Below are 288,358 nucleotides of genomic sequence, written 5' to 3'. Positions count from 1 at the left end.
CTTCTTGTGTCTATACAAAAAGGACATGGCTCTGAATAAACTATGCAAAGGACTCAAGGAGAACACTAAGAAAGAAGCTACAAATAAACACAGAGGAATGGGAGCACTGTAACGGAAGTAACCCAATAAACCTAAACTACCAGAGGCTATGTTATCCTACAGATAGTAACCTCAAATAGGGTCGACACTGACCCGCTGACCGGGGTCCCTATCACAGTGTTTGACTCACCAGCTCACCCTCTGTTCTTTGTGCAGCAGACAAAGCATCAACCCTGCCAATGGCAGGGAATTCTCTGGCGCTTGTTTGGCACATCACAGGCAAGTAAGGGGCATGTCTGACTGCCCACATTCAGCCAAACGGAAGGACAAAAGCAGAGAGATGCTCTCTAGACCTTGGGGGAAAACAAAGCTCTCTCCGGAAGAAGACACTAGCATGCCCGTGCAATTAGGAGCAGCCAAGAAGCTCAGACGCGTGCCCCTTCTGTGTTGGCGACCGAGATGACAGAACTCCATGAGGTGCAAAATCCAGGCACTGTGTGTGTGTGTGTGTGTGTGTGTGTACGTGTGCACGTGCTCGCATATGTATGTGTGCGTGTATATGTACACACGCATGTCCATCCGCACAGCATGTGGCTGCTCAAGTTTCAGAGCGATTTCCAGCTTTGAAGTTGGAGAGACAGGAGATGATGTCTTTAAAAAAAACGTAACCGGCAACGAACTTTGGCGTAATTTTAGCAGCAATGCGAGTTTGCCAAGGTGCTGCGTGTTATTGTTGAGCGAATGTTTTGACATAATAGTATATATGTGTGATTGTGTCTGTGAGCATGAAGGAGACAAGCAAACACATAGAAATATACACACACATATAGTTAAGGATGTGAATGTAATAAACAAGGGAGAAAAAAAATGAGAATAAAAAATATGGAGATATACTGTTGTCACACGTCTTCATAGGACCTGTTCATTTTTTAAAGACACACTCCCATTTTTGGGTTGATTCTTCAACCTTTCTTCCAGAAAATCATTTGAATTTCTGCTTTGCATTCAGCACTGGGCTGAGTGGACCATGCAGAGGGATAGAGGACTTGCCTGGCGCTTCAGGACCCCACAGTCCTCAGGGGACAGCCAGGAAGATCAACGGGGAACATCTCTGTGCAATTCCTGAAGTCACCAGAGTGTCCGATAGTGTTATTATTCTAATTCATGCAAAGCTCTCAGAGCAGGGCCTGGCATGTAGCAACATGCTCAATAAATTAATAGGCATAGGGCAAGGTGTTTTGCACCGGCATTTCTCATTCTCATAACACCCTCAGATTAGATCGTATTATAGAAGAGGCGAGGCTTAGTGAGAGGCAATATTGCAGAATGATTAAAAGATCAAGGCTGGGCTGAGCCACTTCCTACCTTGGTCATTTTACTTAATCTTTTTGTTCTCCAATGTGCTTGTCTATGATTTAGAAACTATAATAATGCTATTGTATTAGTTTGAGGGGGCAGAATCAAATACCACAGAATTCAAGAGTAAACCACATTCATTTGTTACTGCCAAGGTCCCCGTGGTTTGACCTGGGTGTGATGGATCTGGACTGGACCCAGTGTAATGGGTCCAGTTTCAGTGACAGCTGCTGTGACTCGTGGAGATTGTGGGTCTGTGGTTCCTGGAGTGTTTCTTCTCTATGGGTTTCTTGTCTTCCACCACTTTAGGGTCTAAGGTTGCCTCATGATGGTTGCTGGCCTTTCAGTCTCAAGGTCAAGTAGAGTGAAGTAGGTCATTCAGGGCAGTCAGCTTTGCCCCCTGAACATGAAAGGGGCATATTTCTGAGCAACAATTCAATTTCCCAAGCTACTTTTCTTATAGATTGCTTTGATTATTATATATGAAAAGCTATGTGACATGCTTAATAAAAACTCTGGTATACACAATGAGTACACATGGGTATACACAGTATGACTCCCTCTGCCAGCTGGCAGTGCCGTGGGGCCAGGTGGGTCTTCATGCTCCAGACTGCTGTCCCATTTCCAGCTGAATGTGTCCATAAAGCAGTATAAAAAAAAAGTGATAGCACGGCTGTAGGGCGTTTGCTTGCACATGGCGGACCCAGGTTCGATTCCTCTGCCCCTCTTGGACAGCCTGGCAAGCTATTGAGAATATCTTGCCCACATGGCAGAGCCTGGCAAGCTACCCTTGGCGCATTCAATATGCCAAAAAAAGTAACAACAAGTCTCACGATGGAGATGTTACTGGTGCCCGCTCGAGCAAATCGATGAGCAACAGGATGACAGTGATGACAGTGATACAGTGATATACAATGAGAGATTGCTAAACCTACAGATGCTATTACTCTTATTATTAGTATCTTGGTTTGGGAGCCACACCCAATAGTTCTTGGGGGTTTCTCCAGGCTCTGTGCTCAGGGAATCACTTCCAGCAGTGCTCAGGATAACATGTAGTACCAGGAATCAAGTTTAGTCGTCCTATAGGCAGAGCATGCACTCAGCCCGTTGTGGTATTTCTCAAGCTATGGGGCAATTTATTATTCAGAAAAATTATCTTGAATAAATAATTTAATTGGGGCTCTGGGAGGTTAGGAAACTTGTCTAGAATCACAGAGTGGTGAGCAAAGAGATAACAAATGGAATTGATGGTGTCCAGATCCTTTTCTTTTTGTTAGAAATCCAGGGACTCATCTGACAGTAGGGGTTAGAGTTTAAGATCCCATGAAGGAAAGGCCTGCATTCTAACTACCCGAGTTGGCTCTATCTAAGGAGACATATTTCAGATTAAGAACTCTGGGTTCAGGGGCTGGAGTGATAGCACAGCGGGTAGGGCGTTTGCCTTGCACGCATCCGACCCGGGTTCAAATCCCAGCATCCCATAGGGTCCTCTGAGCACGGCCAGGGGTAATTCCTGAGTGCAGAGCCAGGAGTAACCCCTGTGCATCGCCAGGTGTGACCCAAAAAGCAAAAAAAAAAAACCCAAACAAACAAAAAACAAAACAAAACAAAAAAAAAGAACTCTGGATTCAGATTAATTCTCTGGATGAGCAAAGGCCAACGTCAGGGGCAAATGCACAGCATAAAGCACAACTCTGATGCCTGGAGCAACCTGCATGCCAGGTCAGCTCAGGCTAGTAGAGCACAGTGCCCGGAGGAGTTGCTGACTGCCCCTGCTCTGTCCCCTCGGAGGCTGGGCTAACAGCCCCTCTGAGCGTCGTGCTAACTGCTGGCGTTCTGTATGCAAGCCGGCAGCAGGAAAGGGGAGGTTTCCTCCAGATCTCTTCATTTGCCGAGATTTATTCTCCCACTCTGATCTTTCTTTCCCTCCCCTGAGGATCATGAACGTATAAGTATTGAATTCTTTAGAACTGTCCTGAATTACTACATTAAAAGAAAAGGGTGATGGGTTCCCCAGGCACTTTGTGGCAATCTCTATCACAGGCCTTATCTATTGGCTTAAAACAGTGTCTCCGAAAGTGGGTGATGCTGGGAAGATTCAGGTAGTGGCAGTACATGCAAGGAGGGGGGTGCTTTTTATACGTTCCCTTACAGAAGACAGATTTTTGGCAGCAATGAGTGATTTTACTTTCTGAAGAGGGTCAAATAAGTTTGGGAGACTCTGGCTTCAATAATTCGCTCCTGTGTTGAGTCCACCGTCTACTCTCTCTTCACTACATCCCCTCTCCCTGAATGGTGAGCTCCTGATAGGTTTGAACCAGTGCAGTTCCCCAACCACTGTCACTGTCATCCCATTGCTCATCAATTTGCTCAAGCGGGCACCAGTAACATCTCCATTGTGAGACTTGTTGTCACTGTTTTTGGCATACCAAGTACGCCACGGATAGCTTGCCAGGCTCTGCTGTGAGGGCGAGATACTCTCGGTAGCTGGTAGCTTGCCGGGTTCTCCAAGAGGGACGGAGGAATCGAAACTGGGTCGGCCATGTGCAAGGCAAATGCCCTGCCCACCGTGCTATCACTCCTTACATATATATGTATGTATATATATATATATACATTATATATATATATATATATATATATATATAATGATAATGGCTTTGTGGGCACATTCAGCTGGAAACGGGGCAGCAGTCTGGAGCACGAAGACCCACCTGGCCCCATAGCACTGCCAGCTGGCGGAGGGAGTTAGAGGCCCAGCCAAGCTGCCGGCAGGGGCGTCTCTCCCCGATTCGACATGGCACCAGCATGTGCTTCAGAGTCTTTACCAGGACCCTCTTCCCCCCGAGCTTCCAGACCCCCTCCACCGTGCAGGCCAACTCCTTTTAGGTTCCGTGTCTATTCTTGGGGCACCGTGGGAGGAAGGAATTCAACAGTCAGGGTGACCTAGAGCGTCTTCCAAGTGCCCAGCTTGTTGGTGGCAGTTTGGTGGCTAAACGGGGACCCGCATCAAAAGACGGGTGATGAGACTGCTGTGACAGGGCACGCTGGCTGCGGCCTGGGGGACCTGAGCAAAGAGGCCCCCCCACTGCCCGTCAGAGGCCCAGCGAGGAGCAGAGGGTGGCACAGCCATGTGCCCAGGAGGTGGACTGGCTACCAGGAGGCCCAAGACTCTGGAGACCATCGTGGACAGAGGTGCAGGGGCCTGAGCAGCAGGATTCTGCGGGGAGTGGGCCGAGGACGCCCGACTCCCCGAAACAGACCAACAGTTTGCAGGCGGTGAGCCTTCGCTCCTCAGAGGCGCTCTCTTTAGCTTCCTTTTGCTCCCTTCCAGTTCAGGAATGTCTCTGGGAAGGCAGCCACAGGCTGGCTATACTAACAGAGGACAGGCTGGTGTTCTCTAACCAACCAATTAAAAAATATTTCTTGAGGGACTCAGATATGGGTGAATACGGTAATGATGAATGTATGAATAAACGAAATATTTTAGTGATGGACTGTCAAGAAATGAAGAAATGGGTGGATAGTTGAATACATGCTAGATGGATGGTGAGAGTAGAGAAAAGTCACATTAGTTTTTTTTTGTCACGCTCCCCCATTATCGATCTTTGTCCACCACTACACCTTGGTTAGGCATATCTGGCTCATTGCATTTATTCCATTCAGTTGAGCCCAGAGACTTGGGAGCAAGGATCTCTCCATTTGTAGCAGAAGGGGTGTCTTAGCACATCTTTGAGGGAAATCACAATATTTAAGACGAAGGGCTTCTTATCTGTGATGAACTCCTGACTAATTTGTAAAATAACCATGAGAGAGAATATTGATGTGACCTTTGATCTTGTCCTTCTCTGGTACCTGTTAGGTAAGCAAGAAGATTTTATATTTTGACGTATTCTTATGCACTAGAAGGGCACAGCAGAGATAGCAGGCTGGGGTCATTTGGGATCTTTAGACATCCTGGGTCTATGACTCTGGTCAGTAGAATTCTTTCATGGAGGGGCAGGGCGCATCAGAGAGCTCAGAAAGATACACCCTAGAGGGGCACCCAAGATGGTCTTGTCCAGTTTCTGAGATGGAACAGCATCTATTTCTTTCAGTAGAACACCATTTATTCCCTCCATTTCTCTCAGTAGAACCCTGTTATGTATCTCTCGAGTCCATATGCAGGTGACTTTGGAGCCACATTGACCTTAGAGTTGACTTCAGTGAACAGAGGAGTAAGCTCTGATGCTGATCCAAGGCACCGTGATAGGTGATGACAGGCATCAGGAAGGACAAACGCTTCAAGAAACCACTTTCAACCGAACTAGTTCTGTGCAGTGCTCTGGGAGCACCATCATGAGAAAAGTGGAGGGGAGGTCAGAGAAATGAGCAACTAGGTGATCAAGTGTGAGGTGAGCAGGAGGCACACGGTGCAGGAGGTGGCGCCTCAGGTGGGCAGTGCTGTGAGGAGGACTTCGGAACACAGAAATGGAAGAAGGAGACATTTAAGACATGATAATCCATGTACACAGCAAACAACAAAATAGTCTCAGGGGAAGATTATGAGCAGGATTCCACACAGTCGGAAACGGGGAGGGACCAGTCCAGGAATCACTGAAGAGACCGTGAACATCAACTTGAACTTGGCTGCTGAATGGCCACCATTTGGGAACTCAGGGAATTGATGGTTTGGTAAATCCAGACAAGCACATCACACAGCAAAGGACTAGAGTCACACACATGTCATAAACGCACAGGAATCTTCTCCACAATCTTTCTCATAACCACTGAATCCCCCCAATTTGCTCTGTCTTTTTCTTTTCCCTGAGTATCCTATTCTGCCTGTACCTTCAGCATCCTCTGTCTCACCCTTATGAGTGAGTGGATGTTCCTCTTCCTGGGATGAAGTCTTCACACCATTTTGGGCCTTTCAGGCGTTCAGTTGGCTTAATCTACCTTTATGCAATCTCTGACCACCAGGAAAGCAGCTAGGAGTTTTAGACACACAGGATTCTGGGGAACACCTACAGCTGTATAATGTTTGTCTAGTAAGTAGAGATTAAAGAAACCCCAGATTCTCCACATGTGTACAAAGGATCGAAATGGGGAAGCCATAGGAGAGAGGACTGGGAAGGCAAAGGGAGGAACAGACCGCTGATGACTGACGTATAAGCATGGCTGCAAGCTGAACTCGAGACATTACACCTGAAGGTGGATTTCTGGACCCTTTTCACATGGCTTCACAGGGTAGTTTGATCAAGCAATGACTCTGGAGCTTTGTATTGTATTTCTACTTATGCACTGACTCTCACTGGGACCGCATGGGGAAATCACCCCATTTCTTCACCAAGCTGTACTTTACGGACTCGGAACCTTTGTGATGCCGTGTCCACTTCCTTGTGATGCCTTGTCACCTTCCCATCTAGTGAGATCCATCAGACCAGCTTCAAACAGCCGTTCGAATAAAATACTGACCGCCTCCTGCAAACTGCTCTCTCCTTGACAGTTTTTATAGTTTGGTCACGACAGTGGTCCTCAAATACTTTATTTCGCATGACTCCATGCTGCCTTGCTCACCACTTCATGAACAACTTAATTGCCTAGAACCTATCACCACATTTGCAACACTGTAGGTCCTCAGTAAGAATTTATGAGGAGCGGGGCTGGAGAGAGTATAGAGTGGAGGCGCTTACCTTGCATGTGGAGGGCCAGTTCAATCACCAGAACCACACGGTTCCTGAAGCAAGCTGGTCGTGGCCCCCAAGCACCACTGGGTGTGGCGCATCCCCTCAAAAGTAGAAAATTTAGCAGAGGGGTGACAGATGAATGTGCTCACACATTAATGAGTGAACGCCAATGAGTGAATGCACGAGGTGTGGAGATATAAGCTATGCCAGGGGGACTGGCTTTATTCTTTTCTTTCTTTTGCGTTTGGCTGATGACAATTCAGAGCTGCTGAAGAGTTTCAGTATGAGAAGTCACTGTATCAGGGTCTGAGTGACAGCACAATGGCTAAGGCATCTGACTAGCAAGTGACCAACCAAGGGTTTGACCCTATAGGGTCCTTTGAGCCCCAAAGGAGTGATACTTGAGGGCACATCCAGGAGTAAGTCCTGAGCACTGCCAACCGCAGCCTCAAAACAAAGAAAGTCATTTTTCCTAACTACAACAGGCATAAAAGGAAAAAAAAAAACATAAATAAGCATTAGGAACTTTCTGTGTGAAGCACACTTGCTCTTAGAGTCACCAACCCACACCTTTGGCATGGTCTCAAAAGACTGAGGTGAAGAGAGCTTCACTTCGTGGCTTGTAGTTAGTTGTTTGCTTTTGCCTGGGAGGAACTGATGTCTTTAATATCTCTGTTTCAATGTCTTCACTGTACTTTGAAGGGGCCTTAAAAGTGGCTGACTTTGGGTAGGGAGCTTGCCTTGTGGAGAGCTGACCTGGGTTCAATCCCCAACATCCCATATGGTCCCTCAAGCACCACCAGGATTAATTCCTAAATGCAGAGCCACAGCAAGCCGTAAGCATGGCTAGACATGGCCCCCAAACAGAAACAAACAAAATAACGAAAGTGGCTAACTTTCTAAATAGTTTGGGAGGATGACCCGGTGATGAAGTGGGAAGGGAGGCAGATGAGAAGGACGGGGATCAGATTGGGGCTCTGGCAGGAATAATAACTGGGAAGGATGAGAATCTGGGGTAGGCATTGCAGGGCATTAGATTGGTCATACTGGCAGTAGGGTGTGGTGACCACATAGGACTTAGTGACCAATTGATCTGGGATGCAGGGGAAGGAGCGGTTCCATTGGGGGTTGGCATTTCCATCTCTTAATGTTATTGCTCAGGTCTTGGGGGGACGGAAAACAAGGTCTAGATAAGAAATGGATAAGAAATGTCATGGATAAGAAATGTCAACTCAACGTCTCTAGACTTCTGAGGCTCTCCTGATTGGGTGGACTTACATTAGCTTGTGCTTTTCTAAGGCTGCTCGTGACAAATTCAAGTGCCCCTACATACTGGTATCTAGAGTCATCTGATAATTCACTTGGGGCTTTGTATTGTTTGGAGGCCACAGCTGGCAGTGCTCAGGGCTCAGTCCTCGCTCTGCACTCAGGGATCAATCCTGGGGAGCTTATGGGACCATACAGGATGCAGGGATTTAACCCAGGTCATTTGCCTGCAAAGCAAGTGCCCTCCTGCTGCACTATTGCTCAGGTTCCTTCTTTGAACTTCTTGACGCTGTGAAATTATCAATGGACGAATAAGAAATGGTTGTCAAACCAAGAAAGCTCAGGGAGGAGTCATTTGTTAGGAATGCGGACTTTGTATTTCAACTTGGTTGCTCGTAATCAGTGGAGAAACGCTTTCAATTAATTTCCCCCAATTGATTTGACTGTTCGCTCCTCATGCAATGTAAAAAATATTTATGGATTCCCAGATAATAAGTTATGACTTAGCAGTATTTGTCTAACAGTGTTATTAAGCTAGTTTATATTTATTGAAAACCCTAAGTGCTTTGGGATTCGAGACAGCTGGGTTTGGGTTTTAGCTTTGTTTCTTTTTTTGAAGGAGGGTGTATGCTGGGTAAGAGCAGGGTCACAGACCTACAAGGCAAGTGCTATACCCTGGAATCACATTATTGGAGCTTAGCTCTGCTTCTTTTTAAGAAGATGTTAAGGAGTGAGCCAAAGAAGGTCTCAGAACTTTAATTTCTTCATCTATTAAATGGGTATTGTTTCTGTCTCCTGTTAGTTATAGACATGGAGGGAAGAGATATAGATATTTTGTCCAGGTCTGAAAGAGGGGATGTGATGGATCCATGATTAGTTGTCAAAGTGATCAGAAAGTATATTCATGTGTAATTCATGTGAAAGTATATTCAAAGCTTCATATATTCATGTGTATATTCATGTGAAAGTATATTCAAAGCTATAAATGACAATAATATTTGTACAGAAAAATCTGCGGACCTTTCAGAAATGATTTTTTTCTCACTCCTTTAAATATTCAACCAGCCACCAAGCCCAGAATCCTGATTTTAATATGTCTTGCTGACATTAATTATAAGCTATCAATTTAAAACATCAAGACTGTTCTACCTACACACTGAAGATGAAGAACACGTAAGCTTTGGATAACCTGAACACCTCTGGGGTCAACACTGCTTGTAATGTAAAACTCAATTTTTATTAGGATTTTAAAATGTCTCCAATTACCCAGTCAATATTACATGCATATTCAAAGACTGTTTTCATCTCCTCTGGAGGTACACTTTCCAGGGCCACTCCTTATCTATAGCTGTGTACAAATACAAATGAAATTGGGCCCATAAATTCCCCGTATCAGAATGAAATCGCCCCCTGTGTGTTTCTATCACCCAAATAGCTTTGTTTGGACTTCAGAGATAGAGACGATCCAAATGTCTCTGTTCTGCAGTATTTCCACCTTGAAGTTGGTTATTACAACGACAACAGAGTTTAATTTAGAAATGGCCCAACTTGCACAACAGCCCAGAGAAGCACAACTTTAAAAGAGTAATCATAGATGTACAAGGGGCGAAAGCAGTTTCCTTCTGACACTCTTACTTTCCTTTAAAAGTATTATTATTATTAAACACGGTTTACAATCACTGCATCACTGTCAAACTGTTGCTCATTGATTTGCTCGAGCGGGCACCAGTAACGTCTCCATTGTGAGACTTGTTACTGTTTTTGGCACATCGAATAGTGATTATGTTTATGTTAGCCTATAATATTCCCGCATCACATTCCTCACTGAGGTGTCCACATATCCCTTCCTTCTCTACCTCATAAAGTCATAGTGTTTTCCCAACCGTCTATTCATAACTCTGCATCATGTCCATATTCCTTGAACCTTTCCTTGGTTCTGAATGCTTCTGAGATTAAGATAAGAGCTACTTACAGGACCTGCCTTCTGTGGCTGCTTATTCAAGCTCCGTGAGCACTTCTCTATCGCATTTGATTTTCAGTGATGTGGGGCAATTTCTACTTTCCACTACGGTGTCATGCCATCACTGCTGAACCTTTACATACACTGTTCCTTTAGGCAACACCCTTCCACTCTCAGGTCTCATGCCAACGTCCACTGATGTCACATCTTCTGGTGAATCCTTGCTTCTCCTGTTCAACTCAGGTGCAGCTGCCCTCAGAGACTGAATGGGACCTCCCCCGTGCCCCAGGGGACCTCTGTTCTTCATCAATAGCTGGAGTTGCTTTTGCTGCCACAAGGAACGTGGCTTCTTTGGGTCTAATGGAGCATCTGGAAGAAGTTGGTCAAACTCTCATGAAACTACCATTCTGAAACTTGGATATTACTCGACCTCCTAAACACGTAGCGCCCATCCTTTCAAACTGGTTTGTTAAGCAATCTTAAAGGCTATGACTAGGTTTGGGGCAGATTATGTAAAAGAATAATATTTGGTAAACCTTAGCATTCTTTTGACTCACATGGAACTGCCGGATATTAAGATAATGCTTAGAGAATCAATGAAGTGGTCAGCTAAAAGGAAGTTTGTGCATGCAGATGAAAGAAAAACTCCACAAATTGGATTAGAGTCCATGGAAAAAGTTATACTGCAGTAAAAGGCATGGAAATTGGAAATGCCAGTTCTACCATTTATCAAATTATATGGCATTTAGTGATTTACACTCTCGTCCATGTCTCAGTTTCTTCATTGGGAAGTGGATAAAATAATAGGTTAATGCTGTGATTAAATGGCTTAGCCCATTTTATCTCGTAACTAAGTGCTTGATCCTGGGGGTCAATGTTTCATAACTGGGAACAATTGTTGCTATCAGTTATGATGGATAGGAATTCAAGAAAGTTTTGGGGGATGCTGCGGGAATGTTGGTCACATCCAGAGCAGCTTGAGGGCTACTCCCGGCTCTAAGCTCAGGGATCTTTCCTAACAGTGCTTGGGGGCCACGTGATGCCCGAGATCAAACACCGGACAACCCCGTAATGAGAAAATAAGAGATTCTTTTTATTTCTCTTTGGCTTTTTGAGTCACATCCAGTGATATTTAGGGATTACTCCTGGCTCTGCACTCAGGGATTACTCCTGGCAGTGCTCCGGGGATTACATTGGATGCCTGGGATTAAATCCGTGTTAGCCATGTGCAAGGCAAATGCCCCACCTGCCGTCCACTGGCTGGTTTAGTACAGACATTCAAGTCGTGCAATCCAATCCACTGACCAATAGCAATCAAAGCATAACTTGCCCGTTTGAAATAATCACAGCCTAGCCAGCTGTAGAGATGTCACTGGCACATTTGAGCCAGAGTGAAAAGGTACTGCTCGAGCGAAAGCCTTTAGCCTGCTCTTAAACTCTACAAATACTCCTGTATAAACCTGAAGCTCCATTAGAAAGCACAACAAACAAAGCACCAGGGTGAAACTCTAGCAGTGCGTTAATAAACAGAAGCAAATAACAAAGACAGTTGAGATACCAGTGGAATTACTTTCCTCTTGTGGGTAAGCTTTCCTGGGTCATCCCGCTCCAAGGGATTCTTCTGTGGAAAAGTCATCTCGAGAGCTGACTGTCAGAAGTAATCTTCCCAGAGCTGAGGGTAGAGTGGGTGAAGAGGAGAGGGGAAGGGGGCCAGCCTGCTCCTTTTCTAGCTCTGCAGGGACTGGTTCCCGGATGCATTCACAGAGACCGCTGTGTTCTCATGAGAAAGATGAGCACCAGAGGACCATACTTTGATAGAAAAGCCAAACCATGCAAGCCATTTGTAACATACCATATATACCTCTCTGAAATAATCAGAACATGTTCATATGTTGCTAAGTAAAAATGGACATTAAAGTGGGAAGAAATGCTGAAGATGACCAATTTTAACTTAGGAAGAAACAAGTAGAAAAACAGGAAATAAATTAATTAGCAGTAAAAATCTTGATGGCTGTATTTCATAGCAGATGAACAATAACCAATTAAAAGAAGAGTGAGGGGGTCTGGTGCTGCCAGCAGGCCAACCTGTACCTGTGGGGCGAGTGCATCAGCGGCCTGATGGTGCCTTCAGACTTCCAGATACCCCCAAATTGCTGCTGTGCCTTTGGCCAGACCCCAACAACTTAGGGCCAAGTTTACCAAGAAATTAAATGGCCAAAAGTTAGGTATGTGGGAGCCACACCCACAAAACACCTCCAGCTCAGCTATATAAGCTCATTTATTGGCCTTATTTCCAGTTTTCCAGTAGCTTAGCAGTCACACCCACAAACTGCCCACCACCCTCCCCCACCCCCCCCCACCTCCGCCTCCATGTAATCTCATCAACAGCCAAGACCCAGAGACTATAAACTAAAGTTCCCGGAAGAGAATGACACAGAATTTCCTGGACATTATATTCTATCCATAACAAGCAATACAAAACATTGTCTAGCACTGCCTTTTCGGCAAGTTTGAGTGGTAGTGGGACTGGTGTCGGGACTGGTGTTGAAATATTGAATGTAACCAAAGTAGAGAGAGTATGGGCGAAATTGTCTGCCACACAGGCAGGGGAAGGGTTGGAATGGGGTGGGGGGTAGGGGGAATACTGGGGATTTTGGTGGTGGAAAATGTGCACTGGTGAAGGGATGGGTGTTTGATGATTGTATGACTAAAGTTTTAACATGAAAGTTTTGTAACTGTATCTCACAGTGAATCAATAAAAAGGGGGGAAAACATAAAAGATGAGTGACCTGGGAAATACATATGAAGAAAGGGGATGTATCTTAGAAAGACAAATAATATAGAGAAGTTCTGAAGGAATGGAGGATGAAGCATGAACATTCAGCACTTATTAATCAGAGTTCCAAAGGGGAAATACAAAAGGATGACCCAGAAATAGTATTGAAATTTAATATTTAAATTAATAGGTAAACAAATTCCATAATTGATTTTTTAAAAAAGTATCAATCTTGGAGGCCAGAGAGATAGTACAGAGGGCAAGGCACTAGCCTTGCATACAATCCATGACTGGTTCAAATTCCTGGCCCCGCATGTGGCCCCTTTATCACCACCAGGGGTCCTCCTGAGCACCTCTGGATGTGCCCCTTTGCCTCCACCCCCCACAAAAAGAGACCAGTCTTATCAGAAGCAAGCTGAACATATTCAAAAGCCTTGAATAAAATAAATATATGCATCTTTAACCATATTCTATCAAAACAAACCCCAAAGATAAAATAGGGAATCATACAAACAATTGAGGGGGAGAAACAGTTGTCCTCTGGTATTTAAGGGTAACTTGTCCTATTTAAGCAATAATGGAAATGAGAGACAGCATATTAGAGCTTCTTTGAACAGAAGAACAGTAGCTGCCAAAGAGGAATTATGCATATCAAGAATGAGAGTGACAAGTACCCAGTGATAGATGCATGGATCAAAAGATCTGGTCTATACAACTGTGGAATATCACTCAGTTACAAGAAAAAAATTGTTTTTGCACTTTGCTCCAACATGAGTGGAACTTGAGGGAGTCATGCTAAGAGAAGTGTCAGAGGAGAAACACTAGATGATTTCCCTCATGTGTGAAGTAAAAGCAAGGAAGAGATAGTGTCCTGTCCAGGGAAAACAAACCTTTAAGTTATGATGATAGGACCAAACTAACAGTTAGTGGTGTGGCTGGTGTATGCCTGCATGGGTGCATGTGTATGTGTGCATGTGTGTGTGTCCGTGTGTGTGTATTCCTGTGGACAGAGGTGGAAGAACATATACACTTTGGTGGAGGGTGTGATTTACTAGTGGTGCAGTATGAAAACATGTAAGTAGCTTCTGGAAGTCAGCATTACCTCAATAATAGAAAAACAAGAGGATGAAATTGAGGCCTTTTTAGTCAACATAAATGGAGACAGTTTAAGTACAGACCTTTACGAAAAGAAAATTCCAAAAGTTTTTAAGTCAAGGAAATCTAGATGGAGCTCCTGCAATTCAACATTGGAATAATGATCAAACAAAGGAGCAATCTGGGTGAAGAAACCTAATCAAGCATTTTTTTCCTGCTTCAAAAAAATACTACAAAAAATACTACAGATCTGTCAACTTTAAAAAAATAACAAGAGTCATCGACAATCTTGCATAAAAGTGAGGAGACAAGTATGAGTTTCTAAGGAGTCAGTATGATTTACGAGCAAGGCAAAAACATTATGTCCTGGATAAGCTAAGTATGGATCCTAACATTTCCTGGGGCTCTACATAAGAAAAGTGAATGCTATGAACAGCATCCAAACCAGGAGGAAGAAAACATCAAATCACAAGTCCTCAATCTGAGGAAACACCAGAGTTAGATCCACTGAAAAAAAAGACAACTAGAATGTATAAAATCAATCGACATAAATCAATCCAAATATAGAAATAATTGCCATAAATGCACATTATCAAGTGCTTTAGCTAAAAGATTCAGATTCTCAGAGTGGATTGGAAAAAAAAAAGCCCAGATTGACACTTCTTGAAAGCTAGTTCTGAACCATATTGAGAGACAGTGCCATGAACAAAGACTTCTCAGGCGTACAGATTGCTTGGCAGCAAAGCCCAAGGGAAGGTCATTGTGGTAGCAAAGAGGAAGAAGCAAGATATGGTGAAATAGACTAGGAGACCTTCGAGAGGAAAGCAAAGAAGATCAACTCCCAATATTAAAGACAGAAACACCAGTTTCCACAACCAATATGTCTGCTCGCTACATTGAAAGGAAGAGTGACAGCATCAAAGAAAGATGGGCCGACCCATCCTTATATAAGAGGGGCTGGCCACTACTCTCTTAGTAGCTGGTAAGTTACAGAAGATAAAATAATCATCAAACAAATGGAACTGTACTGAAATCAGTTTGGTACATACTATGGGCTTATTTTCAGCAGTGAACATTTTAACCTTGGGCCCTAGGACAGTTGTTCATTATTCTTGCATGTAAAACTTGAGTGACTAGTGAGCTACAATTGTAGATTTCATTTATACTTTAAAATTTCTTATTATGGGAGTCTATATAAATGTGTGAGCCTTAAGAAAATTTCATCATCTGTATTTAGTGTGTTACTTTGTGAATAACAATTTTCTATGTATTAGGTATTACTTTTTTTTCTTGTATAACTTGTCATCCTGTTAATCTTCAATTTGCTCGAGCAGGCACCAGTAACGTCTCCATTCATTCCTGTTCCCTACTAGTGTAGCCCAATGATATCTGTTTGCTCTAGGAACATGAAGAGCCGCAAACCATTTATTCAGGGTTTTGATGAAGAAGTCTGACCATCACGTAGGTGGGTGGCCACGGGGTCTTTGACTTTATTTTTAATTGGAAAAAAGATGTACAGGATAATACAGTCAATAGTTAAAGAATATGCATATGTTTTCAAATATACATAGAACATAAATATCCTTGGACCATGTGACAGTAGAGGCGTTGTCCTTGACAGTAGTGCCGGTGTCCTTGTCAACAAGAACTTGGCCATGAGCATTGATTCATTGCCGGCAGTTACTATCTTCGTCGTCTATGCACCAACATCAAACTATGAAGAAGAAGAAATTGAGAAATTCTACATAGAGCTAGAGAAGTTCTATAAAGAAGACCACACTTTTTACAAGGTCATTATTGGTGATTTTAATGCTAAGATTGGACCTAGAACCATCAAAACTCACAGTTCCAGAAGGCCGAATCTGAACGTTGGACATGGAAGTCTCCCAGTGGACAGTTTCACAGCGAAATTGACCACATCATATTCAATTGACAGTTTTGCTTGACCTATGTTGCTGTTATCCAAAAATTTCAAAGGGGATCAGACCACCGTCTCCTTCATGCAAAATTCTACTTCACAGAGTGAGGAGAAAGGACTGCAAAATTTAAGAAGAGATCTCCCATAACAACCACCACCTGGGAGCTCTTTAGCACTACTGCAGCAATATGGGAAGATGTTATTGCTGACAACATCGGCAAGGAATACGATCGGTTGATTCTACACCTCCATGATTGTTCGAGAAATGCAAAGAAAGAGAAAGCCACAAAAGGTCGACTGTCTTTGGAAATTCTCGAGCTCATCTACCAATGTGGTCTGGCGCGAGCCTCAGGCAATCACAAGCTAACATCCGAGATCGCAAAGCTGTGCAGAGAAGCAATAAGGGAGGACCTCAAGGAGAGAAGAGCAGCAGTGTTGACCAATGATGCAGAAGCTGGAAAAAGTATTCTCAACACCCGCTGCCTGTCCTTCACCAACTACAAGACCAAGATGACTGCCCTCCAACGTCCTGATGGATCTATCACATCTTCCAGAAGGGCAATGGAAAAGGTTATCCACAACTTCTACTCAAATCTCTTTGATAGCCATGTCAACCTGCCCATATACCAAATTCCACAGGATGGATATGTCATTCCCAGCATTCTCCCTTCTGAAATCCAACGCCATTTTCTTGATAAAGACATGTACAGCACCCGGCCCAGACAAGATCAGACCCGAATACCTGAAGAATCTGCCACCAGTACTCGTCAATACACTGGCTCGGCTCTTCACATGCTACCTGTCTGAATGCAAGGTTCTGTCCCAATGGAAAACCAGCAGGACTGTTCTGTTGTACAAGAAGGGAGACATCCATTACATTGGCAACTACACCCGATCTGTCTCTTGTCCGTCATCTACAAGTTATTCACTTGAGTCATCCTGAATAGAATTGACAGAACACTAGATGAAGGACAACCATGTGAGCAAGCTGGGTTCTGAAAAGGATTCAGCACAGTCGACCATATCCACACAGTGACCAAGCTCATTGAGGTTTCGCGAGAGTTCAAGATACCACTCTGTCTAACATTCATTGATTTGAAGAAAGCCTTTGATTCTATTGAGACTGAAGCAGTCATTGAAGCCCTAGCCAAATAGGGCATTCAAACTCAGTGCATCAAGATCCTCTGCGAACTGTATTATGGATTCACCACCAGGATCTCACCATTCTACAAAGAAGTGTTTATCAACATAAAGACAGGGCAACACCATTTCACCGAAACTCTTCAGTGCCTAGAACGGGAAGGAATGGGAGTGAAGATGGATGGTCGGCAACTACACCACCTCTGCTTCGCTGATGACATTGTTCTAATAACACCAAACATCAGCCAAACAGCACAAATGCTGGCGGACTTCGACTGCGAGTGTGGAAAAGTAGGACTGCAGCTGAATCTCAACAAAACAATGTTCATGAAAAACTAACTAGTCCCTGATGTTCCATTTACTCTCAACAGAATGAACATCTCCGAATGCAGCAACTATGTGTACCTGGGTCGAGAACTCAACATGAGGAACTACTTGGCGCCAGAACTGCGCAGGAGGAAGAGAACAGTGTGGAGCGCCTTCAAGAACATTGAAAAGGTTGTTAAGAGGACAAAGAACCTCTGGCTCTGGGCACATCTTTTCGACTCCACCGTTCTCTCTGCACTAAATAAGCCTCAGAGACCTGGGCCCTACGAAAACAAGATGAGAGCACTATTTGGATATCCCAAAGAGGAATTGAAAGAGCTATATGCTTAGAGTATCACGTTCCACTCAAGTAAGAGAAAGAATCTGGAGTTTCGACTTCCATTGACAATTGAAAATCAGGGATGCTGTCTCGTTTGCCAAGGCATCATAAATCAGATGGGCCAGACACATAATGAGACTCAGAGACGACCGCTGGACTAGAGCTATTACGGACTGTATTCCACGGGACGTCAAAAGACCACGTGACCGCCCACCTACAAGTTGGTCAGATTTTTTCACCGGGCCCTGAATGAACAGTTTGAGACTCTTCATGTTCCTGGAGTGAGAAGATGCCATTGGGCTACACTAGCACATGACAGGGACAAATGGAGACGTTACTGGCACCTGCTCGAGCAAATCGATGAATAACGGGATGGTAGTGATGACCGTGATACAGTGATACATAGAACATGCAAAGTTGACAAGTGAGTAGATGAGAAACATGCTTCTCTTGGTTTATATTCTCTGACCATCATCTAAGTATTGATATCATTCAGCGATCTGGAGCAAAAATATATCTGAAATATTACTATATGCCTGCGCATTTAAACATGTAGTTCTAAATAAGTCACGTGTTGAAGTAGAAATTATAGAAGAAATTAGAAACGTTCAGAGCTGAATATAAAGGACAGTGAGCATTCCACAATAAATGCAGAATGTGATGGGATAAATAAATGTGGTGCGGCAAGAACAGTATCTGTTCAGATTATTCCAGTACAGAATAATCTGAAAGATTATTCTGTACTGGAAAATAGACAAAAGACTAATGATCTTGTTCTCTCATTTAGATTAAACATATATAGCAGATAAAGTTCAACATTACAAAAAGGAATTTTAAAACAATATATTTATTTATTATTAATTTTTTTAAGCTGAAGGGGCCTAGAGGCCACCCCTAGCGATAGTCTGACCACACGACCTGATGGCTCATCGTGTAGGTGAGTGATGGGGTGTGACAGAACTCTGGTGGTTTTGGAGTCCCCACGTGGCAGTGCTCCATGCTGGAGCACTACAACTGGGCTCTAGGATAAGTTTTCCAGCCTTCTGAGCATCACCCCAGCTCCAAAAGAGTTTTCTACATTTTGGGGGATCATGAGTTGCTGGGGATGAAACTCGGGGCCTTGCACGGGCTAGGCATGTGTTCTGCCATTTGAGTCAGATCTGTGGCCCCTAAAAAAGGATGTTTAAGGGAAATAAAAATATTTCATGAAACAGAGAGAATTGTTGGGGTAAAAGTGATATTAGTTTTTTAAAAAGACAAACTGATCCAAAGAAAAGGGAGAATAAACTAGTAAAATTTAAAGTATTTTTTCTTTCCTGAATTATGTATTCAATTTTTTCTTTTCTTTTTTCTTATTTACTTGGTTTTACTTTATTTAAATTCCAGGGCTTATAACGTTGTTCATAATACCATTGCTTCGGGCATCCCGTGTTCTAGAACCAATCCTGCCACCGGAGTGACCGGCCCTTCCCCCATGTCTCCACGTTCCCAACCAGCCCCCATCCCTGCCCCCTTAGCAGGCACAGATTAATTTATTTGATATCGCTTGGTACAACTCAATGGCTAATGGAATTATCAAACATACTAGTTAAAGAAAACTTGTGGAAATTGTTAATCTCACTTTTAAGTCTTAGTTTGAGGGTTTACTAAGCTGTGTGTGGTTTACTCAGCAGTGTCCTGTGTTATTTAGTTATTTTAACTGGAGCTTAGTGAGCGTCTCTGCTACTTTCCCATCGAATTTGGTGTGCGGGACTGTCAGCGCTGTGCAATTTAGAGGTGTCGTGTGGCCTCAGACAAGGCTGTGTTCTCAGAAACTCTAGGATCTATAGAAACAGGCTGGTGAGTTTACGCGGTGGGAGCTGTGGGATGTGGGTATGCTGCTAGGCTTCGAGAATTATGAGGTGGATGGGAGAGGACCTCAGACTTCTCAGCCTGAAAACCGGTAGGCCTAGAATTGTCATTGGTTTGGCATCTCTGCAGGGAGAAGGCAAGAAGCAGGGGGCTTGGGACAGCTGTGGGATGTGGGTGGGACTGCCAGGCCCTCAGCAGGAGGGGGTCTTGGCCCACCCCTGCCCTGACGGCACCCCAGAGTTGAGTTTTCTGCTAGGAGACCAGGGTACCACTAGGTCTTAGGGACTTGACTTGCATCTCTTCTGAGACTTATTTGTGAATCTCCATAGCAAAACTTTTAGAGAAAAGGACAGTATTGGTAAGTTTAAAATGATAAAAGCAGTTCATTATAAACCATCTCAGATTAATAAGTTGGACATTTTTAAATATGAGAGAAACATTATTAGAAATATATGGTTTACTGAGACATACTCAACAAGAATTAAACAAAATATGATCATCCTTATGACAAGTAAGAAAGCTTGGTGAAGCTTAAAAGTTTCCCTCCAATTACCCAGGCCTAGATGGTTTCATCTGCCAGTTGTATCGGAGGGTCCAGGAACAATATAATTTTGCATAATTATTACTTATCAACGGGATTCCAAGAGAAGACTTCTAAACAAAATTGGAGACTTGCATAAACCTTGAGATCAAAATTCCACAAATGAGCTTAGAGATCCATCTCTCTGAACACAAACGAAGTAGTTTTAAAGAGGAGGTCCGACAGAATACAGAACAACAGCAATATCCTATCTCATTGGGTCACTTTCTGGAGTGAGAAATTTGATTTAAGAAGGGAGAGATGGTTAGTATCATATATCAGCTTGACATTATATAGGGAAAAATATAGGACAATATCAACCATTGCAGGGAAAAAATTAGTAAAGAGTCTATCTATTCGTGAGAAAAATCTAACAAAATAGAAACAGAAAGAAATTTTCTTTGTTTCCTTTCCAAAGTCTAGAGCACATCCCCTTTCTTACAGGGGTTAAGATACTGTATCTTGGCGCAGAAGAGAGAGGGCATAGCTAGGTAAGGCTCTTGCTTTGCATTCAGCAGACCCTGGTTCAATCCTTGACATCCTATTGGTCCCTGAGTCTGCCAGAAGAAATTCCTGAGTCCAGAGCCAGGAGTAACTCCCTTGAGTACTGCTGAATGTGGCCCCCCAAACCAAAGCAAACCAAAACAAAAACCCAAAGCCCCAAACACACACGTCTTATCAGTCTGTGTCTACTTCAAGTCTAAGGCAAGAGACCCATTGCCTCATCAACCTGCCCAAGATCTGGGGGAACCTAAGGTCCGAGTTCAGACAGTACAGCCAGGAAAGATGAAGAAGTCCAAGGTACAAAGTTTCAAAAGGAAGCTTCAAATGCCCTCGGACCTCGCATGTTAACCAAATGATTATTTATATTGAAAACTCCAAAGTATTTGTAGATGGATTGTCAGAGTTTAATAAGCTTTCCGACCCTCAAATCATTCTGCCACAATCGGTTATATTTTTATACATGACAGGTGATCGATAAATAGTGTAATAGATATCATACTAATCTCATTAAACATTGAAAGAATTTAGTCTTCTAACAAATGATGGCCAAGTTTTATAAGAAGAAAATGGTAAAAGAGTATTGTAAGACCTCAATGATCTAACCCAGAACCCTGGGTTAGATAAAGTAGCCTAATGACATGACAATTCCCCCAAATTGATCTATAGATTGTCTTTCATTTCATTGTCTTTCAAACACTATCCCAGTAGCTCGGGTAGCTACTTGGGTATGTGTGTGAGAATCAACAGACTGAATCTATAATCTATATGGAATTACAAATGTCAGGGAAAGGGGGCTTCTTCTGAATGAGAAGAACAAGATCGGTTGTCTGGTTTGTGCAGATGTCAATAATTACTCTAATAGTAGTAATTAAGACAATGTATATTGTTCCTGGGTTACACAAACAAATGAAGAGTCAGAAATTTTGTTTGTGTGTGTGTGCAGTTTTTAAATCAAGTTTGCTGTCAATCAATGGGAAAACAATAGATTCCCATATGTAGCACTGTCATCCCATTGTTTATCGATTTGCTCGAGCGGGCACCAGTAACGTCTCCATTGTGAGACTTGTTACTGTTTTTGGCATATCGAATATGCTACAGGGAGCTTGCCAGCTCTGCCGTGCGGGCGGAATACTCTCAGTAGCTTGCCGGGATCTCAGAGAGGAATGGAGGAATCGTGTGCAAGGCAAACGCCCTACCCGCTATGCTATTGCTCCAATCCTTCCCATATATATCAATGGGAAAAGAATGGATTTTAAAGTACCGATACAGAAGAATTCATTATTCACATTCAGTGCACTAGAATTCTCTATCACAATCCACACTCACTAACATTGCAGGTTAAAATACCTGCAATATAAAAGGGAAAACAGCAAAAGTCATCAAAGAAAATAGCCAGTAGCATTTGAATGAAGTTGTGTGAAGAAATATTTCCTAAGCAGGCACAAAAGGCAAAGTTAGAAAAGAAAAGATGACTCAATTTTAAAGAGCAAAATGAAAGAAAATATAAACTTAAAACATTTATTTGTAAAATAATTTAAAATGATGAGTATTCAAGACCCAAAAGGAACTCCTATAGCCAAGCAAGACAAGTGCAGATGAACCCTTAGACAAACGGCAGGAGCCTTGAACAGGCCTTCCACAGAACAGAGGTCAGGAAGCCAGACAGCGGGGGAGACGACCAAGCTCACGCGTCTCAGAGAACAAGTGGGGTCAAACAGAACTACCATGAGCTACTCTTCATAACCCAGCCAGACAAGTGATGACATCTGGTGCTAAGAAACTGGAGTAGTGACCAGGCACAAGGCAACTCATATTTTTTTCAGAGTATAAATGGGAAAATGGGTAAGATGCCCTTAGACAGCAATCTGCCTTGACCTGGTCTTTTGTTTTGCTTTTAGACCACACGCAGAAATGCTCAGGAGTTGCTCCTGGCTCTGCACTCAGGAACCACTTCTGGGGGATTTGTCCTGGGCCAGCCACGTTCAAGTCACACACCCAATCTGCTGTATTATCCCTCCACCCCCTGCCCTGCCCTGCCCTGGCTTGTTCTCCAGTGGGGAAATGCTTCAGCAGTAAGTTCCTATAAATCTGCCCCAGCAAACACTGCGAAGAACCCAACCCACCTGGGGTAGGCCACCTGAGCACTTCCTGGCCAAGACACACACACACACACACACACACACACACACACACACACACAGATTAGGGTTCTCCAAGGATAGTCTATGGAACACGGGGAAACCCTGTAAGGTGGATGGACCCCAGAAACAGAACAAGCTCCACAAAGGCGGAGAAGTCAAAGCAACTGCAAAGAGGTGTATTGCCCAGAGCACCCTCTCGGTCAACCCCACTTACACAGACTTCAAAGATTAGTCCAGCTACGCAAATGAGTCAAGCTCCGGAGAGAAGAGGAGCTGGCCACACAAAGAGAATGTTCCAGCTAGGACTGGGGCTGGGGAGGAGTCTTCAATCAGGTCTTTGCAGGGGGCTTTGTTTTTGTTTTCAACTTTTATGTGACAATTCTCTTTCAATATATGTTTGGGGGAGAGCTGGGAAATCATTCAATGCTTCAGCTGCAAAGTGGACGAGTGGACGGCTAATGAGGCCAGTATTGTGAGTGGACGGAATGGCTGGATCCTAGGATTCTCGAACACTTCTCTGGGAGCCCGGGGGTCTCCAGGAGCTCAGTTTTGTTGAGTCCAGGCGAGGAAGACTATCCTGATGTGGGCACAGAGGGGGAAGTGGTGGTACTATGTGGTGGGCACGTGTGTCCCTCCCAGCAGACATTGCAGAGGGACCCTGAGCAGTCTTGGAGACCCTTCGCTGAGGCTCAGGGTCCCACAGGTAGCAGGGTGAGGCTTGGGTGTTGGGGAACAGTTTCCCCTCAGCAGTGTCTGAGTACCTTGCACACCGGGTCCGGGCAGATGTGGGGCGCAGGATGACGGGAGCAGGGAGAGAGACCCTCCGGGAGCAGCTGATGGCTGTTCCCCTTATTGGCAAACACATACTTATTTTATAGCGGGCCTCAGCTTACAAGAACATCCAATCACAGGAAGTCCAGCGTTCTTGGCCTATCACCGCTCCATCTCTGCTTCGCCCTGGTTCTATCCCCGTCAAGGCTAGACGCTGCAGTTAGATGCTCAGCATACATGACGACTTCTGTGTCTTGGGCTCACGTGACTAGGAGGTCCAGTGAGGCTCACAGCCAAACACCTGGTGCTGGCTGGCCCGGTTCTTGCCAATTTTGCCCAGATACTCCCTCTTTCAAGGCTTTGCTTCTGGGCCGCTCTGCAGGGTCTTATCTGCTCCAGTGCCCGTCACCGTGCTCCACGCATGGGTATGGATGTTCTGGCTGCCCACAGTTTCCCATGCTCCTCTGAGAGAGGGATGCCACCAACCTGCCCCCATATGGGGGATTAGATGCAGTGGCCTCTGACGGTGAGGGTTTGAGGGTTGCAGAAGGAATGCAGTGAGCTGGCAGGGGTCTCGGGAGTGTCGAGCAGGAGCAGACAATCCTCTTTTCTTGCTGGGGTTGTGGTCGCTGCTGAGGTTGGCCCCCTTGCAGGGGGAGCCAAAGTGGGGAACACAGGTGCACCCTGGAGGGCCACCGTTTCAGGGATCTCAGGCCAGGGGTGCTGCAGGCCCACACCATGCTCCACGCAGAGCTCAGGCCGCAGCCGTGCCCACGACAGGGGCCTGCTGAGTCTGCCAGCTATGAGGTTTGAATGTCATGCCAAGTGTCGCAAGGCACACAAAAAGTTGGATTAGGACCCTCTCGTGGGTGCCGGAGGATCTTACATCTCCGGCCAGGTTATTGTTCGGGAGAACTGATGTTGGAGAGTCGGGGGTGACTTGTAGGGCCCCTCAGGGGACGGGCACGAGAGAGGCTCGCAGAAGGCCTTATGGGAGAAGGCTCCCCTCCATCCCCACCCCCGGGTGGGCTCCCCCAGGGAGGGGTGGCAGGAGCCCCGGAGCCGGTGCCTTTGACAAACTCTCCTTGTCCTCGTCTCAGAGCCGATTGTAAATGCAGAAAGGGAGAAGGGGGCAGCAGCCCGGCGAGCTGAGAGGGGTGGCGGGGAGGGGGCAGGGCTCAGATCTTATCTGGACTCGGGGCTGTCATCGGAGCTGTTCAGAGCAGGTGCTTCAAAGCCTTCGGCATCCCCCCCCAACGCGGCCTGCGCCGGGCACACACACAAAGCGGGCATGCATTATTCAGGGGGCATCGCGGCAAGCACGCTCGTCAACGCCTTTGCAGCGGGCCCCGGCCCTCCTTCCCCAAAAGCCCATTGTTAGGGGTGATAAATAAACAGGATGGAAGACTTTAGAGTCACTTCACTGCTGGCGAGATCCTCCGTCAAAAACAGGAAACCAGGCGCGCGCAAGAAGGCGCAGCAGCAAGAAGACGCAGTTCCGAGAGGCAGAGGGAATGTCATTGACCTAAATTCCAGGGCCCCAGCCAATACCCGCGCGCCTCGGCCGCCCGCCAGGCGGGCAGAGAGAGGCAGACGAGCAGCTTCTATCACCGCTTCTCTCTTGCTGCTACGGGGGTCTTCGTTATCGTGAGTATCTAGAGAGACCCCGAGACCTACTTCCCACGTGGCAATCAGAGCCCCTCCCTCCCGCCACACACACACACACACACACACACACACACACACACACACACACACACACACACACACACGTTGACTTAAAGGTGCAGGAAGGAAAGAAGGTGAGGTCAACTTCCTTTCAGCGGAAGCTGGTGTCACCCGCCCTGGAAGGAGCCAAGCACAGTGACAACGGGGGGGTCCAGACCTGCCTGCGGGGGCCCCAGCTGTTTGCAGGGGGTTCTGCAGGCTCCCCTGGGGACCCGGCTGGCTGACAAGCAATGCCCCGCCGCGGGGCCAGCTGCTACGGTGGAGGAGGCCTTTGTGGGGTGCCTGCCTCTGCGGGCTCTTGATGTTCTCAGCGGCTGTTATCTGCCATCTCACGGGCCTCGCGCTGCAAATCGTCGGTAGCACTTGCTGCATCCAGAGGCCCAGGATGTGGGCGTGTGAGAAGCCCCCACTCCTGTCCGCTGGCTGTGCTGCCCGTGTTCCCAGCACAGCTTCTCAGGCCGTTTCCCTCCCCCTCCCCGCCAAGAGTGGAGGTGGGGGATGCGGCAGGGTGGGTTTACGCCTCTGCCTCTGCACGCAGGCATCACTCCTTGCAGTGCTCAGGAACCTCTTGCAAGACAAGAACCGCACCCACTTTGCTGTATCTCCAGCCGCTTGGTACGGGAAACTTTGAATGCCTTGTTTCTAATTGCAGTTTGGGACCAAAGCACACAGAGCTCAGGGCTCACGCTCCGATCTGAGCTCAGGCGTCGTTCCTGGGGGTGCTGTGGGGAACCCTTGGACTCTTGAAAACGGAACCTGACTTAGCTGCTGGACTGAAGAGCAGCCTCTCAACTATCCTGCCTCTGCTAAGCCTCTATAATTTTACTTTGCCCCAGAAAAAAAAAATTTCTGCTTCACCTGCCAAGTTTCTGAGCACCCGGGTTCGATTCCTCCGTCCCTCTCAGAGAGCCCGGCAAGCTACCGAGAGTATCCTGCCCGCACGGCAGAGCCTCGAAAGCTCCCCGTGGCGTATTCGGTATGCCAAAAATAGTAACAACAAGTCTCACAATGGAGACGTTACTGGTGCCCGTTTGAGCAAATTGATGAACAATGGGACGACAGTGCTACAGACAGTGCTCCTTCCTCGCCAGCCGGGCACTGTTTGTGAGTTGAGCCCCTGCCTATGGTGTCCAGTCAGGGCCCGAATGCCTGAGACCCAGAGCTTAAGGATGCTGTAATTTCCATCTGTGACATGCACACTGTCCCGTGGAAAAGGAAGGAGCAGTCCCAGCCCCACACCACAAGCCTCAGTAGGTAGAGGGGCCTCCTGAGATGCTTCCCAGACATGCCGGGGAGGACACCTCCTCCCCCGCCCACTCTCTTTTTCTTTTTGGGTCACACTCAGTGATGCTCAAGGGTTACTCCTGGTTCTACACTCAGGAACTACTCCTGGTGGTGCTCAGAGGACCATATGGGATGCCGGGGACCGAATCTGGGTGGGCCGTGTGCAAGACAAATGCTCTACTCACTGTACTATCCCAGAGGACCCCTTGAGTTAAGGTATGCAAGGCAGGCTCCCTGGAAGAGGTGATGTGGGCACTCAGCTATAAAGACACTTTGCTGCGCTTCATGCTTTGAGAACAGAGGAAGGATGTTGTGGTCAGAAGGCCTTTGGATTTGAGAAGATTGCTCACGGGGCTGAGGGCGGGGAGGTGGCCTAGTGGGGGATGACGGGTAGCAGCTGCTGAAGACACTTGATCTGAGTGTTTGAACGGCGCTGCCGAGTGGCACTGGGAGAGCTTTGATGGTCTAGAAAGTAGAGGTGCAAGTTTTCGTGCAGGTGCGGCACAAAGACTACGTGAACTTCAGGACCCCTCAGCTCATCGAAGGCCACGTTGGATCCGACCCTGGGTCCTTGTCTCGGCTGGATGCCAGGCCCTCTCTGACATTCCCGCTGGCAGCTGGCTCCTCCCCTCTGTCTGCCACCCAGGGGCGGAAGATTCTGGAAAAATATGTTTCAGTGGGCACACAGGGACTCCCACGTGAGAAGGAGAGAGAGTCACCCACATCGGGCACCTCTTAGTCCCTTTCCCGGCTCCCAGCTGCACCCCGGGGGTCACTGCATCAGCCGAGACCCTCCGACCGACCTCCCCCCATTGGGGGCGAGCTGCTCAGGAAGCAATTAGATTTGATGATCTAGACCTCCCTCCGGGGCCTGGGGACAGATGTGGCCAGGAAGCCCCGGGGCGTGGCCTTCCTTCACAGTCTCGGACCGGGCTAAGGGGCACCCGTGTTGCTTCAGCCACTCGTTTTAGTTGCTCCAAAACTCTGGTGCCTGGGTAGTTTTCTACAAGGCCCTTTGGCTCCCAGGAGGGGCCTCTCCCTCGCATATTGCCCAGAGACAGCCCCGGAGCCAGAGCCCAGGTCAGAAGCTTCCAGGAGATGCGGTGGCCACGTGGGTCTTCCTAGGGCTGACAGGCCTGGTGATCTCCTATACTCCCAGCATCCCCCGGAAGTGTGACTCAGGGAGGCAGACCACACGCAGTGACATGCTCAGAGGTGACACAGTGCTGGTGATGCTGGGCCCAATGTGTCTGGGTCTCCCTGTGCCTCAGTTTCCTCCCCTGAAAGCCCAGAAAATGAGGATCCACCTGCCGGCTTCAGAGTAGAGGGAGAGCACCTGCACTGACCGATGCGAGCCTCCTGAAGGCCACAGGGACTTTGCATATGAGCTTTTGTCTGAATGTTCTCCCATCGTTCTTCCTACCTGGACCGGCACTCACTCATGTATCCCTTCCTCCTCTTCTCTGTTGCCTTCGTTGCATTTCCTTTTTCTCCTCATTCCTGTTTCTTAGCGGGGGGCCAGGGCCACCCCTGGATGTGCTTAGGGGCTTCTCCTGGCTCAGTGCTCAGGGTGGTTTCAGCGATGGATGCTCAAGGGACCAGGTGGTACAGGGATCTACCATGGGCCTCTGGCAGGCCAAGAAAACACCCCCATGTGTCGGAGTCTCTCTGACCTCACTTGACAAGCCCCTCCCTTCCCTGATCCCTTCCAGTGTTGTTTGTTTGGTTTGGTTTGGGTTTGGGTTTGGGGGCCGCACCTGGTGCCGCCAAGGACTTAGTCCTGGATCTGTGCCCAGGGGTCACTCCTGACAGGGCTCTGGGGACCGTATTCAGTGCTGGGGTCCAACCTGGGTCAGCCACACGATGGCACGTGCCCTACCCACTGTGCCGTCTCTCAGGCCTCCCCCTCCATTCTTAACACCGAGCTCGAGTGTCTTCTGGGAGACTCGCCATCTCCTTAATCTCACTGTGCCCTTATACTTGCTGTGTAGACGTGTCCACACTGGCAGGCGGGTTGGTTGGCCTCTACCATACTCTTCGTGAACCAGACAGTTAGAAAGGTCCCAATCTCTAGCAGAGTAGCTCTCCCCTCTGGTTTTCTAACCCCACCCCGCCCTGTGGGTGAGTAGGTACAACAATCAGACTGGCCAGCGTGTGTGTGTGTGTGTGTGTGTGTGTGTGTGTGTGTGAGTGTGTGTGTGTGTTTGCCCACACATCCCACAGGTGTTTGCCAGCAACTTGGCAGTCTGTTTCGCTTCCTTTGCTTTATCCCACAGGCCCAGGGAGGCGAACCCACCACTCTGAGTGGTGGCCCAGCAACGCCGCCCGTGGATGTTCATTGCTGGGGTCGGCCACTTCCTCCTCCTCTACTGATGCCTGCATCCGGAGACATGCCTCGAGGCCGTTGAATTCTCTCTGTCCTTTTGACTCTATCGATTCCCTCCGTTTATGTTAATCACAAGACGTAAAATTGTTTTCAGCTCAAGTTTGCCACGTTTCTCACAAGAAAGCGGGCGTCAGCCCCATTAGACGCGCTGCTCGATGTAAGTGCAGTGCCGTGCGGACTTGCGGAGAACATCCGTCTTCTTATGCGGTTACACGAGCTTGCGATTCTGTCCAAAGGGCGCACTATCTCGAGAAGAGATGAGGAGTAATGGCCGGCTCCGTGGCCTGGTTCGAGTCTGCTGGGCTGTACTTCATGGAGAAGCACATTTCAGACCTACTTCTTTGAGCTTTAATTAAAAGAGAATGAATGGGCGCATTGTAAATGGCACCGCAGCACTTAGACGCTAGTTGTAAGTGACTCCAACCAAGGATTGATAATCCTGCCAACAGAGCCGGAACAGGAAAACCCAGACCTCCCCCGTCCTCCCCTCCAGCTCCCAGAGGCCGGGCTTTGCAGGTGACGGGAAGCCTGGCCGAGTCCCCACCCACACATTTCCTTTTCTCCTTTTGATTTGGTGGGGATGCTCAGGGGGTCCTCCTGTCTCTGTGCTCAGGGTTCAATCCGGGTGGTCCTTGGGGGCACCCTATGTGGTGCCGGGGATGAAACCAGGGTTGGCTGCATGCGAGGCCTACGCAGTATCTCTGCCCCCCGGCACAGTTCCTAATATACACATATCAATAGGTTGGTTTTAGATTTTTTAAATCACTGGAATCCAGGTCTGCATTTTCTTCCACCGCTGACTTTATCAGCAGATTTGAGAAAACTTGCCAGGCCAGGTGTGCTCTCATTTTCTTCTTTTGGGGCACCCTCAGAGGTCTGGGGAACAAATGGGGCATGTCATGGTGGGACCAAACTCAGAACTCGGAATCCCACCCACCTCACACCACACACACACACACACACACACACACACACACACACACACACACACACGCTGGGCATAGGTGCAATCCCTTAAAACCACCTTCCTGTCCAATCTGTCTTCTTTTGGGGTGCTCCCTTGTGATGATCTGGAGGTCTAGGGGACCCTCCTGGCGGGAAATCCTTGGCTACAGTGGCCAGCAGTTCAGAGTAGAGGGTCCACAGATTGGTGTTGCTTGGGTCCCACGGTGCCAGGGTTTATCTGGACCATCCCACAGGTGTTACGAGCCTCCAGGCCTGTGCCCAGAGATCCTGGGAGGACCCATGGCATCGGGGATTGAACTGGGGTCTGCCGCGTGCAATGTACCCTAACTGCTCTCTGATGGCTCCAGAGCCCCTGGCCCTTGGTTGACGCTGTCTGCTCTTCTGTATCACATGTGTGATTTCCTAAAGTCCATCTGGCCTGTGGACCCCTGTATTGTGGAAACATCCACGACATGGTACTGAACACCTTTGTGTGCCCTTGTGTGACACTCAGAACAGGTTCCAGAAGTGGGGTTCCAGGCACAAGGCTGTGCCAACAGGCAAGTTGGCTGCAAGTCCCCCGACTCCTGCATGCCAGTGGCTCAGAATACCTGGCTAGTTTGTGAAGGTAGTGTCGAGTGCCAGACGGGGTCTGTGTGGACGGTTCACTGGCCTCCATGAGTCCCCAGCAGGCCTGAACACTCTGCCCTTTTATTGCTATTGTTTTGGGGCCACCTCCATGGGTGCTCCTGGCACCGTCTGTGGTGTGGGGATCTAACCAAGGCAAGCCCTCTACTATCTCTCTGAAAGTAGGTTATCACGGTGAGCTGTGGGCACCTTTTTTGTCCCCCTCCTGCACCCATGGAGTAGGACGTGTGGCCCATTTCTGTTTCATTCGCAGGAAGACTGATGATTCCATTTCCCTCCTTTCTAACAGTTGGAAAGGAAAGAGAGATCAGTCTTTCCTGCCCTGCCCTCCATGGAGCATCACCTTTTGAGCTGTCTCGTGCAGCCATGAGGGGTGGGAGTTGGGGTCACACGGGCAGGGGCTTTGCTAGGGATCCCGCCTCCTAAGGAATCTCAGACAGGCCCCAGGAGCTAAGGAAGTGCTGGTGGGTATGAGAGAGAATGGGTGAAATCGTGCTCTGGGGGTTTTGCTTGTTTGTTTGTGGGTCACAATAGGCAGTGTCCCTTACTTGCTTCTGGCTTTGTGTTCACTCCTGACATGACTTGGGGGGAGCACATGGAATGCCAGGGATCAAACCTGGTTGGCCACAAGCAAAGGAAGCTCCCTACCCATGGTACTATCTCTTGGGCTCCAAAAGCTTGCTTTTGGGGTCAAACCAATCTGGCGTTGAAATTTGGCGTAGCTGCCGTCCACAATGGTAGTCACAGTGCTAGATTCCCGATGCACGGATAGAGAACAAAAAAAGTGGAGGCACCCACCTATAAATCAGCCTCTCTCTCTCCCACAGGTGAACGGCCAGATCGAGTGGTTGCTAAGCCATGCTTTGTAGGAAATGTCTGTACCGAAACACACAAGATGTGTTCCCTGGAAGAATGGAGTCCCTTCCTTCCTTCTGGTTGACGAACAACTAAATTCCTGGAGAAAATGACAAAGCGGCCTGCTAAGGAAAGTGACCCGCTCACCCCCCTGCTGACTTGGATCGGCTTCTCCACCTCCAATACAAAGACCCCAGCTTTGCTGAATTAAAAATAAAGACATAAGCCTGAAAACCCAAAGTGAACGGAACAGATTGTCGAACGTGACTTCCCCTTATCTGTACAACACATGCATAAGATAATGTCGTTGACATTTTTGTCAAGGAAATGAGATGCGGACCCTTAGCATCACGTTCGATGGCAGGCAGGGTATGTGTGGGGGGAGGCACGGTGTGGCATGCGGAAGCCAAGCGTTGGATGATAAGAGACTCTGAGGATCCCTTGCATGTTCTCAGCACCAAGGAAATAATTGAGCTCCTGGTACTTCTCGGTTAATCACTTGGAAGACACAGAATGATCTAGCGGGCCCTGAAAAGAAATTGGAACCATTGTGTAAGTTCCAGATTGAGCACAAGGAAACATGAAGATGACCTTCTGCTTTTATTTTTGTACCTAACACAGAAAAGGGAAGAAACTAAGATGCAAAGAAGACGCAGTTGTTGGCTAAAATTCTAAGTTAAATTCCCCATGATGGGGGAAGGAACCTAAGAAAACACTAATGTCCATCTCCCAAGAATCCCCCATTCTCTGAAAGTTGTCAGTACATTTCCCACCTACCTCTAAACTCTCTCGGCAGCTGCAATTGCATGTTCTGTTATCAGGAGCTATTGGTGTGAGCCCCCATATCGGGCACGTTTAAAGATAGTTCTTCCATTCTGTTCAATTGCTGAAGCGTGAAAATTAAGGGTGCAGGAGAGGAAACACGATGGTTTCCAATCTTGGGCTATGGCACAGCAAGAGCGAATCAGAAACTAAAAATGAACAACATTCACACCAAGACACAGAGTGGCAAAGACTGAGAGGTAATTTCTAAAGCAACCGTTGAGAAGCCAGACGATCTGGAAAAGTGAATGATTAGGCTGACAAGAGATTTCTTGTGTTCTTCACCAAGACCGGTGGACAGCAGAGAAACAAATGGGTGTTCCTCTCAACCCCCTGCCCCCCGTTTCTATACATTGTCCAGTGCTGGTTTAAGAGTGAAGGAAGGCGGTCCAGGGACACAAAGTCATAGTAAGGTTATCACTGAGGGACCCTTGCTAAAAGAAGTGCCAGCGGATAGGCAGGTCAAAGCAGACATGTGAACCCAGGACGGGGAGAGATGCAAAATTCAAAACAAGAAAAAGAAACAGGTTAATTACAATATGGATTTGCAACACATGACATTTATACTTTCATGAGCATGAATTTGGATAGGTCTAAGGACAATAATATTAGCATGTCGGAAAAAGAGAACAGGGAATGAGGTGGTCTATAGTCTTTATGATAATTTAGAAAATAATCATGGCCCAAAAACTTAGTGAAGAAAACTACCCAAGCCAAGAGATTTGTAATAACAAATGCAGTAAAAGGAAAAATGAAAGGGGTAAAAGAAAAGAGTCAAGGAAAAACATATTACATAAAAATATTAAATTTTATTTTTCATCACTGTCACTGTCACTGTCATCTCGTTGCTCATCGATTTGTTTGAGCAGGCACCAGTAATGTCTCTCATTGAGAGACTTATTGTTACTGTTTTTGGCATATCCAACATGCCACGGGTAGCTTGCCAGGCTCTGCCGTGCGGGCATGATACTCTCAGTAGCTTGCTGGGCTCTCTGAGAGGGACGGAGGAATCGAACACGGGTCAGCGGCGTGAAAGGCGAATGTCCTACCACTGTGCTATCTCTCCAGCCCAACTCACAATAAATTATAAGTAGAAATTTGGTAGTAATAAAAAGAGAAATATAGGAGCAAATTTACTAATTTTCAAGCCACATAAATATATTTATTGACAAGGAGCCATTGAAGGTAAAGGAATTAGAAAACAATACATCAGAAGTCAATAGCTTAAGTAGAAAACTCAAAGGAAGCTACAAAGAGTGAGCTCAGGAGGATCATAGGATATAAAGCAAACAAAAATTATTCTCCTTCTAAATACCTTCAATGCACTTGTGGACTCCCACATTAAATCAAAACAACCATATTTTCATTCCCTTAAAAATGCATATTTAAAATAAAATATGTACAAGACGCTTATACTGGATGTGACGTAACATCAGTAAAATAAATCAAAGGCCCTCTAGATAAACGGGGGAAAAGATGTTATTCCCGGACACAGTTTTCCATGTTGCTGTAGTAGGTTTTATGCAATTCATATCAAAATTCCAGTCTGGGTTTTCTCCTGAGGTAGACAGTATTATTCCACAACTCCAAGGGAAGGTGGAGGGACTACAATATCTGAAACAACTGTTGAAAATAAGAATATGGTAAGAGGAATCAGTCTGCCCCATTAAAGCCTTAGATAGATGGAGTGATCAAAATGGAGGGATTGGCAGAGCAAGAGGCACTTAGATCAATGGAATAACCAAAAATTCATAACACACGCATGTGCAGTGATTGTGACCAGGGTGCAAAAGGTCACTGGATGGAAGAAAGACAGCTTTGTCAATGAATGCTGATAGAGCCATCAGGAGTCCAAAGGCCAAATATCTTACATGAAAATTAAATTTAAAATAAAGGCAGACAAATGAAAAACCATAAAGAATAAACTTTCACACAAGCTAGAGCAAGGCAAAGAGATTTTTCACATTAACCCCATGCTTAAAGAAAGAATTGTCGAGAGTTCTTAGAAATGATCACTCTGGACAAGAGCTGAGTGCTGCAAGCAGGTAAAGGGTGATAACCTTTTATCACCGGATAACGTGATAACCTTCCGGTGCCTGTATTGCAAACCATAATGCTCAAAAAGAAAAAGAGAGAGCGAGCGAGAGAGAGAGAGAGAGAGAGAGAGAGAGAGTGAGAGAGAGAGAGAAGAAAAGTGTCTGCCACAGAGGTGGGGGTGAGAGTGGGTGGTGGGTGGGAAACTGGGGACATTGGTGGTGCGAAATGAGTCTGGGTGAAGGGATGGGTGTTGGAATATTATACATCATATATAACTGAAATCCAATCATAAACAGCCTTGTAACTGTGTGTTTTACTGTGATTCAATTAAATAAATAAATAAATAAACCAAATATTTAAAAAAGAATTGTCAGACTTCCTCAAAAAATAATGTTTTTCCTCTGTGAATGACACTGCTGGGTGGGTAAGTAGACAAGCTGCTGTGTGTGAGAAAAATATTTGCAAACCACATATCTGATAAAGAACTATTATCTAGAGTATAGCAAGATCTCTTAAAACTCAACCATAAAAACCCAAACTAACCAATTAGATCATAGTCAGAGACATCAGGAGACATTTCACTAAAGAGATTTCACTTTTTCACTATATGTACATCAAAAGATGCTCAACTTCATTGGTCATTAGGGAAATGTAAATTAAAGTCACAATGAAGTACCAATCCACACTGAAAATAAAAAATCAGTGGCAACACAACATGCTAATGAGGATGTGGAGAAAGTGCATTACTCATCCCTTGCTGGTGGGAACGCACAGGGGCTCAGCCACGGTGGAGAAGGTCCCATGGCTCCTTAGCAAGGAAATGTGCAATGGTCACATGACTCAGCAACTGTACTTCCGGACAACTTACCCAGAGAGAGTCAGCCTGCTCGTGACCCAGAGATCTGTGGATATATTTTTATTCGTGCTACTGGAAACGATGATGCAAGTGTCTGCTAAAGAGTGGAAGGTGAACCCTAAGGGCTGATGGACGCTGCTGTGAGCCAGTGAAGGGCACGGCATCTTCACTATAAATACTCACTAATACAGAGTGAGTGTTTGTGCTTGTGAGCACATGCATTTGGTACCGGAACTTGAACCCAGAGCTTTTCCCAAACAAGGCATTTTCTGTTTTGGTTCATGAACTGTAGGGAGAGCCTTACCTATCTAGGTTTTAATCCCTTATGAGATACATGCCCTGCGAACTATTGGTACTCACCTATAAGACCCTGCCTCACGCCCCCTTTCTTTATCATCAGATGCAAAAGCAAAAAAGAAATCAAAAAACCCAAAACAGGGCTTAGTCACCCCTGCTCTCTGCCGATGCATTTCTGGGTGCTGCTGCGCTGGGTGGCACCCCCACACTCTGAGGTGCCCCATTTCTCAGGCTTCCACCCTCCTGCCCTTAGTTTAGAGGTACTTTGAGGGATTGTTCTGTTTCTGTAGTTTGTGGCCTAAGGAGAAAAATGAGGGAGGGACAACATCAATTTTGTAATGGCAACTTGACCTCAAAGGAATGTCAAAGTTGTCTACGTTGTCCCTAAGTTGGCCTTTAACAAAGTCCCCTTCCCCTGCAAAGGAAGGAGGCCGCAGACTTTATCAGGTTTTATGCTTGTTGCTCTGATTTCTTTGATGAATCAAATTCGAAGTAAGCAATACTTCAGGGCATTTGCAAACGGCTTTTGACTCTTGTGGCTCCGGACCCAGATCAGACTGTGGCTGGTCTGGTTATATTTGATGGACCTTGTTCTGGACACTCTTGTGAAGGTGCTCTTCTTTCCTGGAGGCTGGGGCGTTTATGAACAAGTAACAGAAGAGCTGCATGAACCCCCAAATTTCAGGAGTTATCACAACTGAGGATTTTTTACATAACTGTCATCTGAAGCCTTTTGAAAGCAAAATTATTTTCCTCTTCCATAACCAAAAGGTGTGTTTGAATGGATTTCTCTAGGTGTGATGCTCTCCCAGTCTTGGGGCGGGAGGGCCCATCAAGGCACATCTAGTTTAGAAAGAGCAACCGCATTTATTTGTGGGAGTAAGACGTACTGCACTCTGCCCAGAGATCCTGCCAATATGTTCTCTCAAATGATGCTCCTTTCAAGAGGAGAAAGCAGCTTTAATAAAAATAGAGCCTTCACGACATGTTATTCTTTATAATTGGACCCAAGATCACAAAGAGCTTACACTTGGAAGATAATCTGAAAATGAACGGGCAAATAATATAGTAATCACCAAATCCTTATTACTCAAAGCCCGAACATGACAGGAGGTCCTCTCTCCCTTGATGATCAAGCCTGACCCCTATTAATTTTAATAGGAGTTAAGTAGTCACATCAAGGCAAAGTATCAGTGAGGCCTCCTAGCAAACCAATCCTACAGATTAAGACCTCCACTTTTGGCTTTCTGATGAAACTGGCACATCTCCTGATGCTTATCTGCTTTTTAATTGTGATGTGTGTGTGTGTGTATGTGTCTGCAAATGCATGAGTGTGTGTGTGTGTGTGTGTGTGTGTGTGTGTGTATCCCTTCCTTTTGCAGTGGAGGCAATTTGTAAATCCTATCTGCCGCCCTACCAGGAAGAGATAAATTATGAGAGGCTGAGACATTTGGCCCGTTTGATAGCGTTTGCTGATAAATGGACGTGTACCTTCATAATTAATACCCAGCCTTTTCTGAGGGACTCCATTGCGCTAAAGCTTGAGGGTGTCTGGGTGTAATGAAAAATGATTGTTGCAGTGCACCCCACTCTGCATCCCCCCCCACCCCACCCACCTTTTTTTTTTTTATCACTTCTCTCAAATTTATGCACAGGACAAATCTACCAGAGGTTTTGTTGGGAAGCGTCAGAAAGATCTCGCAGTTTTATTAAGCAGCATCTTCAAAGATGCAGTGGAGACAGACTTGCTTCTGAGCTTTGTCACATGTAAGTGACATTTCCCCGAGTTTAAATATGGCTTTGTTAGGCCGTGCTTGCAATCAGAATGCAAAAAAGAGCCCTGCCGTTAGGACCTGAAACCAAAGAGAAATAGATCTTCCTTTCGTTTCACTCTTGAAATAGGAAGTCGAGAGAAAGCCAGCATCAGAGAAATCAAATTAGATTTAAAATTCCTGTGAGCTCCCAGAATGCAAAATCAGGGTAAACACGGTGTCCTGAACGACTCAAGTCAACAAAGAAAGAGGCCGATGAGGGTGATTCGGGGGTGGCAAAGTGAGACGGTTCTGCTCTGGGACTTTTTGTTCTGGGGAGTATTTAGGGAAGCGCCTCACAGTCGCCCACATTTCCCACCGACAGGGACTCGAGTGGTAAAGACCCTCTTGCAGGGGAGAAGAAGGAGGCCCAGTCTGTGGGGAGCACGCCTGCAGGCCCAGCCGGGGCCAACACGCATCGGTTCAGTTCCCCACTCCCCAACATAGGATGCAGTTCACAAGTCGGTATGTACCTTCGAGTGGAACCCAGACTACAGAAGGGACTCAGCTTGCCTGACCCCGTTGGATGAGTCACTCCCCGCTTCTCTTGCGTTTTTCTTTCCAGACCACTGGAACGGCCAGCCCTTCCACCCGCTGGTCATCATTTCCATCCCTGCTCCCTGGGCCTCTGTCAGACTTCCCCGCCCTCTCCACCTCCAGGGGAGTGTCTGTCGCCTCTGCTCATTAGGACCCAGCAGAGCAGATTCTCGGAGCACCACCGAGGTGGCCAGGCTGGGGGAGGGTCGTGCCCTCTGGAGAACCACAATCTCAGTGCCAAGGAGCCACTGGCTTTGGCAAGGCGGCTTGACTTGTGGAGGCGCCACAGACACACACACACAGCGGGACACATGGCCCCGGAGCCAACATTCCCGTCCCTACCCACGGGTAATTGCTTTTTAAATCCCTGCTTTGAATTTGGAGGGGGGGAAGCACGAGGGGGAGGCTTCATATTTCTCAGTGTCTTTCATGAGTCCACGGCATTCTTGGGATTTCTACAGCGCCACAACAGGAAACCCTCTCTCCCACCACCCAGACACGCAACCTTCCCCGGGCTGGCGAATGCCGGACGGAGCCTCTACTTGGTGCGAACGTCTGTACCTACCATGAAGTGGACTGACTTGTGGACAGAGGTCAGATGAAGTCAACCATTTGGCCACGCATTTTTGGGTGGTGAAAAGTTTTGTGGAGAGATGCAGAGCAGAGGGAGGGGGGAGGCAGGAGGAAGGGGTTGTCTTGCAGAATTACAATCAAGGACAGTGTTTTAGAGGAGGTGAGTGTGAGAAGCTATTTGCAGAGCAGAGGAGTGAGTCAAGTTTGGGGGAAAGGTCTTCCCTCGAGGAGGGAATGAGAAGGGAATCCGACCCGCATTCATTGGAGTCACAAGACCACTACAAAGAGACCTCTGAGTCAGGGGTCTCTGGAAGGGGCACCCAGGAAAGGACAATCCAACTGCCTCATGACTGGGGATAATTTCCTTTTCTCTGAATTTTGTTGCCCAATCTCAGGGCCTGACAAGCTAGCCGTGGTGTATTTGATATGCCAAAAACAGTAACGACAATGGGCCTCATTCGCCTGACACTGAAAGAGCCCCCAATACCGCAGCGTTAAGAGGAAGGACCTTGGAGCTAAGGAAATGAATTGAAAAAAAAAAAATAGTCTGGATCCCATTCGCTTAAGTTCTTTTTGTCTGTGAGGTTTTCTCCAAAGACTAGATAATCTTCTTCTAATAAAACCTGGCCCTATTTTCCCTGGACCATAGAAAATTCTGGACTCCACTCATGAACACTAGTAGAAGCTCCAGTCTTTTGGGGCCACAGCTGACAGTGCTCAGGGCTTACTCTTGGCTCTGCCCTCAGGGATTACTTTACTCCGGGCTCTGTGCTCATGGATCATCCCTGGAATAGCTCAGCAAACCAATCATATAGGGTGTCAGGGATCGAAACTGGGTCAGCTGCCATGCAACACAAGTGCCCTACCTCATGTAGCTCTCTTTGACCCCAGAGAAAACTATTCTAAAGACTGAAAGTCGTATAATGGTACTGCAATACAGCAGCTTATGAAAAAGACTCAACAGATTAAAAGGATTGAGGTGGTTTCCAAGAAGAAAAGTTCATGGTGTGAGATGGCTTTGCGGGTGACTTTGTGCCCGTGTTCTGTTGTGATATCACCTTATGAAGAATGCTGGTATTGATACTCTGAGCCCCAGATTATGGGAGAATTGTGTACTCCACTCTTTCTCTCTTTTTAATTTTTGAATCACCGTGAGATACAGTTACCAAGCTTTCATGTTTGAGTTTCATTCAAACAATGATCGAGCCCCCATCCCTCTACCAGTGCACATTTTCCACCACCAATGTTCTTAGCATCTCCCACACACATCCCATCTCTCCCTCTGCCTCCATGACAGACAATTCCCCCCATAATCTCTCTCTGCTTTGGGGCATTATGGTTTGCAATACAGATACTGAGAGGCTACCATGTTTGGTCCTTTATCTACTTTCACACACATCTCCCATCCAGAACGATCCCTCCAACCATCACTGACTTAGTGATCCCTTCTCTACTCCAGCTGCCTTCTCCCCCAGCTCATGAGACAGGCTGCTCACCATGGGGCCATGTTCCTGGCCCTGTCTCTACTATCCTTGAGTGTCAGTCTCATACTATGTTATTTTATATTCCACAAATGAGTGCAGTCATTTTATGTCTGTCCCTCTCTTTCTGGCTCATTTCACTCAGCATGATACTCTCTATGTATTTCCACTTATAAGCAAATTTTATGACTTCATCTTTCCTAACAGCTGCATAGTATTTCATTATGTAGATGTACCACAGTTTCTTTAACCGGTCTTATGTTCTAGGGCACTTGGGTTGTTTCCAGATTCTAGCTATTGTGAACAGTGCTGCAATGAACATGCAGGTGCAGATGTCATTTCTACTGTGCTTTTTTGCACCCTTGGGATATATTCACGAAGTGGTATTGTGGGGTCATATGGAAGCTCAATTTCTAGTTTTTGAAGGAATGCCCATATTGTTTTCCCAAAAGTCAGCATTCTCACCAACAATGAAAGAGATTCCCTTTCTCCCCACATCTGGGCCAGCACTGGTGGTTCTTGTTCTTTTTGATGTGTGCTAGTCTCTGTGGTGTGAGAAATATCTCATTGTTGTTTTGATTTACACCTCCCTGATGATTAGCAATGAGAGCATTTTTTCATGTGCCTTTTAAGCCATTTTTTTTTGAGGAAGCTTCTGTTCATTTCTTCTCCCCATTTTTTTGATGTGTTTGGAGGTTTTTCTCCCCCTGTACAATTCTACTAGTGTCTTATAAATCCTGGATATTAACCCCTTATTAGATGGGTATGAGGTAGATATTCTTTCCCATTCCCCGTAGATATTCTTTCCCATTCTCTCTGTATTCTATTTCAAAGGAATGAAAAACCAGGAATTCAAAAGTGATTCCAAAACAGAGTTTCTGTATCATCTTCAAAAAAAGAAAATAAATTTATGAGCTGTTTAACAATGCATTGTTGTCTATTAGTTAATAGACAATATTTTTTTGCATGGAGGAGAGTTATGTCCTAAATGCATTCATTGCAAAAATTCTTAAAATTGGAAACATTTGTTTAGTAGCTGGGAGCACAGTGATAAAAAGCACTCCTACTGGAGAAACACCAGAGCTTTTTTTTTTTTTTTTTTTTTTTTGCTTCCTTTTTTTTTTTTTTTTTAAATTTTTATTAAATCACCATGTGGAAAGTTACAAAGTTCTCAGGTTTATATGTCAGTTATACAATATTCAAACACCCATCCCTTCACCAGTGCCCAAATTCCACCACCAGAAACCCCAGTTTACCCCCCGCCCCCACCCCCTACCCCCTACTGTATAACTAATGAATTTCACTTCATTTTTTCCTTTACCTTGATTACATTCCATAATTCAACACAAAACTCACTATAGTTGACATAACTCTCTCTCTCTCTTTTTTTTCTCTTTTTCCTTTTCCATTTTTTTTTTTTTTAATTTTTCCCCCTCATCCCCCTTCCTGCGCCTCATAGTATGGTGTACTCCACGCCACGTTGGCCAGCGTGGGGCTTTTGCTTAGCTCATAGTCCAGAGGTGGCTGTTACATTAAGAACCTTCAATATTTCAACAAAAACTTACTGTTATTATTTGGAGTTTCCCCCCCAAGTCTGACCTGTTCAAATGGAACCCTTTCACATTGATGACAATTATAAATGTTAAGTCGCGCGGACGTTTTGGATTTCTGTATAAAGTCCTGGGAAAATTCTGCCAGAAATTACATATTTCCTCCGTTAGCCAGCGTGGGGCAAAGGCTTAATTCACAGTCTCCATACATGGGTGCAGGCACTTGCTGGAACCCCAATTCCTAAAGCTGTCTCTGGTTCCCGCTTGTTCCACACCCACCGGCTCTGCAGGGGCATGGGCGCCCGGGCCGAAAACCCGGCCGGCCGGAGCCGAGCACGGGCCCGACTAGGGCTGGCTCTGTATCCTGCGGCTGTTTCAAGTTCAAAGCACACATTTTTTTTTTTTTCCGCGCCACCAAGTTCGTACCTTCTCAACGGACCCACAAAATGTCGGACACCACGCCTTCTCCCGGAGGGGAGAGAGACCAAGAAGGAAGGTTCTTTCCTCCGTTAGCCGGCGTGGGGCAAAGGCTTAATTCACAGTCTCCATACATGGGTGCAGACACCAGAGCTTTTTAAGTCAAAAGACTGAAATTGAGGTTACAGGTCTTCATTTATTTGCTATATAATCTTAGACAAGTTATTAGTATGATCCTACTCAGATTTCCTGGTCTACAGATTAGAGGCACACACCTGTCTACATTTCTTATCATTATTATTAGATTAATCTTTGTGACTAACTGACGGGCAAGTAGTCTAGACATAGAAGTGGGAATTCCAGCCAATTCCATGGATGTAACATGATGGTTTATAAAGTTGTTAATGATATAGAAGTTACAGGCGTTCAGTGTTCCAACACCAGAGAGACATACCTTACACTACGTTTTCATTTTCCCACCCCTCCCCCACAACCCTGCCCCCTTAGTAGATACAAAGCAATTTTATTTTATATTGCTTGTTATAAATAAATGGCTAATGGAGTTATTAAAAATATCTCAGTAAAAGAAAATTTGTTAAAATTGCTGTATCTCACCATGGGGTCATATGTCTTGGTCTGAGGGTTTACTAAGCTGTTTGTTGTTAGTTGAGTCTTCTGTGTTACTGCTTTTGTTGTTGCATTGACTTGGACTTTTGCTGGTGGTGATACTGGTGAGAGTTAATCAGGAGTCAGAGCCATTAACCCACTCTTGGGTACCTCGTGTCAAAGGCTTCAGGCAACATTTGGCTATACTGTCTCTCTTGGTATAGATGCCCATGGAGAGAAGGATATTTTGGTCAACAGGAATATTGAGTGACTGTCCAGACAAGTTAATCCAACAGTTGCTCAGTCAGCAAACATTTTCATAGCTGCAATCTGACTTTTTGAGTTTGTGGGGTAAAATTCTGGGCTTGAGGGGTGGGTGCCCTCTGCCTAACTGACTGAATTCCTGATTGTGCCCTAGTGAATAGTAATTCCTGGTCTTATACCATAATGCTGTCAGATTAACTGCTTCCAGAACATTCCTCTGCCTCCGCATGCCTTTTGTCTTATATAATGCTCCATAATCTCTTGATGGCTAGGGCTGGTTCACCATGGTGTAACTCATTATGGCTATATCAAGGTCCTATATGATTAATCTAGAATGCTCTCTCAAAGTGCTCCGCAAAAGTGACAAAGAGTCGTAAGTAAAGGTTTGTTTCTGGTTGTCTCTCAGTGTCCTAATTTTGATGTTCCCTTTGTTTGGTCAGATCTTTTCCTTACAGCTTCACTCCTATCCGATGAGCATTGGAACAAGCCGGAGTTTTTATAAAGGCTTCACTGTACTCAAACCACAGAGCTCTTTATTAATGACACTTCCAAGCTTGTTGGTTATTGTGCTCAAATTGGCAGAGGGGGGTTCTGTGCTCACAGAAGGTAATTCAAGAACCAATAAAAGTTGATTACATACATATGAAACGTATGGACTGGGGGCAGGCGTCCTGGATGGCTTACAAAAGGGGTGTTGTGTTTCATCTTCTACACGGGGTTTTATTAGAGGCCTACTCGGAGCCACAAATATCTACATGGTTGCTTTCACTAAACACTGCGTAAACAAAATCATGCTCTCTTTCGGAATTACATCTGCAATATCTCAGTTCAGAAAGATTCCGCATTTGACGTCACCTTTACCTTTAGCTGGAGAACCCTGCAAGAAACGCAGTGATTAATTAGGAGGTCTGATAGGTCATCTTAAACTATGCACGATGAAAATAAAATAGACTCTTAGTTCCCTGATTGGCCATGTGGCAGCTGGAGGGGCATTGTTTTATGGACCGAGAGCTCTCATTTTGCTTTAAAGGGATACAAAAATGAAGCTGCATTCCCTGCCCTTGATCTCAAACAAGAGCTTCTACTGGAAGGTATTACCCAGAAGCATTTTTTTAAAATAGCAACAGAGGATGCTTAAATACTCCACTGGTTTTCTCTGGAGTTTTGCCTCTAAGAGTTCTGCCTCCCAGCTTCCTTCTAACCCGCACTGAACGGCGCCCATCTCTGGGTGATGGCATGGCTGCTGTTTGCCAAGCCACAGCACAGCTGCTTCGGAGCAGGGAATAAGGGAGACTGTCCCCAGGGATAACTCCAAGGAGGTTTTGGTGAGTAGAATGCAATTACCTGCCTGGAGACGGGCCAGGTTAAGATGGTACACGCCTGCCTGTTGTGGCATCATGGGGCTCTCTTCCTTGTAGACGATGTTTTCCAGAGAAGACGGAATGAGAATAGAATCCTGATTGTTTTCATCTCGAGCAAGTCATCATCATGAGGTTAGGAACTAATAATTTTCAGTAACTTCCAAGGTGGAGAGTGAAAACTGGTGGACTTCCTGATTGGGATTGAGAACACAAGTGATGTGTCAAGGGCAATGACATCTTCTCCATGGGCTCAGGCGAAGTCACTCAAAGCATGCACTGATTCCTTAGTAATGCCTGTGACTTTCCTGTCCTGGGTAGAATTTGCCAGCTCTCCGTAGCATCACAAGCCGATCCAATAAAAAGCACACGAGTCCTTTCTAGATTTTCACATTTCAGAGACTCACAAATCCATTCTACACAGCATCCTCCATGTCCTAAAGGCAATTTGAGAATGTGCATTACCCCCAGTTTATAGGTGAGGAAACTGAGGCACAAGGCATTGAACTGATTCATTGACAGACATATGTAGATGTTATAGCGCTTATACTACATCAGTTCTACACTTCACTACTCTTCGGAGAGAACTTGAATAATACACCTCCTTCCTCCCCTCTCGAAATGCTAATTTATGTTTCTCAACATATTTTTAGTGCCAGATTTAAAAATTATGTAAGATGTGGTTTTGAAGTTGGAGCCATCAAAAAGTTCAATCATGACTAGTTGACTAGAAAATACATTTGATAATAAAAATTCCGTTCGAAAAAATGGATTACATAATCCATTTTGCTAAACATAGCCTGCAAGAATCTAATGAGAGTCAACTCTGAAATCAATCACTTGAAAAACTAAATTGTTAAAGTTCTTGTGAAGTAGTTTCCTGATAAATGGCATTCTTTGACGGAACGTCTGGGTAAATACACTGCACTCATGATTGATCCTCAAGAATCTTGGGTTATTTTAAAAAGAATATTTCAGTTTTATATTGATATGTGGTTGCAAAGAATGGCACACAGGGATTCAAGTTCCAGTTCCATCGTGATAGGAATGACCTTGGCCGTGATCCTTTATTCTGGAGAGACACCAGGGGGTAAAATACAGTTGACATATATGCAGAGCTGGGAGAGATGAAATGATAGATGCAAAATGCCTGGGATGCTATTTACTAAACAGTATGTGTCCCAGAGCTTAAGAAACATTTTCAATACTTATTTACAGTTATCTACCTTCAATCAGAATAAAACACTAAAAGAATTTGCCATGCATATTTCTCAATAAATATATTAATTTCAATCATAGCCCCTTGTGATTTTATTTAGATATTTAAATTGAAAGGCTGAGTGAGCTAAACCATATATGAAATCTGTAGATTGTGAAAAATCATTAAAAGAAAAATAGAAACAGCAACATCTCTGAGAACTATTTCAAATGATTGGAGGTCTAAAGCTCTTGAGTTCAATAAAAACCAGTCTTTCTGTTTGATTGATTTTTTTTTTGCTGCATCCATTTACTTACCTAATATTTGTTGAATGCCTATTAAGTAACAGGCAATGTGCTAGGTGATTAGAATATAAATATTGCAAAATGAAATGATGAGAAAAAGTATACTGCTTGATCTCAAGAAACCTGCCCAATTACAGTTCACCAGATGTAGAGACAAATTATTTTTATGTGATAATTATAGTAAGTTATAAGGAATGATAATTTGCATTAAATTATTTGGGCTTTTGTTTTGGTTTGGGGCCACACCCAGCTGTGTACAGGGCTTACTCATGACAAGACTCAGAGAATTGGGGTTGGAGCCATAGCACAGCGGGGAGGGCGTTTGCCTTGCACGTGGCCAAGCCGGGTTTGATTCCCAGCATCCCATAGGGTCCCCCAGAACCTCTAGGAGTAAATTCCTGAGTGCATGAGCCAGAAGTTACCCCTGAGCAACACTGGGTGTGACCCAAAAAGAAAAAAAAAGACTCAGAGAATCACTTGTGGTGCTGGAGGTCAAATCCAGGTTGACCCTGTGTAAGACAAGTGTCTTACCTGCTGTATTATCTTTCCAGCCCATTTTGGGCCTTTTTCTAAAAGTTCCTAAATAATGCTCAATATGTTGGAGCAGTAAAGATCTTTTAACTAAGATAAATGAAGAGCTTATAGGTCACATATCCAGTGAACTCTGAGGTCAAAGATTTCCAGTTGGCCTGATCTGAGGTCAGTTGATCATGCAGTGACCCTTTTGAAGGTTATTCCTTCAAAAACTCAATACTTCGGTGTATAGACCAGAAAATATTTCTTTCTGACATGCACATTGGGAAATCCTGGCTTGACCTCTGAGAAGGAGATGGAAAGTTGGGGTTCATTTTCTGAAAGCTACACAGGGGTCATACATGGTGGTTCTTCCTCTTTGTCAGATCCAGCTGTTCCATGCCTGGAACGATGGGACCATTTCCTAAATCCATCATTCATTACACTTGGCTGTGTGTGCAGTGCTTTTAAGGTGAGAGCGGAGTGTCTGGTGTCTTCCATGCACTGTTATCTCAGACCCGTCACTTTCAGCAACTTCTCTCTTTCTCATCATGGCATCATGGCAGATTCAAGGAAATGGAAAGGGAGAATGGGAGCAGAAGAGGAAGTGAGATGGAAAGCTGGGTGGTTCTCATCCATGAACAGAAACCTTTGCTCACAGTTCGATGTGACTTTTTTCTGCATTCCTTCCACTCGTCTCCTTGGAGCTCAGTTGGTCTGCATGTGCTGATGAGTTGATATTATTTCTTGACTCAGCCGCAGGTACTTCTTTATAATTGGCCTTTCTCCATTCTTTCTTGTCACTTTGCGCCTGAAGACCTTGGGGAACAATTGCAGTGTTCGTCATTAGCTGAACTTAAAACCATAGCCCTATCTAGTTTCTGAAGCATTTCTAGAAGTCAAAGAAATCAGGTCTGATGCAGTTTTGTGAAGCATTTGGTTCATTAGCCAAATAATCATCTTTACAGAGGAGAACCCGTGACAAGAACTTGGCAGAGGTTTGGGATATATTCTAGGCAACTTACTGCCTATTCTTGGGAAGTCACCAGCATTTTCAGCTTTCACCTGTGAGAAAGGATTGCACTTCAGTATCTTTCAGCAACGTGATCATCAGACACAGGTAATATCTCCGGCCTGGGGGACTCTCAACATCATTGGCCAAGTATCACTTTCATATCATCTCTATTTTATCCGAGTCTCTGGTTACTTATATGATTAAGAATTGCACTCTCGACTCAATCTATATAACACTGGGATGTCTGAATTTTTTTATTCCCATGAAAAAAGCATTATCTTATCACTGCCTGGCATTTTTTAAGATTGGGATTGGTTTCCTTGTAGGCATAAGGAGAGGCAGTATCAGAATTTGTACAAAGAATAGTCGTGCACACACAAACAATGGAATCCAGAATGGGAGCATCCCTTCTCTTTTGATTCTTGAGGTTAGTAGGAGGCAAGATTTTAGTATGTGGCAGGAGCATGTATTTGAGGGTGTGGCAAATTGGGGAAATGAAATAAGACTTGGAAACAGAACTGAGAAAATACACAGACTTTACTTCACCTCTCCTGTGCCAGTCAAAGAGATCATGTTCAACTCCAGCTGGGACCATCCAAAAGCTAACTAACTAAAGAAAGAAATTAATTAATTAATTAATCTAGCTTATTTCTATCTCCAGCTCCTTCCTCATGAACCTTTCCAGAACCTCCCAGAACGGAGAGTTTGGAGTCTGCCTTTCACATCAGCCACACGCCACACCCCTGCACCCGTCCTGCGAAGAGTACACCATATTTTTCATTTCTTCGACTTGCACTGGCAATCTGTTTTAGCATAATTTACACATTTACACATTTTTAGAGAGCAAGGCACAGTCATGCAACTTAATTTCCAAAAACATAAGCACTGAAGCCTGCCTTTGCGTGTTAGCTTGGCGAAGCAACCCCATGTCAGGCACCCATGTGTGAGGACTGGGCGTCCTAGGAGGTCTTCTGCCAACCCCCATTTTCTAAAGTGGTCATCAGGGCCTCTCTTTGACAGACCTTTGTCATTATTATTGTTACTATTATTATTGTTGTTGTTGTTATTGCTATTATTGGTTTTTGTTTTGGGGTCTCTACTCAGCTGAACTCAGGGCTTCTTCCTGGCTCTGTGCTCAGCGATCACTCTTGGCAGTGACCCACCATAGGCAAGACAACTGCCTTACCCCCTCGACTGTCTCTTCAGGCCTGCTTAATGGACCTGGATGTGTCATTTAGCTAGAAACAGCCTCTTCCCTGGATTCAACCTACCTGCAAGACCCCTTTAGCCTCCTTGAGACCCCAGAACTCAGCAGAAGCCCGTGCTTTTTCGTGTCAGGGACGCAGCCCTGGCCCATCTCTTGTATGAAGAACAATCTGATGGATTCATCCTCCCACACTGTCTATTTCTCTTACATGAGCTTAGGAAACTCAGGGGAAAACAGAACTGGTGCCTCCTAGCAAGAGCCGAACCTTGAAATGGCGTGGAATTGGGTACAAGTCTCAACTCTTTCTGATCCGGGCACTCTGGAGATCGTCCTGGGATTTTTCTCCCCATAGATTTTGGAAAGGGGTGAGGCGGTTCCTCAGAGACTCTCCTGGTCAGTAATTCTTGGGGGATGCAAGGGAGAGAGTGAGTGATTGAGCGAGGGCATCTCAAACCCTGGTTTCCTTCTCTTCACCCCTAGCTGGTGGCGCAGGAGCTAGGAAAAGGGGCGGGTTCACTAATTTGCAGAACAAAGTGTGCTTGAAGCTCCCCTGAGGCAGAGTCCTCAGAAAGACACGGTGCGCGTGACCCCCCTCCCACACAGCCAAACACCCCCCCAACCTCTAACAGTTGTTGTGATGTACCTGGGAATTGCATTTCACTCCCATTTGACCAGGCTGCTCCCTTAAAAATAGTGATTAAAACCGATTTACTGGAGGGCAGGGTGACATTTATATGGACTAGAGGCATTTTCCTGTTCATTTTGTTTGGGGAGTAACCTTTCACAAAGGGTAGATTTAATTTAGGGAGCACTTCATTAGGCAGGAAGGCCGTCACTGGAAGGAATATTCCTACAGTGAAGAATGCCAGTGTCTCAGGAGGGGGTGCTCAGTGTGAGAAACTCTGACAGTTCAGGGAATTGAGGATTTGGGGAGGCAGGCACGCTTCTTAGGGGCTGCAGACTCCTGAAGATTTTTCCCCTTTCTTTCTTGTCTTCTGCTCCCCTCCTTCTGGGGTTTGAATCATCAGCGATGGCTCGTCCCCGCCATGATGAAACCGGGGTCCTGAGGATGGGGACGCTGAAGGTGCTTCTTCATATGTAGAATTTCTTCAGAGTGATTAACCCTTTCTTTTCTGCCAGAATCTACCTTCGGTGACTGAAGCTATTTGGAGACCCCTCGGGTATGCTATAGACAGACTCTCAGAGGAAAGCACGGGATACATCCAATTGCTCTTGTTCACTCGGACAACGCGTAGTCTGGGGAAACAATAAACAATAAACGTTTCAGCCAGAGCAGCCATGATTGGTGTTGATGACACTGTCCTTCTAGAACTTTCCATGGCAGAGTGCAAAGGTGTGTTTCCAAGACCCGGATAGGGGCAGAGTCCCGTCTGCAGCTTTTTTTGGGGTGACCACCTGAAACCACCTCTCGAGGTTGTTCAAGGGCATCTTCTCTGAGCGCCGTGTCTCACAGATGTCAACCCTGTTTCTCACATGGCTCTCCAGGTCTCCTTCTGAGGTTTCTGAGTGTCTGTTCCAACACCCAGGGCTCCTGCAATGTTGCTCCCAGCCTGGGAGGGTGGGATCCTGGAAACCCCTCTCAGAGGGATCGCCTCATCCAATCTCCGGTAGACTCTGGCGCTGGCTGCCCTCAGCTGTGTTCACTACACTCAGATCACCCAGATTCTGTGAGAAATTCTGCCCTAGAAAGACTTCTCTAGCGGGAAGCTCCTAACAAGATTATCTACTCTACACGAGGAAGCAGCCAGGTTTGAGGGCATATGTTAGTCAGGAAAAGAAACACCTTGAAATCCTTGATTAAAAAAATCTATTCTTCAGTGTATATTTCGGAAGAATTAGAGAAAGAGTAGAGCAGGTAAAGTACTTGCCTTGCACATGGCCGGCCTGGGTTCAACCCCCAGCATCCCATATGGTCCCCCAAGCACTGCCAGGAGTGATCACTGAGTATAGAGCGAGGGGTTAGCACGGAACACCACTGGGCGTAGCCCAAATACCAAAAAAAAAAAAAAATTAAATAAATAAAATAAAAAGAAAGAAAATCAGTCCAGGTGAAAAGTTTCCTTTTCAATAGTTCTGATTTACAGAGATAAAAATCAGAAACGATTAGGCCAGGGAGACGCTTACGAAACAGCCGCTCTGACAGTTGTAGCCGAAAAGGGAAATGGGTCTTAATTTTATGAAAGGCAATCTGCCAATATCCATCAGGAGCATTAAATATGTGGGGACCCTCTGACCTAGTAATACTACTTCCAAGAATCCGTTCTAAGAAAGCAATTCAACAGAGGCGACTCTCTTCCACGAATTGGTTTATTTAAGCATTACTGTAATCAGCAAGTTAAAAAAAAAAAGACAGCGAGTGCACCCCAAACAGGTACATGGGGAGGCCACGTCATGTGCCAACGTTTAGGTTATGTAAATAAGCCATTTTAATGAATCGGAAATGTTCGCTGACGGCACCCTGGCCACACGGCTCCCTCAGACAACTCCTTCTTTGCAGCATTCAAGGCTTGTGCAGAAATAATGGCAAAGTGTTTATGGTGGGTGACAAGTACCCCGTCTCTGCACTGTGGGGCTTTATTCTTTCCTCCCCCTTTTTTGTGTGTGTGTCCTCCAGACACTTCCTCTTTTCCAACTTTATTGAGACGTGATTGACACACTTCACTATTTAAGATTAGGGTGTACAGCTTGAAGGCTTGATTCCAGGTCCTATGAAATGAGTAACACGGTGAGTTCAGCTCACAGCCACCTTCTCTTACCATATAAAGAAGAGAAAGACACAAGGGGAAAATAGAGCCCCCGATCACGAGAACCCTGCAGATTTATGCCGGACAACTGTCTTGTCCGTTCTTGGGCACATCTGCGTGACATCTGGCGGGCCACCTACGCACATCCCCGTTGCATGCATGCAGTTTGGAGCCTGTGCCCCTGCATCACTTTCCTTTTTCTTTGATTCCTCCTTTTTATAATCTCGTAGTAATTTTTTAAAGCATCCCAAGCCGCCATGACAATATAGTCAGAATTGTGTGTGTGTGCCTGTGTGTACAGATGAAGAAACTATTTTTTTTTTTAGAAAAATAAAATATGTCTAGCAAGAAAGATGAAACAAAGAAATAGTTGGGCTAAGTTCACATTTTTTTTTTCAAACCAACTTGTGCTTCTAAAATAAAATTCTGCCTCTCTCCACACTGGGTTCCTGGAAGCTGACCAAAATCTGCTCGGTAATATTAACTCCACTTAAAGAGAGGAGGAGAACATATTGAGGAGCATTCAGTTATGGTCTGGGTGCTTGGAAGAAATCAGTTGGTGAGTACCAAAGTGATGACATGAACGTTTCTATTTGCATTTTTAGAATTGACAGATAATTGAAAAGAATCAGAGTCTGAGATTTCTCGCAGGAAGCAAGCTGAAAAGCCAGAGGAACCTTGCCGGCAGAGAAGGCATCCTGCTGTTTAAAGTTTGGGGGCAGAATGTTCTAGAACTATGGCTACCTTAAGCGTCAGGATGAGGATCCCGTCTTGGGATCTCTTAGGGTAGCCTCTGAGCTCTGGCAGGGGCAAGCCTTCTTAGACATTAATTTGTTATTGATTTTTTAAAAGTATAAGTGGGTATGGGTAGCTTTATACACGGTACAGACCAGATCATCCTATTTTAAAATCATCACCACAATCCACCAGTGTTGTAAAGGCTACACGCACGAATAGATTCCCTGAGAGATTCAACCACAGAAGCCGTATAAAAATACCAATGCAATCTTGAAGTGTCCCTCTCATTCAAGAAAGGAATTCCAGAATAAGGATTTTTTTTTGGTCAGGGGGGGAGGAGAGAGAGAGAGAGAGAGAGAGAGAGAGAGAGAGAGAGAGAGAGAGAGAGAGAGAGAGAGAGAGGAAGAAGAAGAAGAAGAAGAGAGAAAATGGGGTGTGAAAGGGAGGCAGAGAGAAAGAGCATGGAAAAAAAGAACGTTACCCCCAATAACACACATCTCTGTTTGGAAGGGCTCAAGAGTAGCCCTAAAACACCCGTAGAAATAGAAATCAGGGTTCTGTCACTTGCTCATATCCCCCCAGGGCAGGGCATAGGTTGGTGAGAAACGCAAACTGAAATGCAGCGGGGAAGAGGGCTTGCCTGTCTCTGCGATTTAGCGCTCACCCACAAAATGTATTTATTTCACAAATGTCACCCCAAACAGCTTGGGAGTAGATGAGGCTAACTTAATGGCAGCAATGCAGGTGAAACATTCCCTGCACTTCCCGTCTCTGTTTATGTTTCTACCAGGGACAGAAAGAGAAGAGCTAGTTACAGCTCTTTGCACACTCGCGCGAAGACGTCACGCAAATTGCACTTAGTAACTGGCTTCGAAAATACAAATCTCTCTATTTTCTCAATGTATCGCTTCTCTTCCCAGAGGACGGGAGCCGCCCAGCTCAGTGCCACTTCATTTTATTTGGATTTCATTTTGGGCTCTTGAAGGCTTCCCCCTTGCAGCTTTCCCCTCTCCATTTGGCAGAGACGTTTAAGTTCTTTGCAGTCGGATGTTCTCTTCCCATTTTAGCTTCCCAAAGCTGGAGTGTCCTCTCTGTGCGCCCGAGAGCGCCTACCCGGTCCTTTCATCTGTAACCTTTCTACAAGTAAATGCTAATTGAAAAAGAAAGAACACCACTAATCTTGGAATTTAAATGCATTTAACAAAACCAATCTCACTCTAAATTGTTGTTCTCCCATTCCCTTTCCCCTAACAGATGTCGAGAAACTGCAATTCCTATTAAGAACACTTGCCTGTTTACTCAGCACCAGAACTCCAGCCTCTGCCTGCATCAATCTAAATGCGTTTCAAGACGTCAGGCCCCGGAAAGTGCAGACGGTTCGCTGGGTATTTTTAAATGGAATCTTCACATAAAAGAACCGGCGCGTTTTGCCTTTTACTTGGGCATTCTGCTCTGCCTGCACCGGGGCGCCCGGCCCTGTCAGAGAAGGGGATGCGTGAGACCCCATGCCATAGAGGTTGTGCAGACACGTGTGCCAACGCAGGGGTGGGTGAGAGGATTTTATGTCTGAAGCAGAGACATAAAATCACGTGTGCTGTGTGGGGGTGGCCAGGCTGGGGGCTGCAGTCTGCCGCGCACCTGTATTTACCGATGGGTCGGTGGGTGCAGCTGGACACATCTGCAGAGATGCACAGGGAGTTTGGGTGGTGGTGGCGGCAGCGGTGGTCCTGGCGGATGGCCGGGATCGGCTGCCCACCTCTGGCTCCAGAAAGCACCCTGGCTCACTTCGTCTTCTCCGGAGTGTCCAATCCTCGTGGCTGTTGGTTTCAACCCATTGTATGGCGCCTCCCTGAGACGGACCTAAGGCGTGTGCACTCAGGGGTCCCGGGACAGGCCGCTGGGGGCGGGGTGGGGGGCGGGGGTCTTGCCAGCATCAAGCCACAGGATATGGAGAGATGCTTGTCTGCTCTTCAGCCCAGTTTCCCCTTCCGGTTACCTCACTGCTGTTCTTACTCATCAGGAAGGGAAGGGGCGGGACGCGCAGCTCAGCAGACAGCGTGGATCGGAGCCACGCCTCTCTCGCGGGACTGGAGCTGGCTGTGGGTAGGTGTGGACGCGTGGTTAGACACCTGTGCTCCCCGCTGGCCCTCTTTCACCGTAACGTGGGGGCTCAGTGTGGGGGCCAGGTGCTCTTCCGTGGGGCCAGGAGGCTGCAGAGCATTAGGGCACAGACGGAGCACACGTCTGTCTGACTTAGATTTGACTCCTGGCACCTCCTGGCACCCTGAGTATCTTAGGGCGCATCCCTGGAGCCCTCCGGCACTTGCAGAACCTGAGCAGCACCGAACCCTCCAGCGACTTGCATTGAACCTCTTAGTCTGACTGCCTCCTGAGCACTTCCTAGGAGCACCCCTGAAAGGCTCTCCTGGGCTCTATTTCCCAAGTTATGAAGGGGAAGTGGGGCCAGGCTGACCTGCCCCAGCAAGGTCAAGGTCAAAGAAGGCGCCTGCTTCCCGAGCCAGGCTCTGCAGGTGGCAGGCGTGTCCCCACACATGTCGCCCTTCACACACTCTTGTCGTGATACTCTAGCAGCGGCTGAGCCTTGGGGTGCCGGGTGGAACCCCAAAGGGCCGAGCCCTGTCCTTGGCGGCTATGGAGCCATCCTCCAAACCTGTACCCTTTGGGTCCGTGAATCTTGTAGGCAAAGGACGAATGAAGAAATGAGCCAGTTCACTCATGGTTCACGTTTGTTAGCCGTGATTTCCTAGTAGATGTTGATTTGACTGACCAGAAATTAAAAGAAAAAAATAAGTGAATAATAGATCCTGGGCTATTTGGGGAACCGTGTCCAGTGGGGGTCTGGCTCTGGTGAGCTGTCATGTGCCATCAGGCCCCCAGGCTTTGGCAATCCATTGTGTGCCTGGGACATCGGGAGGGAACAGGCAGCTGGAGATGGGCCACGGGCGCTGGGGCAAAGTCCCTGTTCTGCTTCTGGAATGTTCTCTGGCCTAGACTTCATGTTCTATCCCAAAGAATAAGCATGGCAGAGTCCCTCCCAGTAGAAGGATGCGGGCCTTGTAGATGTCCCTTAGGTTCCAATGTAGCTTCGTCAACACCCAAACTCTGGGTTCCAAACGGCGAGACACAAGGGGTGCTGCTGGGCACAGCAGGAATCACCACCTCTCTCCCGGGTCCCCTCCAGTCTCAGGAGTTTGCCTTCTTCTCCCCTGTCACCACCCTGACCCCATCTCTCTCTCTCCCCAATTTTCTCTTCCCCTATGCACATGCCCACCCCTTGTCTCCCTTATTTCCCCGCCCACTGCTCTCTTCCTTTGCAAACCCTGTCTTCTTTTTTTTTTTTTCGGGTCACACCCAGCGATGCACAGGGGTTACTCCTGGCTCATGCGGCTCATGCGCTCAGGAATTACTCCCTGGAAGTGCTCGGGGGGCCATATGGGATGCTGGGAATCGAACCTGGGCCAGCCATGTGCAAGGCAAACACCCTACCCGCTGTGCTATTGCTCCAGCCCCTGCAAACCCTGTCTTGGCCTTGCTTTGTTCCTTGGTCACAAAGTACAAAGAGCTCCTGTGGGCAGCGGTAGCACCAGATCTTGCCTGAATCACTCAATTCATGAGGCCAGTCTGGGCTCAAGACTTAGTGAACCACAGGCCCGGAACCTCTGTGCACCCAACAAAATCTTTGGACCAAGTCTCCCTGGGGAAGCTCAGGAACCCTCCAGGTCAGGGGTCTCTTCACTGGGCACTGGCCAGGGTGGGTGGCCAAGGCGTTCCCTTCTGCATCTGGTCTCACAACTTCTCCAAGAAAGGAAGGAACGACACAGATGAGAGACTGTGTCTGACTGAGAACCAGTTTCATTTCATTCCTTTCCTCTTCGCAGGAAAATTGGATTCTCGGTGATCTTGAGCATCTTCTTCCAGACTCATCCAGAAGTAAAGGAGGAACATGCCGAAGAGCTTCTCTCTTCTAGGTACTATTTCACGGAAGGGGACGAGGGATGGAGGGGTGGGATTGGAAGATGAGAAAAAGGGAAAGCGCGAAGAAGGATCCAGCCGGGGGTTGACCTTTCCAAGCACTCGGCTACCTGGTGGGCAGGCATGAGATTCAGAATGAAAGTGAGTCCATGAGTTGAACAAACCACTGACTTCCACCTCTACCATGCACCCACCCTGTCTGTTTCCCACCGGTCTCTCCTTCCTCCTCTCATAGTTCTATCTTAACATACATCCTTTTTGGGCACCTGCCAGGCCCCTGCACTTTCTGTAGCACTGTAGCACTGTCGTCCCATTATTCATCGATTTGCTCAGTAACGTCTCCATTGTGAGACTTATTGTTACTGTTTTTGGCATATTGAATACGCCATGGGTAGCTTGCCAGGCTCTGCCATGTGGGCAGAGTACTCTCGGTAGCTTGCCGGGCTCTCCAAGAGGGACGGAGAAATCGAACCCAGGTCGGCCGCATGCAAGGCAAATGCCCTGCCTGCTGTGCTATCACCTAAGTCACAATAATTCAGTTTTTGAACTACTTTTCACTGGTCCATTCTGTAGAAGTGCTAGCTAGACCTGGTGCTTCCCCCAGGGCCTCTGTCATGGAGGGGGACTCCCCCGGAGACACAAGGGGGAAGAGAACTTCTGGAGTCAGATGTGCTTGTGTCTGATCCCATATGGGAGCCTTCCCATAGTTTCTTGCTCTAAGTAATGGTCCTGAACTTCAGTTTCCTTTTCTGTCCCTGGAGATGAGATGCTGTTTTAAAAGGAGTGTTGGGCATCAGTGGGGACTGCTAGAAGGTGCCCTGTGAGGGGGGGTCTCTCTCTCCTCTCTCTCTCTTTCCCTCTCTCCTCTCCTCCTCTCTCTCCTCTCCCTCTCTCTCCCTCTCTCTCTCCTTCCCCCCCTCTCTCCCTCTCTCCTCTCCTCCTCTCTCTCTCCTCTCTCTATCCTCTCTCTCCCCCTCTCTCTCCTTCTCTCTCCCTCTCTCTCTCTCTCCCTCCCTTCCTCTCTCTCTCCTCTCTCTCTCCCTCTCTCCTCTCCTCCCCTCTCTCTCCCTCTCTCCTCTCCTCCTCTCTCTCTCCTCTCTCTCCCTCCCTCCCCCTCTCTCTTCCTCTCTCTCTTCCCAGGAAATGGGGAGCAGAAAAACACACCTGCTACACTTTGTTTGGAGCCTGTTTCTGCAGGCGGGGGAGCAGAGTAGCTGGAGACTCGGGAACCTTCCTACATATGTAATTTCACTCACTTCATTCAGGAGGATCAAACGGAGCCCCCACTAGGATTGAGTCACGCTTCTCGGTTTTGAAACTGTCAAAATGCTTGAGAAAACAACACAAAACTCTTACTGGTGGGTGCAGATGCAGCAAGCTCTTAATGAGGCAAAGACAATGGCGGGGGGAGCAGAGTCCAGCCCCACTGAAGGCTGCCGGTCCCCCATACCTTCCCAGACTCCCCCTGCACCGTGGACTCCCCCGGGGGCTCCTGCACCTGAGCAGAAAGGAGAGAACAGACAGGCGCATGCACGGCGGAGTACTCTCCCGACTCTGAAGAAGAGAAGAGCACCAGGAGGTGTGTTGGAATGATTTAGTCTCCGTTCCCACGTAGGTGTCTATATACAGAAGATAATCATAAAAACGCATCCGATGTCGCGAACTATGGCTTTGCAGGGTGTGCCAAATGCAATCCTGGCAGACTCTGCCTCCACCTTGCCCACGTCACCAACCCGATGGCAGCCAGACCTTTCAAGGCCCCTGCGAGCACTGTTCTGCTGAGGGTTGATGGTAAAACACAATCTCAGCTATGTTCCCAGGCACACGCCTTCCAGCTGAACGCTCCGGCCCCCAGGAGCCCAGTGGGACCCTTCTTCAAGTCCCAGTTCCAAGAGCCACACAGAATAGCAGAGCTGTCGTGACCCAGGGTTCCCCCAACGGCAGTGGGTGCACGGAGGCGCTTTGGCTGACACCCTTGGCCTTCAGCGTCTGCAGGGCTTTGCTTACTGCAAACCACAGACTCCGGGGAGCCGGCACAGAGCTTTCGTGCTATTTCTCAGAGCCACGTGGCTCAGGTGTCCCTTGTGGCTATGACCTTGGGCTAGTGGCATGAGTGCTCGGAACTCCGTTTCCTACAGAGAGATGGACATTGTCTGAGCTGGGTCTGCAAGGAGGAAGAAGAGAACTCACGCAGAGCACCCGTCGGAGGCTCCCTCGTGCCCGGAGTATAAACGGATCAGCATGGACCTGCACGGACAGAAGCAAGAGGCCCCGGTGAAGGTCTTTGGTGCAATGCCCACCCATGTGAACGGGGCACAGGATGCTCGAGACGGCTGACAGTCTGAGCCCAGATTCCAGCCGAGAGAGTGTGGGACCTCTGGCTCCGTGGGAGAGTGAATTTGATTATGAGTGTGAGTGTGTGCATGCGTGAGTGTATGCATGAGAGGGGGTGTGAGGGAGAGGGAGAGAGGGAGAAGGAGGATGGCCGGGGGAGGGAGAGGAAGGGAGGAGAAGAGAGGTGGGGAGGATGGAGGGACGGGGAGAGATGACAACCCCGGCCTGTTTCCAAATCTGAGCAGATTTCTAATTAGGATAACATTCAGCTATTCTTAGGAGAAAATATAAGACAGGAAGAGATCTTCTCCGGGCAGAAGGTAATCAAGCTTCCTTGAACCTGTGCGACTGCGGAGCTCAGAATCTGGCTCGAGCTATCTTTGTTTCCCTATCTTTTCCCAAAGCCTTTTGCAATCGCTAACAATCCTATTTACTCTGTGTACCAGACAAACACAGTTACCTTCGCCATCTCACTATTTTTATCTAATATTGAAATTTCTCTCCCTAAGAGCGGCCCTGAATATATTATGATATCTGCTGAATAAATGATGTGCGTAATATACTGTGCCGAGATGGTATTTATGGAGCCAGGCTCTAACTGAAATGAAGGAATCATTCCGTTCTCGTTTGAAAAGGAAATTCAATTGGATGCATTTTCAAGAAAGCGAAGTCGCATTTGAAAAAAGAAATCCTTGCAAACTTCCACAGGCGCAGCCTGGCTCCTCCACACCCCCGCCCCGTGGGGCTGCGGGTCCTGCGGTGCCTGCTGTTTTCATGCCGAGATAGAGGCTGTGTCCTTGCTTCTGTGGACACCGGGCCCCAATATAAGCATGTTCCTCATTTTTCTGGAGGAAAACAATGAGCCCCCAACACTGAATTGTGCCTGAGATTTAACAAATCATCCCGCACGTCTGCCAAAAAAATAAAGAAAAGAATTCATAACAGAGTCTTATTTCTCTACACTCTGGGCAGTTTTTATAAAGCAAGTCTTGAACCTTTGTGGCTTTGCTGGTCAGGATGCAAGCCTGTCACGACAGTATGATTTTAATGGTGCCGGGGAAACCTAGGCAGACGCAAAAGTACTTGTGATACTATTCCTGTGCTTTAGAACCGGCTAGAAAGAGCTGTCAAGACTCCCATTCTCCAGTGAGACTCAGGGAAACTGAGGCAGGGGAGGAATCAGAGAGCACCTCTGTAAGTTCCCACAAGCCACAGTGGTGGACCGGGGTCCAGACCAGGATGTGCATGCCCAGAGGTGAGCCCTGGGGCTGTGTGATGGGGCATCACCTACCTCCAGGGACTTCCCGCTGGGGTGCTGAGTCCAGCCCCACCCTAGCCTGGGCCATTTTTATGGAACTGAGTCTAGTGCAAGGCCAAGAAAGACTTGCCTCCACGCTCTCTCTAATCATCCGGAAGGACAAATCCTGGCCCGGAGAGAAAAATCCCAGAATGGAACAGTAATAGCAGAGCAACAAAGCCCTCCGGAATATTGAAAGCGACATTTCCTCCTTTTTCTAAGGCAGAAGTGGTTTTACTGGGGGCAGGGTGGGGGTGGGGAACCGCACCCAAACTCCAAACGCTCAGGCGAATTCATGGCACAGTGAGGCCAGACACTCCTGGTCCCGGGTTCCCCCCTGAGCTGGATCCTTCCACGGGAGGGTTGTTCTGAGAGCATCGGCCTGGGGAGCTGGAGGGCCCAGGCAGTCAGCCAGGGAATCCGACTGAGAGTACCAGTTGCCCCAACTCCGTGCCTATGGGCCCTCCCTGCAGTGCTACAGAGGAAAAGCAAAGGGCAAAGCCCCTTCCCTGCAACCTGCTGGTCCCTCTTCTGTCCTGGGCTCCCATGGCCCTGGGAGCAGACAAAGTCAAGTGAAGTGTGTGTGTGTGTGTGTGTGTGTGTGTGTGTGTGTGTGTGTGTGTGTGTGTGTGATTCTCATTTCTACCACTGCTCTGCAGTGGAATGCCGGCCACAGCATTCCAGAGGCTAGCCTGCAGGAATGGGGCGGCCGGGGGTTTCCCAGCTTATTTATCTAGAGATCTGCCCAGGCCGAAAGATGATTTTGCGCAGCTGAGAGCGTGAGCTCTCCTCTCGCAGATGCTGCTCTCCGTCAGTAGGGAGCCAGGCCCAGCTGTCTGGCTGCCTGTCTTCTAAATAAAGTTTTATTGACACTACAGACCCTCTTGTGGGTCTACAACCTGGCCATGGGGGCCTTTGCATTCTAGGAGCATAGGAAGTAAGTGCTTGGTCACAGGCCAGACCTACCTGTTCTCCGGTCCTTTCCAGCTGAGTTTCTTGTCTATGTTTTTTTTTTTTTTTTTGGGGGGGGTAGCATGGTCAGGATTAGTCAGCAGTGCTCAAGGCGTACTCTTGGTCCCGTGCTCAGTGGTCACTCCCTGGTAGTTCTCAGGGGACCCTATGTGGTGTTGGGGATGGACCCAGGGCTGGCCACATGCAAGGCAAGTGCCTTAACATTCTGTCTTCCTGGCCCAATGGGTAAGTTTCTTACATGGGCAGTAGCGACCTAAATGAGGGCCTTGGAACTTAATGCGGAGGCATCACAAAAACATTGGCATTAATATAAGCGTCTGAAGGCACAACACCCAAACAATTAAAAAATCAAAATCAAGCAGAACTTAAAGCGACAGTGACACAGGGGGTCAGTCTCCTGAGGCGTCCAGAGCTCTGGCCCAGACACAGGCTGGGCAGCTCTGCTTCACAGACCCGGTGCTCCCACAGGCTCCCTTTCCTGCCTGCGTTCAGCTCTAAGCCCAGTCGTAGCAGAGCTGCACCAAGGCGGGAGCAACAGCGTGAGCCCCTTCCGGCTGCATCCCGGCTCTCGGCCAATGGGATGGTGGCACTGCCCCAGAGCCCGTCAGAGGCATGTTCCCTGAGCTGCGTCAGTATGAAGGTGGCACTTAGGGCTGGTGAAGATGCCAGTGACTCACAGCACCGTAATAGCAGGTGTGTCCTGCTTCCTTCCATACGGGGCTGCAGGGGGCAACAGGGCCCGTGTCTTGCCCAGGGCAGATGATGTCGGAGTTCCCCACCGTCCTCCTGGGTCGCCCCAGCAGATACGGGCACACCCGCTTTGGTTTTGCTCTGAACCTATATTTAGCTTTCAATTTGCCACCCCTCCTCTTCCCATGATGCAGATTGGCTTCGAGCGAAAGAATTGAATATTAAAAAGATATTACAGGGGGAAGCATCCCGTCCAGCTGATTGTTTCTTCCCCAAATGGATGTGATTATGAACGAGGGCTTTCATTTACATAAACAATCAGTTGCCCGGGCCCGGGCCGAACGCGAGCGTTCTGATGACAGCCTGATTGGAACCATAAATAACAATATTTTCATTGTTGGGCAATAAACATCATTACCTGGGATGTGTTTTAGGTGAGTGGGCTCTTAGCGGGGTAAGTAGGGGATGATGGAGAAGACTGAGGGGGAACGTTGAGCAATGTACCTGCGGGTGGGGGATGGGTGGTACCTGCGGCTTAGGGGTCAGGGAGCAGTGACGGGGGTTTGGAAGATCTGGGCAGGAAACCATCTCACTCACCGCTTCGGCCTGTGTCAGGGGACACGATGTTCTGGGCTCTGTCCTGGGCGAGCCAGTGGCCTGGCAGCAGGACAAGGACACCCACAGACCAGCGCGGGCAGCGTCACGAGCGTCAGTTGCTCCAGAAGGCAAGTCCCTGCGAGCCTCTCTCTCCCGCGGACCTTCTCAGAGCCTGTGATTTGGATTATTTCATCCTTCTGTTCTCCAGCCTCGTTTTGCGGTGACTGTCTTACGCTGAGATTTCTGTCATTTTCTTCCTTTATTTATTTTTTTTTCAAGTTGGAAGCTCTTGGAGCGAAGTCTGACTTTGTCCCTCGGGCCCGTTAGCTCCAATTCTTGGGCGCCGGGAGCTTCCCATCCTTGCAGATTTATCCCGGCAGCTCCCTCCACGTTCCCAAGCTGGAGTCTGTTTGGGAAGAAGCGCACAGTTGTAAGCCAAACACGCGGCACCTGCCAAACAACAGAGGGGAAAGTGATCCTAGTGCGTCGAGGGAAAACTCCCTTGGGGGAAGATGCTGAGAGAGGCAGACCAGGGACCACAACGCCCATCCCTGGCACAGAGGGGCATGACCTTTCAGCCTGGCTCTGCCTTGGCCAGGCTCCGGGTTCCTGAGAGATGAATCTCACCTCTCGGAGACTCCGTTTCCGCCTCTGCAAAATGCTGATAATTGCACCCCATGAAGGGGGCAAGAAGAGGGAGAGTAGTGAAGTGGTTTGCACGGAGGCCCCCGGGGAAAGCCCCCTGCCTCCGCCTCCAACCCTCAGGGACACCTCCCTGTGAAGAGGTGAGGCCAACTCTGCAAAGACCCCCGCGGAGAGCAAGTCAACGGTGTGCATCACCCTAACGAAGGGGGTCTCTTCACCGGAAGTGCCTCCATGTAGAAGCAACAGAGGGCATGGCTGGGTGTTCTGGGCTGCCCGGTGAATGCAGTTTGAGCCAAGAAATGATGGGGGGCTGGGGGGGCCCTCCTTCAGGAGCCCCAGGCAACTCCCTGCCGCATATCCTTCCTGTGGCTAATTGTCCTCTGAGGTTCCTTCAGCACTGTCTCCCGTGTCTGCCATTCCTGGGGGCAATGGACCCCGCTCAGCAGGCTGGAAGGGGCATGTGGGCTGTGAGTGCTTCCTAAACTTGGAAAAATGGTCCAGGACTCAGAGCTTCCCTCCTGTCTCTTCAGCTTTCACAACCCATCACTCAGGGGGTGGTGAATTGGGGGGAAATGGGGTCCCCCAAATGGTGCCCAGGGACCTCAAGATGTCCAGGGAGCTCACTGGCGATTACTGGGGGTTCAGTGCAAGTGCCTGAGGATACTTCCTGCATCCTGCCAGGCTGGGGACACCAGGGCTGGCCCCTTGGCTCTGGGGACCTCCAGGGACAGACCCCAGACGCTGCAGTGAGGGGCGGGTGGGGGAGGGAGCGTTGCTGAATTTCATGTCAGTTTAGAGGCGCTCAAACCCCCATCTGATTGGTGAGGCATTTTTCTGGGTATTTCCTGAAAGTTTTTGTTTGATTTTTACTATTTGTGTGTTTTCTTTTTTTTAAGGTTTAGCCTTTGGATCCCCTTACTCGAGTTTAATTCTTTTTGCAAAAAACTTTGTCCTGTGTTATCAGGTCGTCAGAAACAGACTGCAAATTTTATGGCTTGGGGAAGGAAAAAGAAGATAACCTGGAGGAAAAGAAATTGAATAAAAGGAGACAGAAAATTCTCTTCTCTGGTTCTATCTATCTTCCTCCCCCCCCCCATATAACATGGTTCAAAGTACGTGCTAACCTGCATTTTGTTGTTTTACAGTTGGCACAGTTGTTTTGTCAACAGGTTTAGCGTATCCTTTTAATAACTAAAAGAAAAAGTAAGCTCACGTTATTCAATTAATGGAAATTTGTCTCTGCTCATTTTTACTTATTTATTTTTGGGGGAAGAGGGGCGCCCTGGTGGTGCTCAGGGCTGATTCGTAGCTCAGTGCTCGGGGACCATGCACAGCCCGAAGTGCTCCGGGGTCATACATGGTGCTGCGGACTGCACAGCAGAATGAACCTAGAATACTATGATGCTGGCCCAGTGCCTTGCCCTGTGCTTGCTCTCTGGCACCTTCTATGGGCTATTAAGCTTCAGCAACAATCTCAGTCAGGCAGAAGTTCCTAAGAGCAACAGGAAAGATTTAAAAACATCCTTCATGCCCGTTGCCACAAGGGAGCGAAATCACACACCTTTTCCCCCCTCTCTGCTTTCAGGATTTTCTGTGTTTCCTCATACACATCCTAAATATGACTTCTCTGCCTTTTTTTCCTTGCAAAACCATTGGCTCTATCTGCTCATCGGTCAGCGGCTCACCACTGTGCATGTGCAAACACGCTGGTCCGGCTGCTTCTGAGAAACAGTATTTGATTTGTATCTGTTGTTGTTTTAGTTACAAGAACAGGAAAAGTGAAGTCATAAAAGTTGCTTATAAATGGGTCGGCATGGGGAATATAACGCTGAGTGAAATGAGTCAGAAGGTGAAGGACAGGCGTAGAGTGATCGCACTCAATTGTTGCATAAAAACAACAACAACAATGTGGTATGAGACTAATACCCAAGGACTGTAGAAGAAAGCAGGGCCGGGAGGACTGGTCCACGGTTGGAGGCCTGCCCACACGTGGAGGTGGGGGAGGGAGGTGGCAGGAGATGAGTGAAGTTAAGATAGTAGAAGGGACCACTGTGACAATGATAGTTGGACAATGACAGTGATCATTCAGGACAACAGCTGAGTGCTGGAAGTAGGTAAGGCAGTATGCATGATGGCCTTTCAATACCTGTGTTACAAACCATGATGCCCAGAAGGAAAGAGAGCAAGAAAGATTGTGTGTGTGAGAGAGAGAGAGGGAGGGAGAGAGAGAGGGAGAGAGAAGGAGAGAGAGAGGGAAGGAGAGAGAGAGGGAGAGAGAGAAGGAGATAGAGAGGAATAGAGAGAAGGAGAGAGAGGAATGGAGAGAGAGGGAAAGAGAGGGAAGGAGAGAGAGGGGGGAGAGAGAAGGAGAGAGAGAGGGAAGGAAAGAGAGAGGGAGAGAGAAGGAGAGAGAAGGAGAGAGAAGGAGAGAGAGAGGGAAGGAGAGAGAGGGAGAGAGAGAGAAGGAGAGAGAGAGGGAGAGAGAAGGAGAGAGAAGGAGAGAGAGGGAGAGAGAAGGAGAGAGTGAGAGTGAGAGAGAGGAGAGAGAAGGAGAGAGAGAGCAAGAGAGAGAGGAGAGAGAAGGAGAGAGAAGGAGGGAGAGAGGGAGAGAGAAGGAGGGAGAGAGGGAGAGAGAAGGAGAGAGCGAGAGTGAGCAAGAGAGAGAGAGAGAGAGAGGGAAGGAGAGAGGTTGCGAGAGCGAGAGTGAGCAAGAGAGAGAGAGAGAGAGAGAGAGAGGGAAGGAGAGAGGTTACGTGCCTGCCATAGAGACAGGGTATATGTGTGAGGGGTGGCGGCAGGGAAACTAGGGACATTGGTGGTAAATGTTACACTGGTGAAGGGGGTGTTGAAACATGACTGAAACCCAAGTTTCATGAATAAGTTTATATCTGCTTATCTCATGGCAAATAAAAAATAAAGGAACAAAACTCACAGAGTGATTGGAGCAGCCTGGTGCTCACAGCAGCTAAGGAAGAGCTAAAGACTGAGGTTCACGTGGGCACTAAGCCTGCCCTTAGCAGGGTGACAAGCTCTGTGTCTAAGTGATACTCATTAGGCAACCACGTTGGGGACCAGCTCCCTTCCACTGTCTTTGCCTTTCCTGATCTTCACAGTGCTCCTGATCGTGATCCCAGATGGCCTTGCTCACTGGTGAGGGCTGAATTTCAAGCCCAAGAGAGGGAGACTGCTACTGTGAGACCGAGTCATCGCTCTGCTCATCACTGCCTGCTTGTCTCAGGCCAGATCTTCTACCTGACCTCAATTTTCCCATCTGTAGAAGGGGTGAGCACGGTCCAATTGGCACTGTGGTTCCATTTATGTCAGGAGACCAGGAGCACGAAGGAGGAAGTGCAGAATCAACACCTCTCCAGCCATGCCCAATGTCCGGTTCCCCGATGTGTTGAACGTCTTGTGGAATTGAATTAAACACGGATGCAATCGGACCACACATCGATTTTCTTGTTTTGTTCTGTTTTCGGTTTTTTGTTTTTGTATTTAAGAAATGTAAGGGCAGTTCCAAAGCTGCATTTCAAGGGGCATCTGAGGGATTTTTGTTGATCGGAAATGGTCAGGACAACAGAAGTGGTACCTGCATGGAAAGTAAAAGTGAAGCTGGAGCCCCAGGTGTAGGAAAAACAGAATTCATCCCATTCCTTGGACTGTGTTCGTCACTGCAGACAGTCAGGTAATCTAATGCTCTCAGGCCTTGGAAGTCGGTGTCTTTAGGGTTTGTGCACTTCTCGGTCTGTCTCTTGGGTCAGGGCTGAGGGGGTGGGGCTGGGCGGGCAGGTGTGGGTGAGTCTGGACGTGCACGTGCTCAGGAGCCTGAGCAGAAACTGTGTTATTTACGGTGACAGTGATAACAGTGATCTCACAGTCCCAGAAGCATTGTCCCTTGGAGTCCCCAGGAAGAATAACATGATTCGCTTTTATGGCAGCACATCTTATCCCTACTCTTTTGTTGGTGAAGAAAAATGTCTCATGTGACATGATTGCAGGGGAAATCTCCTTGTGCTCTCTGCTCTGTCTCTCTCCCTCTCGGCCCTAATATCGTCATGCCCATCTAGGAAGCACAGGAGATGTGTGACATGCAATATTGTAGTAAGATGGCAGACTTTCTGAAGCATCACAATTTCAACAAGGATGGAACTTGCCTCCGAAAGAGGACAGTGATCTTTCCACAGACACCATCCTTTGTCTTGGGACACACGAAATCCCCAAATCCCTAAAATATTTTATCTGAAGATAAGACAATTTTGCTCCAGCCTGGACTGAGAAAGAAAGTGGGGGGGGGGGGGAACCGTCTATCTGATGCAGCCCGGAAAATGGTGCTGCTTAGGGAAAAGGTAAATTAAAGACTCCTATCTTATCTGGAGTTCAATTAAAATCTTATTTTTGGTTCCCACTAGTGCAACCTGCCTTTCTAAGTGAAAAACACCATCCAGTAGGTGGAAGTTAGAGACACCTCCCATGGGCAGGTTTTATACAGAGCAGGGTTGCTTTGCACCTGAGGGAAATGATGCTCTATTCTGAAACAGAGGTGAAGCTTACGGAGGTGGAAGGGGCAGCGCATTATCCCTGTGAATTCTCTTTTGCTGGGTCACTTCAGTTTGCGAGAAACCTTTGCTGAAGTGGTAGAGGAGACAACCTCCAGGAAAAGAGGCAAGAGCATCTGAATATCTTACCAACCCCCTTTTGTTACTCCGAGTCCAAGACCAGGGTTATCCCAACTAGGCTGGTGAGAAGCCCAGCAATCAGGTAGAGGATGTTGTCTAAGAAACTTTTATTGAGCCAGCTTGGTAGATTCAATTACGAGTCCCAAACCCCTGTTCACACATAGGCTAAATCAACTACCAAATATTTAGGCAATCAGCTCCCAATCACTCAATTCAACTAGTTGTGGAGATATGTGTGTGTGTGTGTATGTTATCACTGTATCACTGTATCACTGTCATCCCATTGTTCATTGATTTGCTCAAACGGGTGCCAGTAACATCTCCGTTCTTCCCTGTCTCATGCTAGTGTAGCCCGATGGATGGCATACTGGGGTCTCTTTCAGGATCAGGGGAATGAAGACCTTCGTTGTTACTGTTTTTGGCATATTGAGCACGCCACGGGTAGCTTGCCAGGCTCCGCCATGTGGGTGGGATACTCTCGGTAGCTTGCTGAGCTCTCCATAACATGCATAAATTATGTATGTTATATATATATAATTTATTTTTGTATTTTATCCATTTACATACATAATAATGTAAATGTATATATCTTAAATAAATATTTATTTTACATATATCTCCAATTAAAGTTACAGCAAGTACGAAAATGCAGATTTGAAGTCAGGGATCCACAAAACACAGTTCATGATTCTGTTTCAGTGTCTACTCTGAGCTATTAGGGGAGGGGGACGTGTGGGAAGGAGATACCAAACTCACACCAGATTGAAGGGACAGGATGAGGTATGGCATCTCCAGCCAGCTCTGCAACAGGTGACCAGGATAAAGGCCAGTAAACTTTCTCTCTGAAGGATCAGAGCATCAAAGTGTGTGGCATTGTGCTCACTGACTCTTGTCCCCACTCAGCTCTGCGTGTGGGGAAAGCAAGTGTGTGGGGGGCAGAACGGGCCTGCTGGGTTCCAGTTGAGCTGCACTCCTGGACCCCGGGGCCCAACACTGTAGCATTTCCGGCCACCCTGATCATGCCATTCCTTCCAGTCATGTCTTTTGCTCCTTACAGTTGTGAATGCATGGGAGGTGAAATCAGCATCGATGACCAAACACAACCAGGCGGTAGGTAGATGTGTCTTGTCAGTGGTGGTTCACTGGCCCTGCAGAAGATCAATCAGATCTCATTCCTTTATAAGTTGTCAGGTGCATCACTGATGAAATGATTTAGTGATTTAGAGAAAAGGAGGGCTGAATCTTGAGGGGAACCTAGCTCTTTTGGAGTTCCCAGAGGCCGTCTCTAGTCATGATGAGTCAATCAGATTAGGGAGGGAAGAAGGAGCTTGAGGTCCCTTGCTGAACTGGACACAGTTACAAGGGCAGGACGGGCTTGTCACAAAAGCAAACGCTTGTCTGATTAAGCTGCCATGGGTTGTCTCTGAGTCAGACACCAATGTGTGCCCCTTCTAACACCCCTCTCCTCGTTTCTGAGACGCAAGGAGACGTTCTTCCCGCCATGAGCTTGCAGATGTGGACACTGGGCTCAAGGACATTAGAGGAGTTGCTGGAGCACAGAGAGGTGCAGGGCTCCACCTAGATACACAGGGACGGGGGTGGGGGTGCCCTGTGAGGTCCAGAGCTTCAGGCTGAAAGGCTGGAGCCCGGCCGGCCCCATCACTTCTTCATTGCGTGCAAATTTCAGGACCTTGTTCTAGTTGGCCTCAAAACTTGGGGAAGGGGGCAGGGTCTGGAGCTATAGTATAGCGGGGAGGGCGTTTGCCTTGCACTCGGCCAACCCGGGTTCTATTTGTAGCATCCAACATGGTCCCCCGAGCACCTCCAGGAGTAATTCCTGAATGCATGAGCCAGGAGTAACCTCTGTGCATCGCCAGGTGTGACCCAAAAAGCAAAAAAAGAAAAAAGAAACTTAGGGAGGGAACCCTAATTTCTTGGAGCTGAGTAATGGATATCACCTTAAACTATGAAGGAATCTGGATTCTCCCAAGTGACTTTCTGCAGGGCTCTGCTTTCCCTCCTTGCTTTACAACTATCCCCTTCCAGCACGAAGAAGTTCTTCAGAATCTTTTTTGCATCAGGATTTAGGCAACGAGGCCAGCCCCAGCCCATCCATAAACATCAACTTAGGACATGCTGAACAGCTTGAGGACTTTTCAGCAAGGCTCTGAAATATGCTCAGACTTTCTGTGCAGACACACACCACAACAGGCCGACCCATAGAATGCAGAACCTTGGGGACAATGTCGCCTGTGCCCCTCCTTGAGGGACTTCGTTCAAACTGCCCACCAACCCTCCAAACAAGAAAATGTCCCCTAGGTGTTTCTGCTCTTGGGAAAGACCCTGAGTATCAATTCAGCTAAACTCCATCACCTTTCAGGTGAAAACGCCCAAATATTTCAGACACTGGAATTCTTAAGTTCTCAGAATTCTCTTTTGAAAAGTTCTTAGCTTAATTGTTTCATTGATCTATTTATTTATTTTTGTTTGCAGAACTACACCCAGCAGTGATCAGGGCTTACTCCTGGCTCTGTGCTCAGGAATCACTCCTGGCAAGACTCTTGGTATACTGGGGATAGAATTTGGGTCAGCGGCGGGCAAGGCCAGCACCTTATATCCTGCACCACGTCTCCAGTTCCCTGTTCTTAGTTTTAAAAATCACACTCAGAATCTTTTCCCAGTGAACACCTCAAGTACTCTTGGTCCATAAACTCGGATGACCGCTTGGGATCTGTAGGATGAAGTTCCAATTGCTTCTCTCTGTTCCCCAGTGTTTACTAAGTCCTCTTCCAGCCATTTGTGCAATGGAGGCTGACAGAGTCCTGCTAGGATCTTTGGAGCATGTTAAGAAGCCTCAGAGTTGCTCCGGAATTAGGAAGCATCTCAAACCCAGAATGTGTTCCAATCACCCTGTCCCCGGGGCAGTCAGGACACAGCCTAGTCACAGGTCATATCCTGCCCGTGTGGCCCCCAAGGGCCAGCACTTCGACGTGTAGAGCTGTAGAAGATGACGGCTTTATTAACCCTGGAACTCAAAGGGCTGCAGGCCAAAGGAAAATCTGCTAGTTTGAGCACCAGAACCCAGCAGGAGGGCAAAAGAGGTTGTTTAATAGAATGGGGAAGCCACCAGGATTATTTAGCCCCAACCTCCTTCATTATTTTTCAGATCCCCTGAGAAAGTCACGTAGCCCTGACAGTCACGTAGACAGAGACAGTCATGGAGACTAGAAATGGCACCAACTCTCTCAAAGAAATGACACTCTCTGAGCACCTCCTGTGCTTCCTCCATGTGCTTCTTCACAAGAGTGATGCGTGATGACTATCTTTGGACATGGGCAGAATTTCCTTCAGGCACATGCAATCAAATCTTGAAGCAATAAGAAAGCATTGCATCGGGGTCTGGTGGCCACTGTGCTCTTTTCTTTCTTTTGAATTCATGGGACACGAGGCATTGTTTCATCTCTCGACTGAGGCGGGTTCATAACCCGGGCCGAGTGTTGATCTCGGGTTATCTTTACCTGTTGGCTTTGAAAGCAGAGGCGCAAGATACAAAGCACCCTTGCCCGAGGATGTCTGCTCAGTTGACTGTTTCCCAAGGTGATTGATACCAACTCCCACCCCCGTCATATGCTAGGATGGTCCAGGGGGCCATCATAGCCAGTGGGGACACTCTTCGCTTGTTCACTTAAAGAAAGTCTATTCCAACTGGGTGTTGGGTGATTTCTATTCTGAGAAAGGTGCTAAGCTAAATAAGCTTGTCTCCCTGGCCTAACAAGAGAAGGTCTCGATCTCCCTCCGCTCCCAGCACCTCCTCTCACCCCCTCCCAGCCTGCCCTGACTCTGCCCCTATCTTCTGGTAGACTCCTACTTATCCTCAAGGGCCAAAGGACTTGCCAGCAAATCATGCAGGGATGCCTTGGGTCACACCCGGAAGTGCTCAAGGGCTATTATGACTCCATTTGCTTCCCAGTAGGGTGTATGGTTCCCAAGCACCACTCACGACTATCCCCCGGCGGTGCTCAGGGAACATACGTGATGCTGAAATCAAACCGTGCCTGGCTGTGCGCAAGGCAAGTCCCTTGCTTCCTGTGCCGTTGCTCTGGGCCTCTCCCAACCATGTTAAGGTCCACAGACCTACGCCTGGGGTACAATGGTCCAGGGTGCTAAATTGCCTACTCGTCTGGCATTGACTGCAAATGCCAGATGAGTAGGCATCAAAAAGCGGCTGCAATACACACACTGAGAGGCCATCAAGTTTGGTCATTCGCCCACTTTCAGCACACATCTCCCATCCAGGGTAATCCCTTCCAACAATTTTTGTCACGATGGTCCCTTTTTCTGTCCCAACTCCCCTTTCCCCCAGCCCTCGAGGCAGGCTTCCAACCCTGGGCCTTATGCCTTGGCCCTTGGTCCTACTGTCTTTGGGCGTTTGGTGGAGGGATGGGCATTGGAACATTGCATGACTGAAGCTCAATCCTGAAAGCTTTGCAATTGTGTCTCACTGCCTCTGCAAAAAACGATAAAAAAATGACAAAATCGTGTGATTCTCTGCAACCTGGATGGAACTTGGGGATGTTGTTAAGTAAGTCAGAAGGAGGATAAATACGGGATGATCTCACTGATCTGTGGTATGTAGACTAACAAAACAAGGTAATGCAAGATACCAAAACAGAGTGATTCAATTAAAGAAAGTGGCTGGGAATGGTTTGGGTAACTTGTGCCATACTGGGCGTGGGCCGGCTGCCACAGGGGAGGGCGGCGGGCTGAGGGGTGGCGTCAATGCCTTCACCGTGGCATCATTTCCACACGCCAGCCTCCATGCCAGCTACTGCCGCTGCAGCGTCTAATATTTCTAAACATATTTCGGTTTGGTGACACCTTAATGGCATACAATAACACCCGGCCTCCCTTTTAGCAAAAGGGATACTTTCATTTCTCTCCGCATCCGGCCTTTACCTTTCGCCATTTCCATTTAAATGCAAATTTCAATCATGTCCACCTCTGTGTTCCCAGGGAAATGAGAGCAGCTGGAATCCAAATTTCAGCGCCTGGGCGTAGCGCCCGACGGGGGTCCTCGACTCGTGGAAGTGGTTCTTTGTTGCCTCCCACCCCATGTCACTGAGCTCAGTCCCCAGGGGGAATGCTTTGCATTGTGGTGGGGAGTGAGTGACGGAGCCCAGAGAGGGAAGAAAGGACGCCTCCCCCACAGCAAACACACATGCAGGCGCCGTGGGGTGACCCTTGAGTCAGCTAGTGGCTCTGGTCTACAGCCTGAGTTCCCAGAGACAGGGCTGGGGGACTCACCGTGCCCCGTGGGGGCTCCGGTGGGCGATGGCTGTGTGATTCCTCTCTCTGGTGAAGACCTCGGCTTCTCGGGGTGGTCTTTGGCATCTGTATCACAGCCTGAGTCAGAGTATCTCCTCCCTGTCCTGGCAGGGGTCACCTGCTACCAACATGAGATTCAGGGTGGCAATTAATGAGAAAAGTAAGAATAGAGTTTTCATACAACCCGGCAAATCCACTTCTTGGGGTTTAGCCCCCAAACACAATATATTCATTTAAAAGGACATATGCATATATTCAGTGGGTCACTTAGCACAATAGATAAGACGAGGAATCAACCCAGGTATCCAGGTGCATGTGTGTGGATAATGAAGGTGTGTTGCGTGTGTGTGTGTTGCGTGTGTATAAACACACACACTATACACACATACACACACCAATAGAATACTATGCTTCTGCAAAGAATGATAAAATACGATGAAATCATTTGATCCTCTGCAACTTGGACGGAACTTGGGGAGTTATGTTAAGTGAAGTGATTCAGAAGAATAAGGGCAAATACAGGATGACCTCACTTATCTGTAGTGTGTAGACTATCTTTGGTATGAAAGATATTAAAGTAGGGAGACCTATGACCTCTGACAGGGAAGGAAGGAAATTGAGGGGGAAGTAAGAAGAGGTGGACGAGGTGTAAGGGGCAGGGCTCATGGACAGTGCAGAGGTGAGGCATGTGTCTGTATCTCTCCCAACACCTCTGTAAGCAGGAGACCCAAACTAAACAACCAACCTTGAATAAAAATGTCCACCTCAAGAAGGCGGGCTGGGGGCTGGGGGCAGGGAGGGGGCCCGGGGGCACTGGTGGCGGTTGGCACTGGTGATGTGGGGGCATTAGTATTGGAACAGCTCATGCCTGAAACTCAGCTATAAGTAATTTTGTGAATCATGGTGCCTTAATAGAAATTTCATTAAAGGGGCTGGGGTGATATAGCACAGCGGGTAGGGCGTTAGCTTTGCATGCTGCTGACCCGGGTTGGATTCCCAGCATCCCCTATGGCCCCCTGAGCACCGTCAGGAGTGATTCCTGAGTGCATGAGCCAGGAGTAACCCCTGTGCATCGCCGGGTGTGACCCAAAAAGCAAAAAAAAAAAAAAAAAAAAAAGAGAGAGAGAGAGAGAAATTTCATAAGAGGTTTTTTTTTCTTTTTTATGACCTGAGCATCTCACTTGAGCCTGCCGTCACTGCTCCTTGCTGGAGAGAGAGCCGCAGCATGGCAGCTGCAGTGTGAGCCCCACTTGGCACCCCTGAGTCTTTCTGAAGCTTCCCATTCCAGCCCCAGACTGGCGTCTTACTTCAGGGGAAACATGGTTCTCAGGCTGGAGAACCAGGGGGCTCCTGGTGCTCTCCGGGGGGACAGGGAGATGGGGGATTCCTCACCACGCGGGGTGCTGCAGACCCTGGATGAGGACCCGTGTTTGCTCCAGGAGTCCTCCCGGCCCCATCCTCGAGACCTGACGCCTCTGAAGGGAAGTGGGGCAGCGCCACCGCCCTGCTCGCACGTGCCCCTGGGCACACGGGCAATGTGACTGCTTGGGGATTTTCCCCAGGAAGGGGCTCTGTGGCTCGGGGGCTTGGGATGCCTTTCAAAGTTCCCTTGACGTTGGCATCGAAACTCTCTTCTTGACTTAATATTGCTCTGAGGAGACGTGGAATTAAGTATTTTTAATTTCTTTCTTTTATTAAAAAAATTCCGCTTATGAGTTTTCTACTTCATCTTTATTAGACGCCAGACCTTGCGCGCGCTGGGTGCCCAGATCTTCACGCACGAAGTCCCCCAACAGTGCCAGACTCTGACTCATGAGGCGGCCATGGAAGGTACTCCTGAACAGGCAGGGTGAGAACCGGACTTCAGGCCTCGGCGAAGCTGGGGGCGGGGGTAGAAGACGGTTTCTGACCCACGCTGTGGGGAGGTGAGGTGTGAGCCGGATCTCAGGGGCAAGCGGGATCCAGCCAGACGGTGAAAGGGACTTGGCTCAGACCCTTCTAGAATTGATTTCTCCACTTCTGCCGCGTTCAGCTCTGCTGAGCAGTTGGGGATGCTCAGATCTGATGCCTTTCCCGAATTGTGCGGCGGGAGACAGAAGGGGTTTCCCTGGGCTCCTCACAGCATCCAGTAACTCCAGAGCCACTGGAGACCCTCTCTGCTCCCCTCTCCCCCGTCCCCCCCCATGTCCCCTGCAATCCAGCAAGAACATCAGAACAGGCTGTGGGAGCTCTAGGGCAGGACCTCATCTGTAACCTCCCCTGACTCCCCACAGCAGTGCTGAGTGGGGTCTTACACTGATCTCAGATCAATCACCACAGCGTCATGGTGGGGGGTCGCCCACTGAGCTGGGGCTTGGGAGGCCTCTTGGGAAATCTTTCAGGGCCCCAGGGCCCCTCCTGCTGGTCCTCACCAACAGGCATCTGGTTCAATGCTATGGAGTGGTGACGTGCAGACCCTGCATTGCTGGGGTCCACCGGGGCGCCCCTTGGGGGTTCCAGGGCTCCACCACCACATGCCCGTAGACCATGGAATGCCAGAGCATCCTCAAGCCCCGAGCTGCCTTCCTGCCCTGTTACACGGACCTGCTGGGAAATCTTCTGGAAGCAACTCTGAGCACCTGGCCCGGCCAGAGAAGGGCTAGTGTGTGGAAGTCGATGTGGAGGTCTCGTTCTGTTCAGCAGGGAGAACCCTTCATGGGGGTGAGAAGGGGACGCAGCTGAATGAACAGACGCAGAGCCCGGAGGAGGGAGAAAATGGCAGTTACAGTATTTATACCTCCCTGCTGGGAGGAGGTGGTATAGTATGCATGCCGGGACCCCCAATAGAAATGCAGGGTGTGGCACGGGCTTAAGCCAGTAATAAACAAATGCTGATAGGATAAGATCAGTAAGATCAGGAGTGGCAACCTTTGCTAGGTGTGGCATGGGGTTAGCGAGTGATAAACAAAGAGTGACAGGATAAGATCAGTAAGGTAAAATGGCTCCCTACACTGATGTGTCTCCAGGACCCCCTTTCCCCCGATTCAGGCCACACATCCTGCCATGGAAAATCTCCCCAGGGGGCCTGTCAGGGAGGCTAATTGGACCCAAAGCCAAGGAACCAGCGAGGGCTGATGAGACTGTGAAGACGGGCGTTTCAGACCTGGGGTGTGTGTGGGTCACTCACCGCCTTCCTTCCTGCCTCTGGACCGGTGTGCCTGGACTGTCCTCACCCAGACGCTGTCAGAAGGGCCTCCCGACCCAGGGGGGATCCACAGGCGGCCTCTGCAGCAGGGGCCGAGAGCAGGCCCCAGGGCGAGGCCCTTCCCTCTGAGCTCGAAACCCACCTTGGAATGTGGGGTCCGGGCCCAGCACAGCCTGGGGGCCCGAGCGAGCTGGATCTTCCCAGGCACCCAGAAATGGAGGCTGATGTTGATCCGGGAGGGTCTGCGTTTTGCCACTAGGGCTAGAGGTGGGGTGGCAGGGACCAGTACCCGTGGCCAGGGAGACAGCGGTGAGATATCTCAGGGATATCTCAGCTCAGGGATCACCAGAGTCAAACGGTCCGGGAGAGTGAGGAATATGTCCCTGCAGGGGATCTGCTTTTTTTTTAAAAAAAAATTGATTAATTACTTGTGTCTTCTGTCATCCAGTTGCTCATTGATTTGTTTGAGCGGGCACCAGTAACGTCTCTCATTGAGAGACTTATTGTTAATGTTTTTGGCATATCCAATACACCACGGGGAGCTTGCCAGGCTCTGCCTCGCGGGCTCGATACTCTCAGTAGCTTGCCGGGCTCTCCGAGAGGGGCAGAGGAATCGAACACGGGTCGGCCGCGTGAAAGGCAAACTCCCAACCGCTGTGCTATCGCTCCAGCCCTTAAATTAATTAAAAAATTAATTAATTTTTTAATGAATCACTGTGAGATACAGTTACAGACGTACAAACTTTCGTGATTAAGTTTTAGTCATACAATGATCAAGTACCCAGCCCTCCCCCAGTGTCCATTCTCCACCACCAATGCTTCCAGCATCCCTCCCACCCGCCCCCCCCACCCCCACCCCACCCCCACCCCCACCCGCCTCTGTAGCAGGCACAGTCCCTTTCACTCTCGCTCTCTCCTTCACGGTGTTATGGTTTGCAATACGGGTACTAAGTGGACATCATGTTCTGTCCACAGTTCACTTTCAGCACCATCTCCCATCCCGAGAGAGCCCTCCAAGCGTCCTTTACTTGGTGGTCCCTTCTCTGTCTGAGCTGTCTTTCCCCCAGCACGTGACGCCAGCTTCCAAACCTCCTGGCCCTTGTCTCTCCTATCCTTGGGTGTTAGTGTCCTGTTATGTTGCTTTATATTCCACAAATGAGTGCAGTCATTTGGCGTCTGTCCAGGGGGTCTGCTTTGACATGCCAAGCACGTGGGTATCAGGGAGGTCTGTGTGCTCCTTGGAGGCAAAGCAAGGACCAGTGGGGAATGAATGAATGAATGAATGAATGAATGAATGAATGAATGAATGAACAAACAAGGCTGTGGATTGGTGGATACATCGTGAATGTGCTTCCTCCCTGCCTCCCTCACTGCACTTCACAGCTCTCCCCGCTCCCGTCCTGATGGGAGGTCTGCTGCTGGGTTCTCACTTGGCTTCTGCTCTCCCACCAGCCATGCTGCTGGCCCCTGATGCCCACAGCACCTGCCACGCGTAGGCATCCGCCGGGGCTGGCATCGCTGCCCGTCATTCGCTTCCCTGGCAGAATGGCAGCTGCACCAGAGCTTGTCATCAGAAACTAGCCCCGTTCTTGGCACCTGATGAAGCTGGACAGTCACCGACAGACTCGAGTGGCCCTTCTGCTCGAGCCACAGAGCTCCCAACGGCGGGCACACAGCTCACCCTGGGTCCTCGGCGCTTGTGTGTGGGGCCACCGATCCTCGTGCTTCTGTGGCGAGTCGCTACCCGCTTCATAGATTATTTACCGTGAAGCACGCGTCCTGGCAGAGGCGCACGGGTCTTCTTGCTCTAGGGGGAAACTTGCCGCCCCGTTGGTTTCGGAGGGATCAACCCCACTGTGCACGCACGGGCTGGGCCCAGCGGGCCGAGGACTCTGGGCGCAGGGTCAGGCGGGACGCCCGTCTGCCCAGCTAGCCCATTTCCTGGAGCCAGAAGGGGGCACCACACTGGGGCGGGGGTGGGGGGCACACTCTCAGCAGATGGGGCCTTCCCCCGCCCAGCAGGGGCTTGCTAACTGGAGTCAGATGTTCCAGCTCCAGGAGATCAGGCCGGTCCCTGTATGTTTGGGATAACTTGAAAGAATTCTGGAAGAGCCATAAATCTTGGACTGGAACCTTTTATCAACCTCTAATTTATCATGGTCTCCTAATTACTTTGACTGGCAAAGTCGTCATCCAGATGGACTGGAAATGTGGTCAGCCCGGGCCTATTTTCCATGACCAGGGCCCTTCTTGACAAGGGCTCGTGCTGAGAGTGATGCCACGTGGCGCACGGGGTGATGCCCAGGCGGTCCCTCTGCTGCCCGGGCTCAGATGCCACCAGCAGTTAGACCCAGGATGGGTCCCTACTGGCATCCTGTCCCCCCAACCTCCCCGGAGCTGGAAGGCAGAAGGAGAGAACCACAGTGTCGAGGACATGAGATTCACGGACACACAGCAATGCCAGGGGCAGGGTGGGGGGCGGGGGTGGGACACAGAAGCCAAGTGTAGACAAGAAGAGGCCCAGGACCAAGCCAGGGGCACCGGAGTGGGCCGAGGCTAGCAGAGTTGTCTGAGACTTAAAAGCTGACGGAAGGCAAAGGCTGCTGAGACGCTTCACTCTGCGGAATGCGGAGGGCTGAGAGGAACTAAAACTGGGGCAGATGACCCCGGCGTGCTGATAGGGCCGGCCCAGCGGGAGGCCTCAGCCTGCCTACGTATCAATATAACTTGGTTGCCTGGTGGCCCATCTTGATCTTCAGAGGCACGTGCGAGGCCCACACTCGTGTGACCTTCCTTCCCAGCCCCCCCCCTTATCTCCCCCTTCTCCCTCTAGCTACCACCTTTACCTCTAATTGCTCAGACCACTGACCCGGAAGTAAAATCACTTCCCCTGTTGCTTTCTCTCACGGAATTCCGCTGCTTCTACCTTCAGAATGGAGCCCCGAGTCTGCCCCCATGGCTGCCTGCTGTGCCCCCCGCCCCCCACCCTTCATGCCTTCAGCTGCTGCCGGACCAGCCTCCCTCGGGGGACTTAGCTATGCTGTCCTTGTCGGCCCCGAACCTGACCGGGTCGTTCACTGGCTTCCCCTTGAAGTCTGAACAATGCACGTTTGGGGAAGACAGAGCAGAGCAGTCCCCAGCCAGCCCTTCTGACACGTGGGGAGTGGCCCAGTCATCCCCGAAACAGGGGCGTGGTTGCACCGAGGTCCTAGGCCTTGTCAGCACTGAGCAGAGTTTGGGGACACTGATTGTGGGTTGTGACTTCAAGCAGCTCACAGTGTCCTGGGCGAGGCAGGGGGTCATGAGAGAGTAGCATAGGACACAGGGGGCGGGGCATAGGGCACGGAGGACAGGGCCACCTGGTGGGGTGCTTGGAGCCATGCCCACAGGCAGAGACGCCTGGCAGAGTGCTGGTTCCTGGGGGGAGGGAAACCTTGCAGGAGGCGCAGCCTCATGGCGCTGAGTGGAAATTCCACGTGCTCCTTGGTCATTAGAGCCCCCAGACTCCAGGTGCTCTTCAGAGTCCCAGTGGGCAATGCGTGGGGCCGGCCACCCCAGAGGACCGTCGCCTGAGGGACTGTCACTTTCCAAGATGCCCAGCAAAGAGACTGGGAAGGGGCTATCACTGACAACCCGCCTCTCCCCTACACACACACACACACACACACACACACACACACACTCGCACGCACACACACACACGCACACACACACGCACACACACCACACACACACCACACACACACCACACACACACCACACACACACCACACACACACACATACCACACACACATCACACACACACGCACACACACACGCACACACACCACACACACACGCGAACACACACATATGCACACACATGCACACACACATGCACATACACGCACACACACACACACGCACGCACACACATACACGCACACATGCGCACACACACACACACACACACACAGCCCGAGAAGCTGCCCCGTGCCACAGGCTGGCTGGCTGCTCTGTGGGTTCAGTGCTGGGGGAGGGGTCTTGCTGTCCGCAGAGGACGGAGCAGGAAGTCCGCAGTCCTGCACTGCGGTCTGAGGTCGCACACGTCCGTCCAGCTGCAGCAGAGAGGTCTGGAGCCCAGAGCAGACCCCTGTCGCCATGCTCGAAGCACCTCCGGCCCGTTCCCAGAGGCCAGAGGCCAGAGCCACGGGCACTGTTCAGCTCGTGCCAGGTCAGCTCTCGGCCCCGTCTGGTTACGCTCAGAGACTTCGGCACCCCGCCCCGAGGGGTACGAGGTTTGCGCTCGACTTGACAGGCCGTCGGAGCTGGTGAGATGCTGTCCTCGAGGACACTGAGGCAGGAGCCGTCCGGCGGGTGGGGCAGGGTCCTGCAGCTGCCGTTGGCTCGGGCTGGAGCAGAAACTGTGTCCGTGAGAGCAGCGGGCTGGGGAGAGGACCTGTGGGGTCTCCGTGTTTGCCCGGCCATGCTCAGGGTTCACTCTGGGCTCTGTGCTCTGAGCTCGGGGCACCGTGCAGGGTCCACTGCAAGCACTTTCCTGCCGGGCTATCACTCTGGCTCCCCGCCTAAGGTCTGAAATGGGGAGGAACTCAGTCAGGTGGTGGCAGGAAGTGGTGTGTGGTTTGAGGCCAGTGCTTTTTTATTTCACTGTCACTGTCATCCCGTTGCTCATTGATGTGCTTGAGCGGGCACCAGTAATGTCTCTCATTGAGAGACTTATTGTTACTGTTTTTGCCATATCTAATATGCACGGGTAGCTTGCCAGGCTCTGCCGCGTGGGCTCGATACTCTCGGTAACTTGCTGGACTCTCCGAGAGGGGCGGAGGAATCGAACCCAGGTCGGCCGCATGCAAGGTGAATGCCCAACCACTGTGCTATCGCTCTAGCCCCTGTGTTATCATTATTATTATTATTATTATTGCTTGAGTTATATTTGGGCTGGAGCGATAGTGCAGTGGGTAGGGCACTCGCCTTGCACGCGGCTGACCCAGGTTCGATTCTTCTACCCCTCTCAGAGAGCCCAGCAAGCTACCGAGAATATCCCACCCTCACGGCAGAGCCTGGTAAGCTCCCCGTGGCGTATTCGATATGCCAAAAACAGTAACAACAAGTCTCACAATGGAGATATTACTGGTGCCCACTCGAGCAAATCGATGAACAACAGGATGACAGTGCTACATTATTATTATTGTTATTATCATTATTATTACTGCTATTGTTATTAGAGGTACACCTGCTATGTTCACAGCTTACTTCTGACAGGGCTCAGGAGTCTCTCCAGGCAGGTCTTCGGGAACCATACGTGCTGCCATGGATGGAACCTGGGTCACCCACAGGAAAGGCGAGTGCCTTCCCCCTGCAATCTCTCTCTGGCCTGACACTGGTGCTCTTGAGAATCGAGGGGCCCAGCTCAGAGGACCCCCAGCTCACACACTCCCTCAGCTTTCTCTTCTCCGGGGCCCCTCAATCCGCTCTCTGCACCCGTACCCTGCGGCAGATGGGGAGAAAGAAGCACCCAATGCCCCAGGTCACCCTGCAGGGCTGTGTCTCGGCCACTCCACTTCCAAGTGTGCCCCTCCCAATGCCTTTGCCCCTCGGACTGCCCGTCACGCGCTGGACCAGTGCACCTGGACCAGGCACCTCGGTTTCCCCGTTGTGCCCAAGAGGCCAACTCACAGTCCCCATCAACACTGCCCCGGTCACTCCCCTCCACATGTGTGTCCTCCTCACCCGTGTCTGATGTGGGGCCCAGTCTCCCCGTCACGCATGGCTGGGTTCCAGGCACCGAGGGTGGGTGGGACTGTGCCTGGTTGCTGGGACTTTGTCTCCCCAGTGGACAATGCCCTCCCCAGTGGGCATTTAGAGGTCAGGGGGTGAGACCAGGGGCAGCGGCGGCAGAGGTGGGTGGGGGTAGAGACATACACTTCCCCTCCAAGTCGCCGCTGGGACCTTCTCTCCAGACATCGGGACCAGGCCAGGGGCCTTGGAGAGCCCTGGGCGGGCTCCTTGTCCACCATTCATCAGGAGCTGACCTGGGGTGGGGAGGAGGTGGCAGGACACGTCCAGAGGCCACTGCCGGTGCCGGATGCAGGTGGCGGGGTGCCCGACACAGTGCAGCTGCAGGTAGGAAAGTCTTCCACCGGGGCAGTGGACACAGGGGCCCAGGATGGAGTCCGTGGCATTGGATTGACAGGTGATGGAGGTCAGAGCAGGGAGAGCAGGGGTGACTGTGAGCGGGAGCCCCTGGGTGCCTGATCGGAGAAGGAGTGGCCTCGGGGACATGGGAACAGCCAACTTCTAGGCTTGGTCTCTGGAGATGCTCCTCCAAATTCTTGCACCTTCCTCCAGGCAGGCCTCTGGGTTTCTAACACCTTCCTGAGACTCCACCTCCACCAGGTGCTCCGGGCACAGGAGGGGATGAGGCTGTGAGCCCGTGCGTGCCTGACTTCCAAAGGGGCCCAGCAGGGGTGACAGAAAGCGGGGACCTTCAAGGACACTGGAAGCCAGACCCCCAAACTGCTCTGACGTCCCCAGGGGGATGTGGCTGTGAAAGCGTGGGTCGGGGCCCATGCAGGAGAGTAAATGTTTCCTGAGGTGCAGTTTCAGGGGTGTTAACACTGGGCCACCGGAACCGGCGGTAGCGCCACCCTTGTGATCCGAAACAGATGCCCGGGGCGGTGTGCCGCTTGCTGGCTCTGAGCCCAGCTCTGGGCAGCAGGGCGTGTGAGGAAGGGGGTGGGGATGAGGCCCAGAGTCCAGGCTGGCAAGCGGGCTTGAAGGACACCTCACCTGGGCTTCTGTCCCCTCTAAAGGGGATGACCACGCGTTGCAGTTGGGTAGCCACATGGAGGCAGGACACGGGAAGGGCCGGTGGCACCCACACACATTGGCAGGCGCGGCACGGAGTGAGCTGGGAGCTGGCTTGGTCAGCTGGGCCCTTGGGAAGGGGCAGGCGGGCGACTTCCGGCACTTCCTATGGCCACTAGCCATATGTCCATCACCATTTGATCCGACTAAACAGCTTAGGAGGATGAAACAACCCATCCCCTCCCCGGGCAGCATTTCTGGGGTGTGTCCAGGAGGGAGATGAAGCCCGGGTCCAGACTGGGCCCCCAAGAGAACAACGAGAGGGGCCCTGCCTCTCCAGGCAGCTTTCTAGAATCTTCTATGCCTGGGGCTGCCCCCAGCCAGCAGGAAGGAAGGAAGGAAGGAAGGAAGGAAGGAAGGAAGGAAGGAAGGAAGGAAGGAAGGGAGAGGTAGAGAAGAGGGAAGGAGGGATGAAGGGAGGGAGGGACGGAGGGAGGGACGGAGGGAAAGAGGAAGGGAGGGAGGGAGGCCAAGTGGTACTTCAGGCTCCAGCCTGAGCCTTTTCCCCTGCACCCCCACGCCCTGCGGTCCCTGGCCCTCGAGCCGCCCGGGCAGTGTCCAGAGGGCGCCCCTGGCTTGCACTCTGCCCCCTGGTTTAAGCGTCACTCGGAAGTTCCGGCCCCGTATCTGTGCCTCAGCCGTGCTGAGCGCCGAGCAGGGCGGAACAGCAGCCCCTGACCCCAGGCCTCCCGCGTGCTGCTCCTCACTGGCCGCCCGGCGATGCCAGGGCAGCTCCTGTCAGTGTCTTACTCTAGCCACGTTGGGGTGAGGTGGCTGTCCCTCCAGGCTGCAGGCTCACCCAGTCACAGAGGAACACGGTGCATGAGTCGGCAGCCCCAGAGCAGCTGGCAGAGCCCGGTGGGCCGTGGCCGTGGGCAGATGCTGAGCTGCGGGCTGCTCGCACGGCCCTCACACTGCCAGGGCTTGAGGACTTCCTTGCAGGGCTCCCTTCGGCGGTGGGACAGGCCAGGCCCCCCTGGGAGGGGCCGCGTGTTGGCTCTGATCCTGGAGTCACAGTTCGAGTCTCACTGCTCCTGAGAGCAGGAGTTTTCCCCTCTTGCCTAGGCGCTTCTTCGGGCACCTGTCACAGGCAGGTTGGGATGGGGGAGGGGGAGCGGGGGGTGGGCGGGAAGTTGGGGACACTGGTGCTGGGAAATCACACTGGTGGAGTGTTGGAACTTTGAAACCCAATCAGGAGCAGCTTGCAATGCTCTATCTCTTGGTGACTCAATTAAAAAACAAAAACAAAAACAAAACTGAAGTCTCCCTTTGGCAGGTGAGCTGGTGAACTCATAGGACTCCCTGAGCACTGCAGTGGGCTTGAACCCATTATCAGAGCAGCCAATGTCTGCAAAGTCCTTCGGCTGTTTAACTTCTTCCCACTCTGGGTCAGTGAATCCGCACCAGGACCCTGCCCCGTGCCCCCTGGGCTGCTATTTGAAAGCTTTTCGCTCGCAGGCATGAGCCCAGAGGCCAGGGAAGAGGAGTCAGGACACTGAGCCTCCTACTGGCTGTAGCTAAGCTTGGGGGGGGGCGCTCTCAGCACCCACCAATGTGCCTTCCAAGACGTGGCTCCGGGAAGCAGTCAGTCCAGGAAGAAGCAGCTACTGTCCCGTCGAGTACTTAACCCCTGACCCAGGCAGACAGCACTTTAGGGCATCACTGGGTGCTTCACGATGCTCAGAGCTTACTCGTGGCTCTGCGCTCAGGGATACCTCCTGGTAGGACGTGGAGGACTCTGCGGGTTGCCGGGGATCAAACCTGGGCCGGTTGCATGCGAGGCCAGAGCCCTCCCCACTGTACTATCTCTCCAGGCTCTCTGCTGCCCTTTGCCAAGCTGGTAGCTGTTCCACACACACACCCCACTGCCCTGAGCCTCCCCTGGCACCCCTCTGCTCACTGGATCATTTTGAATAGATTGGGCAAATTTTACTCATCAGCAGCTTGGTCACAAAGTGTGTCCGATCACACCAGACCGTCCGTCCCCCTCTTCCGCCCAACGGACCGGTTCTCTGGACCCAACACCACCTCCTAGTTCTATCCCTGAGGCTTGACTACACCAGTTTCCAGACAGCTGTGCTCCTCTGCAGGACTCTGGTGAGGGTCAGTTTCAAGCCACGGGAAGTCCAGTGTTCGCCCGGATCCAAACGCAAACGCTCACCCTGCTTCCTTCATCTGGTTTTACAAACCTATCCCCGAAGAGAGATTTCTTCCTCAGAGCACATGTTACTATTTATAGGTCCAGACACACTACGATTTTATGTGATGATTCTGAATCTTTCAAATGCTCCCCGCATTCTTTGTTCAGTTGTTTTTCTTATTAGAAACTGTCCTTTGATTTACTGCCGGGGATCGCTTGCTTTTCTTGAACATTTACTAGCTGTCAGACATCTGGAAAAGCCCCGGGCCTTTCGGGCCATGCTTCAAGAAAGAAATCCTCTCCCAGCCCCGGAGCAGTGAGGGACTGGTCACCCCACCTTGGATGACCATAGACATTAGTTTGTGGTCCTCCAGACTTAGACATTAGTGCCCAGAACCAGGCTGTTGTCAAGAATATAGATTTTGTCCAAGAAATAGCCAGCAGGCAACATCATCAACACTCCCCGCCACTCAACCAAGACGAGAGAAACTGTAGAATCCACCTGTGGGGCTCCTCCAAAAGGGGCATTTCTATTTAGCAGGAAGGAGCTGGCAAAAGCTCAAGGCAGCCTCATGTGGCAGAAGGAGAGGCACAGCTTGCAAGTCATGTACCTGGAAAGGGGGTCGTGCCCCCAATATAGAGAGGACTCATACAACTCCGTACCAAAAACAACCAACAACCCTGTTTTGTGAAAAATAGGCCCTGGGGGTGATTATACTTATGAAATTGCCAAATGGTTTCATTCACAGGGGGACTCTGAGTAATAAAAGCAAATACGTGATGAAAACCCAAACTCTCAGAGTCTCAGGTGAGAACTCTGGGGGCTTCCAAAAGGACAGAGCAGAAAGTGAGGAGAACAGATAGAGGGGTCTCTCGGTGGCGGTTGTGGCCCTGAAAATTTGATGATGACATTGGTGGCAAACACGAGGGCTGAGGCAGGTCCTATGAGATGGCACGCTGTTGTGAACCAATGATAAGTTTATGGGAAAAAATCAAAAGAAATATATATTTCTTTGATTTTGAGTCAAATCCAGCAATACGCAGGACTTTCTCTTGGCCCTGTGCTCTGAGATCATCCCTGCAGTGTTCCTGGAACATATTTGATGCTGGGAACAAGCCAGGTTTGGCCTCGTGCAAGGCAAGCACCATGCTACCGTACTGTTCTTCCTGTACTATATTTAACTTTTTTGCGATGAATATAAGCAATGAAGAGATAGCTTAGAAAGGAGACAGACCAATGGCCAAAGGGAACTTGAAAAAGAGTCCAACATGACGAGTTATGGGGGAGGTGGGAACCAGGCTCGCTGTGAGTCTTGAGGGTTTCTGTGTATGATACTGTGTGCTGGTAGCTACCGCTCTTCTTTCCCAATTTGGATCTCTTTCACGTCTTTTTTTTTTTTTTTTCTGATTGCTCTAGCTAGGATGTTTAGTAGTGTGTTAAATAATAAGATGGAAGTGGGCACCAATGGAACAAATAATACAAAGAGATACCATGGCACTCGTGTTTAATAATGGTTATTGTTTTCAAGGTAACAGGTGTGGTGAGAAGTGGGGAGGAGGGCCCAGGCTTCCCCATGTATTACTCACGATTTACTCACTATTGGTGCGAAAGAAGGAAATCTTGGCATTTGCAACAGCATGGATGGACCTTGAGAACATTATACTAAATAAAATTAGCCAGAGAAAGACAAGTTAGCCTTTGATCTTACCGTTATTTGAAACTTAGAAGAAGTTGAAGTCATAGAGATGGAGTATTAAGGTGGGACTGGGGAAAAGAGAAATGTTGAGATGTTGATTAACGAGTTCAAATTTACATTTTAAAGACAAAGAAATTCCAAGGCTCTAAAGTGGAACATATTTAGCATTTATAATACTTGAAAATAGCTACAGGAGCAAATAGACTTTCACTGTCCTCACAAACAGGAAACGGTCTTGATGTGACAAGGTGGAGGTCATGGTTGCCACCAGGAAACTGTCCTTCTACAGTGGACAAATGCATCCAACCAATGTACCATATCCCTTAAACTTGATGTGTCACTTCTATTTTAAGAAAGCTAGAAAAAGTAAAGTAAGTATTAAAAAGAGACTAAAAGATCTCAGATGACTTGGTCAGAGATGAGAAGGGTTGAAGCTGGGATTTGGGCTCTCCAGGGCCCAGTTCTGGAGCAATGCACCAGGTTTTAGTTGGTCTTGGTCCTCTGCCGGCCTGCTCTGGCCACTCTCTGCCCCAAGCAGTCCCTGGTCAGCCCTTGCCTGGCCCCAGTGTCTCTGGCATCTCCCAGGCATCGCCCAGATCAGGAACCCTCCACTTGAACTCAGGGATTCAACTTATCTCTATCATGGGTTTTCTCAGAACTTAGTAAGGGGAGGATTCAGGGGCTAGAAAAAGGAAATGAGTTGAAGTCGAACTAGAGGCCTGGACTCCTGTAACAGGTGCTGAGTCCACAACCCTGACAAAGGCCCCCACTTGGGAAGTCCACTGGCTGGCTTGCCTGAGACCCTCAGTTCCAGCCGCTGGGAAGAGGGTGACAGTGGCTAGACAGAGGTGAGGAGTGCCCATGTGTGCCGTGAACTCAAGAGTGTGGGGAGCTGATTTTCAGGTGGGCAGCTCTGGTGTATGTCTTTTTACAAGCATGCATGTAAGTATTCATGTACATCTGTGCTTGCATTACTTATTTTTTTCCTTCCTAATCCTCCCTCCCTCCTTCCCTCCCTCTCTCCCTCCCTTCATCCCTCCTTCCTTCTTCTCTACCCCTCCCTCCCTCCCTCCCTCCCTCCCTCCCTCCCTCCCTCCCTCCCTTCCTTCCTTCCTTCCTTCCTTCCTTCCTTCCTTCCTTCCTTCCTTCCTTCCTTCCTTCCTTCCTTCCTTCCTTCCTTCCTCCCTCCCTCCCTCCCTCCCTGCCTTCCTCCTTTCCTTCCTTCCTTCCTTCCTTCCTTTCTTCCTTCCTTCCTTCCTTCCTTCCTTCCTTCCTTCCTTCCTTCCTTCCTTCCTTCCTTCCTTCCTTCCTTCCTTCCTCCTTCCTTCCTTCCTTCCTTCCTTCCTTCCTTCCTTCCTTCCTTCCTTCCTTCCTTCCTTCCTCTAAGCAAGCATATCCACTGAGGTGCACTTGAGGAAAATGCTAAGCCTTAACTGAACTAGACAATCACCTTCCTTCAGCGGACAGAGGACAAGGGTTCTTGCTGCTGACTGTTGCGGCAAAACAGCCTCATTTGGTGTTTCTTAAGCTGAGTTTTTTTTCTAGAAGATTCCAAGAGTTGTCAGGAGAGAGGCGGCAGTGTCAAGTGGGTACATGCTACCCAGGGCGTCAGAAGTGTAAGCAGGGGGTGACATCCTCTTTGGGGTTGGGGTGGGGGACTAGATTTGGTTGGCTTTTGTCCTGCTTTCTGCCTATTGCACAGCCTTCTCTCTTTTTTTCTGTTTTGTCTTGGGGCCACAGCCTGCAGTGCTTAGAGGTTACTCCTGGCTCTGCACTCAGGAATCACTGCTGACAGTGCTCAGAGGACCATATGGGACGCTTAGGAATTGCACCAGGTCATCCACCTGCAAGGCAGGCGCCCTGCCCACTGTACTGTTGCTCCAGCCCCATGCAGTTTTTTCAAAGCCTGACCTCTGTAGTACCAAAGATCCTATCCGTAGGTTGGCGAAAGGAAATTTCTACCCCCTAATTCTTCCTGAACTCAGCCTTCAAGACTGACGCCTCCCAACTCAGAGGTACATTCCTTATCTCCCTTTTTAACGCCAGCTCGGGAAATGTCTTAATTCTCTGTTCCGTTTTCCTTTTTTCTGCTGCTTCTCCTCCTGAGTGGCCAGGGTCCTGGCCATACAGGTCTGGCTCGTCCTGCCTCGGCCCACCGGGTCACCGTCCCAGCCGAAAGGGGTGCATCACGGCCGGAGCAGCAGAAACAATGACCTCACTCAGCAGTGAGCTTCTAGGAAACAGGAACTGGGGTGGTTTCTTCCAAGACCACCCCCACCCGCAGCATGCCACATGGCTGGCACCCAATACAAACCTGGTAAATATTTGATGAGCAAAAGGGTGAATTACTGACTCCCTAATGAGGCTCCTGGTCATTTCAATCAGCCGTGTCCATTAAGCACTTCTCGCCCAGAAATGATTCCCATTTCTTCATCAGGAGGCAGGTCACCTCCTTCTGTGCTCTGGACGAGCAATAGATTAAGAGCCAATGTTTTCCTGCTAACTGTTGCCCCCGTGATCAAGATGGCAAGGTTGAGACCGAGGCAAACTCCTCATCAGATACCGGGACACTTCAGAGAACTTCTGGAGCCACTTGTCCTGCCTTCTCGCCCTTTGTCCCCCAAATCTGGACACTGTCCCGTTGTGGAGGATGGAGTTTCTGGGGCCTTCGGTATGCAAGTAGGTTTGCTGGCCGTGGATAGGGGCGCTTGTGTGGCCTGTGACACCCGCTCTGGCCGAGCACCTGCCCCCGAGGCCTGCAGTGTTAGGGCAGAGATAAGTACTTGCCTCATCCGTGATAAGGTCGGGGTGCCCTCCTGGGCTCGCCAGGGCTCCAGGCTCCCTTCTTCCCCTCCCTGCCCCCATCCGCACCTCACACCCCTGCACTGGGTGTGCCTGGTCACTAGTGAGCCCCATTATTTATTTTGTTCTTGTTTTCTTTGTGTGGGGGTCGGGGTGGACCACACCTGAGTGCTCAGGGAATCACTCCTGGCTCTGCGCTCACGGGTCACTCCTGGCGGGGCTCAGAGCACCAAGTGTGGTGCTTGGGAGAGAGCCTGGATTGGCTGTGTGGAATACAAGTGCCCTGCCCACTGGACTACCTCTCTGGCCCTTCATTCATTTTGTGTGCTTGTTTGGGGGTCACTTCCAGCAGTGCTCAGCAGATACTCTCTGCTCAGTGCTCGAGGTCACTCCTGATTGTGCTCGAGGGTCCATACGATGCCAGAGATCAAGCCCAAGCCTCCTGCATGCGAAGCATCCTGCAGAGCTATCTCCGGGGCCCAGCCCCCCACTTAGATGGACCCCTGCCTGGCTGTAGGGCCCAGGCCCAGGCCTCACCTTCACCCCATCTCCTTCTGCGTTCAGGCCACAGTCCGGCGCACCAGGCTGGAGTTGTTCCCCATCAGTTTTGGGGGGATCCCTCACTGGCACGGCTGCACACAGGAGTCCATGGTGCTGTCCAGCCGCCTCTGTAGTTTCCCGGGAACCACCCAGAGGCTCCTCATGGACCCGTCTGGCGGCTGACCCAGCCCTGCTGCCTACTAGCTCTTGGCCCTCAGGAGCAGAAGAGGGAGAGAGGATGGAAGAGGGAAGGACGGACAGGAGGAGAGCACAGGAGGGAAGGGCAGGAGGGGAGCACAGGAGGGGAGCACAGGAGGGAAAGGCAGGAGGGGAGGCTGGGAACCTCACTCTGCTCAGACAGTTCCTCCCCACCTTGATCTTGTGGTGCCTTTTGGGGGGGCTCGGGGCTAAGCAGGGCTCCCCTAAATGGAGCATTAGCCTACCCACAGGGGATGAATGACAAGCTGCCCAGTCCCAACAAGCATCCTTTAGTCTGGCCCTCAGAGGATGGACAACGATGAGGTGGGGGCAGTGACTGGCCAGCTGCGGACCCTCCCCTGTCCACACAGTCTCGTCATCCAGGCGTGTGTCTGCCACAGCCCTCTGGGACTCGGACCCCTCCTTCAGGGGGTTACGCAGACTCACCCCGTGATCGCACAGTTTCCTGCACCCCATCCTTGCCCTCTATCCCCCACTTCAGCCCCGAGGGGTCACCCATCCACAAGGACCCCTGCTCATGGCCGTGCTGGGCCCCTCGACCCCTGCAGCCTCTGTCCCCATCCTACCACACCGCCGTCAGCCTCTTTGCCTCTTGATGAACCTGCTGCCCTGCATCGCCCTCTTTGGCATGAGGCTGGGGCTCCCGATGCTCCCCAGACTCTTCCTCTGCCTCCCAATGACCCCAGCCCAAGTCACAGCAGCGTCCTTGGCCACGATGTCTCATTTTTTAAAAAATTGAATCACTATGAGATACAGTTTCAAGCTTTCATGTTAGAGTTTCAGTCATACGATGATCAAACATCCGTCCACCAGTGTACATTCCCCATCACCAATGTCCCCAGTATCCCCCCCATCACACTACTCCCCCTGCCTCCATGGCAGACAATTTCCCCCATAATCTCTCTCTACTTTGGGGCAGGCTGGAGCGATAGCACAGCGGTTGGGCGTTCGCCTTATACACGGCCGACCCAAGTTCGATTCCTCCGCCCCTCTCGGAGAGCCCAGCAAGCTACGGAGAGTATCCAGCCCGCACGGCAGAGCCTGGCAAGCTCCCCATGCGTATTGGATATGCCAGTAACAGTAACAATAAGTCTCTCAATGAGAGATGTTACTGGTGCCCGCTCGAACAAATTGATGAGAAACGGGATAACAGTGACAATGACTTTGGGGCATTATGGTTTGCAATACAGATACTGAGAGGCCATCACATTTGGTCCTCTATCTACTTTCAGCACACATCTCCCATCTGGAACTATCCCTCCAACCATCACTGACTCAGTGATCCCTTCTCCATCCTAGCCGCCTTCCCCCTCACCCCCCTCCAGCTCATGAGACGGGCTTCCAACTATGGGGCAACCTTCCTGGCCCTTGTGTCTACTGTCCTTGGGCCCACGGTGTCTTGAGCAGATGAAACTCGGGTTCTGGAAGCTGGACTTTGCCTGTCCCTGTCTGTCCCCTGCCCCACCACAGCATTGTACCAGGCTTCCCGGCTTCCCACCCTTGTCCATCTGGAATGACCACACAGGGCCTCGTCCTCGTCAGGGGAGCACAGGAACGTGGCTCCTGCCCAGATGGACCCCTGTGATCTCTCAGCATCTCGGTTCAGTTCCGTCTCCTTGACTGGCTTCCTGGCCTCCCCCGGCCTCTTGACCCTACTGGGGTGCCTGTACCCGCCTCTGCTCGGGCCCCTGGCTCCTCTTCATCTCATTGTCCTCCTCGGCCAGTTCCAGAAACTTCTGTCTCCCTGCGGGGCCCGTGTCCCAGCTCCCTCCCTCTCCCAGGCCTCTGAACCCAGCATCTGAGAAGGGGCCTGTTAAGTCCCAGGGAAACCCCTGGGCGGTGGGGAGGGAGGAAGGTGCCCAGCTGCTCAGCTTCCCTCTCCCTTCCCTCTGCCTCCCTGCAAGCAAGCCACGAGTGTGTTTATTCTTGTCAGTTCCAGGGGCCCAGTGCGGTCTGGCCAGGGCGGCGGGCCCCACAGGAAGTCATGGCGCTCAGGACACCAGCAAGACATGGTGAGGGGAGATGAGAGGTACGAGTGGCAGCAATGGGACGCGAGGGTGCTCTCGGGAAGGTGGGCGGCATCGGCTCTGCTCGCTGCCAAGATTTGATCCCAGGGGCCGCATGTGTGAGGCCTCTCTGCAGCTGCACGAGCCTGACTCCAGAGGCCAGCGAAACTACTTTTGGTACCGGCAGCTCCTTGCAGAATGTCTCCAGACTGAGAACTGAGCCTCGGCCCCATGCCTGCCTGGGAGGGAAAGGTTTTTTTCTCTCTCACCTTTTCCTTGCTGGGCGGGGGGGGAGGGGGGGTTGCGGGGGTGGGGAAGGAGGGGAAGGGCGTGGCGACCACCATATTATGACGGCCACTCATGAGAGATACAAGCTTGCAATGATCCAGTTTCTGGAAGAAATTTCCCTGGACTTAGTTGCTAAAATACAGAAATCCAAAACCTCATATCTCTCCACAGCAGGTCTGACTCTAGTGGGGAACTCCTAACAATAATAGTGAGGTTTTTTTTGCTGAAATATTGAATGTAACCAAAGTAAAGAGAAAGTAAAGTGAAATTTATCAGTTACCCAGGCCAGGGGGAGGGGGGGCGGTGAGGGTGGGAGGGATGGGAGGTATACTGGTTTTTTTTTTTTTGGTGGTGGTGGAATATGGGCACTGGTGAAGGGATGGTTTCAGCATTGTATAACTGAGACTTAAGCTTGAAAGCATCGTAATTTTCCACAAGGTGATTCAATAAAAAAACAAAAAGACATGGTGAGAGCAGGGGGCTGTAGCAGGTCCAGGGAGAAGAGGTCCAGCCCTGGGGGCTCCGCTTCTCCGCTCACCTGCCCCCACGGACGTATGTCCCACCCGGCCGGGCCCTCGCCTTTCCCTCACTGCCTCCTTCCACCCACTTGAGACCCTGGAAAACCGAAACCATTAGCCGTCTGCAGCCCTAGAGCCGTCACACGAAGCAGATGCTTTGTGGGAAAAGGCTCCATGGAAAGAGGTTTGAAAGACTGTCCACGTACTGATGGAGACGAGCAAGGTCAAGAGCAAAGGCCTTTACGAGTACCAGCTGCTGCTCGGGGCTGGGGCCCTGGGTGAAACCATCAGCACCAGAGTTTGGGGGGTGTGCATCCAATTTTGGGGGGGAGGAGGAACTACTCAGCTAAGCCACAATGAACACAGGAGGAGTCAGGGCGGGGGTGAAGGGCACTCGGGCTTAGTGTGGGTCTGAGTGGGACAGACCCGCGGGGAGCACCAGGGGAGCTGCCAGCGCCAATTACACTGGGGTCCATCTCAAATACAGACCACCTTCCGTGGCTGGGGGGCAGCTGGCAGACCTGCCCTGGGCACGGTTCCTGGGTCCAGCTGGGGTGTTGGGACTCAGCTATCCATGCAGGGGACCGGCGTGGCCCCGGAGGAGGGCGCATCAGTCTGGTGTCTTCGAGAACTCTCTGTCACCTTGCATGTGTTGTGTGCTTGTTGTTTTGTCAGTGGATGACGAAGTGGGGGCTGGGGTGGGGCTGGCGCCAGGCCTTGGGTTCCTGGGTGCACCATGTCACCTCCTCTCCTTAGCACGAGCACTGGGCGTGTGAGGGACCAGAAGCCTGTGTCCGGGCTGCGTGTCCAGGCCGAAAGGACGGTGGTGACTTGTCTCAAGCACTTCAACTTCTCGGCCTGGCCAAGCCCTCAGTGAGCGGGTTGGGGCAGGGTCTGTTTGTGGGCGTAGAAGCTCCTCCTGGCCTTGTGGTTCTTCCCAGCCCAGAGGGTTGTGAGGGTGACACTGATGCCATGACAGGCTGCAGCCAACATTAAGTCCCAACCAGGCCTCACTTTCTGTTTCCCCAGAGCGGGACTTGCAGTTTCTGTAAACTCCCAGTTGAGTAATGTGCCGAGATAAGGAACTGGGCAGTTGGGTCTGGCCGGTCATGAGGGGTCACTGCACCCTCCTTAGAAACTGTTACGAGGGGCTGGAGCGATAGCACAGCGGGGAGGGCGTTTGCCTTGCATGCGGCTGACTGGGGTTTGATTCCCAGCATCCCATAGGGTCCCCCGAGCACTGCCAGAAGTAATTCCTGAGTGCAGAGCCAGGAGTAACCCCTGAGCATCACCGGGTGTGACCCAAAAAAATAGAAAAGAAACTGTTACTAACCATTGTCTAATTGCTGACCAGCACTGTAATAGGGCCAGTGCTAGAAATAGACCAGCATATAAATTGCTCAACTCCGAACTCTGTATAAACTGCTTGTGATTTGGGGTCTGGGTCCTTGTCAAGATGAGACTCGGACCCTGGCTCGAGCTAGCGCTGGCTCACGCTAGTAACAAAGCTCCTCTGCTTTTGCATTATCGTGCGTGGACTTGGTCTCTCCGGGAGCTGAAACTCGGGCACACCGGGGTCACCTCGCTGGCTTCCTCCAGAGAGCCGCTGTCGGTCAAACCTCCCGTCCCTCCATGTCCAACATGTGACTGTCCGGCTCCGGGCAGCATGGCAGGATGGTCCCCGCAGACCCGGGGCACAAAGGGGATGTCAGACTGCGCAGAGGAGCCTGGGTACAGCACATGCCTCCGTGCGTCCCTGCAGGAGGATGCTGGGAACTGGGAAGCTGACAACGGGCGTCTCATCGCCGGCCACGCTCAGAAGAACTCATCCCTCATCTCCCACCAGCTCCCCCGAGAGCACAGGCGGGAGGAGGGCAAGACAGGGCTGGAGGCCACCTGCAGGCCAGCACGGCCAAAGACAGCCCCTCCCTAAGTCCTCAGGCATCTGAGCCCAGGGAACGAAGCCCTGCTGGCAGGTTCAAGTTCAGTTGAGTCAGGGCAGGGAAGGGACTGCCATCCGGGTCCCAGATGAAACTTGTTTTCCTTCCGAAACCACATGTCTGTCTCTCTTCAGTTGTCCGCCCGGGCCTTTGATGACTTGGGGAATCTGTTCTCGCTGGGCGGGGGGCGGGGGGCGGCCACGAGGGAGGCAACGGGAGTCCACGACCAGCTCAGCAGCCGCAAGCCTCGTGCTTCCCCCGGCCGGGACTGGGGCCGGGAAGTAAACACTGCAGTGAAAGTCAACACTTCTCTTGGAAAATGTCCGTAGGGCGACTCATGTCAACACTCCCCGCTTAGAGACCAGGCCCTCGGGGCCCTCGGGCGGGTCACCCCAAGCCCATGTCAGTTTTCCTGGGGAAGGTGCACAGGCAGGCCCGCCGGGAGCCCGCCCGCGTTCGCCTGCTTTCCTTGGCGCAGGCCGGCGAGTGCAGGCCCGGCTCCGAGAGCTCCGTTGAGCGCGGCAGGATTCCCGGGCAGAGGCGCTGACCTCACCACACACCCGTCCTCTCCCTTTGCAGCTTTGGGGGCGTACTTGGCTGGGGGCCTGCGAGTGATTCAAACCCGATGACCTGCCACTGGGGGTTCTCAGTGGAGCAGGACCTCTGCCAGGGTCCTGGGGCTGCTGGAAGCAGACTCTGCCGTCGGGGAGCGTGGCCAGCAGCGCTGTGGTGAGGCCGAGCTGGAGGAGTCTCCCCTTGGAGGTGGAGGTGCAGGGGACCCTGGTCCCTCTGACGAGGGAGGGAAGGACCCATCCAGGACTGGATTCCTGGATCCTGGAGGCCCCCGGATACTCCTTGGCTTGGGATCGTGGCTCTGGAGTCATCTGTTAGCCCGAGAGCCTGCCCAGGGTCCGCCTTCTTTGGGTGTGTCTCGAGGCGCTTTTCCTCCTCCTCTTTTCAAACTCCAACCTGAGTGCATCGGGCTCCCTCCTAAATGACCTCAGGTGAAACTGATGTTCCTGGGAAGATCCTATTTCTTTTTTTTTTTCTTTTTGGGTCACACCCAGCGATGCTCAGGGGTTACTCCTGGCTTTGCACTCAGGAATTACTCCTGGTGGTGCTTGGGGGACCATATGGGATGCCGGGGATCGAACCCAGGTCGGCTGCGTGCAAGGCAAATGCCTTACCCGCTGTGCTATCGCTCCGGCCCCAAGGAAAGATCCTATTTCTACCTAAAATTGCCTTCTGGGAGGGGGAGAGAGAGAGAGAGAGAGAGAGAGAGAGAGAGAGAGAGAGAGAGAGAGAGAGACAGAGAGAGACAGAGACAGAGACAGAGACAGAGACAGAGAGAGACAGAGACAGAGAGACAGAGACAGAGAGACAGGGAGAGACAGAGAGAGACAGAGAGTTTGGGGAGACAGATTCTGACAGGTCTCTTTGAAAGAAGACGTAGCTAAACCCGTGCCAACGTGGGTTCACTGATCCCATGGCACGAAGGCCAAGATGGTGCTCCAGCTCCTCCCCTCTCCCATCCCGTGGGCACACTGCCCCATCACGTGGGTGCCAGAACCCACAGTCTGAACTAGACACGGTCTCTTGGTCTCTCATGCCTCTCAGCCCTGAACAGGTGCCCCCACCCCGGGGTGTCTGTCCGTGCCCCAAATATCCGACACGTCTCTGCTGCTCCTGCCCGACCAGGGCTCCTGTGCCCCCACGAGGGAGCTCCGGACCCTGCGAGCCGCACCCGCTGTCCTTCCTCTTCCATAGCTCTCAGGGAAACGCTATTCTTGCTTAGGTGCCCCCCAAAGGAGGAGGGTGGGCTCCCCTGGGCCAGGCTGTGTGCCTCCGACAAAACTGTGTCCCTGGATGTCATTTTCGCATCCGAGGTCCAGGAAAGGCTTCTCAAGGCAACATTACAATACCCCCCCTGCACTGTTTTTATGTCTTAGGGCTCCATCTGAAGCTTCCAGAAAAATCTGTTCCATGTCATGTCAGAAAGAAGCTCTCAATCTAAAAATTACATATGGGACTGTGTAACACTTACAATAAACACTGGCAGTGCTTATTGTCTCTTGAAGAAAAGTTTATCTTAGGCCAGCAGGTAAAGAGCTTGTCTTTCATGCTTGTCTTTCATGCTGCCAGCCCAGGTCATATCCCTGGCATGGTATATATATATATATGTTTGCTTGAGCACCATCAGGAACGATTCCTGAGCACTGAGCCAGGGGTAAGCCTGGTCACTACCAGGTATGGCCCCCAAACAAAAGAAACAAATTTCCATATATTTTATTTTATTTTTCAGTTTCCTTTGTGTCTGATCTGTGAATTTCTTCCCTAATGTTCTGGAGACAACCACAAGCACTTTCTAATCACAGGTTTTTTTTTTATGTCTTTGAGCTCATTTTCAAACACATGGTGTGAGGTAGGGATTCAACTATTCCCTCATACGACAATGAATTATTCTAGCAATTGTATTGAGCATTTGTGAACTTTCTTCTACTATTAAAAGGCACCTATGGGATCCACTAGCCTGATGTGCTTCTCTATTTTATTCTAGGTAATCTTGAATCTTGCAAACTCACAGACAATCTTCCCTTAATTCACATAGCTAATGGAACTAATGAAGGATTAAAGGATAAAGAACTTTAAACATTTATTTAATATGTGAACCATAGTTACATAAAGACCCACATAAATTCTAGCATGGTGGGAACTTGGTGTGCCTGGGCTTAGCTAAATTTAAATTTAAAAAGGATCAGAGGGAGATGACAGTTTTCATTAAAGCTACTTGACATACATTCCAGAAGAGCCGGCCAGTGAGAGCCGCTCAGAAGGCGCATTCCTGGACACCGCAGGGGAGGGCCTGAGGCCACATTCAGAGGCTGCCCCCCACCCCCTCTCGCCTGAAGCCATCATGCACACTCTGAGTCCCGCCATGGCCATGATGGTATTGGAAAGTTCTGGAGCGTGGAGGATCAGTAACCCTTTAAGCTTCTCCTTGGGAGTTCAGGATGAGGGCAAGAACGCAACAAACGCCCTTGCTTCAGACCCACCGGGAATCAGGGAAGTCCAGAGAGTCTCCAACAGCTCCGTAGGAAGGGGAGTAACCCGAGGGCCAGAACTTCAGTGGTGCAGGCACGGAGAGCCACGACACCCTCGCCACGGCTCCTCGTCCTGCTGCTTGCTGCTCCCACCCTGAGCTGCAGCACAGGCTTGGCATTGACCCAGCTTCTCCAGCTCTCCGGAGGGCGTGGCAGGGAGGGGGGGCTGCAGATTGGCCAAGACCCCCCATGGCCAGGTGACAATCAGTGCTCAGCGTCTCCACCCTTGAGCTCTGGGTGAGAACATCTGAGACAAGTGCTGGGACGGGGGTCCCGGCTCCCAGCACCCAGCAGGATCCCCACGTCAGCCTACGGAAATGCGCTGGGGGAAGGCGCTGATCGACTAGTGAGCACCTGCGGGAGTGCTCCTAAGGTCTCGAAGTGCATCCTCTACCTCCTTCTGCCTGCCCATACGGCCACGTTGGAAGGTAGGTTGGCAGCCTGGAAGGATCCACAGACGCACCTGGCCAGAATCCCCGCCCTTTGCCCATGGGACACAGAAGATGTGGGTTAATTCCCCGCACCCCACCCCCTGTCCCCTGTTCCCTCCCTCAGCAGTAAATCGGGGCTGCCTGGACCCAAGTCAGCGAACGCCCGTGGACCTACAGACTGCAGAGCCCAGAGGCAGCTGTCCCCATGAGCAGCTTGGCCTTCTGGCTCTCGGGTGACACGTCCCGCGGTGGGGCCGAGGGGAGGCCGCTTTCCCATGTAGCTCAAATGACCACTTGAGTCGATGACAGGCTTGGCCGTGTGTGCCTTTTCAACCACCTCTCAGCACTTGCTGCAACAGCAGTGAGTCACAGGGCAAGGGCGGGAGGGGCGCAGCCGCAGAGACGGCAGACCCCCCAGGGACCCCGAGTCACCTGGGCTGGCTTCCCACCCAGGTTTCCAGGGAGCAGTGGCCAGTCTGGCTCCGGGTGACCAGCGGGAGGCCATCTCATGCCCTTTGGGAGCAGGAACCTGGCCTGCTAGGGTGCTCTGTTAGCAAGAATTCTGGGAACAGGAGGAGACGGGCTGGGAGAGGCCTGTCAGCACGTGGACGCCTGGGCACTGATGCTCACGGCAGGGAAGAAGCACCGGGGAACGCCAAGGGTGTGGCTGAGGACACAGCCTGTCACCCCCCCAGGGCGTGACATCCTCACAGGGGCACCGATGGCACCCCTTTGGTCTTGAATGACACCCACAGAAATCCTTTACTTGTGCACGTCCTGGGGAGATAGTGAGGCAGATCCTAGTTACTGTTCTCAACGGCTCTCTGAGCACCCAGAGGAAGAGCAGTTCAGCTTTCATGAGCATTTACTACAGGCCAGGCTGGGCTGGAGCTCTGTGTGTGTGTGTGTAGGGGGTGGGGGAATGTGCACATGCATTTTCCTTTCCTGATCTTGCTTAGTAGGGCTTAGGAGGTCCCAGGCCCCATCTCAGTGATTCTCGGCCAACCAAGCCAGAATTTTAGTGCAAACACCCAAGAGTGCGTCCCTACTCAAGCCCTACTGCTAAGGGTTCCTGGGGCCACATCTGATGTGCTTCGAGGTCTTCAGGGTTGCACCCAAGGTGCTCTATAGCGTGCTGGGAAGGAAATGGAATCAGCCGCATGCAAGGTATATAGACCTTAGCCCCAGTACCATCTCTCTGCTCCGTGTGTTTTTGTTTAAATCCTCATAAGCGTGGCATGTCACCTCTTTTTTTTAAAAAAATTATTGAATCACTGTGAGATAGTTACAAGCTTTCATGTTTGGGTTACAATCACACAATGATCAAACACCCATCCCTCCACCAGTGCACATTCCCCACCACCGATATCCCTGGTATACCCCCCCTTTCCCACCCTCCCCCTGCCTCCATGGCAGACAATATTCCCCGTACTCTCTCTCTACTTTTGGACATCATGGCTTGCAACACAGACACTGAGAGGTCATCATGTTGGGTCCATTATCTACTTTCGGCATGCATCTCCCATCCCAGCTGATTCCACCAGCCATCATTTTCTTAGTGATGCCTCCTCTATTCCATCTGCCTTCTCCTCTCCGCTCATGAAGCAGTCTTTCAGCTATGGGGCAATCCTCCTGGCCCTTGTATCTACTGTCCTTGGGTGTCAACCTCATGTGATGTTATTCTATACCCCACAAATGATTGCAGTCCTTCTATGTCTGTCCCTCTCTTTCTGACTCATTTCACTTAGCATGATACTCTCCATGTCTCTCCATTTATAAGCAAATTTCATGACTTCATCTCTCTTAACAGCTACAGAGTATTCCATTGTGTAGATGTACCAAAGTTTCTTTAACCAGTCATCTGTTCTAGGGCACTTGGGTTGTTTCCAGATTTCGGCTATTGTGAACAGTGCTGCAATGAACATGCAGGTGCAGATGTCATTTCTACTGTGCTTTTGAGTCTCTGTTTGGAAGAGAAAAACGAAGAGGGTGAGTGCTCACAAGACTCAAGCTGAGGATGGCGGGAAGCTGAATTGGCACCCAGGCCTGAGCTCAGCTTCTCAGGTGGGGACATCCTGAAAACCTTCCGTCCCCACTGAGGGCAGGGAGGGGCAAGCGCAGGGAGATGAGTGGACGGAAGAACCCTTGCACCCATGAGCGGGGAGGCAGCGGGATAAAGACACGGAGCTATGGGATTCCCTCAGTCCATGTGTCACTTCAGTCCACGTGTCACCTCAGCACCCCATCGTCCCTCTGCATGGAGGAAGGAGCGAATCATCAGGAGCTGCAGGTAGGGGGAAGCTGGGGTGTCGGGTCATCTGGCCAGAAGGAAGTGAGCGTCAGGCTGGCTGCTTCTGCTGTCCGAGCTCTCTCTCGCAGCTCTGCCTCCACGAATCCCGAGTACCCACCCAGAGGACATACCCTTCTTGGTGCCAGAGTGCTCTTGCTTCCTACGCTTTCCGTCTTTCCAGGGTGCAAAACACGGCTGTTCTTTCAAAGGGAGCTGGAAGGTGGCTCTGGAGTCTGTATTAGCCTCTGTAGGACCTTGATGCCCACACAGAACTGGGAAGGGGGGAGACCAAGGGGTGCCCCTTCTTCTGGGCAGACCCAGACCCCTCCAGGCCATGAGGCTTTGTGAGGGGAGACTGAGCTGGATTTCAAGGCGCCTGAGTTCAGGAGCCTTGGAATGGTGTTTTCCCCAGCCTGGCTTACAGAGGGGGAGACTGAGGTCCAGGCAGAACCCACCGGGGTCCTGTGTGACAGAGGATGGTGAAGGGCAGGGCCTCTCTGTGCCCCCTTCCCTACACTCTGGGTGATGAGGGTCGGCCAAGCCAGCCTGTCAGAGGGGTCTGAAGCTGCCGCGTCTGGGCTGGGGACCCCTTGGAGACATCCAGGACTCAGATGCCCCCCTCCAGGGCTGACCTGTGCTGGGACCATGTTTTCTGTACTCCCCGGGAGTCAGGAAGGAGCGTATCGTGCTAGTGCTGTGTCTGTCCTGCGGACGGGCCACAGGGAGGCCCTGGACACTGGTTCCTTGTGAGTTGTACGTCTGCAGGAGGGCAGTGTCTGGGCGTGAGGCTGAGTGGCGTGGCAGCCACCACCTTGGTGAGACACCAGCTGGGAGCCTTTGAACTTGCTCAGCTTTCCTCCCTCCCTCCCTTTCTCCCTCCCTCCTTTCTTCCCTCCCTCCCAACCCCCTCCCACCCTCCCTCCTTTCTTTCTTTCTTTCTTTCTTTCTTTCTTTCTTTCTTTCTTTCTTTCTTTCTTTCTTTCTTTCTTTCTTTCTTTCTTTCTTTCTTTCTTTCTTTCTTTCTTTCCTTCCTTCCTTCCTTCCTTCCTTCCTTCCTTCCTTCCTTCCTTCCTTCCTTTCTTCCTTCCTCCCACCCCCCTCCCACCCTCCATTCTTTCTTTCTTTCTTTCTTTCTTTCTTTCTTTCTTTCTTTCTTTCTTTCTTTCTTTCTTTCTTTTCTTTCTTTCTTTCTTTCTTTCTTTCTTTCTTTCTTTCTTTCTTTCTTTCTTTCTTTCTTTCTTTCTTTCCTTCCTTCCTGTTTTGGGGCCGCAACTAGCAGTGTTCAGGGCTTTCTCCTGCTCTGCATTCAGGGATCTGGCCGGCTTGGGGAACAATATGGGGTGCTGGGGGTTGGACCAGGGCTGACTGAATGCGAGGCAAATGCCCCACCTGCCGTACACCCTAGCTGGTTCCAATCTTCTCTTTTTTTGCCCTCTTCCCCGCATTGTTCCGAGACTGGTTTTGACTGGCCCGAGTGATGCCTGCTGAGTGGAGGGAATGGGTGTTCAGTCACCACCTTTCCCATGGCTGTTCCCACAGTCACAACATTGTTTTGTGTCCCTTCCGCCCACCCCAGGGGAAGACCACCCATCTCTCCCTAGAGCAGTAAATCTGATTTTCTTCCCGTATGCTGCTAATGACTCTCTGATCCCACAGTTGGTGTTTTTTTTTTTTTTTAAATTCTGAGAGCCCATGGATTCCAAAATGACATGAGCCATTTAGACTTAGAGGAGCAGCTTCCACGGTGGGCCATCAGAAGGATTTCCTGAAAAAGCCATTAGCCCCCAAAGCTCTAGGAGAGCTGGCACCCAAGGCCGGCTGCCTCATTAATGCACAGCGCCCGTGCACTCACCTAGCACTTGGCGATGTCACCGGCAAACGCTCTTTCCTCCCAGCTCCCGCTCTCCTCTGGAGCTTATTACTTAAATAAAAAATGCTAATTGCTTCTGAGAAGTGTGCGGTGAGGGATGGAGCCTGCCAGCTCCAGGCAGCCAGGTCTCCTAGCTGCCACCTCTCCTGCCTTGGGCGCCAAGCACTGCATCAGCTGGCCACCCATTTGTGTGGCCCGAGTCACCGTCGACAGCGAGTCCTGTCCCCCCGCTATTTATTGAGCTGGGGACCACAGAGAACAGGGCAGGAGCCGGTGAGTAATTAGAATCCTGTCCTCGCTGGGGAGTGAACAATAACTTCCTGCTATCTCCTCCTTCTAATGGCTTTGCCATGGTGCTATCTCCGCTTCCATAAATAACGCGCTCCATGTAAATAAGGACTCATTAAAAAGCGGGCAGCACCCACACATCATTCCATAAACATGAGGGAGGGACTTAGGCAGAGGCTCATCAATAAACAGGTTATGTATGCTCTGCCTTACGGAGACCAAGCCGCTCTCCCGACGCACGCACCATCTTTTGCAACCTAAATCAGCTCCCCGAAGAATCTCTCAGCCGTGGCTGCTGCAGGGCGAGGGAAGAACACTCGGGGGCATGGTCCCTGGGTGCGTGGAGCTGTGCCTAGCCCTCTGGTGTGGGTCCCCAGCACCGATGACAATGACCTGCTCATGACTGAAGTCTGGGGTCTCATGACTGAAGTCAACCTGACAGAGACATTCTCTCTCTCTCTGTGTCTCTTTCTCTCTCTCTTTCTCTCTCTCTCTTTTTAATTGAGTCACAGTGAGCTACACTTACAAAGCTTTCATGTTTGAGTTTCAGTCATACAATGATCAAACACCCAACCCTCCACCAGTGCACATTCTCCATCACCGTGTCCCCAGTACACCCCCCTATCCCAACCCTCCCCCTACCTCTGTGGCAGACAATTTCCCCCAGACTGTCTCTCTACTTTGGGGCATTATGGTTTGCAATATAGATACTGAGAGGCCATCATGTTTAGTCCTTTGTCTACTTTCAGCACACATCTTCCATCCCGAACGATCTCTCCAACCATCATTGGCTCAGTGATCCCTTCTCTATCCCAGCTGCCTTCTCCCCCAGCTTGTGAGGCAGGCTTCCAATTATGGGGCAATATTCCTGACCCTTGTGATATATTCTTAAATGAATGGATGAGTTGTATGACATTGGGAGTGAGTAAGAGCAACTTGATTCTTCCTTACCATTTCCTTGCCTCTGTGTAGTAGCCCATTCCTTGATGGTGCCAAAATGTCCATCCAGGACACTACCTCTTGTCACAGCTTGGGCAAGTAGGTCAAAACCACCAATAGTGGAGAGAGTGGGAGCATTTTCCCCTGTGAATCCCCTGTTCCCTTTCTCCCTCTCACCAGGATGATCTTGTTGGTCTGAGAGTGGAGATTCCCAGTGGGGTGAGCACTAGGACAGCTCCAAAAAGAGTCTTTCATGTTTGGTGTGACCGTGATCAGAATCTGCTATTTGCAAAGAAGAATCAATCCTTCTTCCTGAAATGGCCCCCGAGTTCCTCAAGTGAGGACTCCTATAGATATCCCCCACCGAGGGGGATGTGTCCTTCCTGAGTCCCCCGAGTTCCTTGCCTTAGGCTCATCTCTCCACTGGTTTAGGATGTTCTCCTGAGTGGCCTGAGCCACAGTGTCTTTCCATGGGTCCATGTGGCTACCACTGAGACTTGCTTAAGAAGCTCCTCACCAGAATTGCCTCACAGCTCTTTGTTCCTACTCCACACGCCTGGACGTCCTGCTTTGCACTTTTATGGGTAGAAATAATGGTTTCTGTGGGCCCCAAGAAGAAAGGACATGAATCTACCCAACTTTTCTCTCAGCATCTCCTTCAGTTGCTAAAGGTGACGGGAAAGTCATATTATGGCAATGCGTGTTCTGGTAACTCCTGAAAAGGCCCACCCACACAGCAATACCTTCTAGAGAATTCTTATGCTGTAGGAGGGAGCCAACGGTTGGGAGCAGTTGAAATAGCGTGTGGGGCCTCAAGACTTCGAATCACTGATGGCTCATTTTCTTGGCCTGGTTGTTTAGCTGACAAGCAGACAGCAGGGAACGTCCCATGGGTTGTGAAGGAAAGGGGATGGGACTGTTTTCAGTATCTGACAATGGTTGTTGTTCCCCGTCTTCAGGCATCGGTTGGCACACACACAAGCTTCACACGTGTTATGGCATCATGCACCATTACAGGTCAGGTGGTCTTATGCATCACCACTACTCTTATGGCTTTATGGGATCCCTCAGCCCAGGAGAAAGGGTCTGTCATTACCCTCAGAACAAGACAGAGGGGATGTTGTAATCCTATAGATTGGGGGTTCCAGGAAGCTGGCTCCTCAGAATGGGCTGTGCATGACTTTTCCTACACTCTCCTTGGGACATGAGTGGGGTGGGTCGTCTTCCCACTTCCTGGACAAAGGTGTCTCAGTGCCACCACCCTGCTCACAGCTGGGTCCTGTCATACCCCAGAGGGTGGCCACATTGTTTCTGGCCTAGATACTGTGACTTGGCATGGTATCTCCCCCAGCTCCCACAGCCTAGACCTTCCTCCGTCCACTCTGTCACCTCTCCCCTCTCCCACTGAGCTGTGCATGACATAGTCCTGTCCTCTGTCACCTTGCTTGTGGCTTTTGCCCTATCCAGTGCTCCCAGCATATTCAACAACAATGGGGCCCTGCCCGCAGCTCTCCCACTGGAATCCAGAAAGGCCGAAGGAAACATTCCAGGGTCTTCCCGAGCCAGGCCCCCTCCTGAGCCCCAGGTTCTCTCTCACAGTGACAGGGATCCCCTGCTCTCAGGCACACTGACTGGGACGCTGAGGCCTTCCTGTGTTTCTTGCAAAGCAGACAAGTCCCATTCGATGTGCTTGAATCTGATTCACGGGGGAACAGTTGGCCGGGACCCGTCCCTTCTCCTCTCCCCACCCCTAGAATCCATCCCACACTCAGAGCCGTTCCTGATTGGTGCCATGTGGGCGGAGAGACACAAACCTTCGTGACACAGGGGAACTCAGGGCCTTTCCCTGGTGAGTCTGTCCCCTGGCCATGGGAGATCTCTGCGGCAGGCCTGGTTGTGAGGGGACAGAGTGCTTACTGGGACTCCGGGACACCCCGTTCAGTATCTGGGCATTCCCTGTCCTCGTGGAACCATCGCCGCATTTTCAGCGTCACTGTCTTCTGTCTGAATCAAAGCTTGGGAGAACAGAATTGAGAGGTCAAGAGTTCTGACTGACTTTGTCCAGCCTTTGGCTCCCCTAAGCTCCTGGGTCTCCCTGTCTGCCTTCAGAGAGGTATCGGTTCCTCCCAGCCATCAGACATACCCCTGCATGTGTCTTCATCCCATCTTCGTTACCCGGAAAACACATGATCTCCTTCTGGGACAAATACACTTGATCATCAGAGGGTCCCCCTACCTCACCCCCAGGCCCTTCTCCTGCCCACCCTCCTTCGGGGAGGACCCTCTTCTTCCCTTCCACCTTCCAGTACCACAGTGCTGCCAAGAAGCACAGACATACAACCCATCCCATTGGCACATCCTCCCATCTGTGCTGCTTGGGGTGGGCTGCTACTGACAGGCTGGATCTGGGCAGCGCCAGAGGAGTCCAGGGGGCTGTGGGAACTCGGAGACAGGAGGCCTGACCCAGGTACCAGGCAAAAGAGGCCCCCAGACAAGAGGCCTGAAGAATGAGCAGAGTTGGAAGAATCCTTTGAGAAAAGAAGAGCCAAGCCACCTCAGTGAGAAAGGGGTAGTGTGGAACGAGAGGGCAGAGAGGTGACTGTTAGTGTTGGCTGTGCAACAGCCACCCAACAACAACCACTTTCAGAACCTAAAATAAAGCTGTGACTCCAGCTCATAATTGTGAAGGCCAGCAGTGGGGAGTGGACACAGGTGGCCCTTCTGTGGATCTGAGTGGCTCCCTGCTGCTGATCTTCCTGGAGGCAGAGGGCTGCCCGTGGGAGCACTGTCTGGAGGATGACAGATGTGCAGCCAGCCAGGTGCTTGTCATGGCCTTTGGTCCCTGAATGCCAGGGCCAAGACAGAGGGCTTAGAATCCCATTCAAGTCACTTGAAGCTAACCCAATCGGTCCACGTTTCATTGGCCCAGGTTTGAATGAGAGGCTCTAGATTCTGTGTCTCCAGGAGGAATTGATGCAGAAAGTTGCTGCATCTTTTTTTCCCCCCATTATTCCTGGACTGGAATGATAGCACAGCGATAGGGCATTTGCCTTGCACTCAGCCGACCCGGGTTCGATTCCTCAGCCCCTCTCAGAGAGCCCAGCAAGCTACCAAGAGTATCTGGCCTGGCAAGCTACCTATGGCGTATTCAATATGCCAAAAACAGTAACAACAAATCTCAAAAAAAATGAAGACATTACTGGTACCCGCTTGAGCAAATCGATGAGCAACGGGATGACAGTGACAGTGACATTATTATTCCCGAGTGTTTAATCCTCAAAACCCAAGCCATGAGTGGTCTCACCACATCTGTTGGGGTCTGGGTTTTATAGAAAGGTGAGAAGGAAGCTACTAAATCTTTTTGAAGAGCACAGTGGCACGCTGGCAGGGGCACTGCCTCACATGGTCTCCCTGGTACACCAATGACGGGTCACACCACAGTGCCTCTAACCCTGGGGCTCTGTGCTCCCAGCTCCAGGCCCGCGGTCTGCCTCCGTCTGCAGGAGTGGACAGGCATCCAGATGCATGGAACGGAGCGGAAAGCCCCCGAATCGACTCCTACATCTGTGGTCCTTTGATATTCCAGCAGATGGTCCTGGGACAACTGGATATTCACATTGCAAGAGAATTGACTCAGACAGCTGCCTCCTGCCATGTATAAAATTTAACTCACGATGAATGATGTGTCTGGACTGGGAGATGGCTCCATGAGTGACCGAGTTGCCTGGCGAGCTTAAGTCTGTGAGTTCAATCCCCAGAGCACAAATCTACGAGCTCTGTTCTCTGGATCTGCAGTAGTTTCTGGCTGCACCAGAGCCCTGTGTGTGGGGCCACACAAGGAACACAGGGTGTGAGCCCCTGTGAATCAGACATCTCTAAAGAAGAGGGGCCAGGAATTTGAGCCCTAGGTGGTACAGGTGGGGACACCAAAAGTAAAGAGTGTGACCCCTGGTGAGCATGTGTGAAAGTGCTTCAGCTACAGGAGTTCTGCTCTCGGAAAACAGTGGTCTGTGTGATCACTGTGTCACTGGACCTGAGCCCAGACAGCACCAGAATCACATATATGAGTGCCGCAGCCCACCTGTGTGATATCCCCATTGGCCACCATGCCAACTGGACAGAAAATGGAAAAAATTGAAGGCAGAACTCTTTTTTCAAATTTAATCTTATTAAAAAAATTTTTAGACCATTACAAAGCCATTCATGATTGGAATTTAGTCATGCAGTGTTCCAACACCCATCCCTCCACCCGTGTCCATTTCCCAGCACCAGTGTCCCCAGGTTCCCTCCCGTCACCCCCCACCCCCACCCCTGCCCCCTACCTGCCTCTATGGCAGGTGATTTTCTTCTCTCTCTGTTTCTCTCTCTCTCTCTGCTTTTGGGCATTGTTGTTTATAATATTGATATTGAAAGGTTATCAAAAATATCCCTTACCTACTTTTAACCCTAAGATCTTGTCCAGCGTGATCATTCCCAGATATTATTTTCATAGCTGTCTCTTCTCTACCTACTCTCAGCCCCACACACACTTGTGGGTAGTTCCAACCTTTGACCAGTCCTCCTAACTCACATTTACCTTGGTCATGGATATTATTCCTCTACTATATATTTATATATATGCATATATATAAAATGAAGGTGGAGCTCTTAATAAACTTGGGAGTGAGCACTAAATCCATAAGACTCCCAGACTAAATTGTAGGTATATATTCCAAACAATCTAGGTAAGAAATCATTGTTAGATGTGATGCCAGATCATAAGTGACAAAAAAAAAAATTACCAGAACCCACATATCACAAACATGTCTGGTTCTCTGCTACAAAGTGAATAAAGTAAAAAAGAAAAGCCACATATGGGAGAAAATTATATATCAAATATGGGTTTAATAACCAGAATATAAAGAGAATTATTACATCCTGGTAATACAAGGAGCGCCCTGGCTGGAGAGAGAGAACTTGTGTTGCATGTGGCTGACTCAGTTTGGTCCCCGGCACTGCATATGGCCTTCCGAGTCCTCCAGGAGTGACCCCTGAGCACAGAGCCAGCAGTGAGCCCTGAACACTGCCGGGTGTGGCCCCCAAACTAAACCAACCCCCAAAAGGAGAATGAGGGAATATGGCTGATAGCTATATAAAATGAGGTACCCACTTTAGGAAATCAGAATTACCAGGACTCTGCAATGCCTCTGCTGGATATTTCCAAGAGAAACAGAAACCTCAGGTTCACAGAAAGGCTCGAGCTGGAGAGTTGGGCAAGAAGCTGAATTCAGAAAAGCCAAGCAGATAGGAAAAGTGCAAATGTCTATTCATGGAGGTCTGGGTCCATAGAAAATTGTGCATCCCTCCAGTGGACTAACATCCTGTAGTGGAATGGAGTCAGACGCTACAAGTGCCCTGCAATGGACATTAGGAACAAGACTCCTAGAAAAAGGAGCGAGTTCCATACAGAAGTTACTGTAATATCCACCATCTGAAATGCCCACCACAGGCCAGTTTCTTAACTGAGAAGGTAGATCAGTGGTTATCTAGGACAGGTAGGAGAATGGAGAAAAGGGAGTGTGGAAAATGATTGATGGGACTGTCAGACTTCTTGGGGTGGGGGGGAAACATTCTACCAGTTAGGTTGGAGCAACTGCTTCACACTCAGGTACACCCAACCATATACTTCCAAAGGGTGACCTGTATGATAAGCAGATTATAACCCAACAACACTGGTGTGTGAAATGGAGTTAATTTTTAATTTTTCTCTTGATAAAGCGTTTTACTTTATCAGGATATTTTATTATTGATTCATGTTTAGATTTCTGGGTCATGAAACTATAGCTTCACACCTCAGCTGTGTCTGGTCCTTCCCACCAACAATTAATAACCCAATAGAGACATATCAAAGAAGACAAAGAAGCAGTGAGCTGTGGTTCTATGTTAAATTGGAGGAGGGCAAATGAAGAAATGATGGCTGGAGGAACCAGTTGGTTGGGAGATGCATGCCAAAACTAGATAATGGACCAAACATGATGACCTCTCAGTGTCTGTGTTGCAAGCCATAATGCCCAAAAGTAGAGAGAAAGAGTATGGGGAATATGGTCTCCCATAGAGGCAGGGGGAGGGTGGGAAAGGGGGGGAATACCAGGAATATTGGTGGTGGGGAATGTGCACTGGTGGAGGGATAGGTATTTGATCATTGTGAGATTGTAACCCAAACATGAAAGCTTATAACTATATCACGGTGATTCAATAAAATTTTAAAAAATTAAAAAAATTTTAAAAAAATATTAAAGCAGATAATATTCAAAGATGGCCACGTCTCTCTATAGACAGACACCCACCATATCCTATATTGACTTCTAGTGACGTCTATATTGACATCTAGTGAGACTCCCAGTGGCCAGAGGCACAGACCCGTCCCACATGCACAGTAGTAGTGAGTGACTTTCCATCCTAATCTCCTGGAGGAGAGCTGACGTGGGGCTTCCCACCAGCTCCCCAAGCACCAACAAGCAGGTAAAACTCTTGCCCGACTCAGGATTCAGCCGTATCCCATTCCTAGAAAGCGGCTTTCTGAAGCTGCGTGTTCAGTCTGCCTGGCCACAAACCAAGCCTCACTGTACTTCCCTTACGCACCCACTGACTCTGTGTGCACTTGATTTTCCGAGGCTGTTCTTGATGGGAGGATTCCCCTCTGTCTCCACCCAGAAGCTAATACCTGTCTTGTCTGAAGAGTCGGTGTGTGCTCAGCGCGGGGAATCGAACATTGAGTTGATGCTGTTTGCTTTGACTCCTGAGGAAGTCTGGGATGAAATTTGAGATTTTCACTGAGTCATTTCCCCAAGCTTTGTGATGATGGTTTTCACACCTGATTGCAGTTTGCCTGGGAATTGAGACATGCAAATATGGCTTGTAAATCTCCCCCCAAATATGGCCGATGGGTGGGTGTAGAGAAGACCAAGGACTCTGAACTTTAGTCAGACAGCAGGAGTTTCTGACACAGGTGGCAGATAGTAACATTCTAGAAGCATCTCCTTATGGCAGCCTCTATTATATTTTAGTCTCCTTAATTTCATCTCGCTTTATTGTTCTTCCTTTCCAGATGTGTGTGTGCATGTATGTGTGTATTCACACTTACTTATTTCTCATATTCCTTTTTAAGTCGGCTTGTCACTTTAATCAAAGAGAATGTGCATACCACAGTGCGCAAAAGGAAAGAGAGAGAGAGAAAGACAGAGAGAGACAGAGAGAGAGAGAGAGAAGAAAAGCACCTGCCATAGAGGCAGGCAGGGAGTGGGGGTGGGGGGTGGGGTGTGATCGGAGGGAACCTGGGGACACTGGTGCTGAGAAACGTACAATGGTGAAGGGATGGGTTTGGAACAGTGTATGACCGATATCCAGTCATGAAAAGCTTTGTGAACAAATTAATTAATTAAATTAAATTTTAAAAAGAGGATATAAAATTATCAGTTTACCAAACGATATTGAACACTTGCATGGCATATCACAGTTTTAAGAGGACTTTCACATGTAAGGGTCCCTTCCCTGGGACAGACGCCTGAGTTCAGTTTCATGTTCTTCAGTTACAAAATCACACATGAAAATAAAACAGATGCAAGAAAAAGACTCATCAGCAAAGGGCACTGACATAAAATGCAGCAGCTTCAAGGACTAGTCAATAAGAGGTGGACATCTCCAGAGGCTGTTACTCAATCTGCTGAAAGGAGAGAGGAAGCTCAAGAACCTTGCAGGGTCCTTGGGGCTGGAGCGATAGCACAGCGGGGAGGGCGTTTGCCTTGCACACGGCCGACCCAGGTTCAAATCCCAGCATCCCATATGGTCCCCCGAGCACGGCCAGGAGTAATTCCTGAGTGCAGAGCCAGGAGTAACCCCTGTGCATCTCCAGGTGTGACCCAAAAAGTAAAAAAAAAAAAAAAAAGAACCTTGCAGGGTCCAACTTTCCCTGGAAGCGATGGCAAGGAAGGAAGAAGGTGGCCAAGAATGCATGCTCTCTGCACAGACCCGCATCTAGGAGGCTGGGGCCAAGGTGCCCAGAGGACATTGGGAATTGGGAAATTTCCTGTCCTCACCAGGGAGATCCTATCAGAGTACTTTCACTTCCTTTATTTAAAGCTACAACTCAAGAAAAATGCAGAAAAATGTGGCCACGACTTGATCTCCCTGTTTACCTACCTTCTCTGGTGAGGATGGTGTTTTCCGAGGCTGGTTTTCACTGGGTGAAAATTCTTCCTGGAGAAAAACCAAATCTTTATGGAATGCCACCTTTGATTTTGCTCCCAGATCTGAAACAACCAGAGCTGGAATCCCGCACGTAGCACCTGACTTTTCTCTGCAACACTTCCTGCTCCAATCTGGCCAAGAGGCAGCACCTCCAGCACCAATAATCTGATGATCTGAAATGCTCCTCTAGAAAATAACGCAGAAAATAATGAGTTTTCAGTTACCTTTTCACCTTGGATACTCTTCTCGGAAGATACCTTCTTTTAAGTTTAGGATTTCTCCATGGTAATCTAATGGCAGAGAGAATTCACCATCAGTTCTAAAATGTGGGAAAGCAGAGGAGATAATCACTTCTGTGTAAATAGTGCAGCTCCCAGAGAGGGCCACTAGGCAGGGGTACGTCTGCATAACAGGGATGGATCTGGTCCCCCCAAGGTCACCAGGGTCTTCCTCTTCCTCACTTGACTGAATCCAAGTCTCTCAGTTTTGGCTCCAGTATCTTCTGTGCTTCTTTCCATCCTGAGAAAATTCATTTATTTTTAATTCATTTATTTCAATTAATTTATTTTCAATACACAGGGTGGACTCTAGCTAGAGGAGTTCTACTTTAATGTCTCTCCTATAAGACCATTTGTAAGTCATCCATGGACGTGCCACCTTGCTTTCTGGTGATGTCACTTTAATCTGAGGTCCACACCAGGGGAAGGAGGCGGGGAGTTCTGTCACAGTCACTCCATCTGGCAGCTCTGGTCCCCAGCCCTGAGCACAAGACCCTCCTCCCATTGCTGCTTGTCCTGGTCTTTATCAACACCCGATTCTGTCTTCCCAGAGCCATTGTGTTTGTGAGACAGGAGGAGGAGGAGCGGGGGTGCCACTCTAAATCAGAACAGCCGGTGTTGAGCCTTTATTGGTAGTGAACGGCTCAATTTTGAGAGTTGAGTTTTATTAGATCCTTTAGAGTTGGATTCCCAGCAATCTATTGTATTTGGTTTAATCTCACTTTTTTTTTTCATTGAAGCACCCTGAGCTATAGTTAAAAAGCCTTCATGATTGAGTTCCAGTCATACAATGACCCATCCTCACCAGTGCTCATTTTCCACCACCAATGTCCCCAGTATCCCTCCTGCCCCCCCACCTCTATAGCAGACAATTTACTTCTTATTCTCTCTCTACTTTGAGGCATTATGGTTTGCAATACAGGTACTGAGAGGCCATCATGTTTGGTCCTTTCAGCACACATCTCCCATCCTGAGCGATCCCTCCAACCATCATCGACTTAGTGATCCCTTCTCCACTCATTTGGCAAAGGAAATCGAACTTTTAGACAATTTCAGAATTTTAAGTTCATGCAACCTCATTCCATAGAAATAAACGCACTTTGTGTCTACCCAATACAAAAGAGAACATGGAAACATAGGCAGAAACAAAGTACAAATTGACAAAATAATATTTATTGCAAGAAAGATCAGTTGGTGATAGTTGATAGATTAATAAATGATAGAAACATGATAGCTGATAGTATATGGATGACAGTTAGATGAATGATTGATAGACCTATTAAATGATAGTTAACATGTACATATGTGCATGATAGATGAATAGTAGTCAACAGATAATAGGGAGAGGTAGATGATACACAGATGGTAGAGATAGGCACATAGCTGATTGGTAAAGGATAGATTGAAGATAGCTAGGTGATCAATAGAAGATAGATTGATATACAATATGTGTTGGACATATTGTGATAGATTGATAAATAGTAATCGATATATAGATGACATATGAGATGATAGGATAACTAGATATAGGTGATAGAAGATAGACATATGTGATAGAAAATAGATGGTAGATATCAGGTGCTTAGACACAGGGAAAATATAGAAGGCATATTGACAGATGGTACATGATAGATCTGTAAGTAGATTTGGAACAACGCTGTAGCACTGTCATCCCGTTGTTCATTGATTTGCTCAAGCGGGCACCAGTAACATCTCCATTGTGAGACTTGTTGTTACTGTTTTCGGCATACTGAATATGCCACTGGTAGCTTGCCAGGCTGGGCCGTGTGGGTGGGATACTCTCGGTAGCTTGCCGGGCTCTCTGAGAGGGATGATGAATTGGAGCCAGGTTGGCCGCATGCAAGGCAAATGCCCTACCCACTGTGCTATCGTTCCAGTCCAGATGGTAGAGAGTAGGCACATAGCTGATTGGTAAAGGATAGATTGAAGATAGCTAGGTGATCAATAGAAGATAGATTGATATACAATATGTGTTAGACATTGTGATAGATTGATAAATAATAATTAATATATAGATGACATATGAGATGATAACTAGATATAGGTGATAGAAGATAGACATATGTGTGATAGAAAATAGATGGTAGATATCATCAAACACTACAAACCTATAAACCGTAGGCAACAGTTTTGTTGGAGAACTGAATGTTGGGCGTGTCCCTAGTGGGCTGCATACATACTCTGCTGGTCACCCCCTCCCTGCCCCTCTTCCAACAATCTCTGGGGGCAGCACTGCAGGGGTGGAGGGCTCTCTGGAGGCAGCATTGCAGGGGTGGAGACTCTCTGCTGCTGGGTCTCGAGACAGACACCCCACAGGAGCCCCACTCATGGAAGCAGGACTTGGTGTGAGGAAGAGTTTCGTTCGGGGAGCCCGCCATGGAGCCCCGGATGGGTGCCCCTACAGAAGGCTGTGACTCACCCACAGCTGGGGATGGAGTGGAAGAGGTTCTCAGCGGAAACCCAAAGGCTGAGACATGATTCAGATCCTCTCCAGAGGCTGCTTATAGTATACGGGGAGAAGGAAAGGTTGCAGTCCCAGACTGGCACCGTGCTGGGCCTGGCATTGAGACCAGACAGACTTTTGAAGGGAGATGAGCAAATGCCCAGCCCCCCAGGAGAGCTGACAGTGAAGGAAGAGAGAGGGAGAGGTTCTGAGGACGACTGCAGTTTCTGTGTGGAGAGAACTGTGACAAAGCACAGCAGGCGGAGACGCATCCTCTTTGCAAGGCAAATTCACTCTGACCCAAACCTCCTTTAGGGAGACCCGCATTCACTTCCAGCCCAGGAGGGAAACCCTGAGTTGGTGTGTGTGGTATATCACAGTGTGTGTCTACGGTGTGTGTTATATGCGTGACCGTGAGTTTGTATAGTATAGTAGGTATAGTGGGTGTGTGTGCGGTGGGGTGAGGTAGAGGGGAGAAAGTGATGGAGGTACTGGGAAATATGAGTAAGAGAAGCGAAGAAATGTGCAGGCGATCAGGTTTTGGCTCAAGGTGGAAGGGGAGCACAAAGCCAGGAGCACCTTGAAAGTCCAGGTTGGGGGCTGGATTTCTGGGAATGCAGTTTCATGGGAGTGTTTAGTATTAGTATAGATTAGTGTTAGTATTAACAAGGGAGGAGTAAAGGAGAACTGCCCAGGAACAGATGAGAAGTGAGTTTCAGGCTCTGCCAACCTAAGACTTGAGCCCCCTGAGTTCCGGGCACAATGTTAACCCTCTTCCAGTCATTCTCTGAACCCCTTGGCTATTTCTGTATTCTGGGTCCAATATTATGCCCATTGAATGGGAAGCAAAGGCAAAAGGAAATGCAAAAGCTCATCCATGCTAATTTGCAGAAGATGGGAAGATGACAGCAACCAACTCAGCTGGTCTGGCTCTGCAGTGCTCCACGGAGACCACGAGGCATAGGTGCTCCCTGTCATGACTCCTTACTGCTCCAATAGCAGGTACAAGTCAGATCTCTGACTGCTGAAGTTTGTCACACAACACACACACACACACACACACACACACACACATACACTATACCCCTCTCAAACTCAGGCTTTCTCCAGCCGTAAGAGAAGTGCAGGGTAGGGCAGCAAGCCGAGAGAGGGCAGAGAGGGAAACCCAGCCAAACAATTAATGGCTTCTTGGGTCCCATCCTTTCCCATCCTTCTCTGGCCCCGCCACCAGGAGGCTGAACCCACACCGAGGGCAGGAACCCACTGTGTGACCTGCCCCACGATAAATGCAAGATCAAATGCTACGGGGAAGGAGGCAAGCCGTGGCTCTTCATTAGAGCAAATACCATTAAACATATGTTCAAGATAACAGAGTGTTTTGACCTCAGCAAGCAACTGAACCACAAGGAAAATTCATTTTCCTTCTCAGAGGGTAGAGGGAGCACAGGCTATTTTCCTGAGCGGAAGTCACTGGTATTCGTATTCCTCGGCGAGAAAAGTCCCTCTTCCTAAATACGTGTATGAATATGTAGCTAGGGATTCAAAAATGTTTCAGCAGCCCTACTATGTTTGGGGCAATGTGTATGCATGCCTCTGTGTGTGTGTGTGTGTGTGTGTGTGTGTAAAGAGGGGAGGGGAGGAGAGGGGGAGCCTTCCCATGTGCTCTGGCTGTGCTGGTGCTGCCAAGTCCATCCTTTGCCCCTGAGCTTTTACAGCTAAGATCTGGAAGTGCTCTGTTTGGGCCATGGTTCAGTGTTTGAGAAAGGATAGTTCCTAGTATCCTTTTTTATTTTCTGCTAAGAAAGAAAACAATGAATTCTTCAGAGGGCTGAGAGTCTTCCTACCACAGGTCGTGTCCCCACTGTGCCTTGTGGGTGAAGGACCTTGGCAAGCTGGAAGAGCGGCAACTCAGGGGTCACAGCAGGCCACGGTGTGGTAAACTGCATCTGTGGATGAGGGCAGGAAGAATGACAAAAGGGAAGGTGCGAGAAGACCGTTTTCTTCTCCTGGGCGCACCCTGGCTAAGAGTGTGAAGTGATTTCTATAATGGAATTTGACAACGATGTCCCCACCAGAATCCCCAATTCGCCCCCCACTCCTGGTGAGAATCAAGTGACACATATAATAGGTACACTCTCCAGTCTGGGGCTGTTCTCTAATTTGTAGATTGTCGGGAAGATTCTCCTTGAAATACCCAATCTGCCTAGCTTCTTTTATCCCCTGCATTTAGACAAATTCAGAAACATCAGAATGTTTCCCACTGAACGATTCTTTATACATTTTCAAATGGGTATAAAGGGTTGGAGTGATAGCACAGTGATAGCACGAGGGCATTTGCCTTGTATGCGGCTGACCCTGATTCGATTCCTCCGTCCCTCTCGGAGAGCCTGGCAAGTTGCTGAGAGTATCCTGCCCGGATGGCAGAGCCTGGTAAGCTACTCGTGGTGTATTTGATATGCCCCAAACAATAACAAATCTCACAATGGAGATGCTACTGGTGCCCGCTCGAGCAAATCGGTGAACAACGGGATGACAGTGCTACAGACAGTGCTACAGGTATAAAGGGAACAAAAGTGTGTGGGCAAAAGGGCCTGTGCACCTCGGGGCCACAAGTATCAGGAATAAACAATAAAGGCTGCAACCACTGTGGCTGAGAATATTGCTGGGCCTCTGGATTAGAGAGTATTCCAAGGGCTGTCTGGAGGAGAAAGATGTGTTTCCTACCACAACTGACTGAGGGGTGCTTGGGGAGTAATGGACAGAGATAGCCTGAGGCCAGTTCTGGCTCTGCCACTTGCCATCTTTCTCGCCTCTATATAGCATAATATAGGTGGGGCACCCCATTTTGTCCCACGAGCCTTGCCTGGGGTGATTCCTGAGCTTAGAGCCAGGAATAAGCTTGGAACACCATTGGGTGTGGGAAAAAATGAACAGCATGATAATACCCTCACAGGTCTGTGGTCGGGATTTACTGCAAAAGTTCAAGTTCGGTGTGAGTATACACTGTGTGCTCCAGAAGACTATGCTATTTGTTCTTTGAAATTAATAAAACAGGAGATCACTGATAGGTATGACAATAAATTAAGTAGATATGAGGGACCTAGCCATCAGAGGTAGGTTAACAATATGGAGGTAGAACTTAGATGGATACACAGATGGATAGATAGATAATGTCGATGTATTTAAAAGCAGATCTCTCATTCATATGCCAAGGCAGGCCCAAGTCTCTGTGTTTCTTTCCATGCCAAGTTTGTTAGGACTGTAGGACATAAAGTATCCTTGTGGACCTCCTGGGGATCGGAGGGAAGCTGACAATGACCCCTTCTGAGTTGTTTTAAGTCTGAAAATGCTATGATTTACTGACTCTCCTAGTGAATATAGATGACTTTGATAACATGATTTGCATGTTAATTTATTACTTCAATAAAAGAAAGTGATGTTGTATTATATTTGGAGAAATAAAATGAATTTTAAAAGCCGACTGCCATTTTAGCTGTTTTCTTCCTTCTGAAGTCTTTTCTCAAAGAACCCTGAATATCCATCTACGCATACACCTGACTCTGTACCTTGCACTTCCACTGCCTTGACTGGTGATTGATTTTCACATTTATTCAACTTGTAGCTAACAGTATTTGAGTGTCTGCTGCTTCTTCCACCGATAAATATGGTGAGTTCCAGATTTCCCTCCACGGGGAACTTCTGAGGTGTCCCAAGGGACCATGAATCTGAATAGACACATGTTGACTTTATCAACCATGTAAGGGAACGGTTGAAGTTGTCCATGTAGTCCACATGCATAAGCCAATTCGAACCTGCCACCACATGCGTGAAGACGACCATGAGATATGGGAGAGATTAAGAGGGAGCAGCTGGATTTTATGTTTCTCTTCCTTAGAGAAGGATCCAGGGTCTGCAGCCAACCCGAGGGACAGAGCCCTGCCCCCGCTTCGGAACTGGAGCTTTGGGGGCATATCTTTGACCTGGGGAACATTTCTCTTCTCGTATTTGCCTCTGTAGCCTGAGTGATACCACCCGTGGGATCCATGGTGTTTCTCGGGAGATAATCACGGATGGTCCAAGTGCCATCTCTCCTGCCCAGAGTAACACTTGCAGCCACCAAGCTGTCTCCCTCCATCTTTCAGTTAGGGCCCCGGGCAGCGACTGTGCCGAACAGACACCGTGTAAGGAGATTTGCTCTCCTACAATCGTAATTTTTGAAGAATTTAATAACCCACTCGCCTTCTGAGAAAAGCATGTGCTCTCCATTCTGGCTGCCCAATTCCACAGTTCTGCAGGAAACCCAACTCTGATTGCCGAATATTTTCCACTAGAACGTAATTGTATTTATGGAAATTGTAATGTATCTCCAGCAAAACAAACCTTTCCGTGGTCCCACGTGGAAAAAAAAAACTCTAGAGAACAATAGACTTTCTTAGTGGAACTCCCCCGCCCCACGTGCTTGGCTACCAGATCACACAGGAGGAAGGGGAAAAAAAAAAAGGAACATAATTTTCCCTACCAAGCATCTCTACATGTGGGTGGTCAATGATGTTTACCCAAAATAAATTTGTGGCTGAAGAGAAAATGCTTCTTTCCCCGAAAGGTGAATCGTAGTGACACTGATTACAGAAATTAGTCGCACTGCTTGATGTAAGAAAGAACAAAGAGAGCCACTTTCTAATTTATCCCTGCCCCATTCAATGAGGGGCAGGGTAAGATGGCATTCTTGCTGTGAATCTTGCTTCTTATGAGGCAGGGGGCTAAATTAATACTAAAATTCCAAATGGGCACATGAGGTTTGATTCCTGCCAGTGAGAAGTACATTCTGTGGCTTTGTTTTTCAGCGTAACTATGGCGTAGGTGTATCTAAACTGGAACCCTAAAGGTAACTGGGGGAAGTGGAGATCCTCCCCTCCCCTCCTCTTCCCTTCCCTCCCCGTGCCCCCTCCTGGCGTAGAAAGCAGCCCCCGAATGCCTGAGACTGGACTAGTTGAAACCTGCTTCTGGTTCACAGTTAAATTGTCACAGAGTTCAGAGCTTTTTTTGTTTCTTTCAAAATCAACATAATCTTTTTCAAATTCAATATAATCATCCTTTCTCACCTGATAAAATCACAAGACGCCCTTGCTAGAAGAAGGGTAATTACTCCTGCACCACGTTTCTGAGGGGATGCGACCCACAGTCTTACCTCCCATTGGAGGTCCATAGGAAGCTACCATTGAGATTCTAGAGATGAATTCTAAGGAAGGTAAGGTGGAGCTAGAGGATTAACCCCAGGGTCTGCCACCCACTTTCTGCCCAGCTTGTCCCGGACCCTTTCTCATCTTCACTAATCTCAGCTTCCCCCAGCCCTGCAAATACCAGTCATGTACTCTGCTCTTCAGAAAATCTCAGAACGGGGGCTGGAGCGATAGCACATCGGGTAGGGAGTTTGCCTTGCACGAGGCCGACCCAGGTTCAAATCCCAGCATCCCATATGGTCCCCTGAGCACCGCCAGGAGTAATTCCTGAGTGCAGAGCCAGGAGTAACCCCTGTGCATCGCCAGGTGTGACCCAAAAAGCAAAAAAAAAAAAAAAAAAAAATCTCAGAATGATAAGGCTGTGCAAAGGTAATGTTTCAGCTACAAAACGGATGATTCTGCCAAGGAATACACAGATCCTGTTAGTGAAAGCCGAGACCACCTATTCCATGGGATTCCCACCTATTCCATGGGATTTTATCATCCACAGGGGATGATACAACAGAGAATCTTCCCACAACGGAGAATCCACTCTTTTCAACATTCTTCACTATTCATATACAGGGCCTCCATTCACATCCTGAACTTTCCGATTTTCATCAAGTCTTGAGTATTTCATTTTTCCACCTGTGAGCTCACTAATCATGGTATTGGAGCATGGTGGGTGCTTCAGGAAAATCCAGGGAAGCTGGATCATCTGAAAGTTTGGCAGCCTTTCACATCCTTTCACAGCTGCGGGCTGGAGGTGGAGACAGCCCTCAACACGGTCTGGTGAACTGTTCCATGACAGCTGCCTTTTCGATGATTGCTGAGTCGCTTCCACATATCAATGCTATTCATCACCTCCACCCTTCAGCCATGGAGAGTTTGCTTCATCCCCCACTGAGGACCCAAAATCAGAGATGGTAAAAACTTGACAAAGGCTACAGAGCTCCAGGAAGTGAGGGTGGCAGCGTTTAGAACTCCTTGACTTCAAAGTCTTGGGTATTTTACCCACTGAGGTGAATAGAGCAACCATAACACGCAATCTGTGATTACCCTACTGCTCCCCACTTCTAACTTGGGATTAGGGGGCAGAATGGTTAAGAATGAGTCTGGTTTCCCAGGTAGACTCTTTGCTGCATCATTTTCCCTCTGTGAACCAGCTGCTCACATGAGGATTGAATTGCAGTGAGATTTCATTGCCAATGTATGTCAGAGGCTGTTCTAATGACTTCCATATAGTGACACCTCACCAAAATTCTGGAAGGAAGGGCTGTTATTATTCTCATGGTGTGGAGAAGCAAGCAGAAACAGAGCGTGTACAAGCAAGTTGTTTAGAGACTAAGCTAACACAGAACTTATACCAGGACATATATATGTATATATATATATATATATATCTCCTAGTATATATATATACATATATATATATTGTGGACCTCAACGTATACACTCAAACACTAGGCTAACTCTTATTGGCTCAAATATGGCTCAAAATTCCTCCATCCAATGCTTGATTCATCAAGCTGTTCAATAACCCTGTGTGCTGATTCAGCATTCTGACTATTATGCGGTTTGTTATATATGCATTGGCTGACTCTTATGAATCTCCAAGCAACTAAAAACAAAACAAGTTCAAGAAAGATAGCTTTCAAGTTGATGACTTTTAAAGAAAGAAGAAAAGGTATAATCTGCATTGACAGGTGGCTGGGGTTATTGCTAGAGACAAGGGTGAGATTCTTTTTCCTCATCTTTAATTCGACCATTTCAAATCCTTTTTGGAAGAGGATGCGTAGAATTCCATTCTCAGTCCTGAAGCAGGAGTGAGGAAGGCAGCTGTGGTTCCAAAAAATATAATAAAAAAAATAAGAACTCTGCTTGATCACCGAGAAGAGAATACCAACGACAGCAAGATGGATCAGTGTTTAAAGCAACAAGGAAATGGCCTTGGCGGCTCTCTAATAAGCTCAGATATTTATAATAGTTTCCCCCTTAAAATCCTTTAAACCAAATTATTCTTTACATCTGCTTAAAAAGTCAAAGAATGCATGAATTTATGATAAAAAGCAACAGTCCTCGGGCCCCATCTGCACTCTCGGTTCAATCCCCCAAGGAAATCGCTTTTACTTTTTTCTGTTATTAAATCTTTGATACAATGTGGTCTAAGACTTATTTATCATTTTCCCAACATCCACTATCATTACTGGCTGATTTCCTACTACAATAAAGCAGTTTTATTCACCTACATCAATCGCTCCCGAATTTTGACTAATTTAGCTAACTTCGCTGCTATGTTATGTCATGTGTGAGCTCATTTCCTGCTTACCTGTGCCATGTGTTGATGCATTAATCCTCAATTTCTACTCTGCCGTGGGTTGCGGGGTTATACTGTGACCTCTGGCCACCCCTTCTTTGTCCAGCAGTTGTATCTTCACTCCTGTCCAAGGGATCACGCTGACCTTCTGCTCTATCCTGGTCCCTAATTTCTCTTGAAATAAATTTGTTCTGTTCTATTTTAGAGTCCATTAACAAGGTACACATTTTTTAAAATAAAACTTCTATTAAAAAAGGTTTTTCATTCATGACTGAAGACCACAAACTTAAATTTTTTGAAAAATATGTTCAGGCCAGGGAGATAGCTCAAAGCTTTGTATGCAGGATTCCAGGGTTTCATCCCCAACACCACATACCGAGGAGCACTGCTGAGAGTGACCCCCAAGCACCTAGCCAGAGTGGCCCTTGAGAACTTCTGGTATGTCCCCAAAGCCCAATGAATCCAGTGGTACTCAAGGCTTACTCCTGTTCCTGGTGGCTCTAGGTAGACCATATGCCGTGCCGAGAACCTAATCAGGATCAGCCATTGCAAGGAAAGTGCCTTAATACATAACTATCTCCCTAACACCTGAGTAAATTTTAAAGAGCAAAGCCAAAAATTACTTTTCATAAGTATATGTGACTTCATCAATTCAACATTCTGGCGCTGGAGAGATATTATAGAGGGTAAGATTTTTGCCTTGCTCCTGGGTTCAATTTCTGACACCATATATGGCACCCAGAATCCCACCTTAAGTAACCCTGAGCACAGAGTCAGAAGTAAGTCCTGAGCACCGCTGGATGTGGCCCAGGAACTGCCCCCACCCCGCTCATCCTTAGTCATCCCTATATGGCATCTGATATGCTGCATAAAGCTTTCAATCTTCGTAACTTTCCTTACAACAGTTATTTTAAATATTTTTTAATCACTGTGAGGTACAATTACAGACTTACAAACCTTCGTGCTTGCATTTCAGTCATACAATGATCGAGTACCCATCCCTCCACCAGTGCCCATTCTCCACCACCAATGATCCCAGTATCCCTTCTACGACCCCCACCCTTACCCCCTACCCCACCCAGCCTTTGTGACAGGACATTCCGTTTTGCTCTATCTCTCCATTTGGGTGTACAACAGGTTTTTAGATGATGTCTTTTTTTTTTTTTTGCTTTTTTGCTTTTTGGGTCACACCTGGCAATGCTCAGGGGTTACTCCTGGCTCTGCACTCAGGAATTACCCCTGGCGGTGCTGGGAATCGAACCCGGGTCGGCTGAGTGCAAAGCAAATGCCCTACCCGCTGTGCTACCACTCCAGCCCCTAGATGATGTCTTTTGAGTCTTCCTATATTGTCCTCTTTGCTTATACTCTGCTTATTTGACGAATTTTTTATTTATTTATTTATTTACTTTTTGGGTCGCACCTGGTGATGCTCAGGGGATACTCCTGGCTCTGCACTCAGGAATTACTCCTGGCGGTGCTCGGGGGACCATATGGGATGCTGGGAATCGAACTTGGTCGGCTGCGTGCAAGGCAAACGCCCTACTCACTGTGCTGTTGCTCCAGCCCCATATTTTTAAATAATTTTTCTCAGGGGCTATAGAGATAAAATCTAGTGGATAAGGTGTTTGTCTTGCATTCAACCAACTATATTCAATCTCTGGCACCCCATATGGTCCCCTGAGCCCCACCAGGAATGATACCTGAGCTCAGAGTCAGGAATAAGCCATGTTCATCTGGAAGAGTGGCCCCCAAAGCCCTAAAAACAAACCAGAAAGAAACTTTCTCAGATGGAGACTGGTGAATCCTTGAAAGTATGAACAGAAATTAAACAAAGCTCAAACATTTTATTATACCTTCACACTTGCCTGACAGTCTGGATGTGCGTGAAACTCTGGGTTTAAATAAATTTACCCCCAAACCTTAGAAGATGTGGTTTCACTGTCATCTAGCATCTACCTGTGAACATCAAAAGACTGGTGCTGTTTAGATTCTATTTGTTGTTAGGTGATGTATTATATATTTTCCCCGTTGCAATAGCTTCAAATCTTCTCTTATCATTGGAGCTGTGAAATATACAAATGGGGAGAGGTAGGTTTGTGTTTGATTGAATTTTCATACTCAACGTATCATGATTGAAAGTCAATACCCGCCGAGGAAGTTGCATCCTACTTCCTCCGTCACATTCGGAGATCGATTAAAGACATAAGAATGTAGAAACCAAATTTCAGACAACAAAAAGAATCTGAGTGATCGCATCAAGATGCAGAGGGTGTAGATAGACTGGTATATGCTGCAATATCTCAGGGAAGCCACAGCGGTTGTGGGGGAGAAACATATGCATCAGCCACAAGATTTGTAGAAACTGCACCTGTAATTTCAAATATTTCAAGGTCCCAAACACTCGGCATTCGCACCATTCCTAATTTCCAATCCTAAATTATAAACAAATATCTACAAAAGGTGAGGGAGTGCCTTTCTCTGCTTTGATACTCCCCCTTACCACTCATTTCCGAACTCTCCATTCACACACACACACACACACACACACACACACACCATTTTTCTTTCTTCTCCTCTGACACTTTTCCTTCTTCTCTCTTGGATTATGAATTGCTTATGTTTCCCTGGGTAATGGACAGGAGTTCTTGCTTTTCTTCTTCATATTTCTTCTGTAAATATGCTTGAATGCTACAGACCGTGGGTATATAAGGAGTCCCAACCACATCTCTCTGCAGCCAGAATTGATCAGGGATCAGAATTATGAGTCACAACGCTAGTGAGAAAGGCACAGTACTACCACTGGACATGGAGCAGGCTCACAGCCTGTGTTTGGTGGGGACAGGGGACAGTGCAGAAAAGCTTTGATAAGCCCATGGCCCTGCATGGAGATTGGACCAGCCAGTTGTGTTTTCTTATCATGTTTTCTTATCAATACTACTACTACAGTGGCAGTATTCCTTGTTTAATCTTAGAATTCTGCAGTGAATCTCTCATCATGGATGACTTAAAGTTCATATCTTGATTATTATGAAAAATCAGCGACCGGTGCTGGAGCTATCTCCATTCCAGCTGCTCAGTAAACTGTGGTTAATTCTTAAAGAAATACCAGTAATTAACATCTCTTTCCTAGAAGCCATCAGGTCCAATGTCTACCTCCCTAATTCCCACTTTGCAGGAGAGATAAACTGAGGCCTAAAGTATTTAAGTGGATCACAGAAGTTTGGGTAGAGTAGTGTTTTTTAAATCATTATTACTGTATTTAGATTTTGAAATTTGTTGAATGTAGTACACTAAGCCCCTGGGGTGTGAAGTAATAGGACAGTGGGTCTGGTGTTTGTCTTTCACCCTATTGGTTCAATTCCCAGTACCACATATTCACATATTCAATTTCCTGAGCACCATCAGGAGTGATCCCTGAATGTAGAGGTAGGAGTAAGCCCTGACCACCATCGAGTGGCCGCTAAACAAATGGGCAGTTGTGTAGGTAAAAGAGCCTAGTGCTGACTATTAACACAAGTAAGAGAAGCTTATGATGATCACAGGAGGATGTGCATAGCAAATCGTGTGCCCTTTAATAATTACAGCTAATTATGAGAAGTAGGAGTATCAATGTTTATATTTTTCTCAAATAAGAGAGGTTACAAATGATATTGGGATCACAGAAGGGAGAAATTGCATTGAACTACAAAGACCATCAATGCTGTGAATTAAACAAACGAATAAATGCGACGTTGTTTGTACTTTCTTGGTAAGACAGGGAGACAGAATTTTCGGAAGAAGCAAACTCAGTAATTTAGTAAAAGTGTGTGACTTAAAAGAATATTACTATCTTAATATAAAATTTGGAATAGCATACTTGCTACAATAATATACTGCTTAGGCAAATTGGGGTATAGCTCCTCAGTAAGATTCTAGGAACCCTAAAGGGTCTCTATTAGTGAGGAATGTGGCAAGGATGGAATATTGTGATAGTATAAATTAATAGATGAAATAGGATGAAAACTGTACATGTGCTATATGATTGTCACAATAAAAAGTCAAAACCTAAATAAAGAGAAGATCATGAAGACATCTCCAAACAAATGCTTCCTTTACAATGTGACAAAAGAAGACAGATTCTATTTCATTTTTTTCTATTTTTTATCTTTTTCAATGTTATTTGTTGAACACGCATATGTTCTTAGTACACCAAACTACCATTTTAAGCTTGAGTAGAAAGGTGGAACCTGGTCCAGGTAAACATGTGACCATGAAAGAGACTCTTCATGGACTTGACGCATGGATCCCCATCCTGTTCATGAAGCATCACCCCTGACCCTGGCCCTGGTCAGCTCTCTCACTGGGAGGCCGGTGAAAACATCTGCCAAGCAAAGCTGGCCAAGGAGCAGTGGAGGGTTTCAGCAGGGTCTCCAAGAGGCCCAACCCCCTCTCCAAACTCTTGAGAGCAGAATGTTGGCCAAACACCTGGCACTGGTTCCTAGAGGTCAGGATAGTGTCTATTGCGGAAAACTTCCTCATAACAGCCTCCAGGACTTCTCTAGTCCAACAATGAAGGGCACATGGGGCTAGATCTTCTACCCTCCATGCATTTTTTGAGCATCCCTTGAGAAACGGATCTGGCACAGGAAGTTGCAGGATAGTCGGGTGGTTCCGGGACTCAGTGCAGTTCAAAGCTTCCGGTTTGGTTGACTTCCTAAGGAGAGCTCCCAGACACAGCCTAGAGTGTCCACCCCTCCATGACTCAGCAGAATCAACCAACGCCTGCACAGGTGACCCCTGGGAGCTGGCCTCGGGGGATGAGCAGCCTTCGAGGATCTCACCCCTCAGGGGAGGCAAGGTCTAGGACATGTTTAGGAGGAGGCCATGGCTTTGGGAAACTAAGTTCCGGGAAGACCCAGAAGCTCCTGCCCTCACGAATCATCACACAGTGGCCAAGTGGCCCGACTTTTACTTAGCACACTTCCGGAAGTCAGAGCTGTCCATGGACAGTGAGCGCAGCACCTGTCCAGCCTGTCTCAGTCTCCCCACAGCCTTTTCCTTGCAGGCCCGCCTCCACTCACTCCTCCCTGTTTTTCTGATCACAGTATCGATCACTGGAGGTTGGTCCCTCCCAAGCCCAAGGTAGGCTGTACTTACTTATGTCAAGAGACAGTCTATTCCCAAATAAGGTCACAGCTCACAGGATGCCGGAGGGAGGGGGAGGGGTTGAGCTTGATTCTTTCTTTGGGGAAAGCTCTTCAACCCATTGGAGGGTCCACTGGAGGTGGGGGTGGCAACCTTCCACTGTAGCCACGTGGACGTGGCACAGGGCAATGGGGTGTCTTTGAAAAATGAGGCTTTTCTTATGTATCCTTGTGCTGAGGGGTGCGCAGAGCAGAAGTGGGAAGTGCTCTTAACGGGCTCTGGGGGGGGTTTGGGCTGAAGACCTCTGAGCATCGTCCCTTAGGGAACAGGGGCCAGAGTGGGGGCTGGGCAGGAGCAAGAAGTGGGGAGATTACTGAGACCTGGAAGATCAGGCAGAAGGCTCTGATCTTTGTTCTTAGGGGGAGGGACGCCCTGTGAGCACAAGGAAGAAGCAGTTGGGAGCAGCCCGGAACATATGTCTGTGCCATGTCACGTGGCTCCCGGGAGGCCTGATTGACAGGAGAGCCGAGTGGGTGGGAGATACCCGGTGCGCGTCCTGCTTCATCCAGATGCAACGCCAGCTTGAGTGAAGAGTAGAGACAAACCCATGCCAGAGAACCTGAGGGTCCCACAGTGATGGGGGCGGGGGGGCGGAGCTGGGGAAGGATGCCGGATCAGGAGGTGAGACGTGGGCCAAGGAAGGGCCCTGCCAGGTGTTGGGTTTGTAGCTCTGGGAGGAGAAACAGCGCAGAGCCAGATGAGGAGAGGGGAAATGCGCCCCTGCCCCCGCCCCCAGTGCAAGTCAGTGGGATGGAGCTAAGGGCCGCTGAGGTCAATGCTAAGAGGGAGGATGGTGAGAGCAGAAACTTAGCGACAGGGTTTGGGTCGGAGTGTCCTTGCAGCTCTCTAGAAACTCCAGCCCAAAGACACACAGCAAGGTCTCCAGGAAGGGCCAAAGGCAACAGGAAGGAAGAGCAGGGCCACAGCACTGCGTTGGCGGTGGGAGGTGGGAAGGGAGGCATGTTTAGGTCCCCTGGGCGAGGGAGATGGGCACACTGGGGAGGGCTGTGGTGGTAGCACTGTGTGCTTGGCAAACTACCATCCATCACAGAACCCCATCAATGGAACAGTTGAAAACAAATACAAAATAAAAGGAAATTGAGGGGCTGGAGAGATAGGGCAACAGGTAGGGCACTTGCCCTGCACGCAGTCGACCAGGGTTCAATCTCTGGCACCTGAGCCCTTTTAGAAATAATCCCTGAGTGCAGAGTCAAGAATAAGCACGGTTGGGTGTGGCCCCCAAGCAAAAACAGATAAGGAAATTGCTTGCGAGTTTCATGAGAGATGAGGGGGGGGGGGGGAAGGAGACATTCCCCAGGAAGAGAGCTGTCAGAACCACATGGGGGACACTCAGGCCTTAGCGCCTGCAGGAAACTTGCATTGACAGTGACCATAAAGGCAGACGTGAGCACGTCTCAGAACACCCAGCTGTCAGGGGACAGCCTGGTAAGATTTTGAAGAAAAACACCTCTTTTTAATTTAATTTTTTTTTAAGTTTTCTAATTTAAGTGCATCTCCTTCACAGGTTCAAAACTGAGCCTAATTCTTCTTGGGAGCCTACTGGCAAGGGAGAGTTATTAGGTGAAAAAACTTGCCTGCTGAAAAATGGGGCTGCTTAGCTAGGGTAGGAGCCCCGTGATGAGGGTCAGGGGTCACTGGAAACATCAGCTGGGAAAACTGTGGTTTGTGCTGGAGTCAAAGGAAGCAAAGGGGAAAGACAGTGCTGTCCTGTTCCCGTCTGTGTGTGTCATGGGCAAATCCTGGGCACGGACTTTTCCGTCTTAAGGATGTGTTGCCTGAAGACATTTTGAGTGCCAGGGGACCCCACAGAATTCCTGCTTGATGTCTAGAAAGACAAAAGACAGGGAGTTTCGGGGCCAGAAAGCAGGTGTATCCCCTGGCAAGAGGGAGATGAAAGGGACCCTCCCCCCTCCCCCCCCACACACACACTCCAGTCAGCATACGACCCAGAAGACACGATTCCAGTTGGGAATCCTGGCCTCTGGATGTTTGTTGGTTTCATTTCTGGGAGTCGGGCAGGGTGGGGTGGGGGTGCTGATCCTGCAAGGAAGAGAAGAGAAGAGAAGAGGAGAGGAGAGGAGAGGAGAGGAGAGGAGAGGAGAGGAGAGGAGAGGAGAGGAGAGGAGAGGAGAGGAGAGGAGAGGAGAGGGGAGGGGAGGGGAGGGGAGGGGAGGGGAGGGGAGGGGAGGGGAGGGGAGGGGAGGGGAGGGGAGGGGAGGGGAGGGGAGGGGAGGGGAGGGGAGGGGAGAAGAGAGGAGAAGAGAAGAGAAGAGAAGAGAGGAGAAGAGAAGAGAAGAGAAGAGAAGAGAAGAGAAGAGAAGAGAAGAGAAGAGAAGAGAAGAGAAGAGAAGAGAAGAGAAGAGAAGAGAAGAGAAGAGAAGAGGAGAAGAGCAGGGCTCTTTCCCTGCAGAACATGTCAGTCCAGAGCAAGAACTATGAAGCCCAAGTGGAACATATGGAACTTTGGGATGTGTTTGTCGGGGAAGAGTTTTCCCCCAGCGGCGCCCGGACACGTTGCTCACCGGGTCCGAGCGGACGTGGCGGGGAGGATGCTGGGTTCGCAGAGAAACACCCTCCAGGAGCAGCTGTTGGCTGTTCACGTTATTGCCAAATACACACGTTTTATAGAGGGTCTCGGCTTACAAGAAACTCCAATCACACAGAGTTCAGCACTATTGGCCTAGCACCTCTCCCTCTCTGCTTTGCCCCGGCCCAGTGCCAATCAAGGCTAGACGCTGCCGTTAGGGTGACTCGATAAGCACAGGTGACAGTTTCTGTGTCTAGGTCTCATGTGACTAGGGGTCCAGTGAGGCTCAAGGCTTGACACCTGGTGCTGGCGTTCAAGAACCCTGTTCGTGGCAACGTCGCCCAGAGACTCCTTCTTGTGAGGCTTCGCTTCTGGGTCTTATGGGCTCCAGTGCCCGTCACCATGCTCCACATGCGTTGTGTATCTTGGCCAAGTCGTGGCTTGGGCCAAGAGCATCCAGGGGATGCAAAAAAAAAAAAAAGGCAATAGGACACCGCAAGGAGGCAGGTGAGATTCTGGAGTTGGCAGAAAGGAGCTGAGGTCAGGGAATCGCAGCTTCCCCCGGGAAAGCTGCTGCCCAGCGGCCCCCAGGCCTGGGCCCATGAGCTCGGGGAGGGCTGGACAGGGCCACCCCCACAGATGGGGTTCAAAGCAACAGTGCTTTCCAGATGTCCACAGCCGATGGTAGACAATTAGGGGACTGTCTTTGTTTCTCTCTCCAAGGACCCGAACACAAACTGTCGGAGCCACAACCGTTGAGAGTGAGTGTATCAAACAAGTGAGACAGAGAGGGACCCCATGGAATAACTGCGGTTAGTGGCTTGTGGGACTGGCCGGGGGGGAGGGGGATCGAAAGAAAGAAACTTGCTTCTAATCAAGTGCTAATCTACGACAGAAGGGTTCCTTTCTCTCTCCCTCATTTAATTTTTCCGGGTTTGGGCCTGGCCTCCCTCCCCTCCTGCCCCCTCTCCATACTGGTTGAATGGAAATTTGGTCCAGTTTTTTTTTTAATATAGATACATTAAAAAACAGACACTGATCTTCAAAGAAGCCTGCAATTTCACTGGCGACGGAATGTTTATGGCCGCGATTTGTTTGGTTCTGATAAAATGCACATGCCCCGTTATTCCATCTTATTTTACTTCTCGAGCAAGACTTGCTGCATGCAGGGGTATCAGGCCCTTCCTGGTCAGGAGAGAGATGGAGACAGAGACATGAAAACGGAATTATGGGGGGGGGGGAGACAGAGACATGGAGACAGAGACAGAAAGAGACGGAGAGGGAGAGGAGGGGCACAACTTGTGTGTGTCCTGGGTTTGTTTCCTGGGCTCAGAGGCCATCTCAGTGGCCGAAGTGGACACGGCTCAGGGGGCAGGACCATGGCCAGAGGAATATTTCAAGAACCTCTAGACTACTTCCTGCCCCAACAGGGGGACGCCCCCATCCTCACATCTGTGGAAGCTGGGCCTCCATCTCCCTGGCCCTTTCCAGGAGACTGTGAGGTACAGGGAGAAAGGGAGCTGGGCCCTCAAGCCAGCATGATCTGGGTCTGGGTGCCGCCAGCACGCTCTCTTGCTGCAGGACCACGGGGAAAGCTTATGCTCACCTGGAACCCAAACCACAGGGATGTTGCTCTAATAGGGTGCTCATGAGAGGAGTTGGGGTGTAGCCAGGCAGCAGACACCCGGAAAGGAGAAGAAACAGAGAACGTGGGAGAAAGGAAACCTCAGAGAATGTTCTAGGCGGAGCACCTGACAGGCAGGAGAAGCAGCATGGGGAGAAGACAAGGACTGACCGGGGTGAGTGGAGTGTTGGATCCAGAGACAGAGCGAAAGGCTGGTTGCCAGAATAAGCAGAGCAGGTAGCGCGGCCAGGGGCAGGGGCAGGAGCACCATCCTGGAGAATGGGTCGCGTATTCTGCCTCCCAGGCGCCTACCCATTGGCACCATGGTGGGTCCAAGAAGAGAGAGAAAAAGAAGGAAAGCGATTGGAAGGATTAACTATCGGTGCTCGCTCCCCCTGCATGGAGCAATACTACTTCAGGGCACCTTGAGGGCTCAGCAGGGACAAGCTTTGGATCTCATCCGAACCAGCCCTACCGTGGTTATGGAACCTGGTGCGAAGGTTTTGAAGCCTCAGTGATACTGTCTGTCCTATGGGATCGGGCATATTGCATATTTCTCCATCGGTCTTGGGAGGCTGCCCTGAGAGATACTGACTAGCAGGAACTGATTAATATTATTGCTTGGTAAGATATCAGGATACTGTCCTTCCCAAGCACGTCCAGATAAACTCCCCCACCTCATATTTCCATTGTGCTTGCTGTATGCCTCCTACCTCTCTCTCATTCTCTCTCTCTCTTTTTGTCCTCTAGAAAATAAAATGATGATGGGACTGAAAATAAAGAGGTGATGGGTGGCAACTAGACTCCTGGTGGTGAATACAGTGTAGTAGATATAGATGGTGATATAAAAGTCCACGCACCAGAAACCTACAGAAAGGTATAAAACACAAGTTGATTATTTTTCTTAGAAAGATGAACCAGAGCTCAGAGAGATAGAGAGCTTTATGATATCACTTGCATGTGGTATTTAGAGTAACTAGATGAGGGAATGCAGTATTTTAAAGGAGGGGATGCCATGATCAACCTTGGCCCCCCAGAGTATAGGAAAGAAGAAGGAAAGAAAGGCTGGAGACAGAGGCTGGGGAGAATACAGCAGGGATCCTGGGAACACTGGTGGAAGGAAGTTGATACTGGTTGGGGGGTTTGGTGCCCGCAATATTGTGTGTCTGAAACTCAACTCTGAATAACTGTGTAGATCAGAGTCCTTTTTGTGGAGAGCCTCCACGGGACCGTGCTTTGCAACAACAGTTGCACTGTGCTTGTAAATTGCACCTTTCTTGGTAAACAACACCTGTGTGCTTCGAAAACCATTCCTAATAAGGAACAGGATGTCTTGCCACGCCCATAAGCTGTAACTAACCTATCAGATGCAGACACGTGGGCGAAAACAGGCAGCGAGAGGTATATAAGGAGGGAAGCTGCCTAGCTAGGGCGGCCCCCCGGTTCCTTTTCCTTAGTTCGTCCTTAGTCCATGCTTCGTTCGTCCTTTTTCCTGTTTGCATGAGAAGGTTTCTTAATAAATAGCTGGAAGAAGAATCTCCGGGTTGCGTGTTCTCTTCTTATTGCTTCTCGCTGCTTTGGTTTTTTGCCTGGTGTCTATACAAAATGCAGCAAGAACAGCTATTTACAAAAGCGTGATATTTACAGGCATTCGTGGCCCTGGAGGCACAGCAATCCCGGCAGCTTTGGCTTGCAACTTTGAAACAATAATCTCGCTTAGAACAATCAGGTTAGCTGGATGTAGCAAAGGTATTATGCAGCTGAGAGCCCTTAACTGCAGGGGACCTCCTGTAGTTGAGGAGTTTGAAAGGGTGCACTATACCCCACCTGACCCTTGGACCAACCTAAGACAGGGACCTACAAGCGAGAGGGCTCCCAATGACGGGTAAGGCCAAGGGGGCCGAGGTTGCTACGCAGACTGGCTGTTCTAAAACAAAAAGGGGCAACTGTGGAGAGCCTCCACGGGACCGTGCTTTGCAACAACAGTTGCACTGTGCTTGTAAATTGCACCTTTCTTGGTAAACAACACCTGTGTGCTTCGAAAACCATTCCTAATAAGGAACAGGATGTCTTGCCACGCCCATAAGCTGTAACTAACCTATCAGATGCAGACACGTGGGCGAAAACAGGCAGCGAGAGGTATATAAGGAGGGAAGCTGCCTAGCTAGGGCCCCCCTGGTTCCTTTTCCTTAGTTCGTCCTTAGTCCATGCTTCGTTCGTCCTTTTTCCTGTTTGCATGAGAAGGTTTCTTAATAAATAGCTGGAAGAAGAATCTCCGGGTTGCGTGTTCTCTTACACCTTTTGTTTTAAAAAGGTGAAAAAATAACCAAGTGAAATAATATTTATATCCATAAAACAAGACAAATGGAGAGCGTGTTATGTTGACTAGCTGCTCTTCAACAGAGCTGGGAAATAGACCCCGAGCTGCTTCCTCATTTCTTCTTGAAAGAGAAAAAATGCTATGCAAAAGCTTGGGTCTTCAGTTCTGGGTTTGTAGAGTCCAAAGAACAGCTGATGGAGCTATTGTTGAAGAAGAAACCTACTTCGAAGCTTTCGAAGAGTTCTCCCTGCCCACCCCTCCTGTCACTTTGCGTGTGGGATGTGTGTGTGGGGTGGTGTGTGTGTGTGTGTGTATGTGAGAGAGAGAGAGAGAGAGAGAGAGACAGAGAGAGTGTTGGTGGGAAACAGGCATAGAGTAAGGAATATGATGTGTAGATTGGCTCTGACCCAAACCAGTAATCCTCATGACTCTGAAACTGTTTAAGTGGAGCTTTGGTTTTGGATGATCAATCGACCCCAGAGCAGATTTCTACATCTGTCCTCCTTGGCTAGGGTCTTCCTCTTCCTCCCTTCTTCTTTGCTATATTTGGTGGAAGTTTAACTCGAAGAAAGATGAATGCTATTTAAAACCAGGCAGACTCAATTTCAGAGGATTCATGTGATATTTATCTGTAAAGGGAATTTGTGATTATAATGTAAAGTTGCCCTACAAGTAAGGCCCTGGCACCAGTTTCCCATATTCAATGAGAGAACAGCACGAACATGGGGTCCTGGTGCTGGAAGCATCCACAGCCCAGCGCCCGTGCAGCCCACATTTGGGGACTCTCCAGGGCCCTGGTCTCAGGGACTCATTCCTCTTTGTACCTGACGATAGCGGATGTTTATCTTGCAGATAAAATGTCACTTTTCAGAACATGCCTGTTGAAGCTTAGGGGTTTCCAGAGCATCGCTGTGCTCTTTGGTTCCCAGGAGCAGTCTTCCTCGATGTACGCTTCACTCTGTGTTCCTGTAGTATCTTTTCTCCCTTGGGCTGACATTCTGGGTTGATTGAGTCACTTCCTCAAAGGCCATGATTTCCATATCTTTTCGGGTAAGGCTGTGCTCTGGAACTCAGTGGGGGCCATCTGGATGGAGCTTCTTTGATGGAAATATGGACTAGATTTGGTTATCAGATGGTGCTTCCCAATGTGCTTGATGCGAGCTTCACGCAGTTTGCCAGGCAGTGGCAGGGAAGGTCTTGTGTAATTGACATAAATTCCATCCACTCATGGGTGTTCATTCCCCTCCGAAGAAGATTCAAACTCTTCACGGTCAAAAACCGAGTGAAGACAATACCCTAGCAATACCTTCGCCCACCCTTTCTCTTCCACCACACTGTCCTTAGTTGTGTTTCTTTAAAATGCCCAGCTTGGGCCAGAGAGATCATGCAGCATGTAAGGTTGTTGCCAGGTTTGATCTCTGCTACTGCATACAATCTCTCCCGCACTGCCAGGAGTGATCCCTGAGCACAGAGCTAGTAATAAGCTCCAAGATTTTGTGGCACCAAAGCTAAAAATAATAAGCAAATAAAAAAATACACTCAAATGCTCAGCTTATCTATGAGGGTCCCAGAAAGTTCTACACCCTCAGCCAGGACCACCTGTTTCTCCACTTGCTCTGACTTCTCCCTGTCCGTGCCTTCCTGGACAAGACGCTGTCCCCCATGTCCCCTCTCTCCAGCTCTCCACCTCATTTCGCTCAGAGTTCATCACAATGAACACCACTTTTCCCGTCGAATTCCCTCTACCTGCCAGGTCACAGGTGCCCTGAGCAGAGGTGACAGAGGGTTCTGGTTCTGTTCTCGGACCCGTGCTGGTGCGTGGTGCTGTTCATCCAGAGTGGGGCTTGGCTGAGTGTGCGTCTCTGCGGCTGAGTGAATGGGCTTGTGGCAGGCAAGGGCCCGGGGAGGTTGCTGGGGAATGGCAGGCGGGAGGCCATGGAGAACACGAGCAGTGAGCCGAGCTCCCCCAGATGGATCCCACACAAGTCTGCTTCCAAGCGGGAAGTGGGGGGCCCTCTCCCACACCCGAAGTTCATGGAGGAACTGATCCACAATTCCAGCTTCCTTGCGGAAAGCATCAGGGCTGGCTCTCACCAGCGAGAAGCATAGTCCACTATGGGCACTGAGGCACTTGCCAAACCCGCTGGGGATCCCCAGGGCAGGCTTGGAAGATGGGAGCTTCAGGCTCAGAGAAGGGTGGTCTCGAGGGCAAAGGGGGGGGGGTGGAAGCACACAGAGGCAGCCTAACAGAGAGATGTCCAGATGCAGAGGAAGATTCAGTGCAGGAAAAGCATGGTCAAGCTGTGTGTGTGTGTGTGTGTGTGTGTGTGTGTGTGTGTGTGTGTGTGTGCACCTGCTGGGGGGTGTTTCAGGAGCAGAAGAGAGAGATGCAAGGCCTTAGCTGTCACATTGGATTTCAGGTCTTGCCCCTTGGTTGTCCTTGAATATGAGACGGGAGGACTGAAGGGGAGTCACTTGGGTGGGAAATGGATACATGGAGTGAAGGCTGGTAGAGGTCATAGAGGTGCCCGACTGACCCCTGGAATGGACACAGTGAGCAGCAGAAGAGAGATAAGAAAAGGAGGATGTGGAGGGTGCATCCTAGGAACATCTGTTGAATGGAGCACTCGAAGTTTGAACCAATCCTAATTGCTCATCAATTATTACCCCACTGATGTCCCAAGGAGGTGGAACCTGGTCATGTGACTTCTCCACACCCCATTGGTACTAATCTCACCCCCTTGTAGGTGCTGCTTCAGAGGGAAGCCAGACTTCTTGGGGTCAGAGAAACTGGCTTCTAAGAAATGGTTGTTGGCTGTTTTTGCACTTTGGGATACCACTTCTTGCCGCCCCCTCCCCACTACGACATCTTTATGCCCACTGCCAGAGCCTGTCTGAGCCCCATTTTATTTCTGCAACCAGAGACTAATTTAGGATCAAACTTCTCTTTGCAACTCTGGTGCCCAATTCTCAAAAGTGCTGATGAGCCAGAGTCTGAAGCAGTCAAAGGGGCCAGGTGCCCGGCAGTGGGACTCCCAAGGGACCACGGGTGGCATGGGTAATGGTCAGATATGTCTAGTCTCACCTCAAGTTCTCCCCTCTCTGAATCCCCTACCCCACTGAGAGGAAGTACTGAAATTCTGCTGTTCAGGCTTGGCTACTGAGGACAGACAAGCACTTGCAAAGTCCGGGAGGGACTTCAGTTTTGGGGGGCATGTGTGAGGCAGAGCTGTGACAGGTGGAGCCTGAGATGAAATCCTAGGTGAAATGTCCAGGAACAATGAGAGTGAAGGAATTGTTGAGCTCAGAACCCATGTCAGCGACACCCGAATTTGGGGAGAACATCTTGAATTTGGGGAGAACCACATTTGAACAATATTCTTTTACAAATTCACGCACATTTGCAAGCTTTTCTTGAAGACAAAGCATCAAAGGCATCAAGACGCTGGTGCGTTCCAGTGGCTGGTGTTCAGCAAGATTGCTCAGGACTTCAAGACCGACCAGCTACGGGGCTGGAGCAATAGCACAGTGGGGAGGGCGTTTGCCTTGCACGCGGCCCAACAGGGTTTGATTCCCAGCATCCTATATGGTTCCCTGAGCACCGCCAGGGGTAATTCCTGAGTGCAGAGCCAGGAGTGACCCCTGTGCATCACCTGGTGTGACCCAAAAATTAAAAAAAAAAGACCAACCTGCACTTTCAGAGCTCAGCTGTCAAGTGGGGCTCTTCAAGAAGCTTAGTCCTAGAGTCAAGATCTTAAGGACAAAACACAATTTCTCAGTGTTTCACTTCAGATTTTAAAAAAATTCCTTTGTATGATAACTATTAGGAAGAGCAAGGGTGTATCTTTTACACCTACAAAAATACCGGTTAAATTTTTTGGTGATCATTTTCTCAACATGTCAGCTGCCAACAGCACTTTCAATAAAAAGAATCAGATCCCTCCTAAATAAGATGGTGATTCTATTAAGAATTGCTGGAGGCTTTGGAGCTCCAAGTCTAAGGAACTGAACCATGAGCTTGCTGCAAGGGCTAAACAATTCTGGATTGTTGAAAAGCTGTGAAAACCTCTACTCAAACTCTGCATGCTTTGCTCGGGAGTCACAAGACACCCCAATTCAAATGAGGTGTGGTCGCACACGCCTAGGAGCTTCCTAGGAATCTATATGGAGGTCTTGTTTTATAATCTACGCATTTCAGGTGATCAGGTAGGAGTGTCTTCACTCCCAAAGGGACAATTGAGACTCAGAGCGAAGGCAGAAGTTGGACAAGACTGCAAAAAATGAGGAAGGAGGGTCGAGTCTTAGTAGCCATGCTGTGGAGTACTGACTACTGGGTGCCTAGCTGGGTGCCATGAAGATGTGGTGGAAATGTATCATACTTGGGAGAAAGTGTTGGGAATGGCCACACATTTGTAGTCACAAAAGGTTTGACTTGGAGCACCAAAGAAATAGGTGTGATAGTTTCCTTTGTGAATGACACCTTGCTCTAGACCTCATGTGCAATCCTTAAGTTAGTTTAGAAACAGGTTGGAGAGCTAGGATGGGAGTGAAGGTGCTTGCCTTGCATATAGTCAAACCAGACATGATCCCAAGCACCAAGTATGGTCCCCCAAGCTTTAATTATCCCTGAGCACAGAGTCAGGAGTAAACCCTGAGCACCTTTGGCTGTGGTGCCCAAACCAAAATAAATAGAACCAATCCTCTTCTTACCACTACCAGCAACACCAACCATGATCATTGTCACCACCATTAATATCACTGTCACCAGAACCATCATCACATCAGTAGTACCATCATTATCACCTTCGTCCCTATCACGACCGCCACCACCAGCGGCACCACCATCACCGTATTGGCACCATCACCGTCAGTACTCTTGTTTCTTTTAAAATTTGAGAAAATCAAGCCCAAAGTTCCCCTTATCCCTCTCTCGATACCCCAGATATCAACACAGTGCAACTTACCTCATGGTCTGCACAAACATATTCTAAGTTCCTTGTTAGTGCTACCTGTGGGAGTTGAATCCTTTTGGTTATGGCTCTGGGGATATGTCAGGTGCCTTCTATTCTCTTTCTGATCTGCATAGAAGATAAAGAAAGCATTTGAGAAAGGATAAGAATATGAGCTATCTGAAATTAGGAATAAATGTAAGAAAAATTTGTGTTAACATTATGAAAAACTCATTGGAAGTTTTTCTCTGATTTCTCTATAATAATTTTAATTATAAATAAGTCAAATACAAGTATAGGCTGATTTTGTCCATTACCTGAAATTCACCAATGAAAACATCTTGCAACTATTTACCTAAACATTTTGTTTGATAAACTTAAGCGTTTGGAAAAGAATCAAATTATACCTCCTTAACCCCTCCCCCACCCATTCCCCCAACCCTCACTGACCCAGTTCCACTTCCTTCTCTAGAAGGCTCCATGGTTTGGAAATTTATCTGCATTCGCATTCTCCTTATCCCGAGTTCAAGCTATTATTGCTTAAATGTTTGTCTCTAACAATGTGTAGAATAATTTTAGAATTGTGACTTAACTGGCATGATAATTCTTTTTGAAACGCTTCCTAAAAATTTTGTATTCACAAAATATACCCAAAATGCAAAACGTTAGGGAAATATAATAGATATTTACATAATACAGACTTGGCACATGTGAATGTTGTTTTTACTTGATTTTTTTTCTTGAAAGATATAAAACATTACTTAGTTTGCTAATGAGTCCTCCCTCATCCTACTATCCCTCCCCAGCCCAATCAAATCTCTTTAATTTCTTCACCTTCTGAGAAAATACTTTTCAGAATTGCATTCTTCTTTTTTTTTATTTCTCTGATTTTGCTCAATGATAGTAGCCCTGAACTATACATTATTATGCCGTGTGTTATTTCGGCTGCATATCTAGAATTTCTGTCTCCATTTCCAACGCTATCTCTTTATCATTTCAATTACATTTTGAGAATTGGCTATGTTGCTACTTGATATTTTCTTGATCTTAATTTCTGTTTCAGCATGGTATTCTTATTTTAATGGTTAGACAAGTATTATTTTTCTCTATTGCAGTGTTACACTGAACATCCTTACACATATCCTCATACTTTTCTGCCAATATTTATTGGAAGCATCAAATTCATCGAGAAGTAGGGTGGTGGATTATTGAGTACAGCAATCTCCTCCTTTCTAGACTTAGCCAAATAGCTTCTTCAAGATAACTGTGACCATTTTTATTTTTACTCTGAGTTTAGGTTTCCATTTTCTCTCTAGCTTTACTGACAATTTATTTTGTCAGAAATGGTTTCGATTTCTGATTATTTAATGTTGCTAGTTGATATTAACAATACGTTGATTTAATGGTGTCAGTTTCATTTGCAAATCACTGAGCACTGTTCAATGGGAGTTATCTTTTCCCATGTAATTAGTCGCTCAATACGAATTCAATAAATGCTTTTTATGTTGTTGTCTTTGGGCTACACCCGGCAGGGCTCAGGGCTTACTTGTGGGTCTGTGCTCAAGGATCACTCCTGGTGGACTTGGGGGACCATACAGTGTGCTGGGGTTGGAACCTAAGTTGGCTGCATGCAAGGAAAACGCCTGAGCTGCTGTACTATTTCTCTTGTCTGAATTCAATCAATTCAATAAAAAATCTGTAAATTCCTCCTCAATTTTCTACTGTTGTTTAATGGAATAGTTTATATACACACTATTTTGCAGAAGTCCATATCTAGCTCTTTTTTCATTTTTGCTATATAATGTTGCAAAAATCTTAACCCAACCTACAGTTCATCTTTTAACTTTGCTTATAGTGAAATTGAAATCACAGAGATTTTATTTTTAGCATAATTATATGTAATTAATTTTTTCTCAGTTCTTTCAGGAGTAATATATAAATAGAAAACTCTTCCAGACTAATCAAATTATTATTATTAATCTATTGCTATTGAATCATAATGTTTTTTGAATATAGAATTTCAGCTTAAATGGTTTCCTTTCTTCAAACTTTAAAGTTCCCTTTCCTGGGGTTGGAGCAATAGCACAGCGGGTAGGGCATTTGCCTTGCACGCGGCCGACCAGGGTTTGATTCCCAGCATCCCATATGGTCCCCCTGAGCACCGCCAAGGGTAATTCCTGAGTGCAGAGCCAAGAGTAACCCCTGAGCATCACCAGGTGTGATCCCAAAACCAAAAAAAAGTTTCCTTTTCTTTCTATCCCTCCTCTTCCTCTCCTTCCTCTCCTCTTTGTCTAATCTAATTCAATGGCCGTCCTCATACAAAATCCACATTTTATTTTCTTGCAACTTTGCCTAGTTACAGATTTATGGTCCATCTTGCTAAAGATGCAGTATTCTCCATCAAATTGACGAACCCTATCTTCTGCTTGTTTAGAATATTTTTCACCTGCTATTTAAATGCTTTTCTATTTCCTTCCCCTGGAAATTCTGATAACTCTTTGCTGGTAGTTCCAATTCTAGTTCAGGGGAATAATCTCCCCTTTGTCTTTGCTCTCTGTCACCCTGTGAGATGCTCAGTGTGACGATTCCCACAGTCACTCTCTCCCTCAGTCTGCCGTAACCTGGTTTTGATTTAAATGTTTAGAGGTGTTTTTTTAAATGAGAATATATAACACATGCCATAGGAATGGAACTCTATTCGAGGTCTATTTTTACCTTTTTAAATGTATTTTTTATCTTCTAAAATCTTTTGTCCTTTTTTATATTTATTTTTAGAAAATGCCACGTTTGTCTTCTGATTCCAGCCAGACCCAGCACTTGGGCTGACATCTCCTTCTTCCACACAGCGAGAAATCTGTATCGCATTACCCACAATCTATTTACTTGTTTGCTCTCGTCTACAGTACACAGAAAGTAATTTCAGCATTGCTAAATCATACCGCCGTGGAAACCAAACGTACTAACTAAAGTTCAAAATTTATTTACAATATTTTACATGTCATTTGCATACTTTGAACTGAACAGATCTTAAGTGCACAATTCAACAAATTTGACAAATGAATTCACCCTCTTAAACCAGTCTGTTCCAAAGATATTCCCATCTCCCAAAGACTTTATTTTTGTCTTCCCTCACAATGAAATATCCCCTTCCGAGGTCCCACCAGGAGACTACCTCTGATCTGATTTTTCTCTCTAAAATAGTTTTTTCTTTTCAGAATTTCATATAAATAAAATTACACGGTGTGTTCTGTTTTGTAGGTGGCATTTCCCCTTAATGTAATGTCTGGACATTTGTCTATGCTATTGAATGTATTGATCATGCACTTAATTTTACTGCTAAGTAATTTTTATTATTTTAGGATTCTCTTCCCAGATACCTGTTGATGGATATTTGAGTTCTTTCCAGCTTTTAGCTAAAATAAACAAAGTTGTCATGGACACTTTTGCAAAACTCTGAAGGCATGTGTATTTATTTCTACTGGGCAAATACCTAAGATTAGAATTAGGGGGTCGGTCAAAGATAGGCCTATAATTAACTTACTCATAAAAAACAACTAAACATTTCCAAAGAGCGTATGCCATTTTACATTCCCATGGCACTATAAGAGATGTATGTTCTACATTATGACAGTGCTTACTTGCCTTTGACAATGACCACAGTTTTAGTCTTCTGGGATGGGGGGTCACGGTGCCTACCAATTGCGGAGTTAATTACATTTTCTTGATGACTAAAGAGGTATAGAACTTTCCAGGTGCTCCAAGGGCCTTTTTATGTCTTTTGTGAAGTGTTCTGTGTCTTTTGCTCTAAAAAATTAGCATCTTCATTTTTTGGTTGTCGAGTTATACCATCTCTTTATTGTCTGAATAAATATATAAAGTAAATGGCAAGCTTTTTCATTTATTTTATGTCCCTAGATAATTTTTTAACCTACGATTTTATTTGGACTAGAGCCATAGCACAGAGGGTAGGGCGTTTGCCTTACATGCGGCCGACCTGGGTTTGATTCCTCCATCCCTCAGAGCCCGGCAAGCTACTGAGAGTATCCCACCTGCAAGGCTGAGCCTGGCAAGCTACCCATGGTGTATTCTATATGCTAAAAAAAAGTAACGTCTCACAATGGAGACGTTACTGGTGCCCACTCGAGCAAATCGATGAACAAGGGAAAACAGTGCTACAGTGCTACTATTTTATTTAAGTAATTACACATTTATTTTACTGTATATATAAATTATTATCAACTGATGAATATTCTATATCTAATTCTCACTTTAAAGAAGAAAATTGTAGCTATTAAATAAAATTGAGACTATTAACTAAAATGTGCCCAACTGCCATAAAACACACGAAAATGACCTCTCACTTACCCCTACTAACGAATGTTTCATTGTCAAAACTGAGTTTACTTGTACTGCGGTGACTATCAATGGTGTAGAGAGTTATACATTTGTCATGTTTTCTCTGGGTTCTGGAGGGAGTAGTTTCCTGTGAGTGTGGGGTGGATATGTAGGTGCTTTGTAGCATTTATTTGAACTATTATGAAAAATATTAGAAGTACAAATCTCAGAATGGGGATATGTAATAAGAATATATTCTTATAAAAAAGTCCATGGATTAATAGAAACAGAAAGAATAATATTTATTAGGCCTAGCTGGTATATAACATTCTTGAATATATTAGTCTCTATATTGTGATACTTTGTTTTTTCAAATCATTAAGAATAGCCATAACATCTTTATGTATAATAATTTGTCATCAAGTTGGAACTCAAATGGTCTGTGTATTAGACAAGCTTGATAAGCCATTTATACCCATTGGAGTTACCTGTAAGATAACTGGTTATTAGAGATTTGAGACTTTCAAAAATAGAATTTCCCAAAGCATATTCATTTTATTCTGCCGGATGATATATTAGCTTCAATTTAGTTTCTAGAGTTATGACTTGATAAAATAAAGGTTGTTATGTTTTGGTTATAATATCTACCGAGAGTATCCTGCCCGCACGGCAAGCTACCTGTGGTGCATTTGATATGCCAAAAACAGTAATAACAAATCTCACAATGGAGATGTTACTGGTGCCCGCTCGAGCAAATCAATGAGCAAAGGGATGACAGTGACAGTGACAGATATAAAGAAATGTACATATACACATATGTGTGTGCATGGTTTTTTTTACTGTACTCTATCCAGGAAGACTGTGTTTGCCCATGAATATATTTTGTATTTTCTCATTTAAAAGCATTATCGTTTTAGTTTCCATATACAAGTGTAGGTGTTGAGGTTAGTTTTGGGGGGTGGCACACCCAGCAGTGCTCCAGGTGGGGCCTGGGGATATTATTAGTACTGAGGATTGAATATTGATCCAGGCTTCCTACAAGGCAAATGCCCTAATCCTTGCTACTCATTGTACTGTCTCTCCAGCCACTAAGGTTAATTTTTATTCTTATCTCATTAGCTAAAATGACCTTGCACTTATCATGTAAACCCTTTGAGTTTTTTTTTTAAATCCCAATAGCCAGATAAGTATGGATCTCTTTCTCATTGCACTGATTTCTTCGTCTGCTCATGTCAGCACCATAGTTAGTCTTGTATAGTATAATCTGAGTCCTAGTAGGATAACTTCTCCAGCTTAATTCTATTTGTCAAGATTGCTTTAACAAGGTGAGGTTCTTGCACTTCTATGTAATTTGCTTGTCAATTTCTTTTTTTCTTTGATTATCGGGGGAAAGATGTCTCACAAACAGTGCTCAGGGTCTGGTGGTCACTATGGAGATACTCAATTAAATGGGCCAGATGCTTTTTTTTTCTTCTTGGTGAGCTAAAATTATGATCTAGAAGATGGCTGCACCTATGCATCAACTTGGACCGAATTAATATCACAGGATCGAGACTTCTATCCATGAACATGGTACGTCTTCATTTATTGAGGTCTTTGCCATTTCTTTCCAAAATTAATAGACTTACAGACGTAGGGGCTTTGTACATTTATTTGTTAGCATTGTTCCCAAATATTTTGTGCTTCTTAAAGGAAGTTTTAAAAATTACACTCTCCGGGTACACGTAATTGGATTCTTTCGAGTCCCTGACGGACCTTGTTTCAATCTTCTGTATCATAGGTTCCCTTGAGCATTACCAGGCCTCTGAGCATTGCCGGGTGTGATCTCAGAGACCTTCACGCACATCAGGGGCCCTGGTGTGGGACAGACCTGCGGGTTCTGTAGCTCTGCCTCCTCCATCCCGTACCCTAGCCCGCTAATACAGATGGCTGTGAGCATCAGGAGCGGCCTGGTTCCCTCTGAGAGCTGCGGGGAGACGCCCTCCCCGTTGGACTCTCCATTTATCTCAATAAGTGACATGATTGCACACTAATTTTGTATCCTGAAACTTCGCTAGGTAATTTGCTTGTTTAATAGATTTCTTTCCACTTTCTAAATAAGCAATCAGGTTGTCTGAGGAAAGTGTTACTTTTTCTTCCTAATGCTGATGTCATTTATTTTTTGCATTATTTATCTGATTAAGGACATAGCTACCTTGTTCCTAATGGAGGATCTAGTGTTCCTATTCTATGATGTCAATTAAATAGATATTTTTTAATCCCCTTATCTAATTAGAGAGTGTCCTTCTGTTCCTATTTTACTGAATCTATTAGTAACAGATGTTCAGTTTTGTCAGATACATTTTCTCTACCTATGGTTGATTTTAAATGCTGAAAGTCTCTCTCCTCTCATTTCCTTATGATATTTATATCTTTTTTATATATCACTGGATTAATCTACTAATCTCTTTTTTTAAGAAAATCACTATTACTGACTCTTGTTGCAACTCTCTTCCCTTCTGTGACCTTAATTTTATTGTCAATGTCAACTAATTTATTTTATTACATCCACTCGTATGCTTTGATCCTTCCAGATAAAATATAGATTTGATCCTTATAGATTTGATCCTTATTATCCTTATCAATCCTTATGGATATCCACATAGATCAAAATATGTAAAAGTTTTCTTTCTCCTTCTGACAATTGCTTAACACAAATTCCTTTCTTTTTGCAGAAAATAACAAGCTTTCATCTTTTATATAGTTGAACAGCATTTTACTGTGAGCATATATTACATCTTCCTTATTAAATAATCTACTGACAGACACTTGGACAGTTTCCACATCATAGCCTATGGTAGATAGTGCTAAAACAAACATTGGACTGTATATAACTTTTAAAATTAGTTTCTTATATTTTGATTAGATACCCAGAAATGAGTGTAGTCTTATTTTTTATGATTTCTTGTTAGCATCTTTTTAAAAAGTAGAAAAATTTATTGGAAAGTAGAAGAGAGAGGGAAACAAGCTCCTCACGTAGGGGGGAACTGAGTATAAGACTACGCTGTTGTTAACAATTTTTAAAGCTTTACCAAAAAAAAATTGGCTTATGGTTTACATATAATGTTATAGTCAAGTTTTAATGTCAGAGTTTTGAAGAGCTTTCAAAACAAATTGGAATACATTGATATTCATAATTTAAATTTTGTCTTACATATTTTACAAGAATTCTACTCAAATTATTTAGGGTCTATAATATTACTTAACTTAATATCCTTCTAAACTTTATAAAATCAACAATAACATCCTGCCCTGATAAATTCTGATATTGATAATTTCTCTAAGCAATTCTTAGAGACAACCTTGCTAAGAGATGATTGACTTTAAAAAACAGCTTTTGTTTTTATTAATTTTGCTTGATGTTCAGTTTCAAGTTCATTGGTTTTGTTTTATCTATATTTCACTTCTTAGTTAATCGATTTGCTTTTAATAAATTTAATAAATTTTATTAATTTAGTTTAGTTAATAAATTTGCTTTTCTTTATTAACTCCTGATGGAAATTTAGATAAATTCCTAGATAAGAATTTCAATCATAAACTTTTAAATAATAGCGATATATACATGTACACATATATAGGAATACTTGTGTATGTATGCCATTGTCTAGCTTCAGGTGATATCACTGTATCACTGTAGCACTGTTACCCATTGCTCATCAATTTGCTCGAGTGGACGCCAGTAATGTCTCATTCATCCCTGAGTTTCAGCCAATATATTTTTACTAAATTGCATTTTCCTGATAACTCAGTTCCAAATATTTTCAAATCTCCTTCTTTTCTTCTTTATGAGCATGAGATATTTAGAAATGTGTTTCTTAAATGTAAGCTGTTTGATACTTTTTTGTTTTGTAGTAATTGTTCCTTAATGGTATTGCCATAATATCTTTCTTATTTTCTTTATAATTATCTTTTTTTTAAATTAATTTAGATTGATTTTCTGTCATAACATATAATAAATCTTATTAGTCCATGCACACTTTGAGACAGTATGTTCCTTGCAGTCTTGGATACCATGGTTCATAAATAGAAACTAGGTTAGCACATCTGATATTTTAAAAAATTCTATATTGGAAGCAGTATTTTTGTTTAGTTAATTCCATAGGTTGGCATATTTGGAATTTGCATAATTTTATGATTATAAATTTTCATCTTCCAAATGAAATGACTTTTATTTTGAAAAACTCATGTTTTATCAAGATAACATTCTTTATTTTGAAGTCCTGCTTTTATCTGTTGTTACATAGCCATTTCATTTTTATTTTTATTATTATTATTCTATAGCTATTTCATTAATTTAAAAATATTTATTATACAAGAATATTCATTTTAATTTCTAAGCCTGGCAAGCTCCCTGTGACATATTCATATGCCAAATACAGTAGCAATGATGGGTCTCATTCTCCTGACCCTGAAAGAGCCTTTAATGTGGCACCATTGGGAAGGTCGAGTAAAGAGAGGCTGCTAAAATCTCAGGGCTAGGATGAATGGAAACGTTACTGGCCTGCTCGAGCAAATCAACGATCAACGGGACGATACTGACAGCGATGGTGTCTAAACTGGATATTTCTGTCCTAATTACAGTGTTTAAGTGTGTACATATGTCTACATGTATTTGTATGCATTTAATATGTGCATGTGGTGCATATATCAATTTGGATGTGTTTTGATACAGATAAAAAAATGTGTTTTTTATCTGTATCATGTTAGTGTATATACTGTATGTTCTATGTGTATTTATCAGAATGCGCCAGCATATATGTGTATGTGTCCTTATGTATGTGTCTGTCTGCATATATCTGTATAATCTGCAAGTGTCTGTATTGCATCTTGAATAAGCTCAGGCACACTCACTTTTTGGATAGTCTTCCAAGGCAGCCTCTCTCTCTCTCTCTCTCTCTCTCTCTCTCTCTCCTCTCTCTCTCTCTCTCTCTCTCTCCTGATATGGGTTCAGAGTTTCTATCCGCTCAGCTCCCTGCAGACCTGGAGGCCACCAGACATCAGGATCAGCTGATGTCCAGATTTGAGTTCCTCATTGCTTGTAAAAGCCAAGACCTCTCTTCCTTCCATTTACCTGTGCATGGATGATTCTGACTTATTGCTCTTGCATTTGTGTTTTCTCGACTGAAGAAAGCGATGACCGCTCACCACTGCATGAAATAAGGCTCTGCCCCTGCTGTCTCTACATCCAAGCAGAAACAGAAGTGGCAGGTGCAGACGATTCTCAGAGAGACGATCCCAAAGGCTGACACTGAAAAGGCAGATAAGCTTATGGTCCAAGAAGTGCTTTCTCTACTCCTCACCCAAACACAATGCTCTTGGCTTTCTGAAGGCACGGGACCCTCCAAACAAGCCCCTGGGCCATAGAAATACAGTGTGTCCCCTCGTCACCAGTGGCTGGCTCCTCTGGTGTGAGCATTTCAAAGCCCTGGTGTCAGTTCAGGAAGCTGCTTGACAAACGCCATGTGGGGTTCACCGTGGGAAAACTCAAGACTCCGAGGCAGCCCCCACACAGGGAGATTCCTCCCCAAGGCTCTTCTGCTGTTCCAGCCCCCGACAACTCCATGTTTTCAATTTCTCTGAGTCCTTTGGAAGACTGGGCCAGTGGAATGCTGAAATTTCCAGTAACCCAAAACCTCCACAGTCTGTCACACTTCAAACCCAGAGCTGTGCATCCAACCGAGAATTCAAAACACTATTTTCACACTTCACTTCTGACCAAAGGAAATGTGGTATGTTGGCTTTAGCTTTGAATTTCAATCAATTTAATTCAAAATATATGAAATCAAAGTGTATTTCCAGAACATCTGAGCCAGTCACCAAGAGCCTCGCATCTTCCACCCTGGCCTGACAAAGCTGGTTCTTATTTCGCATGTTTCAAGTGCCCGTTTGAAGTTCCTCCATGGGGCTCGAGTTTTGGCTTGGCTTTCATTCCATGCCGCATTATACACTCACTTCTCATTTCATATGAAAACCAGGGTCAGAAGAACAAATGGGCACTGTGGTAAATAGGACTTGGAACCGTGTCCCCAATGAAAGAAGTCAAATCCGAGTCCTCTCTTCAAGTCTGAAATCAGACCCTGAGTGACAGAGGAGCTCAGAGATATAATTTATTGAGCATCTACTGTATGCAACAGGCGAGGGCCTCGTGTTAGAGGAAAAATAAATTGCAGGATTTGTGCCTAAGTGAGAGCCAGACAAGTAACCAGTAGTTAGAATAAAATGTGCTGAATCAAGAATTCCAGAAGCACATAAATACAGAGGAACATTGAGGCGGACTTAGGGAAAGACCAGGCGTTTCAATTGGATTTTGAACCATGAGCAAGAGTTTTCCCAATGGTGGAGAGGGAAGAAAGGGAGAAACTGGAGCCAAGGACACTTATAGTGATGAGGAACAGCTGACTCTGACCGAGGTCCACAGGGCCAGGGCAAGCTCTCGCGTCTGCATGAAAACACAAGGTAAGGAGCTTTGAACAAACTAATGTCCAAACAATGTGAAGTCTAAACTAGATTGACTTGTTGTTGAATGGCAGAAGCAACACCATGAACATCTCCACTAATGTCCACCGTGGCAGGCAACACCTCACTCATCGGCATTCATTAACGCTTTTAATTTCCCTACCCCTTCTAGAAAATAGAGCCACCACCCCTCGTTCCCATCTTCTAGAGAAGAAAGCTGAGTCAAAGAACGAATCAATGGATCCCCTAAGATCACATCGATCCCAAGTGGCAGAATCAAGAAGCACTCAAATTCAAACTCAAATATAGATAATATTTGAAAAATAGCAGGATCAGTATATCTAAGCATCGCCTTACGGGGCCTTTCTGAGTGGGAGAATCTCTAAGCTGGACTATCCTATCCTGGGTGATATCTCTGGGCAGAGACAGCAATAAGGCCATGGATACGTTTGATGCCCAACCAGTTTGTTTCCCTTTCACAGGGCCATTAGAGGTCTATGCCATCTAAAGGGTGTTATTTTTCCCCAAGAGAATCTTGATAAGGTGACACCGTGGGATGCGGGGTGGGGCTTCAGGAATCCAGCAGCTCAGCATCCTTCAAAATGAGACAGGAATTAGGAATTTCCAGGACAGAAACTAGGCACTAGTTTGGGTGATGGTCAAAATGCCACTTCCCCCAATCCTACGAGGGGTCTGTGTTAAGTCAGACAGATGTGGGGAGTCTTGCTGGCTCCAGGATGGAAGCCCGGTGGACAGTAAGGGGAGGTGACACCAAGGACAGGAAGGCAGCAGGCTAGGTTCAGTGCAGTGGCTTTATCAGTTAAGCTTCTGTGAGTCTTGGTATGTGCGTGAGAGTGCATATGTGGTGTGTGTGTGTGTGTGTGTGTGTGTGTGTGTGTGTGTGTGTAAACCTAAGCCATAGAGGCCAGAGGGACATCAAGGTCTTGGTGGAGACCTTAGATGCTTAGATATACTGATCCTATTTTCAAGTATTATCTATATGTGAGTTTGAATTTGAGTGCTTCTTGATTCTGCCACTTGGGCGACAGATCTGACGGCAAACATGACCAGTGACTTCGGGTCTGGTTCTGGATAGTCTGAGAGATCCTGACCTTTAGGAGGACATGCCGAGATCTAAACAGAGACTTCAAAATCAGCATAGCAGCAAGGGGTTGGCTGGTGCCCCAGAGAGGGCCCCAGACCTGGTCTCCTAGCCTCAGACAGAGACACCAAGAAGAGGGTCTGAGTGCGTTATAGCAAACCATTTTCCAGACCCCAGTCCCAGAGGCGAGATCGTTCCAGTAGCCCTTAGAGTCGTGCCGTGGGTGACTTGCGTGACCGTGCCTTGGGGACATCCCTCTGAGGACTGCCAGTCGGGTGTCCCCTGGCTGGAGGGAGCTGGGACGGACCCCATCCCCTCCACTGGTGCTCAGCTGACCCTGTTCCCCCCTGGACTCACCCCAGGTCCCGGGGAGGCAGAGGCTATCCTAGGCTGCATCCTGGGGAGCAAGTGGAAGCTAAATACGTCAAGATTTTATTTTTCTCCTCATGTCTGAGGCCATGCAGCTCACCGCAAGCTCACAGGCACAAACGCCCCTGTCATTCTCTCCTCCCTATGCAGAACAGCGAGGAGCGTCTCTGACTCCCCGCCCAGGACCCCGGGATCACGGAGGAGCGAAACACAAAAGGCTCGTCTCGTCTTGGGCAGACTCCCTCTCGATTTGTCATGGTGGTTTGTATTCATCGAGAGGGGCCCAAACTTGAGTGATTAGCGTGCATTTTTCTGGTTCGTCTTGGTGCAGCGCCAGGAGCCCGGGGAATCCCTTTGAACTCTTAGGTAGAGCCGTGGAGAGTCACCGTGAGGACGTTGCAGTTCCTGTGAGTCGGTGAGTTCTTGTCTAGCCCAAGCGAAGGAAACACGCACTGCCCACCCCATCACACCCAAAGAGGCAGCACAGGACACAAAGTGGAGTGCCCAGTAGCTCCTGCCTTGCGAGCGGAGACAAAGGAGGGGCCCGCAGGGTAAGTGGGAGCAGGAGTGTATGCAGGGAATGCGACCACTTGGACTAAGGGTTCGAGTAGGATTGAAAACAGCCTTGAGGGGATCGGGAGGTAGCTCAGAGCTCAAAAATGTGCACCCTGCACAGGGGAGGCCCAGAGTTCTGCCCCGATACCACAGGGCACTGCGGGTGGCCCTGGAGTGCCCAGCACTGCCAGTTTGCACTCGAGGCCTGAAGCTGCCACCTTCTCCAGGGCTCCCTGCCTTCCCCTGCTGGCGGTGAGGACTGGAGAGAAAAGGAGTGCTCCCCTTCTCCCCGCTGGCCTGCTCCTGGGGGGGGGGGGTTCAGCGTGCACCATGCCTGGCCCAGTCACTGTCTAACCCTCTTCAAATGCCACCACGCCCCCTCGCTTGACAGGTGGAGGTGGGGCTGGGGGTTCCTGTGGTTCTTCGAGCACTGTGGTCAGAGTTGGTGAGCTCAACCCCGAGTCCCGGGTCCCAGGTGCAAAGTGCAGATGAATCCCAGTGCCTTTGTGGGACCTTCCCTCCCCCTCAGCTCCTTCTCCACCGGGCAGGCTGCCTGGATGCCGCCCGGCTCCTCACCATGGTCTGCTTTGATGCCCAGACCCGAGGCAGAGGTGTTGGCGCCTCTCACAATGGTTTGGGCTCTTGGTTTTTTTATTTCTCTCCTGGGGACTCCAAAGCAGATCTTAGGGGGCCATGATCCTCGGCCAATATCCCTAAAGTCCAGTGCCCCCGACTGGCAGTGCTGGGCACTCCAGAGCCACCCGCAGTGCCCTGTGGTATCGGGGCAGAACTCTGGGCCTCCCCTGTGCAGGGTGCACGTTTCTGAGCCCTGGGCTGCCTCCCGATCCCCTCGAGGCTGTTTTCAATCCTACTCGAACCCTTAGTCCAAGTGGCCGCATTCCCTGCACACACTCCCGCCCCCACTTACCCTGCGGGCCCTCCTTTGTCTCCGCTAGCGAGGCAGGAGCTACTGGGCACTCCACTTTGTGTCCTGTGCCGCCTCTTTGGGCGTGGTGGGGTGGGCGGTGCGCAGGGGACCCCGTGCCTTCAAGAGATGCGCACAGCCGCCCCCAGCCCCTGGCTCAGCGGGCAGTGCAATGGAGCCCCTACACCACCAACAACGAACAACCGGCAGCGTTTCTGTTCGGGTTCTTTTGGTAATTTAATTTTTATTTTTTTGGCTTTTGACTTTTGAGTCCACCTGCCAGTGCTCTGTGCTTGCTTCTGTCTCTGCTCAGGGATCACTCCAGGAGGGGCCTCGGGGACACTCTGCAGTCCTGTGGTTCAACCCGGGTTGACCACATGCAAGGCAAGTGTCTTACCTGCTGTACTATCCCTCTAGTCTGATGTTCACTTCGTTAACTCCTGAAGAATGTGTGTGTGTGCACACGCACGTGCACATGTGAGTATGTGTGTCTGTATGTTTGTGTGTCTGTGTGTGCATGTATGTGTGTGCACACACATGTGTGTATGTGCCTGTGTACGTGTGCATGCATATATGTATGTGCATGCATGTGCGTATGTGTGCATGTATGTTTCTACACATGCACATGTGTGCGCATGCACGTGTGCATGTGTGTATACATGTGTGCACGTGCGTGTGTGTGCATGTATGTGTGTGTATGTGTAGTGGGAGGTGGAGTGATAGCACAAAGGTAGGGTGATTGCTTGGTACAAGGCCTACCTGCATTTAATCCCTGACACCCCATTTATCCTTCGAGTCCCACTAGGGGCGACCACTGAGTGTAGAGCCAAGAGCAAGCCCTAAACAACTCGAGGTGTGTGTGTGTGTGTGTGTGTGTGTGTGTGTGTGTGTGTGTGTGTGTGTCAGTGGCAGGGGCAGACACTGGCTCTGGGACACATCTCCTTTCTCTCCCAGGCCACTGGTGACATCTCAGAAATGTGCCCTGATCTCATTTCTGGCTCTCGGCTGTGAACGTGTGCACGGGTCCGTCCTGCCGTCCAGGACAGCAGGGGGTCCACACCGGAGCTGGCCCAGCTGCCCACCAAGGCGGGTGTGTGTGAGTGAAGGGGACCACACACGCCCACGCCAGCTCCCGGTTGGGAGGGTTGAGCTGCAGCCCTGCTCGGGGACGTCCCACTTGGTTGTGGGGTCCTGAGCGGGGGGAGTCGCCCTGACAGCCTCGCCTCAGAGGCCCTAGCGGCACGTTTGATTAATGTGGCCTGCTAAGTGAAACAAAAAACACTGGCCGCGCCTGGGTAGAGCCAGTGGCTTCAGAACCCCGGGGAGACCAGTTTCTGGAAGCAAAGCAAACGCAACCCACAGCTCTGGCTGGAGGGTCTGCAGACAGCAGCATCCCCGGGCTGGGACCGGGGGTCAGCAGGGCACCCTGCAGGCTGCCTTCCCATCCCGCCCTTCTGGGGGGTGGTGAGGGTGGCACCCCTCACACCCGGGGCTCGTCTCCCCAAAATGCAGCGTGGGAGGGGTGTGCCCTGAACCTGGAGAAGGATCCAGGGCTCTGCGCACATGTAGGGCTGGCGACAGTGTGGGGCCCAACATCAGCCTTTCGTGGGAGCTGGGAGGATTTCACAGTGGGCAGGGACCTGCTTTGCAGGTGGCCCGCCTGGGTTTGATCCCCTCAGAGTCCTCCCAGAAGTGCTCCCTATGCACAGAGCCAGGAGTAAACTAAGACTGAGCACCCCCAGGTGTGACCCAACTCCACTCCTACCCCCAAATCTATTTTATCAGAGACGCTTGTGCTCGCAAATGCTACTCGGTGAGGCAGGTGGACACTGGACATGACACATCTGGCACATCACGTGTCACCCGTGGTGGGATTGGCGTTTGGATTTTGTATGTCTGAAAATCAACTCAGAATAACTCTGTCAATCACGGTGGCTCATGGTACCTTATTAGTTTCTAATTAAAAAAATAAGGTAAATTGATGCTTACCGTGACTGTAATGACTCTCATGGGCTACACAGCCTCAAGGATAAGATATTTGATAATTACCCCAGGGTGGGAGGTAGGGGACCCTTGATGCTCCCAATGTCACACCAGAGTCAGGGCAGGATTGAGGAATACAGTCACTTCTTCAAAGTCTCCAGTCTCAGGGAGCACATTGAATTATGCAACTTCATTTTGCAGCTTCCAGCATAAAAAGGGGGACTGGGCAAGAGCAGAAGGACCTCATGCAGGGGTGAGGTGAGCTGGGCCGGGCTGCACGGGCACTGGCTTCCTTGAGCACTCTCTGCTCCACCTTCTTCGTCAAGCCCATCTAACCTTGCAAAGAAACGCATCCGTGAGTTCCTATTCACATACCACCCACACCCTGCCCTCACACGCGCGCATACAATCCACAAACCGGCAGAAACGTATGCCTTCGACTGTGCTCATTCAAAGCCAGCACAACAACTGCTCTGTGTAGGAGGGAGGGTTGGAAAGAACGCCCCGTGTCCAAGCACGCGTGGGATGAGTCTTGGCTGTTTTCGCTCCACTTTGCTTCCCTGGGGCAGGTTCCAGACACGTGATTCCTGGGACAGGAAGGCAGTAGCCACTGTGTGGTGGCCAAGGCCCGTCTGCTGCTCAGCAGGGGGGAGAGGTGCGGCTCTTACCACGAGGGGCAGAGGCCCTCTGGCCACTAGCCCAGCAGGAGGGTCTTCTGAGCCCTGCAAGGGAGGGGGAGCTCAGGGCAGAGCCTGGACACGGGGCCTGCAACTGCGTCACCCGCAAAGCTTGTGTCCTGGGTTTCATGGCCTGAGCGCCACCGGGTTCGGGTCCGAGTCTGCTGCCGCCAGATGTGATCTCATGCACAGTTGGCTCACACCCAGTGGTTGTAGGCCTGAACATTGTGTGTTGGGGCCAGCTGCACCCCTGAAATCCGATCTCCACTTCCCGGAGTTGTCAGACAGAGAGGGTGGAGGAGAGAGGCACAGAATGAGAGATTTGAAGGTTTTTGGCTGCTCCCCCTTCCACTGACACATTTGTCTGCTGGGACCCCAGCACCCTTCGCTCTCAGAGGCCCAAACATCCCCCTGAAGTCTCGGGGTTCCCAGCCCGTGGTCCAGGTGGGACCAGGGCTCAGTGACTTCTCCTTCTCTTCTGGAAACATCCCTTTGGGCTCACCAGGGTGACATTTCAGGGGCTGTGGGCTGAGGTACCCACGTCATATGCCCCTACTGGGACATGGGCGTGGGTCCCTCTGTGGCCCCATTGCTCTTCCTCTGTTGCTGAGATGCCCAAGTCAGGAGCCCCCGCCAGGGCCCGAGTGGAGCTCCTGCAGCCCCGTTGCCTGCGAGTGGGACCCCGCATCTCTCTCCCTCTTGCTTCTTTGACACTTCTCTGCTTTGCACACGACCTGGAGAACCCCCACAGCCAGGGAAGCCAACGAGGACCGAGAAAGCTTCCCTTAGCCCAAGCTGCCTTCTAGAGAGGAAGCACTGTCACATGCGTGTCGGGGAGCATGGGGGGTTGAAGGTCACCCCAGTGGTGACTGACTGAACCCGGCCCCCGGCCCCCCACCCTCACTCCCCACTCTTCCCAGCTGCAAACACAGATGGGAGAAGCCACAACTCCTCTGGAAGTCAGAATTTAGTCTCATGCCTTGTTTCAGAAAACAGGGCACAAGAGAGTGCCAGGCAGATCGCTCCGGTGAGGGGCAGCAGCCTGTAATCTGAGGCCCCACATTAGACCCCTGGCACTGAATGTCACCCCCCTCAAACCCCCACCCCCTCCAGCACTGCTGAGTGTGATCCGTACACATCGTTCAAAGTAGGGTTGCTGCCTCCTGACGAGCCAAGTAACGGGGTGACCGTTTCCTAGCTTCTTTCCCCTCTGCTGAAAGGGGAGGAAATCCCCCCAAAAAGTCCCAGAAGAAATATGTCTAAGTCAGTTTCCACTGCAGGATTAATTTAGAAAATCTCGCAAGTGGAAATTGATGGGAAATGATGAATAAAAGTGGGACACGGAGCACCACGCCCTATGGGACCGTCTGCGTGCCGTCCTCTGTGTGATGACCCCCAGCTTCATGTCTTCTTAGTCCTGTGTTTCAACCCTCAACTTCCTGGTTCTTTGTATTGAGATGTCAACCTTTCCACCAGTCTTCACTGCTTTTTCAGGCACTATCAGGAAGTATTTCCATGCCTGAAAGGGAATCTTGCTGTCGGTGATGTCACCTTTTCTCCCCCTGGTCTGTACCACAGTGTTGATTCTTTCCAGGGGCTGGGCTTGAAGGTGATGGGTTGGAGCGATTCACGCTTCTTCCATTCCCTTCTGAGCTCAGAGAGATGCAGGCCTAGCGTGGGAAGGATGAACTGAGTGGGGCAGGCAGCACCAGAAGACACAGCCTCACTCTTGCACCCGCCCGCCAATAGTTTCAGCAGCGGCCTTGGGACTTGAGTAAACCTTCCTCCAGTTCAGAGATGAGGAGTCAACGTCCAGACGCCAAGCACTTCGGCAGTGAGGGTGTGTGGTCGATGTAGGTTCATGTTGGCAGCACTTGGTGGCCGAGCGTCATTGAGTGCAGACTTGGAAGCTCCCAGCTCTGCCGGGGGCTGGCCTCGGTCATCCCCACCACTGCATGGCCCGGACAGCACCTCATCCTCAAGCTCCTGCGTAGAACCACCAACCCGGTTGACTGAGAATGGCGGCCAGTGGGGGTCCCTGGGCCTCCTGAGCACCCCCGGGAAGGCCCCTGCCACCCGCAAGGAGAGAGAGTCAACTTACTGAAGGGAAGTCAGGACCAAGTTCCAAGTCAGCCTCGGTCTGGCTCCAAAGTTCCACCGAGAAGGCCTTGCAGACAGCAGACATTCTGCCTAGCCTGGGCCCCCCCACGTTGCAACTGTTCAAAGCCTCTAGTCCCCGCTGCCTCTCCAGCCAGGGTGGCGGGACGTGTAGTCGCCAAGACCCCCGAGTGCCCCTGGCAGGCTCCTGACTCCGCACGCACTCGTGAGCGATATTTATTTCCAGGGACCTCCTGATGCCGTGGTTATTTAATCCCCTCCCATTGCTCCTATAATCGCTCTGGATTGCATAATGCAAGTCAGCAAATTCTCTTTGCTTTCATATACATGAGGAACAGGGAAGGATATTTCTCACTGAAGGCTTTATGGAAAATTCTGCATTTATTGATTCCCCCCCTTTAAATTCTATTCTTTACTTCCCAAGCCCTCCATGCACACAAACACACACCTGCAGAACACATATACACACACATAACACACACATAACACACACACACATGCACACACACACATATCTGTGACGGGACGGATGGTTGTGGCCATGTTTGTTCACCCTAACAGAACTATAGCATATTGACAGCATTCCCTGTCAACCCCACGTAGCACCTGGAGTCAAAAACTGTTTGATCTCCAAAGCCTGCAGACTCCATCAGTTCACAAGGACATCTTTTATTCATGCACATTAAAATGAAGACAACCACATGCCAGGGTTTTCTATAACTCAGGGAAGGGAAAAATTGGAGCTGGCTCCTGTCGCCAGAGCTTGGCGTGCTGGTCCCACGGGCCGCGGCCAGGCACCAGCTTCTCTGCATTTCTCGGGATCTTTTACAATCTGGACCATTCGTGCACATGCAGAGTCCTGTGGAGGCCGCAGTGACCTTCAAGGTCAGCATCTGCCAGGAAAGAAAATCCAGGGCCCAATCGTGTGGGGACTTCGTGAGAGTCCCTTGTTCTGTTCTTGACAAGGTGGGACTTGTAGGTGACACAGGAACCTCGGCAACTCACCGTTGGAAGTTGGGTGTGAAGAAATGCAGAAACCTGGGGGGCAATAACTCACCTCTTTGGACTTCTGGAAAATGGGACCCCCGGGGTTCTGGGCAGCTTGGTCTACAACCCGCTGCTGGGGCGAGGCACGCTTCACCCCTCCACATCTTGACTTGCCATGTGTCTTTTTTCTCTCCTCTCCCCCTGCAGGAATGATGGCCCAGAAGGACACGTGTGAGAGTGCTCAGTCGCCGCGCAAACTATAAACATATCTGGCTGTCTCTTTCCCTTCTCTTCTCTTCGGCAGGAATTATCTATGGCCCCCGACTAGCAGTTCATCTTCAGCAACCTCAGGAACCGGGAAAGGTAGAGCGGAGGCTTGCCCGCTCCCTGTCTGGCCAGTCTGAGGCCATGACACTTTGGTCAGGCCAGCACCAATGCTCGGGCTCTGCGTGGGAGTGTCCATGGCAGAGTCCTCCCTCCCGCAGACCAGCAGGTAGGTGGAACTCACAGGATCGGAGGATACACGTTTTTCTTTTCCTTCCTTTCTCTCATCTCCTTGCAAGGAGAGAAGACACACCATCGACTGTTGCTAAGTCGAGAGTTCTGGGTTTTACTGGAACACCTTTTTCTCTCTTACCACCCACAGAGTCACACATGCCCTGATGGGGGATGACACTACCACAGCTGGTGTCCCACCGTGGACGTGAACACAGCCGTGAGTCCCTCAGAGGCCAGAGAGAACTCAAAGAGCTGAACGCAAGCATCACATGTGGAAGGACTGGGTTTGTTCCCTGGCCCCATTTGTCCCTGAGTCCAGGAGTGACCACTGTGTAGAGTCAGGAGTAGCTCCAGAGCACTCCCAGGTGTTCGATTCAAATCCCCCTTATTAATAATAACAACAACAACAATAACACTGCACTGTAGCACTGTCATCCTGTTGTTCGTTGGTTTGCTCGAGTGGGCACCAGTAACGTCTCCATTATGAAACTTGTTACTGTTTTTGGCATATCGAATACGCCACAGGTAACTTGCCAGGCTCTGCTGTGCAGGTGGGATACTCTCGGTAGCGTGCCGGGCTCTCCGAGAGGGGTGGAGGAATTGAACCGGGTTGGCCTCATAGTCCACGTGCAAGGCAAACGCCCTACCTGCTGTGCTATCATTGCAGTCCAACAACAACAACAATAATAATGATAATAAAATCTCTTGGAGAAACTGGCTGTCTAGGTCACTGAACCCCAACTATGCATATACCAGCTATTTCCTGAACTTGAGTGATTAACCCGTTTGTCCCCACAAAAATAACTCATGAAGGAATGGGGCATCCCTCCATGGAAGCTTGGAGAAGTCCCTCGTCGACCTTAAGTCACACGGCCAATGAGTAGAGAGTTGGAACGTGGGCCGCAGGGCAGCTGTGCCCTGATGAACCCTTTACCTTACCCTGTCTCCTCCTCAATGTTTCCGTTCAGAGAGCGAGATCTGCTCCATCTTCAAAGGGGACAAAAAGCAGTGAAAGCAAAGGTGGGGATGGGAGTGTGACCAACGAGACTTGTCCTGATTATTGATGCAATAAAGGGGCTTGAGGAAGGAGAAGTGCAGGGGTCGCCTGGGTGCTGGGGGTCACTTAGCCACTGAGGACGGTAGCCCCACCTCGGCGTGGTCCTGATGGAGCGGCTCTGGGTGCCAACTGGGATGGCTGAATAATACCTGCAACAAGGTGATGTCAACAAAAAATGATGCTTGGTGGCTCAGGGAGGTGCAGTTCCCCAGAATCCCTCCCCCAAGGCCCTAGAAGAGGCGGGCTGTGACCTGCTGTGTCCCAGCTGCCTGCTGAGTTGTGTCAGGAGGCCACCCTGTGAGACAGGAAGTGGGAAGAAGTGATGGCACTTAATTTGGTCTGTTCGCTCTCAGCATGGTCTGCATGTGCTGAGAAGCTGGCCTGGATCTCCTTCTCCCCCTACAGAGTTCTTCTGGGACTCTTTCTGCGGGGGCCACTGGGGTCCATTCACATCCTATCCACGTGGTTTCTGAAAATTCTTCCAAGCCCTATTTGTCCTCTTTTTTTTTTTTAATTTACTTTTATTTTTATAAAGTATTTCACAATATTTGAGTACACTGAATATTTGAACACCAATCCCACCACCATTTACACCTTACCACCACCCCACCATATTTCAGATATTTCCATGCCGAATCCCAACTCCTGCTCCAAAACAGAACCAAAATAATTTATTTTGTGTTGTCTGTTATGAATGAGCTGCTAAAAATGCTCCATAAAAACTTCCCTTAGGGGAGAGTGTGTGAAGATCGTCCTTCTCTCTCAGAAGAGAGCATGACAGGACACACGCCATAGCCATGCCATCGGATCCCGCACCAGGCTGTTTCACTCGGGGCACCCTGGAGGGGGTGGGTAAGGCTCCTTCCCACCCCAAGGGGCCAAGCCCGGCAGCTGAAATACTGTTTGTCCTCTTATCTCTGGGCCCCCAGCCTTTCCTATGGGACCCACCATCAATGTGACCGGTGGGTGTGACCTGCTGGTCTGGGAAATATCAGCTCCGTTTGCTCTTACAATGGCTCTGTTCATCACCGGCAGCCCTGGAATATTCAGTGTTTGGGATTTTCTGGCCCCTGAATGATGGAGTGAGAGAGAGGAAGGGGGTAGGCGCTGCTTATGCTCTCAAGAAGAGTGAAACCTGCCTCCCCACACCACGCAGAGGACAACCACGCTAAAAAGAGAGGGGATGGGTGCAGTAGGACCAGAGGAGGAAAAGGGGTCTCCTGCGATCACGATGGTTCCAGCAGCCAGTAGGACTTTGCTGTTCAAGGATGTGGCGTTCGCAGAGCAAGGAGAAGCCCGTGAGCTCTGCCCAGCGCAGTTCCAACAGGGATCCAAGGAAGCAAGCAAAGAAATCCATACTTTTATGAAGTGCTCTTGGCCCTAGGAGGGCGAGCTCCTCGCAGGCCGGGCCTCCGGTCCACGTGAGCCTCACCCCCACCTGGCCCTACCTGCAGATCACCTCACTCTGTTCTCACCATCACCCACCTTGCAGCTTCCTGCCTCGCTCTTGGAAGGGCCCGGGAGCGTCCAGCTAGCCCAGGACCCTTCACTTAATTCACATGTGCCAAATTCCTTTTGCAACAGGAGCTGAAATAGTCACTGGTCCCAGTATTCTGACAGGGGGAAGAGGGCCAGGGGTCCCATCCCGCCACAGGGCCACAGGAGGTCTTTCTGTTGCAGATTTGAATCCCCAAGCACAGCAATGAACACTTCAGGTGGCCTCAATTCCCAAGGGTCTGGGGCAGGGCCCCCCTATCCTCAGCCACTGATTCTCACTGCTGGGGTCTCCTTCACCCACCTGTGTCCTCTCCCCTGCAAGGACCTCGGCAAGCCACAGTCCCTGCCACATCATCTGTTGGCGGACCGTGGGGATCCATGAGACCCAGCCCGGTGACCTCAGGAACTCACCACCTCTCTAAAGATCTCACCTCCAAGTGAGGTCCCACTCAGAGGCCCAGACCCCCGGCCTGTGAGTGGCAGCCGGGGGCAGCTGGGGTGCTGCTCGGCTGTGTATGGCCCCCGAGCTTTCATCTCCACTAGGTTTGTGAGAGTCAAGTGCCCAACGTGTCTGTCTTCGTCTTCTGGGCCTGCTGGCCTGGCCTTCTCCCAGCAGCACCTACTGACCCTCTGAGCACCCAAACGATAGTGCAGGTCCAGCGCCAAGGGCAGGTGTGGTGTGGGTGGGCGAGGGCGAGGGCGAGGGTCAGCCTCGAAGGGCTTGGGAGCTGGGAGACACATCCAAGGAGACCCCACCGTCCTGCAGCCTCGGCCGCTGTGGTTGATGTCTCACCGTGGATGAAGCACTCGGGTAAGTGGTCATGTGTGCATCATATATCTGTTGATTTTGGCCTCTGAGCCCACAGCAGGCTTGTCCATGTAAGGTGAAATTTGCCCCATTCTGCCCACCTGTGCCCAGGATCGGAGTCTAAGCTCCACGCCCTCCCCCAGGGCCACTGGCTCAGAACAAAGCTGGTCTCTGGCTACCTTGGCCCCTCCCAGGGTGAATCAGCTGTGGATAGTGCCAACATCCAGAGTCCTGGGTACTAGGCCAGAGACTGAGGCGCTGGGGCAATAGGACAGCGGGGAGGGCTTTTACCTCATATGTGGCCAACCTGGGTTCAATCCCTGGAACCACCCAGGAGTGATCCCTGAGCACAGAGCCAGGGGTAAGCCCTGGGCACCACCAGGTATGACCCCAAAACAACAAAACAAAACAAAACAGCCGGAGACTGAGTCCTCACCTCCCATCCCTTAGTCCCCCCACGCCTAGGTTAGCCCAGGAGGCAGCCCAGGGCACTGCTGGAAGCAGACAGAGAGGAGATTTCATCCTAGGACCTGGGCAGGCAAGTGAGGGAGAAGCCGAGGGTAGGGGCCACAGTTTGACTTGTGTGGGACAGTCCAGGTTTGCCGGGATCACGGCCAGTGATGGGTCATCAAGACTTTCTTCAGGCCAGAGTTGTCATGTCAGCATATCCGCCATTTGTCCCTGATACAGGCTATATATACATCACCCCTTCTGAGAACACATGCTCACACACACACACACACACACACACACACACACACACACACACACGTACTCCCATACGCACATGCACATACACACACATCCGGGTACGCACATGCAGTCGTACTCATGGGAATGCACACACGTGCACACATACATGAGGACACAGTGTATGCACACATGTCCACACCCCAAACATAGTGCACATGCACATGCATGTACATGCATGTGAGGACACACACACACACACACGTAAGCGTACGCGTGCATGCCCTCACGGGCACACACCATCGCTACCCCTTAAACAGCCCGATGATTTTGATACATCTTTTAACTAACCAAAAGTAACATCTTGACAATTTTAATCGACTAATTATACACTCATGGTCATCTTGAAAAGTGCCCATTTGGGGTCTTTATGTCTTGACAAGTGTAAGAGTTCTCAGCTGGAAAATTGGGATACAGACAGAGCGTTTCAATTACCCTGACCTTGGGAAGCTGCAAGCCAGGATTGCCTCCCTGAGCAGGGGGCCCTGGGAGAAGGGGCGGGTGGCTGCTCTCTGCCCTGCCCGCCTGGAGACAATGAGGGGACGCCCCAAGAGGCGTGAACGGCGGAGAACAGACCCGCATCCATTAAGTACATCAAGGGATACGCAGCAGAAACTCGGCATGAGGCTGGCTGAGGTGCGTCTTCAGGAACTCCATGCCGCCAACAAAGAAATCAGAGGCAAAACTGAACAAGTGAAAGTACATCAAACTCAAACGTTCCCGTACCTTGAAAGAAACGATGGCTGGAATATAAAGACACCCTACAGATTCAACATGCAGATTGAAATATTTGCTCACCACACCAGGGACAAAAGGACAAAGTCATATCACAGACTGATAATAAAGCACTCACAAAACTTCACAACAAAAACCAAACCCGAACAATCTCAAAACTGCGGGGAGGGGCTGAGCAGACACTTCCTCAAAGAACACATACGGATGGCCAGCCGCTTGGCGAAAAGCAAACCAAAATGGCAATGAGGTAGCGTCGCGTGCCAGTGAGACTGGCACACATCCAAAAGACTAGAGCAACAACAACTCAGGTGGGCATGTGGGGGAGAAAGAAACCTCCACCCACTGTTGGCGGGAATATCTCTACAGAAACAGCTTCTCAAACATTAAGAATTAGTTAAAGATTAAGAACTTCCATATGACCCAGAGATTCCGCCTTGCGGCATCTACCCCAAGACCCAGACACATGGATTCAGAAACGCACTTGATTTCCCGTGATCACCTGAAACTCCTTCACGACGGTGAAGATCTGGGAACAACTCTAGTGTCCAAGAACAGAGAGCTGGATAGACTATGGTGACCTGTGCGCAGTGAAATGTCTTTCCGCTGTGAGAAAAGATGAAATCGGGTAACTAGCCATGACACGGATGGACCTGGAGGGCTCATGCTGAGTGGTCAGTCGGGAGAGGTATGAATGGTCTCTCATAGGGTATGGAGAATTGTAAGGGAGCAACAAATGGCTAAAGGCAATAAAATCTGAGAGTTGGTTTGTAGAACTGTTTCCTCCCTCGCTCCCTCCTTCCACCCTTCCTCCCCCTCCCTCCCTCCTTCCTTCCCTTCTCCCTCCCTCCCTCCCTCCCTCCCTCCCTCCCTCCTTCCTTCCCTTCTCCCTCCCTCCCTCCCTCCCTCCCTCCCTCCCTCCCTCCCTCCCTCCCTCCCTTCCTTCCTTCCTTCCTTCCTTCCTTCCTTCCTTCCTTCCTTCCTTCCTTCCTTCCTTCCTTCCTTCCTTCCTTCCTCCCTCCCTCCCTCCCTCCCTCCCTTCCTCCCTTCCTTCCTTCCTTCCTTCCTTCCTTCCTTCCTTCCTTCCTTCCTTCCTTCCTTCCTTCCTTCCTTCCTTCCTTCCTTCCTTCCTTCCTTCCTTCCCTCCCTTTTCTAATTTTTTTTTTATAATTTTGGGCCATACCAGGCACGGTGGTGCTCAGGGCTTGCTTCTGCCTCTGTGCTCAGGAATCCCTCCAGCCGTAGCTCACATCCCATCTGTGGTGCTGAGATGGAATCGAACCTGCGTTGGCACGTGCAACCCCAGAGCCCTCCCTCCTCTCCCATCTCTCCAGGCCCATAACAGAGCTCTGGAGAGTGGATAATGGATGGGAAGAGACCTAGAGATAGAGGTGAAGGGTGAAAGGTGAGATTCTCCCTGGGGCCCCTGGCCAGCAGTCCCCCGGCCCCTGCACACCTCATCACCCGCTCTCCTCCATGACTGCGTGTTGTTCCAGGGGCCGGAGGGAGGGTTGCCATGGGGTCTGGGAGCTGCCCAGGGCAGCTGCTCTCCTAAGGCGCTGCAGGACGAGGGCATCCCTTGTGGTAACAGGAGAATGTCCAGTTCCGGCTCTTGGAGAACCTTCCCAGGACAAGGCAAGTTGGGGGGGTCAGGCCACGGGGGCTCAAAGCAGCAGCAAGAGTCGCCACCAGGGACTGGGGCCACCCCAGGCTGTGAGGCTGTGGGTAGACCCCCTTTGCGTGGGGTTCCTCCAGCCCAGGGCCCAGCCCAGCCCCAGATCTCCTGCCCCCAGTCTGGGGGGGAACCTAAACATCCCTAACCTGGGAGACTCAGAGAAGGAAGGAGTGGAGGGGTGTGGGGGCCACATTCCCACCCTCTGTGGGACCTTCTCTCCCCAAAACCCGCCCGTGGGACTGTCCCAGCTCAGTCAGTGTGTGGCCCCTGCAGCCTGGCCCCCGCTTCCCCTCCGGGACTCCCAGGCCAGCCCCCAGACCTCGCTGCTGCAGGCTCCCGGGGGCGCTGCGCCTGCGGTTTTCCAGGAGTCGGAGCCGAGGAAGGGGCGTGGGGCCGGCGTGGAGGGGGAGGCCTTTGATGTGGCCTTGACCTCCTGCCCAGGAGCCAGGCGGCTCGCTCAGCCTGCGGGCGGGAGTCGGCCTCGTGAATAAAGGGCACATTGTCCCCTGCTGCTGGCCAGAATGCCTTTGCCGGGCCGAGCCTCAGCTAATAATCAGAACCAGGCTTGCTGGCCAGGAGGGGAGCGACGGGGCGTTTTGGCTTTAATAAAAAAAAAAAAAAAAAGAGTAACTGTGCCTCAAAACCATGAAAGTCAACACGAGTGGAACCATGTTGCCTCAACTACCATTAAAAAAAAAATGAAGCTCGCATTTGCCAAGTTCAAGAGAAACCTCAGCCCCCCTCCCCGCGCCCCGTGCCCCCTCCCCGGCCCCACAGCGGCACCCGGCTCTGCCTTCCACTGGTCTGTGCCCAGAGAGGAAAGCTCAGCCCCGCCCACCTCAGGGAGCCCCGGCCTCCGACCCCTACCCAGGGCTGGCTGGGGCGATGCGGGCTTCAGCAGGAGCACCCTGAGCCCCGAGACGGGCCGCCTGGAGCATGCTGGGAGCAACACACAGGTCTGGGTGCCTCTGTCCCCGCTGGACTCTCCCATGCCTTCCGGGGCCCAGGGCACACCAGACTGGACACTCCCCCCTGCCTTCCGGGGCCGGGCAGACCAGACTGGATACTCCCCCCTGCCTTCCGGGGCCGGGCAGACCAGACTGGATACTCCCCCCTGCCTTCCGGGGCCGGGCAGACCAGACTGGACACTCCCCCCCCCCCCCCGCCTTCCGGGGTCCAGGGCACACCAGACTGGACACTCCCCCCTCCACCTTCCGAGGCCCAGGGCACACCAGACTGGATACTCCCCCCTGCCTTCCGGGGCCGAGCAGACCAGACTGGACACTCGCTCCCACCTTCCGGGGCCCAGGGCAGACCAGACTGGATACTCCCCCCTGCCTTCCGGGGCCGGGCAGACCAGACTGGACACTCGCTCCCACCTTCCGGGGCCCAGGGCAGACCAGACTGGACACTCCCCCCTGCCTCCGGGGGCCCAGGGCAGACAGATCTGGAGAGAAAGTGCGAGAAGCAGAGCTTTGGCACACGGAGCCTCTTCCCACTGTAGAGGTCCTTTCTCCCTGCGCTTCCCACATCCTCCCATTTCCCTCCCCACTGAGGCTGCCTCCTCCAGCACCCGCTAGTGATGGTGCTGACTCCTTATTTCCTATGTCCTTCCTCCCTCTATCCCTCCCTCCCTCCCTCCTTCCCTCCCTCCTGTCCTTTTTTCCTTCCTTCCTTTTTTCCTTCCTTCCTTTTTTCCTTCCTTCCTTCCTTCCTTCCTTCCTTCCTTCCTTCCTTCCTTCCTTCCTTCCTTCCTTCCTTCCTTCCTTATTTCCTTCCTTCCTCCTTTTTTCCTTCCTTCCTTCCTTCCTTCCTTCCTTCCTTCCTTCCTTCCTTCCTCCCTCCCTCCCTCCCTCCTGTCCTTTTTTCCTTCTTTCCTTTTTTCCTTCTTTCCTTTTTTCCTTCCTTTTTCCTTCCTTCCTTCCTTCCTTCCTTCCTTCCTTCCTTCCTTCCTTCCTTCCTTCCTTCCTTCCTTCCTTCCTTCCTTCCTTCCTTCCTTCCTTCCTTCTCTCCCTCCCTCCCTCCCTCCCTCCCTCCCTCCCTCCCTCCATCCCTCTCTCTCTCTCCTTCCCTCCCTCTTCCCTCCCTCCTCCCTGGGACAGGGAGCCCCAACCAGAGAAACCAAAAGCAGGAGGTCCCAAACATCAACCCGTGAGCTGAAAGAAACAGTCAAGGAGGCCAAGAAAGGCGCCTGCGGGTTCCAGAGCCCGAGTGAGCTGTCCGGACCCCGCGGTTCCCTGACACCCCCTGGCACTGCTTCTGTTGCTTTTATAGATCTGCTTAGCGCCGGGGGAGTCGGGCGAGATTGGGAGCGGGTCCACCTCACCTGGTGCCGGCAGCGGAGTCAGCACCCTGGGTTTCTGCAAGAAGCTCCCTGGGGTCTCGGGCGGCTCCTTCAGGCCGGATGCACCGTCCCCTGAGCCTCGCCGTGCGGTTCGCAAGCCCCGTGCTCCCGGCTCCTTCACGCTGCAGGGCCCAGCAGCAGCCCTTGCCCGGGCTCCCTGTGGCATGCCTGGGGCGGTGCCCCCTCGCTCCCTTCCGGAGCTGCAGGTGCGCTTCGGGGTCTCGGGCGCAGGTTCCAGCTGAGCAGGGCGCCGCGATCACTGCCCGGCACACAGGCTAGCAAACCACGTCCCGGGAGTCACTGCGTCTTGCCCAGCTCCGAGAGTGGAGGTGGGGGCCGGCGACGAGCCTCCCCCGGGCTGGAGGGGGCACATTGGCTCAATCACGGAGCTGGGAGGGGCCCCGGGGGGGATGGGAAGTCCAGTCCTGGTGACCACTGCAGGCAGCCTGCGGCTCCACACGGGTGCCCGGTGTCTGCACGGGCAGGCGGCGCGGGCCGGGCATGCAGTTCAGCCTTCCATCCCCCTCTGCTTCCCCGCAGCTCCTCCCCGGCCCGTGTCCACTCTAACGGGCAGCTGGAGGAGCCGCCAGCCTCCCAGACCCCGGGCAGCAGGACCCTGCCGGGGTCCCTCACGTGCCACGTGTGCCCCCCCGCCCGCCGCACCTCTGCTATATCCCCTTGTGCGGAAGTAATTCCACGCCCTGCACCTCTCTGTGCAAACTCGGGAAACGGGGTGCGCCAGCTCGGGCTTTCTCGGGAGAGATGACGGCAGCTCTCCCCAGCCTGCAGTCAGGGCCGAGGGCCGGGCTGGGGACACACGGAGGGTGAGGTCCAGGGGCACAGCCCTGTGTAGGATGTGGGCGGGTGTGGACATGGGCAGAACAGGGTCCTGCCTGGGAGGGTGCTTCTCACCACTGGAGTGATGCAGGGGTGGGAGGGGGGCTGAGAGAGGAGATCACAGGCTGTGGCATTTGGGGGAGAAAGACCCTGCAAGGCCTCTGGGACACTCGCTCCACACACGCCAGAGCTCACCAGGACCCCGAGGAATGTTACTCCTTTGCCAGATGGAACTTTCTGGAAAAAAAAAAGGGTGGGTAGGGAACTCAATTCTAGCTTCTAGTCATGGCTTCTGGAAGCGCTGAGGGCTGGGGGTGGCAGGGATCATGGGGCTGACGCGCTCTGTGCCCTTGCACCAGAAAAGCACCCTGGAAGCAGGAAGGAGCAGCGTTCTTCCAGAACCTTCCATCGGTTTTCTTCACCTCCTTGCGGATGCCAGTCCTGGCCTGAGGGTCCTGGAACGCGCCACACGGCAGGTGTCTCCGGGGTCCCCTGGAGCTGTCTGACTTCCTGCTCCAGGACTGTGCAGACCTGCTCCTTCCCCACCCCCACCCTCACACCCAGAGCAGGCGGCCTGCCTGGAGCCGGGCCCAGAGGCCCTGATGGGGCAGTGCTAGGTGCGATGGTCTCTGCCCTCGGCCTCCTCCTCTGCTCCCCGCGGTGCAGGGCCTGCGCTTTGCGGCACACGCTCCCTCTCCCAGGAGCGACAGGCAGAGCCTGGGGTCTGTCCCGGTGGCCCTGGGAGGCCCCGGGGGGCAGGAGCAGAGCTGCCTGTGTGGTTCGGGCCGGCGGGGTCTCCCGGCCAGGGGCCCAGGGCGGGGCGGAGGGCACCGGGCTCATGGCTTCCATGTGGTTCTCTGAGCACTGCCAGGAGTGACTCCTGAGCACAGAGCCAGGAGTAAGCCCTGAGCACGTCCAACTTTGGCCCCCAACAGACAAACAAACAAACAAACAAATGCAGCCGCTGAGTCTGCGTGGGCCCAGGTGACGCGTCTCCTCCACGCCAGCCGCAGCACTGATGCCTGTTTGTCACTTGGGCGCCCCTGGGGTGGTTTCTGCTGGGCTGGGGAGACTTAGCAGGGGCTTCCCCTTTGCCCAAGCTTGCCAGGAGCAGCCCACTCCCAGCGGGGAGACCCCAGGTCTCTCCAGACCTGACCCTGTGTCCCCTTTTTTTTCTGAGCACAGAACAGCCACACAGAGACAAGAGCCAAGCCCAGGACACGGGACCATGTTTCCCTCCTGGCCTCCCTCGCCTCGCGCAGGTGAGCTCAGGACCCCTGCCTCAGCTCAGGACCCCTGCCTCAGCTCAGGACCCCTGCCTCAGCTCAGGACCCCTACCTCAGCTCAGGTTCTGCCGCCAGGGGGATCCTCCAAGACTGGCTCTGGGGGGCGACGTGCAAGCATGTCGGTCTCTTTTGTTACCCGAGAGCTTTCCAAAATAAACATTCAGCAAAAACGTGGGGGTTTTCTGCTGTGTGGACATTGCAGCCCTGGGTGGGTACCTGGTCCCCTCCGGGGGTCGTGTGCCAGCCTGCCTGCAGACCCCCAGCCCGGCACTGTGTGGGGGCACAGGCTCTGGCAGAGGACCCAGCTCCCCAGGAAACCCGTGCGCTTGGCTGCAGGGGTGAAGGGTGCAGAGGGGCTCCGGGCCTCTCCCCACGGGGGGCCCAAGGAGCAGGGGGAAGAGCTCAATGGGTGGGAACCAGAACCCCATTTGGAGTCACCGCGAATGGAGGACAGTGAATAGAGAATAGAGGACAGGACATCCCGCACTCCAGGGCGCTCCCGCGTGCACCAGGGACACGGCTCTGAGCCATCAGTCAGGCCTCCGGGAGGCAGGAGAGCCCGGGGCAGGCGCCGGATGCCGTGAAAGCGAACGCCAGGCCGTCAGATGTCATGTGCGCACAGAAACTTCCTCGGAGCGGGCCACGGAGGGAAGGTTGGCTTCGGTTCTTCTCGTTACCCACTTTCTCCTCCTCCTCTCCCGCCCGCTCTTCTTCCTGCCTCCTTTGCACGGGGACCCCACGTTCTGCTCACCCCTCTGGGGCTCAGGGCCCCCAGCTTTGCGCCCGGAGGAGCCTGGGAGGTGCCGAGCTGAGGACCAGGCTGCTGTCCTTACCCTCAGCCCCCGCCTCACCTGGTGTCTATTGCAATGTGGCGGGGGGGTGGGCAGGCACGAACAGTGCTTGGGGCCACCCCCCGTGAGATCGACCAAGTGTCCTAAACCTAAGTGCTAGGGCTCTGCAGTGCTGGGCGCCTTCGCGGCCACACCTGGTCAGGGGTCTCCAGAGTGGCTCCCTCCACGGCAGGGGGTGGCAAGGGCACCCCCGGGGGCCTGGGGCGGAAACTCAGGCTTTCCCGGAGCAAGGGATGTGCCCAACCTTTGAGTTCTCACCGCAGTCCCAGGTCTGTGGCATTTAACATCCTTCACGTGCTTGTCCCTCTGGGAGACCCTGCAGCCAGCGCCTCTCCGCGTCAGCACCAGCTCTGTCCATTGCAGGCCCCTCAGGGACCTCGTGTCTGGCAGCGACCACGCACTAACTGGAACATGGTAGGGGGGGGGGGAGCCATGGACTCTCCTGTTCCCAGGGACCGCGTGTGGACACATGCTTCCGGATCCGTCATGAAGCCGGGGACCCCAATGGAATGTCTCTAGATTCTGCCCCGTGTCTATTTCTGGCTAATGGTCCCCCCTCATCCGTCACCTCTCTTGTCCCCCTCTTTACAAGCACATCTTCAGAATAAAACTGGAACCAGCAGCCTGAAAGCATCTATAAGCCGTTCGCTCTTTCCTCGGAAACATGTCTAGGGGTGAAATATTATCAGGACAAAATTGGCTGCTAGTGACATCAAATCATGGTTAGTCCCGATCTGCTTCCTATTTATATTAAAGGAAAAAAATCCACCTTTTACTGAACCCTCACCCCTGGGTAGGAGAAACTGAGTCACGGGCTTTGGCAACACTGATGTCACTCACAAACAGACAACGTAGTTGCTGGGAAATGTGGTTGGCTCCATCTGTGTCTCTTGGATCATTAGGGGAGAGGAGCATTTTTCACCTGCTTATTAGTTACCTGCACGTAGTTTAGTGTGTGGGTTGTTTCGGGAGAGTCTTTCCCATTTTCTTTCCCTGCCTGCAGACAGATTAGAATGGCTTTTTCTTAATTTATAAGATCTCCATCTAGATTAAAGATATTAATATCGTGAATTTATGTGGCAAGCATTATTTCCCAGTTTGTTTAGGCCTTTTAAATTTTTGTGTGCGTTAGACAATATTTATTACCTCTTTCCCCTCTGACATTTAAAAGAAAAATATACACAGGAGGGGAAAAATTTATAAAAAAAAATATATAGGGATGTAAAACTGTGAAAGAAAATGGGCTTTGGGCTCCACTAGAAATAATCACAGTCACATCTGGAGCAGCGTCAGCTGTTGACAGGGACACAACACTTTTGATTTAAAAAAAATGGAATTATAGAGATGTGCAATTGTAATGCATTTTGCGTTTCCACTCAATAGTCATATAAGACATAATATTCAATAACTGTAAAATCTTCCCTCATAGGGGTGAAATACATCATATCGAGTCTTAACCTGCTACTGGCAATTCTAGATGCTTCCAAAGGTCATCTGGAATGAGTATCTGGAACCCCATTTCCAGATAATTCTTGGCTTTTTAGCTTTGGGTGGAGTTATGGGGAGTGGGAGCCCTAAGTCCACCATCTGCCCATCTTAAAGATTTGGGATTAAAAATGATTAAATGGGGGGGTGGGGGGGCAGAAAGACAGTCCAGCAGGTAGGGCCTAGTACGCAGCCAGCTCAGACTTGGTTTCCCACGCCCATGAGGTCCTGTCCAGAGGATGTTTATGGCCGATGTTGAGTTGCCAAGCTGAGGCTTTCCAAGTTCTCCCACTGGTAAAGTCCTTTCTGGAGCCCCACATCCCCTTCTCCTCTGGCACATGGCCCCACAGCGAGTCTGTCCTTGAAGAGCGGGCACTGACGAAATAAGACCATTGAATTATTTGGGTTTTTTCAGCACGAGAGATGCAGCTCTCCCCCGCCCACGAGCTCACGGGCCCTTAGGTCAGTGTGGCGTCCTGTTGTGGCTATGACTCCAGTACAATCCCAGACCAGCTGTCTATTGCCCAAACTCTTCCAGAGTTGACCACTGGGGGAGCTGCCCGTCGTCCTAGCTGTCTTGTCCATGTGACTCTGTGCTCTGAGGCCCAGTGCTTTCCTAACCTTAGGCGTCATAAACGCTTCTGGACTCATCTGTAGAATGAAAATGCTCGTGTCCCTGGGGCAACCTTGGAACCTGCTGTTCTAGGTGGGAAGTAGCTCAAAATAAGAGCTGTTGTCAACATTTTTTGCAATGAATTTTTAGTTGAATCACAGGGCTCAATTTTTCAATTGAACGCAGTTATAAAGTTGTTTGTGATTGGATTTTAGTTATACAGTGATCCAACAGCCACCCTTCACCAGGGTACATTTCCCACCACCAAGGTCCCCAGTTTGACTCCCGCCACCCACCCAACCTCTATGGCAGGCATTTTCCCTCTCTCTCTCTCCCTCCCCCCCTTTTCTCCCTCCCTCTCTGTCTGTCTGTCTGTCTGTCTCTCTCCTTTTGGGCATTATGGTTTGCAGTACAGATACTGAAAGGTTATCAGGTTTGATTTTTCAGATACTTTGCCATCTGAACACTCAGTCACTCAGTTCCGGTCCAAAATAATCATTTCCAACTATTATTGTCGTACTGGTCCCCTCTCTATCCTAACTGCCCTTCACCCCACACACACTTGTGGCAAGCTTCCAACCACTGACCAGTCCTCCTGGCCCCTGTTTCCCCTGGCCTTGGATATTAGTCTTGTACTATTATTTAATATACCACAGAAGAACGTAGTCACTCTGTATCTGCCCCTCTCCTTCTGACTCATTTCATTCAGCATGCTCTCTCCATGTTCACGCCTTTGTAAGCAAATTTCATGACTTCATTTTTTTAATGGCTGCACAATATTCCATTGTGTAGATGTGCCATAGCTTATCCATGCGTCTGCTGGGCACTCGGGTTGTTTTCAGACTCTGGCTACTGTAAATAGTGCTACCGTGAACATAGAGGTGCAGGTGGAGTCTCTGTCATGTGTTTAAGAACATTGTCAATGCAAGGAGTTCAGAGGTGAGCTGCTTCGAAAGCTCGGTGGCTCAGAGACGCATCTCTCACGGGATCACTGCTGCGGGCCCTGTCTGGGACGGCACGAGGCTCTGCTGGCCCTTCGACGCTGCCAACTCATCACTTCAGCTGCTATTTTTCTGCTTTGTTTTGAGGACCACACCCAGCCGTGTTCAGGGGTTACTCCGGGCTCTGCACTCAGGAATTACATCTGGGAGTTCCTGGGGGACCAAGTGGGATGCCGGGGATTGAACCCGGGTCAGCCTTGTCAGTCACGTGGAAGGAAAACGCCCTACCCACTCTACTATCTCTCTGGCCCCATTTCAACTACTCTTGGTGTGTGTGTGTGTGTGTGTGTGTGTGTGTATGTGTGTGTGTGTGTGTGTGTGTGTGAGAGAGAGAGAGAGAGAGAGAGAGAGAGAGAGAGAGAGAGAGAGACTCTGTGTAATAGATGTATCTTTACCTCCAGAGAGCAAAATCAATCAGAACATGGGAAGAATAGTCACTTGACTATCCTCAGCTTTCTTTATTTTTCAGGATTTTCAAAATAGAATCACCATGAGACTCATGGTTACTCTTTAGCTCCTTGGCACATTTTCACTTTCTCACTTACCAACGGGGAAAGACAGTCTTTAATTTAGGGAACTAATGCTAGAATGGACAATCGCATGTATAAAATACCCAAAATGGTACTTTGTGGTAATTACTCCAAGAAAATTCAGGGTGTTTGGAAACTCCCTGATCCCCTAAAATCCCAGCCAGTAGTACAATACGAATGATCAAGCTCCAGGGAACAAGCATGTGCTTGAAAAGCACTGCTACATGTGCTTTACATATATAGCCACACTTAATCCTCACCCAGAGAACTTGGAGGCATAACTGTGTCCATTTGACAGTTGGGGAAACTGAGGCTCTGAATAGAGTTGTCAGAGCCCCTAGCCCCAGTCATGGAGCTGGGAGCCAGGCCACACTCTTCATACCAGCACGGCGGGACTGTTTGAGGTAAACTGGGTGCCTCCGTGATAAAGGGGAGCGTCCACAAAGACTCAGATTGTGGCACTCATTCAGCCAGTGCTCTTCAACTCCCAGTGCACAGAGCAGCGCTGGCCCACAGGTGTGGGAGGGTCAAAGAACGCAGCCTGAGCCGCGTCGCAAATCCCAGCGTAATTCCCCACGCGGCCGGCACAGAGAAGCGCGGTGGAGCTGGGGGCCGGCCCTCCCACAGGGTTCGTCCTTCCGTGTCCGATGGTGTCCAGCCTGCCCAGCTGGCCACGGCCAGGGCTGTGTCCTGCACACGCTTTGCGCACTCGGGGGCGAGTGCCTGACCAGCAGTCTCTCTCTCGAAGTAGCCGCTAGCCTTGGTGCTCGTCCTGCTCCTCCCGCCCCAGGTCTTACCCAGGCTCCGATTCACGGAGTAGCTGACCACAGGGGCTCAGGCCGGCCACGCCCCCTCCTCCAGCCCCCCTCCCCGGGCCCCGCCCCCCGCCACTGCCCCGAATGCAGCTGGGAGTAAGTTCTGTCCTATTTATCAGTGATTGTTCCCCTTCTGCACCAGGAGGGCTGGACCCAAGCCCCGCGTGTTCTCACACATCCTCCTTGGAACTGGCGCCTCTGTGTCCCTGAGCTCGGGGCGGGGAGAGGACGCAGTTGGGACCCAGAAGGAGAGGCTCCAGCATGATCCAGAGGACGGGGTGCACGAAGGAAGCAAGCCCAGGCCGCCTCCTTCAAGAAGCCTTCCCTGATAACCCAGGCGCCTGCCTGGCCAGAGGGAGAGCGAGTTTTCACAGAGCTCAGTTCTGCTGGAGAAGAAACGGTGCTGCCCATCCAACCAGCGGGTCTCGGAGAAACTGGGGTACCATGTCTTTTTTCAGGTTGTGTGCATGGAGGGTACACACACACACACACACACACACACACACACACACGGGGGGGGGCACCTGTGGGAGAATTGGGGTGTTACAGTCCAATAGGGAGAGATACCAGGACCCAGTGTGTTGCCACTTACAGCAGGTGCCCTGGGAGGGAGTGTTGGAACAATAAGCTCCAAGCTGGTATACGAGGGAGGGCTTCCTGGAGGAGGTGACTTGGGGCTGGGTGGGGAAGGGAGCAAGACCAGAGGTTCGTACTGGAGGCTGGGAATCAGCACCCGTCTTTGCTTCCGCAGCATCGGGAGGAGACCCTGACTCCTCAAGCTTTGAGCAGTCTCAAGCAGCCTGTCTCCGCCTGCCGGGCATGGCCACCAGCGTCCGTGCTTCTTCTGTTCCTCAGACCTCCGGACAACTCCCCACTGGATAGCACAAGAGTCCGCTCACCCCTCCGAGCCCGGGAGGCCACCCAGAGCCCCCGGCCTGGGAGGCTGTTTAGCATCTTGCTCGACCACCCACCCACCAAACAGCGACGTGGGTGATGCTGATGTCTATCAACCACCCGCTGTCTCCCGGCCTGCAGCTGCTTCTGTGCGTTCGCTGAGCAGGACCCCGACTGACCCAGCTCCCGGTGTGGCCCGGGCAGCTCTCCCCTCTGCAGGGCCCCGGGGTGCACGGAGCCGGCAGGACCCCGGCCAGGACCCCACGTGGCGGGTCCACACACACCGCGGGTTCTCTGGGGAGCTGACCGGGCCGGGCCACACTCGCTCCCTTATGACATAGTCTTAGTCTTTAGTCCTCTATCGGGGCAGGGGGCGGCGGTTCGCCCGGCCTCTGCTGTGGGGGTCCCTCCCAGATGGCGTTGGGTGGGACAGCCCCATGCGTGGCCAAGGCTCACGTGCTGCTCTGGCCCAGAGGTGCTCGGGGTCCCCAGGGTCCTCCAGCAGCCTCCGGGTTGGGGGGGGGGGGAGCGTGCAGTACCGGGTTCATACTCAGATCCTGCCCTGTGCCTTAGCCCATGCTCCCTTTGCTGCCTGTCCTGAGGCGAGTGGGGTTCCGGGGGGCAGGACGGCGGGCTCGGTCTCATGGAGTCTAGGTCTGGAAGGGAGCCGGAAGCCCAGAGAACAGACTAGTGTGGGTGTGGACAACAAGTCGCAGCATAACCCTTGGGGCCTCAGTTTTCTCATCCGGGAAAGGGGCGTGAGGAGGGGCGTGGGTTCTTCACCAGGCAGGAGAAGAAGCTGGAGTGCACGCAGAAGAGTCCCTCCTCTTCCCACCCCATCCCTGCCCACCCCATCCCTGCCCACCCCATCCCTGCCCAGCCTGCAGAGCTCTGCTTATTGCGTTTGACTTGGAGAACCAGGCGAGAGCAGGCCATCGGGCAATGTCTGCGGCATAAACGCAGTGGAGGGGGGGTCAACAGTTGGAAGCCTGGACCTGGGTGCCCCCCCCGCCCCACCCTCGGAAAGGAGCCGTCTCAACACTCCTACTCAGCAGATGCCCAGAAGGCCCAGGACTCCCTGCAGTTTCCGCCTCCCCGTCCTCAGGCTGAAGGACATCACAGTGTCGGCCTCAGCCAGTGTCCCAGGCTAAAGGACATCACAGTGTCGGCCTCAGCCAGTGTCCCAGGCCAGGAAGACGTTGCCCCCCCCCGCCCCGCCACAGCCAGGGTCCCACAGTGCCACGGAGCCCACGGGCGAAGCATCTGCCCGGTAGCAAGTGCATCTTGAATAGAATCCGGCACTGCAGCGGGCCTGATCGACCAGGCATGACTTGTGTTTGAGCACTGTCTAGGAGCCGGACTGCTCCCTTCGCCCAGTGAGTTGAGTTGGTTTGGATCAGAGACTCTTGGCCATTAGCTAAGAAAAATAAAAGCTGCTGCCGTTCAGCCTCCAGCCCCCCCCACCCCACCCTCCCGGCCTTCTGCCCTCTCCCGCGTGCCTTGCGGGGTGCTCGAGGAGGGAGACTGTCGAGGCATCCTGACTGCTGGCGGGGAGGGGTCTGGCGGAAGCCCCTCGGCAGCCAGATTCAAGATGGCAGCCCACGTCCTTCGCAAGGTGTAAAAACTAAGGCACGATGACGGGCGTGTGCACTCGCGGGCTCTCCGGGCCGCTCTGTCTCACCACCCACGTTTGGTGCTCTGGAACCGCTGTGTATGGGCTGGATCGGGACGGCCGTTGGCCAAGGACAGGCGAAGGAAGAAGGAGGACCAAGCTGGTTTCTGATTAGTTACCGTTTATTCAATCTTCCATCTTTCTCCTCTCCCACACTCCCAGCTCCATCCTCTCTCTCAATCTACTGCAGGCTCTCTCTGGCTTCTCTCATCTCTCCTCCAACTTCTCTCTCCCACCTTGCCCTCCAGGCTACACCCAGCCAGGTAGCAAAATCAACATAAGAAAGCCCTTCCTGAGGGCAGGGCATTCCAAAGCCCTTCCTGACTCTTAAGGTGTTTTTCTCCTTTCATTATTCCAAACACTCATTAACATCTTAATATTAGTTATTTTTGGATGGACATAGCAAGAGATACATTGAGGCTTGCAAGGCAGCTCTCCTGGCAACATCTTGCCACAGACTCAGACCACAGCACTCAGGCCAGATTAATCATTCCTCACCCTAGCAGGGTTCGAATCTAGTTATCACTGTTTGGATCATGACAGCATTTGTCCATGACCAAGCTCTTAACTTATAGTTAAGCATTAGGCACTTTGGCCAGGCCCATCTCGATGCCAGGGTAGCACACAACTCACCGCTTGCCCTGGGTCCTTCTTGTCCCACGTCGGGACCATGCTTTGGGGGTGCTAGGAAGTAAGGGCAGCTGAGGCTTAGGTCAAGAGAACAGATGCCCAGGAGGAAAATATCATGTAGAGTCAAATGACTCCCAGGTTACAAAAGCATAGCATTTGCTAAGTCTTCCTGTGTCCATACAAAAAGGACATGGCTCTGAATAAACTATGCAAAGGACTCAAGGAGAAGAGAAAAACAATATTTGCAAGCCAACAGAACACTAAGAACGAAGCTACAAATAAACCCAGAGGAATGGGAGCACTGTGATGGGAGTAACCCAATAAACCTAAACTATCTGAGGCTATGTTATCCTATGCCAAGGGTTCTCGCCAGGTTTCACAGTGCTCCCTTGGGCCTTGGGAGAAGGAACTTTAGTTTATCATCTCCTTTGTCTGGATCAAAACACTTTGCCTCTAGTCAGTCGAATGCCAGCATAGGTAGAGATTATGCAGGACCCTCTTCTCTGCACCCGTCTTGCTAATTAGGACCCTGAACTCTGCCCGTTATCTGGGCTTGTCCCCATCTCGAGCCAGGGAGGAGGAGTCACATCACAGGTTCCCCTGAGGATTAATGTGTCTGTGCCCTGAGCAGGACTCACCTACCCGAGTCTCCCGTCATCCCAGTCTGGAACCTGGGACACAGCCTATGTTTAGGCACTGGCCCCAGAGCAGACAGTCAGACTCCCACTCGGGGAACTCGGGACCTTGGGTGTGGAGTCTGGGCGTCTAGGTCATCGTGCCTGGTGTCTCCCGAGTCTTCTCCTGAACGTGCCGTCTCACACTCTGCCCTGTCGTCTTGGCCTGCTGCATGTCTGCATGCTAACTTGTCTCACCCAACCACGTTTTTGAGGGATAAGATGCCATCCCCGTCTCACTTCCTTTCCTCCGCCTAATCCAATGCAGTTACACTCTGAGGCCAGGGCTACGAGAGGAACACCCTTGCAGGGCCAGGCTCGGCCAGCAACACGGAGATCCCCAAGTAAGGAATAAAAGCAGAAGGAACAGAACCACGCACCCTGAATCCTCCAACCTGCAGAGACTGGGGTCCGTAGTCCGTCTCCTCTCCCTGACTTAAAGGAAGGACCCCTCCCACCCAGGTCCCAGGGGCCTTTCCGACGGTTGGGAACTAGAACCTATTTCTAGCCCAGTGCAGTGACGGCTTCCCGGGGGCTCTCCGGGGGCAGCCCCTGTATACGGGCCCCTCTCAGCCCCCAGACCTGGCACTGGGTCAGCCCCCGCCCAGACCCATCAGGGGCTTTCGGGTTTGTCCTTCAGAGCACGCGGGGCCTTCAGCTCATTCTGTGTCCTACAGGTCGTTCTCTCTGAGGCTGGGGAACTGGCGTCGGAGCCGGGAGCTCCCTGCTGGCTTGAGTTTACCTGCATGTCCCCGTTCTCTGGAGGTGACTTTCCAGGACACCCCCAGAGCTGAGCATGTGCCAGGAGCAGCCACTGCTTGAGGGGATGTGAATGGCCAGCAGACCCCAGGCTCAGAGGAGCCAGCACTGCTGGGAGCCAGTTGCCAAAGCTCATGTCTGCTCCCGAAGGTTCCCTTTCACCCCTTCCTGCTGCCGCCAGTGTGGGCTGCGGGGCTCGGGGGCTGCTGCACCCCTGTCCTGGATGCATGTTGTGGAGTGACCCCCCCCCTCCCCAGGCCTGTGCACACCCTGCTAACGGCTGGGCGTACGGCCCAAGGTCCCCGTTCCAGCTTCCTCCAGGCTGGCCGTCACATCCGCCCGACGCAGGGCTTCACTGCCCCCACCCCTCTTTCTTCTGGAGGCTCCAACCTCCTCCTCCTCCTTGTTCGTCACAAAGGCAGACTGCAGGGGAGGAGGGGAGGAGGGGGTTGTCTCACCCCTTTTTCCTGACAGCAAAGAAGGCCCTGGGTCACAAGGGCACCATGGGCTGACTTTGTGGGCCACTTCAGGGCCTCATTCCCATTGGGGGGCTGCCGGGCTGCTGTGGGTGGGGATGGAGTGGGATGGGGGAGGCCTTGACCTTGGCCTCTGCAGAAGCTCAGGGGGACAGGTGGGCCATAACAGCTGCACAGCTGGTTTTTCACTGCCGGGCCCCGGGCCTGCAGCTGTGGCTTGGGGGTCGACGGCGGCTGGAGGGTTTGACTCTGTGGCGGTCTCAGAGAATGTCCGCAGGGAGCCACTTCCTTCGGCAGCGAGCCACACAGCTTGGCTGCACCGAGGCCCAAGGGCCCCGTGAACGGCCCTCACAGAAGGACATCCAGGAGGTGAGTCCTCAGGAAGGACGCGGGCCTCGTAGGGGACCCCAGCAGAGGCTGGCCACACAGGGCAAGGTCAGTCAGGTGTGGACAGGAAGCCTTGTGGGGGGCACTGGGCCTTGAAATGCACGTGTGGGACACAAAGGCTGCTGGCCAGGGTGCCTCAGCTCAGGCCACGAGCTGAGCCTGGCTCCCGAGACACAGGAGTGATGGGGACAAAGTCTGCTGTGGGGACACTGCACCTACCACACGTGTGACTGAAAGGGGTGGCCCCAAGATGGAGGCAGGTGCCAGGGGTTGGTGCAGCCTGTCTGTGTGGGTGTCACCGTTAGCTGGACCCTGAAGGGAAGTTAGGAGAGTCAAGGGTGTTTCGGCTAAGGGGGAGAGCAGCAGGAGACCCCCGACCCCGACTGGAGAATGAGCATCCTGGACTGGTGCTCACGGACCCCAGGCCGCTCAGCCCCCAGAGCTGGAGGCTGAAAGTCCCAGGACTGCACTCACGTAGCACTCGTCTGGGAAGGAGGATGGGATGGGGGAAGAGAAAGGGGAGGAGGAAGAGGTGGAAGAGGTGGAGGAGGAGGAGGAGAAGAAGGAGGAGGGGATGGATAAATGAGGAGGGGATGGAAGAGGAAGAGATGAATGAGGAAGAGTGTATGGTAGAGGGGGAAATGTAGGAGGAATTGGAGTTGGAGGAGATGGAGGAAAAGATGGAGGAGGAGGTGATGGAGGAAGAGGAGATGGAATAGGAGGAAATGGAAGAGGAAAAAATCTATGAGAAGATGGAGGAGGAAATAGAAGGGGAGGAGGAGATGGAAGGTGAGTAGTAGGGAAGGAAGAGGAGGAAGAGAGGGTGGAGGAGGAGAGAGAGAAGTTGGAGGAAAAGATGAAGAAGGAGGAAGAGGAAGAGGTGGAGGGGAGGAGATGGGAGAGGAGACGGAGGAAGAAGGGGAGGTGGAGGCAGGGGGCCGGTCTGAGTCGGTGCTGTTCTCAGGGCAGGAGCTGAGCAGATGCTTTGTCTTTCCCGTCAGCTCTGTCTAGCCATTGCTTGGGAAAATTTGGGTCTCGAGTCTTGAGAGTTCGACTTGAACTAGGGGATGAGGAACAAGGCCCGGCAGAAGTTTCCTTCATTGCTGGGATTGAAGAACAAGCCTAAACAGAGACTTTCTTCTGGGGACTGGGGTGCTCCCCAGCAGAGCTGGCAGCTGCCCGTCAGCCTGAACCAACCCTGCCCCCCCCCCCACCTCTCGCTGAGCGTCACCTGCAGGCCCTACCTTGGCCGCCCTCTTATTCACTTCACTCCCACCGCTGTGAGAGTCCGTGACCATCCGGACTAACTGAGCTCTCTCCCTCCTGCACCCCAACCTGTCCCCGCTGTGCTCCCCTGGGTGCACTCGCCATGTGACACCTACAAGCCCACACTGGGGCCCAGTGGTGCAAAGTCTCGGTCATCTCAGCTTTGTGCAGAGAACCCAGGTCTGACTCAAACGGCAGAATATTTCTCCCCAAGCTCTGATGCAGGGCTCCCTTTCCTCCGCACCCCGTGGCCTCCTCCAGTCAAGGGACCATGTCCAGCTCAAGTCTACAACCCAGGCCCTACCATGAACACCCTGCAGGCATGGATAAGAAAGGAGCATCCCATGTGTCCAGTGATTTGGGCCAAGCAGGAACACAGGAGATGATGGGAACCAAACAGAAGCCTTCTTTGGATGAAGTCAATGGGTTGGGGTGGGGGGCGTCAGGATAGGTAGATAGAATGGAGACATGGATGGGTGGGTGGATGGATGGATGGATGGATGGATGGATGGATACATGGTTAGATGCATGGATGAATGGTCAGTGGGTAGCTTGAGAGATGTAGGGGTGGATGGAAGGAAGGATATATTAATAAAAGAGTGAGTGAATTGATGGGTGTATGAATAATGGATAGACAGATGGATAATGGAATGATGGATAGTTGGAAGGATGAATGGAATGATGGACAATTGGAACGATAGAGGAATAGGTAGAAGGACTGATAGATATATAAAAGTATGGTGGATGGCTGGTGGGTGGACAGATAGTTGGAAGGAAGAAAAGGAGATGGGTGAAAGAATGTGTGGAAGAGTAGATGGATGGTTGAATGAGAGATTGTGTGAGGATAATCAGTTACCCATGATTTTAAATTGTGATCTGCTCTATGAAGATAGGGAAAGTCTCATTTGTTGAGGAGCTATACGAAAGCTGGGAAGCATTAGAAGTTTCTGGACCTGGAGGGTAAGACACATGACCAGTATCTCTAGCTATATGAACATGGACACTTTCTTAGTATGGTGGCTCTCTTTGCTAGCAAGCTGGGGTTAATTTCTTTGGAATATTTCAAGCGAGCACACACCCATCATTGGCACTGGTGTTAATGGGTAACATGCATGTATCAGGCTGGCTGGGGGGAGATGGGGAGACCTTCCTGGGGGCCTCCTGAGACCCTAAAGATGAAATGATCCTAAAACTTGAGAGCAGTGGAGAGGAAACAGCATGATGATGATCCCAGGGACAGAGAACCGGAATTTCCTAGGCGCTAGCTTGAGGGCCTCTGTGTGAGGCCAGGAGTTGGCCCAGACACCTGAGGACATTGTCAGTCAGCTCCCAGGAGGGAAGGCACAGAGAAACCAGCGTGGTGGGTTCATTCCCAGGGAAATGGCCACGGTCAAAAGGATGGAGCTGACAAGTGCTGGCAACAAGGTGACGTGATGCAAACCATCTGATGTTCTGGAGAGACAGTGGTTGTGCAAAACAGCAGAAACTTGCACAGAGACTCACCAGATGGCCCATAACCCACCTCTCAGCGTACGGTCCAATGTAGACTAAGAGACACACATAGAATGGTATATGAGTGTTGCAGCTTAACCGTTTGTAGCAGGGCTCAAGCAGAGCACACTGGGGCCCACCCAGAGGCCTGGGGAAGAGAAACGAGAAATGAGCACAGACTAGAATGCGGTTCCTCCGCAAATACAACAGGAAGCCTGGTCCAGGTTGAGGTAGTTAGCTCTTGAAGATGTGCTGAGAAGCCAGGCATGAAGGCCTGTGTTAGCTTTCGTCTCTTTACCCAGAGTGAAGCCCAGAGCGGCGTGGCAGGGGCACAGGAGGGAGTGAGGGGTGACTATGAACAATTAAGGGGTTTGTTTCGAAGTGGTGGTCGTGCAGCTTTGGGGGTCGCCTAACAATCAATGAGTGGCTCACTTTGTAAAGGGTGATTTTCACGGTGTGGAAAGAACATGTCGATCAAGTTATTCTATAAAACAAAAATGCAAAAAAGGAGGGAAAGAAAGCAATTTGTATTTAGAAAAGGAGAGTCTGAGCACTTTAAGCCCAGGGCTTGAAGAATTAGTCATGTTAATAGTTTATACTATTAGATGTAATCTATATCTTGTGTATTTATTTGGATATATATTTAGTTATGGTTTATATGATGATATATTTTGTGTTAGTAAGAAAATAATTAGTAATGATCTAGTCATTACTGGTTAGTAATGACCTTATGCAATAATGTTATCACTTGAGCTTTAAATTGCACTTATTAGGGATATTTCACTAGCAGCATCCTCTATACTGTTACATGTGGACATCTGCACTGACCACTCACCTGGCCATAGCTCTGCAGGTGGTTGTAAACCTCAGAGCACAAATAATGCTTCAGAAACATCTTGTTCATCCATCTTTGTTCATATCCTTCCCAACTATCTTCCCAATCTTCCTTCCCAACCATCTTCCCAATCAACTTCAACTTCAATCTGACATTAGAACTGGCCAGAAACAGCCAAGATGGACTTTGAAGCCTGGCTACACTGGCGGGGTGTCCTTCTTTTCTTTAAATTTATTTATTTTTAATTAGTGAATCACCGTGAAGGTATAGTTACAGATTTATACATTTTTGTGCTCATGTTTCCCTCATACAAAGTTCGAGAACCCATCCCTTCACCAGTGCCCATTCTCCACCACCAGTAAACCCAGCATCCCTCCCACCTCCCCAGTCCCATCTCCCCCCACCCCACCCTGCCACTGTGGCGAACACAATGGCCACTCAACACCTTTATTGCAAATCGGGGTGTCCTTCTTGACCAGACCACATATCCCAGTGGTGGAACCAGACGGGACTTTCTTATTGGTTCTCATGCACCGGGCACACAGTTCTGGCAAGTTCTGGCAAAGACTCGGGACTGGAGCAGAGACCCAGCAGGACCAGTCAGGGTGTCCCCTTCTGGATGGCCTGACTTCCAGGACAAATCTCTCCCTAGACAGTGGCCAATGAGGTTCCACTAAGCATGAAACTAAGAAACAGGACAATTAAGCTAAGTCAGGCTACTTGACGCTGAGCCTGGAAGGCATTTGGAGGTGCTGAGTTTGTCAGCTCTGAGTCATTGTGGCTCAGAGTCGGGCAAATGCCACGATCAAAATGACACTTAATCTCTCTGTAATTAATTGAGGATCTATAAAAATAGGATAATTGGCAAACGGTTCTACAATTAGCATATTAATACCATGACCCTTGCCAGGTGAGCCGCTCAGATTTCTGTGTGTGGGTGTCGTGTGGGGACCCGGGGCGGCGAGGCAGATCAGAGCAGGGAGGGCTCAGAGCGCCTTTATCCCAGCCACGGGCTGCTTTGTTCCAAGACAAGGATTAGTGCTAATAATTTCTCCCCAGGGAAGCACTATCTAAATCCGAGGTTTCTGCAGAGTCTGTAAGTACAGCCAAAGTCCTGTTGGGTTGCAGGGAGGAAAGGCATGCTAAGTAGGTCAATCCCTGTGTTTCGTGTGCCAACAATGACGGGGAACATCAAAGTCGCCATGTTGCTTAGGTGATTATTCTCTGTATATTGACCAGGTAAGCTAGAAATCCAGGAGGGAGGTGAGCTGTGGCAGGGAAAACTAACAAGACTCCTGGAGTCAACAAAGGAAAATAAACCAGTATATGAAAATGTTTTCAAAATGACACCAAGGTGCCCTTAGAGTTGGGCGGGTCTGGTCGGAGCGTGGTCCTTTTCACCCTTTTCGAACTGACTTTGTGTTTAGTTGGGTCCAAGGACTCATCCCATGCCACACGGCCTCATGGTGGCCAACATCCACTTGGATAAATGGCTATTCAGCAGCGACTTCACTTTCAGTTGAGTCTAAGAACACGCTGCTTTTCCAACGTCATGTACGTTAGAGATCATGGTAGGAAGGAACAACAGTCAGCGGTCAATGAGAGAATTAGGTAGTGCGATACAGCTTGGAAGCTCATACTTTAAATTTGAGCCCATGGATAGCTCCCTCCTCCATCCATGGAGTCACATGTAAGATCAGGAAGTGAGCCCCCAAAGAGAACTTATGGTCGGCTGGCTAAAAAGCATATGAAAAAAGTGTTCAGAGTGATTCAATAAAGATAAATTAATAAAATTAAATAAAGAAAAAGTGCTCAAGGACACTTGGTATCAGGGAAAAGCAAACCAGAATAATAGCACTGAGATTCCATCTCACATATGTGAGATTGACTTCTACCCACAAGACCGGAAACAACCAGAGGGAGAAAAGGAACCCTTACTGACTGTTGGTGGGAATGTTGTCTGGCTCACTGCCTGTAAAACATAGTACGGAGACGTCTCAAAAATATAAAATCAGAAATTCAATATGGCCCACAATCCTACTTCTTGACAACTACTCCAAAGACATCCCTTCAAAAAGATCTGTGCACACCTGTGTTCATGGCAGTGCTTAGTACAAAAGCCAGAGTATGAAAGCAACCCAAATGCCCAAAGACAGATGAAAGGACAACAATTTGCATTAATACACACTGTGGGATGCTACATAGCTATAAGAAAAGATGGACTCTTGAAATCAACTACAACTTAGTCAGAACTAGAGGACTTCATGTTAAATGAAATAAGCCAGAGGCAGAAGGACAAATACCAGGCCGTCTCATTCATCTGGATACACAGAGAAATAAGACAAGGAATGGACGATGACCAACCCTCGGCCCAGGATTACAAAACTGAGATTACCAAGAAGGAGGAATGAGATTGCAGATAATAAAGCAAAGGACTGGAAGTTACATAAGAGTGGAGGTGGAGGACTTGGGCACATTGATGAGGGTGAGATGCTGGAACTTTCTATCAAGAGCACAACAGCAGTATTATAAACATGGTACCTGAAATACAAAAGCAATAAAAATACCTTTAAAAATCAGAAAGTTGTCTGAGCAGATTCTAGGATTCTTTCTAGATGGATAATTGTGATCACACAAATACTTGACCTCTAAATAAATCTGAGTAGTTTGGGGAGAGTGATAAAGAGAAGGTTTGCCTTATGAAAGGCTTACTAATGAAAATAAATGGGTGCTTGCTCTGTGCGAACAGTGTACCAGGATTTCTGCCATGTGTTTTTATGGGACGCTTAAATGTACCCAACAATATACTTACTGGCTCCATTTTTTACAGGTGAGTCTCTTGTGGAACACAGACTCCACAGATTCTCCAGGTGTGCACAGCCAGCCAGTTAGTAACAGGAGGGTCTTTACTCTGAAAATGCAATGCTCTGTAATATTCCAATACTATGGAAAAGTCTACTCGGAGTTACTTCTGTATTTCTACTGTGAATTCATTTCTACTATAGTACTGAGCAGGAAGTAAGACAATCTTATAGGTAACCAAAGTAATGATCAGAGAAGGTCAGTGAGTTCATAAAAGTTAGGAAGAAAATTTTTTTTCTGAATGACTATGTTGCTGATGATGGGATGAATCAAGAGGAAATTAATTTGATTAACTTATTAATAAAAATAATAAATTAATGTGAAAAGATTGGACATATGAGCCATCAATAAGCCATAGTGATGGAGAACCATTAAGATATGATCTCTCTCTGACTCCTGTTCAGGAGAAAAGATGGATATAAAATGGCACAACACCATTATTGTTTGGGTGGGGCATGCTGTAAAGAACTCAGTGTGTTCTGCATAAAACTTCTTATTTGATATAGTAATTATTATATAATATAATCCATTATAATATATAATATAATATAATTAATATATAATATATATTTTTACATATATTCTCTCTCTCTCTCTCTCTCTCTCTCTCTCTCTCTCTCTCTCTCTCTCTCGGAGAGACTGGCAAGCTACTGAGAGTATCTCGCCCGCACGCGCACGGCAGAGCCTGGCAAGCTCCCTGTGACATATTCGATATGCCAAATACAGTAACAATAACAGGTCTCATTCCCCTGACCCTGAGAGAGCCTCCAATCATTGGGAAAGACGAGTAAGGAGAGGCTGCTAAAATCTCAGGGCTGGGAGGAATAGAGACATTACTGGTGCCCGCTCAAGTATATCGACGAACAACGGGATGACAGTGATACAGTGATTTTATCCTCCAACTCCAGGGCAGGCTACTGCTACGTGGTTGATTTCACAGTAAAAGAATTGAAGGCTAGAGGAGGTAAGACATTTGTGTCTACATCTGGAAATGGGTAATCATAATTTATCATCCTAATTTGATCATTTTAGTAGTAAAAAAGGTGGTCAGAGAATATTGTTGGGCAGTCAGTGCAGGATGATTTTTGCAGACACAGTGGAGATGATGTCTCATTACTGGGGAGGGGAGACGTTTCTGGTTCCCAAACCCAGGCCCTTGCCTCTTCCCTCCCCCATACTGGCCAAGGCTTTCTCTCCATCTTGGGTCCTGCCTGGGCAGTTCTCTGAGTTCCCTTGATGCCACTTCCAGGCTGCCATATTTGATTGATTTTGTTTGGTTGGTTTTGGGCTATACCTGGCTATTATGTGGGGATTACTGCTGCCTCTATGCTCAGGGCTCACTCGGGACAATGCTCAGAGCAGGCAAATGTCCTAAGTGCCTGGATTCAAACCTGGGTCAGTTATATCCAGGCTGCCATATTAGCTGACAGTCCTAGATTTTTCCCTTGGCTTGAACTTCTCCTGTAAGTCCACCCCCTTTGCCCAGGTCCCAGCTTGGAACATCACCATGTTCTGTGCAAATTCCTCTCCTGTCTTTAAAGTTCTATCTGCATGTCCCAAGAAGCTTCTATCATATTTACTTCAATATTTCAGACCACTTTATTGTTGTTAGCTTCCTTTTGTATATTTCCACTCAGCTATGAGTTCTCAAGGCAGATACTCTCCAAGGTAAACCCAGGGACCAGCGTCTGGCCTGTCATACAATGGGAATGGGACCCAACGTTGGAAGGAAATGGGAAGGAAAATACGAGGGAAAGAGTGGGGCTGTTTGTTCGTCCATCTGTCCACCTGTCTGTCTGTCCACCCATCCATCCATCCATCCATCCATCCATCCATCCATCCATCCATCCATCCATCCAGCAACAATTCACCAAGTATACAGTGAGAACCTCTCCTTTCTAGGTGTTGGGATGGCATTGGTTGGCTTTGGGTTACTGTTTCCTGAAAGTGGACAGATATTATGTAAATGACCAAATCTCAGTCATGATGCGTACATCCAAGTGAGGGGAAGCCAAGCGTTCTAAGGACATGGAATCAGCCAGGGAAATGTCTACGCATACCAAGGCCTTACTCCCATTTTCCCAGAGCTCATGATCTACAGTCAAACTGCGAGCTTACAACCTCAAAAGCAACTTCCAACTGACCTCAGTTTGCTTCTCCTCTAATCAAGTGGTGTAAAGGGAGGTGTGGTGTGGGGCTAGACCTTCTGCTAATCAGGTTTTTCAATGAGTTCAACTGGCATAGCCTTCCCCTGCAAAGGGGCACTAAAAATCATTATTTAGGGCTAGAGAGATAGTACAGTGGGCAAGCCTTACATATGGCTGACCCCAGGTCCATTCTGACCCCCAGAGGGTCCCCTGAGCATCTCCAGGTATGATCCCTGAACACAGAGCAGGGACTAAGCCCTGCATCACCTAGTGTGGTTTTGCGTTGAAAGGAAAGTTTCAATCCTGTGTTCTTGAGCTCTGATTCCAGACTTTCCTACCAGACCTCCCAGCTGAAAATCTGATCCCAATAGGGGAATTCTTCCCTGCTCCCTCTGCCCAAGTTTCTCATCATAGAAGCATCCCATTTACAAAATACGCAACTTTCCCCCTGGCTACATGTTCCTGGGATGGAAAGCTGTATTTTCCGCTTTGCTCGAGATTGGATTCGTTAATAGCAAACTCTCTTCTGTTTGTGCAAATGATCCTTGCTGACAGCAATGGGCAGGGACTTTTCTTCTGAGAGAGCTAATAGATGCCAGAGCCAGGGAATTCCCCTTCATGTCACCCTCCCAGAAGTCCTTAGTTTGGCTTTTTCTCCTGCAGACGTAGTACAATGGTCACTTCCTTGCCTATGACCAAAGGGCATTTGATCCCCAGCATCCCACATGGACTCCTGAGCACCACCCTGAATGAGCACCGAGTCAGAAGTAAGCCCTGAGCACTGCCGGTTGTGTGGCCCAGACCACCTCCCACCACAATCCTACAAAATTTTTTAAAGACTTGCTTTTTCTGAACACTGCCCGATGCTATCAGAAACGAGAGCCTGAACGCATTCACCCACCTGGGAACTTTGCGGCTCCCCAGAGCCTCTGTGTGTGTGTGTGTGTGTGTGTGTGTGTGTGTGTGTGTGTGTGTGTTTGGGGGGTTCTTATCTGCAGCAACCCAGCACTCAGCTGACACTGACAGGCACCAGATTGTCCCGTTCCTGGGGCGATTCCATGCTGCCTCCAGCTAATTTCAGAGCTTCCTCAGAACAATCAACATGCATTTTCAGAAGTGAGGTCGAAGTCAGGTTGTTCTGTCCTGTGAATCACGAATGCTGAGTAATATTAATAGTTCAGCACTGCGAATGTTCCTGAACACGGGGAGGCTTTCTCTCTCTTTCTCCTTGCACCGCCACCCTCATCTTACAGATGGCGAGGGAAAGGCAAGGCTTCTCCCTTCCCAGCTCAAACTTAATACAGTGCAGGCGAGCTATTTGTTCCAGCTCCCCAGAGACATCTGAAATTGATTTTAGAGGCTGCACTCTCAAATTAGACATGTAAAGCAAGGAAGATAAATTTGAAAGATGAATTTACCCTGCCGAGGCTCAGAGAATAACAATTTTTTAAAAATAAATATTCTTAGTCTTTAAGGTAGATCCCCACCCAACTTATCACTATTTTAGAATCTTAATATGCAAATCATAAGGGGTATTACTGGATGCTGAAGTCTCTAGGTTTGTCTTGGAAGAGAGGATGTGGAAGATGCGGGAAGTTGCACTAGCATCTCTAATAAGACTCTAGGCGTCTACTTCACTTCTAGAACTTGTTTTACCCAGTTTTGACTTAATTTGGTTTCTATACCTTCTTTTGATTCTACCAGCTTATGAGAGTCGTGCACAATTGACTTTATATACGTTTTGGAGCCTTAGGGAGTATAAGACTCTCTGAAATTATGTTATTGATTTATCTATGGCTTTGTTCATTAGAGACCTAAACATCACAAGTAAATGTTCATTGGAATACACTATGTTTCAGAGGAGGAGAGTGGATATGGAAATATAATAAAGCCAAGAAAAATGACTTTGAGTCTCTTCAAATATCCATAATTTCTATAGCTTCATTTAATCTGATCTTGTTCTTGTTATTTGAGTGGTGCGAGGCCTATTGCTTCCTTTGGGGATATTCCCACTGCCCTAGAGAGGTCTCTTTGGGGCATCAGAAAGATAACTCAAAGGGCTGAACATGTGTTTCATATTTAATACATGAGACAGTATGTTCCCCTGACTGCCATTGGGTGTGATTCCCTGACAAGTATGAAACCTTCAGTTTTCAAGACAGACAAGGGTTTCTGGCTTAGGGAGAGGATTGGGGCTCCTTGGTCTTTCTTTTCCAAAATAGAACTCAGTGCAGTTGATGTTACCTTGTGAGATACAGAATTCGCACACCAGTTCTTCCAATCAGGAGGTTTAATCTTGCATTGTTACTCTGGAGATTGAAGTGGATGATCGGGCTATGAATCCCCCCCACCAAAGTAGCACTAGGTCAACTCAATGACCAGCGTCTATTTGAAGAAGGGATGCAGAATCTCATTGTCAGTTGAACCACACAAAGGTAATACTTGCGGTGTGAAGAGTGGGATTAGAGAGGATTTGGAGGACCCCAAATGACTAAGACTAGATTCTTCCACATCCTCAACAAGTAGCCTAGGGAGATGCAATGATGACTGTGCATTAGTTAAGATAACCTTGACTGTGCTTCAGAAATGAGTAATTATACAAAAATTCAGGGACCTGCAGCAAGCAAACGTGACTGCTTCCCATTCAGTGTGGCCCTTGGGGATGCTCAGCCTCTCATGCCCCAGGAGGCAGGTTCCTGGGGGCTCCCACATTTGGAGCTGCCCCACTCCAGAAGGCTGGTTTCCCTGGATGTTTCTATGAGGGAAAAGTCCCCTCATCCCTGTGGACCTGATGGAAATCCCATCCTTTTAGCCCAAAATCCATTGGCTCCAAGAGCAGAGGGTTGGGATAGCTAACAGAATGCTAGATTCATATCAGGATTTCTATTTCTCAGGTTCCTTATTGTTCAAGAGAAAGGTAACAATGTCCTAGTAAAAATGTGTACCAGAATTTGGTAAGAAAAATACCAGTGAGAGAAAGTCATTCACTAAATGCTGACTAAAGTCAACAATGAGGTGACTCCAATGCAGCTCAACTTCCAGAAGGCCACCCACGAATGTGGGTTCTTATAGACATGCTAGATGACAGGACAAGTCTTTTTCTCATCAAATTCAGCAACAGTTAGCAGGAATCTTCTAGAAGTCAGACTCCAAGCTCAGAGCTGCCATCAATACAAGAAGGAATTTGGATTCTGCCACGATTGGCAGGAGCAGGGTTGGTCCAGGACATGGAGAAAGGAGACCAGCGTCCACTCGTTCCTGTCACGAAGGGAAGGAAAACAAATGAGAAGCCGGTTGGCCCCACCAACCAGAAACCACAAGAGAAGCATTTCACACGCACTGGAATGGCTATAATAATAAATAAAGCAATTGGTTAATGAGCAAAATGTGTATATCCACTGAAATGCATGTGTGTGTATTTTCTGCCCACAGAAAATAGCTGGTTTTGGCAAGGATGTAGAGCAATGGCCTATACCCAAGAGAATAAAGAAAAATGCGTGTCCACACAAAGCCTGGTCCCAGAATGTTTGTGACAGCTTTATTCACAATTGCCAAACAGTGGAGACAACCCAAGTGTCCTTTAATTGCAGACTGGATGGATGTAGCGTATCCAGGCATTGGAGTGGTGCTTGGCTAGAAAAGAAAAGAAATTCTGATACATGCTCCTACGTGGGTGCATGGGAAAACATTATTCTCAGTGAATGGAAGAAAGGAGATTTGTGGTTTACAGGAGTTCAGGGGGGTAACAATGATGATGGAGGGGCAGCAGAAGGAGCATTTTGGGGTGATGAAAATTTTCTAAAATTAGTGATAATGAGAACATGACTGTTGAGAAGAAACTGAAAGTATCGACTTGAGAAGGATTCTAATTAATAATTATCATTAAATCATTAAAATATTTTAGAGATGAGTAAGGATTAATTAGAATCATATTGCAATTATATGATAAAGGTGAGAATCCCAAAGAGGAACATTATCTGGCCTGAAGACTTCGGACCCTCTTCATCCAAGGCAGTTGATAAAGGAGGAGAATGATTTTCTGAGGGTTATCGATGATACACACAGTGTAGGAAGGAGGTGATATGTAAGGATATCACCTGAGGAAACACCTTGGGGTATGATTTTGCCCATTTCACCTTTTCTCTGACCTGCCCTAGCTGTACAGGGGCAGAACGTGGGAGCCATATTTAATGTCATGATTTCACATCCATCAGGGAAGTCATTGGACCAATGTCTTCCCTAGGATTAAGGCTGCAGCAATGAGACTCTCACTAGCAAACTTCCACTGTACGATCCAAGCTTCCCACTTGCAGATATGTGGATCTGGGTCCCAGATGACCAAGAGCTCCGTGGACACGATTACAAGGCCAGGTGAAGACTGATTGCCTCAGTCTCCTCCATCTGAACTCCTACTTGCTTGGTACTTCTTGGGATCTCTGCTAACCTTGCCACTGAATTTCCCAACTTTCATAGCTTTTGTTCATAATAGACCTAAATGTTTAGCTCATCATCATCATCATGCCATTGGTCGTCGAATTTCTAGAGTGGTCCCAGTAATGTCTCCATTCATCCTAGCCTTGAGATTTTAGAAGAGTCTCTTTACTTGTCTTTCCCAATGATGCTGCATTGGAGGCTCTTTCAGGGTCAGGAGAATGAGACCCAGCTTCTTACTGGGTTTAGCTAAGAGTAGGAAATCAACAGCACCAAGAAGTAGCTGGGGTCCTTTTTTCAAGGTCACGAACAACAGGTTGATGTGAAGTTATTGAATCCAGGGACCTCTGATTCTGAAAGGTTTGTGAAACCTCTGGAAGATTTCACAACAATGAACTCTCCAATAATGTCCTAGAGGAAAACAGAAGACTGGAAGTCAGGCATTAGAAGACCTGGGTTTCCTTGGCCATTGGTCAAGGAACCTTTATCATTTCATGACACTGCTTAGACATAAATTGTTCAGTCCACACCTCCATTCCTTTGATATGTTGTCAGGAAATAATGTTTATATTTAATCCTGAAAAAAACTGAGGAAAACACTGAAAAAAATTGTCTTACTTTACAAGTTGCCTAAACTATAGTCTTTGAAATATGTATATCAACCTGTGTTTAATCATATCTAATATTATTATTAGTAATGCATATAATAGTAATGTGAGATCTGTGTCAGTTGTACAGCAGCCAATATCCATCCATATATGATTATTTCAAATATCAGATGCAGCTACTGTGATGGAGAAAATGAATTTTTAATTTTATTGCAATTAATTTTAATTTTAATTAAAAAAACCCACACATGACTTAGTTACTAGAAAACTTTAATTATGTTTGAGACAACTTGAATATGTGAATTGACTTTTTTGACTGTGAACGTTATGAAATCTGAAATATAGATAAGGCATTTCTGATGAAAATTTAGTACCCACATTGTAATGTGTCGGAAGTATAAAATTCACACTGGATTTCAAAGACTTATTATGAAAAATGTAAAATATCTTAACAATTTTTATATTATTTGAAGGTAGAAATGGTCACACTTTGGACACTGTCACTGTATCACTGTATCATTGTCATCCTGTTGCTCATCGATTTGCTTGAGCAGGCACCAGTAACGTTTCCATTGTGAGACTTGTTGTTACTGTTTTTGGCATATCAAATACACCACAGGTAGCTTGCCAGGCTCTGCCGTGGGGGCCAGATACTTTCAGTAGTTTGCCAGGCTCTCCGAGAAAGGTGGAGGAATTGAACCCAGGTCAGCTGCGTGCAAGGCAAATGCCCTACCCACTGTACTATCGCTCCAGCCCCCTTGCCGGCTGAGGCATATCTTGGATATTGGAATCAATTAAAATACAGTACTATGATTAATGTATTCACTAACTCATTTATGTATTCAATAATTCATTTCATTTTTGCTCATTTTGGGCAGTGACCCCACTTTTGCATATGTGACCTGAACCTGCATTTGTCGAGCCTGCCTGACCCCAGCTGTGTGGTGGGCAAGCCTCAGATTCAACTCCCTCTGCACGATTTGCATGTTAGGGCACACAGATAAATAGAAAAGAGCACAGGTTTTTTTTTTATATCAGTCACAAAATAGCATTTGGGTGTGGGGATTCTAGGCCACAGCTGACACTGTTGAGGGCTTACTCCTGCTCTGTGCTCACGGATCCCTCCTGGCAGTGCTTAGGGGTCCCTATGTTGTACCAGGAATTAAACTGGGGTGGATAGCATGCAAAGCAAACACCTCAGACCCTGGACTTTCTGGCTCCAACAATGAGAGTGTGAGAATGTACCTGGTCCGTTGACCACACATTGATTTTTCAGTTCAACCACCACCAGCACCTCCTACAATACTCTGATCGGGTGATACTTTCCAAACACTCCAGTGAATTCCCATAACTCCCAATAAGACCAACACGAGGCTCCAAAGGAAGGCGGGAAGGTGAGAGGAGAGAAAGGACTTTGTTTTTGTCACCCTTGTTCTCAATAAAGGGCTGGAGCCATAGCACAGCAGATAGGGCGTTTGCCTTGCACGCAGCTGACCCGGGTTCGATTCTTCCATCCCTCTCAGAGAGCCCAGCAAGCTACCGAGAGTATTCTGACCACACGGCAAGCTCTCCGTGGCATATTCAATATGCCAAAAACATAACAACAAGTCTCACAAAGATGTTACTGGTGCCCGCTCGAGCAAATCAATGAACAACGGGACGACAGTACAACAGTTCTCAATAGATTCCCCACTCTTGAAACAGTTTTTGCAGCCTACAGAGGAACTCGGTTTCCCCAGAAACAAAGGCAGTGCCTACTGCAGTTTCTGAGGACCCCCTTCAGGGGATGTCCAACAGGGAAGAGTGGCCCCCTTGCAGAAATCTGAGCCCGGGTCTGGTTTTGGTTTCCCCTACTGGGAAAGGCAGCATTTCCCATAGTGACTGCTCCAGCCATCCTTCTGTTCACTTTACACTCTCTCATTCCTCAGCATATGGCATGGCTTCAATCCCCTTTTGCAATGTGTACTGCTTTCTGCCTTTCTGAGGATCTGAATGATACAGACACATTTGCAAATTTGAAACACTTTTAATGACACCAGCACTAGAGGGTGAACCAGAGGAAAAGACTGAAAATTAATAGGATGGAGTTATAATGAACATACCATCATCCAAAGCTGTGAGATGCAGCTAAAGCAAGATTCAAAAGGAAATTCATAGTCCTTCTTAGCAAAGAAAGACCGATGACTTAAGAAGGCAACTTGATATTTCTTAGTCTTGGCATATGGAGAAGTACGTACATGGAAAGCTGAAGAAGTAATTGAAATGTAAACATCTAGTCAAAGTGTTAGGTTTTATGTAAAATATTATGCATAAGCAAAAAAGGAAAGTTTTAAAACGACGCAAAAAAGTAGCCTTGAAAGAAATATGCAAAGAACAAAGATAAAATAATTAATGAAGTAAAAAATTAAAGAGATAATAGAAAAAATAAGCAAAGTTTAACTTTTCAAAATTGATCTGAAAGTAGACATCAAGCAAATAAAAAGAAACTAAAATAAAATAAGCACTTAGTAATAAGAACCTATCCACAGTTAGAGAATAAATTTACATAATACTAGAAAAAAACTATGAACAACTTGATTGCATAAATTTGAGAATTTATAGATGATCTATCTTTCTAGAATTATAAAACATTAAGCATGTTTCCCAAGCAGCTAGAAAACACGAATAGAATAAAATAAATTGATTCACTAGTTGACTATTATGGACTGTAAATTAAAGCTATGCATTTTACAAATAAATCCAACCACACAGAGAAGACATTTATTTTTTCTTTTATATGATTAGCTAAGAAGAAAATTTAAATTTTATCTTAGAAATTTGTATTCATAAAATGACTTTGAGTCAAACTAGAAAAAGACACTAAAAATACAATGATAGACCATTTGATTTACAAATACATTAAATTTATAAATTGGGAGAGAGAGAAAGAGGAGAGGGAGAGAGGAGAGAGAGAAAGAGAGAGAGAGAGAGAGAGAGAGAGAGAGAGAGAGAGAGAGAGAAGAAAAGTGTCTGCCATAGAGGCAGCTGGAGGTGGGGTGGTGATAGGAGCGAAACTGGGGTCATGTTGGTGGGAAATGTACACTGGTGGAGGGATGGGTGTTGGAATATTGTATGACTGGAACCCGATCATGAATAGTTTTGTAATTGTGTATCTCACAGTGACTCAATTTTAAAAAAGAATTTAAAATAAAATTTAAAAATATTAATAAAATATAAAATATTATAGAAAACAAATGGGTGGACTAAATTAAACAAAAATAAGACTATCAGATCAAGAGTGGTCACCAGAAGGAGGTGGAACAGAATCAACAAATCAAATCAAAGGAGTCCATTTTTTTTTTCTTCTTGGGTCACACCCGTCGATGCACAGGGGTTACTCCTGGCTCATGCACTCAGGAATTACGCCCAGTGGTGCTTGGGGGACCATATGGGATGCTGGGAATCAGACCTGTGTTGGCCGTGTGCAAGGCAAATGCCCTATCTGCTGTGCTATTGCTCCAGCCCAAAGGAGGCAATTTTAAAGAAAGGACAAATTATACTTTTTAAAAAAATTAGACTTTTAAAGGTGAACCTAAAGTAGAATCTACACATGCTGATTTCCAATGACACACAGCTGAAGCATGTAAAGTTTGAAGACAATGTGACTTGTGTAAAAACAAATACTATAAAGTGTATCAATCAATTTCTTCAAAGGAAAATTTGATAGTACAGAAACAGAAAGGTAGCTTTATATTTATTTATTTATTTATTTATTTATTTATTTATTATTGTTTTGGGGCACAGCTGATGGAGGTTGGTACTAACTCCCGGCTCTGAACTCAGGGACACTCCTGGAGGTGTTCTGGGGGAAGATATAGGGTCCCGGAGATTGAACCTGGGTCACACATGTGCAGGGCTACATGCTACATGCTACATGCTACAGCCCTACCTGCTGAACTATCTCTTCAGCCCCAGAAAGGCATCTTTAAACGACATACATCTTAACATACCAAGTAAAGGAATTGGGTTACATAAACAATAGAGGCAGAACTGTTGATGAAACAAAACTCACTTGTAATTGTCATAACCTCATAGAAAACTTGAAATTGAAAAATGAACTCTGGGGAACCCACATAAACCAACGGTATATTCAAGAGTGAAACTCTTTTGTGGTAGGAGGGACACTCTAGCCAATGGTGAAGGGGTCTGGTGGCCACTCAGAGGTACTCAGGTCCCATGTGAGGGGAGTTGAATGCGCAGGTCCAACATTAGAGCCAATAAAGCTACACTCACCCGTGCTCAGAGGACAGAATTTGGGTTCTCTGCAGGCCAGGCACATGTTCCAACCCTTTGCACTATCCCTTTTCCCTCCACAGTAAGACGTCCTCTCCCCTAAACAGCTAAATGAATGGCAAGTGTCTCCCTTGTCATTGCTTAGCCCTACACTACGATAGATTAACTGGACAGGAAGCAAAATAAATCCATAAAACCACAAAGGTTAAAAGAAATAAATCAAACTATCATTATTAACAAAATTAATAAGAGGGCTTCAGAAAATTGGCTAGATACCTATTCGGTTCTTTCAATTTATCATATTTCCATAAAATTACATGATTAGAAACTCTTCCTTTATAGAATTTCATTTACTGTAGCTCAAGATACAAAGTAGAATGTGATTCATCCACTAAAAAATTGTAATTCCGCAGCAGCTATCAGTTCTGCTAACCTTCACTATTCTTACCTGTGTATAGTTATAAAATTACAAGTGTCTGGGGGAAAGGAAGACTAAATATACTATGTTCACATTAGAATGAGGCACTGATATTGAGATGATAATTCTACCAACTCAGTGTCTCAATTGAATGCTCTTCCAATCAAAATCTCAATGGGATTTTCATGTATGTTGAAAATACCTTCTAAACTCCACCTAACAGAAGTTCTGAGAGACAGCACAGTGGGTGAGGTGATTGCTTTGCATACTGACAACCAGGGTTCAATCCTTGGCACCCCATATGTTTCCCCAAGCTCTATCAAGAGAGATCCCTAAGCATAGAACCAGGAATAAGCTTTGAGCACAGATGCATATTACCCTCTAAAAAGCAGGACAAACCCAAAAATAAAATAAGTTATGCCCAATAGACATAATCAGACATGTACTGCGATTTGGAGATGACCCCTGGGCTAGAGCTGCTACCGTCAAAAGAACGCCTGGCCGCCCACCTACGAGATGGTCAGACTTCTTTGTCAAGACCCTGAATGAACGGTTTGAGGGTCTTTGTGTTCCTGGAGTGAGCAGCTGCCATTGGGCTACACTAGCACGCAACAGGGACAAATGGAGACGTTACTGGTGCCCACTCAAGCAAATCGATGAGCAACGGGATGACAAGTAATACAAGTGATGGCCAACAGAGCAAGGTCTAAGGACAAAGAAGATGATTTTGGAGATCAATGTGGTAGGCTTCGCAGCAATGGATAGTCTATAAAGTGACACTAAGGAGAAAATGTTCATAGATATAGCGAGGTAGTGAAGACCAAGGGGACAGAACAGAAAATCCAGAACCCAACCTCTGGATCAATGAAAACTTGATTGATGACATAGGCGTCAATCCAGATTAGCATGTTTATTATTCCGGAACACGCCAGCTGCCAGCTGTCCATTAACCACAGTCTGTTAACACAAAGGGGTTCCTATTCCCTCACAAAACACTCTGATTGGCAAACGCTTTTCCTAAAAATGTGTCATTTAAGGCCCTATATTTTTTGTATCTTCTGATCACAGAATGTTCCACATAGAGTGTCCCTGTCCAGCTCATGCTCCTGTTAGTGGACATATGATTGTGGATTTATTTTGTGGATCAGGCTTGGGAGTATGGGTGACACAGACACTAAAGCTCAGTTGCATGGCGCTTTAAATTTTTAAGGATGTCTAGGGGAAGTGAATTCAGCTTGCTCCCCAGGAAGGAGAGAAACCAAGTTTGATACGAGGTTTGATATGGGCAGGACATTCTGCCATTTAGAGCTGAAAGACACCACAACCAATGATAGCTGAACTTTCTTCAAGGAGAAAAAACAATGGGAGTTCTAGATCACACCATTCTCCTAAGTACAACCTAAGAGGGTCAAGGACACCAATGGAGAAGCAAGCAAAACTTTGGAAGAAAGCGAAAGATGGTGACTTTGTGGTATAATGAGAGCCAGGCATGAGTCAAGACATGAGATGTATGTCTTTGATAACCTAAGACATACATGTCAAATAGACATGGCAGATCATAAATAAATTTCCCTAAATTTACTGAAGATACCATAGAAAAGGAAACATAAACATCAATATAACCACGAAGAACTCACGCTCTAGAGTAGACTTTGAGTACTGGTCAAACAATTTAAAACGTGAAGGTAACCATAGAGGAAACAAATATGAAGAAGCAATTTGACAGAGGGGAAGTCTAGAGGCCCTAAGACATCAAAAAAAACTGCAACCTCACTGTAATTATGCGACCAAAAACCTCATTTGCTGTTGGTGGGAATGCTGTCTGGTCTATCCTCAATGGAAAACTGTATGGAGACTCCTCCAGAACAGTAAGAAGAGAGATTCCGTATGACCCAGAAACCCCACTTCTTGGTATATTCCCCTTCCAAGAAAATAACTTCTCAAAGAAATCACTATATCACTGTCATCCCGTTGTTTGTCAATTTACTCGAGTGGGCACAAGTAATGTCTCTATTACACTCAGCCCTGATATTTTAGCAGCCTCTCCTTACTCGTCTTTCCCAATGATTGGAGGCTCTTTCAGGGTCAGGGGAATGAGACCTATCGTTACTGTTCTTGGCATATCAAATACACCACGGGTAGCTTGCCAGGCTCTGCTGTGCGGGTGGGATATTATCAGTAGCTTGCTGGGCTCTTTGAGATATATATATATATATTATATATAATATATATGTTACTGTATTTGGGATATGAATATGCCACGGGGACCTTGCCAGGCTCTCCCGAGTTGGCAATAGACTCTCGTTGGCTTGTCAGGTTCTCCAAGAGGGAGAAGTAGGCTGTTAGATGTCATTTCCTGTGGAACCTGTAGAGGAACCCAGGTGTGAGGGACCGGGGGCCGAGATCTCCGAGGCTGCTGTGATCAGGACTGGGCCTCTTCCACCCAGATCCCCCATTTTCCAGTACCTAGACAGTCACACCCAGAAACTAACCACAGTGCAGTGTAATCCCATCACTGGCCAACATCCAGAGACTCCTGGAAGCATTTTATTTTTCTCAAAGAAAAAAAATTAGAAAAAAATATGTGAACAATTTTGTTCATTGCAGCACTTAGTACGATAGCCAGGCTATAGAAACAACTCAAACGTCAAACAACTGATGGAATATTCTGCACCTTTAAGAAGAAAAAATGAAGATTTGCAGTTTTCTGCAACTTGGAATGAACTGAAAGATAACACCTTGAGTGAAGTTATTCAGAGGCAAAAGGACAAACAGCAGATTATCTCTCTCATCAGTAGTATAGGGAAACAAGGGAATGAGAGGTATCAAACTATGGCAAGTTTTTGGCCCTGGATTTTCAAACTGAGAATGCCCAAAAAATGGGGAGTTTGGGTAAAGATGATAAGACAGTCTGGAGGTAACATAGGCATTTGCTGAGGGTCTCTGATATTTTGTTGGTGCAGAGGTAACAGTGACCATGTACACCAAACCCATGAGTCATCGACTCCGGCCCAAGTAATGACTTCTTTCATGAGCTTGCTCAGGAGGCAGGGTGAAGAGTGGAGGAAGCTGTGGGCCGTCGGTGGAAGGACTCTGACACAGGTGGTGAGGTTTTGCTTGGAACATTATACGCCTGAAACTATTATTAACGGTTATTATAAATCATGGTGCCAAAATAAAAATTGGAAAAGGAAAGGCAATTTGGGGGTAAAAAACTGGGTGTGTATGAGTGGGACCTCTTAGAGATAGCTGGGAGGAGTGGAATGTAATCTGAAGACACTGAACACTGAAACTGGTAACATCTAGCTAGATTGGAGACATCCATGTTCTGACATCCACCATCCTGCGTAATTGCCTTTGCCGAAATTTTCACCACAGTATCCTTTGTAAAAGCAGCGATTGGAAGCTTCCCACTTATCTAGCAATGGATAACCTGTTAAAGGTGTTCGGGCTTGGACCCTCCCATGACAAAATGCAGTTACCATGAATGAAGCAGATGCCTGCAAAAACATCAGCAAACTCAAGTTGCATCTTAGGGATGGGAGAGATAGCACAGTGGGTTGGGCACTTGCCTTGCGTGCAGCTGACTCAGATTCAATCCCTGACACCCCAGATCTGCTCCTGAGCCCTGCCAGAAGTGATCCTTGAGCACAGAATTGGGACCTGAGCACAGCTGGAAGTAGCCCCCCCCAAAAAAAAACCAAACAAAAAAGTCTAAGTTTAGAGGGAGACAGCAATTGGTTGGATATTATAGATATAAGGTTTTAATATTAAGCCAAATAATACACATTATGACCGTGGCTAAATATAGAATTCATATGGGAAGGAAAGGTCATAGATTTGCATGGGAACTGGCAGACTTAAGGAGACAAGGAATGCTGCATGGACTGGCATTAAGGAGACGGGGGAAGGACTATTTGGGAAAGGGGCTACCAAAGCCCTTGCCGTATTTGCAAAGACAAATTTATTTACAAGAAAAGGAAGGGGCAGGAGGTAGAACAGGATTCAGTAGACAAAAATGCAGATGGGGCAGACATACTGTCAATCATATTATTTTTCACCTTTTGTGTATGCTGCATATATATTGTTATTATTAGAAAAGAAATTATAGAGGACTGAGAGATAGCACGGGGGGTCAGAAAGCTTGGCTTGCATGCCGCTGGCCCCATTTCAATACCAGGAGAATTCTCTGGAATGGCTCCCGAGCAGAGTCAGTAGTAAGCCCAGAGCCCTGCTGGGTGTGACCCATCTTCTCTCCCGCCTCAAAAGAAGCAGAGAGAAAGCCTTTGGGACAGAGAGACAGCACGGGGGTTTAGGCACTTGCTTTGCACGTGGCTAATTGCAGTTAGATTCTTGGCATCAAATATTCGGTCCTCCAAGTACCACCAGGACCGACTCCTGAACACGGAGCCAGATGTGGCCCGAAGAATCCATCAAATCTGGGGCTGGAGCGATAGCACAGCGGGGAGGGCATTTGCCTTGCATGTGGCCAACCTGGGTTCGATTCCCAGCATCCCATGTGGTCCCTTGAGCACCGCCAGGAGTAATTCCTGAGTGCAGAGCCAGGAGTAACCCCTGTGCACTGCAGGTATGACCCATAGAGAAAAAATAAAAGGAATCCACAAAATCAAAAATCAAAACCGAACCCAAAGAACAGTTTTAATTAATTAACTAATCTGTTGGGAGTGCACGCTTGGCACTGCTCTTGGCTTACTCCTAGCCCTATAGTCACTGACAGTGATGGGGGGAATTGCATGGGGTACTGGGTATTGAACCTAGGTCAGCCCCGGGTAAGGCAAGCACGCTACCCACTGTCCTATCTCTCAGGCCCCTCGAGATGCAGCCTTGAGTCTCCTGCAGCAGGATTCCTTTGTGACTCTGTGCCCACTGAGGATGTCAGAGGAAATTTGGAGAACAAGCCCTTTACGTGACTCTCTATTGGCAAACCTTGCCCCCCGTGGCTGGGATTTCTAAATGTGCTCACAGTATAAGAAGATCCGAGCCCACCCCTAGGTTTATGCGCTGCCTCTCCCTGGCCTCCAGCGGCACAGGTAACCTCTGCGTCAGGGAGCCTGAAGGTCTAACAGTGGCGAGGCTGAGCTCAGCAACCTGGGCCGCCGACATGCCAGACGAGAGGTGGGGCAGTGAGGGCACTGGAGATGGTACACCGGAGTGACCAGAGTTGTCCAGTCAAGGTGACAGAGAATCAGCTGCAGCAGACTGTTCTGGGGCCTGGGGGACAGGCCGCCTCACCTGCAGTGGGAAGGAGAGGGCCCCCGAGACAGGGCCTTCTGGATGGAGAGGGCAGACTGGGGCTCACACCAGCACCAGGGCTGGAGACTCCTCACCCTCTCTGTCCTCATCTCTTCGCTTCCAGGACTAAACCAAGGACACCTATGGCACTGCGAAGGGTGCCTTTGGGACCTAAAGTTGAATTCGAATTTTTTTCTCTCTCTATCATCTCTCTACCATTGATCTATATTGATGTCTCTCTTTGTTGGTTTGGGGGCCACCCTCAGCTGTGCTCGGGGCTTGCTTCTGGAGCCGACTGCATCACTCCTGGTGGGATTCGGGGGGACCACGCGTGATGCTGGGGATGGAACCTGCCTTCGCTGGTAAGGGCCTGGCCCGATGTTCTGTCTCCCCAGCACGGAAGTTGAATGAGCATTACGAAACAAACGAACGAGCGAAGAACCCCAGTGATAAATAAACGCACATTTTTCTCTCCAAAAGTTAAAGGTGGCGGGGCGAGGGGGAGCAGGATGAGGGCCTCGCTGGGATTGCTGCCGTCTCCCATGCTTGGATACCGATCACTTATCTGGATAATTAAGCAGTATCAGCAAGCAACCAGATCCCGGAAACCTGATATTAATCCGTCCCTCTTAATCGTAACGCGGAGCCGCCCGGGTGGAACTGAGCCGAGACCTCCTAATCCCCGCTCGCCGCGTTCCAGCCTCCGCACAGCCCCCGCTGGCCCCGGCTTAAACCTCATTTCCACTCTGAATCCAAGGGCATCAGGAAGTGGCAAGGAGGTGGGCGGCTGCAGAGCCCCCTGCGAGAGGGGGGCACCCACGGAGTGGGCAGGCGGGATACGGCTGAGGGCGAGCCCAGGTCAGGGGGGCCGCTTCCGGCCTCTGCCTTCCACTCCCACCGGCCTTCTTGTCCGACCCCACGCCCCTGCCCAGTGTCCAGCTGTCTCCAAGGGTGTGGCGTGCTCCTCCCTGTGGCCGTGTGGGAAGTTGGGATTCCAGCTGTCCGGCAACCGCTCTTGGCTCTGCCTTGGTCCTCAGCTCGCTCCTCCTGGTTGATTCCAGCTCCACTGGGGTGTTGGTGGGGGACCCTTCCTGCAGGGCTTAAGTGTAGTTCTCTGGGGGTATTGGACACACAGGCAGATGCAGAAGGATGCAGTCCATAGAGGCATCTTCTCAACAGCTGAGTCCCAGTGGGGAGGGGAAGGAGGCACGCTGACTGCCCCCACCCCAGGTCTTGAGGCTTTGCGTGCGGGGGTCAGCTTCTGCTAGGTTATCTGTTGCCCTGGCAACTGTACAGCAGAGGGATCTTTGGGCTCGAACACCCTCTAGTTGACTCTATAGCTCCTGTCACTATCTCTGTGCTCCTGCGCCCAGCAACTGCTCTGTCTCTGTGACCTCTTAGCCAGTCCTCCCCCAGAGAGCGCTGGAAATTAGAGAAGGCTGTATGAAGAGCTAAGGTTGGGAAAAGGAAAGAAGGAAGGAGAGAAGGAAGGAAGGAAGGAAGGAAGGAAGGAAGGAAGGAAGGAAGGAAGGAAGGAAGGAAGGAAGGAAGGAAGGGAGGGAGGGAGGGAGGGAGGGAGGGAGGGAGGGAGGGAGGGAGGGAGGGAGGGAGGGAGGGAGGAAGGAAGGAAGGAAGGAAGGAAGGAAGGAAGGAAGGAAGGAAGGAAGGAAGGAAGGAAGGGAGGGGGAGAGGGAGGGAGGGAGAGAGGGAGGGAGGGAGGGAGGGAGGGAGGGAGGGAGGGAGGGAGGGAGAGAGGAAGAGAGGGAGGGAGGAAGGAAGGAAGGAAGGAAGGAAGGAGATGGGAGGGAGGGAGGAAGGAATGGTCAAAGGAAGGAAGGAACAAATGAATGAACGAACAAAGGAAGGAAGGAAGGAAGGAAGGAAGGAAGGAAGGAAGGAAGGAAGGAAGGAAGGAAGGAAGGAAGGAAGGAAGGAAGAGAGCAAAGGAGAGAGGGAGGGAGTTGGGAGGGAGGGAGGGAGGAAGGAATGGTCAAAGGAAGGAAGGAACAAATGAATGAATGAACAAATGAAGGAAGGAAGGAAGGAAGGAAGGAAGGAAGGAAGGAAGGAAGGAAGGAAGGAAGGAAGGAAGAGAGTAAAGGAGGGAGGGAGTGAGTTGGGAGGGAGGGAGGGAGGGAGGGAGGAAGGAATGGTCAAAGGAAGGAAGGAACAAATGAATGAACAAACAAAGGAAGGAAGGAAGGAAGGAAGGAAGGAAGGAAGGAAGGGAGGGAGGGAGGGAGGGAGGAAGGAATGGTCAAAGGAAGGAAGGAACAAATGAATGAACGAACAAAGGAAGGAAGAAAGGAAGGAAGGAAGGAAGGAAGGATGGGAAGGAAAGAAGGAACAAATGAATGAACGAACAAAGGAAGGAAGAAAGGAAGGAAGGAAGGGAGGGAGGGAGGGAGGAAGGAATGGTCAAAGGAAGGAAGGAACAAATGAATGAACGAACAAAGGAAGGAAGGAAGGAAGGAAGGAAGGAAGGAAGGAAGGAAGGAAGGAAGGAAGGAAGGAAGGGAGGGAGGGAGGGAGGGAGGGAGGGAGGGAGGGAGGGAGGGAGGGAGGGAGGAAGTTACGCCTGGGATCTTTCATGCAAGGAATAGATGGAAATTGAAGCAGGGATGGCCAAAGGTGAGAACTTTGAATTTCCAGATTACAAACATATTTCTCCTTGAACTAAGGTTTTGCAACACATTCACTGTCAGCAAATTTCTTAGGCAGAAAGCAAAGCACAGATCTCAAAACTTCAAATTTCGGTGTATAGTCACCAAGTAGCGTAAACAAATGACAGAACTGATTTGCAGGCTGAGCTGTCGGTCGTTTCAGAGCACACAGGCTCTCTAGGGTGCCCTGGGTGGGCTTCAGAAAGCTCAGCTGTGGCCACCTCACCCTGCGAGCTCCCTCTGCACCCTCATCGCCCTTCTGGAAGGGCCTCTTTCAGGGCCACAGGCATTCCCTGCTCGTGCAGATTTTTCCTTCTTAGGAGCATTCCCTCCCTCTGCATCCCTGCACTCTCTCTGCTTCCTCCTGGTTCTCTGAATGTGCAGCCCATCCGCTTTCAATTCCGATGTTTCTCCTCGAACAGCTGACCTCATACTAAGGTTGCAGCTTCCCTATCTGCCTGGATGGCCTCATTCCCTTCCCTCGTAGCTTTCCTGTCTTTGCCTGGGCTGCCTCACTCTGACATTTTGTTCTCAGGAAGCACAACCCCCTGTCCTGTCTCTGCCTGGACGACCTCATTCTATTGCGCCTTTCAGATCTCCTCCTGGGCTACCTGTCTGTATGAGGTATCTCATTTTCATATTGTTCATCCCACGAGGTCCTGGGTGGCTTTCACTGGACCCAAACATGCCACCTTGGCTTGAGAAGATCCTATTCCTTATTCAGTTCTGATCTTACCCCACTCCCAAGGGTCCAGGACACCTTCGGGGACTGTTTCCTGCCAGAACCAGGTTGCAGAGATGTTATTCGCGGAACTCAAAGGGTCGAGAGAGTGTGGTGGGGGATCAAGGCCATTTTCCTTGACTGCACATTCTCAGTGCCCAGCGGGGCACACTCACGGTATGGCTGTGCCACGGGGCTTCTCTATCGTGGACTCAGTCTCCGACGGGAGGCAGCCTGTCACTGTGGCAGAGCTGCAGATGTCAGAATCCTGCACTCAAGTTCAAGTCCTCAAGCCCCTATGCGGAGGGATGGAGCCCAAGTTGCAGGTGCTCACACAATACTCCTTCCTACGAGCGAAGGGGCCATAGCAGTGCTCACTCCAAGGGCCATGGCATACAAAGGGGCAGGACGTGGGGCTTCTAAAATGCCCAGTGGCCCCCATGAGCTCTCCCTTACAGCCATCTCTCAAGCTCCGGGGTCCATACTTCTCACTCCCAGGAAGAACTGACCCCACAGCTGGCAACTGAGGAAGTCAGTGTCCTACTAGGATTAACCCTTCAGTTGTTGTAGCAGAACAGGTGCTTAAGTTTCTGGTGGGACTTCTGGGAATATATCTTGAGGGTGCATAAAAACACAGTAGAAATGACATCTGTACCTATATGTTCATTGCGGCACTGTTCACAGTAGCCGGAATCTGGAAACAATCCGAGTGCCCGAGAAGAGACAACTGGTTAAAGAAACTTTGGTCTATCTACATAATGGAATACCATGCAGCTGTTAAGAGAGATGAAGTCATGAAATTTGCTTATAAGTGGATAGACATGGAGAGTATCATGCTAAATGAAATGAGTCAGAAAGAGGAGGACAGACATAAAATGACTACATTCATTTGTGGAATATAAAATAATATAATATGAGAGAGACACCCAAGGACAGTAGACACAAGGGCCAGGAAAATTGCTCCATAGTTGGAAGCCTGCCTCATGAGCAGCGGAAAGAAGGCAGCCGGAATAGAAAAGGGAACACTAAGTTAATGATTTTTGGAGGAATCATTCAGGATGAGAGTTGTGTGCTGAAAGTAGATAAAGGACCAAACATGATAGGCTCTCAGTATCTGTATTGCAAACCATAATGCCCCAAAGTAGAGAGAGAGTATGGGGGAAATTGTCTGCCATGGAGGCAGGCAGAGGGTTGGAAAGGGGAATATTCTGGGGACATTGGTGGTGGGGAATGTACACTGGTGGAGGGATGGGTCTTTGGTCATTGTCTGATTGAAACTCAAACATGAAAGCTTATAACTATCTCACGGTGATTCAATAATAATTTTTTTTTAAAATAAGTTTTAAAAATAAGCAGAATCTCCTGCCCCCGCACCAGGCTGTCTTCAGTGGGGACCCCCTCAGAAGGGGGCAGGTTGAGTTTCCCTCCCTGCCCCAAGCAGAGCCCTGGCAGCCGAAAACCTCCAGAACCCAGCCGTAGCCATGCTCAAGGCCACTCTTCACATGCTCTGATGAGCCTCACGCATGAAAGAACCGACAGAGGAACCCAGGTATGTGGGACCCGTGGCTGAGATCTTCAAGCCTGCTCAGATCAGGACTGGGCCTCCTCCAGCCAGATCCACCAGATCCTCCAGTAGCTTGGCAGTCACACCCACAAACTGCCCCCAGTGCCATGTAATCTCATCAACGGCCAAGATCCAGAGACTATAAAACAAAGCCCCCAGAAGAGAGCGATGCAGAATCTCACACAGCAGAGCCTGGCAAGCTACCTGTGGCATATTTGATATGCCAAAAACAGTAACAATAACGGGCCTCATTCCCCTGACCCTGACTGCCACAGGAATGAATGGAGACGTTACTGGCACCTGCTCGAGCAAATCGATGAGCAATGGGATGACAGTGAGACAGTGAGACAGTGAAATTTTGGGTGAGAAAGAGGTGGGTAGGAGGAAGGGGTGAAGGAGATTTTGGATCCACATCTAAGAGATTTCTACCTTTAACATTCCCTCTCTCTCTGTCTCTCTCTCTCTGTCTCTCTCTCTCTCATTTTCTATTATTTGCACAAAAATGGTAAAATGTTTTTACAGGGTGAGCCAACGGTGCCGCGGAAACTGAATCAGAGCATCCTTAATTAATATGTCAGAATAGAAGAAATGATAAAAATATGTATAATTAAATTCTTGCACTAAAACAGGATGGGAAAATGCGACCAAAATAGCAAGGCGACTTTTTTTTTCCCCCTCCCCTCCCCACCCCTACCCCCAGCCTCTTTTCTCTCCCTTCCTCCTTCTCCTCTCCCCACGATAAAATAAAAATAATTAAAAAAGAAGTGTCTTGGAGCTGGCAGCTGCCGCCTGCATCAGCCTCAAAGAGGGATCAGGTTGCGGGAGCTGACAGCCCGGTCACCCCCCAAAATTAGACACAAATTGTCAAGATGACAAATTCACCCCCCTTGGGGCCGCCCACTTTTCTCAGAGGAGGGCGCTGCAGCTGGAGGCCAGGACGGCCGGACCCCGGTTCCCACACAGCCTGGCCCGGAAGTGCCAGGGGCAGGTGCTGGGGGAGTGCCCGCCTCACCTCGGGGGGGTCCCAGCGCGCCCCTCCCTTTAGCTCCTTTCTTCAGTTTTACTCCCTGAGAGACCCGAAGGGGTCCCCGGGTCCAACCCTGGGGACTGAGGAAGCAATTAACCTGGATTTAGCCAAAACAGGCCTCCCCCCACCCAACCCCACCCGGAGGGTGACTGGGTCCCCCTTGGCTCTGTCCCAAGTGGCCAGAGAAGGAGAAATGGGGGCACGACAGCCGGGGAGTCAGAGCGGGGGGCCCTCGGCATCTGCCCCCTTTGGGGGAAAGAAAGGAAACGATCCTGTTCTGATCCCTGGAGACGGGGTGTAACGGGAAGAGGGGGGCGGGGGCTGTTCTGGGGAGGCAGTGGGCTCACTTGGGAGCCTTCCGTAAGGACGTTGTTCTAGCAATGTGACCTCCCCCAGCCACACCCGGGCCGTGTCCCCTGCTCCTTTAGAGGGGTAAAGGGAGGTAGTTCTTGGGGGGGGTGCTAGCCAGCCCTATGGGGGGCAGCTGCCACTAGGGGAGTGTCTGTAGCACGTGGTGAGTGGCCCAGCTGTGTGCGCTGAGAACGCCCCAGAAAGTGTGGGACCCACACCCCCCAGGCGAGCCTCGAGGGCAGATGTCTGTCTGTCTCTGGGGGCTCACCCCTTTTCTGACACTGACCCCATCAACTCAGCCAGTCTGGTCTATGCTCCCACGCTGGGTGTGTTCCCAAGCTCCCCAGAAGTTTTTGGAGCCTCAACCTTATGCTATCTCAGGCTCTGGCTGCAGAAGTACTTACTTTTCTTCCTGCCCTCCAAAGCTTTGATGGGGTATACCCCCAGAAGCACATGGTCTGAGCTACAGCCTGGTCCTCCTCCCCTCCCAGGCAGGTCCTCCACCCCTCAGTGCTCTCTCTCTCTCCCAGATGAGGCTAAATACTGCCCAGAAGGGGCCCCGCTGTGCTGGAGACACTCGGCCCCAAGAATGAGCGCCTGGGATGTGTGCTCAGAGCGGACTCTCACGCCCTTTCCCCGCAGAGGGTAGATGGTGCTTCTGCAGGTGGGCAGCTCCCCTGGGGCCCTGCTGCTTCTCTAGAGACCTGGGCTGGGCACCTCTCTGAGGCCCACAGGAACATCCGGCAGCTGCTGAAAAACCCCTGACCAGATGGTGCCCTGCTCCAGTGACCCACAGCCTACATGCAGGTTCCCAACGTGCAGAGGGAGGGGGGAGGAAGGAAGGGAGGAAGGAAGGAAGGAAGGAAGGAAGGAAGGAAGGAAGGAAGGAAGGAAGGAAGGAAGGAAGGAAGGAAGGAAGGAAGGAAGGAAGGAAGGAGGGAGGGAGGGAAGGAGGGAAGGAGGGAAGGAGGGAAGGAAGGAAGGAGGGAAGGAGGGATGGACGGAGGGAAGGAGGGAAGGAAGGAAGGAGGGAAGGAGGGATGGAAGGAGGGAAGGAAGGAAGGAAGGAAGGAAGGAAGGAAGGAAGGAAGGAAGGAAGGAAGGAAGGAAGGAAGGAAGGAAGGAAGGAAGGAAGGGAGGGAGGGAGGGAGGGAGGGAGGAAGGGAGGGAAGGAGGGAAGGAGGGAAGGAGGGAAGGAAGGAAGGAGGGAAGGAAGGAAGGAAGGAAGGAAGGAAGGAAGGAAGGAAGGAAGGAAGGAAGGAAGGAAGGAAGGAAGGAAGGAAGGAAGGGAGGGAGGAAGGAAGGGAGGAGACGTGGAAGGAAGGAAGAATTAAGGAGCAAGGGAGGGAGGAGATGGGAAGAAAGAATGTGAGAAGAGAATAATTTTATTATGTAGACGAAATCTCTTTGTTGTTCCAAGTTTATCCATGAAAATCAAACTTTCAGATCTGCTGTAGCAGCCTCTCAAATGCAAACAAATACCATCTAAAGATCTGTTTGCCCACCCAGCTACCGAGACTAAAGAGAGGACTTCAGATGCAAGAGCCTTTCTAATCTGGGGGCCAGCCCGGTGCTGGGGGGGCGGTGTGTGTGGGGGCAGTGCCAGGGGTCCGCTCAGGCCTCTCACAGGCAGGCACGTGCTCCACCACGGAGTTCTCTCCCCTCAGCCCCTCCTGCCAAGGCAATGCTCCTGGGAGGCACATATGTACACCAAAGGCTCTAGAATATTCCAGACTCTTCTAGCTCTCCCCACGTTCTAACTCACTAAGCACACAGGAAGGTTCCACACTCACCAGGGCAGGTGTCTGAGAGAGGAAGCCACGCCCTCCAGTGGGAGCATGGCTGAGTGGGGCGGGTCTGGTGGGCTGCTTCTCCGCCCGGCACCTTGCCCTGATGCCCACACATTTACACTCACACTTCGGCACATGCACTCACACGTGCACAAATACACTCACTCACATTTGCACAGTGCCACACACACACATCTACGATGTCCATATGCACACACAGTCCCATTTACACACTCTTACACATACATACACTCTCATATGCATGCACACGCATACACACGCTTGTGTACACATGTACATATCTGTCTACACATACCTACCCTCACACACACACACAACACATTCACGCCCAGACGCTCGCCACCCTGCAGCTGCTCTGGCCTCCCCAGAGACAATGTCGGTCATTGCAGGGTCCCGCCAATGTGGCAGGTACAAGACGGGTCCAGCCCTTCCTTTGTGAGACGTGGGAGAATACTTTGGGTTTGCAGAGACAATCCCTCCCTCCCCGACCCTGGCTCCTGACCCTGCCCACGCAGACTGGGGGAGGGCACTCAGACACCCCCAGGAACCTCAGGCACCCGTCACTCTCCAGAGAGCTCTGTCCTGTGTCCGGGCCCTAAGGCGCATCTGTGCCTGTCCGTGCTCCGCCCCACAGTGCGTCTAGAATAGCCCCCTCTGAGCACCCTTGGCCCCACCCGCCCTCCAAGGGAGGGGCTGGTCCCAAAAGATGAGGCACAATTGCTACAGATAGTTGTGGGGCCCTATTCTCACAGTGTCTCAGATAGCGTTCTCTGTCCTTTCATCTGAAAGAGCAGAACTTCTTTGGAGAAAATGATTTCTGCAGAGAGAGGGACAGACATGGAAGGACCACACTCATCTGTGGAATATAAAGTCCCAGAATGGGAGACTAACACCCAAGGATAGTAGAGATAAGGACCAGGAGGATGGCTCCACAGCTTGGAAGCCGGCCTCACATGCTGGGGGGAAAGGCAGCTGGGATAGAGAAGGGACCCCCAAGTAAAGGGATGCTTGGAGGGCCCGCTCGGGATGGGAGATGCGTGCTGAAAGTAGGCTATGGACCAAACACGATGGCCACTTAGTACCTGTATTGCAGACCACAGCACTCCAAAGGAGAGAGTAAGAGGGAGTGTGCCTGCCACAGAGGCAGGGTGGGGGGCAGTTTGGGGAACGAGGTGGGGGTAGTGGGAAGGAGACTGGGAACATTGGTGGTGGAGAACGGGCACTGGTGGAGGGGTGGGTACTTGATCAGTGTATGACTGAAACATAATTACCAAAGTCTGTACTTCTGTAACTGTATCTCACGGTGATTTATTAAAAAAAAGTTAAAGAAAGAAAATGATTTCTGTGTTATGGGGGTGCAGCGGTGGCCCCGGAAGACAGTTTCCATTCTGGGAGGTTCAGGGAAGACTCTGCCCTTCCTTGGACACTGGTGTGCCAGCTACTGACCCGGCTTCTGCCAGTGTCCTGTTCCCAGATCCCTGGGCTGCCCACACGCCTGGAACATTGGGCAGGCTGCTGGCTCTGCTTTCAAACCCCCAGAAGTGAAGGGGCCCTACCCCAGGAGGAGGGGCGACTTTGGAGGGGCGAATTTTCAGAGACTTGGGCTCTGAGAGTTATGCTGCCTTTCAAGGCACGCCGGGGCCTCCTCCAGCTTCCCAGCCCTGAAGAGCTGCCACAGGGGCCTGGGTTGGGCCACTGAGTCACAGAAAGGAGCAATGACCCACAGACCCTTCACAGGCAGAGAGGTGGTCAGCGTGAGGCTGCAGGTGGGGTGGGGACGTCTGACCTCGCTCTGGGAGGATGTGTGTTCCTGCCTCGTGGCTAAACCCCCATTCACATGGGAGTTCCGAGGGAAGAGGCAGCAGCTTTGCTCCCGGGTACAGTCGGACCCACAGACCCAAGCTCTGGGTCCGAGCAATGAGGCTCAGCCCTTGGCCACTGGCTGCCCTTCCAGCTGGCGCACACTTGAGGCTCATGGACATGGAGGGTGTGAAGAAAGAAAGGAGGGTAGGAGAGCAGGAAGGGCGGCAAGGGGAAGGAAGGGAGAAAAGATGAGGGAGGTAGAAAGAGGGAGGGAGGGAGGGAGAGGGAGGGAGGAAGGAAGAGGCAAACACCTAACAATGCTTTGAGTCTTTTTTTTTCTTTTGGTGGTGGTGGGGCAGGGATAGTTGGACCCTCCCTCCCTCACCCCTGCCCCAGCATTGCCTAGAGGCTACTCCCAACTCTGTGCTTGGGGCTACTCTCTGCAATGACCAGGGGACCATGCAGAGCTGGACACGGAACCCGGTTTGACCACAAATCTTGTGCCACATGAAAGGTCCGTGAAACTCAAAACTGTTGTGTCAAGCAGGAAGGAGGTCTGGGTAAAAAGGTCACCCCGTGGGAGGAGGGTCATCGAGGGCTACTTCAGGGCACCATGCTGGTGGTAAGAATGGATGGCAGAGACCCAAGAACCCCAGGCCTGGTCACTGATGCCCATTTTACACAGACTGGACTGACCCTGAGCTGATGAATGTGACCCTGGACTCTGAGAGAGGACTGCCTCTCCCAGCTTCCGTGCTCCCAGTGCTGACCCGGAAGCAGTTCTTGTGTCCTAACTGGAACCGGCACAGGAAACGCTTTGTGACCAGAGGAATGAGCCATACAGGGTCCCACCTCTTGATGTAGAACTGACATTCTGGTCTTGAACGGCCAAGTCAGCGGCCAGATCCAAATGAACAAGAAGTTCACGGTTCTCGTGATCCCAGACAAGAAGGTTCTTTAGGCAAAGCGGCCCATGGCCCGAGTAACTCTGAAAGGGATGCTTCTTCCAAAAGATCCCACCTAAGGCCCACGAGGGCCCAGCCTGCGATCCTCTTAGGGCCTGTACCCTGCAGAGCAGGAATACTGAGGTCAAAGGTCATTCGTGAATGCAGTTCTCTCAGTTGGGCGGGGTCCCAGGGACCCAATGAACCAAGTGTCCTTCCAGTTGCCCCCGAATATCCCAGGGAAGAACACTGGCCATGGCCTCTGACGGACACCCCCAGGCCGATCATCTTGGTATTGAATGATTTCAGTCTTCCCTCTCAGCCTTCACATTCCCCAGCCCCTGAGGTCTTAATAATATGCCCCGTCTGTGAGCCAGACCAGGGGGAGGGGGAGGCGGGCTGCAGGGAGGAGACCCCCAACAATTCCCTCTGTGAGCATTTAACCCAACACACAGATTCGGCCTCGCGAACGCAAATAAATCCGAATGTATTTTCAATTAGTTTGCACTCTTACTAGCTGCTGTCCTAAATAATTAGGAAAACAATTCACATTCTGCCAGGAGCTGATGTGAAGTGTTATCCCTGGGATAATTATCTGTCTGAGGTTCAGTTTCCTGCCCCTCGGAGGTCGAGGCTGCAGGGGGACACCCAGAGAGCCTTAATGAGTCTCATTGAAGATGGTAAAAAGCTTCTATTGATCTGTTTGTCCATGGAGGAGATATTTCAGCCTCTCTGCTGAGGGCAGGAGAGACAACGTGCCCATCACATAGTTATTTCCTGGGCCCTGTCGCTCCACCCACCTCAGCCTTTCCTGGCTCGCCTCCTTCCAGAATGCAGATTTGCAAAGCCATGGCATGGCATCTGTCCTCTGTGCCTCTACTCCTGCAGGGGTTCACACACTGACATTGTCTGCATGTGTGCGTGTGTGTGTGTGTGTGTGTCTGTGTGTTGTGTGTGAGAGAGAGAAGGGGGGGAGAAACACCTTGGGAAGAGGTAAATTGACCCATTGAAGGATGTACCAACTGTGCTAGAGCAGTGAGTGAAGTGATGCATGAATAAAGGAACAAAAATTAAGAGGAACTTTTTTTCCTGTTTTTTAATTAATTTTGTAATGATAGGTCTCATTCCCCTGACCCTGAAAGAGCCTCCAATCATTGGGAAAGACGAGTAAGGAGAGGCTGCTAAAATCTCAGGGTTTAGTGTAATAGAGACGTTACTGGTGCCCGCTCGAGTAAATCGACGAACAACGGGATGGCAGTGATACATTGAATTAATTTTGATTTTTTTGTGAAGGCACTGTGATGCTCATTATAGAGCTTCAGGCATACAATGTTCCAGTGCCAACCCCACCACCAGTATCAACTTCCCTCCACCAGGATCCCACCCATCCCCTCATCTGCCCCCACAACAGGCACCTCTTCCAATTTGGTTGTTGTAGTAATTTGGGCTCATGCTGGGTGCTGTTGGCGCTGTGATTTAGATAGTCACATACCACACCTCTGCACCACAATGAACATTTGATTTATTCATTGATTGTGTTTGAGGTCCCAGCCCCTGTCCCTACCTTCCGTCCAGGAAGTCATTTCTTCCCATAAAATACCAAATGAAAAATAGAAAAGAATCCAACCATCACCATTTGGGGACTTTCACTGTAAAGACCAATGAATGCTGGAACGCCTTGTTCAGCGGTGATATGTGATGGAAGAGTGGGCATTGGTGTGGCCACACCGGGACTAGCCATAAAACTCTTCCTCATTCAAAGAGCATCACAGGTCACTTGCCGAAGGAGATACCTGGTTGGATCCTTGTATCCCCATGTTCCGAGGTGCATTGGCACCTGAACTAGGAAGGGTGAGCACCATCTGAAGCCTTAGGGGGATCCAGAGCTGCCCCTCCCCCACCCCGAGCCTGAGTATAATCTCCCTGAAGCATCACGGAAACCAGCATGAAAGAATATTCAACCAAACAGCTGCCTGTGCTCCCCCAAAGGGAAGCTCATCACAGCTCCAGGTAGACTGTTGTATCGCCCTTGATAAGGAAAGGGACAGAAGTTGTAAGTGGAATGTGACCTCCTAGATTTGATCTAGAGGACAGAAAGAAAACAAATCCAACGTGAGGAATAGTCTGAGGGCAATTGGGGAATTTGAATGAGACCGGAGGATTAGGTGCTGGGGTTGATGAGATAACACCGGGGCTTGGTAACTGCACTCTGGAGATACACAATGGGCCTAGGATTTTCAAACTAAGCATCAAAGTATTTATGAGATAAGGAGCTCATGTCTGTGATTGACTCTCAAATGACTCATGAAAACAAATTGTGTATATATATGAGTAGACATATCTATCTATCCACTGATTGTCTATAATTTATGATTTACCTGTCAATCTGGACTGGAGCAATAGCACAGTGGGTAGGGCATTTGCCTTGCATGCAGCCGACCCGTGTTTGATTTCTCCTTCCCTCTCGGAGAGCCCCCTCCAAGCTACCGAGAGTCTCTCGCCTGCACAGCAGAGCCTGGCAAGCTCCCCGTGGCATATTTGATATGCCAAAGACAATAACAACAAGTCTCACAATGGAGATGTTACTGGTGCCCGATCGAGCACGTCGATGAAAAATGGGACAACAGACAGTGCTACAGTGCAGTGCTACCTGTGATCCGTCCATCCTCTATTACCCATGAACTTGGTATTTATGAATCTATGTGTTTATCTACATATCTCTCCACCATTATTACCTATTGTTCATGACTGACATATCCATCCATCCATCCTTCCATCATCTATCATTCACCATCTGTCTATCTCTCCACCCACCTATCCGCTATTGCATGCATTATCATCAATCCATAAATAATAAGGCAAAGGTTAAATAGGGATATCTGGATAAAAACATACAAGATTTTTTGGTATAATTCTCCCAACTCTGTTGCAAATCCAAACAATTTCAAAAATTTTCTTTTAAGTAAATGAAGGAAATGGTCAAGGAAAGAAGGAAAGAGAGGACAGGGTAGGGAAAAAGGGGACAGAAAGGCAGGAGAAGCAGTTTCTGTCCCCAACCTCTCCCACAAAGCACTGGGTATGGGAGAAGCTTGGGGACCCCGTCCCTGTATGGCACTGGATGGGGTTAGCCTTGAACTCTAATTAGGAGACAGGGCATATGACACCCACCTGCCATCAAAACCTTATGGCCAGACTTCCCTTAAGTGTCACTGGGTTGGAGACTCTTCTGTTCTACAGAGAGGGCTGGATATTAGAATCTTAGGGAGTCCCAGGCTTCCCTTTTATTAGGTTTTGTTTTGTTTGGGCCACATCTGGCAGTGCTCAGGGCTTACTCCTGGCTCTGTGCTCAGGGGCCACTCCTGGTTAGCCTCAGGACACCATTTGCAATGCAGGGATGAAAGTCTGTCACTGCATGCAAGGCAAGCACCTTCCCCCCTGGACTCTCTCTCCGGCCCCCAAGTTTCCTTTTATGCCAGGACCACCCAGGGGACTCACAAGGTTTCCTTCAGGTGCGAGGATGAGGAAGGCAGATAGTGAGGAAGGGAGAGGCTGAACCCCAAAGATGAACACTAGAGATTTGTACCCTGAATTGCAACTGATCCCAGCTGTGCATTCTGGGAAATCAGATCGGCCTCTCCGAGCCTAGGCAGGTACCTCTTTCAGGGGGTACAAGCACTGGAATTCTGGCAGCCCCCCATGGGGAGAAGAGCAGGTGGAACATATTGTCACCCTGGAGCAGTGAACCACGGGGTCTGCTCAGGGCTGGGGACCAAGCAACCAAGGCTCCGGGGTCCTTCTCAAGGGCAGTTGAGTCCCCCTAGAGTGTGGGGGGTCCTGCCTAGCCGGTGCTCCCTCCCACCTTACCCACCCCCATCTCACTCTCCCCCTGTCCCCTAACTCTAGCCGATGGGACTGCCCGCTGGCTGGCCTTGGAACCACTCCATCTTTGTCCCCTGGTCTTACCTGCGCCTGGGATCAGATTCTACTGCTGAGGGGACAACCCGCCCTCCCAGCTGCCAGCTGCGAATCCTACCAGCTCAACAGCAGTTTGTTTTTTTTCTTTCTTTTTCCTCCCCTTGCTCCCAATAAAGGCAGCAGATCCTTCAAACTCAAGGCGCAGGGTGGATGCGGAACAGGGCCCAGCTAATGGGAGTGGGTGTCGGAGCAGGTGAGCCTCTGGGAGCTCAGAACATACCTTTTGTCTCCTGAGAGGTCAAGCAGCCAGCCGGGGCCCTAATTAAGAGCTTATATCATAGGTCCATCTGCCCCAATTTCCCAGCGCCTCTTCCTTTGTTCGTTCCCTCCTAGGACACAGCCTTGTCAAAAGGTCATTGTCAGGGAGCGTGGGACTGGGGCACCTCGGGAGGGGCGGGGGGCGGGGGGCTGTGGTCAGCCCCGGTGGGAAAGGCCGGCGTCACAGGCAGGGGCCGGCAGCAAACATATCAGCTGTTGGAATAATGAAGAAATCAAAGCTGTCTCCCAGATGCTGAGGGCTTGGACCAAACCCTCGTCCGGGAAACTCGGGAGAGGGGAAGTGCCTATCAAATGCTGACACCTTATTGATATGGAAATTTCCCGAGTCGGGAATGTGTGCTGGAAATGCAGTCTCGCTGATTTGATTTCTTGGAGGGAAAACGACGTCGCTTGCATGTGGCATCAAGAATGAAATGTTAATGACCTACTTCCAAATTTAGATGGAAAAGAATAAAAAAACAAACACATTTATTGGGCGCCTCTCGGAGGGAGCTGGAGGAGGCGGTGTTCCCGGCCGTGACCCGGTCTGCAGGTCGGTCCAGATGCAGGGTTCCCCGAAGAGAGATGACGGTCTTGGTGTGAACAGCAGTCCTGGGTGTTAGAGGAAGGAGGAGGTGGGTGTATATATCGGCGGGAGGACATCTCAGGTTGGCAGGAACCAGCCAGCAACGGCACCTGGAGTTTCCCCAGCCTTGGCACACATGCAGCCAGGGGTGGCACCAACGTGTACACACACACACACACACACACACACACACACACACACACACACGTGCATGGCCCCCCACATACACAGAAAACATAAAGAAAACTGAGTTGCGTGTATTTGAAGGAATAGGGCAGCTTGCTTGATGGAAGCCAAGGTGAATCGGTCTCATTGCGTTTCTTGAATCACTTCAACTGCCTCTCCACCCGAGGAAAGAAACGTTTTCTCAGAGGAGACTCTGAGGGATGCTGGCTGAGGGCCCAGGACGGGCCGGCATCCTCAGAGCACTGCATGGGCCTGAGGAGAAGCAGAGCTCAGGAGCGGGGAGATGACAGTGAAGCTCAGAGTCTCCCTTCCCTTCATTCCTGATGCCTGTTTGTCCCTTGTTCCTCTCCTCCTTCCTTCTTCCTTGGTGCTCCATAGCCCCCTCTCTCCATCGCTTTCACGAGCCCAGTCAGCCCCTCGTTCTCTCCTTCCTCCTCTCCCAACCTCTTTTATCCCTTTCTCCCCGTCTTCCCCCTCCCTCCTTCTTTCCCTCTCCCTCCTTTCTCCCACCCCCTCCACACCTTTTTCCCTCTCTCTCTGTCCTTCCCTCCTCTCTCCCAGCCTCTCTCTGGCCTCCTCTCCCCCATCCCCGTGTTCTCTCCATCCAGGGCTGGGAGAAGCTGCCCAGTGAACCGGGCTCACAGTGAACTGGGCTCACAGACCTCTGGGCTGAATCGGTGCTTCTGACAAGTCACACTCCCCTTGGCCCCAGGGGAGTCCTGGTCTGCTTCCTCCAGGCCTCTTCCCTGGGTGCCTGGCAGAGAAATCATGTATTTGGGACCCAGAAGGCATTTGGCAAATGCCACACAGGCAGGACCGCAAAACTGCTGGTGTCGCGTGTGTGTGTCAGTGGTGTGCATTGCATGATCTCTTCCGTGCTAGAGAGGGAAGCTGAGGCTCGGGGAAGTCCCGGAGCCTTGCCGGGGACCATAGTGTGGAAGGGTCCTAACACAGGCTGAACGTGGTGGTAGGTCTTCCGTCCCTCCACCAGAGAGAATTCTTGGCTGTGGGCCTCCTGCCGCTGGCCACAGTCACCCCTCACCTGATCCTCCTCCAGGTCCTCCCCATCTCAGAAAGCTCCTCCCCAGGAAGATGACTTGCCACCCAAGATGAAAGGTGGTCCTTGATTTGGGACCCAGGTTATCTTGTATTTGACACCACCTCCAGGCCTTCAGCCCCCCACCCCCCACACACATACTTTTTTTTTCTTTTTTGGCTTTTTGGCCTTTTGGATCACACCCAGCAATGCACAGGGGTTACTCCTGGCTCTGCACTCAGGAATTACTCCTGGCGGTGCTCAGGGGACCATATGGGATGCTGGGAATCAAACCCGAGTTGGCCACATGCAAGGCAAACACCCTACCTGCTATGCTATCACTCCAGCCCCACACATATTTTAATTCAACAGCATTTTCTTCTGAGGTCACCTTGGTTCCTGACAGTCTAGTCCATTTGGAGCATGAGCAGTTGTAAATCTGGAATTTGGTTTCTGGGTAACTTTTTTTTGTCTTGTTTTTGTTGGACTAGAGCGATAGCACAGCAGGTAGGCAAGTCTCACAATGGAGACGTTACTGGTGCCTGCTCAAGCAAATTGATGAACAATGAATGGAATGACGGTGCTACAGTGCAATGCTTGTTTTGGTAGGGTGGCCACACCTGGTGGTGCTCAGGGCTTACTCCTGCCTCTGTGCTCAGGAATCACTCCTGGCAGGCTCAGGGAACCAGAGGGAGTGCCAGTGATGGAACCTGGTTGGCCACGTGCGAGGCAAGTGTCCTGCCTGCTGTACTATCTCTCCGGCAACTTTCGATGGGAGCCATGAGCCCCCCTGGCATGGGGTGAGGTAGACGTGCTGAATACGATCTCTGCTCAGCAGTCTTCACGTTAGGGCAGGGGTGCAGGCTCTGCGGGAGAGGCCACGGGGCTTGAACACAGTGTCTGGCCCTTCACCGGGGTACGATAGATGCTTTCTGAAAGGGTGAATGGGGCATGAAACATAAATGCCATGTTAGCTAAAATTAAACCGAGCGGTGCCTACAGACTGCATGGGGACTCTTAGCCCATTTACTAGCAGGAGGCCAAGGCAGGGGTGAGGCCGTGTGAGAAGGCAGGGGCGGGGAAACCAGGGCTAGAGGCAGAAGGAGAAACTGGTGTTCTGTGTCGGTCCCCCCAGCCTCTAAGTGTCTTCCTCAACTGCTTCTCAGCTTGGCTTCCCGGGCCCTGTCAGCGGTGGCAGAGCCGTATGATTTACAGGGCCAGCGTGTGTCTGGCTAAGTGCTCTCTGGTTATTTACCGGAGGCTGATGAAGCAAACAATGAGAATGGCAGCCACGCTGGTCCCTTAATTCATTTTAATGTCCAGGCCTTGGTTCCTGGTGGCCGCCCCAGGAATCCATTTCCCTGCGCTGGTTGTGTTGGGGAAACTATGGGCTCCTGTTTCCAGGGGCTCAGGGAGCCAGGGGGGCCCAGGTCTAGACACGCGAACCCAGGGACCCCGGGGCCCGGAGGCCAGAAGGGCTGGCCACAGCCGTCTAAGAGCAGTGGTGGCCAGTGGCCAGTGGGGACATAGGAAATCCTCACAGGCCCACGACACGGTCTCAGAGGGGCAAGCACTCCCCCGTGCTGGGAGGCAGCTGCAGCTCCAAGACACAGTGGCCTTGAGACCAATTTCCCGGGGGCACTTCCTAACTGGAGGACGGGGGCCAAGCCCTGAGCTCTGTCCGGGCCAGGCGGCGGGGTGCCCTGAGCTCCCACACATCGGCACTGCTCACCTGTAGCTCCCAAGCACTTGAACCTGGCTTCAGACCCCACGCCACCGCTACATCGTTCGATCCTGGGTGGAATTCATGTCTGTTTAAGCACACGCAGAAAAGGGCAGCACCCAAGGGGGGCAGCTCTGTGTCCCCGTCCCTTAGCCTCCCCGAGTGCATCTGACACTGGGCGGGGGGAGGTGTCTTTCCTCCCCTCATTTTTACCCCATGAGTCTGCCATCACCACTGCTGGTCCCCTAGGTCCCGACACACTTGAATGTGACTCCGGTCCCCACTGCGTGGGCCACGCATGCGAATTCCATGCAGGACTTGAAGACAAAGTGCAAAGCGAAGCGTGCGAATGGTTTCATCAATAACTCTCATCTGCTGCTCATGTGATGAGAATCCGTGACTGTGGGAGCTGAGAGGAAGCTGTGCGACTCTGCAGTGACAAAGCACCGTTAGCTGCCACCCCCTCCCCAGCGCAGACCCAGGCAGGCTGCACGCCGGCTTCTTCTAAGCCTGGGTTTTCTGTCTCAGGTGGAAGTGAGTTCTGCCTTCAACCATTACCCTGATTTCAGGGACTGGAGCAATAAGCAGCGGGTGGGGTATTTGCTTTGCACATGACCAATCTGGGTTCAATCCCCGACATCCCATAGGGTCCCCCGAGAACCGCCAGGAGTAATTCCTGAGGGCAGAGCCAGGAGTAACCCCTGAGCATCACCGGGTGTGACCCAAAAAGCAAACACAAAAAACTATTATCCTGATTTCGCAGTCTTCCCTGTGTAGAGATCTGTCTACCTATCCTGGTCGGAGTGTCCACACTAGACAGGTAAAATCCATTATGAAACGTAAAATCCATTTCACTTGGCCTGAAGCTGATACGGACTTGCAGGGATCCTCCGCATTACTTGGACCCAGGAAGGGGCAACCCTTACCCCTTGGAAAGAACTTCCTGGTGGCAGCTGCGATGAGTTTGCCCTGGGAGTGGTGTGCATTATTCATTTCTAATTCAAGGTGAGACTGTTGAGCCTGATAACATCCTCTTAGTGGTATTAAACTGTGATCAAATTCCCATCACTCTCGCCCCACTATCTGATGTCCCTGGAACTCAGAGCCTGTCCTGGGGGGGTCCCAGTAGAGTCTCTGGGGAGCTACAAGGACCAACAAAAGACCCATTAGATGCTTTCTGCCAGAGACATCCTGGGGCCTGACCCTCTGACTATGGCCAGCACTCAAGGTCCCTCTGTTTTATTATTGGTGAAGGATCACGATCACTATCACTATCATCTCATTGATTGTCAATTTGCTCGAGTGGGCCCAGTAATGTTTCTATTTGTCCTAGCCCTAAGATTTTAGCAGCCTACTCTTTACTCGTCCTTCCCAATGGTGCCACATTAGACGCTCTTTCAGGGTTAGGAGAATGTGACTCATCATTGTTACTGTATTTGGCATATGAATATGTCACAGGGAGCTTGCCAGGCTCTCCCGTGTGGGAAAGAAGCTCTCGGTAGCTCGCCAGGTTCTCCGAGGGGGAGAACTAGGCTATAAGATGACTAGGCTTCCAAGAGCTTGATTTTGTAGTCTCTGGATGTTGGCCATTGATGGGATTACACAGCGCTGGGGGCAGTTTTTGGGTGTGACTGCCTAGCTACTGGAAAATTGGGGGTCTGGGTGGAAGAGGCCCAGTCCCGATCCAAGCAGGCTTGGAGATCTCAGCCCCAGGTCCCTCACACCTGGGTTCCTCTGCCGGTTCCTTCATGAGTGAGACTCGTCCAAGCATGTGGAGAGTGGCCTTGAGCATGGCTGTGGCTGGGTTCCGGAGGCCTTCGGCTGCTGGGGCTCTGCTGGGGGCGGGGAGGGAGACACAACCCACCGCCTCCAAGGAGCCCCGGTGAAGAAAGCCAGGTGCAGGGGCAAGAGACTCTGGTGAAGTGTATGGAACGGAATGGATTTAACACCCGATAGGTCAAAGAATGTTTGAACAAAACTGAAGAAATAAAGAGTGGATGGAGAAATGAATGAATTAATGAATTTCTGAGTGCTGAAAAATACGCACCATACATTGAGTGGCTTTGTCAGTGGTCTCCTCTGGGGCACGGCCGTCAGGATGACTGAGAGGGTTCCGCAGCAGCATGTGCTGTGGGCTGAGAGCCACACGTGGCTAAGGTAGCCCGGAGATACCCCACAACACGGTGAAGCGGAGGCACAGATGGAGGAGGGGAAGAACAGACAGAAGAAAGAAAAATAGGGCCTGCAATCTGTTGTTTGGAGAGAATGTGAGTCTGGGGGTCGTAACTGTGTCTGTGACTTGTTGGGAAGGGAGCAGGGTCCCTCTGTGTCCCCATAAGCTCCGTGCTTATGTGGCCTTGGAGAGTTTGGCCATCAGAACTGCATCATACTGACGGTTGTCACCTGCAGAAATGGAGCACTTTCAAGAGAGTAGCACAGGGAGTGTCCACTGTGTTGGCCACCACTGACCCATGGGGATGCCTGGCGCCCTGAGACCAATCTCTGCCTCGAATGTTACGTTTTCCTCTCTCCAAGACTTCCCAGGAGGAGAACAGTCAGTGTGGTGAAGCTGAATTACAGCGAGAGCGTTTCCAGGCCTGGAGCACACGTCTCAGCTCCGAGAGCACCCCTGTTGGCGAGCCTCCGTTCTCCTGCAGACTTCCTTTGTCTCCTCGTTGACAGGTGTGCGAGAACATGTTTCCGAGCAGACAGCCTAACAGCGAGAGGCCTTGCTGTGGCTCTTCTCCGGCTCCCAGCGTCCCTGGCCCTGCCTGGCGGGAGCATCGGCGGAGTGGACGGGACACTCGGTGGAACCATCTGGCCCTCGTGGCGAGTGTGTGGAGCCTCAGCCAGGGTGGAAACAAGAGCGGCAAGAGCGCAACTTCGACGGTGTCTGGGATGCGGGGAATTGCCAGCGTGCGGGACCACAACCTGCAAAGTCCTGTGAGGTGGTGTGACCAGAGATCCAGGGACAGCCCATCCATCTGTGTCCCCCCGCCCCCGCTCTGCATCGCTCCTTTCCGCCTCTGCCTTAAACTGTCTGCTATGTACTTCCTGTGCATGTTAAAGTCAGGGACTTCTCCCCTGACCCCTGGGGGCCTTCTTAGCACATTGTCCAACCTAAGAAGGGGGCCAGGGGAGGCTCCCATTTGTAATAAATCAGAAGAAGGAATCGCTGTTGACTTGGGATTGATGTCTGCTGTGAGGGAGGGCGTGTACAGCTGAGCCTGGAAGCCGTGATGTCTGACACTCACTCAGGCTCCCGAATAACCGAACAGAATTGAGTTGTTCGAAACCCAGCAGGCATCTGGAAAATTGAAGACTGTTTTTGATGTCAGACCATGCCCTGGACACCCACCTCCCAGCTCTGCTTTAGCGCCCTAAAGAGATCACAGGGTGTGTGTGTGTGTGTGTGTGTGTGTGTGTGTGTGTGTATGTGTGTATGTGTGTGTGTGCTAAATTCTTTACACCCTTGCTTATTTTTCTCTCTTCCCCCACCCAACCCAAGTAAAGAAGTAGAAATGGGTCTGGTACTTTGGTATTTGATAATAATTACTAATGTCATACTTTCTAGCCTGACTTTCTGATTTTTTTTCCCAGAGTACTTATTTATATCAAGATCTGAAGGCTTCCTAAGTAAGTATTAAATTTTTTTTGAATTTACTTCACATATGGAAACAGAACCGAGGTTACCCACTGAAAAAAGAGGACGGGGTCTGAGAACAGTTTTCTTACTCAGCTATTTTCTTACTCAGTAATTAAGGGTAAATTACTTTCCTTAACTAGCTTCGTGAGATGGAATTTATGAGCCAGCTGAATTTCTTCACTGATACAATTTAGTCCTTTATTCAGTGGTCAGGGGTCTGAGAAATGTGCTAGTTTGTACAAGTCCCTGTTACCTTGCACTTAAATCTGAGGTTCTGTAGTGTCAATCAGCTGTTGATGGGTGGGACTTCCCCTTCCAGGACTCTGGATTTGGTGTTAGGAAATGAGATTAGGAAAGATTCAAGGTAAGGTCTTAGGTGAGGGGATAGAACATCATCCAATCAGAAAAGAACTCTATGGGGATGGAGAAATCACTCAAAGATGAGGGTTTTCTTTTTTTTTTATTTGATCTCACCATGGATGGGGATGAGGTACGCATGTGGACTGCATTGTCGTCCGTTGTTCATCGATTTGCTTGAGTGGGCACCAGTAATGTCTCCATTGTGAGACTTGTTACTGTTTTTGGCATATCAAATATGCCACAAGTAGCTTTCCAGGCTCTGCTGTGTTCACGGGATACTCTAGGTAGCTTGCTGGTATCTCCGAGAGGGACGGAGGAATTGAACCCAGGATGGCCGAGTGCAAGGCAAACACCCAGAAAAAAAAATTTTAAAATCTGTTGGGAGACTCATATAGCCTCCCAAGGGTGAACCAAGAAGACCTGGAATAACTGAACAGACCTATCACCATCAAAGAAATTGAAACGGTAATAAAAAGTCTCCCCAAGCACAAAAGTCCTGGCCCAGATGGATTTACTAGTGTATTTTTCCAAACCTTTAAAGAGGACTTACTCCCAATCCTCTTTAAGCTTTTCCCAGGAAATTGAAGTATCAAAAACACTTCCAAACAGTTTCTATGAAGCAAATATCACTCTGATACTAAAAACAGACAAAGATATCACAAAGAAAGAGAATTACAGACCGATATTCCTGATGAACACAGATGCAAAGATCCTCAACAAAATATTAGCAAATAGAATCCAACGACTCATCAAAAAGATCATACACCATGACCAAGTAGGATTCAACCCAGGGATGCAAGGATGGTTTAACATTCGCAAGTCAATCAACATAATTCATAATATTAATAAAAGAAATAATATGGGCCGGAGCGATAGCACAGCGGGTAGGGCGTTTGCCTTGCACGCGGCCGACCTGGGTTTGATCCCCGGCATCCCATATGGTCCCCCAAGCACTGCCAGGAGTAATTCCTGAGTGCAAAGCCAGGAGTAACCCCTGAGCACCGCTGGGTGTGACCCAAAAAGCAAAAAAAATAATAATAAAATAAAATAAAAGAAATAATAAAAACCATATGATCATATCAATAGATTCAGAGAAAATATTTGACAAGATTCAGCACCCATTAATGAAGAAAACTCTCAGCAGAATGGGCATCGAAGGAACTTTCCCCAATATAGTCAAAGCCATCTGCCAAAAGCCCACAGCAAGTATCATTCTCAATGGGGAAAAACTGAAAGCCTTCCCTCTAAGATCGGGCACAAGGCAAGGTTGCCCGCTTTCACCACTCCTATTCAATATAGTACCGGAAGTCCTGGCGATAGCAGTTAGACAAGAAAAAGATAACAAGGGCATACAGATAGGAAAAGAAGAGATCAAGTTATCACTATTTGCAGATGATATGATACTATACTTGGAAAACCCTAAAGACTCTACAGAAAAGCTCCTAGAAACAATAAGTCGATATAGTAAAGTGGCAGGCTACAAAATCAACACCCAAAAGTCCATGGCTTTCTTAGAGACAAATAATGAAAGAGAAGAAAGAGACCTTAAAAAAGCAATCCCATTCACAATAGTACCTCAGAAAATCAAGTACCTTGGAATCAGCTTAACCAAAGAGGTGAAGGACCTATACAAGGAAAATTACAAAACACTACTTCAAGAAATAAAGGAAGAGACTAGTAAATGGAGACACATCTCCTGCTCATGGATAGGAAGAATTATCATTATCAAAATGGCAGTACCACCCAAAGCAGTATACAAATTTAATGCAGTCCCTATCAGGATACCCATGACATTTTTCAAAGAAATAGACAAAACACTCCTGAAATGTACATGGAACAATAAACCCCCACGAATAGCTAAAGCAATCCTTGGAAAAAATAAGATGGGTGGCGGTGGCGTCACCTTCCCCAACTTCAAACTCTACTACAAAGCAGTAGTAATTAAAACAGTATGGTATTGGGATAAAAACATACTGACAGACCAATGGAACAGAGTTGAATATCCTGTTACAGACCCCCAAATATATGGCCACTTAATCTTTGACAAAGGAGCAATAAATGCAAAGTGGAACAAGGAAAGCCTCTTCAACAAGTGGTGCTGGGAAAACTGGATAGCTACCTGCAAAAAAATGAACTCTGATCTCTGTCTAATGCCAGGCACAAAAGTCAGATCAAAGTTGATTAAAGACCTCAATATCAGATATGAATCTATAAGGTTCATAGAAGAAAATGTAGGCAGAACTCTCCATGACATTGATGCTAAAAGCATCTTTAAGGACAAAACAGCACTGACCATGCAAGTGGAAACATAAACAAATGGGACTACATCAAACTAAGAAGCTTCTGCACTTCAAAAGAAACAGTGACCAAAATACAGAAAGAGCCCACAGAATGGGAAAGAATATTTACCCAATTCCCACCTGATAAGGGATTAATATCCAGGATATACTAGATACTTGTAGAATTGTATTAGAAAAAAAAATTCCAACCCCATCAAAAAATGGGGGTAAGAAATGAACATAAGTTTCCTCAAAAAAGAAATACAAATGGCCAAAAGGTACATAAAAAATTCTCTACATCCATAGTCATCAGGGAGATGCAAATCAAAACAATGAAATATCATCTCACACCACAGAGACTGGCACACATACAAAAGAACAAAAGCAACCAGTGCTGGTGTGGATGTGAGGAAAGAGGAACACTCCTTCACTGTTGGTGGGAATGTTGACTGGTCCAGCCTTTCTGGAAAACAATATGGATAGTCCTTCAAAATCTAGAAATTGAGCTTCCATATGACCTCGCAATACCACTTCTGGGAATATATCCTAGAGATGCAAAAGAGCACAGTAGAAATGACATCTGTACTTATATGTTTATTGAAGCCTTGTTCACAATAGCCAAAATATGGAAAAAACCTGAGTGCCCTAAAACAGATGACTGGTTAAGGAAACTTTGGTACATCTATACAATGGAATACTATGCAGCTGTTAGGAGAGATGAAGTCATGAAATTTTCTTATGAATGGATAAACATGGAGAGTATCATGCTAAGTGAAATGAGTCAGAAAGAGAGGGACAGACATAGAGGGACTGCACTCATTTATGGAGTGTAGGGTAGCATCACATGAGGCTGACACCCAAGGACAGTAATACAAGGGCCAGGGGGATTGCCCCATAGCTGGAAGACTGCTTCATGAGCGGAGGGGAGAAGGCAGATGGAATAGAGAAGGGATCACTAAGAAAATGATGGCTGGAGGAACCAGTCGGGATGGGAGATGCCGAAAGATGATAATGGACCAAGCATGATGAACTCTCAGTGTCTGTGTTGCAAGTTATAATGCCCCAAAGTAGAGAGAGAGTATGGGGAATATTTTCTGCCATGGAGGCAGGGGGAGGGTGGGAAAGGGGGGATATTGGTGGTGGGGAATGTGCACTGGTGGAGGGATGGGTGTTTGATCACATGAAAGCATGCAACTATCTCACGGTGATTCAATAAAATTTTAAAAATTTTTTAAAAAAGGAAATAAAATCTGTTTGTTACTTATGAACAGAAGATTGCTAGAGTCTCAATCTCTTGACTGTTTCTTCCTGGAAGTGACCCCTGCCACAATAGCATCATCTCCTCAGTGGGACAGGGATAGTGCCAAGGGTAATGGAATGCCTCTTAGTGGCCAAGTGATTGAAAAAGTCATCATGCTCTCAAACTTTCTATCCTGTGAACCAGTGAGAAAGCAAACACAAACACGTGACTCACCCCCAAATCTTTCCCCCCTTTCTCCCTCAGCATGCTCTTCCATAAAGGATCTTAGAGAAAACTTCCACCTTCCCAGCTTTCTCAGAAGATAATGTTTTTTTTTTCTGTTTTGGTCACACCCACCAATGCACAGGGGTCACTCCTAGCTCATGCACTCAGGAATTACCCCTGGCAGTGCTCAGGGGACCATATGGGATGCTGGGATTCAAACCCAGGTCTGCCAAGTGCAAGGCAAATGCCCTACCCGCTGTGCTATCACTCCAGCCCCAAGATAATGTTTTCTGTTGGCTCACTCCTCACTCTCAAAAGGATCTATGGGTACCCCAACTCCACGTACTCCTGACATACCCTATTTGGAAATGGGATTAGGGAAGAGTCAAGGTGAGGCCCCAGGGGAGGGGATAGGACACCATCCAATCAGAAGAGAACAGTGTGGGAATGGGAGAGATCACCCAGAAGGTGAGTAGTTTTTTGGAATTTGATCTCACATTCCACACAATCCTCCAAGAAACATGTGGGGAAGAGCCACTGAAAGCCCCTGGAGGGGGCCCCCAACGAACATAAAAACAGCAGCAGAAGATAAATTGTATATCTGGAGACATGCGTAATAGTCCATTCAAAGGGCTGAAGGTCAGGGCACTTTCAGCATGTCCCGTTGCTCATCGATTTGCTCAAGCGGGCACCAGTAATGTCTCTATGGTGAGACTTGTTGTTACTGTTTTTGGCATATCAAATACGCCACGGGTATCTTGTCAGGAGCTGCTGTGAGGGTGAGATACTCTCAGTAGCTTGCCAGGCTCTCCGAGAGGGACAGAGGAATCGAACCTGTGGTGGCTGCGTGCAAGGCAAATACCCTACCTGCTGCGCTATTGCCCCAGCATGTGCTGAGACTCAAATCCCGATGTTGACATCATGGTGTTCTCACGAAAACATGAGAATTGGCCCCTCAATGGTCCTAGACCAGTTGCTCAGACCAGTTGACCAAGTATTACCAGATGTAGCCCCTGGGCTGCTTGAGTGCTAGCTGGGCGTGTCCCCCAACAAGGAGAAGGCAGAAAATCAGGGGAATGTACTGGCCATAACTGGAAGGAAACTCACAAAGCCTCATCACCCGAGATCTAGAAAGCAAGGAAAATCCTCCCCTAGGACGTGGAGGGAGGTGGGACCTGGTCTCTGTCTGTTCATGCATTTATGATGTTGAATGGCCCCAGCTTTTGGTACTTGGTTACCCACCTTCTAAGAGCACAGATACATTTGGCCTTGCAATGCTTAGCTTCTTGATGAAAAGTAGAAGGCAGTAGGGGGATTCTGAGGAAGACTCTGGGTTTTGGATGAGATCAAGGCGACCACTCTCCATTTTCTTCTTTCCCTGCATGTTGAACTCTTCATACCCAGGTGCAGAAGCTAGAAATGGAAAGATACAAGACCCCGAGTTTTCTGTGGGGTTGTTGAGCTATTATTTATCCTACTTTTCACTGCAAAGGTCTATACATTATTTAAATTTTTTTTATTGGGGGTGTTCTTAAGTGATATTGTTAAGGGCCAGATACTCTGAGGAATTGTGATCAACTGGGCTGCTGATTAAAAAGTGAGATTCTGAGAACATGGTGCTGTTTGGGGTTCTCAGAGACCTACAGAGATAAACCAGCAAGATTCAGGTGGGCTTTGATTCAGAGAATCTAATCTCCTAGGACATCCTGACCCCCAGTACTTTCTCCCTTGTTCTGCAGTTTCATTGTGAAAGCAATGGCTTCCTAATTGTTGCACTGATTCATGATCTGGTCTGATTTTCTGTCACTAGCAGTAGGGGAATCTTATCTGGAGGAGTCCAGCTTGTTTCTGGTCCTGATGTATATCCAAGGAGTAATAATTCATGTCTTATGTGGCCAGGAAAAGCAGGGGATAGAAGGACTAGTCAATGGTTGGAATCAACCACAAGTATGTCTGGGCAGAGTAGGTAAATTAGATAAGAGACAAGTATGACAATAATAGCTGGGAATGACCACACTGGTAACTTTTCATTATCTGTATTGTAAACCACAATGCTAAAAAGTAGAACAAGAGTGAGAGATAAGAGTCAGAAACAGAAACAGAAGCAGCAGAAGCAGAAGAAGCAGAAGCAGAAGCAGGAGAAGAAGCAGGAGAAGAAGAAGAAGAAGAAGAAGAAGAAGAAGAAGAAGAAGAAGAAGAAGAAGAAGAAGAAGAAGAAGAAGAAGAAGAAGAAGAAGAAGAAGAAGAAGAAGAAGAAGAAGAAGAAGAAGAAGAAGAAGAAGAAGGAGGAGGAGAAGGAGGAGGAGGAGGAGGAGGAGGAGGAGGAGGAGGAGGAGGAGGAGGAGGAGGAGGAGGAGGAGGAGGAGAAGGAGAAGGAGAAGAAGGAGAAGGAGAAGAAGAAGAAGAAGAAGAAGAAGAAGAAGAAGAAGAAGAAGAAGAAGAAGAAGAAGAAGAAGAAGAAGAAGAAGAAGAAGAAGAAGGAGAAGGAGAAGGAGAAGGAGAAGAAGAAGAAGAAAAAGAAGAAGGAGGAGAAGAAGAAGAAGAAGAAGAAGGAGAAGAAGAAAAAGGAGAAGAAGAAAAAGGAGAAGGAGAAGAAGGAGAAGAAGAAAAAGGAGAAGAAGAAAAAGGAGAAGGAGAAGAATAAGGAGAAGGAGAAGAAGGAGAAGGAGAAGGAGAAGGAGAAGAAGAAGAAGAAAAAGAAGAAGGAGGAGAAGAAGAAGAAGAAGAAGAAGGAGAAGAAGAAAAAGGAGAAGAAGAAAAAGGAGAAGGAGAAGAAGGAGAAGAAGAAAAAGGAGAAGAAGAAAAAGGAGAAGGAGAAGAATAAGGAGAAGGAGAAGAAGGAGAAGGAGAAGGAGAAGGAGAAGGAGAAGGAGAAGGAGGAGAAGGAGAAGGAGAAGAAGGAGACTGACTGGTGGAGGAATCAGTGTTGGAACACTCTATGACTAAATCCTAATTATGAACACCTTTCTAAGGGTCTATGTTATAGTGCTTTAATAAAATTATGTTTAAAAAGTAATTCATGTCTTAATAGGTGAGTTATACTTAATGTGTTTAGATTATTGAGATGAAAGTCGTTCATTCATCTACTCATTAGTCCATCCATCCATCCATCCAGCAATTCTGTCGAGTGCCTGCTGTATGCTGCTCCCCCTGTTTGGTGACTGAGACCTCTGGGCCATAGCACCCAGCCTGCTCTTGTCTGCACAGATACCCCTTCCCTGTTCTCTCAGCACAGCTCAGGGATTCTTGGAGGGCATCCATCACACGAGCATCCTTCTTCACGGGGCTGTCCAGGGAGCACAGAGCTGGGAAGGGAGCCCTTCCTAAGGCCACCGCCCACATTCTCCCACAGAATCCACTCTGGGGACAGTGCCTGCTGCAACTTGAAAACTCAGGTGCACAGGCAGAGAGAAAGCACAAGGGCTAAGGCGCCGGTCCTGAATGCCGCTAACCTAGCCTCAACCCCAACACCCTAGTGTCTCCCGGCTTACCTGTGAGGCCCTGTCAACCCCTGGGTCCAGTGCCTTGGCCTGGGCAACCCGAGTACCACAGCGGCTGTGAACTATAACCCCTTAGATACACATCATGACCAACAAGCTGGACCCCACCAGGAGGGATTTCACAGGAAATCAAGCCATGAATCACCACAGTGGCATTGAACTTCCAGCCCAGCTGGCGAAGAATTGTTGGGTCCTGAGCACCAATAGGGAGGACTTTCCCCCACCCAATATATCAGACTCAAATCACAAAGCATATAGAAGCTTCCATTTCCAGTCGAGGAAGCGGTTGTTCTGGGGACAGAGCTAGAGGCTGAAGCCAGGAGGGAGGGACCCCTGGGCAAGGCCGCTGGCTGTCAAGGCTTCCGCTGTCTTCTTCCACTCCTTCTCTCTGTCTCTAGAAAGGACTTCTGGAACCTTCTTACACCTTCCCCTCCCCCCGTGTTCTGGGCCTCATTTCTCCACCTCCTACTCTATTCTCCTCGTCTTTTGCTCCTGCTTGTGGTATTTTAGGCTCTGTCAGAGGTGCTCAGCATTTGAGGGGGTGCTAGGCAGACAGTCTTATTTATTAGTGCCTTCTCCGACTTAAAAAACAAAGTCAGCATCTAATTTTAGTGTGGCAAAAAAAAAAAATCCTAATTCGGTCCATTCCTGAGCCAGAAAAAGGAAATCTGCGTCTTTAAGTACTGTGAATCTGTCCCTCTGGAAGGAGAGTCGCTACTGTGGTTTGGACGAAGTAAGATTCAAGTTGCAATCAAAGAAAAACTTTCAATAGGAGAAGAAAACAACAGTCAGCTCTAAATGGTCTCATTCAGAGGGCCCGTTTTCAATTCCTGCGGTGACAGATGAAGAAGGAGAAACTTGAACCAGACCTTTGACCCATCTTGGGGGCAGGGTCGCTGCTGTCTGTGTTCGAAACCCCTTTGACAACTTCCTGTATAATTTGACTATTATGCGCCTGTCTGGGCACTGGCTGACCTTGGAGTCTGGAAACAGGAGTAGTGGCTTGTGTCTTCGGGCCGTATGGACATCGGGGAGGGGGTGCGTTTAATCAGACAGGCCGTGCGCGCTGTTTGATCCCAGAATGGAGCGAGCCGTGAGTGTGGGATTTCCAGCTAGAGGGGGTCGGGGTCGGGGGGTGTCACAGCCCCGGCCTCGCCCTGATTTAGGTGAGAGGTCTCTTACCAGATGCAAGGGGGCGGGGGCTGCCCTGGAATCCTGCATTTGGAAGAGGGTCTGTGGTGAAAGAAAGAGGTACGTATGGGCGAGCGAGAAAATGGCACTTCAAGTCACAAGAATACATCTGCCACCCATGCCCAGAAGGACACGCTTCTCAGCGTCTGGAGTCACGCACGGCTAAAGCAAATTCCGGTCACAGTAAAGCGGGACATTAATGGGAGAAGGGAAATTCTCACACGGCACCATCTAGAATAATCAGAGTAGACTAGTTGCATTTTTTTTTTCACACAGTGGGGAGGAGAGTTGTCAGCAACAGTTTTCTAGATACAAAAGCTTTTCTTACTGAAAAGTAAAGAAATACATTTTTCCCCCCACCGGGAGGGGGGGGAAAGTTAATAAAATCCTAGGCAAAATTTATCAGGGTTTGTGACAAGCAGATAATCATATTCCAGGCCACATGAAACTGCCTGGCAAAGCCAACCTTGACGGCCAGGAGTACAAGCATGACCACAGTCACCACGGAAAGGAAGTCCCTGGTCACTAAACTGGAACCCCCAGTCCTTAGTTGCCAGGACAGAGGGTCCTGAGGAGCACACACAGAACTGAGATCAGGATCTTCACTGAGCATCAAATCTGCAGGGTGGGTGCCAGATGGCCCAACTCTCCACAGCCACGGCCCCCAAGGCTGGAGAACTAAGAACTTGAACAGGAGTCCAAGGCAAGAGGGACAAAATCCAGCCACCCCTAAGAATCAGTGAGGACTGAGGAGCTAGGTGAGGGACTCTGGACATGTCTGTGAGGCCCCAGTGGGGCCTTCACAGAAAGGGTGAGCAGACTTCAAGAGAAAGAAGGAAGCCAGGAGACCGGATTGCTGTATCACTGTCACTGTCATCCCATTGCTCATCAATTTGCTTGAGTGGGCACCAGTAACGTCTCCATTGTGAGACTTCTTACTGTTTTGGCCATATCAAATACGCCACGGGGAGCTTGCCAAGCTCTGCCATGCGGGCAGGATACTCTTTGTAGCTTGCTGGGCTCTCCAAGAGGGACAGAGGAATCGAACCTGGGTCGACCATATGCAAGGCAAATGCCCTACCCGCTGTGCTATCGCACCAGCCCTGAAGACGGGATGGAGAATCAAAATAGAGTTAGATCAGACCTTGAGGCAGCAGCTCTCACCTCCTTCCCCTTCTCCATGGAGGCTGACGGAGACCAGGGATCGATGAATTGGAGCTGAGTTCCCTGCTGGAGACAGATCCCAATAGGGCTCCCAGTGATTACACCTGCCTTGACTTATCTCATAGTGTCCAGTGCAGGGGGACCAGGCCTGAAGCTTCCCTGTTCCGGCTAAGAGTTACTGGGTCAAGCCCAGAAAGAAGCGTGAGGGCAGCATTAACAGTGCCAAGACCCCTGGGCTTCAGAGAAGTGCCAGGAGGTTGCATCAAGCACACAGGAACAGTACACCCTGGTCAGGGAAGATGGACCCTGGGTCTCCTCCCATTGTGGGAAGGGTCTTAGCAATATGGGGGTGTGGGGAATGTGGATTTTCCTCTTTCTTCCAGGAAGAATAAAAGAAGCATGTGAGCTTATGGTCCCAATAGCAGAGGTGTGGTAGCTACTGTGGCTTGTAGCACTGTAGCACTGCCATCCCGTTGTTCATCGATTTGCTTGAGCGGGCACCAGTAACGTATCCATTGTGAGACTTGCTGTTACTGTTTTTGGCATATCGAATATGCCACGGGGAGCTTGCCAGGCTCTGCCTTGCAGGTGAGATACTCTCGGTAGTTTGCCGGGCTCTCTGAGAGGGACGGAGGCATCGAACTCAGGTCGGCCGCGTGCAAGGCAAATGCCCTACCTGCTGTGCTATTGCTCCAGTCCCAGCAGCTACCGGACTGTGAATAAACAGCATCGTCAGGGGGAGGCTGAGCCAGGGCTGTCTTGTAGGAATCGGACACGAGTCAGGGCAGGGCCCAGAGCACACAACTCCAACTCATGGCCACGTGTCAGGAGCAAGCGGGCTCATCTCATCTCTGGCTTCTCACCAGGCATTTCTCACTTGGGCTGCATGTGTGACTTCTTTTTCCTAGCCACGAAAGAGAGGACAGGGGGGACCGGACAATCCCAGGATGACTAGAGCCAGGGGGAATGCCTGCTGGACCCACACTACAGGGTCCTGGCTGTGTATCTCATCCATCCGTCCTTCTGGCCACCAAACTCAGAAATAACACTCGGCAGGGTAGGGGTAAGAGCCTCAGAGGGATTCCCGAGACCCCAGCTCAGGCTTTGGATTCTTCGGGCCACAGAGGCAGCCTGCTTGGGGCGGCCGTGGCCGTGCCCAAACCACTGTGGATCCGGGAAGTCCCTGTCCCGTCCAGGCAGCCTTGGGGAATGTCAGGCCCTTATGAAATATCAGGAGCCCACCATCTGCCTCTGTCTTTCCTCCCAGACGCCTCCCAGACAGCGAGGTCAAGGCCACAGGTGCCCCGCCGATCCCAGAGGGGCTGGGGGCTGGGGGCCGCCTGTCTCCGTGAGTGAGGCACAAAGTGTTAGTGTTCAGATGACTTCCCCGCGCGCCCTGAGTCCGAAGCCCAGCTTTCACGAGTGACTTTTCAGTCCAGATTTCCTGCAGGGGATCAGATTCCAACAGGAGCTCCCCGGGGACGGCGGAGGGGCAGAGGCAGCAGACAGTCCTCGGCGCTCTGAGCTCGGGAGCCGGCAACCATCAGCGTCTCTCCCTGGGGCTCGGGATGAGGCGTTGGGAGGTGTCTGAGGCCAAGGCTGATGGAGGCGGAAGGGAAGTCCATGCACAATTCTAAAGAAAATGATTCCTGGGGGCTGGAGAAAGTGCAGGGGGCTCTGCACACTCTGCCTGGGGGAGCCCCGGGGTTTTGTTCCTGGCATCATAGGTGTCCCCTGAGTCCCTTGGGGACCAACCCTGAGCACAGACAGGATTTCTCTAAGGTCACTCTGGACTCTGACCAGTGAGTGGCCCAGGGCAAACCCTGTCCCCTCTCACGCCCCTTCCTCCTAGTCTTCACCTCTGGCAGCCTCCGTCTCACCCCGAGGTGCCCACCTCATAGTCCTGAGCCAAAGCGCCCACCCCTCCTGAAGCCCTGACTTACCCGACATCTCAACAGCAGGGTCAGACAGGTGTGCAGAGCTCATGATTTGGGGCGTCGCGAAGGGCTTGCTTGGGGCAGGGCTGAGGATTTCCATAGATCCCCCCCCCCAATTCTCTAGCCTGGTTCCTGTCCTCGGGGCAATCTTAGAATCCAGGGACCAGAGAAAGAGTTAAGAGAAGGGGTGGGGGGAGACAGACCTCAGAAGACAAAACGAAGGCACCCAGTGCTATTATCACTTAGAGCCTTTGCTTTAGAGACTGTTCCCATGACTCTTGGACTCCTTGGGTCATTATCTTCACTTACAAGGATCCCCAAGAACATTATTTGCATGAAGACCCATGCCCCGGATGCTGTCCACACAACCAGGTTGTGTCGCAATGCAGGGGATGAGGTGGATGTCACCAGGACACAAGGACATCATCATGCTGTCTGGATGAGAATTCTAGCTGGCACTGTTATCACGGCATGGTTTCTCATGCACTGTCTGTCTGTCTGTCTGTCATAGCACTGTCATCCTGTTGTTCATCGATTTGCTCGAGCGGGCACCAGTAACGTCTCGATTGTGAGACTTGCTGTTACTGTGTTTGGCATATCGGATACGCCACAGGGAGCTTGCCAGGCTCTGCCGTGCAGGCGAGATACCCTCGGAAGCTTGCCAGGCTCTCTGAGGGGGAAGGAGGTAACGAACCCCAGTTGACCGAGTGCAAGACAAATGCCCTACCCACTATGCTGTCGCTCCAGTCTTATGGCGTATGGTTTCTGATACGCCATGAACATTCGAGGAGACCAACGTCCACCGCATCTCAGAACCAGTCTGCCACAGGAGGACGTTTCCCCTGAGTTGCACACAGGGAACCGCCAGAGCCAGTGGGAGAGTCTAGGTCACTCCATCTCGCGTAGACCCCACTATGACCTGACAAGAATTTCTTCCACAGTTACCCTTAAAAATCAGCGCGTCTTGGGAAAGTCTGCGATTCAGGGTGAGGACAGGGGCTCTGGGGTCCTAAGAGAACGGCAGGGCAGGGAGCGGACTGAGTCGTCGAATGAGCCCTCCCAGAGCTGCAGCCCCAGCTCAGAGGCTGCTGTGGTGGGCAAAGGCCAGCTTCTTGCTTGCAGGAGGTTGGTCTGGGAACCAAGCATGCGCAATGAGACAGGAGAGAGGAACTAGGGGTCAGATGGTGAATGCCAAGCAGGGGTGGGGTGGGGTGTGAGCAAGGAATTGCATACCCCGCAGGAGACTCCCCAATAGTTATGATCTGGCTTTCCAGATAATATCATCTGGATTTCTCTGAATTAAACTAGAACCATGACACCACTGAAATTTGTGAGGGCTGATGGAGTGATAGCGCAGCGGGTAGGACGTTTGCCTTGCACACAGCCAACCAGGGTTTGATTATTCTGCCCCTCTCAGAGAGGCTGGCAAGCTACCAAGAATATCTCGCCCGCACAGCAGAGCCTGGCAAGCTGTCCTTGGTGTATTCGATGTGCCAAAAACAATAACAACAAGTCTACAATGGAGATGTTACTGGTGCCCGCTCGAGCAAATCAATGAGCAATGGAATGACAGTGATACAGTGATCATCTGGACTTCTCTGGATTCCAGAAACTAGAACCACAACACCACTGAAATCTATGAGGGCTGATTCCTCTCTCTCTGGGACCCTTCCTTCTCACAGGAATAGTGGCCAAAGAGTTCTGACTGCCCAGCACGGAGTGTGTCCTCATTTCACAGATGAGGAAACAGAGTCACAAGTATAGATCCAGCAGAGGCCCAGGTCTTCTGTGTAGAAGGGGCAAGACCAGGATGGGGAGGGTCCGTCCAGCTCTGCCTCCACTAGGCCACAAATCAGCACCTTCACGATGAAGTTCCAGAGCCTGACACTCAGAGCAGCAGGATGTGGTGTCACCCCAAAGCCTCTGTCCCCAAGGTCAGGGCATCTCCACCTGGTTCCCCCTCATTTCCATGCAGCCAAGTTCCTGACCCATGCACCTCCCGTACAAGGGGCACGGGGGACCTCAGATCTCATCATTTGAACTTGGGAAGGGAGGAGATGCCCCCACGTGACCCCCACCTGCACCCACCCAGGTTGAGTCCCAGTGCATAAGTATGTGGTTGGGGCTTATTCCCTTGATTCTCTCTTCCTTCCTTTCCTTTGGTTTTTGTTTGGTTGGTTTGGGGGTCACACCCCAGGTGCTCAGGGATTGCTCCTGGCTCTGAGATCAGAGCTGACGGAGAAGGAACACCTGGGATGCCAGGTACAGAACCCGGGCCAGCAGTCCGCAGGCGTCTTTCCTGCTCCCCTCCCGTCTCTCTCACCCCACTGCCCTTTTCCACTGAGACTCCTGCAATCGCAGCATCCTTCCAAATCAACCCCCTTCTCCTCTCTCCACCTTCCAGCTTTGATGGGGCTTTTAAAATCAAGGGACATTGTTGCCTTACAATGAATGTGGGAAGCATTTACATCTTTGCTGGATGGGGACCATTGCTTCTGACTATTTTGGGAAAGAACACAGTGAAAGGAGCTGAAAGGGAGCCGCGGGGCCCTCAGGGACCCCAGAACAGATACCCCAGGCAGAGACATGCCCACAGCCCAGAGTCAGTGGGAAAAGTAGAAGTCAGCTTTGCCAGAGGTGAAGGGTGCCCTCTGAAAGCCTGAGCCACGCACGGGACACCAGCCTACCAGCCTTAGAATTCTGGACAAAATTACCTTCTTTAAGGACTTCTCATCGGAGCGCATGATATAATTGATGGATTGTCTGTTCAGGGAGTGTTGTACACACACACACACACACACAGACACACACACACACAACAAGAATTACCATTTTAGTGGTTTGGAATTGCCCCATATCACATCGCCCCCTCTCTGAGTCAGTGCCCAGGAATTATTGAAAGACGCCACAGAATTGCTGGGTACAGAGAGACCTGAGGGCTGGGAGAGAGCCCTGGGCAATGGCTTGGGCTTTGCCTGCCCAAGAGGCCAAGTTCAGTAAAGCACTGCCTGTGCCCTCACCGCTGAGCACTGCTAGCTGTGTCCTGCTGATTCATAGCACCTTTCGGGCCTAATCACTGAACTGTCTCTTAGGCCCGACCACTGGCTTCCTGAGGACTAAATGACAGCCTCTCTGCATCCCCCGAATAAATAACTAAAAAGAGGACTTTGAAAACCTTGTTTTGTTCTGTCTGCTCCTAGCTCCTGGCTGGCGCTGCCTTCCACCTGCGGGAGAAGATTTGGGCTCTGTGCTGCTGGGTTCCTGCAGAGCTGCGTCTGCACGGTCAGCTGCGGGCGGAGTGACAGCTGGGCAGCCCTGGAACCCGAGTGGCCCCGACCACACTCCCATCTCCAAATCCCATTTCCTCCAGGCTCATCCAATTACACAAGTGACCAGGAATAAATCAAATGCAATTAGTGGAGCTTTTTTTTTTTTAATAACAAGACATAGATGATGTGATCTTATTAAAATGGAGTGGGGGAGGTTTAAGACAAGGAAATATATAAATCTAACACAAAGGAGAGCCAGGTCACTGCCAGGAATGCGTGCTGGCTCCGGAGAATTCACCAGAGGGACAAGGTCCGTGGCGGCCGAAAGGCGTGAAGGGGGTAAGGAAGGGGCCCTGCAGAGAAGCATTCATGGAGGGGAGGGGAGAGAGGGTGAGGCTTACTGTGACACATTGGTAGAATTTTTCTTTGTAGTAATAATAAGCTGGACTGGAGCGGCAGCATAGCAGGTAGGGCGTTTGCCTTGCACGAAGCCGACCTGGGTTCGATTCCTCTGTCCCTCTCGGAGATCCCAGCAAGCTACCAAGAGTATCCCGCCCCCATGGCAGAGCCTGGCAAGCAACCAGTGGCATATTTGGTGTGCTAAAAACAGTAACAACAAGGCTCACAATGGAGACATTACTGGTTTCCGCTCGAGCAGATGGATGAACAATGGGATGACAGTGCTACAGTGCTACAGTAATAATAAACTAATAATATTTAAATATTCTTCTCCAGGGATCTGGGGAGATAGAACCGCAGGCAGGGTGCTTGTCTTGCTTGTGGCTGATGTAGGTTCAATCCCTGGCACCCATAAAGTCTCCAGAGCCTTACCAGGAATAGTTCCTGAGCACAGAGCCAGGAATAATCCCTGAGCACAGCTAAGGGTGGCTCAAAATGCAATAAGAGTGGTAATCATGAATCACGAATCATGAAATCCCATTAATCACTGATTTCTCGGGCGGGCTCAGTAACATCTCATTTTGTCCTTTCCCTGAGATCTTAGAAGTCCATCTCAACTCGGCCCTCCCAATGATGTTGCATTGGGACTCCTCAGGGTCAGGGGAATGAGACTCAGCTTGTTACTGGATTTTGCATATGAATATACCATGGGAAGCTTGCAAGGCTGTCCCATGTAAGAGAGGTAATAATAATAATATAATAATAGCTATTATTATTATTATTATTATTATTATTATTATATTTTTGACTCCATTTAAAATAATCCAGGGATTGAGACGTGAGATGGTGGTAGAGCATATACCAAACATTCATGATGCACTGACTTGTATTCTTGTTACCATATGGTCCTGGGAGTGGGTCCCACCACATCAAAATAAACAGTGATGACAGTATCTCTCTATAGGAAGAATTAGAGACTCAAAATTAGAGAGAAGAAAAGATATTATTCCGGCACTGAAATGTGCAAATATTCTTTCCAGTGTCTATCCATTCTTTAAACAAAGCATGGATGCTCATGATGCACAGTTAATATATTGTGTAACCCGATTTTCTCTCTGTTTATTCTTTCTTTCTTGACAGGATAAAAGAAATGTCTCTTTTTTCCAACCAGTTCCAAACACTGTATATTTCTCATTTCATGGGTCATAATTTGATTGACCAATACTCTTTTTTTTTCTTTTTCAAACCTTTTTTTTATTTTTATTTTTAAAACTTTTATTGAATCACTGTGAGATAGTTACAAGCTTTCATGTTCGGGTTACAATCACACAATGATCAAACACCCATTTGACCCAGCAATACCACTGCTGGGAATATATCCCAGAGAGGCAAAAAAGTACAATCGAAACATCTGCACATGTATGTTCATCGCAGCACTGTTTACAATAGCCAGAATCTGGAAAAAACCCGAATGCCCCAAAACGGATGACTGGTTGAGGAAACTTTGGTACATCTATACAATGGAATACTATGCAGCTGTTAGAAAAATGGAAGTCAAGAATTTTGTAGTTAAGTGGATGGGCATGAAAAGTTTCATGCTGAGTGAAATGAGTCAGAAAGAGAGAGACAGACATAGAAAGACTGCACTCATCTATGGTATATAGAATATCAGAGTGGGAGACTAATACCCAAGAACTGTAGAAATAAGTACCAGGAGGTTGACCCCATGGCTTCGAGGCTGGTCTCACGTTCCGGGGAAAGGGCAACTCAGAGAAGCGAATCACCAACTACATTGTAGTCGAAGGCCATGTGGGGGAAGGGAGTTGCGGGCTGAATGAGGGCTAGAGACTGAGCACAGCGGCCACTCAACACCTTTATTGCAAACCACAACAGCTAATTAGAGAGAGAGAACAGAAGGGAATGCCCTGCCACAGTGGCAGGGTGGGTTGGGGGGGAGATGGGATTGGGGAGGGTGGGAGGGACGCTGGGTTTACGGGTGGTGGAGAATGGGCACTGGTGAAGGGATGGGTTCCCGAACTTTGTATGAGGGAAGTATAAGCACAAAAGTGTATAAATCTGTAACTGTACCCTCACGGTGATTCTCTAATTAAAAAAAAAAAAACACCCATCCCTCCACCAGTGCACATTCCCCACCACCAATAACTCCGGTATATCCCCCCTTGCTCATTCTCTCCCTGCCTCCATGGCAGACAATATTCCCCATACTCTCCTCTCTACTTTTGGGCATTGTGGCTTGCAGCACAGACACTGAGAGATCATCATGTTTGGTCCTTTTGTCACACATCTCCCATCCCGACTGGTTCCTCCAGCCATCATTTTCTTAGTGATCCCTTCTCTATTCCATCTGCCTTCTTCCCTCCACTCATGAGGCAGGCTTCCAGCTATGGGGCAATCCTCCTGGCCTTTGACCAATGCCCTTTTGTTGGATCATTATTTATCCTCACTTTATACTTTTGGTATTTTGCATAACTCCAAGAGATGTGTCTTTGTCACACACTATTTTGCATAATGCACCAGGCCTCGTGATTGAGGTAGAAGGAGGGCTTCAGCATCGTTATTTGCTAACTCAGGACAGAGGCACGTATAGGGCATGAAGCAGACTTGGCATTTGGGTATAGCAAGTGTTTATCACCCCACGGCCATGCTCCGTGAATATCCAGCTTGGAACTGTAAGCCTTCGGACATTCTCCCAACCCAGGGCGACCGTGAGTGATAGGAAAAAGGAGGCCAGATACGGCCTACAGGGGGGAGATAAGGCATAGCAAGAGGGGAGAGCCCAGCTTGGAGGCTCATTTTAGTCCCTTTTGTGGCTTCTGCTTTCATTGGTTCCTGCTGGATCTTTCTCACCAACAAATAGAAGAATTCTAATGCTTATGGAATGGGGACCCGTGTCCATTTAAGTTAAAAAATCTCCCTGTGCTCTTTCCAACATGATAAAGAAGAAAGGAAGGAGGGAGGCAGAGAGGGACACAGTTTCTCCTTAGTTTATCAATCATCACATCACAGCTCCCCAGGGTCTCCAATGAGACGGCCCTAGGTACGAGGGAAATGTATGTGTGCATTTTCTAAAGATCGCCCTTTCTAAATCACCTTATTTTTGAAGGAACTGCAAAAGGCAGTCCTATTTTGGGTTCTTGCTAGGATAGAACTTGCTAGGATAGAAGCTGTAAGCTGGGGACTTTCATGAGAGATTGCACTCAAATGTCAACAGATGGCTTGCTAATCATGTTAAAAAAATACTCATTTCTTTTCAAAAATGGCATCCCCCCAGTAAGTAGATCAGAAAGCAATGTTTATGATATGAAACATATTACTCACAATGTCGTTTAATTATCCTACTTAATCATCAAGGTCATCACAATAACCATGTCTAAAAATTAGCATCTCTCTCCTCCAGTAAGGAAGCTTACCCTAAATGCGGGGTCTGAAGCCCGGAATCAATGCCCTCTGAAGGATAGTTCCACTGAAGGAAGAGAGAAGAGGCAACCACAGAGATGGCGTGTAACTCTTCACACAGTATTTGATTTTCCCATCATCAATGACATAGGCCCAAATAATTCTCAGCCCATATTAATCCAAATCAAAGGTCCTTTTTTTCTCCGGTGATGGAAAAAAAGAGACCAAATTTACGAGAAGATTCCATCTTAATTCATCGGGTTCCTTTACGGGGGACCATATCTCTCTGTAAAACAGAGTGTGGTCTTCAAAAACCCTCTGGATCAAACATGCACATAAAGTAAAAACATGCCCCCTGCCCCCACCCAGGGAGGTGGGCCCCCACTCTTTTTTAAAAATAAATGTATTTATTGAATCACCGTGAGAGCAGTTACAAAGCTTTCTGGTTTTAAGACTTGGTCATAAAATGATGAAATGCCCCTACCTCCACCAGTGCACAGTTTCCACCACCCAAACCCCCAGTTTCTTGTTCCTCAACTACACTCACTCACTTCTCTCAAAGATCATGTTCTCCTCTTAGATTTTTTGACTGAGCCTTTTCTCATGGAAGGGTGTGGGGGGATAGGCAAGGTTTGCTACCTAGGTTTGAGCCTTAGACATCTTATTCTGGGCAGTCCCACTACTGTGACTCCTAAGGTAGATGCTCCTTTCCTTGTTCCAACCTTTCAGGAACTGAAACTGGGATGAAAGCTTCTGCGCCAGCACCACCTCTCAGCCCCCACTGGAAGGCTCTGGTGAGAGCTGGGATACCCAGCACTCGGGGCGCTCCCCCATCTGCTGGTTTAGAGTCCTCAGATGAACATGCATCTTGTTAAGCACCTCAGACAAACATCTATCTCCTTAGCCATGGATGGGCCCGAGGATGGACTCCATGAGCTGAGAGAACACGGGCTTCCTTGTCAATTCTGCTAGATCAGTCCAGGTCATCACTGGGCCTTTGGCAATGGTGGCATCCCCTGGTGACCCATGGGAACCAACCAAGAGTGGGAAGAATCCTCAGAGCCCACACGAAAAGAACCTTATGGTTTCTCTGAGTTTTCAAGTTATGTGGCATGCCTGCCATTGCTATTTGTGTCCATCTGTCCCTTACCTCAGCCACCACCTGCCACTTCTGACCACAACTCCTACCTCTGCCATCTGACTGCTCAGCCTAACACACCATGCATTCCCTGCCCTGGCTTGATTCTGAAAGGGCCCTGGAGGGTTTTGTTCGGGAGTTCTATGGCCTGCAGGAAGACCACCCTGCTCTCTTTATCCCCCTCTGTTGGGAGAGTGAGGAGGTCGGGCAACAGGAAGTCCTGGTCCAAATCCCTGCCTACATCTCACCAGCAAGGGACAGTTGGTAAGTAGCTTCATACCGGTGCCTCGTTTTCCTCTCCTGTAAGAAGCAGTAAGAATAGTTTCAACTCATTGGGGAATTTCAGACACAAATAACTATTTCTCAAGTGCTGAGATCACTTGGTGGCACTCCTGAGGCATATAGGATAGCTGAGTCTCTTGGCTCCCTTGGCCATTCCTCCTGGTTCCCTTTACAGACAGAAATCCACATATGTCCACATCGTAGGCTTCATTCTGGTGTAAGAGGACTTAAAATTCTGTACATCCTTACAATAAAAGAAAGTTCAGAAATTCATGACCAGCCCTTGTCTTTGTGCCGTTGGACCCTCTCTCCTTTTTATTTACTGCTTGTCACCATGCCCCATTCGTGGCTCAGAATGCATGTGTTTGGGGTTCATAATCACTCAGCTTGGCTGTCCTGGATTCATGGCCGTCTCATCAATGCTCAGGGACGCCCAGTCTGCTTGGGGTCCGAAAGCACGTCCTTCCTGTCTCAGATGACGAAGCAGGTGAGATAAGATTGTCCCAGGTCCATCTCTCCCAACCACCCAAGCCTGGTCTAGACCCATGAGACCTGTGCACGGTCGCCTTAGTGTCCTCTTTATGGAAGAGAATGGGAAGCTTCTTTCAACATCCCGAAGATGTCTAGAGAACAGACAGGCGTCTCAACAAGTGGTTCATTTCTCCAAACAGTAGCAAATAGCCAGAACAACAAAATTTGTGTTCACAGATTGCCTAACACACCTTGAAAATCCTCTCTCTCTCTCTCTCTGTTTTTGGCCCTGTTATCTTTGTAATTAAATAAATTTTTTTCTAGAAAGAGTAACCATCTGATCCAAGGGTGATTTAATTTCCTTAATAAATTAGAGATTTACTAAGTTGCTTTAACCCTCACAATTCATTGCTGTTGTGATTTCACAGTTCATTGCTTTTGTGATTTCACAGTTCATTATGTCATGTAGCATTTTAATATGGGGCCACTCACAGTGCTTACCTGGACGAACTGATGAAGGTCTAGCTTCTCTCAAGAGTACGACCAGCTTTAGTCCTACTTTGTCATATTAAAAGGCACTGTGTCCTTCCACTGGTCTAGTGGATTCCTGACAGGAGGCAGGACTTCCAGTTTCCCTGGGCATTACCAAGAACCCAACGTCCTCTTACAATTCTACACATCCCTGGAACAGGAAGACTTCACGAATAGCCTCTGTCTCTGTACAATGGAAAGACTCACCCCTTCATTTACTACTTACCAGCCTGGGGAATCAAAAGGATTCAAACCCCCACGTGATGTCTACTCCACACGTTCCCAACAGAGGTCGTGGAGCTGGGGGATTCTTCCTCGCACACACTGCACAAGCATTTCCTAAAGACCGACCATTACTCCAGCCTGAGGGCATGTAGACATCAGTTAGAGTTTGGAGATGATGATGAACCCCCAAGTCCCCTTTCTTTAGATCCCTTAGGCCACCCCATGATCAGCTGAGGCTGGGCTACTAGAGTGGAGGCAGCAGAGACAGCGGAGAAAGAGATTTCTGTCTCAGCAATGCAGATAGAAGTCCTTCCCGGAGCAAACTTTCCAAAGACATGGGTCCGCTCTGTGTATTCCCGGGGAAGACCCCGCAGGTACACAGATTTGGTTTCAGCTGCTCTACCTTGAAGGTAAAATCGCTCTGCTGGGGACCTCGGCTCTGAGTGCTTGGCTGGAAAGCATGAGCTGAGCAGAGCAGATCTTGTGCCAAGGGTTTGAGAAGTGGAATTCAGAGCGTGTTGCCAAAACCCTCTAGGAGTCCAAGCCGAAAGCTCTGTCTGCTCACTGGTTGGGGGAAAGACTGGAACGGAGGGTTGAGATAGGCGAGAAAGAAGCTGATTGAGGTGAGAGAAAGGACGGTCCGTGAGGGTCCCTAGGCAGAGGGGGGTTGGGCTGGGCCAGTGCCCAGAGCTGAACAGCCTCCCTCTGACATCTCTTCCTTCTTGCCCCTCCTTAGGTCGGCATCTGGAACTGTGTTTCAAACGCCCCCAAATCCCCTCTGTCCTGCCCCCGACATGCCAGAGAAGGAAGCGCCAGCAGAATCATGTGCTGGGGTGATTGGGGGCCTGGTGTGCACTGGCAAGAAGCCGGATTACTTCTGGGTGTGAGCCATGGGGTTAGCAGTGGGGAGGGGGAGAGCTCCTTCTGTTTTCATGACTCAGTAGCCATGGTTTGCCCCTTGGTGCTCCAATCTTTGTTCCAGAGTTAAGCTGGACAACGGGACTTTATATTTTACAGAAAGCAGCTGTAGAGACCACAAGAAGGGGGCAGCAGGTCTGTAAACAACGTCTCCTCGCCATAATGCCCCAAAGCAGAGAGAGAGTATGGGGAAGATTGTCTGCCATGGAGGCAGGGGGAGGGTGGGAAAGGAGGTGGTATACCCGGGATATTGGTGGTGGGGAATGTGCACTGGTGGAGGGATGGGTGTTTGACCATTGTGAGATTGTAACCCAAACATGAAAGCTTGCAACTATCTTGCAGTGATTCAATAAAACTGAAAAAAATTGAAAAACAAAACAAAAGTCTTCTCATTCCCTGTAGATTCACCAGGAGCATGAGTGAGAAACAAGAGTTGCCATGTCCAAGGCCAAAAGAAAGCTGTTCAAGGGCATGTCTACTGGGAATGTTGGATCATGTGAAGTCTCATGTAGATTATAAGTAATTCAATTTCTAAGAATCTACTGATAATACTAAGTGTTCCTTAGGATAGTACTACAGGATAATACTAAGGGAAATGAAAGGTGAATGTGCTGTCCATCCCAAGTCTAAGGGGGGTCCAAGAAACTTGCTCTTGGAATTGACAAAATTGGGGCAACTTCTCTATAAAGCAAGGGAAACTCTCCCCTTTCAAATTTATTTTCCTCACTTGAGTTTTATTCTTTTTGGTAATGAGCATTTATCACTGACTCAGGCTGGGTTTCGGTCACTTGGGAAGAGAGAAACATGGAGATGACATGGGGTCATGTTTTCCTAAGTTGCTGCATTGACGCATCTTATACCCTTTCAGAGTCATTAGCTCTGAAAGTCTCATCAGCATTAGGATGTTTGCAAAGATGGCTCCTGAAACAAAGCAGGCCAACACAAAACCTTCCTTATTTGGAAAGCGCCTAATAGATCTTTTTCCTGAGACTAGAGGATTCTTCAGCTTCCATTCAGAAAATGCGTCACCTCCGCAGTGACTGTGTTTGCTCTCCCCAGCACTGCATCCTTCTCTTCACTTTAACACAATCCCCACCATCTCCCAATGGGCCCCCGAGTCTCCAGGAACCCACATTTTTAACACTGTTATAGCCTCCTCCCGTGCTCCTTGCTCCATGTCCTGTAAGTGGTTGTGAATTTGTTTTTGTCGTCTTTGAATGATGGGACTTTTCCCTTTATGGGATGGCAGCCTTCATGGTGATTTAATAGGATTTTTATTTGGCTCTCCCAGTCCGATTCATAATCTATGTTTGATGGTCAAAATATCTCCCTAGAGAGCACAGGAAATGCTTTTATTTTCTCTGACATCTGTGGAAGGCGAGACTTTGAATAGTCAGGGCAAGCCCAAGTCTTTCTCCCAGTAGCTCTTCAGATCCTCTCTCTCTCTCTCTCTCTCTCTCTCTCTCTCTCTCTCTCTCGCTCTCTCTCTCTCAGATCCTGAGATTCCTTAGTTACTCACTTCCCTCAAGGCTGGAGATTGGCGGGACCCAGCAATGGAGGCCAAAGAGTGCCTGGAAAAAGGGAAAGAAAAATGCTGAAGAGCCATTTCCTGCTGGCCGTGAAGACCCTCTCTCCGTACCAGACTGTTGTGTGTGCCCCATTTTGTTAAGTGTGACTGTACATATAGAGTGGTTACTTTTAAAATGTTTTGTGGGATATGCCTGGCGGTACTCAGGATTACTCACGATTCTGCACACAGGAGTCACTCCTAGCGGGGCTTGGGAGATCAAATGTGGCGCCAGAGACCCAACAGGGTGAGGTGCATGCAGGGCAAGTGACTTCCCTGCAGGGCTACCACTCGGGTCCCTGAGTGCTCGCACTTTAAATGCCACAAGAGAATAGGAGGAAAAGAAATACCTTGTTAATTATGCAAAGACGGGGTTCACACATAACAGGGCTCATCACCTTCTCTTCCTTCACCTTGGGGCTTACTTGACTGGGAATAGCCAGTTCTCAACGAGAGGCAATGAACTGGCCACCGCTGTCACCCCTAGGGCAAAGCCCCCTCTAACGCAATGGTTCTGGGCACCTGTGACCACAGGCTGCTGATTTCCCCATCCTGTTCTTTGTTTCTGGCCCGCACAGGGAGTTCATGTAGATGCCCCAAATCTCAGTTTCGGGACCAGCCTGACCCAATGGGCTGAGTGAGCATGATGAAGGTGGCTCGGGAATCAAAACTCTTCTGGACCTACTGGGTCAGAACTAGCTTCCCCAACCTCAGACGCTTCACTGAATCTCTCTCATTAGTGGGTGGCACCATACCAGAAGGGGACATAATAGGATGCTATTCCAAAGGTTTAGGGCTGGTTTGAGAATTGAATGAGCTGGATCCTTTGAGCACCACCTTCTGAGTCTTTCCCACCATATGCAACTGAGATCCTTAAGGTCATGAGCTTCTTCATCTGCTCTGAGTCGCTTTCCTAACTGTCCCCCAGGAGAAGCCCAGATCTGAGGCGGTCATTCAGCAGTGGTCATCGACAGTCGCCCAGAGACCAGAGGAGAAGAGAAAAGCGCCTAGCGCCAAGACCACGCTGGATGGTCACATCCTCACATCCCATCATTATATTCTTTTTTAATGTGGATATTTTGGTTGCATGCAGGGAAATCAATAAGACCTTCTGTCTTCTGTTATTTTTTCCCGGAATATCATGATAAATGCCAGAATCTCCGAACCTATCAGCTCCCAAACTGGCCGGGCACATGTGTCACCCCGTTGCCTAGTTAGCAGAGCCTGGAGGTGGATTTTGGCACGACTCAGAAACAGAACCACCAAGCCACGATAGACACCAGAATTGAGAATGCATATATATATATATATTTTTTTCTTTTTCTTTCTGATATAGCTTTGATTTTAAATTAATGAAATAAACATACATGGGGGGGTGGGGATCAACCGAACTAAGCATGACTGGGGAGAGTCTCCCGGAATGTCAGCTTAAAGCAATCTGAAAGCCATGCCTTTTAAGGCAGACATTGGACATGAAAAAGACCTCGTGGGTCATGGAGCGAACCCCCTGCCAGTATCAGAGGACCATGGGGTTCGGGTGGGGGGCGTGATTGTCTCGGATTTCCTTCCCTTCAAATCAAGGGAGGAGCTGGCTCAGCACTGCCTCGCGTTAGTCACGCCCTGTGGGGTGAGACGCAGCCCTGGCTGAGCTGGCAGCCACCCTCCCAGTACCGTCTGGATTGCCTACATCCCTGATCAAAAGGGAGTGAGCACGACCCTGCACTAGCTGACCTCAGGCTCCGCCAGGGCCTTGGGCAGTGACTGGGTTATGCTGAGATGCCATTGACTGTTGTGACATCACCTGGAGGTGTGAAGTCAGAGTCCCAGGTACCCAGGATCAGGGCAAACACTCCCCAGCCCTGCTACTCACGACACTCAACCAAGACAAGTCTGGCTGCCTTCAGCACCCAAGTCCCGACTCTTTGCTCCATTTCTTCTTTCTCTTTAACCACTTCTTCATGGCCAGTCTGAGGGTGGCCCATCCTCCACCGCCCAGGCCACTTCCGGCTTCCCATTGCTTTGTGCTCTTTGCTTGTGGGATGATTTCAGAGAGGAAAGCAGAGGGGATTCGAGTCTAATTTTTAAGCTGTGTCTTCTCCCAGAAAGTCCCAGCTCAGCTCAGGAGGCTGCTGTCCTTCAATTACTGAAGTTCGACACCTTTGAGGAGTGTTTTTGTTTGCTTCCCTGATGAGCCCGTTGCACAGAACCAGCAATCTCGCCTTCTCTTGCTCCTTTCAAAAGCTTGAAGGTATTGGTGGGAAAGAAAGTACTTTCAGTTTCACATAGAGAGGGGGCAACCCCAAACACTGTCCTGAATATGTACTTCCAGGGTTTCTAGGGGATGGCGGGTGTACAAAGACACAGCAAAGCACAGACTTTCCTTCCAGGGAGCAGGTATCTCTGGAATTGAGAAATCCGATCATCAATGTGGGCCTCTTTAGAAGTGGCACTATTCAGATATTTAGAAAAATTTTTTTTGCACTATTCATATTTTCTGCCAAGATCATATTCCCAACCCCCCACCCCCCACTTCCAAGTCCCACCAATTCCTCGTTGCAGTCTTCAAGGGATATTTTTATTAATTCTCTGCTCTCCCCCACCTAGCTTGAACTCACTGGCTGCCAAGTTGCCAGCATGGTGAGGCATAACCTCCATCCTGGGTAAACACAGAGTTCCGTGGAACCACTACAAGGGAGTGCTTGATTGGGAAGAGATTTTTCTCTTTCTCATGTGTGTTTGTATCGATTTAAAGGAGTTATCAATATGTAAGAAATCAATATAACCCAGTGACAAAACCTTTTTAATATGAAACAAGAGGCTAGCATTCAGAACTCCAGACATATGGAACAAGAACTTATTTTGATGTAAGACATTTCTAGAGGCTTGGGAGATAGGACAGCAAGTAAGGTGCTTGCTTTGCACTTGGTTAACCCAGATTCAAGCCCTGAATAGTCCCCGGACACTGCCAGGAGTAATCCCTGAGCAGAGAGACAGAAGTAAGTCTGAGCACAGCCAGGTGTGACCCCCACCCAGATAAAAACAAACTAAAAAGAAATAAGACTCAGCTATACAATTCCAACATAGGCTCATGTCAGTTTGCTCTGAAGATGAGCCCGGAGCATCGTTCCTACCAGGGACCCTGTGTTAGTCACCAAGGTGACCATCACCAGTTCTCAGAGTGTTTCAGCAGTTGAGATGCGTCATCTTGCTGCTCTAGAAGCTAAAACTCCAAAATCTCTCTGTCATCAAGATGGGTTGCTGCCGCGGTCTCTCTGTGGGACTTGCAGATGGCTGCCTTCTCCCTAAGTCCTTATATGACCCTCCCTATGTGTGTCTATGTTCTCATCTCTTATTAGGCCAGATTGGATTCACATCTGCCCTGATGGCCGCGTTGAACTAAATCAGCTCTTAAAAGTTGCTACCTCAAAATATAGTTATATTCTGAGGTTAGGATTTCTACTTAGGGATGGCAGAGTGTGAGCACTGCTAAGCCTGTAGAAGGCCCCCTAAGCTCCCTGAAGCATCCCTGTATTCTGGCTATGTGTCCCATGGAATGTTCCATGGTTTTCAGTTCAAATCCATGTATGACATCCAGGCCTGCCCACACAGCTCCACTCCATTCTCCTTCATATTTTGCAACCCTACATATGGTCTCTCTTAGACCTCAGGGTGCAATGATCAAAGTTCCACAACTTTATTGCCTCTGTTCTCCATCTGAGCATCCTTCTTCCTTCCCCCTCCATGTCTCAGAGGTCATCCTTGGTTTAGGGTCCCCTAGTTCTTGATTTCTAAGCTTCATTGACTCCAAGAGATGCGGATGCTGATTAAGGGGGACCTTTGTGTGCTGACTCAAAAGCAATTAGATCACTCAGAAAAATACCCCCAGTTGGAGGTTTTGTTTTCATTTTGAATACATGCATTGAATTCCAAGTCATCAGATTCATACTGGTCTGCTGAAGCTGAATTTCTGCAAAGGATTCAAATTTGAACGCAAATGCAGGGACAGGATTGCTCCAGTGCAAAACTCAATAATCAACACACTGGAAATCTTGGGACAAATATTTCATCTGGAGTTTTTCTCGGCGGTGAATGGAAGTTAAGAGATATCTAGATAAATGATTAAGCAGCTCTGCTCAGGTTCCCAGGTTCTGGGATCCCCTGTGACCTTTCCTGTTTTCTGGACTGTGTTGACGTTTCTTATCACTTGAGATATTGCAGGAAGCCCAGGAGGATGCAGCAAGCAATCGCTTGTACAGTTTCCCGGGGAATGTGGAAGGACACCTAAGTGGCCCAAGCGATGCTACAGTGAGCAGCAGTTATGGCACCTAGTGTGAGGCGCAGAGCAAAGGGGGAGCTTCCTGGCCCAGGAGTTCACCAGGAACAGGGCTTGCAGCCCAAAGCGTGAGAATGTCCAGTTACAGAGTTAAGCGCTGAGAAAGGCATCTGCCACTCTTGAACTTCAGACCGTGGCAGACTCCGGTTCCTACTGGAGCTGGACTTTTGGAAAGAACATGAACTTCTTGGGCCCTCCATCATCTTGCTAAGGAAATGGGAATGACCGTCTGCCTTTAGGACTTGGAGATGATGACGCCTGTGTTCTCCACCCAGATTCAAGCACGCGGAGGCACTTGGTCAAGTTTTACCCCGCTGGAAGCTCAATAGAGTCTCAGAGGGGTTGTGGAGGAGAGACCCTAGAAATGCAGAGGCAGAAACTAAAGTTTTTCTGATATTCTAGGAACTGACAAGTACCTAGAATTCGAAGGATGAATCACCCTCTTCTACGGAGTGTCTATGAAGAAGCCAACTGGAATCCCCAAGCCTAGGTTCTGCCATGAAGGTGTTTGAGAGAGAAAGAGGGCTAATGACTATGTAAACATGACTTCATTTTCAGGAGAATCCTGAAATATGTTATTCTGTCCATTTTAAGGAAACAGTAAGAGAGAAGCGAAAACAAGGAAGCAGCTAGGACGTGTGAAGGCGGCACTGGCTCTCAGGTGCCAGCCCCCATTCACAGGGCCCGAGAACTAGCACCTCCTTCAATCCTGTGCTCTGGCTACCTCCACCTCCCTGTCCTGGGGCAGGTCTTGAGAAGCAGGGGTGGGGCTGGAGAGTTCCCCACTCCTGAGCTGGCTCTGGGTCTGCCTCCCGGGAAACCAGCTGCCATTTGTGAAGACGCTGTTGGTACAGAGTGCCCTATGGCTTGATGTTGATGCCTAGGGAATGGACCCTAGACAGCCAGGAAACAATCTCCTCCTGATCAGATGGAGGCGTGTTACATAAAGCTCCACATGAGCCATCGTCACACTGCACCAGCTCACACTCCACTGAGGAGCCAGGTCCGGTCTCCAGGGAGACCTGGAAGCAGAGCCAAATGGAGGGAGAGGATTTGGTGCATGAGAGAGGAGGAGAGAGAGAGAGAAAGGGAGAGAGGAAGGGACAGAGGGAGAGAGAAGGAGGGGGGAGAGAGGAAGAGGGAGAGAGAAAGGGAGAGAGGGAGAGAGATGGAGAGATGAAGAGAGAGAAAGGGATAGAGGGAGAAAGGGAGAGAGGGAGAGAAAGGGAGAGGGGGAGAGAGAAAGAGGGAGAGAGAAAGAGGGAGAGAGAAAGGGAGAGAGAAAGGGAGAGAGAGGGAGAGAGAGAGGGGGATAGAGAAAGAGGGAGAGAGGAAGGGAGAGAGGGAGAAAGAGGGTGAGGGAGACATGGAGAGAGGGAGATAGAGAGGGAGAGGGAGAGGGAGAGGGAGACATGGAGAGAGGGAGATAGAGAGGGAGAGAGAGAGGGAGGGAGGGAGAGAGAGGGAGAGAAGGAGAGAGAGATGGAGGGAGAGAGAAAAGGAGAGAGAAAGGGAGAGGGGGAGAGAGAGGGAGAGAGAAAGGGAGAGAGGAGAGAGGGAGAGAGTAAGGGAGAGAGGAGAGAGAGAGGAAGAGAAGGAGAGAGGAAGAGATGGAGAAAGGGAGAGAAAGAAAGGGAGGGAGAGAGAGAAAGGGAGAGGGGGAGAGAGAGGGAGAGAAGGACGGAGAGAAAGAGAGTTCCTTTTGCTGGAAGGCAGCAAGGCAAGCAGGGTGGTCCTGTGGACCCGTGCAGAGGAACGTGAGAAGGCCAGGAGGCAAGTGTCCCCAAGCTGGTCTGTCCCTGACGGACCTGGAGGAGGGCGAGACCGTCCCTCCAATCGTCAATTCTCCTCCGAGAACAAACCAGAGCTTGCACGCTGCTGTGCACAGCACAGGAGTGCGGGGTCGGGCCCCTGCCCAGGCTGTTCTGAACACGAGCCCAGCAGCCTCCCCCAGCCCCTACCCGGCGGGAGAGGCATGTGCTGTCACTGCTGTCGGGGGGTGGGGGGACATCTGTGATCCCAGGCACAGGCCCTGGCAGGACATCGAAGCCACCCAGAGACGCGGCTCTTCCCTCCGTCTGCTTCGGGGGGCCGGCAGCCCACAGGCCCAGACACGGCCACCTGGAGAGCTCGCATGTTAGGGTGCTTAGAACTTTCCCGGAGTAAGTTGTCAGGCTGCAGTAGCCAGTGGGCAGAAAGGAGAACAACCGAGGCAGGAGTGTTCGGAGCCGGGAGGCGCCTGAGTGTCACGCAGCGCTGCCTCTTCGCTCCAGAAAAAGCAGAAGACCAGGGAGAGGGGCTCGGGCCAGCCATGGGGCAAGGTTCAGCCCTCCTGTTCCAGTCTTTCGGCACGGGATGCTCAGAGGAACCGAGCACATGGTCACGGCACGTAGTCGTCTTCTCCCAGGGCTCCGTGTCCAAAGGCTCCGTTCACTTAGTGGCCTGGATCACAGGCAGGACGTAACTCCAGTCACCCAAAAGAACTGTCTAATGGCAGCATGCAAGCCCTTATGCGCCTCTGCCCCCTTTCCTAGAACTCTGACCCCAACGTGGTGGCCCACTGGGCACGCCTCAGTCCTGAATGTGCTTACGCCTCCCAGCTCTGAGCACTGCGCCTTTGTAGTTCGCTAGCTCCACTGTAAGGTCTGCTCAGAATGATGGGAGCTGCTCACTGTGGTAAAAAGGATGTCCTTTGTTGGTCTCTCCTCACACACTACAGACTCAGGGTTATGGCTCAGAGTAAAGCATACGGCTTGAATAAATGAGGCCCTGGGTTCAATTCCAAACACCATCTAGCATGGCTGGGAGTGGCCAGCACAATCATAGGGATGGGGGGTGGATACCCCATAGGATAAGTTCCTGACCCTTAGCAGATTGTTGCCAAATGAATTCTCTGTCCCTTAGGCACGTTCAGCTATTTCTGAAGCCCATTTATCTTTTCATTTATCATGCAAATAGTTAATGCTTCCTCTGTATGTTGTGTGTCCCGACTTCTTTTCACTGGACATCCATTGACTTCCTCCTGAATACAATACTGATTGTTTTCAAAGCTTCCCAGGAGCTGAGTTTGTCTTATGCCTTCAAGATAGGTTGTGGGGAATTCTTTCTTAACCCAGAGCTACAGTTGGAACCCTAACACAAGGCAGTTTCCTGGTCTAATGGAGAAGCACTGGTGTTCTGGAACATTCTATAGAATGTCCACTGCAACCAGCCCTCTTCTCTGTAATCTCAGTAGGAGTTGACTGGCAATGGAGAGGAGGAAGCCTTACGTTCCACCTGAGATCATGTAGGGACAGTACAGTTCTCTGTGAAGTTTCGCCTGACAAGACTCCCAATGGCAAGACTGTCCTTCAGATGAAATAATCTTTAGAGGGTGGGTTTCCCAAATGTCCTCCTGCTGGCTCATGGGAGGAGCTGCCTGATCCCTTCCATAAAATCATGCCTTGTTACTTGGGTCGAGTGCCCAGAAAAGTCTACCTCACAAGCAAGTAATCTGTCAGGACAGGACAATTTTCACGTCTCAAAGAACTCTGGAAAACAAAATGAAAATAAGCACTGAAGAACAAGGTGAAGACCACTGATTCCTGCTCACTCGTGTGTACCGATAAGGAATCTGAGTTTCTGAGAGCAGAGGAAAAGCTCGACCATTCTATTTAAAATGCCCGTCAGAGCAAGCCAAAGGGTGAGTGTAGAGGATAAGGTGCTTGTTTTGCATGCAGTTTGCCTTGGCTTGGTCCCTTCAGAACTACCAGGAGTGACTCCTGAGCACAAAGCCAGGAGTTGCCACTGAGCATTGCCAGTATGGTCCAATCTTCCCTGCAATAAAGTGAAATAACCGTAAGGAATTTAAAAAACAATACTCTCAATATTAAATTCACCTTGGTTCCCTAGTTTACAAAACAATGTAATGTTTAGTTCTTCTCTGGAAGAACTAAATCCTATGGGCTTAGGACAAAATGCTTAAAGGGCTTCTAATTCGATAAAATATACACACAATTCTAACCACTAAGATGAATTGACTAGACTTTAGGTGACGGCCATCCTTTGAGCGAGTGAGAATAAAGTGAAGAATAAGCAAAGCAGTGACCCCGTTCTCTTGAGATCAATAAATTTAATGAGAGGGAAAAATGCAAGAAATCAAAGTGAATCAAATGAAAGCAAAACATGAGCCATACAGACAAAGAACTGTATTGTGGCCTCCACAGAGCAAGAAATGGCAACTTCAGGTTTTCTGCGTGGGGTCCCCGCCTCTGACTCTTGGCTCTCAAGCTGAGTTTCTGTCAGGGAAGGCACCTGCATGGAGACTGAGAAGAGCAAATTGCAGACTGAGGGGGCACTAGCCCAAGGGTCCCGAGGCCGGGATTCGATGAAACATTGCTCCCAGGTGGGGGAGGACCCGCAGAGCTGAGCCCGGTGTCTATGCGCTGAGGCAGGATGGATGGAGCATGTGATGGAAGCCACACTGAGCGTTTGAGGGAGACGTTGCGACCATATCCTGTGCGTCTCAGAACCTGCACACTGGCTGCTGTGTGTGGCCACTGATGGAGAAGAGGAATGACCAGAAGCGAGCTGGGCTTCCAGAGCAGAGAGGGGGTCATATGGAGGGACCGGGGACAGCAGGAGGGAGGGAGGGAGGCATTGCCAGGCTCTACTGACAGCAAGGGAGGAGAGAGCTGGTTCTAGCTGTGGGGTGGGAAAACTGGTGTTGTCAGAGCCCTGGTCACGTCTCCATGGGAAATGGGAGCAGCCCTGAGCTGCCTCGGGCTCAGCAAAGTTCTCTGTCCTGACTTAGGTGAGCGAAGGGGCTGCTTGGCTGATGCCAGGCTTGGTTTCCATGGTGATAACTGCCCTCTGAGCAGTACCAGGCAGGGTCTAAGCCCCTACCCCGACTCCTTTGCCCCCTCAGCATCTTGAAACCTCCTGGGCTCTGGGGAGAGCCTGCAGGCAGGAGGCCCCAGAAGGACCCTGCCTTAGTAGAGCTAAGAACTCGGATTGTCATCTCAGCATCTCGGACCAGCCGTGACCCCATCCCACCAGGGGAGGGGCCTGGGAGCTCTGGATGAGCCTGGAGGGAAGGGATGGGAAAGGCACCCATGCCAACTTCTCAAGTGATCTCCAGGGAGAGAAAGGGCCTTGCTCCCACATGGGGAAATGGAAGGGGTGTCCCCTGCAGCTGCCTTACTGAAGCCTAATCTGCAAGGTGACAACACTGGGAAGAGGTGATCGACGTGCCACGGTATGAATACTGTGCCGAGAAATGCCTCCCCAGAAAGGGCAGCCCAAATAGAGAAGGGAACACCAAGTAAAGGGGGTCTGGAGGACCCGCTGGAGGGTGGGGGGGTGGATGGGATGGGGGTGGTGAGAAGGATACTGGGATCATTGGTGGTGGAGAATGGGCACTGGTGGAGGGATGGGTACTCAATCGTTGTATAACTGAAATGCAAGCACGAAGGTTTTTAAGTCTACAACTGTACCACATGGTGTTTTACTAATAAATTTTTTTTAAAAAAATGGTTCCAAATGCAAAGCCATTTTTTATTTTTAATAAAGTCATCATAAAAATTTTAAAAAATTGCCTCCCCAACTTCTTGTCCAATAAGCTCCCCAGTAGAAGACGCCTGTTTGCCCTGGAAATGGCCCTTCCCAGGGGTCCACTGGGCCCCACCCAACCTGGACTTCCGGTCTCCAGCAAGAGAGACACCGGTGTCTGTGACTTATGTCCTGTTTGCTGCCCATCATCAGAGCAGGCCCCATACTCTGCAATGGGAAGCCAGCACCCTCTCAGGGCAGGTGTGGACATGGGGGCCCTGGATACGGGCGTCCAAAGAGGGGAAAGAGTGGACATTGGGCAGGAGCATTCAGAATTTTAAGCCTGGAGAGACAAAAGTAGAGATATTTGTAGGTGAGATCTCTGATTGAGATGAACAAGACTTAAAAAGACACTTTCCATTGGCATGTAGTAGCACTGTAGCACTGTCTCACTGTCTTCCCATTGTTCATTGATCTGCTCGAGCGGGCACCAGTAACGTCTCCTTTGTGAGACTTATTGTTACTGCTTTTGGCATATTGAATACGCCAGGCATTGTAGTATAGTATTAAATATACAGTACATGAAAATGGAAGCATCCTATCAGAGAAAATGTATTACAATGAGAGCTTAGTTTTTCACTCTTCATTAAGCCTCTCTAGAATCCCCTCTCTAGAATAAATAACTGGCAATGCCATGCATCTCCATCTTCTAATATTCTATTTATATGAACATGCACTTTTCTAGACATACATTCCCCAAGTATGAGAGAATGACATAAATATAAATTTCCACTTTTCATTCAATATTATATCTAAGTGTGACTTTCATTGTGCACATTTGTCTAGGTAGATGCCTCTATAGTGTCCCATTGTGTGAAGTTGCCTTCCATACCTACCCTATTGCCCAGTGACTCACACCCAAGCCTCTCCCAGCCCTCTGTTGCTACACTGCCGTGGTTGTCTACTCTTGTTCAAATTTAGGATAGATGATGTAGCTCGTTAAAGTACAGTTGATTGGATCAAGGGGAGGGGGAGTGAGGATGGGTGGTAGTTTTTAGGTAATTTCAGGAGAGATGAGGAAATGATGTGGCCTTTTTTTCCTGCTAGTTTTATATTTTGTTTTATGGAGAAATAATAGCTTCTCAGCCTGGGGAGACTCTCAAATCCGTCTCTACTGCAACAGTGTCCCACAGAAATGCCACAGGAGTGATTTTCAACATTCTAGCAGCCACATTGTAAAGGAAACAAGACAGTTACCTTTAATAGCATGCTTGATTTAATTCAGTATGTTCACCTGACCATTGAACCCCCTAATGAATAATTAAGTGTCAGTGAGAAACCGAAATTTGAATGTGCTTCACTCTCAGCACCTCTCAGCTTGGCATCCTAATATGGCAGGTGGAAAGAGTGGTCTAGGCTGTTTCCACGGTGGATGGCTGATCTGGAATGTTCTAGATCACATGTGAAAACTGAGCTGAAGAGTAGCCATGTGCCCCCATTGCTGGGATTCCATCACCAACATCTACCTGGGTCTTGGCTACAAGGACGCTCTGTCAACTGGTGGCAAAGTCTGGCGCATTCTGGCGACCTTCTGTTTCTTCTCTATTTGAAAGGGCTGGTAGTAACCAACCCATACAGATCCTAAGGCCAGTGATTGGGCGATGTTCTTTCTGTCACGGTCAGGAAGAAATTCCACAGGTGTTCTCCCAAAATTGATAGCATTCTGCTCATAGCCACACATCGAGCTTGCAGCTACTTTGCTCCAAATATTATTCATATTTCACGTGAGAAGATGGTGGCTTAGTATCTACCTATCCCAGGTAGATCTAGATCTAGCACAGATCTCTGGGACCCAAATCACATCTCTGGGACCTCGAATCACATCCTCATATGCACCCTCAATCACATATGCTCATAAACAGATACAGACGCATTGTCACAAGTACATGTAATAATGTATTTTTGCCCCGTCCCCCCACATGTCCATACCCCTACATATATATTCCCACAGGTCCTCAATAGAGCTCAGATCCTTGTCATCTGCCACGGGGAGCTGTCTCCCACCCACGCCTGATTTCAATCCTTTCCCTGGATCCAGGACACATCCTTCTCTGTCCTGACACCTTGAAGTCGAAACTTAATACGGCGAGCCAGTCAGAACATTCTTTTTAGCCTTTCTGGTTTATTTCTTTGCTATAACCTTAGTGAAAATTCTGATTCACAATTCTCAGGGCAGAGAAAACATCCACGCATCCCCCAGTTACCCTGCTAGCAGCTCACCCCACATTCAGAAAGCTGCCCCCCACTTCCCCCAGCCCCAGACCCCAGCAGCTATTTATATGATGATCATCTTGAATGTCTTATTTCACTCCCTGGTTTCACAGGAACAAAACGGCCTGGAGCCCGTTGTGGAGGGAATCTGAGTCCTGTAACCATCTCTTAATGTTTATACTTGAGAGACCAACTGCGTTTTCTCCTTTCGAGTAAATATCATCGCCACTGATAGTCTAATTTATTTCCAGCTAGGAAGCCTGAGGCTGGAGACTCCTCAGGGGCTATGAGGAATGAGCGTGAGGCTGACCAAGGCCAAGTGGAGGGTATAACTTCAGAACAGCTCCCGTGAGCGCACCCGAGTCCTTCCCCGGAACTCCTGGGCCCCAGCCCCTCCTCTGGGGCTGAGAATCCAGACCCAGCATACTCTGAGTCTTGGCTGCCAGCCACACCCTCCCACTGCCCACACAAGCGTGGTGGTGCAGCTTGATGGCACAGCCTGGCCATGTGGCTTAGAACCTAGCCTTGCCCGTGATGTTTTATCTTTTCTTTGTCTGTTTTCAATGTCTTAAAAATTAACACCTTTGATAAGGATGATGCTAACCCAAAATAGAACCCGTTGTAAATATTGACAAAGGAGCTTGATCTTATATTGTGCAAACCCCCAAACTGACTGCCATATTGCCTAGTGGATGGGTGCTGGTCCTCAGTTGGCCTACTTCCCTTCTAGCCCGAAAGCAGCACACCAGGCCTATTTTTCCCTTAATTAAAAAGTAGATAGAGGGGCTGGAGTGATAGCACAGCAGGTAGGGTGTTTGCCTTGCATGTGGGCAACCCGGGTTTGATTGCCAGCATCTCATATGGTCCCCTGAGCACCGCCAGGAGTAATTCCTGAGTGCAGAGCCAGGAGTAACCCCTGTGCATTGCCAGGTGTGACCCAAGGAGCAAAATAAAATAAAATAAAAAGTAGATAGAGACTTGATGTGCTTATAAAATAGGCATTTTTCTCATTAAAATGATACTTTGGGGGGCAAACTCATAGTACAGCAGGTGGGGGGTTTGCCTTGCATGTGGCTGACCTGGATACGGGCCTCAGCGCCCTATATAGTTCCCCAAGCCACTAGGAGTAATCACTGAGTGAAGAACCAAGAGTAAGCCTTGACTACACGCGGGGCTACCCCAAAGCCATAAAATATATTCTTTAATAGTGAGAGAGAGTGCGGGGGTTGAGGTGCCAGCATGCATGCAGCCAGCTCCGGCTTACTGCCCAGTGTGTCCCCTGAGCCTCACTGGGTGCTGCCCTGGAGGTCCCAACCACTGCTAAGTGGTTCAGGCCGCATCAGGCATCACAGCCTCAGGGTCTTACATTGCAGCCCGCCCCCGCCCCCAACTGACTGATATTCACCATCCGGAGGTTCCTCTAGACCCCCAGAGCACAGAATTCTCTCCCCTTTTATGTATGAAAACTTCAATGACGTAAGTAATGGAGTATGAAGTCAATTGAATTATCATTTGAAAGTTGATAAATGAATGAAGTTTCTAGGTCTCGAGTCACAAGGGCGGTACTCAGAATAAAAAAGTTTGGTTTGACCATCTTGGTGTGCATACAAAAATATCACAGTGGAGTGATTTCTTTCCTTTTCTGCTTGCTCTAAGTATATTAATTTTTGTTTGATTAAGTATTACAAAGATGTACTCCAAATTGTCCTATCTCTTCCTCATGTTTCACAACTCCCCAGGAATAATCTCAGTTGGAATTTGTGGTAGGCAGGCTCCAGTGGCCGTTTTTGACCACATCTCCTGGTCTGGAGTCTACAGGCTACAGCCCATGGGCCTCTCCTGGGGGTCAAGGTCTAAGTGCCAGGAACCCCCTTTTCTGGTCTAGAATCTACAGGCTCCAGCCCACGGACCACCTTATCCGGTGTAGAGTCTACATCCCATAAACCTCTGCTCATGTGCACAGTCTCTCTCCAGGTGCACCTCCTCTCCAGGTGTGTACAATCCAGAACCCATCTCCCTGGTTTTTCACTCGGTATCCCAGGACCCCTGGATGCTGAGCTCACAGCTAGCCTGGCCTCTTCTCTCTGGGATCAGCACTGGATTGTAAGGGAGCAGAGTCTAAAGGGATGATGGGGACGGACCAACAGAAGGCTCGAGGACACTCTTTCTCCATCCATGGCTTGGTTGTTTCATAATAACTAGGCTGGTCCAAACCATCAAATAAACAGTACCAGATCTCTCAGTTAATTTGAGATTTTGGGAAAAAAATCAAAACTCTAAGTAGGTTATATGTCTTTCTGAAGACATACAGAAAAATTTATCATAATTACATGGAATTCAAAGTTAATTAGGCACTCTGTATTTACTCTAGCAATGCCAATACTGGTGCTTAACTAGCCCTGTGAAAAGGGCCACATGTGGAGAAACTGACCCCCACCCAGAAGCAAACACTAACTAGATGGTCACAAAGCAATGAGTGTGACGTAGCTGTGACCTCTCTCACCCCCAGCCAGAACAGATTGGCCACATTTCTAGTGAACAAATCATATTTTAAGATAATTTGGTAAAAGGCGAAAGATTTATACGATCTGAAGAGAACCGGTTGGGATGGGAGATGCATGCCGAGAGTAGATGATGGACCAAACATGGTGACCTCTCAGTGTCTGTGTTGCAAGCTATGATGCCCAAAAATAGAGAGAGAGTATGGGGAATATTGTCTGCCATGGAGGCAGGGGGGGTGGGAAAGGAGGGGTATACCCGGGATATTGGTGGTGGGGAATGTGCATTGGTGGGGGGATGGGTGTTTGATCATTGTGAGATTGTAACCCAAACATGAAACCTTGTAACCATCTCATGGTGATTCAATAAAATTAAAAAGAAAAGAAAAGAAAAAATAAAGGCTTGTTTAAATTTGCAGTAAAATAAAAGATAATTTGGGAATAACTTATGTAGTCATTGATGATAGAAAAGCAAGAGGGAAATTTTGATGGGGTGTGTTGATAGTATCATTGTCATTCCATTCTTCATCATCGATTTACTTAAGCAGGCGCCAGTAATGTCTCTATTCGTCCCAGCCCTGAGATTTTAGCAGCCTCTTCTTACTCGTCTTTCCCAACGATGGAGGCTCTTTCAGGGTCAGGGGAATGAGACTGTTATGGTTACTGTATTTGGCATATTGAATATGCCACGGGGAGCTTGCCAGGCTCTTCTGTGTGGTGTTGTACGCATTATTAATTTTTATTCATTTCTGTTTGTTTTGAGGGTCTCACTCAGTGGTGCGCAGGGCTTACTCCTGGCTCTGTGCATAAGGATCACTTCTGGCAGTGCTCGGGAGACCACAAAAGGTTCTAGGGATGGAACCCAATTGGCTGCATGCAAGGCAAATGCCTCTTCCACTTTCTCTGCTATTTCTCTAGTCCCAAGTAGTATTTATTTTTATCTTTGTCGTGAGTAGCTAAATCAAGAGGGCCTCAGAGCCTCCTCAACTCTCCCTACTCCTGGCAGAGGTGATTTATATGTCTTGATCCCTTGGAAGAGGATGGTCCTAGGATTCGTCAGCTCAGGAGCTGGCCTGGGAGCAGGAAACAGGAATCCCCCTGGAGGGCCCGGCAGGATTACATCTACTCCACCTTCCCCTGAGTTCCCTACAGAGTGGGATGGAGGAAATCAATTCCAGTTGGCAAGCCTGGAAGTCAGCCTTGAGAACAGGAGCCCAAACTCCACTTAGAAGCTGGGAGGAAGCTGAGTGGATAGGGTGCCACAAGGGAAAAAGGGCACTTTGGAGCCATCGACTAATTCTCTAGGAGAAAACTGGAGACTCTGGGCCTGGCATCATTGACCTTGGTGTGTTCACTTCCTTCGGCTCAGCTCTCATCCTGAGTAGCTTTGCAGCGGGACTCAGGAACATTCCAGCCAGAGAAATTATTAAGCACCTCAATTCTCTCTCTCTCCCTCTCTCTCCCTCTCTCTCCCTCTCTCTCCCTCTCTCTCCCTCTCTCTCCCTCTCTCTCTCTCTCCCTCTCTCTCCCTCTCTCTCTCCCTCTCTCTCCCTCTCTCTCCCTCTCTCTCCCTCTCTCTCCCTCTCTCTCCCTCTCTGTCTCTGTCTCTGTCTCTCTCTCCCTCTGTCTCTCTGTCTCTGTCTCTCTCTGTCTCTCTCTCTCTCCCTCTCTCTCCCACTCTCTCCCTCTCTCTCCCTCTCTGTCTCTGTCTCTGTCTCTGTCTCTGTCTCTCTCTCTCTCTCTCTCTCTCTCTCTCGCAGGCCCAATGTTATTGTAATATGTTGAGGTCAATTACTCCTTTCTCAAGACAGCTACGAGGAAAGGCCTCTTAGGGGTACTCAACTTTATCCATTTTTTTGGGGAAATAATACAAGGAATCATTTATGCCCTACACTGATGGGAATAGCTGATTTCTGCTGTGCTTATCTGAGTCCAGAAGTTGCCCCAAATCAATCCTCCTATGTTCGTGGGCATTATTAGTCAGTCCAGTTGCTAACACTGGGCCTCCAATATTAGTTCTGGCCTGAAAATTCTTGGTCAACAAGCTCAGCACCACAAGAGGCCTGGACTTTGCCTGCCCTGTCCTCACATGACTGACAGTAATGTCTGGTACCATTGACATGGATGTCTACAGGGAGAGCACTGCTTAGTACTGGTGTGAGAACTAGCCATTACGGGCTAAGTCTTTGAGCAATGTAGAGACATTGTCCCTAAGAAGGAATCTATTGCTTAGTCTGCTCAGGTGGGCTGGGGGAAGACTTGATGATTAACTGGAAGATATACATGCATATATCTACACAGGCTATGACGTGTAAAGTAGGCTATGAAATAGGATATATTCTTATCTCAAATGATCATTCTTATCCTCCCATTCCATAAGATAAGCTCGACATGGACACTGAGTTTGAAAGGCCAAAGTTTGAATCTAAGGTTCAGGTGGTTGGTTTTGCTTTGCAAAATGCCAAACCCAGTTTCATCCCTGGCACCACCTTTATCTGCTGAGCGCTACCTATAGTCACTCCCGAATACAGAGCCAGGAACAGTCCCCGAGCACCTTCAGGTGTGCCCACTCCCTCCCCCTCTTCCCAACAAAGATGTTTGGTCTTATAAGCAAAGGATTCTGATCCTTATGCTTCAAATGGCATCTGTGTAACCTCAGGAGCTTGTAAATACATAGTTGCTGAACCCTAGGGCCTTGACGCCTGGCCTCAGGAGGTCTGGGGTCAGCCCCGAGAGTTCGCATGTCTAACAAGGCCCCAGATGAAGCTTGCCCTGCCTGTGTGGAGACCGTGCTCCAGGGATCCCTGCTGTCAGCAGAGACATGTCTGGTGTCAAGGAAGAATTTATTGACACTGAAGGAGAGATTTGGCTTAAAGTGACGTGCATGCAGTGAGTTAGGAAAGAGCAACACGATGGACATGGACTCAAGACCACGGTTCACTTGGCTTCTGTCAAGGCAGGACTGGAAAGTCTCCTGGAAATAGGTGGAAATAGCTAGAATTCTCCATAATGTGCACAAGTTGTCTGTTCGCTCTAGCTGCCGTTATTATTTATTTATTTATTTATTTATTTATTTATTTATTTATTTATTTATTCATTCATCTATCTATTTGTTTGGGGGAGGCATGCGCCTGGTGAATCTCAAGTTATTTTTGGTGCTGTGGTGGGGGGTTTCTTCTGGCTCTGCACTCAGGAATCACTCCTGGCAGTGTAGGGGGGATCATATGAGATGCCGTGGGATCAAACCTGGGTTGGCTGTGTGCAAGGCAAGTGCCTTAACTACTGTGCCATTGCTCCAGCCCCCTTTGCCTGCCTTTTAATTGGTCTCTCGGTTTAAACAATCATAAAAATATGTAAGATCTTTGTAAAGGTTTTCAGTGTAAATATGCCAGAAACTCCACTGTGGTGGGGTAGGTCATACCCTTACTTTGGCTGCATATCGATCTGAGTTTAGAGGCTAAGGAGAACAGATATTCTTATTCCAGAATGTTCTACACTGTTTAATTCCAAACTGATCCCTGGAATCTTACTCTTGCCCAGTGAAGGAAAGTTCTATTTGTGAGAAGAAAAATGCATGTGTGTGTGTGTGTGTGTGTGTGTGTGTGTGTGTGTGTGTGTGTGTGTGTGTGACAGAGTGGTCAAAGGGACTGGGGCTGGGCTTTTTCTACCTTTATCACCAGACTTCCTCTCCGGACTGGCCAAATGCAGGCAGCAGCTGGCTCCAAAGGCAGAAAATAATGTTGAGTGGCTTTCTGCTTTTTTCCCACTTGGTTTTCTCAAAAGATTTAGACAGATGAAATAATGTTCCTCCTGCTCCTTGCCCCTGCCGTAATGCAGTCCATTTGTCTAAATTACAGACTTCAGCAATTATTCGTGCTTTTTTTCCCCCTCCTTTCAGATTGAAGGCAAATTATCTCCACTTGGAGAGAAGGTGGCAAAAGCAACAGCCAATTCTGCTGACTTCACGCACTTCTGACGCAGCTGCCCAAAGGGGGCGCTGGAGTGATGGGCAGGGTGGGGTGAGGCGTTCCTGGAGTGGGAGATGACACTTCTTGCTTTTTCCCTTAAAACAAGGTAGATTTCCAGGGGATAATGGGTGATTTTTTTTTTCCTGAAAGGGAAGCGATTAGCCAAATAGGGTTGGGAGCTTCCACAGGGAGGGGGCAAGTCAGGGTGTACTCACAGTGTATATGCATTTTGCAAATTCAATCTCCTTTGACCTTTACTTCAGCCTTGAGTTCCATATTGTCATCAGTTCCATTCCTTTTATTTTAAAATGCTCTTAGGTGCACAGAGGGTCATAAAGATAGCACAGTCGTCACAAGCTCTTTGACCTGCTCGTACAATGACAAAGTCTTATTCTGAGTCTTGTATATTTCTTAAAATGGGAATGGTGGAGAATGTGCACTGGCGGAAGGATGGGTATTTGATCATTGTAGAACTGAAACTCGAGTATGAAAGTTCTGTAACTGTATCTCGCGGTGATTCAATAAAAAATGAATGATGGATGCACATGAAGAGAGCGGTCTTAACGCACCAGTCTCTGTCCTATCCTTTCATCATGGAGGACCCCATCCCTGTATTGGTGTTCCTGTCATAGTTATATCCACATCTTAATAGATTGGCCACCATTTCTCAAGATGTTTCTCAAGGTTTCAATGGCTTGGACACTCTTTGGAAGAGCGTTTGATAAGAAGGACCCAGTGAAGCTGTGAATTGGGGGAGGGGGGAGATAAAGAGATGGGAAGCCACGGCCCCTTCTTATAGATGAAACACCCCAAGTTCAAAGTGATGTGAGAAATTAGTTAAAGGGACCCACATTTTGAGCCAATGTTCTACCAATTCTACAGCTTGTTTCAGAAATGCAAGAGAAAAAAAGAGAAAAGGCTAATTATGGCGACAACGGGGAAGACTTTGACTTTAAAGAGAAGATGATTTAAGATGGCAAATGCACCTTAGGGTCCGGTAACATCACAGTTTAAAACCATATCTGAAAGGACATCGAACCAACTATATTTAGCTTTTTCTATCAATTTCTCTAGATCTTTTATTTTTCAATCGAATAGCACTCCTTCACGCTGCCAATCACCTCCTCCATGAAAGTGTGTATTTGTATCTCTTTTCTGTTCATTACCAACTTAAGGGGAAAAGTAAGGATACTTCTTGAATTATGTGTGCTTTTGCAATACCTCTTTTGCTCTTCGGGTCACACTCAGCAGTGCTCAAGGGCTACTCCTCGTTCTGTACTTATGGGTCAGTCTCAGGGATGCTCAAGGGACCATACAATGCTAGGAATCAAATCAAGGGCTCCTGGGAGAGAGGCCCTAATCCTTTGAGCTGCCTTGCCAACCTCTGCACTCTATTTTACAGCCTGAGTCCTGGAACAGTGCGAGCTTTCTGAGTCAGTCCCAGTTTCTCTCTTAAAACCAGGAGGAACTGAGGCAGAGGGGTTAGACTTTCTGAAGCCACTAGCTTTATAGAAATCATTCAGCTTTTTCTGTAAGGGAGTACCATGAAGCCAGCACTAAAGCTCCCAGCTGAGACGAGAGAGGCAGTGGGGAGCATCCTTACGCAAAGTCAAGTTTAAAGGGTGGAAGGAAAAGGGCTAACGGTCGGGCCGTCAAAGCACAACCAAGAGTTTTCTTACTTCTACCTCCATAAGATCAAATAGAATGTTTTCCAAAACCTGGTATGACCACACAGTCCAGAAAAAACTACGGATCAGTACCCAGGGATGGTTGTTCTCAGATGAATTGGGTGTTGAACATGACACCACACATCTGCCCATCTGCCAGTCCTCACCTATGGCCCAAGTTCCGTTGCCATAGACGAGCGTTCACCTTTATGTACTTTGTGTTTGTCTTTACTTTTATTCCAGGTGGATTTTCAGGTAGTGGGGAGAGTTCTTTCTGCCCCTGTTGGTTAAGAGCTATTTGCATTCACTGGGTAATGACAACTATAGTAGAGGGAACAACTACTATTTTAGTTGCTCTGAAAAATAACATCTGTGAAATGAGTAAGTTCAATGCCCAAGGAATTTATGCTGTACACTAGTCACTGTCCCAATGTGGGTGACATGTAAGAACATATAAGTTCTAATATATGATAGTTAGGACAATATCACCCCATGGTCTCTATTTTCACTTCCATTTTGCAAGCTAAGCATTTTTTCCATATGAAAGAGTTTGTTTCCAAGCCCGTGGCCCTAGGCAATTTGAAAGGGAGAATTTCTACCCAAATCTGCGTGACCTCGAACCCAAAGGCTGCTCTTTGAGTTGCTATAGCAGATAAAGGCAATGTGTACTGAAGACAAATAAATACAACTCATAACAGAAAAATTGGTTTGTGACAACCAGATGTGAGTTTATTGGGATGTGAAGAAAGAGAAATGCCTTCTTTACACCCAGAAAATCCATCACAGTTCTTGGGGGAATGAGTATTAGACACTGTCCCTGTGGTCACCATTTTGGTTTAATTTGTTTCAGATCACCATCTGTGCCCATTCCCACCTCTAAGAAGCTGAATCTAGCTAGGACTTCCCAATGCAACCCACTCATGGGAACCAGAGAGAGATGCTCAAAGGTCCAGAACACATGTTTGCCTGGGCGGGGAGGTCGTAGTACCATACCTAGTACCATACGGCACCCAAAACAGCACCAGGAGTGACTTCCAAGCACTGAATCAGAAGTAGGCCCTGAGCACAGCTGTTGGTGATCCAAAAGCCAAAGAAAATCAGAACAAAATAAAGGTTGTAATTCTTTAAAAGAAATTGGAATTGGAATAACCCCAACCCTAGGACCCTGCCTCAAGCTTGAGCACTCATGCTGAATGAGAGTTATGTTACCTAAGGAAGATGCACGGTCTTCTTTGTCACCTTCTTAGTCATGATCACGTAAAACCTGACTAAGACATGAACCAGCATAGGGGAAACTGCAAGCAAAGTGGGAGGAAGAACAATTCCTACAAATATTATTGATGTAACTGCAGCAGTCCTCTGAGTCTCAGTTATTTGAGTCAATAACTACATTTTTTCACTTGCTATCAAGCTATTTCAAGTCAATGAATTGTGAGGGAAGCACTTAGTTGGGGTAGTGTTGAGGGGAAAGAATGCGAGCACTGGGGTCATGACAAATGGGTTCTGTGGTCGAGATGCCTGACCCTAATGCTTCCTCGGGAAGCCCCCCTGAATTCACAAGATGTGTTCTCCTGTAAGACAGACAGTTAATGTTCTCAGTGAGACAGACGGGGCCCCTCAGACAGGACCTTACAGAAAATTTCCCCTTTGTATGTTTTTCAATTTAGCAGCATCGATTCTGCTCTTCCTAATTCAATTTTAGACGATGCTAGCACCCACAGGAAAACAATTAATAGTCACGGCCACTCTTTTAAGGGAGCAACTGACCTCTTGCTTCTGCAGATCATTCTCTCAGTTCTCATTTTTCCCCTTAGGAGGGGAAAGGAGGGTATGGCAGGAATGAGGAAAAGAAAGAAAGAAAAATATAGAGATATACATATGAATATAGGTAGAGATATATACGTAACTCTGTGTGTGTGTGCGCATGTTCCTTCATCATTAAAATTAGATCACGGCTCCCAAACTGTGTGTTTTGGCTGCTAGGTATGAATGCATGTGTGGTTTTATGAAAGACAGAGTGAGCTCAGCAGGGCAACCCCACATAGAGAGCCGCTAGCAGGAAGTTTTGAATGTCAAGTTACACCTTAGGGCTAGAAATAGGCTCTCTCCTGGGATGGCCGGCTTGGACACTCGTACAGGTCTGCCATTCCATCTGACAATAGTCAGAGCTGCCCACACTGAGCACCCATCCTAGGCCAGTGCCCACCCGTCTTCCATTCGTTGACTCCTAATCAAGCACCTCCCCTGGGCCTTCAGCAGTGATTTGTGGATGTCCTCATGGACAGCTCACAGGGTTAATGCCAAGGGGAAGATAGGACCAGGCGCTATGCTCAGGAAGAGTTGGAGTCGTAGATAACAGAAACAGGACCCCAGAGGGGAGACCCTACAGATCCACCTCATAGTGAGGGAGATGAAGCTTCCTAGAGGGGTGACTGAGCCACGGTGCATACAGCAGGTTGGCCTCAAAGAAAACCTGTGCTGTGGGCAAGCACAAACCATCCTGAAGACATTCGAAGCTAAGGACTGGCTGAGAATCTGGGTGCAGAGCAGAGCGGCGTGATAGCGGTGTTCTTGGTTGTAGCAGTGTTCTTTCTCCTGGTAGAGGATTTTATTCTACTAGTCTTCCCTCTTAGAACTTGGGTTTCTTTGCCAGAAACAGGCGAGGCTGCCCTCAGCCCATCCTCTCTGTCTTCCTCCCACTCAATCAATCCATGTTCCTTCACAGGCTGCAAGCTCCGCTACGTGGAACGCTGTGTTTGTGAATTGTTCTCCGTGGTGTCCCTGCTCATTGACGAATCACGGTTGGGACTCTCTGTTGACTCGGAGAATGTGGCTCTGTTTACAGCCAGGTTTTCAGAACCCACTGCCCCTGTGCCTGGACAGTTTCATCACCATCGTTTCTCCGTGTGATTTCCATGCAGAGGAATAACGGCAACTGAACAAGACTCTAGCAGAGTATTAACGGCAACTGAGCAAAAATCTACAAAACTGTTGTTTGTTACGAGTTTGGTTCCCCCCCCCCTTCTCTCTCTACCATAGATAATGCCAGAGGAGGGCGGGAAAGATGTCTAGGGCAGGACTCGGCTTAGATCTTCGAGGTCTAAACCCTTTAATCCTCTTCTTCCTTGTAATGAGTTTGAGACGCCGACAAATTTGGTTTCCTCCAAGTCTTTCTGGGTTGGAGCCAATCAATGTTTAATTTTCTGAACTGGCTCTGTGAGAAGATATATTTTCTGGTGTTTGTCTGAAAAACAGTATTTGTTCTAAACTTCGCCCAAATTAAGAATTAAAGGCTGCTTCTGTCTTTGTAATTTTTTGATAAAGAAGGGTGTGTGTGTGTGTGTGTGTGTGTGTGTGTGTGTGTGTGTGTGTGTGTGTGCTTATTCTTTATCAAGGCACGATGATTTATAAAGTCACTCGTAGTTGAATTTCAGACAACATTCCAATACAAATTCCACCACCAGTATCAACTTTCCTCCACCAGTTCCCCCAGATTTCCTCCTATTCCCAACTTTGCTTCTTTGACCAGCACCTTTTTTTTTCTTTTTGGGTCACAGCCAGTGATGTACAGGGGTTACTCCTCACTCTGCACTCAGGAATTACCCCTGGCAGTGCTTGGGGGACCCTATGGATGCTGGGAATCAAACCTGGGTTGGCCACGTGCAGGACAAACACCCTAGCCGCTCTGCTATCGCTCCAGCCCCAATCAGCACATTTTTAAGTTGGGTTGTTATAGTTTGGATCTCTTTCTTTCAGTGTTATTGATTCTATGGTTCAGGTATATACATATACCACAGTTCCACACCACTGATATGCCCGGGTCCCTGGCCCCTGACCCTTTACCTTCCTTCTTCAACTTCTTACACCTTCCCCATCGATTTCGTTCCTTACTTATCCTCATGTATATAATCTAGGAACCAATGCAACCTAGGTGTCCCTTCTTTGATACCTTGTATTCCCTTGTCTTGTTTATATATAGAATAAATATATCATCATCATCATCATCATCACCATCATCATCCCGTTGATCGTCCATTTTCTCAAATGGGTCTCAGTGATGTCTCCATTTATCCTAGCCCTGAGATTTTAGAAGCTTCACTTTACTTGTCCTTCCCAGCAGTGCCGCATTGGAGGCTCTTTCAGGGTCAGGGGAATGAGACCCATCATTGTTACTGGTTTTGGCATATGAATATGCCACAGAGAGCTTGGCAGGCTCTCCCATGCAGGCAGAAAACTCTCGGTAGCTGGCCATGTTCTGTGAGAGGGAGAACTAGGCTATAAGATGTCACTTCCAGGAGCTTGGTTTTATAGTTTCTGGATGTAGGCCATTGATGAAATTACACAGCACCAGGGGCAGTTTTTGGGTGTGACTGCTTAGCTACTGGAAAATGGGGTATCTGGGCAGAAGACGCTCAGTCCCGATCCAAGCAGGCTTGGAGATCTCAGCTCCGGGTCTCACACACCTGGGTATTCTACATATACCATAGATAAATAATATTTCTCAATATTCATCTTTCTCCTTTTGGCATACTTTGCTTAACATGATATCCTTCCATTCCCTTCAAGTTGCAGCAAATTGTATGATTTTACCCTTCCTTGCAGTTTCAGAGTATTCTGTTGCATATCTATCCCTCACCTTCATTATCCATTCCACTGCCACTGGGCACCGAGGTTGATTCCATATCCTAGCTATTGTACTAAATGTGGTAATGAAGAACAGCGTGCACAGGTCCTTGTGAATGAACGTCTTTGTGATCTAGGAGTACTTACCAAGAACTGGAATTGCTGGGTCATATGGAAACTCTAAGTCTTAGTTTTTGAGGGATCTCCAAACTGTTAGGAAAGGAGTTTTAACCGGGGGGGGGGGGAGCAAATTTTCCCCGAGAGATTGCCAGTGGTGGAGGTGAACAGAGACGCTGCAAAGCAAGAGAAGGAAACCGGTTCTCCTGGTGAAAGGAATCCCCACGCAGCCTCCCTCGGAGAAAGCTACCGCAGACAGTTCCCAGAGCTGTGGCTCTTCTCTGCCACCTGGGTAACATACTATCCTTTGCTGTTCAAACCTGTCCCTCTATGCCTATACTTGATAACCAAGGGAAACAACTAGTAGTCCTTGTTCTCCAGTCAAAACTCAGTGTTTGAAGGCCTGTGACTTCTAAGGAAATGTCACTCCGTGGCTGGTCGATGCCAAGGTCAGCACAGGGTCTGTTTCCTGCTAGATCATTCATCTTCATCTCATATTTCATGTTTTCATTTTCCTTAGTAACCTGTGAAGATGAGTCTTCTGTTTAGGGTCAACCTGAGTGTCTGATAAGAAGTAGATGTGTTCTACCCATAGTCAATTAGACAATTTCTAAAATTGCAACTACTCTAGGATTTTAAAAAAATCATTTAATTGTTTTGCAAAGCATATACATTTTTCAAGCTCAGTAGAAATGACTTCTGTACCTATATGTTCATTGCAGCACTGTTCACAATAGCCAAAATCTGGAAACAATCCAAGTGCCCTAGAACAGATGACTGGTTAAAGAAACTTTGGTACATCTACACAATGGAATACTATGCAGCTGTTAAGAGAGATGAAGTCATGAAATTTGCTTATCAATGGAGAAACATGGAGAGTATCCTGTTAAGTGAAATGAGTCAGAAAGAGAGGGACAGACATAGAGGAACTGCATTCATTTGTGGAGTATAGAAGAACATCACATGAGGCTGACACCCAAGGACAGTAGATACAAGGGTCAGGAGGATTGCCCCATAGCTGGAAGCCTGTTTCATAAGTGGAGGGGAGAAGGCAGATGGAAAAGAAAAGGAATAACTAAGAAACTGATGGCTGGAAGAATCAGTCAGGATGGGAGATGTGTGCCAAAAGTAGATAATGGACCAAACATGATGACCTCTCAGTGTCTGTGTTGCAAGCCATAATGCCCCAAAGTAGAGAGACAGTATGGGGAATATTGTCTGCCATGGAGGCAGGGGGAGGGTGGGAAAGGGGGGGGTATACCCGGGATATTGGTGGTGGGGAATGTGCACTGGTGGAGGAATGGGTGTTTGATCATTGCGTGATTGTAACCCAAACATGTAACTATCTCACGGTCACATATCGAAAAAAATTTCAATAAAATTTTTTTAAAAGAATATAAATTTTTTAAGTATGAAATATTTTAAAGCAATATATTAAATAAAAATTAAAATAATGTTTATTAGAAATACCATTTTCTAAGGTGTGCTATAGTTAGCATTGCTTCAAACTTTCACTATTGCATGCATAAAAAAACAAACGGATGATATATTCATAAAAGGAATTAGAAAAAATTCACATTTGTGATCCAAACTACTCTCTTGGGTTTTAAAAATTATTGTTTGCATGTAAACAAAGAAAAGCTGATGTAAAATTCTAATAATTGCTGAACTGCATTAATTATATTGCATGAACCTAGTTAGTCATAAATACTCAGGTTCATCTACAAAAAGTTCAAAAAACAATTAGAAATGGGGAAAGATTGGCCTTTAATTATTTTAATTTTAATTCCATAAGTAAAACTTTTGAACAGTATTTATTGATTCTTGCCCATGAAAGATAGAGATAATTGCATATAAACATCTCCTATTTTATATTGTTAACTCTTGGTGTGTTTACTATTTTTATGTCATAAAATTGTATGGCATACATGTCTAATTTTGTAGCCATAAGTGTCACAATTTCTTATTATATATTAATAATATTAATTAATAGATTGATAAGATTAATTTGCATATTAATGAATATTTAATTCCTGGGGCCACCACCTTTTAATCGTTCTTTATTTCTCAATTTTTTGTTTTGAACTCCTATTTTCCCCTTGGAACCACTGACTTTCCAAGCTCAGTTTTGAAAATTTTGGTGGGCTATGACACTCGTTCATGAAGAATGCTTGGTAAAAGAGCAAAAGAGGGAAATTTATTTCACAGAAGGAAAGAGAGACTTAGAAATCAGCAATAGTGAAACATTGATATACACAGGGATGGGATAGTACAGTGGATAGGGCACTTTCCTTACAAGCGGTCAACCCCAGTTCAATTCCCAGCACCCCGTGTGCCCCCCCCCATGCATTGCCAAGAGTGGTCCCTGAGCACAGAGCTAGACATAAGTCCTGAGCACTTCCTGGTGTGGTCCAAAACCTAAAAGCAAAATAAGGAGACACTTAGAGAGGAAGTCTGAGAGGAGCTGAGTAGGTGAAACCCATTGAGTTCTCATGATTATTTTTTAATGCTTTCAAGGCACCATTGGAATTTGGTTATATGGAAAGGTAGACACAGCCTGTCCAAAATGACTGCAATATCTCTGGTATTTTGCATACAACCACACCTGAGCTCTGCTTAGGTATCCTTTTATCATTTGAGTATTCTTGGATATAAAGAAGTTACAAGGATCGAAAGGACTTCTCTGTATTCTGAGCTGGCAAAGTGGCAGCATTCTTCTGCTACGCTGGTGGTTCTGTAAAGATGAACATTTAAATAAAACATTGGAAATAATAGGGGCACCTCACCAGATTGGAGGATTGAGTGGGGGAAGAGCTTGAGAAGAGACGAGGATTGAGATCTGGGAGGGAGAGGATGGGACCCATGAATTAATATCCGCCAAGGTGCCCTCTGATGGGGCGAGGAGAGAAGACATGGACCATGGGTAAAGCAAAGGAAACTCCAGGGATGAATGAGGATAAGATCTTCACAGATCATTGGCACACGGGGACATTGGGGTGCACCCTGAGGTGAGGCCATCCCTCCACTCTAACTTCCAGGACCAAGATCTGACACACACCAAGACAGCTGGGCATGAGGCTGAGTTTGGGCAAGTACCTCCTTCCAACTCTCTGGGCTGGTCCTTCATGGCAGAACCTGCTTCCTGTTCACTTTGAAAGTGGCTGGCTTGCTCCTTTCTCTTTGCCTTGATGCCTTGATACGGTCTGCAGTATGCATCCTTATTCGGTAAACTTGACTTGTCTAGATGGTGTTCACCTCTGTGGAATTTTTTTCCAGGACCTACTATGTGTTTTTTGCTTCCAAGGTCAAGTGTCTATGCAAGTGGCTGCATTCCTCACAGGAAGTCACTTCTCCGAGGTCCCTTTAAGTGTGTTCCTCTTGGGGCATTTCTAAGTTTACTGTCTGTTATGTTTTGTCCCTTCCTCAGTTTGTCTGATTGTTTCCAATGTACCTTTTATCTCTGCAATCGTTTTGTTTTTTCACGCATCCGCTTCCCAGATGCCTCTCTCTCAATTCCTTCCTATTATCTAACCATCTCGTCTTTAATTTATTGTAGCTCTTTGAGGAAGCTATTTTCCAAAACTACAATTGTCATTATTTTCTTTCAGATTCTTTATCTGTTTCTAGAACTAATTCCTTCCCATTCCTTCTGAAACGATGCTGTCCACCAGATTTAAGTTTGTTTTTATTTTCCTCCCTCTCTTCTTTCCTTTCCTCAGAAAATTTTGAAAATGCCCCTATTTTCCTCCTGGTATCTACTTTCATACAACTACACCAAGGAACAGTAGTACTTTTAAGTTGATGCTTAGTTGATGTATATTCTAGAGAGGAGACTTGGGTTATGCTGAGGCTGATTGCTTGTGTTCAGTAGATGCCTGGATCCATTGTGAAATTCTAGTGACTATGAACATTTCATGCAAGCCAAGGTCGCAAAATTCCTTGAACTGATACGCTGATTCTGATTCCGTCTCCCTCCCATCCTTCACTCCATCACCACCAGAGCTCCTGGGCTAGACATAGAGGTTGGGAAAATCAAGATGACCCAATTCTACTCCCCTTGGAGCGTCACCAACCTTGCTGTTCTATAGCTCAGAGTTTAGGTGAAAGAAGCTTCCTCTTCCATTTCCTTTATTTTTCTCTTCTTTATTTTCCTTTATGGCTAATCTTCAAATTCAGATCTAAGGTTCACCAGCAGACACCCTGAGGACTGAGAGGGCAACTTTGAGAGAAACACACCTTCTATCCAGGTACTGGAGGAGTCTGTGGTGACTCTTACACCCCCTCACAGTTGGGTTCAATTTCAGTGTGTTTGGCAGAGGGTTGTTATAGTTGTGGCTGGGGACTGTGTCTGTTTCCTTGTTGTGTTGCAGATAATGTTCTTTTTATTTTCAGTCTCTTCCTCTCCTCTCTCCCTCATGTGCGTGTGTGTGTGTGTGCGTGTGTGTGTGTGTGTGTGTGTGTGTGTGTGTGTGTCTCAGAAGGAAAGGATCATTCCATTCCATCTGGAACCAGCTCCTCTGACTATAATGGCTGCATTGTTACAGAATGTCTACATGACTTTTTTGACAGATGCAGGGGTGAAAACATGTAAACTGGTGATGTTCAATTGTCTTAGCCTATGTTCACTAGAGATGCTTGTGAAAAGAGAACTCTAAAGGAGCACAAAAGCTAGAGTGATAGATTCTCTGTCCAGAATTTAGCACATTAGCCAGCAGTCAAGGGGATTCCAAGGAGGCCGTCTGCAGAAAGACTTGGCCTGCTGGATTTCCGTTGGCTCGGTCACACGCTTCTGCTTTTGGCCCTGAGACTAAAGCGAACAGAGGCCCAGGCACCCAGGAGAAGAGACACTGTTGTCCCAGTTTCCTAAAGTTGACGCTGCCCTCAATAGCCAGATGTTTCGGATGCATCGTCACCTTTTCCTCCCAAGTCCCAGTTTAATCACCTGTCAGCTGGGAATTTCTGGGGATCCGATGAGAAATTAGGTATGAAAATGTTCATCAAATTGGGCTGGGACTGTAAGCGAGGCCGGAAGAAATCTGATGTGTCTCAAATAAGAGCTCTTCTTCTCCTCCTGATTTCTTTGTCAATAAGGAAGAGAGCAAGCGCCACGAGTACTTCTAGAGAAGATCACACAAGTGGAGCTTCGGAATCCATTACGGGGAAATTGTTGAAATTCAGGGAATAACTGGCCCCACTTCATGTTCATGCGACTGTGTTTGCTCATCAAGAGAAGAGACGCATGGGAAGTAGAGACCCTGCCCTCCCCCGCCCCTGCCCCCCAACTGAAAGGGCTCAACAGCATTCTGCTTTCTGGATACTTTTATTCCCACTGTGGCAATTATTTGATATATTATATTTTAGATAATCTGGCTGGAGCGATAGCACAGTGGGTAGGGCGTTTGCCTTGCATGCAGCCAACCAGAGTTCGATTCTTCTGCCCCTCTCAGAGAGTCCGGCAAGCTACCAAGAGTATCTCACCTGCACAGCAGAGCCTGGCAAGCTACCCTTGGTATATTCGATATGCCAAAAACAGTAACAACAAGTCTCACTGTGGAGACATTACTGATGCCCGCTTGAGAAAATCAATGAACAACGGGATGACAGTGACAGTGACAGTGACAGATAGCCTGGAAAGCTACCCATGGCTTACTCGATATGCCAAAAACAGTAATAATGACGGTCCTCATTCCCCTGACCCTGAAAGAGCCCCCAATACGCCATCGGGCTACACTAGCATGCGACAGGGAGTAATGGAGATGTTACTGACGCCCACTCAAGCAAATTGATGAATAATGGGATGACAGTGATACAGTGATTATATTTTAGATATGTATTCTTTATTTTATGGAATCACCATGAGATACACAATTACAAACTTGTTCATGATTGGGTTTCAGTCATACAATGTTCCATCACCTGTCCCTTCACCAGTGTACATTTCCCACCACCAATGTCCCATTTCCCTCCCTCCAACTGTTCCCCAGCCTACCTCTATGGCAGGCACATCTCTCTCTCTCTCTCTTTCCTTTTTGGGCAGTATGCTTTGCCACACCGAGGGGTTATCGTGTTTCTCCCTTTATCTCCTTTCAGCACACAGTTCTTATTCAGGGTGATCATTTCCAACTCTCCTTGCCACAGTGGTCCCTTCTCTATGTGGATAGTTTTAGCCACAAATGCCGATGGGCCACCAGCACAGGCTGTCTAAATGGGTATGGATGCAAGAATTCAGCACACAGTGCTGGCAGGTATATGGGGCTGCCCTGCCCCGTTCCCCCTAACTTGTTGCCTCTCACCCGTACCCAGGTGGGAGCCCACTGCCCCCAAATCACACACCTCCCAAGCACAGGTGGGTTCTTCTCCCCCTCTGTCTTCCCCTGCTCTGACACTCAGATCGAGAGAGACCCTCCCCACCCCGCCATTCTTGCCTTCACGAGCCCTGTCATCCTGTCATGTCTATTTCTGCCTGTTCTTGTCATGAACAGACACATACAACACCCCCCCCCCAACACCATCATGTGTCATTTCCCCTCGATGGCCCAGGAGATAGTCAGACGAGATTTCTCTAGGTCTTTCTAGAAGCCTCTGTAGGCTGATTCTAACATTCAAAAGACCAAATTCATGGGAGTCTTTCCCTCCTGTGCTTAAGAAAGACAACCCTCAGGGAAAGTCTTTTTATTTTCATCCTCATGTACTTTGTCAGGGTCTCTGGATCTCTTGCTGAGCCAACATCCAGCTGGTCAGGATCAGCTGCCGGAGATGCAACATCTCCTCTCTCTGTTCATGGGGCCGGGTCCCGTAAAGGCAGCCTTGCTTCCTCCTTTTGCTTTGAAATCTCAGGACCCAGCCCAGCACTGGAGGTGGGCCATCTTTGGGCACACACAACAGACAGAATGCCCCGTCATCGCCCTGGGACCCTTGCACCTCCTCCCCATCCCAAGCAGCAGAGATGGAACCCTTGTCCGAGATGGGACCCTCTGCACCCTGGTTCTTGGGGGGGGGGGAGCAGTGGCTGCTGGGCCATGTCTTTGAGATGATGTCAGTTAGGTCGAGCAAGGCTGGTTCTCCAAAGGGAAGAGGCGTTATTAAGAGCAATAACGATTCCTGCCTCGTTGGCTGATTCTCAGAAAGCAAAGAGCAGTTACTGTAAGGAAGCTGGCAGACTGGCCCAGGAGCTTATCAATGAATAATTTCTTGAAAAGGAAGGGAATCTGGGGAGACCGGGCAACACATTTGCTCTTCACATGGGCACACGGCACGCAAGCCCATCTCTGATTCCAGGGAAGCGAGATAATTGTTTCCCAGACTCTCTCTGGAGCGCCCACACCTCCCAGCCCCTGGCCCAGGCAGCAGGGGCTCAGGTCGGCCCCAGACAATTATCCTGTTTTGCTAGGGAACAAATTGCTCTTTTGGGGTAATTCTGAGCAAGTTTGCCAAGTTCACAGAAATCCCGGGGGGAGTTCTGGGGGAAATGCTCGAGACAAACCCCTTCCCTGGCCCTTTGGAAGGAGAGCAGGTCATTTTAAAAAAAAAAAGAATTACAAAGAAAGCAGCTCATTCTGCTGGGTCCAGCCCACAATGCCACAGTGGCCTCTGGGCAATATGTGGGATTCCTAGCACCAGTGTGGTGGTGGAGAACCAATCTCCCATGCAAGTAATTATGCATGCAATTAAGTAATTGTATATGGGAAAGGAGGGGTTGAGAGGATGTTGCCAAAAAAGGTGTGTGTGTCACTGTCAAAACACAGCTCCTAGCACTTGCCCCTGAACCCCACTTGGATTTTAGTGCCCCAAATGACTGAATAAAATCAGGAGCTTAGCGGGAGAAAGAGACAGTCTGGAGTGATGTGGGGAGTAAGGACGTAGACTGAGAGGTCGCAGGTCACCCACTGCTTCCCTCTGTGATTGTGGTGACATTTTCAGAGGCCTCCTGTGCTGCTGATTTCTAACCACTCAGATCAACAATCACGCTGGCACTGTGGATATCCTGGATATGCAGGCTTAAATGTATGAGTGTGTGTGTGTGTGTGTGTGTGTGTGTGTGTGTGCGCGCGCGCGTGCGTGCAAGTGCATGCATGTGTATGCGCTACATGGGGGTGTACTTGTATTGTCTGTACTTGTATTAAGCTCAGAATCTTACCATACATGTTTGCCATGGAAGCTACTCCTTTCATATACATCGACGATGTTTTGAGCACTCGTGGTATCGGGGAGCAGAGGCAGTTAGCCCGATTGATGATGTTTCTCTTCTGACTTCCCCCTGTGGGGGTTGGGAAATCCACCCCGCAACAGAGCACCCTGAGATGACAAGGGCCTTCCTTCAGTGGTGACCCCACGAGAAGGTGCTTTGGCTTCTGGCAGTGAAAGGGTCAAAGGCAAGCACGGGCCTCCCCGGAGAAGCCATGTTGTTTACATACATGTTTAAAATAATATTCCTGCTTAGTTGGGGCCCCCCTCGGGACAACGCAATTTCAACAGTAACAGAGGATTAATTAAAGCTGCTCCCGCTGGTGAGGACGGTGATCTGGGATGAGCAGAGGGGACCTCCCCTCCACCCCCACCACGCGCGCGTGCACACACACACACACACACACACACACACACACACACGCACGGAGAAGGGGCTAGGCTGCTGGAAGTAATTAGTGTGGTGCAGGGGCAGGCTGGCACTTTAGCCCTGTCTGTATGATTTTGATTAATACTTTAATTTCTCCTCCTCTGACTGCAGAGAACAAGAAAGGATGAAGATGTCAGGGCCTCCCCAAAGCAAACTCAATAAAAGTGGGATCTCTGACCACCCCACGCCAGCCTGCCTCTTCCTTCCCCCGGGGGACCTCTGCAAGGGGGATGCAATGGGTGATCTCATTTGCAAGAACAAAAGTCACAAGGACAGCCCTTGGGGATGCACAGTGAGCAGGGTGGAGACACGGGGCTGTGGGAGGCTCTCCCCGGCTCCCGGAAGCACCCCCCTAGGCCCTCCCCCGCTGGACAAGCCCACCATGCACAGTAGTTCTGTGTCCTGTGTTCTCAGGGTGCAGGTCTGGCCACCGGCTTCGCCCACTCCCACCCTGACGTACTGGCCCAGGAGTGACTTTCTAAGTCAATTTTCTAAGAATGGACTTGAGCTCCCTGGATACTGCACAGAAAAGTGTGCAGAGAAAGACATGGCTGTAGGCCCTGGCTCTCCGGGCTCCAACCGTGAAGTGTGCAGAGAAAGACATGGCTGCAGGCCCTAGCTCTCCGGGCTCCAACCGTGAAGCAACCCGAACACCCGGAGTTTCTAGTGGACCTTACTCATTCTAAGGAAAACCCCCATCTCCTTCCTGTAGAGTCTGGGGAAGCGAAGAGGTAGGCAGGGCACGGGCCCACCTCCCTAACTCAGAACAGGGTCCAGTTGGACATCTGTACTCAGAGCCAATTAACTTCTCCCCCAAACATCCTTAAGGCCTGAACCTTTCTCGCCTGTACACCACTTGGAGATACCTCAACACCCGAGGGTCAGCCTCGGGAAGGCAGGAGCCTTATTGAAAATCCGAACTTCCAATTGGGAAGCTGGCAGGTCTTGGACTAAACTGAACCCTGGGATCTGGGCACTTGTTGGCTCTGGGCTCTGAGCCCAGGAAGTGTAAGAGGCAGACACGCAGCAATTCAAGTGGGAGGAGCTTCTACAGCTGTGCTGTTTCAGCAAGGCAGCCCCCAGCCGGGTGGTCACTGGGAAGGAAGGCCACGGAGATGAGGCTCAGCTCCCTGGTCTCGGGAAGACTGTCGGGTGCTCCCTGAGCAGGCAGGGCTACAGGGGTCAGTGTTATACAGGGCTCCATGGAGCGGGCTGCTCATGTGGAAACTGCCTCACTGCACACGTCTCTGCCTGGACCACTGATGGCCCTGGTCACTCTCAGAGCTTTAAACATCTGTGTCTCCCGGAGCTGAAGGCTCTCCCCTGAGCAGCCCCCGGCAACTCGTCTCAACATCTGGGAGTTGCTGGAAAGGCAGATCCCGTCTACCCAGATCCCATCTACTCAGACCCCATCTACCCAGATCCCGTCTACCCAGACCCCATCTACTCAGACCCCATCTACCCAGATCCCGTCTACCCAGATCCCATCTACCCAGATCCCGTCTACCCAGATCCCATCTACTCAGACCCCATCTACCCAGATCCCGTCTACCCAGATCCCATCTACCCAGATCCCATCTATCCAGATCCCGTCTACCCAGATCCCATCTACCCAGATCCCATCTATCCAGATCCCGTCTACCCAGATCCCATCTATCCAGATCCCATCTACCCAGATCCCGTCTACCCAGATCCCATCTACCCAGATCCCGTCTACCCAGACCCCATCTACTCAGACCCCATCTACCCAGATCCCGTCTACCCAGATCCCGTGTACCCAGATCCCATCTATCCAGATCCCATCTACCCAGATCCCATCTACCCAGATCCCATCTACTCAGACCCCATCTACCCAGATCCCGTCTACCCAGATCCCGTCTACCCAGACCCCATCTACCCAGATCCCATCTACCCAGATCCCATCTATCCAGATCCCGCCTACCCAGACCCCATCTATCCAGATCCCGCCTACCCAGATCCCATCTACCCAGATCCCGCCTACCCAGCGTAGCTGTCCTGCCTCCGGCCTGGCTGCTGCGCCTTCTGTGCAGAGTTCAGAAGTAAGAAACCGACCTCATACTTCTCTGCTCGGGAATAGCACCCTGGGAGAGGCGGGGGCTCCCACAGGCGGTGCTCATCTCTGGGTGCAGAGGGGGGTGGGTGGCGAGTGTCCTGGATAAACATACCTCCTGGACTAGCCTTTCTGTGGATCCAAATCAGGGTGTTGGAGATGGGCTCAGGGACCAAGGATTCCGGGGTGGGGCAGGGGTGGGGGCTAGCAGTTTCCTGAGCCAAGGTCGGTGAGCTTCTGAAGTAGGACTCGGAAGGGGTTTGGACTTGTTCAGGCCGGGGCCAGAAACTCTCTCCAGCCCGGAGCATCGAAGTTCTTGTTTCTGAGGCTCTGGCCACCCACTTGCCTGTGACAGGGAGAGTCCCTCCACCAGATGACACTGTGGAGTGGCCAGTCTGTGAGTTAAGGGAACAAGCAACTCCTCTCAGGACCCGGACGCCAACAAGGAGTGCCCCAACTGAGCCCTGATGCCCTCCGGGGGCAGTGCCGGGCAGTATTCAGGGCTGCTCCTGACTCAGTGCTCGGGAGTCACTCTGATGGTGCTAAGAAAATCAACAGCGTTGATGGTGATTTGAACCCTGGTTGGTTGTGTGCGAAATAATCCTTAACTCCTAAAGTATCTCTCTCGCCTCTGTGTCCACCAGCAGGCCTTGGTCAAGTGTCATCAATAAAATCTGCAAGGACAAACTTCACTTTCAGTGTCTCCCTAGTCTAGGAGATTTCTGGGGGCAGAAGCTGGACCCTATGCCCCTCCCCATGCACCCTAGAACATCCACCTCTGGATAGCCTACACGGCTCTTCCTGCCATCAGCTCTGCCCACTATGTAAGACCCCCCCATCTCCAATCCCTGGAAGGCTAGTCTGCCCCTCTCTGCTGGCTCCCTCCTGGACATTGACAGTATTCAGACACGGATCCAAACTTGGCCCTTGGCTCAGAGCAACATCACCCCTGAGTTCTGTGAGAGGAAATTCTCCTCTCTGGGCTTTCCACACAAGGGTTCCAAAGTATGAGGCCAGATGTAGTGAGCATACAGGACCTGTGTTCCTAGGGTGCTGAACAGACTCCTGTGAGTGTAGGGGCAGAGGTCTGCCTTCTAGATTCACCTGGGACTCTGGACCAAGTCGGCTTCTTGCTGACAGAAAAAACCCATAAGAAAATCTCTGCATCAGCCAAGATTTATCCTCAAGTTCAATGCCCATGAAAGAGAAGGATCCTCCCATGTTCTTTCCAAACACACATTGCACCAGCCCACCCGGACCTGACTCCTGGGTGCCTGATGGTTAACAAGGAACCTAATTAGGAGAGGGAGAAATAGTATGGCAGGAAAGGTGTTGCATGCTGCTGACCTGGGTTCAATCCCTGGCATCTAAATGGTTTCCTGACCCCATTCAAGAATTATCCTTAAGCAGAGAGCCAGGAATTAGCCCTGAGCACCACCAGGTATGCCCCACCCCCCACGTTTTCCCAAAACAGAATAACACAAAGGATACAAAAAAGATGAAGATGAAGATAAAGAGAAGAAGACGAAGAAGGAGGAGAAAAAGAAGAAGACGAAGAGAAGAAGGAGAAGAAGAAGAAGAAGAAGAAGAAGAAGAAGAAGAAGAAGAAGAAGAAGAGAAGAAGAAGAAGAAGAAGAAGAAGAAGAAGAAGAAGAAGAAGAAGAAGAAGAAGAAGAAGAAGAAGAAGAAGAAGAAGAAGAAGAAGAAGAAGAAGAAGAAGAAGAAGGAGGAGCAGTGGGAGGAGGAGGAGGAAGAGGAGGAGGAGGAGGGGGAGGAGCAGGGGGAAGCCTGGGTGAGAGAGCTCTGTGTAACTTTGGCTTCCCCTACTGCCTTGGGAATAAGGCACGTTTCCTTTGAGGACCCAGCAGGGCAAGGCCTGTGGCAGGTGTAATAGGCGCCTGCCAGGCCCTCCTTTTCCAGATGCTTGGCCTGAGTTCAGAGGAGGCCCCACCAGCAAGATCAGAACATTCCGGAAGCCGGGCTTCACAGTGCCCCTTTTGATTCCTGTTAAGTGCAGACCGAGTGAGGAAGGGTCACCAGATTCTGCATTTCTAGCAAGTTCTCCTGCAACAGGAAGTCGACTGCCTGCTTTGAGCAGCAAGTTTCTAGGAGAGGGACGGGAGGAAGGAGGGAGAAGAAGGAAGGAGGGAGGGAGAGAGGAGAGAAGGAAGG

At 49.0% G+C, this 288,358-nt stretch overlaps 1 protein-coding gene across 1 annotated transcript; it reads left to right on the top strand.

Moving 5' to 3' along the window:
• Positions 1–92,908: 92,908 nt before the first annotated feature.
• Positions 92,909–286,126, top strand: LOC129403340 (uncharacterized). The gene is made up of 2 exons (XM_055130248.1): positions 92,909–92,978; positions 285,447–286,126. Exons 1-2 carry the CDS (start codon positions 92,909–92,911, stop codon positions 286,124–286,126), a joined length of 750 nt encoding a protein of 249 aa, XP_054986223.1.
• The last annotated feature ends 2,232 nt before the right edge of the window (positions 286,127–288,358 follow it).

This window comes from Sorex araneus, chromosome 3, assembly GCF_027595985.1.
Source record: "Sorex araneus isolate mSorAra2 chromosome 3, mSorAra2.pri, whole genome shotgun sequence".
NCBI lineage: Eukaryota > Metazoa > Chordata > Mammalia > Eulipotyphla > Soricidae > Sorex > Sorex araneus.
This window is presented reverse-complemented; position numbering and strand designations above follow the sequence as displayed.

Coding starts and splice junctions, on each gene's coding strand:
- LOC129403340 (XM_055130248.1), top strand. CDS start 92,909: ATGGAGACGAGCAAGGTCAAGAGCAAAGGCCTTTACGAGTACCAGCTG. Junction 92,979..285,446: donor GCTCGGGGCTGGGGCCCTGG/GTGAAACCATCA, acceptor TCCCCTGAGCAG/CCCCCGGCAACTCGTCTCAA.